This window comes from Oncorhynchus mykiss, chromosome 25 (genome assembly GCF_057628025.1).
Source record: "Oncorhynchus mykiss isolate SJ-2025 chromosome 25, ASM5762802v1, whole genome shotgun sequence".
NCBI classification, from domain to species: domain Eukaryota; kingdom Metazoa; phylum Chordata; class Actinopteri; order Salmoniformes; family Salmonidae; genus Oncorhynchus; species Oncorhynchus mykiss.
Window position 1 is genome coordinate 56,422,686 of NC_143046.1, and position 288,358 is coordinate 56,711,043.

At 43.3% G+C, this 288,358-nt stretch overlaps 5 protein-coding genes and 4 long non-coding RNA genes across 20 annotated transcripts in view; 4 read left to right on the forward strand and 5 right to left on the reverse strand.

Moving 5' to 3' along the window:
- Positions 1-31,193: 31,193 nt before the first annotated feature.
- Positions 31,194-33,487, reverse strand: LOC149972053 (uncharacterized). Its single transcript, XR_016491527.1, has 2 exons — positions 33,311-33,487; positions 31,194-32,708 (listed from the first exon to the last, which is right to left on the reverse strand). It is a non-coding gene; the product is annotated as an uncharacterized LOC149972053 (long non-coding RNA).
- Positions 33,488-46,106: 12,619 nt separating this feature from the next.
- Positions 46,107-57,373, reverse strand: LOC110504315 (uncharacterized). Of its 2 annotated transcripts, none has more exons than XR_002470581.3 (3): positions 56,389-57,373; positions 46,467-46,589; positions 46,107-46,335 (listed from the first exon to the last, which is right to left on the reverse strand). It is a non-coding gene; the product is annotated as an uncharacterized LOC110504315 (long non-coding RNA). The 2 variants fall into 2 exon arrangements; XR_016491889.1 differs by lacking the exon at positions 56,389-57,373 and adding an exon at positions 54,649-54,728.
- A 9,001-nt stretch (positions 57,374-66,374) lies between these two features.
- LOC110505328 (kinesin-like protein KIF13B) lies at positions 66,375-148,133 on the forward strand. 2 transcript variants are annotated; one of them, XM_021584502.3, is made up of 40 exons: positions 66,375-66,604; positions 67,135-67,483; positions 73,677-73,770; positions 101,045-101,057; positions 101,424-101,484; positions 101,989-102,081; positions 102,390-102,570; positions 104,892-104,979; positions 105,644-105,778; positions 113,862-113,974; positions 114,162-114,273; positions 114,497-114,709; positions 115,087-115,197; positions 115,422-115,556; positions 118,842-118,972; positions 121,460-121,546; positions 121,693-121,886; positions 122,096-122,384; positions 122,532-122,694; positions 122,826-122,972; positions 125,148-125,297; positions 125,689-125,814; positions 127,152-127,325; positions 127,689-127,846; positions 128,136-128,268; positions 130,124-130,273; positions 131,439-131,468; positions 131,566-131,665; positions 131,845-131,971; positions 133,825-133,880; positions 134,060-134,184; positions 134,356-134,631; positions 135,091-135,243; positions 135,545-135,622; positions 135,799-135,849; positions 136,016-136,145; positions 137,603-137,736; positions 142,222-142,284; positions 142,620-143,319; positions 143,520-148,133. In XM_021584502.3, exons 2-40 carry the CDS (start codon positions 67,414-67,416, stop codon positions 143,726-143,728), a joined length of 5,553 nt encoding a protein of 1,850 aa, XP_021440177.3. In that variant the 5' UTR covers positions 66,375-66,604; positions 67,135-67,413; the 3' UTR covers positions 143,729-148,133. The 2 variants fall into 2 exon arrangements, with proteins under 2 accessions (XP_021440177.3, XP_021440178.3); XM_021584503.3 differs by having other exon boundaries at positions 137,636-137,736.
- Positions 96,352-99,298, reverse strand: LOC149972054 (uncharacterized). Its single transcript, XR_016491891.1, has 3 exons — positions 99,226-99,298; positions 98,795-98,856; positions 96,352-96,462 (listed from the first exon to the last, which is right to left on the reverse strand). It is a non-coding gene; the product is annotated as an uncharacterized LOC149972054 (long non-coding RNA).
- A 134-nt stretch (positions 148,134-148,267) lies between the features above and the next one.
- Positions 148,268-182,801, reverse strand: LOC110505329 (homeobox-containing protein 1). Of its 9 annotated transcripts, none has more exons than XM_021584504.3 (10): positions 182,281-182,801; positions 162,117-162,704; positions 160,037-160,122; positions 159,700-159,810; positions 156,517-156,673; positions 156,253-156,335; positions 156,045-156,140; positions 155,835-155,932; positions 155,103-155,180; positions 148,268-154,628 (listed from the first exon to the last, which is right to left on the reverse strand). In XM_021584504.3, exons 2-10 carry the CDS (start codon positions 162,701-162,703, stop codon positions 154,272-154,274), a joined length of 1,653 nt encoding a protein of 550 aa, XP_021440179.2. In that variant the 5' UTR covers position 162,704; positions 182,281-182,801; the 3' UTR covers positions 148,268-154,271. The 9 variants fall into 9 exon arrangements, with proteins under 9 accessions (XP_021440179.2, XP_090076729.1, XP_090076730.1 ...); XM_090220603.1 differs by having other exon boundaries at positions 148,268-154,445; positions 182,281-182,600; XM_090220604.1 differs by having other exon boundaries at positions 148,268-154,445; positions 155,835-155,929; positions 182,281-182,585.
- On the forward strand, positions 178,974-191,321 carry LOC149972055 (uncharacterized). Its single transcript, XR_016491890.1, has 2 exons — positions 178,974-179,211; positions 190,807-191,321. It is a non-coding gene; the product is annotated as an uncharacterized LOC149972055 (long non-coding RNA).
- A 4,429-nt stretch (positions 191,322-195,750) lies between these two features.
- On the forward strand, positions 195,751-197,895 carry LOC110505330 (left-right determination factor 2). The gene is made up of 4 exons (XM_090220605.1): positions 195,751-196,148; positions 196,378-196,621; positions 196,746-196,985; positions 197,185-197,895. The coding sequence occupies exons 1-4, from the start codon at positions 195,881-195,883 to the stop codon at positions 197,504-197,506; spliced, it is 1,074 nt and encodes a 357-aa protein (XP_090076731.1). The 5' UTR covers positions 195,751-195,880; the 3' UTR covers positions 197,507-197,895.
- A 13,833-nt stretch (positions 197,896-211,728) lies between these two features.
- LOC110505331 (ADP-dependent glucokinase) lies at positions 211,729-226,618 on the reverse strand. Its single transcript, XM_021584509.3, has 6 exons — positions 225,830-226,618; positions 221,740-221,899; positions 216,253-216,443; positions 216,063-216,159; positions 215,758-215,894; positions 211,729-215,320 (listed from the first exon to the last, which is right to left on the reverse strand). The coding sequence occupies exons 1-6, from the start codon at positions 226,020-226,022 to the stop codon at positions 214,614-214,616; spliced, it is 1,485 nt and encodes a 494-aa protein (XP_021440184.3). The 5' UTR covers positions 226,023-226,618; the 3' UTR covers positions 211,729-214,613.
- Positions 226,619-232,153: 5,535 nt separating this feature from the next.
- LOC110505332 (kinesin-like protein KIF26B) overlaps positions 232,154-288,358 on the forward strand; it is a 168,834-nt gene continuing 112,629 nt past the window's right edge. For both annotated transcript variants that reach the window (XM_021584512.3, XM_036962480.2), the window contains exons 1-3: positions 232,154-232,744; positions 233,134-233,529; positions 288,191-288,358. The exon at positions 288,191-288,358 is cut by the window's right edge and continues 537 nt beyond it. In XM_021584512.3, the coding sequence (XP_021440187.3) occupies positions 232,685-232,744; positions 233,134-233,529; positions 288,191-288,358 (624 nt within the window). In that variant the 5' untranslated portion in view covers positions 232,154-232,684. The remainder of the gene's footprint in view (positions 232,745-233,133; positions 233,530-288,190) is intronic.

Below are 288,358 nucleotides of genomic sequence, written 5' to 3' on the forward strand. Positions count from 1 at the left end.
GCTAAGTCTCCCCATTGTAAGTAATACGTCATGCTAGGTTGAAAGGATTTAACATGGAGGTTAACCATTTAAAGTTGTAAAAGTACATTTTTTTAAGCTCCGGTTCTCTTTTTTTTAATTAAATGAAGACTCAGGAAACATATTATCTGGGACCTGTAACATATTTTGGGGGGCTCGTCCGGGATTGGCGACACCTGCTGGTTGGGACCTGATCCAGCGATCTATGACATCTGGCACTAAGCAGAAGCTGAGGCTGTGTTCCAGAACATCAGAGTGAGAGTTGAGGCTGTAATCAGACATCTGGGACTGTGTGAGGGATAAAAGAAGAGGTTGCCATGTCAGACAACAGGAGGAAGAGCCCTAGTGTGGGACATCAGGAAGTGCCTGCGCGTTCTATCGGGCTAAAGAACTCTTGAAGGGCGCCAACACCGTGGGTCAGATACTAGACAAAGAGCCATCAGAGCTTGAAGTGGGTAATGAGGAGGGTTTTGATTTTGTATATAGTAAGCCTTTGCTTGAGTCCAAGGATATGGGGATGGTTGAATTGTTAGGTTTGAAAGATTCCATTGATGCTCTTATCTAGGCCCGTAGTGTAACTGTTGCACCACCTGCGAGCACAGAGGTTAATGTCGAGTCACACAACACAGTCTCTCTATCCACTGATGCAGCTAATGTAACCACAGCTAATGTAGCCCATGACATACCACACACAGAGAACCAGAGGTTACTTTCAGTCTATGAGGAGCTAGGTAAGAAACTTCCCTAATGTAAACTTACTCCTACACTACAGCTTATTGAGACCCGACACGCAGAACCACACAGTAATCTACCACACAGTAGTAGTCAATCCGAATCTGTATCACACCAGACACATGACAAAGTGGTCTTCCGAAGAGGTCTCTCCTACCTCCACTGGAGGGAATTCAAAATACAGGGGGGTCAAATAGGTGACAATGCGTCCAACATAAGCTACAACGATATTCTCCAACAAGAAGGTGCCTAGGAGGACTTCAGTGATCCATAGATAGTCAGAAGGATAATAAAGCCAGGGAACTTAAAGGACATGCTCATAACTAAGGATGACATCACAGTGGCTGAGCTGAAAGGGTTTCTCCAGTCTCGTATGGGTGAAAGTAATAGCACATAACTATTCCAGGAGCTGATATGCACCAAACAAAACAAGCATGAGACGCCACAACCGTTCCTCTGCCGAGTTATAGGGTTAAAACAAAGAACCCTGTTCACGTCAAAACAAGCCAATGCTGACATAAAGGACAGCTCAGATACAGTCCAAGGTGTATTCCTACCAAGGACTAGGGAAAAGACATGGTGATGTTGCAGGGAGCTGAAACCTCTCCTCTCGGACAACCAACTAAGTGATCAAGCTATACTGAGCTATACTGAGTCCGCTGCTTGGATTCAATGTGATTAAAGAACTGGTTAAAGGGCAACAAGATCCGAGTCATGCCAACCCTTGTCAATCTGATCAGTGGGGCTATGGTTATTCAAGATGACAAAGGTAAGACCACAATAATAGTCCACAATAATGTCCTCTGTCTTGATCACGTTGAGGGAGAGGTTGTTGCCCTACACCACACGGTCAGGTCTCTGACCTCCTCCCTATAGGCTGTCTCATCTTTGTTGGTGATCAGGCCTACCACTGTTGTGTCATCAGCAAACTTAATGATGGTGTTGGAGTCATGCCTGGCCGTGCAGTCATGAGTGTTCAGGGAGTATAGGAGGGGACTGAGCACACAAACCCTTGAGGGGGCCCAGTGGTGAGGATCAGCGTGGTGGATGTGTTGTTACCTACCCTTACCACCTGGGGCGGCCCGTCAGGAAGTCCAGGATCCAGTTGCGGAGGGAGGTGTTTAGTCCCAGGGTCCTTAGCTTAGTGATGAGCTTTGAGGGCACTATGGTGTTGAACGCTGAGCTGTAGTCAATGAATAGCATTCTCACATAGGTGTTCCTTTTGTCCAGGTGGGAAAGGGCAGTGTGGAGTGCCATAGAGATTGCATCATCTGTGGATCTGTTGGGACGGTATGCAAATTGGAGTGGGTCCAGGGTTTCTGGGATCATGGTGTTGATGTGAGCCATTACCAGCCTTTCAAAGAATTTCATGGCTACAGACGTGAGTGCTACTGGCTGGTAGTCATTTAGGCAGGTTACCTTAGTGTTCTTGGGCACAGGGACTATGGTGGTCTGCTTGAAACATGTTGGTATTACAGACTCAGACAGGGAGAGGTTAAAAATATCAGTGAAGACACTTGCCAGTCTGTCAGCGCATGCTTGGAGTACACGTCCTGGTAATCCATCTGGCCCAGCGGCCTTGTGAATGTGGACCTGTTTAAATGTCGTACTCACATCGGCGCAGAGAGCGTGATCACACAGTCGTCCACAACAGCTGATGCTTTCATGCATGTCTCACTGTTACTTTCCTCGAAGCGAGCATAGAAGTTAATTAGTTCATCTGGTAGGCTTGTGTCACTGGGCAGCTCTAGGCTGTGCTTCCCTTTGTAGTCTGTGATAGTTTGCAAGCCCTGCCACATCCGACGGGCGTCTTAGTCGGTATGGTATGATTCGATCTTAGTCCTGTATTAATGCTTTGCCTGTTTGATGGTTCGTCGGAGGGCATAGCAGGATTTCTTATAAACTTCCGGGTTAGAGTCCCGCTCCTTGAAAGCGGCAGCTCTACCCTTTAGCGCAGTGCGAATGTTGCTTGTAATCCATGGCTTCTGGTTGGGGTATGTATGTACAGTCACTGTGGGGATGACGTTTTTGATGCACTTATTGATAAAACCAATGACTGATGTGGTGTACTCCTCAATGCCATCAGAAGAATCACGGAATATATTCCAGTCTGTGATAGCAAAACAGTCCTGTAGTTTAGCATCTGCTTCATCTGACCACTTTAGTGAGTCACTGGTGCTTCCTGCTTTACTTTTTGCTTGTAGGCAGGAATCAGGAGGATGTAGTTATGGTCAGATTTGCCAAATGGAGGGTGAGGGAAAGCTTTGTACGCGTCTCTGTGTGTAGAGTAAAGGAGGTCTAGAATTGTTTTCCCTCTGGCTGCACATTTAACATGCTGATAGAAATTAGGTAAAACTGATTTAAGTTTCCCTGCATTAATGTCCCCGGCCACTAGGAGCGCCGCCTCTGGATGATCGTTTTCCTCTTTGCTTATGGCGGAATACAGCACATTGAGTGCGGTTTTAGTGCCAGCCTCGATCTGTAGTGGTATGTAGACAACTACGAAAAATACAGATGAAAACTCTCTCGGTAGATAGTGTGGTCTACAGCTTATAATGAGATACTCTACCTCAGGCGAGCAAAAAATTGAGACTTCCTTAGATATCGTGCAATAGCTATTGTTTACAAATATGCACAGGCCCCCCTGTATGTTCTTAATGTCGTCGTTCAGCCACAACTCGGTGAAACATAAGATGTTACAGTTTTACTTTGAAACACTTACCTTGAGTCAGAGAAATCCAGTTCATGAGAGATTCAGTCAAGTACATATACCTATAAGAGAAGAACAGAGACAATTAAGACAACACGAAGACTAATACCTACCTTATCCAGTCTAGCCAGAGACATAGGGTGAATGGGAAGCAAGACCCTTGACCCCCTCCTGTAGATGACACTCACACTGATATTGATAGCAGACGATCTAACAGAGAGAAAAGGCCCAGACAAATGTTCACTTACTAGACATTAGGCCAGCCTTCACTACAGCCACACTCTACAGTCAACACAGTTGGAGCCTACAGTACACATTATGCAGAAGCATGGTGGACACCTTACCACATCCCACCAACATACCAAGTCACACCCTACACACCACACATATCTTACACACCACACACATACTCACCTTTCACATATCCTACTTATGTGTACTGAGTTAAGAAGGTTTTCCACCACTTATTTTCCACCATAATTTGCAAATACATTCATTAAAAATCCTACAATGTGATTTTCTGGATTTTTTCCCTCATTTTGTCTGTCATAGTTGAAGTGTACCTATGATGAAAATTACAGGGCTCTCATATTTTTAAGTGGGAGAACTTGCACAATTGGTGGCTGACTAAATACTTTTTTGCCCCACTGTACATTCCTGTTAGTGAGCATTTCTCATTTGACAAGATAATCCATCGACCTGATAGTTCTGAGGAGTATTTCTGTCTGTAATAAAGCCCTATTGTCTGGCTTTTGTTTTTCAATTAATTTATTTCAATTGACTGATTTCCTTCAATGAACCATAACTCAGTAAAATCTTAGAAATTGTTCCATGTTGCGTTTATGTTTTTGTTCAGTATATTATTTGTGAGCCATGACTTTTATTACTTTTATTAAATTATTGGAGTCCTCTAGGTTAATATGCACTGAAATGTATTGGTAACACTAGGTGGAGGCAGCAGAACTGTTGGTTGGTGGCCTTGACACTGGTGATCGTGACCTCATTCCTCATTCCTCATTCTATTGAGAACTTTTTTCTGAAACCAGACAAATTTCTCATCTCATATTTTCTCTTGTTTTACAAGTTTGTAATGTACAACTATACAAAATATACCTCAAAATAGTAAGATAACATGTTTCATGGGTTGTGTGATGTTTAAGACAGTTGTTTTTGTCGAAGCTAGAAAATGCTAAGTGACTCCATTATAAGTAATGACGTCATGCTAGGTGGAAACAATTTAACATGGAGGCGAACCTAACAAAATGGCATCACAGACTTTTAAGTTGTAAAAGTACATTTATAAGCTCTTGATGACTTTATTTTATTAAATGAAGGCTCAGGAAACATTTAATCTGTTTTCCTGGTCTCAACCCTGGGACCAGTAACATTAATTAATAGTATATTTATTTATATAGCGCTTTTCATTACAAGTAGAATTTCAAAGTCCCTCTGAAAACAAAATAAACAAAGAACTATTTAACAAAACAATTGTAGGGATCTAGCAGTTCTTGAGCGATGGTCTTCCACAGCTTTATATGATAGGCAGCTTGAAAAGGTTGTATCTTAAGAGGAGGCAGCATAGATGATACAGCCAGGCAGGGAGGTAGAGATATCTGACAGTTAGGACACAGAGCTCAGGGCACCTCGTCGTCTTCGATAGTCACAACTCTTCCTCCTCCGTAAGTATGCTGGATCGTCCACTATTGAAATGAAGCACCCACCTGGGTGATGCTTCGGCGACTGTAAAAGCACCACTAAGACCAACACACTCAGCAGTGGTCCAACAAATCACCTCACGCTTCAGTCCACTTCCCTCTAGAAACTGGGGCAGGGGGGCCAAAAAGCCGATGCTGTTGATCTGGTGTTGCTGCCTCATTCAAATCATATTAGCAAGCAAGGTAGCTAGCTAGCCAAATACAAACTGAATTGTCATAATCAGTCCTGCAATTCTGTGGGCCACCACAGGATATTTCAGTTCATCTAGTTATCAAGTTATGAAAAACAAAAAAAGTTGATAAAAAATGTTATAAAAACACTAAAAAATAAAATATTTACAGAGCTCTCTGCCTAGGCTACCTCATGGCGCCATGGCAATCTCTTTTAATCTCCTTTTGTTATCTCTAAACCATGGTCTGAATCAATGTTCCAATCCATTAATCTCTCAGCCTTATCTGGACAGCTAATGACGTGGCCTTGGTTCATCTAGCCAGAGAAGAAAAATCCAACCACAATGATTCACAACCTTTAAGTAGGTTAGAGTCAATCAAATCATCCCATTGGGATGTAGTTATTACAGTCCCAACATAGCCATTGATGGAGATTTCTATATGGCTCACAGTCCCAAGGCTTTAATTAAGACCATTCATCACCAATTCAAGTAGTTGTGTTTTCCTGTTTGTGTGTGTTTGTCACTTGCTGCACTGTGCATCGTTAGGAAATATTTTTGTTTAGAACAAACACACACGCACATACACTCCCCCCATTTCCCAGCACTTCCACCACCACCGTCACAAACTCATCATCTTGACCTTTTTTTACTTCACCCACAGACAAGGTAAATACAATTCTTATGTTGCACTCAAGACCTAATGACTGTACTACTCTAGCCACTTAGCTGTCCAATGTCCAGCCAGATTGAGCTGGTGTGTCCATTTGTCCTGTGACGAACTGGTGGCTGGCGCCACCCTGGAGTGCATCAGAATCACAGGTCCTCTCCTGTACAACAAAAAGCAGCTCATTTAGATGGTCTTAGTTCCTGTGGACTCCACTGATGCTCGGTCCAAATCATTGTCTTACGTCAGGAGGCATCACTCCTACCAGACACTAGTCCTTCGAGCAAATTAAATACTGCACAATTGAAACACTTGCCCCGCAATCCCTCCTTCTCCCAAAGCACATGTAAATATTTAACTATAAATTGTGGCTTCCTGTATTATATACTGAACAGAAATATAAATGACGCATGTAAAGTGTTGGTCCAAAATGTTATGAGCTGAAATAAAAGATCCCAGAAATGTTTGATATGCACAAAAAGCTTATTTCTCTTACAATTTGCGAAAAAAAAAATGTGTTTACATTCCTGTCAGTGAGCATTTGTCCATTGCCAAGATAATCCATCCATCTGACAGGTGTGGCATATCAAGAAGCTGATTTAACAGAATGTCTACCAGAGCTGTTGCCATGAAATTCAATGTTCATTTCTATACCTGAAGCCGACTCCAATTGTCCCAGTTCTTCCATTGGCCTACATACTCAGACATGTCACCCATTGAGCATGTTTGGGATGCTCTGGATCAACGCATACTACAGCGTGTTCAAGTTCCTGCCAATATTCAGCAACTTCACACAGCCATTGGAGAGTAGTGGGACAACATTCCACAGGCCACAATCAACAGCCTGATCAACTCAATGCGAAGGAGATTTCACGCTGCATGAGGTAAATAGTGGTCACACCAGATACTGACTGGTTTCCTGATCCATGCCCCTACCTTTAAAAAAAATGTATCTGTGACCAATAGATGCATATCTGTATTCCCAGTCGTGTGGCATCCATAAATTAGGGACTAATGAATGTATTTCAATGAACTGATTTCCTTATCTGAACTGTAACTCAGTAAAATCGTTGAAATAGTTGTATGTTGTGTTTATATTTTGTTCTGTATAGTTATGCTAAAACATTTATTCTATTCTACTGAGCCATTTACTTTGCTTGTATTCTAATCGTATATTATTTCTTGTTGTTGTTGCATTGTCGAGAAGAAACCTGCAAGTAAGCATTTCGTTGGACGGTGTATACCAGTACACACGACTAATAAAACTTCAAATTTGATCTGGACGTATGACAATGTTGTTCAAATACTATTTTCTATTGATATGATATTCTATTGCTTTTTAAAACCCTGGAAAACATTTCAATGGTGGACCTGGGTGTGTGAGGTCAGTGTAGTGATGTGGGATATTATAGAGGAGGACACTTGGAGTTGGAGTGGTTGGTGTGACAGCCTACTGTACACTTCAATAGTGGACACGTGTGGCGCTGTTACCTCGTCTTTGAATCTGCTGCAACACCCCTCACAGGTCAAAGACCTCCCGTTTCTGCAGTGGGTACACTTCTCTCACAACACGTGTCACTGAAGGAATTGACATCATGGGCTGCCTGCAAATTGACATGACCATAGAAATAGACTATAGAACGAGCCTCCCCATTCAAGTCCATGAGGATTCTATTTCTATTGACATGAAAACAAGTTCTAGTGTAAAAAACATGGAGAATTCTAGAGTCTGAGACTCTATTTAGGCTATTTGTTTTTTTCTAACTTTAAGATCTGTTAGTCTGCACCTTACATTGAGTTCATTACCTTAGGGTCCAATTAAACAGTCCAGGCCAACCAATCACTGCCTATTTCCTGACCCTTCTTCTGACCTCACTAACCACTAAACTTTAGCTCGGTGTTAGGTTACATAAAACTTCACAAGATACAAGCAGAGTATAATTTCCCTTCCGTCTACAAGGCAAACAACCCAATCAGCAAAAAGACTTCACTGAATGAAATTGTATTGGTCACATACACAGGGTTAGCAGATGTTATTGCGAGTGTTGTGAAATGCTTGTGCTTCTAGTTCTGACAGTGCAGCAATGTCTAACAAGCAATCTAACAATTCCTCAACAACAACCTAATACACACAAATCTAAGTAAAGGAATGGAATAAGAATATGTACATATAAATATATGGATGAGCAATGACCAAGGGGCATAAGCAAGATGCAATAGATGGTATAAAATACAGAATATACAGTTGAAGTCGGAAGTTTACATACACGCAGGTTGGAGTCATTAAAACTCGTTTTTCAACCACTCCACAAATTTCTTGTTAACAAACTATAGTTTTGGCAAGTCGGTTAGGACATCTACTTTGTACATGACACAAGTCATTTTAAAACAACAATTGTTTACAGACAGATTATTTCACTTATAATTCACTGCATCACAATTCCAGTGGGTCAGAAGTTTACATGAACTAAGTTGACTGTGCCTTTAAACAGCTTGGAACATTCCAGAAAATGATGCCATGGCTTTAGAAGCTTCTGATAGGCTAATTGACATCATTTGAGTCAATTGGAGGTGTACCTGTGGATGTATTTCAAGGCCTACCTTCAAACTCAGTGCTTCTTTGCTTTACATCATGGGAAAATCAAAAGAAATCAGCCAAGACCTCAGAAAAAAATTGTATACCTCCACAAGTCTGGTTCATCCTTGGGAGCAATTTCAAAACTCCTGAAGGTACCACGTTCATCCATACAAACAATAGTATGCAAGTATAAACACCATGGGACCACGCAGCCATCATACCTCTCAGGAAGGAGACGCGTTCTGTCTCCTAGAGATGAACGTACTTTGGTGCGAAAAGTGCAAATCAATCCCAGAACAACAACAAAGGACCTTGTGGAGATGCTGGAGAAAACAAGTACCCACAGTAAAACGAGTCCTTGCAAGCCAAAGAACATCATTCCAACCGTGAAGAACAGGAGTGGCAGCATCATGTTGTGGGGGTGCTTTGCTGCAGGAGGGACTGGTGCACTTCACAAAACAGATAGCATCATGAGGTAGGAAAAGGATGTGTATATGTTGAAGCAACATCTCAAGACATCAGTCAGGAAGTTAAGGCTTGGTTGCAAATGGGTCTTCCAAGTGGACAATGACCCCAAGCATACTTCCAAAGTTGTGGCAAAATGACTTAAGGACAACAAAGTCAAGGTATTTGAGTGGCCATCACAAGGCACTGACCTCATTCCTATAGAAAATTTGTGGGCAGAACTGAAAAGCGTGTGCGAGCAAGGAGTCCTACAAACTTGACTCAGTTACACCAGCTTTGTCAGGAGGAATGGGCCAAAATTCACCCAACTTATTGTGGGAAGCTTGTGGAAGGCTACCTGAAACGTTTTCTTTCTCACTAACAGGGAAGCAAACAGATTTGTGCACAAAATTTGAGAGTAATAAGCTTTTTGTGCTTATGGAACATTTCGGAGATCTTTTATGACAGCTCCTGAAACATGAAACCAACACTTACATGTTGCGTTTATATTTTAGTTCCGTGTACATATTTTTGGGATTGAAAATATGTATTTTTCAACATCTCGTGCTCACTGGGAAGGTACATGCAAGGTACACTGGTTCACAGGAGAGAATTAATAGCAAAGAGAAGTCAGTGTGTCATAAAAATGTGCTTTCTTATCACCAAGAAAAGGATCCAAACATACTATATGTGAGAGCACTGTAAAAGTACATGGCTAAATGGAACCTAATCTGAAAAGTCCATTTTCATTCATTTCAGAACTAAACGCCAGTGTATTTCTGGACTGTGTGTGAATCTCCTGTGTTGCTGATGATGCATCATGTTTAGCCACATCAAGCAAACAGAGCCTCTCTAAAATGGCTTCTAAATATGGGTGTGAAGGTATTGCCTCTGTTTACCCACAATTACATCCCTTTGCCCACAAATTCCTTTGTTACAGTCTTCAATTTACCCACAACGACTACAACGTTATGTGCTATAGGCTTACGGCACTAGGCTATACCAAGGTTCCCCAACTGGCAGCCCGAATTTGGCCTGCAGGTGTTTTTATTTGGCCCCCCAAGTTTACTAAGCAAACAATATACAGTACCAGTCAAAAGTTTGGACACAGCTACTCATTCAAGGGTTTTCCTTTATTTTTACTATTTTCTACACTGTAGAATAATAGTGAAGACATCAAAACTATGAAATAACACATATGGAATCATGTAGTAACCCTAAAAGTGTTAAACAAATCAAAATATATGTTATATTTGAGATTATTCAAAGTAGTCACCCTTTGCCTTGATGACAGCTTTGCACACTCTTGGCATTCTCTCAACCTGCTTCACCTGGAATGCTTTTCCAGCAGTCTTGAAGGAGTTCCCACATATGCTGAGCACTTGTTTACCGCTTTTTCTTCACTCTGCGGTCCAACTCATCCCAAACCATCTCAATTGGGTTGAGGTCAGGTGATTGTGGAGTTCAGGTCATCTGATGCAGCACTCCATAACTCTTCTTGGTCAAATAGGCCTTACACAGCCTGGTGGTGTGTTGGGTCATTGTCCTGTTGAAAAACAAAACGCAAACCAGATGGGATGGCGTATTGCTGCAGAATGCTGTGGTAACCATGCAGGTTAAGTGTGCCTTGAATTCTAAATAAATGACTGACAGTGTCACCAGCAAAGCACCCCCACACTATTACACCTCCTCCTCCTCCATGCTTCACGGTGGGATCCACACATGCGGAGATCATCCGTTCACCTACTCTGCGTCTCACAAAGACACGGCGGTTGGAACCAAAAATCTCAAATTTGGACTCATCAGACCAAAGGACAGATTTTACATGGGTCTAATGTCCATTGCTCGTGTTTCAAGCAAGTCTCATCTTCATATTGCTGTCCTTTAGTAGTGGTTTCTTTGCTGCAATTTGACCATTAAGGCCTATTTCACGCAGTCTCCTCTGAACAGTTGATGTGTCTGTTACTTGAACTCTGTGAAGCATTTATTTGGGCTGCAATTTCTGAGGCTGGGAACTCTAATGAACTTATCCTCTGCAGCAGAGGTAACTCTGATTCTTCCTTTCTTGTGGCAGTCCTCATGAGAGCCAGTTTCGTTATTGCACTTGATGATTTTTGAAAATACACTTGAAGAAACTTTCAAAGTTCTTGAAATGTTCCTGATTGACTGACCTTCATGTCTTAAAGTAATGATGGACTGTCGTTTCTCTTCACTTATTTGAGCTGTTCTTGCCATAATATGGACTTGGTCTTTTACCAAATAGGGCTATCTTCCTTATACCACCCCTACCTCATCACAAAACAACTGATTGGCTCACACACATGAAGGAAAGAAATACCACAAACTAACTTTTAACAAGATAGGGGTGGTATAAGGAAAAAGGAATACGAATATATAAATATATGGATGAGCAATGTCAGAGCGGCATAGGCTAAGATGCAATTGGAAAGTATAGAATACGGTATATACTGTACATATGAGATTAGTAATGCAAGATATGTAAATATTATTAAAGTGGCATTATTAAAGTGACTAGTGTTCCATTTATTTAAGTGGCCAATGATTTCAAGTATGTCTCTAGGCAGCAGCCTCTCTGTGCTAGTGATGGCTGTTTAACAGTCTGAAGGCCTTGAGATATAACTGTTTTTCACTCTCTCAGTACCAGCTTTAAAGCACCTGTACTGACCTCACCTTCTGGATGATAGCAGAGTGAACAGGCAGTGGCTCGGGTGGTTGTTGTCCTTGGTTATCTTGATGTCCTTAACCTGTGACATTGGGTGCTGTAGGTGTCAGAGGGCAGGTAGTTTGCCCCCGGTGATGCAGACCGCACCACCCTCTGGAGAGCCCTGTGGTTGTCTGAGTGAGAATGAATAACAAAGCAATGATAGCTGGCTAACCACCAATCTAGATATTGTTAGTTGACATGGCTAATTGAGTGACAGTTGGTGTCTGATAAAAAACTGATGGTGCACAAGCAAATTTGAAATTGCACCTGGTGCATTCTACTATACAGTGGGGCAAAAAAGTATTTAGTCAGCCACCAATTGTGCAAATTCTCCCACTTAAAAAGATGAGAGAGGCCTGTAATTTTCATCATAGATACACTTCAACTATGACAGACAAAATTAGAAAATAAATCCAGAAAATCACATTGTAGGATTTTTTATGAATTTATTTGCAAATTATGGTGGAAAATAAGTATTTGGTCACCTACAAACAAAGCCTACCATCAGCAAGGGCATTGAAGATGAAACTTGGCTGGGTCTTTCAGCATGACAATGATCCCAAACACACCGCCCGGGCAACGAAGGAGTGGCTTCGTAAGAAGCATTTCAAGGTCCTGGAGTGGCCCAGCCAGTCTCCAGATCTCAACCTGATAGAAAATCTTTGGAGGGAGTTGAAAGTCCGTGTTGCCCAGCAACAGCCCCAAAACATCACTGCTCTAGAGGAGATCTGCATGGAGGAATGGGCCAAAATACCAGCAACAGTGTGTGAAAACCTTGTGAAGACTTACAGAAAACATTTGACCTCTGTCATTGCCAACAAAGGGTATATAACAAAGTATTGAGATAAACTTTTGTTATTGACCAAATACTTATTTTCCACCATAATTTGCAAATAAATTCATTAAAAATCCTACAATGTGATTTTCTGGATTTATTTTCCTAATTTTGTCTGTCATAGTTGAAGTGTACCTATGATGAAAATTTCAGGCCTCTCTCTCATCTTTTTAAGTGGGAGAACTTGCACAATTGGAGGCTGACTAAATACTTTTTTGCCCCACTGTACTTATTCTCATTATTAAGTTGATACACCGACTGAGTTATTTTTTTGTTGTTTGTTCTGAGCCCCCTAAGCCACCGCTTATGCCGGCCCTGAGAGGAGGCCCAACATACACAGGCGTGGGCAAACACATAATTGCTTGCATACCCACGCTACGCACACACTCACAGGGTCGAGTATACACACATTTGCGTGTGTGTACACACACACACACCATGATAGGCAGATAGATGTATGAGGGCACTGGCCCTTTATGAGGACAGACACTTAGACAAGACAAATGTTTGAAGGGGGATGAATCAAAACAAGACATGTATAATTGAGTTATATTGCTGATATGGTGGATGACGAGAATGAGTCATAAGGCCATTGATTTGCAATTAGAGGACAAACAGAACCCATGAAACACACCAAAATTAGAACAAGGCACACTAATCAGGATACAGAAGAGGCTTTACCACTGTATGCACCAATCACGGTACAGAATTTCAGTTTCAACAAAATAAGCTTTGAGAGATTTCCCCATTACACTTTCAGTGTAATAAATATTTCTAGGGCAGTACAGTATCAATGTTCTTTTGAAATCTAGGCCAGATATCCTTGTGCTATCCTTGGTCCTCTGTAGCTCAGTTGGTAGAGCATGGCGTATAATAGGTTTGATTCCCGGGACAGGCCGTATGTTAAAAAATAAAAACATTTAAAAAAAGTAAATGCTAAATGGCATATAAATGGCATATATTATCATATTATGTTACCTACCTCTCCCTGGAGTGAGACTCTTGCTTGGGTGGTGAGAGATGCAAAGTGAAAATAGTCCATGGCCTAGTTCAAATACATTTCAAAACCAAGCTGACAATGTTGGATAGGTGAAAAGGGATACAACGGGCCAGGTCAATGATTACCTTGAAGGGGCAGAAGGAAGGGCCCATCTTGAAAGTGCTAGTATTTTCAACACCTTTCATAATGAACAGCTCCTAACCAACCAGTCCAGAAATATGGAGAGCTCTTAACCAAATCAAATCAAATGTTTTTATATAAAATTGTATTTGATATATAGCCCTTCTTACATCAGCTGATATCTCAAAGTGCTGTACAGAATCCCAGCCTAAAACCCCAAACAGCAAGCAATGCAGGTGTAGAGGCACGGTGGCTAGGAAAAACTCCCTAGAAAGGCCAAAACCTAGGAAGAAACCTAGAGAGGAACCAGGCTATGAGGGGCATCCTCTTCTGGCGTAGCAGAAATGGACCAACAAGCATTTGTTTTCACTCTTTGATCCTTGGTTGATAGCTTGTAACATTATTCCATATATTCCAAATCAGAGCGCATCATGACCTGCATGAATGTTAAACAGTAGGCATAGATAGATACAGTTGAAGTCGGAAGTTTACAAACACTTAGGTTGGAGTCATTAAAACTCGTTTTTCAACAACTCCACAAATTTCTTGTTAACAAACTATAGTTTTGGCAAGTCAGTTAGGACATCTACATTGTGCATAACACAATTAATTTTTCTAACAATTGTTTACAGACAGATTATTTCACTTATAATTCACTGTATCACAATTCTAGTGGGTCAGAAGTTTACTAAGTTGATTGTGCATTTAAACAGCTTGGAAAATTCCAAAAAATTATGGCATGGCTTTAGATAGGCTAATTGACATCATTTGCAGGTTTTATTTTATTTATTTTTTACCTTTATTTAACTAGGCAAGTCAGTTAAGAACAAATTCGTATTTTCAATGACGGCCTAGGTACAGTGGGTTGACTGCCCGTTCAGGGGCAGAACGACAGATTTGTACCTTGTCAGCTCAGGGTTTGAACTTGCAACCTTCCAGTTACCAGTCCAACGCTCTAACCACTAGGCTACCCACCATGCTGTACCTATGTATGTATTTCAAGGCCTACCTTCAAACTCAGTGCCTCTTTGCTTGACATCATGGGAAGATCAAAAGAAATAAGCCAAGTTCTCAAAAAATATTGTAGACCTCCACAAGTCTGGTTCATTCTTGGGAGCAATTTCCAAAACCCTGAAGGTACAATGTTCATCTGTACAAACAATAGTATGCAAGTATAAACACCATGGGACCACGCAGCCGTCATACCACTCAGGAAGGAGACGCTTTCTGTCTCCTAGAGATGAACGTACTTTGGTGTGAAAAGCGCAAATCAATCCCAGAACAACAGCAAAGGACCTTGTGAAGATACTGGAGGAAACAGGTACAAACATATCTATATCCAGAGTAAAACGAGTCCTATATCGACATAACCTGAAAGGCCGCTCAGCAAGGAAAAAAAACACTGCTCCAAAACCGTCATAAAAAAAGCCAGATTACGGTGTGCAACTGCACATGGGGACAAAGATCATACTTTTTGGAGAAATGTCCTCTGGTCTGATGAAACAAAAATATAACTGTTTGGCCATTATGATCATTGTTATGTTTGGAGGAAAAAGGGGGGAAGCTTGCATGCCGAAGAAGACCTTCCCAACCGTGAAGCACGGAGGTGGGAGCATCATGTTGTGGGGGTGCTTTGCTACAGGAGGGACTGGTGCACTTCATAAAATAGATGACATCATGAGGACGGAAAATTATGTGGATATATTGAAGCAATATCTCAAGACATCAGTCAGGAAGTTAAAGCTTGGTCGCAAATTGGTCTTCCAAATGGACAATGACCCCAAGCATACTTCCAAAGTTGTGGCAAAATGGCTTAAGGACAACAAAGTCAAGGTATTGGAGTGGCCATCACAAAGCCCTGACCTCAATCCTATAGAAAATCTGTGGGCAGAACTGAAAAAGCGTGTGCGAGCAAGGAGGCCTACAAACCTGACTCCGTTACACCAGCTCTGTCAGGCGGAATGGGCCAACATTCACCCAACTTATTGTGGAAAGCTTGTGGAAGGCTACCCGAGACGTTTGACCCAAGTTAAACAATTTAATGGCAATGCTACCAAATACTAATTGAGTGTATGTAAACTTCTGACCCACTGGGAATGTGATGAAATAAATAAAAGCTGAAGTAAATCCTTCTCTCTACTATTATTCTGACATTTCACATTTTTTAAATAAAGTGGTGATCCTTACTGACCTAAAACAGGGAATTTTTACTAGGATTAAATGTCAAGAATTGTGAAAAACTGAGTTGAAATGTATTTGGCTAAGGTGTATGTAAACTTCTGACTTCAACTGTATATGTTGTCTCTGTAATAGAGTTGAAAACACATATTTTAGATGGTATATTCATATAGTAACGTTAAACTCATATTTTAAATGTAAATTGTCCCATTTTGTGTTACCTTGCAATGTCACGTTCGTCATAAGGATTGGACCAAGGCGCAGCGTGATATGAATACATTTTATTTTTAATGAATCAACAACCAACCAACCAACCAACCAACCAACCAACCAGTAAAGCTATACAAACTAGTGCTGACAGGCAACTAAACATAGACAAGATCCCACAACTAACAATGGGGAAAATGGCTACCTAAATATGATCCCCAATCGATAAACAGCTGTCTCTGATTGGGAACCATATCAGGCCAACATAGACATACAAAAACCCTAGATGACAAAAACTCTAGACATACAACAACTAGAGTACCCACCCTAATCACACCCTGACCTAACCAAAATATATAGAAAAACAGAGGTCAGGGCGTGACATGCAACTCCTGTACATTTTCATATAAGTCAGTGTTGTTGGTTTAGCATCAAGGGAAATCAATAAGGGTCATTTGCAGAGCTAAAATGCTATGATACAGCCTGCTTACAAAAGAGAAAACTATGATAAGCTTTGGTACGGTCGTGTCTTTACTATCATTAATTGAAGACTGATAGTTTTTATCAAAGATTCTCTGTAATTAGTTACTATGTGATCAACTGATTAATCATGTAACTAATTAACTATGAAATCGGGGCACCAAGGAAAAATATTCAGATTACAAAGTTATCATTTCCTAAAATAACTTTTCAGATATTGTATCTGATCAATTAGTCTTTGAATTAATGAATTATTTACTTTACCTCACGTTAGTCTCATTCCAAACGTCGTAAATTGTTGGTTATCTGCACGAACCCAGTCTTCACTATGAGTCATCCATACATCAATTGTCTTAAAACATTTATTTATTACTTACTAAGTAATTCACAGAAATGCATAAACAAACAAACAAAGGTAAATGTAATGATAGGAAAATGTGCCCTAGTGGGCTGAACCGGTATGGCGGATTGTTAGACAAAGGGGAAATGGGGGGGTCGATTAAGAAGTCACTACAGAGTGATAATTATAACAATTAAAATGCTAATCCTTTACACATGAACACTCACGCACTCGGGAACAATTGCAATCAATATATATATTTACGCTCAGTGTGTCGTCTTGATCGCTGGTGAAAAGTCTTTCTTTTGTAGAATTGTCCTTCTCTCTCCCTCTCTCTCGGTTAGAGGGGACAGTTCAAAGTGACATGGGGATGGGGTTGCTATACTCAAAGAGGCCAACGTCATGACAGTACTCTATTACAACTTAATATACAGTATATTAAGTCTACCACTGATTATACAAAGGCATGAGTTACCTGGAAACGTATTGAAACTTGTTTTCATACCAAAAGGGACATTAATAAATTTAGTTAATTAAAGTTTCTAATTGTAGTTAGAACATTTTTGTTTACATGAAGAGAAAAATAATGTATATGCATACAATTAATTATTTTAGCATAATGCGTTGATATGTTTGCAAATGTCTGGGTGGGGACTCGATGATCCATTTGAAATGGAAGTCATGTTTTAAACTCAAAGCTCTCTCTCAGACACACGTACGCATGGACGCACATACAAACGCGCATTCACCTGTGCAACGAAGAACTGTTACTTTTGCCAGCACTCAAAGTGAGAGTGAACTATAACAAGATCATTGTAGTCCCTAGGTGGTTCACGCGAGCGTATGTGTGTATATGTGTGTGCTGAAATACTTTAAGAAAAGAGATGGGGAAACTCCATTTGATACGCATTAACGCCCATTGTGTACGTTGCCCGTTTGTCGTCAATGGGCCACGCGGTGCATTCTGGGTGATCTCCCACAAAGAGTGTACTCCTTCAAGGAGTCAATGGGAGTCAAAAACCCAACATTAGCATGAATTACATGAACAGCGAGATTACACATCTTTTCAGAGATAATGAACTTGTTCTCTGTCATATCGTTTAGCTTTAAAATTGTGACCTTACCTACTTCCAAGGAAAATAGGTATGTTTCTCGACTCATACCCCGACTTTTAGAAGGGATTGCGCGGCAATTGGATTAGCAACTGCGTGATGCAGCATGACAACGAGAACCCAATTGGTCGACAGTCTGCTGGGTGGTTCGTTATACGTTTCTCCATTCATTGTCCATTGAGTTTCCCATCTTCAGTTTTTTTTAAGTATTTCTGGTGTGTGTGTGTGTGTGTCCGTGCACCCGAAGCCAATCTTAGTAAGGTAAGGAAATCAAGGGAAATAAATTCTGTTCTATCGTAAGAATACCATTTGTCCCCACTCAGCTATTCTCTCTAGCCTCTGGTCACCCCTATTCACCCTGAGGCCATGCCCCAGTCGCCCTTTACTCTCCGGGGCAGACAAAGGGGTCTGTAGAGGTCTGGAGGTGGACCATATTTCATGGGTGAATAAAAACCAAAGGGTTCATTGCTCTTGTCTCAGGGACATACAGGGCTTGACTGCTTGTTCAATACTAAGGTTACGACAGGCGGTGCTTTGCTGCACAACACAGTGATGAGAATGACATGCCTTGCGAAAGTATTCGGCCCCCTTGAACTTTGCGACCTTTTGCCACATTTCAGGCTTCAAACATAAAGATATAAAACTGTATTTTTTTGTGAAGAATCAACAACAAGTGGGACACAATCATGAAGTGGAACGACATTTATTGGATATTTCAAACTTTTTTAACAAATCAAAAACTGAAAAATTGGGCGTGCAAAATTATTCAGCCCCTTTACTTTCACAAAAAAATACAGTTTTATATCTTTATGTTTGAAGCCTGAAATGTGGCAAAAGGTCGCAAAGTTCAAGGGGGCCGAATACTTTCGCAAGGCACTGTATATGGAGGGAGACGTCAATGATTTGTCTGGAATTACAATGTGTTGAAATATCTATTTTTATGATGGGGATTGCATGATGAATGGCAAGTTCAACCATATTGAACAGCTGGACTATAAAACAGACCATCTGGGTCTGATTCTCTGGAACCACTGGCTGGATGACAGCTGATTCCTTTATGAGTTGCAGACGACAGCTAGATAGTGTCCAGAAACATTCATGTTGTTTATGGATCAAGACATTTAAAAAAAAAAACTTTTTGTGTCTCAGTGCAAAATAGTTTGGGAAACATAACGGAAAATCACCTTTATAAGTAACCAAAACTTGCACAATTGAATGCTTTCAGTTGTACAACTGACTAGCTATACCCCTTTCCCAATTGACCCTATCACTTATATTGATTGTTAGAGGTGGCTAAAGTTACCAGAAGTGTGTAGTGACTGTTTAAAGATATATGAACCTGTCACGACTTCTACCGAAGTCGATGCCTCTCCTTGTTCGGGTGGTGCTCGGCGGTCGACGTCACCACCGTCTTCTAGCCATCATTGATCCATTTTTAATTTTCCATTTGTTTTGTCTCGTCTTCCTAAACACCTGGTTCCAATCCCATTCATTACCTGTTGTGTATTTAACCCTCTGTTTCCCTTCATGTCCTTGTCAGAGATTGTTTGTTGTTCATTTATCGTGTTGTTTGTGCGCGACGGGTAACCGTACCCGTTTTGATTATTGTCATGGTGTTGGAGCTATGTTTTTTAAGTTATTAAACTACTCCATCTCACCGAGTTTGATTCTCCTGCGCCGGACTTCCCTGCCACCTATACACACGTTTATGACAGAACCATGGATTACACTACAAAAAGTGAAATCTAAGCCAGCCTAAATATCTTATATTGATTAATAATTCACTTAAAATGATATTGTTTTACCAAGCTAAATTATTTAAATGTGATGGCAGATAATTTCCCTTATGTTAACATAAAAAAAGGCTTAATACAAGTAATTTATCTTATTTCAAGATATTTTTCAAGATATTTTACCTTAATCGTATTCTCAAAATAAGATCAAATGTTTGTTTTTTTACACAAAGTGAATTATTAATCCAATATAAGATATTTGGCTATCTTAGATTTCACTTTTTTCAGTGTACTCAAGGCATAGACTACTTTCAGGATGAGTAACCATCTCACATTAGGTTGTAAAATACTGAACTCCCCCTTTAATGCTGGATCCACACTATTACACGTTGTGTCCACCACCTACGGTACAAGGACTGTATTATTGTCAAGGACTGTATTAAATTTGTACATAAGTGGCTCATACCACATTGCATCATCAGCAAATACCACTAAACAGACCAAACTCACAGACTAAACTTACAAGGTCCATACTTACGAACTCTTGAGTTAACCCTCTCCTTAAACCTTCAAGAACAACAATAGCAGCTGTTATAATCTATTTTTCCCCATTGGAAAAGCTATCTAGTCCACTTCACGACGTCATGTTTTCCCTAACAAAGCTGACTGTTGTGTGCCTGATGACACATTCTGTAATGTTGACGGTCTCAGAAGAGACACAAAACGCTAAATTAGCAATTAGCTCTCTTTGTGAAGCTGGCAGCAACCACTATTTACACTCCAATTAGTTTTGACAAGGCCTGAGCACAGACATTTTGGTGCTCTACGAAATAACATTTCCTTACAGTCTCACAGTTGTAACTTCTCGTCTCGCAAAGGCCCATAGAAGGATGAAAAGGGGGATGTGTGTGTGTGTGTGTGCGTGCGTCGGTACGCGTGTTCGAACATGTGTCTGCATATGTATGTGTGTGTGTGTGTGTGTGTGTGTGTCAGTCATAATGTCTGCTTTAAAGGCATGCAGTGCAAATTAATCAACGTCGCTAATTAAAGTGTTGAGAGTCATTAACAATTACCTTGGGGGGAAATGACTGCTAGGTCGACAGTTACTTAGAGAGAATGACATGTCTAAAAATACACTTACGTTTCTGTGCGTTGACTTTTTCTTTGGATACAATGCGAACTAGAACAATTATGGTTGAGAAAAGGACTTCCGGTCAGGGAAGAAGTGATATTGATTTCACGTACAGTTTCCGTTGAAAGTGATCCTACAGATGGAGTTGTGAGAAAATCTCAAGCAGCGGCTTGCTTCTGAGAGAATATAGCTACAGTGATATTAACCACACGGGTGAGCATATAGTTTGCAAACTTTCAGTGAACAGATGACCATAGTGGCTATAATCGTCCATCACCTTAGGTTTAATTTGAACAACCAGGGGCGCAACTTTCACTGGGGACGGGGGACATGACCCCCCCACACATTCTAAAATAGCATAGTTGTCCCCCCCCCCCCCCCCCAGTTTTCTCATTGTACTGTGACACAAAACGCGGCGCAGGTGTGCGTTAGGACCATGCAGATGCCTCAGAGTGGTCGGGGAGGCTGTTTTCTGGTTTCAGCCGGCTAGATTTACAAGAGAAGTAATTTGATGATGTACCAAACAGCTCTACAGGCTTCACTGTTATGGTGCACATTCAGTACACAACACAATGCTCATCATGTCTTAGCAGGATCAGATGGTGACAGCCAGGGAAAATCAGTCTACGGAGCTCAGGTGAATGTTGCAGTATATTATAACAATTAGTGGATGGCTACAAAGTTCCATCTTGAGTTGATGGGTAGGATACAGTCTGGGATCTGGGAATGATGATCATTTCAATTATTAAACCATTGACTCTTCATGGATAATATACAGTGCCTTGCGAAAGTATTCGGCCCCCTTGAACTTTGCGACCTTTTGCCACATTTCAGGCTTCAAACGTAAAGATATAAAACTGTATTTTTTTGTGAAGAATCAACAACAAGTGGGACACAATCATGAAGTGGAACGACATTTATTGGATATTTCAAACTTTTTTAACAATTCAAAAACTGAAAAATTGGGCGTGCAAAATTATTCAGCCCCTTTACTTTCAGTGCAGCAAACTCTCCAGAAGTTCAGTGAGGATCTCTGAATGATCCAATGTTGACCTAAATGACTAATGATGATAAATACAATCCACCTGTGTGTAATCAAGTCTCCGTATAAATGCACTGCACTGTGATAGTCTCAGAGGTCCGTTAAAAGCGCAGAGAACATCATGAAGAACAAGGAACACACCAGGCAGGTCCGAGATACTGTTGTGAAGAAGTTTAAAGCCGGATTTGGATACAAAAATATTTCCCAAGCTTTAAACATCCCAAGGAGCACTGTAATATTGAAATGGAAGGAGTATCAGACCACTGCAAATCTACCAAGACCTGGCCGTCCCTCTAAACTTTCAGCTCATACAAGGAGAAGACTGATCAGAAATGCAGCCAAGAGGCCCATGATCACTCTGGATGAACTGCAGAGATCTACAGCTGAGGTGGGAGACTCTGTCCATAGGACAACAATCAGTCGTATATTGCACAAATCTGGCCTTTATGGAAGAGTGGCAAGAAGAAAGCCATTTCTTAAAGATATCCATAAAAAGTGTTGTTTAAAGTTTGCCACAAGCCACATGGGAGACACACCAAACATGTGGAAGAAGGTGCTCTGGTCAGATGAAACCAAAATTGAACTTTTTGGCAACAATGCAAAACGTTATGTTTAGCGTAAAAGCAACACACCTGCTTTTCTTCAGCAGGGACAGGGAAGATGGTTAAAATTGATGGGAAGATGGATGGAGCCAAATACAGGACCATTCTGGAAGAAAACCTGATGGAGTCTGCAAAAGGCCTGAGACTGGGACGGAGATTTGTCTTCCAACAAGACAATGATCCAAAACATAAAGTAAAATCTACAATGGAATGGTTCAAAAATAAACATATCCAGGTGTTAGAATGGCCAAGTCAAAGTCCAGACCTGAATCCAATCGAGAATCTGTGGAAAGAACTGAAAACTGCTGTTCACAAATGCTCTCCATCCAACCTCACTGAGCTCGAGCTGTTTTGCAAGGAGGAATGGGAAAACATTTCAGTCTCTCGATGTGCAAAACTGATAGAGACATACCCCAAGCGACTTACAGCTGTAATCGCAGCAAAAGGTGGCGCTACAAAGTATTAACTTAAGGGGGCTGAATAATTTTGCACGCCCAATTTTTCAGATTTTGATTTGTTAAAAAAGTTTGAAATATCCAATAAATGTCGTTCCGCTTCATGATTGTGTCCCACTTGTTGTTGATTCTTCACAAAAAAATACAGTTTTATATCTTTATGTTTGAAGCCTGAAATGTGGCAAAAGGTCGCAAAGTTCAAGGGGGCCGAATACTTTCGCAAGGCACTGTAATGTATAAATGTACACCAAGGTCATTCTTTGTCATGCCTCATCTGAGCGGGATCAGATGGTGACAAGGGTCTCATCAGGTTCAAGCAGCCAGGGAAGACCAGTCTGTGACAGCGCAGAGGTGAACTTTTTCCGATAGAAACACTGGACAACCAGAAGCTTCAAAGATTGAAACTATTTTAAGGCAGTCAGGCAAACCTCTAAAAGTTGATTTCCAAACTGTACCAATGGTTGAGAGGCTTTTCCCGATGACACAAAATATTTAAAACAAAAACGTGAGGAAGACCTGGGAGACACTATTGATGATGATGAATGGATACCGATATGTTAGAATACCCAGTCATGTTCATATCATCTCAGACATAAATTAGTGCAGTTTAATACCATCCATAGAACATACTATATGCCAGGGAAACTGAATATCTGCTGGAGATGTAAAACACAAAAAGGAACATATTTGCCTATGTTATGGTCTTGGGAAGGCTGGCTGAATTCTGTCAGAGATTATGTTATTTTACCTCAGTATGTCTACAGATTCTCCCTTCTCACTGTTTTGGTTTGCGTGGAAATGTTGATACTGGAGACTGTTATCAGAAGAAACTGTGTAACCTAGCATTTATAGCAGCTAAGAAATGTATTGCCTTTAATCCGAAGGTTGGTTATCCTCCCACAATGGATGGGAGAAATGTAAAGTTCTGTATCACTAGAATTGATTTATTACAAGATTAAGGGTGTACTGTGCAACTTTCACAAGGCCTGGATGCCTTATATGGAATACTGTAAGATAAAAGGAGTCTGTATTGAAAACATGCCCACATCAGGGGAGATACCTATTTAGATCATTCCTGGCCCTGGGGGTCTCCCGTCCTGTTGATTGTCACTTTGGCCTTGGCCTAACACACCTGATTCCAATATTGAATGTTTCACTAAGTTCCTAAAGCTAAGTGGGGTGTGTTGGGTTGGTGTGCTGCAGGGCCCTGGACCCCTAGGGGCAGGACAGGGTGACCCAGCTATATTGTGTGCAAGTAAAAAGAGCTCTACAGTACTATTAGGCCAATGATATGAATTATATGGAGGGTGTACTGTTTCTGTGTTAATGTGTGTTTTCATTCACTTTTGTCTTCCAAACCTTTCCCTTGCGACATAAAAAAAAGATGGGAAGGAAGGAGTTGAGTTATTGACTAGACCGGTGGGAGTTAGGCGTGGAAGCAGGCTGACTGGGTGGTCTGGTTGAAATTAGATATAGAGGATGTCTTAATAAAGAAACTAAAGGGAAGTCTTTGTACTTTATTTATAGGAGTTGTTCGTTTGTTAGGCTATTGGTTAAAGGTACAACACCATATTGATTATTGAAATATCATTGATCTAGTTCAGACATATCAATCACTTAAACATATTTAATCATCTCTTACCTAGCTTGACTGTGGGCATTTTTGCTTACTTTTTGCTGTTCTAAATAGAGACTTCTAGAAGGGCCATGTGTCATATTAGATTGTGTAGAAATGCAGGAAATGTGCTTTAGATGGCTGAAAAAATGGGAGGACCCGCAGACCCCCCCCCGCAAGTTTATTTTTTATTTTTTTCACCTTTATTTAACCAGGTAGGCAAGTTCAGAACAAGTTCTCATTTACAATTGCGACCTGGCCAAGATAAAGCAAAGCAGTTCGACACATACAACGACACAGTTACACATGGAGTAAAACAAACATACAGTCAATAATACAGTATAAACAAGTCTATATACGATGTGAACAAATGAGGTGAGATAAGGGAGGTAAAGGCAAAAAAAGGCCATGGTGGCAAAGTAAATACAATATAGCAAGTAAAACACTGGAATGGGAGATTTGCAATGGAAGAATGTGCAAAGTAGAAATAAAAATAATGGGGTGCAAAAGAGCAAAATAAATAAATGAATTAAATACAGTAGGGAAAGAAGTAGTTGTTTGGGCTAAATTATAGGTGGGCTATGTACAGGTGCAGTAATCTGTGAGCTAAGTTATGTCTCCCTACTTCTAAAACCAAAGTTGCGCCCCTGTGAACAACAAACAAACAAATTCAAGTAAAAGACACTAAATAAAACATGTTCATCTACAGTATACAGTATTTAAATCATGATGAAGAAGTCTGCCAATCTCTAAATGAAGCCCAAAGAATTATAGGAAACAGAGACCCTCTTGAGCACCTCATTTTTTGTGTGCAGAATGACAACAATCTGGCTAATTACTGGGGCCTCAATGAAAAAAATGGACTGGTGTCGGGACCGTGAGGACAAAAATAGACCGGTGTGTTAGAAATTCCCAGGCTAATTTCTGGTCCCTGTTTTGCTTCATGGTTTTAATCAACCTGAACCCAGACATTAGTTACTGATGCATTCGGCCTGTTTTCCTCTCTTCTCCTCCATACACAGGGGAATGGGATGGGATCGAGAAAACTGGGAGAAAACGGAGAAGAAACTCAGAGAAATCAGTGGGCTTGGTTAGTGTGTGAAGATAAGACCTGTTATCTTTGTCTCTGCAGGTGTTGAGAGTCGTGATCCAATCGAGGTGCTGCTGATGGAATTAATTGACTCCTGAACCCAGGGACTCAATAGTACACAATTCATTTAAAATCTAGAAACAAATTTAGAATCCTGACCAAACACTCACTGACGTCAAAAGGTGTTGTTCTGGGAATAAGTACATCAGTCTTAAGTTAACGGAAGTGGGTCATCTTAGGAAACAATGACGATGCTAGTTAGCTGGGGAAGAATTCCAAACTCACTTCCACAGACAACACTGTTCAGGTTTCTCAAAGAACAGAATAAGTGTTGCTCAATAATTCTCAACAGAATTCCTAAAACCGTTCTGCTTTCTTCATTAAAACCTTATGAAAAGCTAAATCTCTCGTAGACATACAACGTAAACATACATGGTACCGTAGATCTGTCATGATACAAAGATGCACTAGACAATGAGCAGCGTTAGTTTTGGTGGTTTTCCTCATAGCCGCAGGAAGTCGGGGTGCTGAAAAGTCGGAATAAAACTAAATCAATTATAAAAAATGTTCCCGCAAAAGTAGTGCGCTAATAGTAATGCTTTACTAGTCCTTTATTAGCAGACCGATATAGCAGTCTGTAGCGTGGGCAGTCTGTAGCGTGGGCAAAAAAAAGTGGTGGAGCTCTACATTCCAGTTCCGATCTCTTCTGTTAACATGTATGGACCCAGAACTGAATCAAGCATCTGAACAATTATGCAAGGCTTTAGTTCTGCGTTAACCGAGACTAAGCTAAACCAAACTTTCCAGAAATATGACTGTACCCACTTGGCATGAACTGGTTGAATCAATGTTGTCATTTCAAACAAAATCTAAATCAATGTGAAGACGTTGAATCAACATGGAAAACGGATTGGATGTGCAAAACATCATTGATGTAAAGGAATTTATTGAATTTCTGTATTTTTTTCTCCCGTCTCTTCCTGTAAATCCAATGAGATGGTTCATTTTTTCATTTCACCTTTATTTAACCGGGTAGACTAGTTGAGAACAAGACCTGGCCAAGATTAAGTAAAGCAGTATGACAAACAACACAGAGTTACACATGGAATAAACAAACATACAGTCAATAACACAATATAAAAAGCATATGTACAGTGTGTGCAAATGAGGTAAGATGATGGAGGTAAGGCAATACATAGGCCATAGTGGCGAAATAATTACAATTTAGCAATTAAACACTAGAGTGATAGATGTGCAAAAGATGAATGTGCAAGGAGAGATACTGGGGTGCAAAGGAGCAAAAACTAAAATAAAATAATTAACAGTATGAGGATGAGATTGGATGGGCTATTTACAGATGGGTTATGTACAGGTGCAGTGATCTGTGAGCTGCTCTGACACCTGGTGCTTAAAGTTAGTGAGGGAGATATGAGTCTCCTGCAATTCGCTCCAGTCATTGGCAGCAGAGAACTGGAAGGAAAGGCAGCCAAAGGAGGAATTGGCTTTGGGGGTGACCAGTGAAATATTCCTTCTGGAGCGCATGCTACAGGTGGATGCTGCTATGTGAGCTAAGATAAGGCGGGGCTTTACCTAGCAAAGACTTATAGATGACCTTATAGATGACCTGGAGAATATGAAGCGAGGGCCAGCCAACAAGAGCATACAGGTCGCAGTGGTGGGTAGTATATGGGGTTTGGTGACAAAACAGATGGCACTGTGATAGACTGCATCCAATTTGCTGAGTAGAGTGTTGGAGGCTATTTTGTAAATTACATCACCGAAGCCAAGGATCGGCAGGATAGACAGTTTTACGAGGGTATGTTTGGCAGTCTGAGTTAAGGATGCTTTGTTGCGAAATAGGAAGCCGATTCAAGATTTACTTTTGGATTGGAGATGCTTAATGTGAGTCTGGAAGGAGAGTTTACAGTCTAACCAGACACCTAGGTATTTGTAGTTGTCCACATATTAAGTCAGAACCGTCCAGAGTAGTGATGCTGGACGGCGGGCAGGTGCGGGCAGCGATTGGTTGAAGAGCATGCATTTAGTTTTGCATTTAAAAGCAGTTGGAGGCCACAGAAGGAGAGTTGTATGGCATAGAAGCTCGTCTGGAGGTTAGTTAACAAGGTGTCCAAAGAAGGGCCAGAAGTATACAGAATGGTGTCGTCTGCGTAGAGATGGATCAGAGAATCACCAGCAGCAAGAGCGACATCATTGATGTATACAGAGAAAAAAGTCTGCCCGAGAATTGAACCCTGTGGCACCCACAGAGACTGCCAGAGGTTCGGACAACAGGCCCTCCGATTTGACACACTGAACTCTGTCTGAGAAGTAATTGGTGATCCAGGTGAGGCAATCATTTGAGAAAGCAAGGCTGTTGAGTCTGCCAATAAGAATGTGGAGATTGACAGAGTCAAAAGCCTTGGCCAGGTCGATGAATACAGCTGCACAGTATTGTCTCTTATTGATGGCGGTTATGATATCGTTTAGGACCTTGAGCGTGGCTGATTTGCACCCATGACCAGCTCGGAAACCAGATTGCATAGCGGAGAAGGTACGGTGGGATTCAAAATAGTCTGTGATTTGTTTGTTAACTTGGCTTTTGAAGACCTTAGAAGGGCAGGGTAGGATAGATATAGGTCTGTAGCAGTTTGGGTCTAGAGTGTCTCCCCCATTGAAGAGGAAGATGACCTGGGCAGCTTTCCAATCTTTGGGGATCTCAGATGAATTGAAAGAGAGGTTGAACAGGCTAGTAATAGGGGATTCAACAATAGCAGCTGATCATTTTAGAAAGAGGGGGTCCAGATTGTCTAGCCCGGCTGATTTGTAGGGGTCCAGATTTTGCAGCTCTTTCAGAGCATCAGCTATCTGGATTTGGGTGAAGGAAAAATGGGGGAGGATTGGGAATGTTGCTGTGGGGGGTGCAGGGCTGTTGACCGGGGTAGGGGTAGCCAGGTGGAAAGCATGGCCAGCCGTAGAAAAATTCGTATTAAAATTCTCAATTATCATGAATTTATCGGTGGTGACAGGCAGCTGGGAGGAGGTGCTCTTATGCTCCATGGACTTTACAGTGTCTCAGAACTTTTTGGAGTTTGTGCGACAGGATGCAAATTGGTGTTTGAAAAAGCTAGCCTTTGCTTTCCTAACTGCCTGTGTATATTGGTTCCTAACTTCCCTGAAAAGTTGCATATCGAGGGGGCTATTCGATGCTAATGCAGTACGCCACAGGATGTTTTTGTGCTGATCCTGGTTCTACATTTTTTGAATGGAGCATGCTTATTTAAGATGTCGAGGAAAGCACTTTTAAAGAATGACCAGGCATCCTCTACTGACGGAATGGGGTCAATATCCTTCCAGGATACCCGGGCAGGTCAATTAGAAAGATTATAAAGAAAATATGTTTGTTGTTTTTTCTTTGAATTCACATTAGTTGACAACTCAATCAAATGTAAATCAAAACTAGATGTTAAAACTGACGTCTGGCACTAGCTGGTTTTAGAGATGCAATCAGAGCCAGTGATGCAGAAAGTGTTAATGTGGAGCCAGAGAGCCGCTTCTGACATGGTTTGACGCTTTGGGGAAAGAATGGCCATTCGCTCAGCACAATCCAACCAATAAAACTTCTCCCCTCTCTGATTCCACTGACAGTCATTACAGTGACAAATCACTCCGGTGACGCAGGAGAGAGATTCTCCCAGGATGGATCTCTGTCTTTATTTCTCTTACTCTCCCTCTTCCCTTCACTCTCCTTTTCTATGCTTTTGTCTCTCTTTCCTGTCCCCTCTCCACATAAACCCTGATGTTGTTATGGTGAATGGACATGCTAGATCAGCAACAGAAAAGTACCACATTAGAACATTGAACATACAGAGAACAATAAACAAGTAAATCTGATTCAGGGGACTCTGATTTCACCCGATAATTTACAAAGAATTTCCTGATATGGACTCAAGGAACATTATAGAATTACATGGATAATCTGGGATTCAACAAGAACCCAAATTACCTGATATTGGTCATCTGAGTACCCAGGACCCAATGTTTGCTTTGCACTGCTCTTCCCCACCCTATGTAATTTGTCCAACTATAAACTCTCATCTGTGCAGGTCTGATAATTCACCTCTAAGCTTCCTCTCCTCATTTAAGTCACTGTCAGGAATCCTCCTCTAATACAGGAAGAGAAGAACTCCTGATTCGGATCCTGTTATCACTGCCTTAATACTAACACCAATTTAGGTCTGGTTGGTGGGCGGCACAACGGCGGGTGATTGCAGTAGAGTGCAGCAGTGTGGTGAATTGCAAGGCTTGAGAGGTAGTGTGTTATAATGACGATTAAATCATTATCCACTTCCGGCCTTCTCTAGGCTACACATGGCTGCAGGGCAGAGTTACTGCAACTATGAGGAAAATAATTATAATTCAAGTAAGAAGGAAAGGGGTCTTTCTTGAATTACAGTGGAATTTGGGCATGGCTTATTTAAACGTATTTGGGTACATCTTCCCATTCTAAATCAACTAATATGGTAGCTTAATGACTTTAAATAATTGTTACCATTATGATAATATTGTGCTACCAGTAGGGGTAACACCAAATGATGGTAACACCAATGAGAAATGTTTGGTAAATTAAGATTGTCTGAAATGGAGGCCACAACTACTCAAATCTAAGGTCATCAGTCCTTAACCATTATTTGCTAAAGTTATAGAATGAATCGTTTTGCAAACATTGTTATATCACCTCATTTAAATTGAGTAACACCAAGTGACACTTTGGATTTAGACACACCAAATGATCAATGGAACCCTTAAATGTATGACATACTAAAATGGTGTGATTAGATGATTGTATTTAATATAATTACATGTAAATGAAATGTATTTATTATTGAGTTATAAGAGTTTGTCACCTGAAAGAATGCTCAAGGTCCTTATACACTGAGTGTACAAAACACTGAGTTGCACCCCTTTTTACCCTCTGAACAGCCTCAATTCATTGGGGTATGGACTCTACAAGGTGTCAAAAGCGTTCCACAGGGATGCTGGGCCATGTTGACTATGCTTCCCACAGTTATGTCAAGTTGGTTGGATGTCCTTTGGGTGGTGGACCATTCTTGATACACATGGGAAACTATTGAGCTTGAAAAACCCAGCAGCATTGCAGTTCTTGACACACTCAAACCGGTGCACCTAACACCATATGCCATTGAAAGGCACTTAAATCTTTTGTCTTGCCCATTCACCCTCTAAATTGACCCTCTCAATCCATGCCTCAATTGTCTTAAGCCTTAAAAATCCTTTAACCTGTCGCCTCACCTTTAATCTAGACTGATTGAAATGGATTTAAAAAGGTGACATCAATAAGGGATCATAGCTTTCATCTGAATTCACTATGTCATGGAAAGAGCAGATGTTCCTAATGCTTTGTGCACTGTGTATATCTTTGTAATGAGTGATTTTTGAGGCGGTAACACCAATGAATAAACTGAGGAACTCACATTACACTTATAAAACATATTTTAGAGCCTTTTTTGTTTCTTTTGATCTATACATTATATTAAATACTTTTGTTCACTTTCCAGAATTCAAAATAATAGATAGACATCTGTAAATCCACAAAACATGTCACTACAACTCTACACATCACCTCTGGGATAAGACAATCTGCTTACCCTAAGTACATTAAAACAATGCATAAACATACAGTTTTGCAGTATAAAGGATTTGCATTAGGTTTTATCATTAAACATTAAGGCATTTAAACCCAAAAACATGTATGATCTGTAATTATTTGTCATTTTAAAGTGTTTTTACATGGTTGCAAAGGCCACCGCAATTCAAGAACGACCCAAAGACATTTAGTTTAAGGATTAGCCCCTTTTTTCAATTTTCACCTAAAATGACATACCCAAATCTAACTGCCTGTAGCTCAGGCCCTGAAGCAAGGACATGCATATTCGTGGTGCCATTTGAAAGGAAACACTTTGAAGTTTATGGAAAGGTGAAAAGAATGTAGTAGAATATAACACAATAGATCTGGTAAAAGATAATACAAAGAAAAAACCAACCATTCTTTTGAATTTGTTTTGTACCATGTTTGAAATGCAAGAGAAAGGCCATCATGTATTATTCCAGCCCAGGTGAAATTTTGATTTTGGCCACTAGATGGCATCAGTGAATGTGCAAAGTTTTAGACTGATCCAATGAACCATTGCATTTCTGTTCAAAATGTTGTATCAAGACTGCCCAAATGTGCCTAATTTGTTTATTATGAACTTTTCATGTTCAAAATTGTGCACTCTCCTCAAACAATAGCATGGTATTATTTCACCGTAATAGCTATTGTAAATTGGACAGTGCAGTTAGATTAACAAGAATATAAGCTTTCTGCCAATATCAGATATGTCTATGTTCTGGGAAATATTCCTGTTACTTACAACCTCATGCTAATCGCATTAGCCTATGTTAGCTCAACCGTCCGGTGGAAGGGACACCGATCCCGAAGACGTGTTGAATCACAGTGAGACTTTGGTGTGTTGCTCCTTCGTTCTACATTGTTTCAGCAGGGTAAAACTTTGACAACAATCGCTAAAAGACAACATAAATCAATGCTAAGAGTTCTGGAGTGTATGTGTGTGTATGTGCCCTCGTTCCTGCATGCGTGTGGGTTAGAAGACGAAAGTTGTGTTGCGTTGGCCGCCCAGTGAGAGGTGTAGGTAGACTACTGTACAGTAGAAAAGGACAAGCCTCGTCTGTCAGGACCAAATGTCACAGATTCATTGAAAAAGGCACCCAAGTGTGTCATCTTCCCATCTTCCACCAGGCATCGCAGAAGCCCAAAAGGTAGGTGTCCCTGCCCCTTCCTCCCTCACCCAGACATTTCCCATCTATTTCTGTCTCAACCCACTTTCCATTAGGTTAATAGTTCCTTGCTGACGGCGGCCATATTTCTGGTCAGCTAAAGGCAACAAGGAGTGACGGCAGGAAGGTGATGAATGGGTACTGTAGGGGAATCTATAAGAAACAACATATCAGCATAATAACAGTCGATGCTCAGAGTCGATATTCACGTCATAAGAAGGAATTCCTTTCGACCACGCCCACAAATTGGGGAAAACAAACATGAATTTCCATTGACCCTCCCATTGTAAAAAAAGCCAACTTCATTGTTGATTTTTAGTTATACAGAAATAACATAACATGCCAAAAAGCTGCTGTGTTTTTCAATGTAAACGTAACCAGGTGAAAAATCCGGATTTATGGTTTGCAATGCTCCCTCATTGGAAAATAGAGCCTGCTAGAAGAGTCATGTGGCTTCAGGTTATTTGGTGTGGGAAATTGTTGGGACCCAGTGTCCAAGAAGGCTACACAAGCTATGCGTGTGGAAAACATTTAATCACTGGTAACACCCTGATCAAACACGGCTCAGCTCATGTGCATGTTGATTTTGTCTATCCCTACCAGATGAGTTCATGACACGCATATTAAAATACTAAAACCAACTATAATAGTTATGGGACAAGTCAAAACACACATGAAACATTCATGGACATTTAGCTAGCTTGCTGTTGCTAGCTAATTTGTCCTGGGAGATTAAAAGTGGGTTGTTATTTTACCTTTTTTTGCAGGATATTTGTAGAATTTTTACTCATTTTGAGTCACACAAAATCATGTGTTCTCTACTCCGACAATTAATCCACACATAAAAAGGGAAAACAAGTTTTTTTGTTTGTTAGTTCTTTGATTAATCTCATCTTCGTTCTTCCTCCTTCTTCTTCTGTGGATTTAATACTGCGGATGGCAGTACTTTATAGTGCAGTACTGCCACCAACTGGCTGTAGTGTGGACCTTGTTTATCTTTCAAATCATCCAAGTGGCTATATACTCTTAAAAACCTGGGATAAGTTGTGCTATGTTTTCAAAACTGTAATGTTTACATTAATTCTAATTATTTCCAGGGATACACAACGTCCTGAAATATATGTAGATATCTTTGTTAGAAATAATACTTTTTTCCCATGAAGGAGTGATGCTGAATTTCAAAAGGGGCTCAACTTACCCCACTCTCCCCTAGCTAGGCATGACCTCGAAAGGGTTTGGTGCAGAATTTCCCAAACTCGGTCCTGCGGACCCCAAGGGGTGGGGGGTTTCCCCTAGCATTACATAACTAATTCATCCAATCAAAGCTTGATGGTGAGTTCATTATTTGAATCAGCTTAGTAGTGCTAGGGCAAAAACCAATGTTCACCCCTTGGGGTCCCCTGGGCAGAGTTTGGGAAACGCTGGTTTAGAGACATGTGTCCTCATTTCATGGATTTATATAAACATGTACAGTGTCCTCGTTTCAAACTTGTTCCGGAGGGTTGGGTTGGAGTAAACCCCGTCGTGACTCCCTCTCTTATCTACGACTTGGAATGCCCACCGCTGAGGGCTTCCCTCATTTGAATATTTGACTCAGAAAGGGGATCCGTTTTCATTTTGATTTTAATAATTGTATTTGATTAATACTACCACCAACACGTAGCCTTAAACTATAGAAATATATCAAATGATCTTGTTTATCACTTTAAGAATATATCAAATTATCTTGTTTATCACTTTAAGAATCAGGACAAGGTTACAGTCATTATTTCCCTTGCAAAGCACAGGGGCATACCTTCTTCCTTAAAAATGATTCAAAATAGAAACAGCAATCTGCTCAAAGGGAAATCAGATGAATCATATAATCATATGATTGTTACCACTAGTGTTGCTATTGTTGCCAGTGATGTTTCAGTCAACACATAATACGCTCTACCTTTCAACGCACCTAGGATGGCTAGATGGACAAAAGAATGAGGAAGAGGGGCGGGATAGGGGCTCTCAATCTATTGTTCTCTCCCAACTCGCTGCTTTCTCTTTTCTTATAAAAGACAATACAGCACTGATCACAAAGCTATGTGAATCAGTCAAGTGGGAGACATTGTTGGACGATAACGTCTCAGTCGAACTCGATAACCGTCTCTTCCCAGTTCCCACTTGGGACTGAGCTCAACTTGGGGAGAATGGTGCCATTAGTCCCACATATGTACACAAATCCTAGGAGCCATAGCACTGTCGAGTCTGGCGTTCTAGCTCATGGCCTTGTAGTGTCCTTCAGAACTGGCCGATGGGTGAAAAGAATCAGATGCCTCCTCTCCCCTCCTCGCCTCCTCCTCGCTTAGCCTATGCCTTGTGGTTATCATAATCATCATCATTCTATAAGATAACCTATGGAGAGGATGACACATTGGTCATTGACCAGCTAATGTGTGTGTTCTCTATAAAGCCACCCTATGAATTCTGGGTAAGGGTTTACTATCCCGCTCATATTATCTGTCATCATTACCACCTGAGGGCCTCCTCTCTCACACACACACACACACCTCCCAGTTATAGAAATGTACATATCCCTTTTATTACCAACCATTTGTCATCAGTAGCATTTGTTACACTGTGCCTTTTACAGAGCAGTAAATCAGTGTGTATTTGACGCGGGCGCAGGCCGGGATTGAAATCTAATTGGCTATTGCTTTTGCCAAATGAACCAAGAGAAGCCCATGAGGAAAACAGGCAAATGTGGGCATCACGCTTCCGTGTGTTTGGGCCCTCGTGTCCGGTAGACCTTTTTGGGAAATGTCGTCATGGCGATAACAAGTCAGGCTCAGGTCTTGATCTGTCATCTTCTGTCTTTCAGAAGGTCTGTAATGACCAAAGTGACCGATAGATCAGCGAGAGAGTAAGAAAACAGACTGAAGCGCTGGGAGACCTTATGACATCACAGTTCCCTCAGGCTGATCAATGGATCATCAGATCAGCCATCGTTGGGTTCTGCCTAGCAAGACACTCTGGCCCTAAAGTCCAGCTAAAATAGGAGAGGAGCAGAGTAGGCGAGCAGAAGTATAGGACAAGAGGGAGAGAAGAGAGTAAGAGGTCGATAGGGAAAGCGAAGTGAGATGGAGAAAAGAGGAGAGCTGAAGAGAGAAGGAACGGAGGAAGAGAATACAGGGATGCACAAAAAGACAGACAAGACGGCAGGCGCAGAACACCCCAAACCAACACACCCCTCAGACAGAGGAAATGGGATGATAACACTAGTGCCGCAGAAAGAGTCCTCATAGTGATTACATGATTCCTATCACTTAATTAAACAACAAAGTACAGTATGTTAATGCAATGAACTATTACTTCCACTTAATTGGCTTACCGCATTAAAAGAGCAGAGTTAAGGAGCTTTGATCGAAAATACGTGTTGAGGAAACTCTGATTTAAGCAACAACAAAAAAACTTCAGGTGAGGTAGGAGTAATTTTTGTTTGCAAGCTTGATGTAGTCATTGGGGGCAAGCAAATAGAGTAGAGTATTTTAGGGTGTAAACCTTGCGGTTAGAGCGTAAACCAGTAACTGAAAGGTTCCCGAGCCGTCAAGGTGAAAAATCTATCTGTGCCCTTGAACCCTAATTTTCTCCCGGGGCGCCGTGTAAAATAACACATTTCACTGCACCAGGGGGGATTTGACCCCCTTTTCTCCCCAATTTTGTGGTATCCAATTGTTGTAGTAGCTACTATCTTGTCTCATCGCTACAATTCCCGTACGGGCTCGGGAGAGACGAAGGTTGAAAGTCATGCGTCCTCCGATAACCAACCAAGCCGCACTGCTTCTTAACACAGCGCACATCCAACCTGGAATGGTTAGCGTACACTGCGCCCAGCCCGCCACAGGAGTCACTGGTGCGCGATGAGACAAGCCCTCCCGGGCGACCCGGGCGACGCTAGGCCAATTGTGCGTCGCACCACGGACCTCCCGGTCGTGGCCGGTTACGACAGAGCCTGGGCGCGAACCAAGGGACTCTGATGGCACAGCTGGCGCTGCAGTACAGCACCCACTGCGCCACCCGGGAGGCCCATATTTCTGATTTCTTTAAACGAGGGGACTAGGTACATAAAGCTTCTATATCTAAATGGTAAAACCAATACGTATGAAAATACCCTCAAGTAAAGACTGACATTCTGTACATTCTGTAAAGGCTGACATGTCATATTGATCAGCTGATGTCAAAGCCAAAACGCTGGAGTATAGAGTCAAAATTAAAACGTAAAAAGCAATTGAAGGCCATAAATCATTTCTCTCTTAGAAAACGCCCTATGTCAGAACAATTTATTCTAGTGACAAAATTGACTACAAAGTGTAAATAGGATCATTTTGGTCATAAGGTGAATTCGTCATGATTTACTTGAGGGTTGGGTAAGAATTGATGACAAATTGCCCAGAGACAACACATCGTGGTCTGCCCCAGCTGCCATGCAGACAATTGTCTGTCCAGTCGGCATATAGGTGCAACGCAAACACATTTCCCTCAGCAAACAGGAGTGAAAATCAGCTTCCATAAAGTTGGCGCAAACTTCCAGTGCATTTCACAACATTGCCAGATGCCATGGCCAGGAATGGATTACATCTATTGGTGAGTATGTTAGCTAAGTAGATTTATACAACATTATTTGATAATGCTAGGGAGCCAGGCTATCTATAATACCACAGATGAAAGACTCCTGTTTGCCACATCTTCAACTTAAGCCTAGAAGACGGTGTGTGCACTCAGACCCGGAGAGAGGCAAAGGTAATTCCGCTGCCAAAGAATAGCAAAGCACCCTTTCATGTAGGGTTGGGCAGTATCCAGATTACCATATCGTCATACTGTCCTTCTCTCATCCCGGGATTTACGGTATTACTGGGGGTGTTTACAATATTAGCACAAGTAAAAGCGAATTTCCATGGAGGCTGCTAGCTAAATATGCTAACGAGCGCAAACAGAAATAAACTAATTGCAAAGACAGGCAATCCAGCTCATGAAGTTATATAGGGAAGAAGCTACCGCATGTCATTTTTGGTGAGTTTGGACATTTACAAGCGAATGTGAAAGAGAGACATTGTGCAAATTAGTTTTGACACATGCTTGTCTGAAGGAAGAACAGTACTGGCTCTGGAGCAGCATGTGTACACACTGTGTCTGTGTGGAGTCGCTAGGGCAATGGTCCTGCCTGCTCTGCTTGGAGAAAAGGGGGAGGAGCAGACGGGCCGAGAATGGAGAGTAGAAAAAACGCAAGGAAATCAAAAGATGGCAGTTGCAAGTGTAGAGAGAACTCATTCAAATGGCTTTGACTTTTCAAACATGGCAGAAAGCTAACACAATATGATGCCCAATCACCTTATTGATTCAACCACTTACAGTTGAAGTCGGAAGTTTACATACACCTTAGCCAAATACATTTAAACTCAGTTTTTTCACAATTCCTGACATTAAATTCGAGTAAAGATTCCCTGACTTAGGTCAGTTAGGATCACCACTTCATTTTATGTCAGAATAATAGTAGAGAGAATGATTTATTTCAGCTTTCATTTCATTCATCACATTCCTAGTGGGTCAGAAGTTAACATATACTCAATTAGTATTTGGTAGCATTGCCTTTAATTTTTTTTTTACTTGGGTCAAACATTTTGGGTAGCCTTCCACAAGCTTCCCACAATAAGTTGGGTGAATTTTGGCCCATTCCTCCTGACAGAGCTGATGTAACTGAGTCAGGTTTTTAGGCCTCCTTGCTCGCACACGCTTTTTCAGTTCTGCCCACACATTTTCTATAGGATTGAGGTCAGGGCTTTTTGATGGCCACTCCAATACCTTGACTTTGTTGTCCTTAAGCCATTTTGCCACAATTTTGGAAGTATGCTTGGGGTCATTGTTCATCTGGAAGACCCATTTGCGACCAAGCTTTAACTTCCTGACTGATGTCTTGAGATGTTGCTTCAATATATCCACATAATTTTCCTGCCTCATGAAGCCATCTATTTTGAGTGCACCAGGCCCTTCTGCCCTTCTGCAGCAAAGCAACATGGTGCTGCCTCCCCCGTGCTTCACGGTTGGGATGGTGTTCTTTGGCTTGCAAGCCTCCCTCTTTTTCCTCCAAACATATGATGGTCATTATGGCCAAACAGTTCTATTTTTTGTTTCATCAGTCCAGAGGACATTTCTCTAAAACGTACGATCTTTGTCCCCATGTGCAGTTGCAAACCGTAGGCTGGCTTTTTTATGGCGCTTTTGAGCAGTGGCTTCTTCCTTGCTGAGTGGCCTTTCAGGTTACGTCGATATAGGACACGTTTTACTGTGGATATAGATACTTTGTACCTGTTTCCTCCAGCATCTTCACAAGGTCCTTTGCTGTTGTTCTGGGATTGATTTGCACTTTTCACACCAAAGTACGTTCATCTCTAGGAGACAGAACGCGTCTCCTTCCTGAGCGGTATGGCGGCTGCGTGGTCCCATGGTGTTTATACTTGTGTACTATTGTTTGTACCCATGAACATGGTACCTTCAGGCATTTGGAAATTGCTCCCAATGATGAACCAGACTTGTGGAGGTCTTGGCTGATTTCTTTTTACTTTCCCATGATGTCAAGCAAAGAGGCAAAACGCAAAGAGTTTGAAGGTAGGCCTTGAAATACATCCACAGGTACACCTCCAATTGACTCAAATGATGTCAATTAGAATATCAGAAGCTTCTAAAGCCATGACATAATTTTCTGGAATTTTCCAAGCTGTTTAAAGGCACAGTCAACTTAGTGTACTTAAACTAATGATCCCACTGGAATTGTGATACAGTGAATTTATAAGTGAAATAATCTGTCTGTAAGCAATTGTTGAAAAAATGACTTGTGTCACGCACAAAGTAGATGTCCTAGCCGACTTGCCAAAACGATTTGTTAACAAGAAATGTATGGAGTGGTTGAAAAACTAGTTTTAATGACTCCAACCTAAGTGTATGTAAACTTCCGAATTCAACTTTATCTTGGCATGCATCATTCAGGACTAAATTGTGTGCATGGACATATAATGCACGTCCATCCTACTCAGTGATAAAAACATTTTTTTTTAATTTAGCGAAACATTCACAAGTGATCCTTTTCAGATAAAACTATAGGAAATATATTAACGTCACCAAATAAATTATTAAAACACACTGTTTTATAAATGAAGGTCTACAGTAGCCTCAACAGCATCTGTAGGGTAGCACCATGGTGTAGCTGGTAGACAGCTAGTTTCCGTCCTCCTCTGCGTACATTGAGGAGGCTCATGGTTCTCACCCCCTTCCATAAACTTACAGAGTAATTATGACGACTTCCGGAGGATGTCCTCCAACCTATCAGAACTCTTGCATTATGAACTGACATGCTTTCCATCCAATCATAAGATCAGAGAATTAATCTAGTACTGAAAGCATAAACTACAGCTAGCTAGCACTAGCTGACTCAAAGAGAGAGAAAGACAATAGTTGAACAGTTTTGAAACAAATTATTTCTTGAAAAATGTATTAGAAGCAGCAGAGAGAGATTTTGTTGTATTTTATTTTATTTCACTTACTTAGCTAGCTAATTTAGCTAATTTAGCCTACTCAACAACCTGACTCAAACAGAGAGTAATGGTATTTATCACAGCTAGCTGGCTAAGGCTATCCAACACTTCCAACTCAAGGTAAGCTTTCAGTTTTATTCATTTATTGCCACCGGGGCCCGCCGGTGTAACTGCTTGCTGTACACTGTACTGCATGATTGTACACATGGATTGGATTGTGGGTTTACTAACGCATTTGTTCTACACTGAACAAAAATATAAATGCAACATGTAATAATTTAAAGATGTTACTGTGTTACAGTTCATATGAGGAAATCAGTCAATAACCTCAAGGTTGACATCAGCAAACCACTCGCCAAAACAACGCAATCCACGTGATCTGCGGTTTTGAGGCCGGTTGGACATGCTGCCAAATTCTCTAAAACGACGTTGGAGGTGGCTTATGGTAGAGAAATTAACAGCTCTGGTGGACACCCCTGCAGTCAGCATGTCAATTGCACGCTCCCTCAAAACTTGAGACATCTGTGGCATTGTGTTGTGTGACAAAACACCACATTTTAGAGTGGTCTTTTGTTGTCCCCAGCACAAGGTGCACATATGTGTAATAATCAGGCTTCTTGACATGCCACACCTGTCAGGTGGATAGATTATCTTGGCAAAGGAGAAATGCTCACTAACAGGGATGTAAACAAATTTGTGCACATAATTTGAGCTAAATAAGCTTGTTGTGTGTATGGAACATTTCGGGGATATTTTATGAAACATAAAACTTGTTGGTCCATGAAACATGGGACCAACACTTTACATGTTGCGTTTATATGTTTGTTCACTGTAGAAGCTATGTTGACTCTGACGTTACTTTAGCTAATATGGTAACGACAATGTAGGCTGTGTGTATGTCACGTATACTCCCTCTCCGGCCTCTAGGTCATCTAGCTGATTATCCGGCACACCTGTCGCCATCATCTCACGCACCTGAAACTCACTCACCTGGACTCCATCACCTCCTTGATTACCTTCCCTATATCTGTCACTCCCCTTGGTTCTTTCCTCAGGTGTTATTGACTCGGTTTTCATGTTGGTGTGTTTTGTGTTTATTGTTGCATTTATTTATTACAACACTCACGCCCTGAACTTGCTTCCCAACTCTCAGTGCACTCGTTACAGTGTAGCGGTTATGGTTTGAAGGTTTGGCTTGGATAGGTGTTTTGCCTGGTCAAAGACAGCTGTTGTGTTGTGCACTGAAGTCCACAAGTGAACGGAAAATGTGAGAGGAGAGCACGTAGACGTGGTGATGCTGTTTGTATGGCTATTATGAATGTGAACGGTGTGTGCAGGTGATCAGGTGTATTCATTCAGTTGATTCTGTTGCAAAACGTTTCTTAAACAGAAGCAAATGGAACGAACGGGGATGGACCTACCTGAATTTGTCCAATAGAAACTCTCGTTTTAGTTTCGACTAATGAATACACCCTAGATCAGCTCGATGCAGGCAAGTGTGTGTGCAAGGCGGTATTGGATGTGTTACTATCTGTCACCTTGATTACTCCAATTTGTCTCTCAACCTGTGCACCTTTTATAGACTTTAATTTGTAGGCTAGGTTGTAGCAACCTCATGAGTATAGAGCAAATTCAAGTAGTAGCCTAAACCTATCGATGTTACATTGAACTGGGTGAATGGAATATGAATGACAGTCATCCAATTTCATCTAATAGAAATAAGGCCATGCTCATGAAAAAAATATATTGTCCTCGCTAAACTTCAACGGAAACACTTGTCAATACTTAGTATACAAAACAGTCGGGCCACAACCTACGTCTACAGGCAGTGATGAAAATATTTCCACACAAAATGTAGCTACTAAAGAAAAAAGAGAAGCACAGACAAACTTAATTCTAATATAAAGAGACACAGAACGACGCAGCAAGGAGTACTTCGAGATAATTATTAGGCTATTTGATGTGTACTTTATATAAAAAGTTTATAAATAGCAGCTTAATACTGTAGCTGTCACAACTTCTCCCGAAGTCGGTCCCTCTCCTTGTTGGGGTGGTGTTCGGCGGTCAACGTCACTGACCTTCTAGCCATCACTGATCCATTTTCCATTGGTTTTGTCTTGTCTTCCTTCACACCTGGTTCCAATCCCATCAATTACATGTTGTGTATTTAACCCTCCGTTCTCCCCCCATGTCCTTGTCGGTGATTGTTTGATTGTATGTATTGTGCAAGTTATGTTCTGGTGTGTGACGGGTTTTGTACCCACTTTAATTATTTTGTATATTTTGGTTTTCGGAGTTTTGTGAGCTCTTATTAAACAACTCCATTTATACCAAGTTTGTTCTCCTGCGCCTGACTTCCCTGCCACCAGCACGCACCCATTACAGTAGCTATATAGTCGTCTACACTGCATAATGAAACAATCCCGAGTAAGCTAGTGTTTTGAGGGTGGACTGACTGTATTATTTGGAATTAATAGACTGGTTTTTATGCACCACAACTTTCTATCCAAGCTGGAAGAGCGCGTGAGGACGGCTCATGTCATGCAGGTTCAGGTAGGCCATAAAGGACAGTTGATTAGTATGCTGTTGCATCCCAAATACATTTTACAATCTGCATGGTTTGAATTTCCAACATTAATTACTGAACAAGTAGTTACGTTATTGCCGCCAGCCAGCAGTCTAAATGTCAGCATTGTGACACCCTTTATATCTTTGTGAAATGCTAGACTTAAAATGAGAAAATGACAACCAAATAGGCCCAGCAATAAACCTGCATCCATAAGCTAAAGCAATTCGAAAGGCATCTATTTATAGGCAGCCGTATAGACGTGTCACAATGACAGCACCGTGGACAATGATCGGTAGTCTATACTTTGTGAGTGGCTGTCTGGCACATTCGATTTTCAATTTTTATTTTAGGGAGGGGAGTGGGGGGTGAACTCCGACCTTGTGGGGGGTCCAGAGAAACTGCGTTACGCTAGTGTTCAGGAGGGGAGAAGTCCTGAACTTCAAAACTAGCTTACCTTGCTGTACTCACTACTGCCTTTGTTTGTGGATATTGAATGACAAAGACACACCCAAGAAACACCCATATAAAACCACACTCCCAAGACAACTCTCGTTTGGCTTCAGTCATGGCCGCTATCATATCTTAATGACCAAGCATTAAAATGAGGCCAGATCAGGTTCACGTTCAGTCACTCTTTATGTTTAACTGTCCAAAAACATATGGTGAGGCCCTATAAACACGGCATCCATATTAGAAAGTCATCACACAAAACTCCCTGATGACTTCTTGATATGGAATGCCATAATCCTGGCTTTGGGCATCTTTCTCATTAGAGCTATTATTGCTACCAGGGGATAGGGCGAGGGTGTTGGAGCGAGACATGCTACACCTGTCGACACACAGAGACACCTGGCGACACAGATAACCACCCCCTCAGTTGGCCTAGCTAACCCCACTAATGGTAAACAGGTGGTGGGGGCAGAACGAGGGATGAGGAGGTGAGGAGTGGAGCGGAGGAGGAAGAATTGTGATAGAGGCCAGATTTGTTTTCCCAGTCATCTAAACAGATAGGGTTCAACTCTGCCACGCTGAGTTTGAGACAAATGTGCTTGATTTGATGAGAGCGTTAGGACCACATTTGAATGAGGGGTGAATTCAGTATGTGCCCAGTATCTGGTAGTTCGCACACAGAGAGAACAGGTCAGGGAAGAGAGGACAGGAGAGGGGTAAGGAGAGAAAAAAGAATAGTACAGAGGAGAGAAGGAGTGGTAGGAAGAGGAGACACTTTCAGCACCACACACACACACACACTCTCTTTCTGTCTCACTCAAACACACAGACACACACACAGTTCGTCCTTCCTTCCTGTCCTTATCGGAGCTACAGGAAGTGATTGCTCTCTTATCTCTGAGCGTTCCCTCGATAGCTGGGTGGCTGTCCGGCTCCTCACACACACACGCTCTTACAGGCACAGACAGGTTAGGAGGTACGGGGCCACACACAGTACATGTGTGGAACAGTTTACCTGAGTTAGGCGAGCAGACAGTGTTAAATTTGAAGTTAAATCTTTATTCTCCAAGCGTGAAGATTAACATGGGATGGCGGTGGGCAGGAGGGGGACGTGAGGCAGGAGATTTACAGTATGTCACAACAAAACTGGAGTGGGGCTGTGTTCAGAAGGAAGGAAACGTAGTAAACTTTTAAATGATCTACCACGGGTGTCCTGGACTTTGGATTTCAATATTATATTTGTAATGACATTACATAAGGTTTTTTCCCAGTTAAAGCTCCATTCTTTCTTTCTTTTTTGTCTCTCTTTCTCTCTGTTTCCTGATCCCCCCCCCCCCCCCATCTCTTGCTGTTCTCCCCTTCCTTCTCTCGCTACCTCCATCTCTCTCTTAGAGCATGTCTCCTGTCTAAGTTGCGACGTGTGAGCAGGATATGGGAGGATGGCGAATCGATGGGGCAGGCTGGCGACTCAATACGAAAGATCAATCGGATGTCGATGCTGTCTTATCACAATCTGTCTCATCCTGCCATCCCTCATCCCCGCACGCACACACACACCTTACAGTGAACATGTTGAGAGTCACTCCTCATCCCAATACCACAAGACTGGCACCACACACACATCGCCTAAAAATAAACTGCACCTCTTGCACTGTAGTGCGTGATTGGCTGATAACAAAATAGGAGAAGGAGAGGAGCAATGCATGTGTGTTATCTGTGTTCCCTATGGAATCAGTTACTGTTACTAGCCAGGCTACGACACAACTTTATTCTTCCATTATGCTCAAGTCTCACAGGACAACAACAACCAGGTGATGCCAAATTAGTTTGATCATTTTCACTCAATGCATGATTTGCTGTCTAATGAATGTCACTCAATGAGAGAATTCTCCAGTGACTGTTGTGTTATTACAGATTACAGTGTAGTATTGGATCGGGTATTCTTTTGTAGGGCACTACCACTGTTTTGAATGACACTATGACACTGAAGTGAGGGAGAGACGGTGAGAATCATGGAGAGGTTTGGAGACGGTGAATGGAAGAGAGGATGAGGGGAGGATAGAGGTCGACAGAGAGATAGAGAAAGAGGGCAAACCCACCACGGTAAGGAAACTAATCAATGCAGTGTTATACTCACAAACAAAGGGACAATCTTTGCTTTCATTGAGGAGATTTTTCACCACTTTCTTCCACATGATGAATATTAAAATACATCTCTCACATCAGATGAAAAAGATGATCAGCATGTGTCTATTTTTTCCATCTCCCCGGGCCTCTAAACCCACAGGGGACACCTCCGGGACAAATTTACCCACAATGCCATTCTGTGTGACCCGCGGGCAGCGGTGAGACAACAGATTTGATTCCCTTGCTTAAGTAATGACCCCCTACCCATAAACCCTCTCAATTCATCCTTCTTAATAGAACCCTGGGTAATGGGAGTCTATACGGTCATCGCTGGCTGCAGCCAAAGACCATAAAAGACTATCGTCTGCATCACACCGCTCTCAGTCTCGATCACCCAACATTTGGGATATTAGCTACTCTGAGGTAACTGAAAAAAATGGCTTCATTTTTTTTTCCATATTGAAATGAAATGGAGCTTGCAATCAGAAGTTGGGCCATGAATGGAATTGATATGGCGATTAGGATGGATGGAGGAAAGGGAGGAAAATAGGGGATGATGATGGAGAAAAGGGGAGAGGGAAGTTGCCATCTCAGCTTTAAAGGCCCAGTGCAGTCAAAGACCTGATTTTACTGTATATACTGTTTTATATACACCTGTTTATTGGGTACACCCATCTACACTCTAAAAAGAAAAGGTTCCTGCAGTATCCTTTAGGGGTTCTTCAAATTGAAACCCCTATAAGTACATTTTTGAACTACCGCCCCTCCCCTATTACTATTATTGTTAATAATATTATTGTTAATAATAGTAATAATATGCATACCAATAACAACAATAACACAATATTTTAGTTGTCAGTGTTGTGTTTATTATGATTTTAGCGGCAAGGCAGAATAAAAAAATCTAAATATGAGGTATACTCCCAGCAGAGCCCCTAGTATAATGGGTATATCCTCTGGCGTGTTGATGTTAATGTCTTGAGGTTCTCCGTATCCATAGCCAGAATGATTTTGCAGTGCATGGTGATCGAACAGGTTTCCTGTTATATTCATCAAGGTGTAGGGAAGGGGAAGTCTGTGAATCCCAATAATAGTAATTATTCAGATGATTAACAGACCATGCACACGACAGTATTCATACCTAGGTTTTTGTGGTAAATATGAATGAAAAGAAAACCATTATCAAAACAGTTTTTATACACATACCTTGTCCATAATGTGGCTTATGGGATATTCATTGAAGAGGTAAGAGAGGAAGATGGTAAATGTGATCTGCAAAACATACCAATAGCAATTGACATGCCATCGTATGCCTCCTCGTCTGCATACCTGCAGACACAGACACAAAAGTGAGCAGTTCAGTCATCTGCACCCAATACAGCTAGCCTTCAACATATTCTTACCTCTTTGTTGATTGATATTCATTGAACTGTGCCCATTTTCGGTTTTACAAAGAGTTGCACAAATATGAAAAGACAGATGATATCATCATAAAACAATATCAATTTAGATCATACAAGGGACAAACCTGACCTTAAATTGAGGAGATCTTAAACTTGTCCAGTTATGTGCCTGCACCTGCTGTCCTTTCAAATTAAAATCAAAATGTTTCAGTTGGGCAGTTAGGGTCCTGTAAGAACCCCCACCAACTAAGGAGGTTCCTCGATGAGCCCCACCTCCTATTGGGTTATTGGAATAACCTTTTGGGGGAAATTTCCAGTGCCAAGAGCCCTGAGATTATTCAAAGAACTTTCGAGGATCTCAGATGAACCCTTGTTGAACCGTGTGAGTGTAGTAGTGTAGTACCGGGTTGGACGCACTTTGCCTCCATAACAGACTGAATTCTTTGGGGCATGGATTCTACTAGGTATGGCATTCAAATGTTGCTCAATTGGTATCAAGGGACTGATTGGATGGCGCCATGGAATTATGCTGCTTACGGAAAATTCTGATAATCAGAATGACGCAACAGTAACCAGGATTCATCTAACCAGGCAATGTTTTTCCATCACCTGGTCCAGCTGGACCAGTGTGGTCATCTGCTGCAAAAGCCCATTCGTGACAAGGACCGGCGAGTTGTGCATTCTGAGATGCCTGTTCTGGTATGATCGTCGGTGCCACACACCACACTCAAAGTCGCTTAAGTGACTTGCTTTGCACTTTCTAAAGTTCATTCAAACAGTAAATGAATGCCTTGATTCCTGTCTGCCTGCTTTAAATAGCAAGCCACGGCCATGTGACTCACTGTCTGTAGGAGTGAACCATTTGCGTGAACATGGAGTACCTAACAAACTGGCATCTGAGTGTATATGTCCATACTATGAGGTTGGAATAATACTGTGAAATTGTGAAAGTGATGATAATGCCCTTTCAGTGTAAGAGCTGCTCGAAAAGACCACCTGAAATTTCTACCTGCTCTGGTGGGATGGAGTTTTGGTCTGCCTTGGTGGTAAATTAGTTAATAGACCAATAAGAAAGAGTTCCAAACCTCTCTGCCAATAACAGCAAGTTTTCAGTTTTCCCTTCCCAATTGCTTTTTGCAATTTAATTAATTTATTGTAATCACAGTAAGGTGCTTAATTGTTACCCAGAATTGATTTGAAATTGAGATAAAAATGGCTGCTTTGGACCTTTAAATATAGAATTAGGAACTGTGTCTCTTCCACAATATGACATCTGTGTGCTGCTTTTCAATATACAGTTGAAGTCGGAAGTTTACATACACTGAGGTTGAAGTCATTAAAACTTGTTTTTCAACCACTCCACAAATTTCTTGTTAACAAACTATAGTTTTAGTCGGTTAGGACATCTACTTTGTGCATGACACAAGTCATTTTTGCAACAATTGTTTTCAGACAGATTATTTAACTTATAATTCACTGCATCACAAGTCCAGTGGGTCAGACGTTTACATACACTAAGTTGACTGTGCCTTTAAACAGCTTGGAAAATTCCATAAAACTATGTCATGGCTTTAGAAGCATCTGATTTTCTAATTGACATCATTTGAGTCAATTGGAGGTGTACCTGTGGATGTATTTCAAGGCCTACCTTCAAACTCAGTGCCTCTTTGCTTGACATCATGGGAAAATCAAAATAAATCAGCCAAGACCTCAGAAAAAAATGGTACACCTCCACAAGTCTGGTTCATCCTTGGGAGCCATTTCCAAACACCTGAAGGGACCACGTTCATCTGTACAAACAATAGTACGCTAGTATAAACACCATGGGACCACGCAGCCGTCATACCGCTCAGGAAGAAGACGCGTTCTGTCTCCTAGAGATGAACGTATTTTGGTGCAAAAAGTGAAAACCAGAACAACAGCAAAGGACCTTGTGAAGATGCTGGAGGAAACAGGTACAAAAGTATCTATAGCCACAGTAAAACGAGTCCTATATCAACATAACTTGAAAGACCACTCAGCAAGGAAGAAGCCACTGCTCCAAAACCGCCATAAAAAAAAGCCAGACTACGGTTTGCAACTGCACATGGGGACAAAGATCGTACTTTTTGGAGAAATGTCCTCTGGACTGATGAAACAAAAATAGAACTGTTTGGCCATAATGACCATCGTTATGTTTGGAGGAAAAACGGGGAAGCTTGCATGCCAAATAACACCATCCCAACCGTGAAGCACAGGAGTGGCAGCATGTTGTAGGGGTGCTTTGCTGCAGAAGGGACTGGTGCACGTCAGAAAATAGATGGCATCTTGAGGCAGGAAAATTATGTGGATATCTTGAAGCAACATCTCAAGACATGAGTCAGGAAGTTAAAGCTTGGTCGCAAATGGATCTTCCAAATGGACAATGACCCCAAGCATACTTCCAAAGTTGTGGCAAAATGACTTAAGGACAACAAAGTCAAGGTATTGGAGTGGCCATCACAAAGCCCTAACCTCAATCCTATAGAAAATGTGTATGCAGAACTGAAAAAGCATGTGTGAGCAAGGAGGCCTACAAACCTGACTCAGTTACACCAGCACTGTCAGGAGGAATGGGCCAAAATTCACCCAACTTATTGTGGGAAGCTTGTGGAAGGCTACCCAAAACGTTTGACCCAAGTTAAACAATTTAAAGGCAATGCTACCAAATACTAATTGAATGTATGTAAACTTCTGACCCAATGGGAATGTGATGAAAGAAATAAAAGCTGAAATAAATCATTCTCTCTATTATTATTGACATTTCACATTCTTAAAATAAAGTGGTGATCCTAACTGACCTAAGACAGGGAATTCTTACTAGGATTAAATGTCAGGAATTGTGAAAAATTGAGTTTAAATGTATTTGGCCTAAGGTGTATGTAAACTGTAAGTAACCCTCAAATAATGTAAAGCAGTTTGAGACCCCTACAGAAATGCTAGACATCTACTCACTCTATCACAATGAACACACACTGTTTTTGATTCTTCCCTCCCCGTGAGAAGATGAGCATTCACCTCTGACTCTCCAGGCTTCTGCTTCCAAAACACTAATCCTCTTTTTGAACAATAGCATTTAGGGCCTGCATAACTCATTCTGACACACACAAACGTGCACGCACGCGCGCACACATTAGGGCGGCAGATAGCCTGGCGGGTAAGAGCGTTGGGCCAGTAATCGAAAGATTGCTGGATCGAATCTCCGAGCTGACAAGGTTATGCCCCTGAACAAGGCAGTTAACCCACTGTCCACCGGGCGCTACCGTCTGATTCAGAGGGGTTGGGTTAAATGCTGAAGACACATTTCAGTTGAATGCATTCAGTTGCACAACTGACTAGGTATCCCTCTTTCTGTAATTGCAGTGGAACAAAAAAGCACAGCATTGCACTGCCTGAATGAGAATTCTCTTTAAATGATGCTCTCTCCTCGCCGTTTCTGTTTTCGGGACCACAAATAGACTGCGGTTTCTATTTACTTCTCAAAGGTTAATCAAACCTTTGACCCAGTTACTTACCAATTACAAACCTGGTTTTCAAGGCCAACTCTACAGTGGGTATCATAATTATTCACCCTCTTTGTTTACTTTTTATTGTGTTACAAAGTGGGATTCAAATTGATTTAATTGTCTTTTTTTTTGTCAATCAACACAAAAGGCAGTGCAATGTCAAAGTAGAAGAAAAAAAATCTAACTTAAAAGAAAGATTCATTAAAAATTAAACACTAATGTACCTTGATTAGGTAACCCCTGAGTCAATACATGCTTGAAAATAAGGAGGCAGTTACTCAGTGATCTGTTAGATTTGATTTATATCCGTTATTTTACCAGGTAAGTTGACTGAGAACACGTTCTCATTTGCAGCAACGACCTGGGGAATAGTTACAGGGGAGAGGAGGGGGATGAATGAGCCAATTGTAAACTGGGGATTATTAGGTGGCCGTGATGGTTTGAGGGACAGATTGGGAATTTAGCCAGGACACCGGGGTTAACACCCCTACTCTTACGCTAAGTGCCATGGCTTTGGGTTTAGGCCAGAAAGTGTATTCCTTTGCTGTGTTTTCTTGCATTCTTACTTTAGTACCTTGTTGCATATAGCATGCATGTTTTGGAATGTTTGTATCTTTATTTTATATTCTTCCTTTCATTCTGTTTCACTAGGTCATTATTGAGGAGGAGTCACTACAATGTTGTTGATCCGTCCTGAGTTCCCTCCCATCACAGCCATTGAATTCCGTAGCTGTTTTAAAAATTACCAATGGCCTCATGGTGACATCCCTAAGCAGTTTCCTTCCTGTACTACAGCTCAGATCAGAAGGACGACTGTATATTTGATGCGTCTGGATGGTTTAATACATGAGCCACCGTCAAATGATTAACTTGACCATGCTGAAAGAGATATTCAATGTCTGCTTTGTTATCATTACCCGTATATCAATCACTGCCCTCCGTTACGAGGCTTTTGAAGCACTCCCTGCTCTTTGTGGTTGAATCAGCGCTTGAACTTCAATACTTGACTGAAGGACCTTACAGATATATATGCATGGGGGACAGAGGAAGGGTTAGTCATTCTAAAGTCAACCCCTATTATTTCACATTTCCATGTAACTTATTTATCAGGGCACAAGGCGAGACCCAGATGCAGACCCAGGACGCAGATGGTTGGAGTCTTAGATGTTTATTGATCCAAAAAGGGGTAGCCAAGAGAATGGTCGTGGGCAGGCAAAAGGTTAAAACCAGTTCAGAGTCCAGGAGGTACAGAGTGGCAGGCAGGCTCGAGGGCAAGGCAGGCAGAATGGTCAGGCAGGCGGGTACAGAGTCCAGAAACAAGCAAGGGTCAAACTGGGAGGACTAGCAAAAAAATAACAGACAAGGCAGGCGCATGGGAAACCACGCTGGTTGACTTGGACATACAAGACAAACTGGCACAGAGAGACAGGAAACACAGGGATAAATACACTGGGGAAAACAAGCAACACCTGGAGGGGGTGGAGACAATCATAAGGACAGGTGAAACAGATCATGGTGTGACATACTGATACCCACTGTATATGTGGTTCCCCATTGATCTGAAGGTGCATCAGTTAAGGCTGCACGGTTCTTAAGTGGGAGAAAGTGGTTCTGCATTCACTGCCCTTCACATGCTAAGGGGATAAATATATCCAAAGAAAACTAGTAGTGGCAACATTTGTGCCTGATTCACATATGTAGGGATGAGCCAAGCCAAGCTTTACTGGGCTGGCCTGGTTCCGCATCCCACCATAGTTGCTGGAACCATACACAGGGTTGAGGTGTAATGGATTACAAAAATCTAAGGGATTGCAAAAAACGGTAACAGTAATCCGTTACATTACCAGCTAAAATATTGTAATTAGATTACAGATGCTTTTGAAAAACTAGATGATTACTTCAAGGGGGACTTTTAAATTTAGAAAGGATGTTGGCGAAAAAAAAATCTTTGACACTCAAATCAGCATTGAAAAAAGACGTAAATTTGTTCCACCCGAGCGATTCTGAGCACAAATCAGAGACCACTATGATGACACACCAACGTGTTTGATGGATCGCGGGAAAAGAGCAGGAAGAGGCTTTTGTAGACTACAGTCCAAGTTATATCTTCCAATGGTGCGACTGCTGTCGGCATCCAAACGCTTGGAGGTAAGGATGACAGCAGTGGTTTAGTCTACGGCGATACGGATTTAAATGATTGTTGACATCTACATAGCGCATTGATGTGAATCACACTGCTGCTCTCTCATTTAACTATTTGCGCTTTATGAATTGTGGTTGCTGTGGATGGCCTGCTGTTCACAAATCTAAATGTGTATATGAACCAAATAATGTTTGAATTCAAGAAGTTTAAGCTGCCTATCAATCATTGTTTCTGAAACCAGTGGACAGCCAGTGAAAAATGCACTCTTGCAGCAGCTGCACGGTGCAGATCCCAGCCAAAATAATAAAACTGGGGCTTTTATTGCTCAATCTAAATAATGCTGATATTTTTTAAAATCCATAGACTTATGCTCAAACTCGCACACTTTTGATAGACTTAAAAGGGGCACACTTTTTGGACATATATATATATATCCATTGATTCTTGAAGAATATAACTTATAAATGCATCATGAGCTCTAAATATAAACTTATTTTTCTCCAATATTTGTAAACATAGGGCGGCACACAATTGGCCCAGCGTCGTCCGGGTTTGGCCGGTGTAGGCCGTTCTTGTATTTAAGAATTTGTTCTTAACCGACTTGCCTAGTTAAATAACGGTAAAAAAAATAAAAAATAAATAAACATTGTAAATGTAAACAAACACTGTATAGCCTCATAACATGGTGAGACCAATAATGTTGATATCATGGATTATTGCATCCATAGCTCTGTCTATTCATCTGAGAGTGGTATATTTCTCCAAGCCCATCCCTCAGTATTTCACCCCAAACATTTGTTTAATCTGTGGATTTGCCCTTTTAAACAGCTGCATATTATCAAGATATCAAAGTGTCACCAACAAAAAGGTAAACAATAGGCCTATAGCAAATGCAGCATATGGCAATAATTTTTCACATGTAAATATCACTTTTCAGAAGTGCTCAAAGCATGCCATTCCATGAGCCCGGAATTTATTTTTCAACTCGAATCAATGAGCCCAATCAGTCCTCCATGACAACAAAATAATCAACAACATAGTAGGGCTGGCTAAAAAGTCCTTAGCTTTGGGGTTATGCTCAGAAAACATTTTGGCTAATCTATACTTCCATATTTCTAAGTCCTTTTCTTGAAGATCAAGGGGTATAACATTTAGTGGAATGACTGGAATTCTGATAGACTTTGGCTTTTAATGTAAATATATAATTTAATCGTATTATTATATGTAGTAGAAAGTGATGGGTTAGAAGAAGTCTACATAACCAACCCATAAAGTAAAATTTAACATCCATATGGCCAGCTATGTAACCTTTAACATTGATTTATCCTGCAATAGATGTCATTCAATTGGTAACATACATTTTTGTCTTCTAATGCCTCTTAAGGGGAAAGTAATCTAAAAGTAACTGAATGTAAACAGATTATGTTACTGAGTTTGGGTAATCCAAAAGTTACATTACTGATTACAATTTTGGACAGGTAATAATTGTAACAGATTACATTTAGAAAGTAACCCTGACCGTACAGTGCTGAAAAATCAAACAACATTTTCACCTGTGTGTTACCCACTGGGAGATAGCTATTCCTTATCCCACAGCATGCTACATTTGGGTCTGATTTGTAGCTGAATTTTGAGTAATATTGAAATCTCAGTCTGGCACCCCTACTGTCCTTTGCTCTCTGGACTGTCAAAGGAAAGATAATGCTCATTCTTAAAATCAATCAACACCGCCCCTTTCTCTGTGCAGCTCACTCACACACACACAAAGACACACACGTCCGCTGCCATGCTTTCGTCTGATTAGTGGCCGGAACAATTACTCTAATCATGTCATCTTAACGAAGCAACTGATAAGTAGAGACTGTGCTGGCCTCCTAATCCAGGAGACCTTCGCCTACTCCCAATTTCAGCTGCTATCATCACACACACACACACACATAAGCGCACACACATGGACAACCACGCACAAACAAGATACAAAATTATAGTACATACAGACACTTAGGATGTCCTGAGACTGTCCACTCTAACTTGATAAGAAAAAACATCTACATAAGGGACTAATTCTGTCTAGTCATTTTAAGGGAGAAGACGAGAGGGTCATTCCACCGTAAAAAGCACAAGAAAGAGGAATAACACCCACCATTTCAAATTGTTCTGGAATTGTTTCTGTTGTTAGAAACAGACAAGATTAGCATTCCTGCAACATTATTTTGCTGAAATATAATTTGATCTCTGAGAAATTACGCTAATTGAGTGCATCCAAATTAGCCATTTTAATTCATAGGATTCATATAATAATCCATAAATATAAGTACCTGGCTTGCTGAAATGACCCGAGAGAGAGAGAGGTAAGCAGAGAGGGAGAGGTAGAGTCCCTGACACTGGAAAGGAGCCAGGGTTCAAAGCCCTTGCCCTTTGCCCAGGGAAACCCCTCGGCGCTTGGCTGCCCACATCACAGCCTCTCCTTCCCAGTTCCTGCCAGGGGGTCGCGGTTACCACCGGCTACGGCAGCCATAACATTTACATTAAATTAGCCAGCTTCAAAGACTGTCTGAGTCTCTACACACACCGTCTGTAAACACACACACACACACACACACACTAATGTGATGAGACATTTCACACGTCTAATCTCTAATCAATCCCTCAGGTGACAGTGGCATTTTTGCAAGAAAGGGAGTTGAACCCTTCAACCACTACAGCTACACAAAGCCACTGACTGTAGGTCTTTGTTAGTGGAGTTCCACAGACCAACTTTGTTTGGCAGAAATTCACTTTGGTTCAAAAGGCTTTTGTGAGTCATAAGCAGCGGAGGAGAGGATGGAGACACCTTATCGCAATAACACACACACACTGCATTAACTTACTGCACAGCTCTGTCTGCCCTTGTAATTTCCGTCTATTAGTGGGTCTGTAGAGCTCTAAGCCGCTCGCATTACACAATGAAAAGGTCCTTCAACATATTACTCAACCGACAATATGCTCTATGGTAGACCGAGGAACAAGGTAGCAGCAAGGGCATTTATGAGCGAGAGCACGAGAGAGAGAGCACGCAAGAGAGCGAGAGAGCACGAGCGAGAGAGCGCAAGAGCAAGAGAGCGAGAGAGAGACTTATGTGAAGAAAATAATCACTTATCTCAAATTTGTTGTTTGCAGACCTGAAGAGACACGCCTCCGCCATTGCCTCCACATGTTCAATTCCTTCAAATATGTCAACACGGAATGGGAAAGGGCAAGAGGGGTTTTCTAAAGATATAGGAGATCATGATCCAATAATTCAAATCTTTGTAAGATTATGGCAGTCCCCATATTGGTTATGGGAGTGTCTAGCACCTTCACACAAACATTTAATTTGAACTAATAAGAAGGATGACAGCAATAGTTTTCTCTGAAGATGAAAGCAATATGATAGTCCTATTAGAAAGAGGAGGAAGGGAAGCGCTACTAAGGTACACAATAGTACATTTTGGTAGATCGGTGCTCTTTGGTAAAAGGGGTAAATTGGTCATCAAATAGAAAGGAGGACCAAGGCACTCTTAATATAATTAATTTAAATGCCTTTATTAGTATGGCATGTTCAATAGAAACGTTTTTTTTTTTTTTTTACCTACGCGTTTTGGCAGCATGGCCTTCCTCAGGGAGATAATATAATAGTCCTGTTCTGATTCTGGTAGCATGGTGCCCTCTAGTGCAGACTTGTGTAGCACTACAACTTTTACTAACTAGTGGTAGTACCAATGCGTTTTGAGAAGGAAGACAGAAGATGAAATAAATACAATTGAGATTCACCCGCTAGTTGCAATCTGATTCTCAACCGTCGCCCTTACATGTGCACTTGTTAATTGGCAGAGTTTCCACTCCAATCTATTCCTATAACATTAGTGAAGGGGTGCATACTTCACTGTATGGTTATCACCAGCAGGTGTTGCCATATCACTGTAAAAGATTCCCTTCAACTGTATAATCATAAGCAGCAGTTCCCCCATGTCCAATTGTTTTGACACAATTTCATTAGTTTGGAAGCTCTTTATCACTGACCCATGCAGGTCAACTACCTGGTTGTACAAGGTCCCAGCAGTCCATAGTCTCTGATATCCCAGACCTTGGAGCATTGTAAACGGCACAACGTCTGGGGAGGATGTCGGATTCTCTCTGTCATTTCGAAAGGGACATACAAAAAACGTATCCCGGAGAGAGTCCTCTTCAGACAGACAGCTCTCCCAACAAATCACGAGTTTGGGTAGGCGAGGGCTTAAAATGCTAAGGAGAATTGTGCTCATGTTTAGCTAGGACAACAAGCGTATACCGCTGTGATGTTATCAGTGACGCGCTTCGCGTTTCCGACTCGTCCTCTCTGTCCCAGCGACGCCTCAATTTGTACAGACTTGTTAAGAATGAGCACTGATACATTGCCGGAAGCAATCTGTCTGTCTAGAGCACAGGAGGCTGCTGAGGGGAGAACAAAGCTAATGTAATGGCATCAAATACCTGGAAACCATGTGTTTGATACCATTCCACTAATTCTGCTCCAGTAATTACCATGAGCCCGTTCTCCACAATTAAGCAGCCACCTCCTGTGGTCTAGAGGGACTAAAGCCTTGTTCACACGGGCAGGACTAAAACCCTGTTTTGGGAATTCTGATGTGATCTTTATCCTGTCTGAACAGCCAAAAAGCACATGGAATCGGATATTTCAAGCAACATTTCAAACCATCTCCATAGGTGGTTTGAAATCTGATAAAAAGCTGAATCCTGACCATATCAAATCTGATTGATTTACCCCTTAGTGTTTTTTAGACTGTTATTTATCGTATCTTGTTTCTTGCTACTGTAGTTACTGACAGCTTGAAAAGAAAATTTGGCAGCTAACTAGCTGAGCGAATGTACTAACGTTAGCAAACTAAAAAACTAGCTAGCTAACTAGCTAGCCAAAAAGGACTCGTTTTGAAAGTTGGATCAAAGCAACTGGGAAACTTCCATTGTAGGCATTACTGTCACCTGAGTTTGCTGCACAACAATTTCGGAGTGAGAGGAAGCAACAAGCACCACTACCAAGCAGCTTCATTACCATGACAACTAGCATAGGCATGTCAGCAAATGAATGCTGTCTGAACACGAACAAATCTGATTTGGTCACTTGTAACTTTACCTGTGGACAGTCAGTATTCCAAAATGTATTTGAAAACGAAAACTGATTTGAGCATTAATGCCTGCAGTGTGAACAAGGCTTAAAGGGAAATGTCACTGCTGCTCTATTTCACTGTATATGTCCATTAATATGTTATTAACATATCATGTGTCATAAAAATCGAGAAATTCCCCACTACACACAAATACGAGCGTTTCTGCACCTCGCCGGTAGAAACAGCTCTCTACATTTCCTGGTTGTAAGCAAACCAAAATATTCACAATTCATAGTGGAGGTAGTACTGCACAGTGAATGTTGATCCAGTTGATGTGAATACTTCAGTCGTCACTAGTTACCATAGCCACAAAGTCATAACCCCTCCTATGTCTACAATTTATCTTCTTAAAGCTGCAATATGTAACATCTTGGGCGTCCTGACCAAATTCACATAGAAAATGTGATTTAGATCTGTCATTCTCATTGACAGAAAGTCTAAGAAGCGGTAGATATTATTCTTGGGTATGACGCTACAAGCAAGGCACACCAGTATTTGGGGAGTTTCTCCCATTCTTCTTTGCAGATCCTCTCAAGCTCTGTCAGGTTGGATGGGGAGCATTGCTGCACAGCTATTTTCAGGTCTCTCCAGAGATGTTCGATCGGGTTCAAGTCCGGGCCACTCAAGGACATTCAGAGACTTGTCCCGAAGCTACTCCTGCGTTGTCTTGGTTGTGTGCTTAGGATCGTTGTCCTGTTAGAAGGTTACCCTTCGCCCCAGTCTGAGGTCCCGAGTGCTCTGGAGCAGGTTTTCATCAAGGATCTCTCTGTACATTGCTCCGTTCATCTTTCCCTCGATCCTGACAGGTCTCCCAGTCCCTGATGCTAAAAAACATCCCCACAGTATGATGCTGCCATGCTTCACCATAGGAATGGTGCCAGGTTTCCTGCAGATATGACACGGCATTCAGGCCAAAGAGTTCAATCTGGTTTCATCAGACCAGAGAATCTTGTTTCTCATGGTCTGAGAGTCCTTTAGGTGCCGTTTGGCAAACTCCAAGTGTGCTGTTATGTACCTTTTACTGAGGAGTGCTTCCGTCTGTCCACTCTACCGTAAAGGCCTGATTGGTGGAGTGCTGCAGATATGGTTGTCCTTCTGGAAGGTTCTCCCGTCTCCACAGAGGAACTATTGAGCTCTTTCAGAGTGACCATCGGGTTCTTGGTCACCTCCCTGACCAAGGCCCTTCTCCCCTGATTGCTCAGTTTGGCTGGGCGGACAGCTCTAGGAAGAGTCTTAGTGGTTCTAAACTCCCTCCATTTATGAATGATGGAGGCCACAGTGTTCTTGGGGACCTTCAATGCTGTAGACATTTTTTGGTACCCTTCCCCAGATCTGTGCCTTGACACAGTCCTGTCTCGAAGCTCTACAGACAGTTTTTTTCAACCTCATGGCTTGGTTTTTGCTCTGACATGCACTGTCAACTGTGGGACTTTATATAGACAGGTGTGACTTTCCAAATCATGTCCAATCAACTGAATTTACCGCAGGTGGACTCCAACCAAGTTTTAGACACATCTCAAGGATGATCAATGGAAACAGAATGCACCCGAGCTCCATTTCGAGTCTCATAGCAAAGGGTCTGAATACTTATGTAAATAAATTATTTCGGTTGTTTTTTCAATAAATTAGCAAAAATGTCTGAACCTGTTTTTGCTTTGTCATTATGGGATATTGTGTGTAGATTGTGTACATTTTTATTTAATCCATTTTAGAATAAGGCTGTCACGTAAAACAAAATGTGGAAAAAGTGAAGGGGTCTGAATACTTTCAAATGCACTATATACATTTTTTCAACCATTTTCCTTCCAAAGAATTTTGAATTAGGAATAAGCTAAGGCTTTCATTTATGGTCAAACAGATGTAAAAAGTGTTTTAAAAACATAACCAGAAAAAAGTTAAGGTATAAGAAATACATCAAAATACAATAATGTTGAAGTAAAACGTGGTCACAAAAAGCTGAGGTAGATTTTACTGAAATTCTGTTCGGAGTCTCAGAGCAATTTTGTTAACGTGGAATTGGCCCCCATCTCAATGCCCCATCATTGGCTGAGTGTAACAAAACACATACCAGTCTACAGTACCCTTTTTTGTTCACAGATTAACATGGTTTCTTGTATTGGATGTTTTACATATCCTCATGATCAGTCTTTGTGTCTTTCCAGGAGACTTGCAGTGCAAACAAATCCTCTACAAGAGGTTGAAGCAGTGGGTGGTGAAGAAATTGTACGAGCCCAGAACCCATCACTTCAGGGAGAGGCTTGTCCAAACCCAATATCCCTGCCAACATCGTCAAAGCCTGCTAAACCAGCTGCCGTTACTGAACACAAGATGGGGTTCTCCAGCTGAAGAACATTCTGGAACTTACCTGAACTATTCAACCAACACAAAATCCACATTCAGTTAGAGTGATGTTGTATTATAATATAGAATGTCTAGTATGCTCACAACTACATTGTGGTATAAATTTTGCTAGCTCTTGTACATAATTGATATATATAATGGCGTTTGACCAAATGTTTTCCATAATATTTTTTTTGCCAGAGTACTGACAAGTGACTAAATGATTCCAGCTGCATCAGAAACCAATAAAGTGTTGACTTCAACGTCTGGATCAATTCATTGTTATATTCATGAAATGTATTTGGATAAACTACCTACAATCTTACTGAGTAAAAAAAAATAAAAAATGCTGCAGGTGAGTTGGTGTATCATTTAAACTTCCATTTGTTAGCAAGTAAACCTGTTTCAATAAAATAGTAAGTCTGTCAATATAGCAAATAAGTACGCATGACTTGTATTCAAGACAGTTTATTTGCTCTGGAGACCGAGCTGAGTTTACACAGCAGTATGAAGGAACAGTTATGGGAATGCATGACATAAAGTATACAGTTGAATAAAAATATACTACGCCTGTAATAAATAGTACAGTTCTACAAAGGGAACACTTGCATGGTGCATTTTAGGGGTGAATCGGTTTGTACTGAACGATGCATTTCCCCAACGGGTTCTTGTACAGACTTTGAGGTATGTTTGGTGGGTGTGGCGAGGTGTGGCTGGAAGCAATGAGTGATGTATTTAAAGGGGAATAGCCATGCTGACAGCAATCCTAAACCCTACCCCTCCCCTGGTCTTTCAGTACAGCACCGTTTCCGTTCAATTGAACATTCCAGAGCATAAAAACGCACTGAACGCAGCCCTGGTCTAGGGTGCCTGCGCTGCTTGCTGGTCTCACAATCTCAACTCCTCTTCAGTGTATTCCGGCTCAAATAAAAAAAAAAGTATATATGTTCCTATGTAAAATAACATTAAAAAATGTTTTGTTGTCCAGCACTTCTTGGAAAGAGTAATCATCAGAAGCAGCCATTGTAATTATTTAGTCATCTCTGATAGACAGTGCACTAACATACTGTAGCTCCCGTGAACCTGTAGAAACTAGTACTGCCTCCGTTTTGAAAATAATGCCTTCGAGGGTGGGAACACAATTGGACAATGAAGTAGGGCTCCCACCAGGCTGTAGTTTTTACAAAGCCAGAAAGAAAAAACATCTACCTAGATATCCTGTAATGTCCTGGCAGATAGCAACGGGTCCAATGTCTCTACAGTACTGAACAAGGACAATCATATCTTGTCGCTGCTAGCGTAACCGTGCAATCGGCGAAAAACAAAAGCTACAAAACATGACAACTCTATTCGTTTTTAGATCAGACAGCAGGCTCAATCAACCGATGATGTCATTGGTTGAACTCACCGGGCGTGACAATTAAAAAATACCACTATAGTGCATAATTATGCCTAAAACACCTTTCGCCACTCAGAATTATGTAAGGAGACTGGAAAAAGTGTCTAGCAGTGAACGGTCCCAGCTTTAAGCGGTCCCAGCTGCCAGATTTTTGGATAATCTCAATTGCTACTCTTTGAGTCCTCTCCTCACTTTCTTCTCAAACCCCATTGGAAGAGACAGACAGATGTCTCTACCATTGAGATTCTCCCCATGTGCTTTGCATTGAACCAGGAAGCACCAAAGGCCAGCAGCACAGGGTCCTTTAAAATATGATATTTTGGAACCTGACATAAATCTGTATTGATGAGTGATAGACGTGTCGTAAGGGGGATCCCTCTTTTATAGGTCAGTTGATTCAGTCCTAATTAGGGTGCCAGCTGGTTATATGAAATTATTAACTGTTGCGGACATGGAATGGTGTTTTATGATCGACACTGGGGAATGGTGACAGCATTGTTTGGTTGGCAGCCAGCTCACACTGACTGAAGTTGGGTTGATTGGTAGACTGACTGAGTGACTGACAGAAAGATTCTATACAAAGGCAATCTCTGTATACTGAAAACAGTCAATAATTGGATTTGATGCAAGTGATATTAATCTAATAAAACCAGTAAAGATAGAGTAGAGGAATGTGGTGGTCAAATACAACATTAGAGCAGTGGAGGCTCCTCAAGGGAGGAAGAGCATCCTCCACAGTGAATTTCATAAAAATAGTGAAACATTAAAAAGTTATAACTTTCAGATGAAACTATACTAGATATGTTCACGTCACCAAATAATTGATTAAAACACAATGTTTTGCAATTAAGGTCTACAGTAATCTCAACAGCACTCTGTAGGGTAGTACCATGGTGTAGCCGGAGGACAGCGGGTTTCCATCCTCCTCTGGGTACATTGACATCAATACAAAACCCAGGAGCATTGTGGTTCTCACCCCCTTCCATAGACTTACACATTAATTATGATACCTTCCAGAAGACGCCCTCCAACGTATCAGAGTTCTTGCAGCATGAAATAAAGTTGTCCACCCAATCAAAGGATCAGAGAAGGAATCTAGTACTGAAAAGATAAGCTATAGTCAGCTAGTACTGCAGTGCATAAAATATAGTGACTAGTTGACTCAAAGAAAGAGAAAGACAATTAATTTCTTTAAAAATGAAGAAGAGAGAGCGCGAGAGAGAGCTATATTTTGTTGTACCTTTTTCACTTTCACTTTCTTAGCTAGCGAATGCAGCTAGCTAGTTTAGCCGACTCAAACACTAGGCTCAAACAGAGAGGGATGCTATACTAGTTAGCTGGCTATGGCTATCCAACACTGTAACTCTTCCAAATCAAGGTAAGCTTTTGGTTTCATTCATTTATTGCCACGGGCCCGCCGGTGTAACTGCTAAACTGCTTGCTGACTGTACACTGTACTGCATTATTGTAGCAGATTTACTAACGTGTTAGTTCTAGTAGCTATGTTGACTATGAAGTTAACAGTTAACTGTGTGTAGCAGTTAGTGGTTATGATATGTAGGTTTGGCTTGGAAATATTGTTTTGACTGATCAGAGACAGCTTATGTGTTGTGCACTGAAGTCCACAAATGAAGGGAAAAAGGGAGAAGAGGAGAGCGCGTAGATGCAAGAAGGAATTATACAACGATCAGGGGTGTATTCATTCCACCGATTCTGTTGAATAACATTTCTTAAACGGAAGCAAACAGAATGAATAAACATACTTTCATTTGTCAAATAGAAACTCTCGTTTTAATTTTTGGACTATTGATTATACTCTAGATCAGCTAGATGCAGGCAAGAGTGTGCAAGACGGTATTGAATGTGTCAATGTCTGTCACTTTGATTACTCAAATTTCTCACAACCTGTGCACCTACATTGTAAACTTTCATTCATAGGCTAGGTTGTAGCAACCTCATGATGGGTACAGGGAAAATTTTAGTATCATGTAGTAGTCTAAACCTATTGATGTTACATTGAGCTGGGTGAAAGGATTATGAATGACAGTCATCTAATATGCTGTGATAGAAATAAGGACATGCTTATCTTACCTTATCTTAAACGGTACCAACCAACACTGCATTAGACCTACAGTTGAAGTCGGAAGTTTACATACACTTAGGTTGTAGTCATTAAAACTCGTTTTTCAACCACTCCACAAATTTCTTGTTAACAAACTATAGTTTTGGATAGTCGATTAGGACATCTACTTTGTGCATGTCACAAGTAATTTTTCCAACAATTGTTTATAGAGAGATTATTTCACTTATAATTCACTGTATCACAATTTCAGTGGGTCAGACGTTTACATACACCAAGTTGACTGTGCCTTTAAACAGCTTGGAAAATTCCAGAAAATTATGTCATGGCTTTAGAAGCTTCTGATAGGTTAATAGACATCATTTCAATCAATTGGAGGTGTACCTGTGGATGTATTTCAAGGCTTACCTTCAAACTCAGTGCATCTTTGCTTGACATAATGGGAAAATAGACACAAAAGTATCTATATCCACAGTAAAACAAGTGCTATATCGACATAACCTGAATGTCGCACTGCAAGGAAGAAGCCACTGCTCCAAAACCGTCATAAAAAAAACTGCCTACGGTTTGCAACTGCACATGGGGACAAAGATCGTACTTTTTGGAGAAATGTCCTCTGGTCTGATGAAACAAAAATAGAACTGTTTGGCCATAAGGACCATTGTTATGTTTGTTTAAAAAAGGGGGAGGCTTGCAAAGCCGAAGAACACCAACCCAACCGTGAAGCACGGGGTGGCAGCATCATGTTGTGGGGGTGCTTTGCTGCAGGAGGAACTGGTGCACTTCACAAAATAGATCAGCATCCTGAGGCAGGAAAATTATGTGGATATGTTAAAGCAATGTCTCAAGACATAAGTCAGAAAGTTAAAGCTTGGTCGCAAATGGGTCTTCCAAATGGAGAATGACCCCAAGCATACTTCCAAAGTTATTGGCAAAATGGCTTAAGGACAACAAAGTCAAGGTATTTGAGTGGCCATCACAAAGCCCTGACCTCAATTCTATAGAAATTTTGTGGGCAGAACTGAAAAAGCATGTGCGAGCAAGGAGGCCTACGTTTGACCCAAGTTAAACAATTTAAAGGCAATGCTACCAAATACTAATTGAGTGTATGTAAACTTCTGACCCACCGGGAATGTGATGAAAGAAATAAAAGCTGAAATAAATCATTCTCTCTACTATTATTTTGACATTTCACATTCTTAAAATAAAGTGGTGATCCTACTTGACCTAAGACAGGGAATTTTTACTAGGATTCAATTTCAGGAATTGTGAAAAACTGAGTTTAAATGTATTTGGCTAACGTGCATGTAGACTTCCGATTTCAACTGTATATACTATGTACAAACAATACAGGGGACCATGTAGGCCTTTGCCAGAAGATACCGACTCTACTGTTACGCTTCTTTACACTGAGCTGCACTGTGGTCAGAACGCAATCATGGTTACATTAAAACACTGTGGAGACAGCGTAAGATATGGATCGGAAAATGTACCTCAATGCAGGGATGGGATATGCCACTGTACTCCAAATTTGACAATTATCCACATTGCTCCATTGTGCTCCATGTGTTGTTTGGTATAGCATGGTATGCATTAGTTTGTGGATGTCAATCATCCATTTTGTATGATATGTTACGAATTACAATTCATATGATATGTTACGAATTTGCAAAAACGTATGCTGGCTAGCACTAATGTTAGCTAGGTGGCTAATGCTAATGTTAGCTAGGCTAGGAGTTAGGTTAAAGGGTTAAGGTTAGGGGAAGGGTTAGCTAAAAGGGTTAAGGTTAGGGAGAGGGTAAGAGTTAACTAACATGCTAAGCAATTGGAAAGTAGCTAAAAAAGTATAATGCAGGTGCTAATTAGTTGTCCATGATGAGATTCGAACATGCAACCTTTGGGTTGCTAGACATTCACGTTATATGGCTACCCATCCACACTCCCTTCGTTTTTAACTTAAATGGAAAAATCCACCCAAAACCACTAATTTCTATAATTTACAGTGTTAGATGACACTGATATGTGAGAACAATATTTTTTTGTGAACACATTTAACATTTTGTTGTTAGAGTAAGATTGGTAGCAAGATTTGGAAATCTGTTGCAGCTCAAGTCGACCACAATGCAATGCTCTCTCTATGGGCTGGCAGGTTAGCTAACTAGCTAGCATACGTAGCTACACACAATAATACCAAAGTCAGTATCAGCATGTGAAGTAGCTAGTTAATTGTAAAATCACCTAAACAAACTGCACTATCAATTAGGGGTCTACAAGTTCAACCTGCAGATCGATTCGACCTCAGAATGGAGTCTGACATTTGCAACGACACCATGCAATGCACCCTGGACAGAAGAGAAGACAACTTACCGCGTTATGACATAGGTCATAATCTGACATATATGATAGACATTTTCTTGATATAAAAGTAATATTCCTATTAACTTCCAGTGTAGTGAGAGCGGCTTTATCTCAGTGCTACATCATACTGAAAGCCAATATCTCAGATACACATGAAAACATGAATTGACCCAGGCTATAGATAGAACATCGCTCAGAGATGCATAAAACAATAAAACATTCAAAATAGGTGAATCTTTACTATTAGTAACCTTCTGTCTGATGTAACCATACCAAACATAACATACTGTAATCATACTAATTTGAGTTTCCCGGATTTACGTTTACTATGTTACGTCTAGCCTATGAGACCAGGCTAAATCTTCCTCACACTAGAATTTTTAGACTACGGAGTGTGAACAGCAGTGATGTTTTTCAAATCCATTGTGCCTGTGCGACGCTTGTACTGTAAACACAACGTTTTGATGTGTTTGACCTTACCATTATGGCGAAGGACTATTTCTGCCTTACTTTCTACAATGTGCTAGATTCCCAACGTTGCACTTTGAAATATAATGTATTTCACGTAAGATAAACAGTTACATTGTTTCAAATAATAGATAAATCATGACTTGACTGTTTTCGAACACAAAAAAAAACAAATTTCTCTGCAACAGTGGAACTTCGGTCAAGCGTAATATCATTCGCTCCCGACCTTCCCTGCCGGAAAGGGCGTGCAAGAGGTTATCCCAGTTTGAGAGCTCGAGAACAGAATTAACGGAACACTGTGCTGACGGGGAGTTGCTCGCCGAACAGGTGGAACATTTGGCCAAGATATACGAAATTGAAACCACACAGCACCATTCCGAAGATTGGATTTTAAAACACGGAGCAGCGTCGTTAGCCGGTAGATTGAGCCCCCGCACTTTCTTGTAAGTCGCGAAGTTGAGTCCCCTAGACTCAGCCCGTTAGCTAGCTAATTTTGTCAGCCAATGCAAGGCAAGGGGTTTGGTCGCAAAGCAAATAGGTTATTTGCTTATTTAAACTATCGTGGTTGGTTTACACTTTAAATTATGTGATGTATGCTTGTTGGGCGTGCCCTTTAATCAATGTTTGCTGTCATTTGTTTGAATACAGAAAATAGTCTTAGCTAGCTAATTATATTTAGCTAGGTTAGCTCAACTCCAAGGTGGCTTCGACTATTCCATTTATTTGACTCCATTGCCAATTCACGAACTATTAATTGATATTGTTGAGCTGAGTCTTAAATGCTAATAATAAGTGAATGCCAAATGCATGTCTGCATCATAAAAACAACCGTTATCTTAGCACACTAAGTTAACGTTTGTCCTCTCTAGTCTTGTTTTGCGAAGACAATCAAATGGGTCCAGTGTGATGCTAAACATATTTCTTGCTTGTTTTGCAGCATGTATTGATGCATTTTCTGGATTGTATTTTACAGCTCAAACCCCTCGGGACATACAGTAACTGGAGGATAGCTGTTTATTGAAGATTTGTTGAAGGAGAGAGAATTTTCCTCCCAGCAAGACATTGTGCAATGATGGAAAATGCCATGTTTTAGGACGAACACTTAAAGCTAGCTGGCTGACCAGGCAGCTAGCAGCACATATCAAGGATTCTGGATGATTCTTCCACAAGAGTCCATTGGGCATCATTATTATCATCCGGAGAGCGCCTCTAATTTATCACCGAGACAGACGCACTGTCTGTCCGTCTGACAATGGGCGACACCAGTCTGAACGACTCGAACGTGAAGGTCGCAGTCCGTGTTCGTCCTATGAACAGGAGAGGTAAGTAACATTAGCTGGGTTATCGCTAAATTGATGACACGAAGCTTGACACTCGGCTCAGTTGCTGTGAAACGGGTCTAATCGATAACCTCTTAGTGAATCAAAGCCCAGACCCTTGCCTGCCATGGGTCACTCCCTGGGGCAGGATCTGTAGTAAACGCATTATTATCTATGTTTTCATGAACATACATAGGGTTTTTTATTTCTTAACTATTTTCTACATTGTAGACATCAGCGCTATGAAATATCACATGGAATCATGTAGTAACCAAAAAAGGTTAAAAACAAATAAAAATATATATTATATTTGAGATTCTTCAAAGTAGCCACCCTTTGCCTTGGTGACAGCTTTGCACACTCTTGGCATTCTCTCAACCAGCTACCTGGAATGCTTTTCAATTAACAGGTGTGCCTTGTTAAAAGTAACATTTTCTTTCCTTAATGCATTTGAGCCAATCTGTTGTGTTGTGACAAGGTAGGGTTGGTGTACAGAAGATAGCCCTATTTGGTAAAAGACCAAGGCCATATTATGGCATGAACAGCTCAAATAAGCAAACAGAAACAACAGTCCATCATTACTTTAAGACATGAAGGTCAGTCAATACGGTAAATGTCAAGAACTTTGAACGTTTCTTCAAGTGCAGTCGCAAAAACCATCAAGCGCTATGATGAAACTGGCTCTCGTGAGGACCGCCACAGGGAAGGAAAACCCAGAGTTACCTCTGCTGCCGAGGATAAGTTCATTAGAATTCCCAGCCTCAGAAATTGTAACCCAAATAAATGCTTCACAGAGATCATTTATTTTTATTTCACCTTTATTTAACCAGGTAGGCTAGTTGAGAACAAGTTCTCATTTACAACTGTGACCTGGCCAAGATAAAGCAAAGCAGTTTGACACAAAACAACACAGTTACACATGGAATAAACAAACATACAGTAGAAAAAGTATATATACAGTGTGTGCAAATGAGGTAAGATCAGGGAAGTAAGGCAATAAATCGGCCATGGTGGCGAAGTATTTACAATATAGCAATTATACACTGGAGTGATAGATGTGCAGAGGATGAATGTGCAAGTAGAGATCCTGGGGTGCAAAGGAGCAAGATAAATAAATACAGTATGGGGATGAGGTAGTATGGGGATGAGGTAGTTGGATGGCTATTTACAGGTGGGCTATGTACAGGTGCAGGGATCTGTGAACTACTCTGACAGCTGGTGCTTAAAGCTAGTGAGGGAGATATGAGTCTCCAGCTTCAGTGATTTTTGCAGTTCGTTCCAGTCGTTGGCAGCAGAGAACTGAAAGGAAAGGCGGCCAAAGGAGGAATTGGCTTTGGGGGTGACCAGTGAGATATACCTGCTGGAGCGCGTGCTATGGGTGGGTGCTGCTATGGTGACCAGTGAGCTGAGATAAGGCGGGGCTTTACCTAGCAAAGTAACAGACGCATCTAAATATCAACTGTTCAGAGGATGTGTGAATCAGGCCTTCATGGTTGAATTACTGCACAGAAACCACTACTAAAAGACACCTATAAGAAGACTTGCTTGGGCCAAGAAACACGAGCAATGAACATTAGACCGGTGGAAATCTGTCCTTTGGTCCGATGAGTCCAAATTTGAGATGTTTGGTTCCAACCGCCGTGTCTTTGTGAGACGCAGAGAGTTCCCACCGTGAAGCATGGAGGAGGTGTGGGGGTGATTTGTTGACACTGTCAGTGATTTATTTAGAATTCAAAGCACCCTTAACCAGCATTGCTAACACAGCATTTTGCAGCAATACGCCATCCCATCTAGTTTGGGTTTAGTGGGACTATAATTAGTTTTTCAACAGGACAATGACCCAACACACCTCTAGGCTGAGTGATGGAGTGCTGCATTAGATGAGCTGGCCACAATCACCTGACCTCAATCCATTTGAGATGGTTTGGGATGAGTTGGATCGCAGAGTGAAGGAGAAGCAGCCTACAAGTGCTCAGCATGTGTGGGAACTGCTTCAAGACTATAGGAAAAGCATTCCAGGTGAAGCTGGTTGAGAGAATGCCAAGAGTGGGCTAAGCTGTCAAGGCAAAGGGTGGCTACTTTGAAGAATCTCAAGTCTAAAATATGGTTAGATTTGTTTACACCTTTTTTTTGGTTACTACATGATTCCATATGTGTTATTCATAGTTTGTCTTCACTATTATTCTACAATGTAGAAAATAGCAAAAATAAAGAAAAACCCTTGAATGAGTAGGTGTGTCCATACTTTTGACTGATACTGTATATTAGAGATGTCTAGAGATGACTTTTGCTTGATGATTTCAACAGCCAACAACATCCATTGGCATTTTGCTTGATCAGGCCAGACTATTGGGTGGGATAGCATGAATTTGAAAATATTCCTGACCTATAATACACAAACGAGCTGCCTATTCAAGAAGTTATGGATTTAGCGTTAAATGGTGTGATCGGCCTGAACAAGTGTAGTCTCCCTTTCATAACATAAGCCGCAGTAATGAGTGCAGTGACATGCCTCCCGTTTAATGAATTTTTGCGCACACTCAAATGATTCGGTCAATTATAATGCTGGCAATGAATCCCGCTTGGAGGGAAGAAAGGATATTTTAGCCGTGTGCCCCCAGTCGAATTTAGCCACGGGAGAACATGTCCGGAAGTACGAGAGTCTACCGAGGTGGAAAATACTGAGTCTAGCTACAATGTAGTGGGCCATGTCACGTGTTCCTTCTCACAGAGCGTAGAAATCGGTCACAAGACAGAATTTTACCAGCGCTCTTTCTCGTGTATCCTCCAATCATGCAATGAAACAAGCCCAGGGCAGGCAGTATCCACTTGACACTGTTATATCCTGCACTACACCTATCCTTGTCCATTTTGATTAGTAGCCTACTGTCTGCAAATTTAATTGGATTCCCACCAAAACAGACCCTAGACTGAATTTTCTCTTTTGAAGATACACTGTAATACAATTGTTAATAACCACAAATCAGAACCCGAGCGATTTAGTGTTTTTTTTTAAAGGTTGTTTTGGTTAGATTTAATTTTTTTATTTTTATTATATGTATTAAATTATATAGTTATCGATCATTTAAAACATTAAATATATTATGAAATAAGTAGTGAACATTCAATTGCCAAAACATTGAAAATATTCCATTGATGTCAATAGAAAAATGTAAAATTACTATGAGGAAAATATTTCAGTTGTGTATATTACTTACTTTATTATTTTTCATTCCTTAAAGTCATCATCGCATCTCTGCTCAGGCAGTAGTAGCCAGACAGCCATAACGTTGTTGTGCTCCCCATACTGTACTGTTTTCAGTCATCCTATTTAGCTAGGCTAACCTTTAGAGCTGCAGAGCTGTCTGACAATCATTTTACAAGTTCTTTAAAGTAGATAAGGCATACTTTCACAAACTGTCTCAATCATTCACTCTTGTTGTTGTGTACATTCCTTTCTCATGCGGTCTGTGTGTGTCTAACGTAGCAGTTGTAAAAGTGTATCCATCTATACGAGCCGGAAAGAACAGGCTCAAAGGATTGTCATTGTAGTCATTTACCACATATCTGCACTGAACTAGGTTCAATATTTGTTTAATGAAAACTACAAACTCCCTTCAGCCCAGCGTCCCACATAGTTCTTGACTTGATTCCTCTCAAGAATTATTTGATTTCCCTCTAGAGAAACGGCACATTGGATTCACAAAAAAAACGACATGGAATTCAAGTAATTCATCCTACGTCGTCAATGTAGTTTTCTTTTTAGGATATAAAACAACGTTTTGGTTAATCGCTCAGCACTAGTCAGACTCTGAGCTGTTCTGGCTGTGCTGGACAAAGGCAGGAAGGGAGTCAGTCTGAAAGGACTATTTGCTAGCGTTGCATAACTGACCATATTCTCATGGCCGTAGAGGAGTTACTGGTGGGAGGCCAGGTCTTCGAAGAACGACCCCATCGGCTCCAACCCAGTCACATCATATACACTGCCTTTCCATTTCCACATTGATGTCATGCCTATTGTACCACCAACTAAGCCCGGTGCTGTTTCACTTACCGCACGGAAGAAAGCTAATTAGCCAATGGAAAATGAGCTGGTACTGGAAAGAATCTGACGAAAGGCGAGAGAATAGTAGGATATTACCGTCACTTCTCCGTTGCATTTCACATAAGATGTATATCTTTTTTCCTCTGTTCATTTCCTTTGAGAAAAAGCAGATCAAATGCTATTACCGAATGTCACAGAATAGTCAACTGGTCAGAACATTAGCAGGTGTATGACCACACACTGATCTGTACTGCCAGACTGGTATGCGAGGCTGCTGGAGCTTACTCACACACACACAACAGGCGAACTGGTTGACCCATACCAGTGATAGTGATAACGGTGTAATGGCGCTCAAACCACACACACACACAGTGTGCCCAATAAAGACGCTCAGTGACTCGGTTCAGGGAAACACGGGGCGGTGACACTGGCAAGGCACTCAAGATCATGTCTTGTTATTTGTGATTTGACTGAAGCCTATGTCTTTGGATTCCTTCACAGTACCAGCACTGACTCTTAAACCCAATTTGACCCCAACAAGTATACACATTCTTTACCTCTTTGCTTCGGTGGTTACTGGTCACCAGTGCATGATGGGGGAAGGATGGATGGAGGGAGGAAGGGAAGAGGGAGGAAGCCCGTGCTTCCTCTGAGGGAGAAGGGTTGCAGCCAGCCGGAGTCACTCACCCGAAGGTCCCTCCCACCCCCTCTGTGCCCCAGCCTCCATAGGGTAGTGCTACCTCTCCATGCAACTCCCCTATGCAAAAAAAACCTCTATGCAGTTTGCATTGACATGGCCATGGATCATGTTGAAATTGAATGTGTGTGGTTGTTTACATAGCCAAGTAGTGAATGTTTTGTTTGGGTGTCTGTGTGAGTTTGTCTTGTCAACTGGCCTCTTTGTTTGTGTGTATTCCTGTTGATGCTAAAAATGTGAGGAATTGTGAATATTGGACCCCAAGGGTCAAGAGCAAACACAGGGTTTTGAAAATAATGAACTGGTTGTTTGGTTAATAATAATAACAACATCTATAAGAATGCAGTCAGTGAGGAATAATTTTCTAGGCACAGTACAGTAAGTACAGAGGAAATCTAGGCTAAATCATAATACTGTTGAAGTGTGTTTTGTTCCTTAGCACAATTTTGAAATGAGCAAACTGACAGTGTGGAAAGGGGATGAGCCCACATTTAGGCCAGCAGTACAGATGGAGAGCCCAATAATTAATGCTGCTATTATTAGGCTTCCATATGGCAGTGCTGGGCTGCGCTAGCTACAATGTGCTAACTAACAGGGCAGCCAAAAATAATGGCACACCCATTGTGCCCACAGAGCAGTTTTGGAATTCAAGAAATTATATTTAATGGGTTTTCTATGATGGAGAAAAAATAAGTTCTCACTTTCTAGTTTCGATAAAGTAACATTTACATGGTCATTCATCAGACATGTTTACAGTGAATGTGAATCACAATATGTGACTTAATGCAATATAGGCCTGCTACATTATCCATTAGTAGCCTTTGTGTGACCCTTGCAAGAATTGATCGAACAACCTTGTTTTTTTGCCATAGTCAGCAGTATGTCCAATCTAATAAGTAGTACTGAGCCATTTGGACCAGCTTTGCTTGGCCATTTCTCTCTTTCTTGCATTGGCCAAACCTGAGTTGTGTGAGTGATAGCTGTTGTCTCCGAGGCCAAGTTAAGTCATGGTTTGGAACCAGAGGGCCAGGGTCAAAGTGTGATTGAATCAGTGTCCCAAGTCACGTGATGAGGGCATTTGTGTGAGGAGGACTAATAGTTTTAGACCCTTTGTTCTACAGTTATCAATTGAGTTACAGCTCACCTCCAAGATGAAAGGCAACAAGCCTGGGCCGATGCCTACCCAGTAACCACCAATCACTTAACAAAAGCTTATTTTTCTTGGCAGAACCCTATGTTATACATTCCCAAATGTGCATCTCTTGGTCTTCACACTACTTAAATGCTTTCAAAGTTGACCATGTTGATGTAATGTGGCTGCATTAAACTCTGTCTTGGCCTGGTGCAGGTTAAACAGTGTACAGATATTCTCCTTTCTAGTCCCATGATTATGTACCCACCCTGCACCTGGAAGTTGTTCTGAACCTTTTCTATTTCATCTCTCCCTCTCACAGAAAAGGACCTGAACACAAAATGTATTGTGGATATGGAAGGCAACCAGACCATCCTTCACCCAGGTGGTGGAAACCTGGGCAAGGGAGACTCCAGGTTGGTGTGTGTGTTTCTGTGTGTGCCCATGGGAATCCGTTTCAGCTGTTGAAAGAGTTTGAGTCCAGTAAGGGGATTTGGAGAATGTCGCATGACTGTGTTTGCGTGTCGACAGTCTGTCACCTGCTGAGTGAACAATGATTTGGGGGGGGGGGGGGGGGTTGAACAGTCTGTGTTTGTTTGTGTGGAGAGAGTGTGTGTCTGTGTGTGTATGCCAGTAGACAGCCCAGGCTGCCTGCTGCTCCTCTCCTCATCCTTCCGTGTGTTGGAGCATAACTCTCCTCCGGCTGACTTCCTCTCTTTATCTCAACCCTTCCGTTGCCCCGACAATGCAGGGGGAGGTCACGGCGGGGTCAACGCCTTGAGATCATGGAACCCCATTACATTTGCAGAAGCTAGGGAATGAGGAAAAAGAAAAGAAAGAGAAAAAACATGTTTGCTTTAGCATCTGTCGGCAGTAAAGATCCTCGGCTGACTTTTATGGGGGTAAACAAGGGAAGCGCTATCATTTCTCTCTTTCTCTGCCTCTTTTCTTTATTTCCCTTTATTTTCTTTCGGATGACAATGGTGTGAGCGTTGGTGGGTGGACCAGGTTTTAAACGTGGAGGAGAAAGATGAAGCTGGCTGCTGCCCTCACACTGCAGACACTTTAATGGTGGAGCTGGGTTCGTGTTGTGGGACCTGCTGCTGGGATGAAGAGATGAATGGAGTAGAGGCCCTCCTCGCTCACTCCCATAGAGCCTCTACAGACTCCCAGGGCCCCAGATGCCTCCAATGGCACGAGTTCACATGACTGCCCAGTGTTTTACCTAGTTTATATTTGGTGGTGAGGGGGGGGGGGCTCGGAATCCAGACAACAGAATTGTTTTTTTTAAATACATTTTTCCCCCTACCCCCTTTTCTCCCTAATTTCGTCGTTTCCAATTGTCCAATCGCCTCAACTCCTGTACGGACTTGGGAGAGGTGAAGGTCGAGAGCCGTGCGTCCTCCGAAACACAACCCCAATCAAGCCGCACTGCTTCTTGACACAATGCCCACTTAACCCAGCCGCACCAATGTGTCCGAAGAAACACTGTACACCTGGCGACCATGTCAGCGTGCACTGCGCTCGGCCCGCCACAGGAGTCGCTAGTGTGCGATGGGACAAGGACATCCCTGCCGGCCAAACCCTCCCCTAACCCGGACGACGCTGGGCCAATTGTGCGCCGCCCCATGGGTCTCTCGGTCGCGGCTGGCTGCAACAGAGCCTGGACTTGAAGCCAGAATATATTATTTTGCCCAAGATGATCGAAAGACATGAACAAAGTGTGTCGTTGATTTGTATTTCCCTTTCTGAACTTTCAACTTTCTGAAGCAAAGGCACGGTAATTACCAGCGTTGGTCTACCACTTTGTGTAACCGTTAGCAATGATGGTAACGACAGCCGTCTGCTGGGAGATGGAAAGGCGTTCCCCAAAATCTTCTCAATTAAATGTTAACTACAAAATAGCCTATGCCTACCTGGCAGAATATTATTGTGATAATTTGCATCAATCCAGTGGCAATTGTTTAGCAAATTCTGCCATCATATGCGTGCTACAGAAACGCTGCTAACCAAACAAGTTGCTGGTGCCACTTAAATGAAAGCGTATCTACACCCAAAAATGAAAACTTATATTTTTCCCAGACCCAAAAAGTGGCCCCTTGATGTGGTTTAAGCATTGTTGTGTACTTAGAACATCAAATGTCATTGTTTTTCTGTTAAAGCTGATTATGGTGAGTTGTTGTGTATATGGAAGCAGCCTCTTCTGTCTTACAGAGACTGGACTCTGTTTATCATGCATGCTTGCGCTGGATTACAAATGCCAAGTCACTCACCCACCATTGCACCTTGTACCAAATGGTGGTTTGGACCTCACTTTATATGCGCAGAATACTACATTTGTATGTGTTCATCTACAAAGTCATTTTGGGTAAACTCCCTCTACATCTGTATTCTAGTCTCCTTCACCATCAGCAGTTACCATATTCGGTCTGCTAGGTGATTGCTACTTAAAGTCCCCAGGACATTTACAGTGTATTCAGACCCCTTGACTTATTGCATATTTTGTTAAGTTACAGCCTGATTTTAAAATTGATTGTTTTTTCCCCTCATCAATCTACACACAATACCCCATAATGACAAAGCAGAAGCAGGTTTAGAAATGTTTGCAATTTCACCTTCCCCAGATCTGTGCCTCGACACAATCCTGTTTCGGAGTTCTAAGGACAATTCCTTCGACCTCATGGCTTGGTTTTTGCTCTGACATGCACTGTCAGCTGTTGGACCTTTTATATAGACAGGCCTTTTCCAAATAATTTCCAATCAATTGAATTTACAATAGCTGGACTCCAAGCAAGTTGTAGAAACATCTAAAGGATGATCAATGTAAACAGGATGCACCTGAGCTCAATTTAGAGTCTCAGCAAGGGGTCTGAATACTTTTTTTCTTAACCTGTTTGCTTTGTCATGATGGGGGAATTGTGTAGATTATTGAATCAATTTTAGAATAAGGCTGTAACTTAAGAAAATGTGGAAAAAGTCATGGGGTCTGAATACTTTCTGAGTGCAATGTATAGTATTAGGCAAAACTGTTTTCTCATTTTGTGCACCAGAGGCATGGAATAGTCTACATCCCATGCTTTATCTACATATGTTAGTGCCACTGAATGAATTAAAAATGTTGATTGGAGACTGTAACAGAGGAGTGTAAATGTAAAAAAAAAATATATGCTGGATCGTGTTAAATTGTATTGTATATTTTTTAATTCTGTAATGTATTGATTGTTTCTGCTGCCCTGGCCAGGTCTCCCTTAAAATAGAGGCTCTGGTTCTCAATGGGCTTTTCCTGGTTAAATAAAATGTAACTTTTTGGGCGTCTTGACCAAATTCACAGAAATGTGAGTTACAGATCTGTTAGTCTAATTGAAAGGAAGTCTAAGAAGCGGTAGATCTATTCTATGTGCGGTGTTTCTATGCTTCCCATTCTTAAGTTTGGTTTTTGCATCTTTTACTTTCAATTTTGTACAACAGCTTCAAACAGCAGAAAATACATTTGACAGAGGTTTAGATGGTGCAATAATTATTTACCCTATTGCTTGTTTTGTCAAACTTAAATTAGGCAAACTTTTTGAGTTTTAGCAACCAGGAAATGTCGGAGCGATTTCTGCATATTGCAACTTGAAAATGTGTGATTTTATCGAATATGTGTGTGTATATGTGGGACGTTGAACTGCTAATGTTTTGTCTTTGCTCCCATGTCTTGTTAAAGTTTAATGGCCGATTTTGGTTTGTTCTCCCTATGTGTTCTTTCCTCTAGCGACAGTTAGAATCAGGGATAGCCCTCTGTCGTGTCGATGCATGTTGGACCTTCTGTGTTGGCTGATCTGCTGTATCATGATTCATGAGTGGAAAATGATAATGTCAGATAGGGCCTGTCTAATGAATGTTCAATAGGCCTACAGTACATTGACACTCCCTGAATGTCCCTGGCTGGAACTGACTGTGCTCCACCTCCATTGAGACAAACTGGCCACGCTCAGACTGTACAAGGACTGCCTATCTAGCACTACCTTCAACAACCTTCAATAGATGAAGACCACCATACATGCACACTGGCCACACACACACTAGTGCTGTGACGGTCATTGGATTTTGGATGACTGTAATTGGCCAGCCAAATGACTGAGGTCTCTGTAATAACCATTTTGAATAGCCCCCCCCCAGACCCCTTTTTCCACATCTTGTAATATTACAGCTTTATTCTAAAATGTGTTAATTCATTTTTTCCTCATCAATCTAAACACAATACCCTATAACCTGACAGAGCTTGGTTGTCCTTTGGGAAGGTTCTCCCATCTCTGCAGCACTCCACCAATCACCAAGAAGGAAGCCATTCGTCAGTGAAAAGCACATGACTCTTAGACCTTGAGAAACAAGATTCTCTGGTCTGATGAAACCAACTCTTTGGCCTGAATGCCAAGCGTCACGTCTGGAGGAAACCTGGCACCATCCCTACGGTGAAGCATGGTGGTGGTGGCAGCATCATGCTGTGGGGATGTTTTTCAGCGGCAGGGACTGGGAGACTAGTCAGGATTCAGGGAAAGATGAACGGAGCAAAGTACAGAGAGATCATTGGTAAAGACCTGCTCCAGAGCGCTCAGGACCTCTGACTGGAGCGAAGGTTCACCTTCCAGAAGGACAATGACCCTAAGCACACAGCCAAGACAATGCAGGGGTGGCTTCGGGACAAGTCTCTGAATGTCCTTGAGTGGCCCAGCCAGACCCCAGACTTGAACCCTGCGCAGCGACACTCCCCATCCAACCTGACAGCACTTGAGAGGATTTGCAGAGAGGAATGGGAGAAACTCCCCAAATAAGGGTGTGCCAAGCTTGTAGCGTCATACTCAAGGCTGTAATCGCTGCCAGAGGTGCTTCTACAAAGTACTGAGTAAAGGGTCTGAGTATTTATGTGAATGCAATTTCTGTGTTTTTATTTTGAGCAAATCTGCAAAAATGTATACATCTGCATGCACTTTTTTTGTCCATTTAAATAACATCAAATTAATCAGAAATACAGTGTAGACATTGTTAATGTTTTACATGACTATTGTAGCTGGAAAAGGCTGATTTAAAAAACATTTATTTTTTAATGGAATATCTACTAATCTAATCTAATTATCAGCAACCTGTGTTCCAATGGCATGTTGTTAGCTAATCCAAGTTTATCATTTTTAAAAGGCTAATTTATCATTAGAAAACCCTTTTGCCATTATGTTAGCACAGCTGAAAACTGTTGTCCTGATTTAAAGAAGCAATAAAACGGGCCTTTAGACTAGTTGAGTATCTGGAGCATCAGCATTTGCGGGTTCCATTACAGGCTCAAAATGGCCAGAAACAAAGCACTTTCTTCTGAAACTCGTCAGTCTATTCTTGTTCTGAGAAATAAAGGCTATTCCATGTGAGAAATTGCCAAGAAACTGAAGAGCTCATACAACGCTTTGTACTACTCCCTTCACAGAACAGTGCAAATTGGCCCTAACCAGAATAGAAAGAGGAGTGGGAGGCCCCAGTGCACAACTGAGCAAGAGGACAAGTCCATTAGAGTGTCTAGTTTGAGAAACAGACGCTTCACAAGTCCTCAACTGGCAGCTTCATTAAATAGTACCCGCAAAACAACAGTCTCAACGTCAACAGTGAAGAGGCGACTCCGGGATGCTGGCCTTCTAGGAAAGGTTGCAAAGAAAAAGCCATGTAGCAGACTGGCCAATAAAATGAAAAGATTAAGATGGGCAAAAGAACCTCCCACTCTTTCTATGCTGGTTAGAGACAGTGTGCGCTGTTCTGTGAAGGGAGTAGTACACAGCATTGTATGAGATTTTCAGTTTCTTGGCAATTTCTCGCATGGAATAGCCATAATTTCTCAGAACAAGAATATACATGAGTTTCAGAAGAAAGTTATTTGTTTCTAGCTATTTTGAGCCTGTAATCGAACCCACAAATGCAAATACGGTCGGCATTTGATTTGAGGTATTCTAGGTTGGGTGAAAAAAAAAGACTTGAGTTCCTGTATGTTATCACAATTACACAATGAGTGGTAAATTATGAAACATACACCCTCGCCCTTCTTCCCGGAGAGATGTTTATTCCTGTCGGCGCGATGAACTGAGAATCTAGATGGCTGGACTGACTCCGACAGTATATTCCGAGAGAGACATGTTTCCATGAAACAGAGTATGTTACAATCCCTGATGTCTCTCTGGAAAGAAACCCTTGCCCTGATCTCGTTAACTTTGTTATCCAGGGACTGAACACTATCGAATAATATACTCTGAAGCGGTGGGTGGTGTGCGCGCCTAGGACTAGAAGACCGCTCTGATTCCCTCTTTTCCGCCAGTGTTGTTTTGGGTTGGCCTCTGGAATCAGTTCCATTGCCCTGGGTGGTGCGAACAAAGGATGCGCTTCGGGAAAGTCTTATACCGCCGCTCTGATATCCAATAGTTCTTCCCGGCTGTATCTAATAACACACTGTTCTTGGCTAACAATGTAAGAAAAGTTTCCTAAGAACTAGAAGCGAGGCAGCCCTCTCTGTCGGCGCCATCTTAAATGTAATATTGTTTAGAAAAGAGATGCGTGTCAGCTAAGCAAACAGCAGCTAAATTCTTTATGATGGCAGCCATATTTGTTTGTTTGTTTGACTTGGCAAAAACTTCCTAATCCCAGAATGCCATTCACTATAAGATGCAAATAATCAAAGACAAACATGGCTGCGCCAATATGAACTTAGCCACTTTTCAGCATATTTCAAATCTTCAACGTACTTGTTAGTATATACAAGAACAGGAGGAACAAGACTTGACAAGTAATTTACTGTTTTTGACCAATCACAAAGCAAATAAAATGTTAACACCTTACAGATCATCACACCAAATACAAGCCTACTGCCTAACCTAACCTTAGCGCGAAAGCTAGACATGGATGGAACCGTTTGTGGAGGGGTTAATTTCATTTGTGGGAGGTTTTCAAGTCCATGGGGGGTAGAAATGGGGGAAGGTATCGTGGGGGGATATGAAATATTACTATGATGGGGGATTTATCAATAAATGTGGGGTGCAAACAGAAGTTTATACGCTAAATAAAAATCAATCCCCTGGAAAGGGGGATCTGAGCTGGCAAAAAATACTGGGAACTGGGATATCTCTGACTTTAGTTTGTTCAAGACAACTGGGAACTCGGGGGGGAAAAAACGAGCTCCGACTGGGAAAAGTCATTTTGAACAGTCATCCAACTTGGAATTCCAACTCGTGAACTCAAACCTCTTTCTAGAGCGCCGACTTTCCAACCTGAAGATCACTGACGTCATGATTTGACCTAGTATTTTTCAGTTGTTCACAGAGTTCACAGTTGTCTTGAAAGCACCATAAGTCAGTCGAGTGAACTATATCTTGTTATAACATCTTTTGTCTGACAACCAAAAAGCATTGTAAGACATCAACAAACATGGAGCTACACATAGCCGGCAAATAGCTTTGCATTAGCTCATCATAATCACTACAACCTTCAAAAAACTATTTTACATGCGAGTCTATTACAATGTATGCAAGAATCGGAATGCATTATGTCACCAGTACTTGAAAATGTGAATAAAACAATAAATATATTATGGTCCGGGCCTCCCGAATGGCGCTACGGTCTAAGGCACTGCATCACAGTGCTTGAGGTGTCACTACAGATCTGGGTTCGATCCCAGGCTGTGTCGCAGCAGGCTGCGCCCGGGAGACCCATGAGGTGATGCACAATTGGCCCAGTGTCGCCTGGATTAGGGGAGGGTTTAGCAAGCTGGGATGACCTTGTCCCATCGCCCTCTGGCGACTACTTGTGGCGGGCTGGGCGTATGCACGCTGACTTCAGTCAGCAGTTGTATGGGGTTCCCGCCGACACATTGGTGCGGCTGGCTTCTGGATTAAGCGAGCAATGTGTCAAGAAGCAGTGAGGCTTGGCAGGGTTGTGTTTCGGAGGACGCATTGCTCTTGATCTTCACCTCTCCCGAGTCCATACGGGAGTTGAAGCGATCAGACAAGACTAACTACCACTTGGATACCACGAAATTTGGGAGAAAACGGGGTAAAAAGTACAAACATAAATTGTCTGCAACAGTGAAATGGGCTACTTATGTGAAACAGCCTATAGATAATTAGCAGGCAGCGTGCCTTGGTTTGAAGGTGGCGTGGGTTAACTGTCCTGTTGCGTAACAATCACATTTTGGAACAGTGAGTGCATTCTGACATCACGTGCCTGAAAAAAAATCACACTGGGGCAGCCGTTGGAGATATTTGGAACTCACACGTGAAAATGGTTGAGAGTCCATATTATCGCATAAACTGTTTATGACGATTATTTTATTTTCATGATTGTCTTCATCCATAGCCGTCGGTTATACGATGCCAGCCCTAATACGTGCCAGCCCTAACACACAGCAGCGAGGCCAGAGGACCTCTGATGGGAGGGTGACTGTTGATCCAATATGGCCGACCAGCTGCACACCGTGTCATAAAGGACTCGGTGACAGTCAGGCTGCTGACGACGTGCTGGCACCACTGCTCTAGACTCATCTCTCCCTTTCTGTTCTGATAACAAGATTGGCTGGCTGTCTATTGTTGAACACCTGTCTGGGTGGATGGCTGGCTGGCTCACTCATATCCTGCCAGCATTGGAGTTTGCATTGTGTGTGTGCGTGTGTAGTTTGCATAGTGACGTAAGGTATTATTTGCGTAAGTGTCAGAGTTCAATGTTTACTCGTTCAGTCAGACCTTGGCTCAAACTCTTCAGATGTCATTCTTCTTATTATATTGACAAGATGTTTATTGCACATGGGACAAACGTAGCTCTGTATGGAAAAAAATCCAGAGGTATTTCTGGTATTTTATTAGGATCCCTATTAGCTGTTGCGAAAGTAGCAGCTACTCTCCCTGGGGTCCAAACAAAACATGAAACATGACATAATACTGAACATTCCAAATCAAAGTTTATTTGTCACGTGCTCCGAATACAACAGTACAGTGAAATGCTTACTTACAGGCTCTAACCAATAGTGCAAAAGGGTATTAGGTGAACAATAGGTAAGTAAAGAAATAAAAACAACAGTAAAAAGACAGGCTACAGTGCCTTGCGAAAGTATTCGGCCCCCTTGAACTTTGCGACCTTTTGCCACATTTCAGGCTTCAAACATAAAGATATAAAACTGTATTTTTTTGTGAAGAATCAACAACAAGTGGGACACAATCATGAAGTGGAACGACATTTTTTGGATATTTCAAACTTTTTTAACAAATCAAAAACTGAAAAATTGGGCGTGCAAAATTATTCAGCCCCCTTAAGTTAATACTTTGTAGCGCCACCTTTTGCTGCGATTACAGCTGTAAGTCGCTTGGGGTATGTCTCTATCAGTTTTGCACATCGAGAGACTGAAATGTTTTCCCATTCCTCCTTGCAAAACAGCTCGAGCTCAGTGAGGTTGGATGGAGAGCATTTGTGAACAGCAGTTTTCAGTTCTTTCCACAGATTCTCGATTGGATTCAGGTCTGGACTTTGACTTGGCCATTCTAACACCTGGATATGTTTATTTTTGAACCATTCATTGTAGATTTTGCTTTATGTTTTGGATCATTGTCTTGTTGGAAGACAAATCTCCATCCCAGTCTCAGGTCTTTTGCAGACTCCATCAGGTTTTCTTCCAGAATGGTCTTGTATTTGGCTCCATCCATCTTCCCATCAATTTTAACCATCTTCCCTGTCCCTGCTGAAGAAAAGCAGGCCCAAACCATGATGCTGCCACCAAAATGTTTGACAGTGGGGATGGTGTGTTCAGCTGTGTTGCTTTTACGCCAAACCTAACGTTTTGCATTGTTGCCAAAAAGTTCAATTTTGGTTTCATCTGACCAGAGCACCTTCTTCCACATGTTTGGTGTGTCTCCCAGGTGGCTTGTGGCAAACTTTAAACAACACTTTTTATGGATATCTTTAAGAAATGGCTTTCTTCTTGCCACTCTTCCATAAAGGCCAGATTTGTGCAATATACGACTGATTGTTGTCCTATGGACAGAGTCTCCCACCTCAGCTGTAGATCTCTGCAGTTCATCCAGAGTGATCATGGGCCTCTTGGCTGCATCTCTGATCAGTCTTCTCCTTGTATGAGCTGAAAGTTTAGAGGGACGGCCAGGTCTTGGTAGATTTGCAGTGGTCTGATACTCCTTCCATTTCAATATTATCGCTTGCACAGTGCTCCTTGGGATGTTTAAAGCTTGGGAAATCTTTTTGTATCCAAATCCGGCTTTAAACTTCTTCACAACAGTATCTCGGACCTGCCTGGTGTGTTCCTTGTTCTTCATGATGCTCTCTGCGCTTTTAACAGACCTCTGAGACTATCACAGTGCAGGTGCATTTATACAGAGACTTGATTACACACAGGTGGATTGTATTTATCATCATTAGTCATTTAGGTCAACATTGGATCATTCAGAGATCCTCACTGAACTTCTGGAGAGAGTTTGCTGCACTGAAAGTAAAGGGGCTGAATAATTTTGCACGCCCAATTTTTCAGTTTTTGATTTGTTAAAAAAGTTTGAAATATCCAATAAATGTCGTTCCACTTCTTGATTGTGTCCCACTTGTTGTTGATTCTTCACAAAAAAATACAGTTTTATATCTTTATGTTTGAAGCCTGAAATGTGGCAAAAGGTCGCAAAGTTCAAGGGGCCCGAATACTTTCGCAAGGCACTGTATATATATTTTTTTTTAATCGGCAAATCGGCTTCCAAAAATACCGATTTCCGATTGTTATGAAAACTTGTAATCGGCCCTAATTAATCGGCCGACCTCTATTCAGGAGTCTTATGGCTTAGGGGTAAAAACTATTGAGAAGCCTTTTTGTCCTAGACTTGGCACTCCGGTACCGCTTGCCATGCGGTAGTAGAGAGAACAGTCTATGATTTGGGTGGCTGGGGTCTTTGACAATTTTTAGGGCCTTCCTCTGACACCGCCTGGTGTAGAGGACCTGGATGGCAGGCAGCTTAGCCCCAGTGATGTTCTGGGCCATACGCACTACCCTCTGTAGTGCCTTGCGGTTAGAGGCCGAGCAATTGCCGTACCAGGCAGTGATGCAACCATGCTCTCGATGTTGCAGCTGTAAAACTTTTTGAGGATCTCAGGACCCATGCCAAATCTTTTTAGTTTCCTGATAGGGAATAGGCTTTGTTGTGCCCTCTTCACGACTGTCTTGGTGTGTTTGGACCATTCTAGTTTGTTCTTGATGTGGACACCAAGGAACTTGAAGCTCTCAACCTGCTCCACTACAGCCCCGTCGATGAGGGTGGGGGCGTGCTCGGTCCTCCTTTTCCTGTAGTCTACAATCATCTCGGTCTTGGTTACTTTGAGGGATAGATTCTTATTCTGGCACCACATGGCCAGGTGTCTGACCTCTTCCCTTTAGGCTGTCTCGTCGTTGTCAGTGATCAGGCCTACCACTGTTGTGTCGTCTGCGAACTTAATGATGGTGTTGGAGTCGTGCCTGGCCATGCAGTCGTGGGTGAACAGGGAGTACAGGAGCATGCACTCCTGGGGGGCTCCAGTGTTGAGGATCAGCGTGGCAGATGTGTTGCTACCTACCCTCACCACCTGGGGGCGGCCCATCAGGAAGTCCAGGATCCAGTTGCAGAGGGAGGTGTTTAGTCCCAGGATCCTTAGCTTATTGATGCGCTTTGAGGGTACTATGGTGTTGAACACTGAGATGTAGTCAATGAATAGCATTCTCACATAGGTGTTCCTTTTGTCGAGGTGGGGAAGGGCAGTGTGGAGTGCAATAGAGATTGAATCATCTGTGGATCTGTTTGGGTGGTATGCAAATTAATATACAAGGACAGAACTAATCAATTTTAAAAAAGGCTTACATATTTATACACACAAACAGTCAAGGTCAAATACGGGAGAGGCGTTGTGCCATGAGGTGTTGCTTTATCTGTTATCTGGCCTCATTGTGTTGGCCAACACAATGATGTCCCCGTATGGAAGCATTGTTCACATAAGTCCTCTTTTTAATTGTATGTCGTCGGATTAATCTAAAAGCACAATTTTAGGCACAATGTTTGGAAACTATTGTAAACACTAACTCACTTGGCCTCTCCTGAGTTGGTGAGCTTTAAAGTTGATGATCTCCTCAAAGGCCTAGTCCATTGACCCATGTCCCCTGACTGCTACTTGTTATTTACAGTAGTATTATGATCAGCCACCCAAGACAGGCGGGCCCCACTCTGTTGTTTGTCACGCATATTAATTCATTTAGAATGTGTCTGCTCTGCGGTAGGTGTGGGATTACTATTTAGGTCAATAGTACAGTACAGTCTCCTCAGCTCCCCTCCTGACTTCAGTCCCCATATAGCCCTCCTTAACCCTTCTCCCCGGACCTCCATCCTCATCCCTATCTGATGCTTCCTCACCCTGGCCCCTGCCCTATCCTTTCTTTACCCGTCCCAGTTAGAACACTGCGCCACTCGGGAGCCTATGGCACTGCATCTTAGTGCTAGAGGCGTCACTGCAGAACCTGGTTCGATTCCAGGCTGTATCATAACCGGCCGTGATTGGGAGTCCCGTAGGGCGGCGCACAATTGGCCCAGCGTCGTCCGGGTTAGTATTTGGCCGGGGTAGGACGTCATTGTAAATAAGAATTTGTTCTTAACTGACTTGCCTAGTTAAATAAAGGAGAATTAAAAAATACCCAATCCTCCTCCCCACTCCCTAGTGCTCCTCGCCCTCCCCAGCCTTGTCCCCCCTAACCCTTGCCTCTAGTAGGCTGTAGCACAGGCTAAACCTCGTCCCTCTCCATACTCACAGCACAGAAGGGGAGCGAGCAGCCAGCGATGCGCATCCAAGCGTAAACTCATTTTTTAAACGACGCTGATCGCAAAAGAGAGAACCAGAGAACGAAAGAGAGAAGAGAGCAGGCGTGCGCCGGGTCTCCTGACTGCCTCACATTCTCCTCTCATTGGCCGGCATGCTGCGTCACTTGACACGATGTGTGACTGGGGTGTGGGACAGGGACACTCGCAGCCCTCTGGGGTCTAACCCCCTCCCAAACTTAGCGCTGGTTCCCAGCCCCTGATTTGCTGTGACATGTGTCAGTGTGCCGGATCTCAACTCCTCAGCGAGCTGGTTATGGCTGTGGGGAGGGAGGGTTCTATTCTCTGGCCTGTACCATGCAGAGTGGTTCAACACTCGTTGAGCTCTTGGAAGAAATTGGGCAAGAAAGTCTCATAGTAGCAATGCATTGGGGAGGGTTGGTTAGATTGAGCTGTGCTGTGGTTTTTTACTGACTCACTTCCCTATACAGTGTTTCACTGAACTCTTGGAAGAAATTGGGCGAGTGGAAATGCTGGGCTTGGCTGTGGGTTTTCTCTCACTCATGTGCACACGTGGCGTGTGTGTATGTGTGTGTGTAAAATTAGGGTATACATGGTAACGGGACACGTATTCGAACCGTTCGGTACGGCAACCTCGGTTTGGCTCCGCACTGTGAACCCTAATTAATAAATAAATATGTTAGTGTTGTTGTTGATGAGTAATCGTGTTTTCATTTAAGAAAATACAAAGTGTTCTTGATTGTGCTCTCATAAAAGCCGTTATATGACTCTTGATCATATTGTAAATGGAATCAGGAATAGCAACACTTTGTATTTTCTTTAATAAACAAAAATGAACTACAGTAACTGTTAGCATTTAATTTTCCCGCTGTACAGAAACCGAACCGTGATTCCAAAACCACTATACGTACCGAACTGTGTGTTTTGGTGAACCAATACACCCTTAATACAAGGCATGGCTCCTGGTCTGGAAGACATGAGACGAGTGTGAAATGCAAAGCTGGAGATGAAAGGAAGGGAGAGACCTGATGGAAAACACAGGAAACATTTTTAAGAGACATGTTTGGAGCCTCCCCTACCTTCTTACACTCCAGTTAGGCCCAGTCCTATCTGGAGTGTAAATCACACAGTGATGTTGCTCTCTTTTCTGGGAGAATGCCATGAAAGTTCAAGTCACTGGGGAAATAGGCCTATGTCAGTCAGTTGTTCTATGTAGCCTAGTGTCAGTCAAATGACGTGTCCCAATACCTGCTGTCAGAGTGTTGGGTGTTTTTAATAAAGAGCTGAAGAAGTGCAGCTTAAGCATTCAATGGAAGAATGTTCATGGATTAAGGGAAACGGGTGTCTGTCTGTTTTACTGCTGTTGGCACACCTGTTAATTGAATAAGTGATATGCCACTCAACTCCCACTCAGTGTGTGTTTTTAGATTGTTGACAGACAATCGTTTGCTTCAATTATATTTGTTTTTCCCTTTAGTGTTTGTTTGTGTGTGTTAGGTCTGGTACACTTACTGTATAACCGTGTAACTGACAGTTATGTGTGAAGACTGTCATGAAAAAAATAACCGTCATAACCATAAAAATACATATTTATTATTATGACTTTTTTGGTGGAAATAAAAGCTGACTGAAGACGGAATGGCCGGGCATTCGTGCGGGGGAGTCTGTTTCTGCTGTAACGTGGACTCTACAACGTGATGAAACTTTTAAAAAAAAACGTTTTTTATTTTTTACTTCTGGCTGAAACAAGTAACGTGTTGTAGCAAACGAGTTGGGTTGTCTAGGCAACGCCCCCCTCCCCGCAGCAGCAGCAGCACATGCAGTCAGGAGCGGAGGAGAGGAAAATGTGTGTCTTTAAAAATTAAACAAACGGTTATTCAAATGGTTATTACTGTAACCACAGTCATTTGGCTGACCAATAACCTGCATTCAAAATTCCATGACTGTCAAAGCCCTAGGGGTGCGTGCGTGTGTGCGTGCGTGCCTCTAGCCTATGCCTTCAGGTTGTTTTTCCTGTAGTGCTCATCATATCTGGCTCCATCCTGCCTAGTCTGACAGGTGCCATGGGGGTATGGAGGGATGAGTGAAATAGAGGAGAAGAGATGGAGGTTGATGTTTTGAGCCTTCGGCGCTATGGGGGAGGAGAGAAGTGGCGGGATGAGGGGTAGATATGCAGGGGTCGCGTTAGAGTTGATTAATCTATTTTTTCAAAACAGACCTTCAAAAAATATCTGTTTTTTTTTAACCATTTCACACACGTTTTATATTGAAAGTCAAGTGTTTGTTTTGCTTCAACAGAGTGATCAGGGATTTGCAACTATAGTTATCCTTCACAGAAAATACATTGGTGCGACACATTCGGCAGAATATAGCTTCATTTTCATCAGATGACAACAGAAGTGCAACGGTATTTGGCTGGAAGCCACACAAGTAAATGAGCTTTTGCATGGCCATCAAATTAATGTCTATCATAGAAATAATGTAGCCAGCTAGATTTTGGAACATTGCTGCGGGGACTTTCTTCCATTCAGCCGTGAGGATTAGTGAAGTCGGGCAATAATTTTGGCCGATTTAGGATTGGCTCGCAGTCTGCATTCCAATTCATCCCAAAGGTGTTTGATGGGGTTGAGGTCAGGGCTCTGTGCAGGCCAGTCAAGTTCTTCCACACTAATCTCGAAAGTATGTGGACACCCCTTCATATTAGTGGATTCATCTATTTCAGCCACACCCGTTGCTGACCGGTGTATAAAATCGAGCACACAGCCATGCAATCTCCATAGACAAACATTGGCAGTAGAATGGCCTTACTGAAGAGCTCAGTGACTTTCAACGTGGCACCGTCATAGGATGCCACTTTTCCAACAAGTCAGTTCGTCAAATTTATGCCCAGCTAGAGCTGCCCCGGTAAACTGTAAGTGCTGTTATTGTGAAGTGGAAAAATTGTCTGTCCTCGGTTGCAACACTCACTACCGAGTTCCAAACTGCCTCTGAAATATTTTACCAGGGTTATCTTCTGTATACCAACTCTACCTTGTCACAACACAACTGATTGGCTCAAAGCATTAAGAAGGAAAGAAAATCCACAAATTAACTTTTAACAAGGCACACCTGTTAATTGAAATGCATTCCAGGTGACTATCTCATGAAGCTAGTTGAGAGAATGCCAAGAGTGTGCAAAGCTGTCATCAAGGCAAAGGGTGGCTACTTTGAAGAATCTCAAATAATATATATATTTTGATTTGTTTTTAAACATTTTTTGGTTACTAAATGATTCCATGTGTCATAGTGTTGATGTCATTACTATTATTCTACAATGTAGAAGATAGTAAAAATAAAGAAAATCTGTAGCTGTGTCCAAACTTTTGACTGGTACTGTATATAGTGTAGCTAGCTAGCTAGGCTAATTGAGCATGCACTTTCTTCCTGCCCTGCAATTACAAATATCATCACCTCCATTTAGATGATTAAAAAGCAGCCTACCTGTTGGCTCTTGGTCGTTGTACCATATACAGTACTTGTCATTTAACTTTAAATTCTATCATTTTAATATCAACCGTTGTTTAGATAATCTCCTAACTTGCTTTGGCACACATGGAGGCTCTATGACTGTAGTGGCGCTTTGGTGACTTGTGATTGGCCGACAACAACAAGCTACACGCACCACTCTGGGCTTTTTTTAAGTTTAGCAGTGGAGAACATACTATTAACGTTTTATCCACAACTCTCTCTCCATCATTGTTGTTATGACTGTGAAGCCAAAATGTTCCCAAACTGGAGATTTAAACAATGATTGAGTATCCTCCAATTCTGGTTTCATCGATCCCGTCATTCGCCGTATACAGAGTTCCCGGCTGCACTTCACAAAAGGATCATTTAAAATCCGCCAGTTAAGATGAGAATTTTTGACGGAATAGCCTACAATGTTTTTTCAGATCAGATTTACTCATGGGGCAATGGCATACAACGCAGTGTGGTGTAGCTTCCACTAGAACTATGCTAACCAGTTTGGCTTCAGTTGAGCAGAGCCTTTCAGATTTACTGTATTTAATCTCATAAACCTAATTAAGAAATGGCAACGCTGACTTTTTGACAGCCAGTAAAAAAACGTTGTGGTTTATGGTGCGCCTTTTAGATCAAATTGGGTAGTGAGAGATTCATGACACAATGTTGTGGTATGTTTTGTGGCTGTGGTGTGTGTAGCCTCTAGATTACTTTGGGGCTTTAGAAGTGATATACAACTCTAGGCCCAAGGCCAGTCTTCCGAAGATTCTTCCAATAGTCCTATTACTACAGCTGTACAATCTAAACTATCACGTACTGGAATAAATTCTAGAGGATTACATTCAACTCCCATGTCTTCCACCCTGTGGCTGTCTCGGTGGTATGTAGCCAGGCCTATATAAACCATGCTCTGTGTGTGTGTGCGCAATGTTGTGTGTTGGGGAATGCCAGCCCAGCAGCTGCTGTGAAAGCAAATCCCCATCCCAAATTGAGGATAAAAAAAACACTGACAGTTTTACAGTGACTCTGTGACAGGAGGAAATCTATTGGCCTGAATGACAGGAAACAAAGCACTGCACAGGAGAGTAAAGAGGATTCCCCCCTGCCTCCAGAAGTCGATGCCTGGCTTCATTTACAGCAGTCCAGTGCTTGGGTTAATTGGGCCATGAATTGAATTTAACAACCCGGCCAATAAACTCCCACACATTGATTTGAACTATAGCTCAAAACTGAGTCAAATCAAAAAAAATTACGTTGTAGTTTTAATTTTTTTCACATATCAAACAAACAAAAATTCCTAACCAAAACCGTCTGTCCATGCAAGTCATTTGTTTATTAGACAGAAATGCTGGTGTTAAATCCATCTATGATTATCATGAAGCATCACTGTGTGTCCCAATTGTCATATTACTTTTGCTTTGGTCTTCCAACAACATGTGGGAATAGCCACTAACTGCTACGTGAATAGGCTTCAGTAGCCTATAGCCCCATCTCCCCTAATCTGCATCAGATAGCCACATCTCCCCTAATCTGCATTAGATGCGTTCATAAATGTGTTGCTACTCACTGAATGTTTCAGAGATATCAAGTTATGATGCTGTGTGCATTTCATAAAATGCTTGCAGTCAAACAACCAATAATACTGTGCGACTCGGTTTCTTTTTGTTTGGTCTGGACTGCGTTCTCACCTGTAGCGTACCGCACTACTGTACAAATTGAATCTCCTCTTTTTGAGTGAACCACTGTATGTTGTTGTGTAGTGTGCTCCCAAGTGAGGAGTCAAAATGAACCGAATTAAGGGGTAAGAGTTTAGATAAAAAGTTTCTAAAAAAACACCCCGCTCCAAACCAATTCGGTGTGAAAGCCCACAAAGTGTGTGCATTGCCTTGATTCCTCGCTTCTCTCCTTGGCTCCCGTTGGAGAAGGTCAGTGGAGAACGATCTCAATGGGTTTTGAGAAGGAGGCGAGGATGCAAGGAATCATGGAAATGCAATTGAGATTCTCCCTGTGAATGGTAGGTCTTTTGTGACATGACAATCCTCTGTTTTAGTCTCCTGAGTTTGATTGTAAGACATTTCTATTCTAAGAATTTTCTAGAACAGGATCAAGGAAGTTGGCTTGAACCATTTGCTTACAGTACCAGTCAAAAGTATGGACACATACTAATTTTTATTTTTTACTATTTTCTACATTGTAGAATAATAGTGAAGACATCAAAACTATTAAATAACACATATGGAATCATGTAGTAACCAAAAACGTGTAAAACAAATCTAAATGTATTTTAGATTCTTCAAAGTAGCCACCCTTTCTTTGCCTTGATTACAGCTTTGCACACTCTTGGCATTCTCTCAACCAGCTTCATGAGCTAGTCACCTGAAATGCATTTCAATTAACAGGTGTGCCTTGTTAAAAGTTAATTTGGGGAATTTACTTTTTTAAAAGCTTTTGAGCCAATCAGTTGTGTTGTGTAAAAGACCAAGTCCATATTATGGCAAGAACAGCTCAAATAAGCGAAGAGAAACGACAATCCATCATTACTTTAACATGAAAAGAGGTTGACATGAAGGTCAGTCAGTATGGAACATTTCAAGAGCTATGATGAAACTGGCTCTCATGAGGACCGCCACAGGAAAGGAAGACCCAGAGTTACCTCTGCTGCAGAGGATACGTTCATTAGAGTTACCTGCCACAGAAATTGCAGCCCAAATAAATGCTTCACAGAGATCAAGTAACAGACACATCTCAACATCAACTGTTAAGAAGAGACTGTGTGAATCAGGCCTTCATGGTTGAATTGCTGCAAAGAAACCACTACAAAAGGACACCAATAAGAAGAACTTGCTTGGGCCAAGAAACACAAGCAATGTACATTAGACCGGTGGAAATCTGTACTTGTCTAAAATTATGGATTTTTGGTTCCAACTGCCGTGTCTTTGTGAGACGTAGAATAGGGGAACGGATGATCTCCGCATGTGTGGTTCAGACCGTGAAGCGTGGAGGGGGTGTGGGGTTGCTTTGCTGGTGACACTCAGTGATTTATTTTGAATTCAAGGTACAATTAACCAGCATGGCTACCACATGGCTACCACTGCTACGATAAGCCATCCCATCTGGTTTGCGCTTAGTGGGACTACTATTTGTTTTTCAACAGGACAATGACCCAACACACCTCCAGGCTGTGTGATGGCTTTTTGACCAAGAAGTAGAGTGATGGAGTGCTACATCAGATGACCTGGCCTCCACAATCACCCGACCTCAATCCAATTGAGATGGTTTGGGATGAATTGGACCACAGAGTGAAGGAAAAGCAGCCAACAAGTGCTCAGCATATGTGGAAACTCCTTCAAGACTGTTGGAAAAGCATTCCAGGTGAAGCTGGTTGAGAGAATGCCAAGAGTGTGCTAAGCTGTAATCAAGGCAAAGAAAGGGTGGCTACTTTGAAGAATCTAAAATATAAAAATATTAAAAATAAAGAAAAACCCTTGAATGAGTAGGTATGTCGAAACTTTTGACTGGTACTGTATGTCTAGCCTACCTGGTTGTCACAGCTCTGCCAATGGGAGTAAACAAACACACGCACACACACAGCAACTTGGATGGAACCATTAACAATGGTCCCAGCCCGTATCAGACAACCTTTTTTCCACCCCACATATCATCATCCATAAGGCCATAATGTTTTATGGGTGCAGGTGTTGTGCCTTGCTGGCATGCTGCTAAGCTGACTGAGCAGATGTCCTCTACCCTCAGTACCCAGACTCGGGCAGGCTGAGACAACATGTCAGTCTGCTGCTGCTGTAACAGCTTGCTGGAGCCAGGCCTGGCTGGGAGGTGGGAATACCAGGGGATGAGATGAGCAAGCTAGTGGGGCGAGGGTAGGTTGGTGGTGGAGTGGAGGGTGGTGGGGTGAGGGCTGGGAAGCAGCTGCCAAATACTTCCACTTTCCGACCATCCATCCATCCATCGCCCACGCCTTCCTCCCTCCCTCCGTGGCTATCAGAGTTAAGCCCAGGGTTGGAGCAAAAACCTACTCAAACATTGTTTGAGAGCCCTGATACGGTCTCTTTATAGAATTCACCTGAACCTAGTACTGTCTAGTGTTTCCCCTACCTAACCATCCATATAGGCGTGGTAGTCCACCTTACTGTATAATGTTTTTAGGCTCTGGTCATGTGTTGGTGTTGTGGGCATTGGGCTGGAGGGAGCAGTCACTGTGCTGGGACGAGGTCAAAGTAACTCTAGCTAGGCTACATTGTTTAGGAAGGGAGTGGGCAGGGCCAACGGGTGATGTGTCTGTGTTTGTTGAAGAAGTAGGACCCTATAAAATCTGCTTTGTGGAAAACGTGGACTGAATCATGGAATATAGACATAAAAACATTCAACAATATTAAAAAATGTATTAAACTTAATTGGAAATCAACCAAATGTAATGAACTTATTAGAAAATACCTTTGCCCAAGTTATTAATAAGACATTAACAAAATGCATCAGTGATTTGTATTTTCCTTCAACTTTCTGAAACGGTATAGGAATGCCCCTGTCTGTGATGGTCTGTGCCTATGTCTACACTTTGTGGAGCTGTTAGCGATAATGCTAATGATAACGGTCTGCTGGTAGATGGAAGGGCTTTCCCAAAAACCTTCTAAATAAAATGTTAACTACAAAGTAGAGGTCGACTGATTTAATCGGCATAGCCGATTTCAAGTTTTCATAACAATCGGTAATCTGCATTTTTGGACGCCGATTACATTGCAATCCACGAGGAGACTGCGTGCAGGCTGACCACCTGTTACGCAAGTGCAGCAAGGAGCAAAGGCAATTTGCTAGCTAGCATTAAACTTATCTTATAAAAAACAATCAATCTTAACATAATCACTAGTTAACTACACATGGTTGATGATATTACTAGTTTATCTAGCTTGTACTGCGTTGCATATAATCAATACGGTGCCTGTTAATTTATCATCGAATCATAGCCTACTTCGCCAAACGGGTGATGATTTAACAAGCGGATTTGCGGGGGGAAAAAGCACCGACGTTGCACCAATGTACCTAACCATTAACATCAATGCCTTTCTTAAAATCAATACACAAGTATATTTTTTTATACCTGCATATCTAGTTAATATTGCCTGCTAACATGAATTTATTTTAACTAGGGAAATTGTGTTACTTCTCTTGTATTCTGTGCAAGCAGAGTCAGGGTATATGCAGCAGTTTGGGCCACCTGGCTCGTTGCGAACTGCGTGAAGACCATTTCTTCCTAATAAAGACCGTAATTAATTTGCCAGAATTTTACATAATTACGACATAATATTGAAGGTTGTGCAATGTAACAGCAATATTTAGACTTAAGGATGCCACCCGTTAGATAAAATCCGGAACAGTTCCGTTTTGTTTTTCAAAATTATAGTTTCCCGATTTTACCATATTAATGACCTGAGGCTCATATTTCTGTGTGTAAATTATAACTAAGTCTATCATTTGATATTTGATAGAGCAGTCTGAGCGATGGTAGGCAGCAGCAGGCTCGTAAGCATTCATTCAAACAGCACTTTCGTGCGTTTGCCAACACCCTTTTGCTATGCTTTTGCTATGCTTCATTGTGCTGTTTATGACTTCAAGCCTATCAACTCTCGAGATTAGGCTGGCAATACTATAGTGCCTATAAGAACATCCAATAGTCAAAAGTATATGAAATACAAATGGTATAGAGAGAAATAGTCCTTTAATAACTACAACCTAAAACTTCTTAACTGGGAATATTGAAGACTCATGTTAAAAGGAACCACCAGCATTCATATGTTCTCATGTTCTGAGCAAGGAACTCAAACGTTAAGCTTTTTTACATGGCACATATTGCACTTTTACTTTCTTCTCCAACACTGTGTTTTTGTATTATTTAAACCAAATTGAACATGTTTAATTATTTATTTGAGACTAAATTGATTTTATTTATGTATTATATTAAGTTAAAATAAGTGTTAATTCAGTATTGTTGTAATTGTCATTATCACAAATAGATATCAAAAACAATCGGCCGATTAATCGGTAGCAGATTTTTTTTGGGTCCTCCAATAATCGGTATCAGTATTGGCGTTAAAATCATAATCGGTTGACATCTACTACAAAGTAGCCTATGCCTACCTGGGAGAATATTAGGATTATTTGCATCAATCCAGTGTCAATGTTTTTAGCTAAGTGCAATCACAGAAATCAAATCCAAATCTAATTTATTTATATAGCCCTTCTTACATCAGCTGATATCTCAAAGTGCTGTACAGAAACTCAGCCTAAAACCCCAAATGGCAAGCAATGCAGGTGTAGAAGCACGGTGGCTAGGAAAAACTTAGGAAGAAACCCTTGAAAGGAACCAGGCTATGAGGGGTGGCCAGTCCTCTTCTGGCTGTGCCGGGTGGAGATTATAACAGAACATGGCCAAATGTTCATAAATGACCAGCATGGTCAAATAATTATAATCACAGTAGTTGTCGAGGGTGCAACAGGTCAGCACCTCAGGAGTAAATGTCAGTTGGCTTTTCATAGCCGATCATTGAGAGTATCTGTACCGCTCCTTCTGTCTCTAGAGAGTTGAAAACAGCAGGTCTGGGACAGGTAGCACGTCCGGTGAACAGGTCAGGATTCCATAGCCGCAGGCAGAACAGTTGAAACTGGAGCAGCAGCACGGCCAGGTGGACTCGGGACAGCAAGGAGTCATCATGCCAGGTAGTCCTGAGGCATGGTCCTAGGGCTCAGGTCCTCCGAGAGAGAGAGAGAATGAAAGAAAGAAAGAGAGAGAATTAGAGAGAGCATACTTAAATTCACACAGGACACCGGATTAGACAGGAGAAATACTCCAGATATAAGAGACTGACCCTAGCCCCCCGACAAATAAACTACTGCAGCATAAATACAGGAGACTGAGACAGGAGGGGTCAGGAGACACTGTGGCCCCATCCGATGATACCCCCGGACAGGGCCAAACAGGCAGGATATAACCCCACCCACTTTGCCAAAGCACAGCCCCCACACCACTAGAGGGATATCTTCAATCACAGAGGGAGCTCTGAGCAGATTATTTGTTGCAATTGCAAACATAATAAAATGGTGGTCCGATTATGAGTGAGTCCCGGATTCCCGGAGTCCAGCTGCTCAGCTGCATTGTGAATTCACATGGAATTGTATGAATTTTTCTTATAGTTTGAACGGAAAATTCAACATTAACATAAATTGTCTATTTGTCACATCCCTAGTCAGCATAGCTTCCGATAGATGCACTGGTCTTGATCCTAAACTCTGATTGGCTATGCTGGTCCAATCCCTGAAGCCTGATTTGGCTATGCTGGCTCAGTCACTAAAGCATGATTGGCTATCCTGGTCCCATCCTGGAGGTCCATGTCCACCACCCAGCACGGTCTACTCCTGGGCCTGTGAGATGGAGGCCCAACCCGCTGACATGTTAACTAGTACCCCAGGGGTCTCTAATCCTCCCTGCAGTTTCTGGAGATGTGACGCTCACACACACACCTACACACACATGCACTCTCTGCCTGTGGCGCTGCTTGTTATACAGTTGAGCTGATCCCTTACGACAAGCCCAGCCCCAGGTCACTGGAACAGCCTGCGGCCATATTTATTCCTATCTCTCTCTCTGTCTTTGTGCCAGCCAGCTCTCCTCTGTTGTCACTAACATTGCTGCATATGCTCCAGTGGGTGTCTCGTGTGTGTGTGTGTGTGTGTGTGTGTGTGACTCCATGTCATGATGTGTGCTCTCGCACATGGCGATTTCTTTTCAGATATGAACTGTGTGTGTACTGTTGCTGTGTAATCTATTATTAAACTAATTTACTAATGGACAACCAGTGTGTGGGACTTTCAAAGGACACACAAAATGTCTGAAAAAGTGTGTGTGCAAATACTTGTGTCATGCATGCTCTCTGAGGGGAGCCCGTGTGTTTGTGTTAGAGAGTAACATCCCCAGCATTTTGTGAATGCGGTGTAGAAACTGAGTGTCTCCTTGTCTTTCTCCCACGGCCTGTGTGTTGGAGTGTAATGTTTATATAGGTCATTGTGTTCATTCAGTGCTGTGTAAAGCTTCTGCTCAGCCACAGGGTAGATAAGGGAGTCCTTAAATGCATATTTACCCTGCTGCTCGGCTCGACTCTCCCTCTCTTGTCATTATGTGAATCTCCGATTCTCTCTCTCCCCCTTTCCCTCTATCTCTCCCTCCTCCATCCTCTCCTCTGCCATTGAGTGATGCTCTCTCTGTTTGTGTTCAGGTCCACTGAACAAAGTCCAACTGATGACATGGATCAAGAGAGTGGCTTTGTGTCCTATAGACCCTCCCTCTCTCACTCTCTCTCAGTGTTGTTCGCACAGGGAGCCGGGAGCCAGGACCCCCCCCCCACCCATTATATACAGTGCCTTGCGAAAGTATTCGGCCCCCTTGAACTTCGCGACCTTTTGCCACATTTCAGGCTTCAAACATAAAGATATAAAACTGTATTTTTTTGTGAAGAATCAACAACAAGTGGGACACAATCATGAAGTGGAACGACATTTATTGGATATTTCAAACTTTTTTAACAAATCAAAAACTGAAAAATTGGGCGTGCAAAATTATTCAGCCCCTTTACTTTCAGTGCAGCAAACTCTCTCCAGAAGTTCAGTGAGGATCTCTGAATGATCCAATGTTGACCTAAATGACTAATGATGATAAATACAATCCACCTGTGTGTAATCAAGTCTCCGTATAAATGCACCTGCACTGTGATAGTCTCAGAGGTCCGTTAACCTTTCTGATCTCCCCATCCCGGATCCGGGATCGTGAATACAGACTCAAGCTCATTACCATAACGCAACGTTAACTATTCATGAAAATCGCAAATGAAATGAAATAAATATGCTAGCTCTCAAGCTTAGCCTTTTGTTAACAACACTGTCATCTCAGATTTTCAAAATATGCTTCTCAACCATTGCAAAACAAGCATTTGTGTAACAGTATTGATGGCTAACGTAGCATTTAGCATTAGCATTCAGCTGGCAACATTTACACAAAAAAACAGAAAAGCATTCAAATAAAATCATTTACCTTTGAAGAACTTCAGATGTTTTCAATGAGGAGACTCTCAGATAGCAAATGTTCAGTTTTTCCTGAAAGATTATTTGTTTAGGACAAATCGCTCCGTTTTCTGCGTCACGTTTAGCTATGAAAAACCCCTGTATCCAGGATTGTGTAAATCTATCAGCAAGCTCATTAGCATAACACAACGTTAACTATTCATGAAAATCGCAAATGAAATGAAATAAATATGCCATCTCTCAAGCTTAGCCTTTTGTAAACAACACTGTCATCTCAGATTTTCAAAATATGCTTCTCAACCATAGGAAAACAATCATTTGTGTAAAAGTAGCTAGCTAGCATTAGCATTTAGCGTTAGCATTTAGCGTTAGCATTAGCGTTAGCATCCAGCACGCAACATTTCAACAAAAACATAAAAGCCTTCAAATAAAATAATTTACCTTTGAAGAACTTCTGATGTTTTCAATGAGGATACTCTCAGTTAGATAGCAGATGCTCAGTTTTTCCAAAAAGATTCTTTGTGTATTAGAAATAGCTCCGTTTTATACATCACATTTGGCTACCAAAAAAAATCCGAAAATTCAGTCCTCAAAACGCGAACTTTTTTCCAAATTAACTCCATAATATCGACTGAAAACATGGCAAACGTTGTTTAGAATCAATCATCAAGGTGTTTTTCACATATCTCTTCATTGATACATCGTTCTTGGACACATGGTTTCTCCCCTATATCAAATGGAAAAGTACGAGCAGCTGGCAATTGCGCACCGAATTCCACGCAGGACACCAGGCGGACACTTGGAAAATGTAGTCTCTTATGGTCAATCTTCCAATGATATGCCTACAAATACGTCACAATGCTGCTAAGACCTTGGGCGAACGACAGAAAGTGTAGGCTCATTCCTTGCGCAATCACAGCCATATAAGGAGACAATGGAAAACAGAGCTTCAGAAATTCTGCTAATTCCTGGATGATGCATCATCTTGGTTTCGCCTGTAGAATGAGTTCTGGGGCACTTACAGACAAAATCTTTGCAGATTCTGAAACTTCAGAGTGTTTTCTTTTCAAAACTGTCATGAATATGCATAGTCGAGCATCTTTTCGTGACAAAATATCGCGCTTAAAACGGGAACGTTTTTTATCCAAAAATGAAAGCGCCCCTAGAGATCTAACAGGTTAAAAGCGCAGAGAGCATCATAAAGAACAAGGAACACACCAGGCAGGTCCGAGATACTGTTGTGAAGAAGTTTAAAGCCGGATTTGGATACAAAAAGATTTCCCAAGCTTTAAACATCCCAAGGAGCACTGTGCAAGCGATAATATTGAAATGGAAGGAGTATCAGACCACAGACCAAGCCTGAAATGTGCCAAAAGGTCGCAAAGTTCAAGGGGGCCGAATACTTTCGCAAGGCACTGTAGCCTATGGGGTTGGAAACAGTAATGAAACATTGTCATAAACAAGGGTTTATCAACTCCAGGCCTCGGCAGCCACAGGGTTGAACATTTTAGAGAGAGAGAGAGAGAGTGTGAAAGACTGAGAGAAGGGGAGAGGGAGCAGGAAGAGTGGAAGCTAGCGTGCATTCCTGTGAATAGGTTCATGTTAGCTTTATTACCCATGCATCCTGTCTCAGACAAATAGCAAAACAACGCTAAAATGAATACTAACTACTGTCTCCTCCATTATTTGTAGCTCATCATTGAGATAGACCAGCAGTCTTTCTTTTCTTGACTTATCTAGTGATGATCACATCAATGATAGTAGGATGTAATCTGAATACACATCATTATACTCAAACTATGCTTCTTAAGATCACAAGTGGGCCTCTTAAAATGAGCAGGGTTATTGACGGAGAATAATCTCAAAGCCCTCACCAAACTGTGTAACGCAGTGCCAGAATAATTCATTTTTAGACCTGTCTCAGAAAATCCTGTTACAGTGTGTGATTGTCTGTCTCGGGGTGCACTACAGTACATCAGGGCCAGTGTCCACAAAGTACCTCAGAGTAGGAGTGCTGATATAGGATCAGGTTTTCTGTTTGGATCATAATTAATAATATTATATGGACATGGAGGACCTGATCCTAGATCAGCACTCCTACTCAGACTCTTTGAGAATACGGGTCCAGTAATTCCTGGTATTTGTTTACATGCTGTCTGAGACATGATGCTTTAGTCTAAATGTCCCCCTTTTCTTTCTCTCTTTCTTTCTCTACCTCTACCCATGTGGCCATCCTGTGACCTCGTGTGAACTTCATCAGGAATCAGACCAAGGTAAGTCCAGGACTGTGACTGGCTGCTATTACTATTGATTGTGTTAATGTTTGGTTGGCAATGCTGTTAATGTCTCTGTGTGTCTCTGTCTCTTAATGTCTCTGTGTTTCTAGCTACGCTGTATTCATGCGTTTTATAAAGCAATCATTGTACTTTTATGTTGACATGTACACACACGGTTCATTTGTATGCCATGTTTATCATTGCCAGTGCTCAACAAGAAACACCCAACGGGCAAAACTGGTTGAAATGACACTGTAACAATGCCATTTTAACTGATCATTCCAATATGTTTTGCCCTCTAAATAACAGCTGTTTTAAATCAGTTCTAAACTGTTTTGTTTCATTCTATGTCTTGTCCCTCAGACCTTTGCCTACGACTACTGTTTCTGGTCCATGGACGAGTCGGAAAAGGACAAGTTTGCGGGTCAGTTTTCATTTTCCTCACGTTAGCCCCCCCTCCTCACTTCCCTTCCTTCCCTCTTCTTCCTCCACCTCGTGTATCTAGAGGTGTCCCTGTGAGCACAAGATGTTGAAAGGACATTGACAGTGTATTTTTGGTTGAAAAGACATTGAAACAGTCTTTTCAACGTCTTTTGCTCAATGGGATAGGTCTGTTCAGGTGGTTTTTAGGTATTTTTTCAAACATTTGTTTCTACGGTGACTAAGGAATTAGGATCCCACCTGAATTCTCTGTCGTTTACTCGCTTGGATGAATCTGTAGGTGATTGTTTCTCGCACTGTTCATGGCTACGGTCTGAAGGTCCTATTTTAAATTAACATGCATAGCTTGTAGCTTATTTTGTAATTGTCTGTGTGCTCCAGATCATTTTCTAAAGCACCCCTAAAGGGATCAATGAAGTATTTTTGTACTGTTTTATATTGTATAATAATTTGTGGTGTTGTAACGTTGCCTGGTGGTTGTCTCCAGGTCAGGACGTGGTGTTCCAGTGCCTTGGGGAGAGTCTTTTGCACAACGCTTTCCAGGGCTACAATGCCTGCATCTTCGCCTATGGACAGACGGGTATGTTATTACATTATGGGAGAATCTGAATTGCGTTTCCTTTATTAATTGCGGCCTCTCTCCTCGCCTCCTTCTCCAAACCCATTGGATGAGGTCAGAAGGTCACCATCTCATCCAATGGGTAAGGAGGAGACAAGGAATCCAGGAAATGCAATTGAGTTTTTCCCTATGACATATACTATTGGCTGTTCTGATTAGCATGTAACAGATCCTTAGGTGTTCATCTGTCACCTCCCTACTATGCTCTCCCATTGGCTGTCTCCTCACATCCGTGCTCACCCATTGGCTGTATGTGTGTGTCCCTCCAGGTTCGGGGAAGTCGTACACAATGATGGGTTCGGTGGACTCTCCAGGTCTGATCCCGCGGCTGTGCAGTTCTCTGTTTGACAGGACCCTGCTGGAGCAGAGGGAGGGGGAAGGCTTCACCATAGAGGTCTCCTACATGGAGATATACAACGAGAAGGTCCGCGACCTCCTTGACCCCAAAGGGTACGACCTTTAACCTCCACATGACCTCTTGTTTTAGTTAATTGTTTGAATATACTACAGTTTGTCTGTGGCCCCATTTTTAAATAATTTAAACACGCTTCCTCCCTTGATATAGTCACTAATAACTCAATTGTTCCATGACATACTGGTAGCTTTTGCCTATCCAGTATGTTTCCAAACATGCTTCGGAGCTGGGCCCCAATGGTTTTGCACACATTTGCACCTGTTTGTCTGCTCACAGTTTCTATGGCTCACGCTTGACCCCAAAGGTTATGACCCCTTCACCTCTGACCCCTGCTAAAACAATCAATAGAATAGCAGAGCTGCATGCCACAGGAGTGGGAGGTCCGACATCTGACGGCCATATGGAGTCAGTCTGCCACATTATACAGATGCTAGAACTTGGCCTAATGATATACCACTTGTATTGATCTGGCTATTGCTGATTCTATTTGGGGACCTGTTGCTTTTACACAGAATGTAGGAGAGTGTATACATCTCAAATAGAACACTATTTGAGATTAATTTATTTACAGTGCCTTGCGAAAGTATTCGGCCCCCTTGAACTTTGCGACCTTTTGCCACATTTCAGGCTTCAAACATAAAGATATAAAACTGTATTTTTTTGTGAAGAATCAGCAACAAGTGGGACACAATCATGAAGTGGAACGACATTTATTGGATATTTCAAACTTTTTTAACAAATCAAAAACTGAAAAATTGGCCGTGCAAAATTATTCAGCCCCCTTAAGTTAATACTTTGTTGCGCCACCTTTTGCTGCGATTACAGCTGTAAGTCGCTTGGGATATGTCTCTATCAGTTTTGCACATCGAGAGACTGACATTTTTACCCATTCCTCCTTGCAAAACAGCTCAAGCTCAGTGAGGTTGGATGGAGAGCATTTGTGAACAGCAGTTTTCAGTTCTTTCCACAGATTCTCGATTGGATTCAGGTCTGGACTTTGACTTGGCCATTCTAACACCTGGATATGTTTATTTTTGAACCATTCCATTGTAGATTTTGCTTTATGTTTTGGATCATTGTCTTGTTGGAAGACAAATCTCCGTCCCAGTCTCAGGTCTTTTGCAGACTCCATCAGGTTTTCTTCCAGAATGGTCCTGTATTTGGCTCCATCCATCTTCCCATCAATTTTAACCATCTTCCCTGTCCCTGCTGAAGAAAAGCAGGCCCAAACCATGATGCTGCCACCACCATGTTTGACAGTGGGGATGGTGTGTTCAGCTGTGTTGCTTTTACGCCAAACATAACGTTTTGCATTGTTGCCAAAAAGTTCAATTTTGGTTTCATCTGACCAGAGCACCTTCTTCCACATGTTTGATGTGTCTCCCAGGTGGCTTGTGGCAAACTTTAAACAACACTTTTTATGGATATCTTTAAGAAATGGCTTTCTTCTTGCCACTCTTCCATAAAGGCCAGATTTGTGCAATATACTACTGATTGTTGTCCTATGGACAGAGTCTCCCACCTCAGCTGTAGATCTCTGCAGTTCATCCAGAGTGATCATGGGCCTCTTGGCTGCATCTCTGATCAGTCTTCTCCTTGTATGAGCTGAACGTTTAGAGGGACGGCCAGGTCTTGGTAGATTTGCAGTGGTCTGATACTCCTTCCATTTCAATATTATCGCTTGCACAGTGCTCCTTGGGATGTTTAAAGCTTGGGAAATCTTTTTGTATCCAAATCCGGCTTTAAACTTCTTCACAACAGTATCTCGGGCCTGGTGTGTTCCTTGTTCTTCATGATGCTCTCTGCGCTTTTAACGGACCTCTGAGACTATCACAGTGCAGGTGCATTTATACGGAGACTTGATTACACACAGGTGGATTGTATTTATCATCATTAGTCATTTAGGTCAACATTGGATCATTCAGAGATCCTCACTGAACTTCTGGAGAGAGTTTGCTGCACTGAAAGTAAAGGGGCTGAATAATTTTGCACGCCCAATTTTTCAGTTTTTGATTTGTTAAAAAAGTTTGAAATATCCAATAAATGTCGTTCCACTTCATGATTGTGTCCCACTTGTTGTTGATTCTTCACAAAAAAATACAGTTTTATATCTTTATGTTTGAAGCCTGAAATGTGGCAAAAGGTTGCAAAGTTCAAGGGGGGCGAATACTTTCGCAAGGCACTGTACAAATAAATTAATACTTTTTTTATTAATTTACAAATGAAAAATGATAGAAATGTATAAATGCATTCATTTATTTATATTATTTTTAGACAAGAGCATGGAAGCATGATGACTGTGGATTTATTCCATAGTAAACCACATTCATATCTGTCATTCCCCCCTCCCCCCCAGGAGCAGACAGGCTCTGAGAGTGAGGGAACACAAGGTGTTGGGGCCGTATGTGGACGGCCTGTCTCGTCTGGCTGTGGCCAGCTACAAGGTACACCACAATACCACTGCTGTACCACTACCACCACTAGTAGACTGACTACTGATATGACCATGCTACTGATGATACAAGCTTTATTCAATATTCATAAGCGACAGAATTGATACGATGATATGGTATCTCCATGAGATATTTATGGTCTGGGTTGGAGAGAGGGGCGTGTCAGCTGAGAGGTTTGCTAGCTGTTCTCACATCATCACATACCATGCTGGGGGTGTTCATGCTCCCAGGGGATTTTATTAGGTCAGGATGTCTGATGAAGACCTAATGGTCGAAACGTAATGATAAAATCACTTGGGAGCATGAACAACAGTGTGTGGAGTTCACTGAAAACTCGAGCACCTGCAAAAAAAAGTAGCTGGATGCACGGCTGTTCTTCAGCTTTTGTAAATGTGTCATGCTGCCCTGCCCAAGAGGAATGGTTTCTCTGTAAACCATATAGAAGTATTTATTTGTTTACTGATGAATTATTTATAGCATCTCCCTTCCTCTCTCTGTTCTCCATTCTTCCTTTCTCTCCTGCCTACTTCCGTCCCCCGTTTGTCTTCTCACTCACTCTCTCTCTCTCCTTACATCTCTCACTGTCCTTCCATCCTCTCCGATACCCCCCTCCTCTTCTTCCTCTCTCCATCCACCCCTCTCCGATCTCTCCTAGGACATCGAGTCTCTAATGTCAGAGGGGAATAAGTCTCGTACGGTGGCCGCCACCAACATGAACGAGGAGAGCAGCAGATCTCACGCAGTCTTCAACATCATCCTCACACACACACTCAAAGACCTGCAGTCTGGGGTAAGCCATGCTGACACACAGGAACAGACACACACACACACACACAAACATGGAAACACACATGGACACAGAGACACAAACCCTCCATCTGGTTAAGGGGGGGTTCCCATACCTTGGTTTTGGAGGTTAACCCGCCAGATAATTTTTTATGTAGAAAGACTGGGAAGTCAAGTTCTTATGACTTTTTAAAAGGACATTCTACTCCAAAATTGATGAAAATAAAATTACGCTGACACCATCTAAAATATAATTTCCACCTCCAGAAATGAGTCCAATAACATATTGGTTATTGGTTACAGTGCATTTGGAAAGTATTCAGACCCCTTGACTTTTTCCACATTTTGTTACGTTACAGCCTTATTCTAATGTTGATTAAATTAAACATTTTCCTCAATCTACACACTACCCCATAATGACAAATATACATTTTACACATATAAAAATGTATATATGTATATGTATATATATATATATATATATATATATATAAAAAAAAACTGATACCTTATTTACATAAGTATTCAGACCCTTTGCTATGAGACTCGAAATTGAGGGCAGGTGAGTCCTGTTTCCATTGACAATCCTTGAGATGTTTCTTCAACTTGATTGGAGTCCACCTGTGGAAAATTCAATTGAATGGACATGATTTGGGAAGGCACACAGCTGTCTATATGAGGTCCCACAGTTGACAGTGCATGTCAGAGCAAAAACCAAGCCATGAGGTCAAAGGAATTGTCCATAGAGCTCAGAGACAGGATTGTGTCAAGGCACAGATCTAGGGAAGGGTACCAGAAAATGTCTGCACCATTGAAGGTCCCAGAGCACACTGTGGCCTCCATCACTCTTAAATGGAAGACGTTTGGAAACACCAAGACTCTTCCTAGCGCTGGCCCACCGGCCAAACTGAGAAATCGGCGGAGAAGGGCCTTGGTCAGGGAGGTGACCAAGAACCAGAGGGTCACTCTGACAGAGCTCCAGAGTTAATCTGTGGAGATGGTTGTCCTTCTGGAAGGTTCTCATATCTTTGCAGCACTCCACCAATCAGGCCTTTTATTAGAGAGTGGCCAGACGAAAGCTACTCCTCAGTAAAAGGCACATTAAACCCGCTTGGAGTTTGCCAAAAGGCACCTAAAGGACTCTGACCATGAGAAACAAGATTCTTTGAACTGATGAAACCAAGATTGAACTCTTTGGCCTGAATGCCAAGCATCACGTCTGGAGGAAACCGGGCACTGCTCATCACCTGGCCAATACCATTCCTACTGTGAAGCATGGTGGTGGCAGCATCATGCTGTGGGGATCTTTTTCAGTGGCAGGGACTGTGAGACTAGTCAGGATCGAGGGAAAGATGAACCGAGCAATGTACAGAGAGATCCTTGATGAAAACCTGCTCCAGAGCACTCAGGACCTCAGACTGGGGGTGAAGGTTCACCTTCTAACAGGACAATGACCCTAAGCACACAACCAAGACAACGCAGATGTAGCTTCGGGACAAGTCTCTGAATGTCCTTAAGTGGCCCAGCTAGAGCCCGGACTTGACCCCAATCAAACATCTCTGGAGAGACCTGAAAATAGCTGTGCAGCGACGCTCCCCATCCAACCTGACAGAGTTTGAGAGGATCTAGAGACGAATGTGGGAAACTAGTTAAGGTCTTGTTGAGCAGCTAATTAGTAGAATCAGGTGTTAAATTAGGGTTGGCCTGAACCCACAGGATGGTAGATCTCCAGGAAGAGGGTTGGGCAGCACTGGTCTATATCATGTGTCAACCTCATTCCACGGAAAGTCAAGTGTCTGCGGGTTTTTTCTCCTCCCTCACTAATTAGTAAAGAACTCCCCTCACCTGGTTGTCGTAATTGAACGGAACAACCAAAAACCTGCAGAGACTAGGCCCTCCATGGAATGGGTTTGACACCCCTGGTCCATATTATCGGGTATGCTATTAGCATTATCACCTGTAGCCCAACTGATGCAGCATAGTATCTATAAATAGGCTGAAGCATGGGGTTGCCTATTTGCATTTACCCTAATGTGCTAATCATTAACTAGATCCCAAATGTGATCTTTTAACTAGTTATGCATATTGATGCATTTTATGTCCCCAAGAAATGACAAACACAGTGAGTATAATGTAGGCCTACCTGTTAAGGTAGTTTTGGGTAATCCGCCACCAGGTGTACTTCTCACCGAAACCACTTCATGTCACACATTTCCCCACAACTCTTTCCCTGGTTACCACTACTCTTGCTCAACTAAAAATGTAATCTGGCTAATCACAATTTCTTAAGACACTCCAAAAAAAAAAGCTTGAGGGTGGTGTTTTATCCCAAGTTACCCCACAATTGACCCGTGTACCATCCAGCCCCACTCTTCCCTATGCGATAAGTTGCTTAACCATGCTGCTGCTTAAAACTCTGGGTTTTAAAATGGTGCAGTTCACACATATTTAGGAGTTGAGAAATAAATCAATAAAGCTGGGACCCCCCCCCTTTTAACAAAAAACATTACAACCGCTGTTTCCCCTGCGTTATGAATGGTTGTGCATTGACCACTTGTCAAAATGCATGTTCCCTCCCTATGGCACTCGCAGCTTGAATGTGCCTTGTGAGGAACATTTCTCCCGCATCGAACGCACAACAACAAGTCGACTAGGTAAATGTATAAACTATTCTACTATGGGGTTGTTTGATTTTTCTATTAGTTACTCGTTTTGTTTGCAGAGGGAAAGTAAGTGTGGACTGTTTTAGCATTTTCAAATGTTCCAGATTTTTTTTGCCGTGGCGCAGCGCCACGCTGCAGCAGAAACACTGCGACTGCTGTAATGCTTTTGTTATCTAAAATTCTCTCATCCTCTCACTCTACTTCAGTGTTACTCACATTTTTTTGTAAGGGGGGAACTTTAGGTTGAGACAACCATTGAGGGCCGCACGTCTTTCATTTGTACTTTTTCTTCCAATATTATCAATTGAGAGCAATAGAGCACATGCAACTGATGATACAGCACATCACAGATATATACATACACACACATCAAATAGGCTGCATCACATGCATAAGACCCATATTAAGGGTTACCACAGTAGTTGGATGAGCGAAAATGTCTTCTGCTCCTTGAGGCAATCCATGTGTGCATTGGTCAGTCTCTCTTTTTTTTGTTTCACAATGTTCATTGTTGAAAATGTTGCTTCACAGGAATAAGTGCTGACAAAAAATTTCACCTTTTGCACACATTGCTTCAGAAGTGGACACTCTGTGTCTGACACAAGGCTCCAGAAATGGGTAACACCTGATCTTAGTTCACCTTACAATGAATGTGTCATTTGCCTGCAGCTCCACTATCTCACTCTCTATTCCAGCACGGTCAGGACAGAGGGTTGTGATGACTGGGGTCAGAGATGACACTATCTCACTCTCTATTCCAGCACGGTCAGGACAGAGGGCTGTGATGACTGGGCTCAGAGATGACACTATCTCACTCTCTATTCCAGCATGGTCAGGACAGAGGGCTGTGATGACTGGGGTCAGAGATGACCCTATCTCACTCTCTATTCCAGCATGGTCAGGACAGATGGTTGTGATGACTGGGGTCAGAGATGACACTATCTCACTCTCTATTCCAGCATGGTCAGGACAGAGGGCTGTGATGACTGGGGTCAGAGATGACCCTATCTCACTCTCTATTCCAGCATGGTCAGGACAGAGGGCTGTGATGACTGGGGTCAGAGATGACACTGGCACATGAAAGGGGTTCTCAATGAAGTTGAAAAAACTCCTTGCACTCCATGATATCCTCAAACACACAAATGCCTCATAGCTAAAATGTTGCAGTATGTCTGGGTTGGATGTTGTGACTGCGCTGAGTTTTGGGAAATGAACAAACTGTCAGGTATGAACAGTTATATCAGGTATGAAATGCTTTGACCACACGCAGCATTTTGCCCAGAGTTGTATCTTCCCTTGGAACTGGAGATAAACTGTGTTGAGGTGGCAGGTGATGTCTGTTAAAACAGCCTTAATATCCACTGTGGATCATCCAGCTCTGGCTCCACTCTCCCCCTGCTTGCAACAAATTCACAGATTTGAGGGAGGAGAGAGAAATCTTTCCAAAGCTGCCACGAGACAGCCATCTCACCTCATTGTGAAATATCAAGTCGCTGTATTCTGTCTGGTATTCCTCCAGCAACTTGCGGAATTGCAAATTCAGTGCCCTAATAATAATGTTCACCAAGCGCACGACCTGCTGCATCACATTCTGTAAGTCAGTCTTTGAGTTTAGCCACAAGTGCTTCCTGATGAATGATACAACGAAACGTTACAAATTCGGGAATATACTCTCTCATCAGGCCTAGGAGTCCCTTTTCCTTCCATCGCATGTTTGGGCTGCTGTCAGTGCACACAGATGCCAGATTTGACCGGTCAATATTATTATCTGCAAAAAAATGTAACGAGGTCTTTCAGAATATCCTCTCCTCGTGTTTGCCCCTGAAGGGGTATTAAACATAATAAATTCCTCTCTGAACGACTCGTTTTGAGGGAAGCGGACACAAACACATGATTGGGCAATGTCATTTGAATCCAGTGCAATACTAAAACACGGCGCCACGGATATGTCAGTAATCAGTTGCTTACTGATGTCGATGCGTCTTGTTATGGTCTAGTCTGAGAGTTGCAGTCCCGTAATTTGCTTTAAAATAGCTTCCTTGTTTGTGAAATCAGCATACACTACTTCGGCGGAGGTCAAAAACAGTCTTATCTCCGCGTCTGTGAAGGCCTTCTTGTTTCTCGCGAGCATCCAAGCCATCTCAAATGTTGCCTCTGTCGTTTTCTCTGCAACAGTGATAGATAGACCTGTCCGCTATTTGCTGTCCTTTGAGTTGCACACTTTTGTTGTTTCTGAGGTTGCTTTGTGGCAGATATGTTTCGTCAAAGTGGGCATGGTGTAACTGGAAATGTCGCTCTAAATTTGCTCGTTTCAAACAAGACAAAGTGAGCTAGTCCCATTATGCAGTATAAACAAGTCTGTCCATTTCTCTTGGAACTTTGTGTTCTTCTTGAATCGACCGTAGCCAACTTCTCTTAGCCACCAAAGCTACGTTAGCTAGCTGCAGTTCCCCGCCGCCATGTTCCTGATTTTTCTGGTTCTCCGGCGGTTGTTCGTTCATAGCTGTCATGTTGTTCTCCAGCCCTTTCCTCTCATCTTCATTGGCAATAGATTTATTTTGATTTATTTTACAATAAATTGATCCATGTCGACCACACTGCAAAATGAGCTAGTAGCAAACTAATATGTGTCGGTCGCTGTAGCTGAGCAGTTTGCGTTCTATTTCGGGCCTTTCTGTTCAACAGTTGTGCTGTACTGCCATGTATCTGCAGTCCAGGGAACTATATGTGTGTATATATATATATATATATATATATATATATATATATATATATATATTCAATGAAGTGATTCAGGCCTACATTGAATTGAAATTGTATCATTATTATGAATGGAAAATCACCGCGATAAGGGCTCGCTGACTGCGCAATGAGTACCACTGCTCTACTTCTTAAGCACTTTCTATCTGGGGCACTGTGTGTGTAGGCTACGTTTAAACAGGCAGCCCAATTCTGATCTTTTTTTCACGGATTGGTCTTTTAACCAATCAGATCAGCTATGGAAGAAATATCTGATGTGATTGGTCAAAAGACCAATTAGTGGAAAAAAATATTCGAATTGGGCTGCCTGTGTAAATGCAGCCTAAGAGTGTCCCAGAGAGACTCTCCTGTCAGCGAGCCTCAGTTTCCACTGTTCAGGAACTAGCTAGTGATGTTAGCCTCCAAGAAAACCTTTTAAATAAGTAATGAGCTGCTCTCTCTCTGTCTGGATGTCAGCTAATCTGCTGCTGTGTCAGCCTGATCCTTTGTTATCCCAACAACACCTGGTCGCACATCCAACTGTGTGTGTGTGTGTGTGTGCCTGACTTTATTTACATGCATGTGTGTGATATAATCACCCAAGCCTGGTCTTCTGGGACAATGTATGAAGCACACAGATTTGAATAATGCAGGAGTGGAACAGTTGATTCTAGTCCAGGTCAAATAAGGCTGTGTTCAAGTCAATGAGTGTTGCCCATTGTTGCAGACTGACCATTTGATACCTTGTTGGTTGTGTTCCTGAATGCAGCCCCAGGTGCACATGCTGGAATGGAAACAAAGCTAAATATAGACTGAGCCGGATCATTGAAACTGACACACAAATGAAGTCTGTCCACGCGTCCACACACACACACACACACACACACACACACACACACACACACACACACACACACACAGTTGTGTAGTGCTATCCTTGTGGGGACCAAAGAATTGATTCCAGTCCAAAATCTATTTTCCTTAACCCTTAACCTCAGTCTAACCTTAAGCCTAACCTTAACCCCTAAACCCTAAAACTATACCTAACTCCTAAACCTAACCCCTAAGCCTAAAATAGATTTTTTCCTTGTGGGGACCGGCAAAATGTCTCCACTTTTCCTTGTTTTACTGTCCTTGTGAGGAATTCTGGTAACCACAAGGATAGTTAAAGAAAAACACACACACACACAGTGAGAGAAAGAGAGATCGAGAATCATTGGTTCTCCTTTTTCAGCTGTTGATGATATGCTTTATCCTCCCTTTACTGATAATTTGCATATCTCCATGGAAATTCAGTTCAATGCAAATTCACAAGGGCCTGTTGACAGTGCATGTAATCTAAGCCTGTGTGTCTGAGATGAGAGAGGGAAGTTTAGTATAGCATCTTTATAAAAGGGGGATAACGCAATAACTAAATCATAGGAAAGAGCTAAATATTTCCTGTGGAATCCAGTTGGTGAAAACAGTTTGAGGTACCAGCCAAATACTTGGAATCCTTTTTAACCTAGGTTCACCCCAGTTCATGCAGTCTTTTTCCTTCTTTCTGTTCTCTCTCTTTTCTCTCTCTGGGGACAAGAGCGGTCTTTGTTTTCACAACACACTGTAGTCTCTGCCTGCGCTATTCCCACTCAGCACAACTCCGTACATAATTCAACCCCACTGCCCTTTGGCTCTCTCTACCCTCCCCGCTCTCTCTCATTTCTCGCTCAACTCATTCACTCACCCCATCTCACATACTTTCATTCTCCCTCACTCACTCTTTTTTTATTTTATTTTTTATTTTACCTTTATTTAACTAGGCAAGTCAGTTAAGAACAAATTCTTATTTTCAATGACGGCCTAGGAACAGTGGGTTAACTGCCTGTTCAGGGGCAGAACGACAGATTTGGACCTTGTCAGATTCGAACTTGCAACCTTTCGGTTGGTTACTAGTCCAACGCTCTAACCACTAGGCTACCCTGCCGCCCCTTTCTCTTACATTCTTTCTGTCCTGCATTCCTGCATTCTCTCTGTTCTTCCTCTGTCTTAAATTATCTCTCCTATCCAGAACGCTTTCCTCCATATCCTCTCTTCCCCTCCCTCCCACCCTACCTTTCTCATCTGTCAATTATCTCTCCGCCTCCCAGTCAAGCTTCAGTCCTCAATGCACACATACCTTATGTAAGATAAAGACCCCATTATGCACCCACCCACACACATACATCACCCCCCCCCCCCTTTATGTTAGTGCAAGATCAACTGAGTGCAAGGTTGTATACTGCATGTAAATTATAGGATGGAAAATGTTTTGTCAACTTCACTGAAATCTGTCAATAAGTTGACATCCCAAATAAGCACAGTGTGCAGGACCGGAGTCCTTCTAGCATGTATTCGAACACGAATCAAGTTATTTTAATTGAAAGAAAATCTGCTAAAATGACTTCTATCCGTTCTCACTCACTACCTTTCATTTTTCTCCCTCCCTCCCCCCTTCCTCTCTCTCACCCTTAAACCTACCACCTCCCACCCCCTTTAACCTCCCACCTCCCTCCCTCTTTGTCTCCCCCCTCTTCTATTCTATTTCTCTCCCTCCCCTTACCTGTTCCTCTCACCATAACCTTCCTTCTTCTCTCTCTCCCCCTGTTAACCTCCCCCTCACACCCGCCTCCCCCTTGTTCTCTCCCTCCCTCCCTATCCTTTCTGTAGACGAGTGGTGAGAAGGTGAGTAAGCTGAGTCTGGTGGACCTGGCTGGCAGTGAGAGAGCTGCTAAGACTGGTGCTACTGGTGAGAGGATGAAGGAGGGCAGCAACATCAACAAGTACGTCACTGAAAACACACACAGACACAGACACAGCTCCAAGTGTTCTAGTTTTAGCTTCAAGTTCCCAAATGAACAAAATTATACACACTTTACACCCAGAAAACATTCCATCGCTTATGATCGCGGCCCGGTGTGTGTTACAATATTTTTCCTGACGGAGGGTGTGTTCTCTGTGTGTCTGCAGGTCTCTGACCACTCTAGGCCTGGTCATATCTGCTCTGGCAGAACAGGGGTGTGGGAAGAACAAGACCAAGTTTGTCCCCTACAGAGACTCTGTACTAACGTGGCTGCTTAAGGTAAGACGCACACACACACACGCATCTTCTCTTTTTCCCTGCTCTTAATATAACTTCTCTCATCCTACTTTCCCCCTCTCGCTCCCATATCTTTGTTGTTTCCTTTAATTAGTTGAACACTTCTGCCCCAGAATCATATTAAGATTTGGTCCCAGCAACCTTTTGTCTTTCTTTCATTCTCCCTCTCTTACTAACACTCCTTTCTCTTCCTCCCCGTCACCAGGACAGCCTGGGCGGCAACAGCCGCACGGCCATGGTGGCCACGGTGAGCCCGGCGGCCGACAACTACGACGAGACACTGTCCACGCTGCGCTACGCCGACCGGGCCAAGAGCATCGTCAACCACGCCGTCGTCAACGAAGACCCCAACGCACGCATCATCAGGGAGCTCCGCGAGGAGGTGGAGAAACTACGGGACCAGCTGACACAGGCAGAGGTGAGGGGTGGAGGGGAGAGAGAAGGGAAAAAGGGAGTGAGAGGAGGAAATAGGGATAAAGAGAGGATATAGGGGGGGAAGGGAGGAGAGGCGGGGAGAGCAGAGAAGAAGGGGGAAGAGGGAGATCAACTGAGACAGTAAGGAGGGAGGGGAGGAGAGGGCCCACACCAGCGGGCAAAACTGGTTGCGTTCTGTTTGGAAATTGCATCCGGAAAATGAAGGCTTCATCAGGTGTAACAGAGAGCATTTGGTTATATGAAGACTTTTTTTCAACCGAAACATCCGTTTACAAATTACATCAACTACCACATCTTGTCTGCTGGGAGACAGGGAGAGGGAACACAATTAAGAGTGTGTTTTTCTTGTCTCCTGGCCAGTCTATGAAGGCCCCAGAGCTGAAGGAAAGGCTGGAGGAGTCTGAGAAACTCATCCAAGAGATGACTGTCACCTGGGAGGAGAAACTACGCAAGACGGAGGAGATCGCACAGGTACACACACACTTTTACTTTCTGTCCTGGGTCATGCTCATTAGGCACAAAAAAGAAAACGGTCTGAAACTGAGTGAAACAGGGACTTTCTAAAATTGTACAATTAGACACGCCTCTTTTTTTGTTTTTATGTTGCACAACATTTTGAAATGTTTTGCTTCTGTGTGCCCTTATTAAAACAACCAGCATGGATGCATTGTTTCCCTCTGTTGTGTGTCCTGTAGGAGCGTCAGAAACAGTTGGAATCTCTGGGCATCTCTCTCCAGTCGTCTGGCATCAGAGTGGGAGAAGACAAGTGTTTTCTAGTCAACCTCAACGCTGACCCCGCTCTCAATGAGCTGCTGGTCTACTACCTGAAGGTACACACACACACACACACACACACACACACACACACACACTCACTCTCACTCTCACACTCACACTCACTCACTCACTCACTCAGTCACTCGTGGAGCAAGGGTCACCCGCCTTTGCTAATAATCCATCCACATGGCCATATGTGATAAAGTGAAAATCTGAGACCCGCACTTGGGCTCCCAAGTGGCGCAGCGGTGTAAGGCACTGTATCTCAGTGCTAGAGGCGTCACTACAGACCCTGGTTTGATTCCAGGCTGTATCACAACCGGCCGTGATTGGGAGTCCCATAGGGCGGCGCACAATTGGCCCAGCGTCGTCCAGGGTTGGCCGGGGTAGGCTGTCATTGTAAATAAGAATTTGTTTTTATCTGACTTGCCTAGTTATATAAAGGTTAAATAAAATAACACTCTAATATAGAAAATGCGCTGTAGGCTGCAGTCAGACAGCGGAAAGATTTTTTGACAGGGTGCAGGATTTTTTGTTGTTGCCTGATTTAGATATATTTCTGCTTATTTCCAACATTTTGGTAGGCTATTTGTTAGTCATCTTGTCTATAATTAGATACACACAGCTTCTCTTCTGTCATTATGTTGCCCTAGAAGACTAAATAAACCCTTGCTCACCAGATTGTCATAAATGATAGACTGAACACTTCACTCTAGTTGACAAGTTTTCTTTGTCATCTCTGCTTCTTTCGTGGAGCAATGACGTTTAGGGACCGGGGAGAAAATGCAATAAAAAACGGAAAAGATTTTCTGTACAAAATTTCCAAATGAAAGCTGAGAAAAAAACGACCCATCAGCTTGGATGTATATTTTATGTGGTTGAAATACACTGCTCAAAAAATAAAGGGAACACTTAAACAACACAATGTAACTCCAAGTCAATCACACTTCTGTGAAATCAAACTGTCCACTTAGGAAGCAACCCTGATTGACAATAAATGTCACATGCTGTTGTGCAAATGGAATAGACAACAGGTGGAAATTATAGGCAATTAGCAAGACACCCCCAATAAAGGAGTGGTTCTGCAGGTGGTGACCACAGACCACTTCTCAGTTCCTATGCTTCCTGGCTGATGTTTTGGTCACTTTTGAATGCTGGCGGTGCTTTCACTCTAGTGGTAGCATGAGACGGAGTCTACAACCCACACAAGTGGCTCAGGTAGTGCAGCTCATCCAGGATGGCACATCAATGCGAGCTGTGGCAAGAAGGTTTGCTGTGTCTGTCAGCGTAGTGTCCAGAGCATGGAGGCGCTACCAGGAGACAGGCAAGTACATCAGGAGACGTGGAGGAGGCCGTAGGAGGGCAACAACCCAGCAGCAGGACCGCTACCTCCACCTTTGTGCAAGGAGGAGCACTGCCAGAGCCCTGCAAAATGACCTCCAGCAGGCCACAAATGTGCATGTGTCTGCTCAAACGGTCAGAAACAGACTCCATGAGGGTGGTATGAGGGCCCGACGTCCACAGGTGAGAGTTGTGCTTACAGCCCAACACCGTGCAGGACGTTTGGCATTTGCCAGAGAACACCAAGATTGGCAAATTCGCCACTGGCGCCCTGTGCTCTTCACAGATGAAAGCAGGTTGAGCAGATGTGAGCACATGTGACAGAGTCTGGAGACGCGGGGAAAACGTTCTGCTGCCTGCAACATCCTCCAGCATGACCGGTTTGGCGGTGGGTCAGTCATGGTGTGGGGTGGCATTTCTTTGGGGGGCCGCACAGCCCTCCATGTGCTCGCCAGAGGTAGCCTGACTGCCATTAGGTACCGAGATGAGATCTTCAGACCCCTTGTGAGACCATATGCTGAAGCGGTTGGCCCTGGGTTCCTCCTAATGCAAGACAATGCTAGACCTCATGTGGCTGGAATGTGTCAGCAGTTCCTGCAAGAGGAAGGCATTGATGCTATGGACTGGCCCGCCCGTTCCCCAGACCTGAATCCAATTGAGCACATCTGGGACATCATGTCTCGCTCCATCCACCAACGCCACGTTGTACCACAGACTGTCCAGGAGTTGGCGGATGCTTTAGTCCAGGTCTGGGAGGAGATCGCTCAGGAGACCATCCGCCACCTCATCAGGAGCATGCCCAGGCGTTGTAGGGAGATCATACAGGCACGTGGAGGCCACACACACTTCTGAACCTCATTTTGACTTGTTTTAAGGACATTACATCAAAGTTGGATCAGCCTGTAGTGTGGTTTTACACTTTAATTTTGAGTGACTCCAAATCCAGACCTCCATGGGTTGATAAATTTGATTTCCATTGATAATTTTTGTGTGATTTTGTTGTCAGCACATTCAGCTATGTTAAGAAAAAAGTATTTAATAAGAATATTTCATTCATTCAGATCTAGGATGTGTTATTTTAGTGTTCCCTTTATTTTTTTCAGCAGTGTACTATCAGCTTTTATGATGCTAATGAAGAAACCACCTCTACAGACAGTATATAACTGCGCATTCTCTCAAGATGATGAAAGAAATAAATCACATTTCTCCACTCCTGTTTTAAAGTAGAAATGTAACCTAAATGTTGTCATTTTACTGCAAGGACTTCTCAATTCAGGAGTGAATATTATATTAGGCTATGTGACAGGTTATAGACCTACAGTCAGTGTCCAGATTTCAGTTTTTATTTAACACTCACTACTGTAAGTCTCTCTGGATAAGAGCATCTGCTAAATGACTCAAATGTCAAATGTAGGCTACAGTTCCCTTGACCTGCCATAGGTCTATTTGTCCCCATCTTGTGACTGTCACATTTGTATAGCGCTTCAGTCACCACACATCACATAGACGGCACTGCTATCATCTTCTTTTACCACTTCACCAAAACTTTCCCAAACATTACTTTTCTGGCCTTTCCTTCTCTTTACTTTCAACTCTCCATTTCGCGACCCTCTCGGACATTGTCGTTTGTGCCTCCGTGGATCGACTAACTTTTTCTGCTCGCTCCCGAAAGCTTTTGGCAGTTGGCGTGTAGGCTGACTGGAACACGTACAGTTAGGTTCTAAAGCTTAGGCTTACGCACTGATGCCAGGTAGCCTAAAATAATGAACGAAAAACCTCAACGTAGCCTATAGATATACATTTTTATTCAGCCCGCCACCGACCCGCCGTTGATCCACACAATATTTCATGACCCTAACCCCTCCGCGGGGACTTCAGGTTATGAGTCAACCCGCGGATCAATAAATCTCACACACACACACACACACACACACACACACACACACACACACACACACACACCCACCATTGTAACATGGTATTGTTGTGTACTGTAGGAGCACACTAAGGTTGGTTCAGCAGACTCCCAGGACATCCAGCTGTGTGGGATGGGTATTCAGGCTGAACACTGCATCATTAACATCACAACTGACCAATGGGTGGTCCTCACTCCCCACAGAAACTCACGGTACGTATAGAACACTCCTCTTCATCTCAACCATCATCCTCCTCGTCAGTATAATCCACAACGGGGCAAGCCTGGATGAGGTGACGCCTTTCCAGAACCAAAATCTGGTTTTAAAAATGACCTTGGTACCAATTTTGCCCGCTAGCACCAGCTCACACCGCAGAACATGTCACAGTACACCAGCAGTCATTATCATCATCATCATCTCAACGCACATCCATCATTATTGCGACACATCTTTAGCCAGAGATGTGGACTTGATTCACCTGTCTTGGACTCGAGTCTGACTTGAGTCACAAATTTGATGACTTGAGACTCGACTTTGAGACTCGACTTGAGACTCGATTTTGACTTGCGGCCTCAAGACTTGGGACACGACTTTGACTTGAGACTGAAATGATCTGGCCAGGTTTTGTAATGTTTTGTCGCTCATTTTGTGGCACTGAGTCTCAGTGGATTCGGCTACTCTCCACGCAGCCAGAGACCATATCGCACTTGCAAAAAAAAAAAAATGATTGGCTAGTGAAACGCACAGGCCTACGGCATTGCACACAATTTTGTTTAAAAAACATCTGTTTCAGAACCAATAAATTGCGTGTCTTGACTGTTGACCAATGACCAGTCATCAGCATTGGCACGCAAACGTGGGCTCACATATTCAGATTAGTCACCCAGAAAGAGCTTGTTAATTTTCTCCGGTATTGCCTGGCAAAAACAGAGTAGCCTGCCTACATACAGTGGCAAGAAAAAGTATGTGAACCCTTTGGAATTATCAGGATTTCTGCATAAATTGGTCATAAAATTCGATCCAATCTTCATTTAAGTCACCACAATAGACAACCACAGTCTGCTTAAACTAATAACACACAAACAATTCTACGTTTTCATGTCTTTATACTTTACAAAAAGTTTGAGAATCACGAAGCTAGTGAACAGAGCTCTGATTTGCTGTGAGAGGTTCGGGTGCAGCGTAAAAGTCAACTTGTAGGGAGAGAGGATTGCCATAAATATGCAGCTCCAAAAATTGTTTGGTGATCAGTAATATTAACTGTTTACTTTGCAAGCTCAACAGCAATGGGTCATCAATCAACAATTACTAGGATAGGCCTACTGTGCCTTTGGTATCCCAGAATTGCTTAAAATTGATAATTTACTTATGAAGCTTGCATTTAGAATTATGTTTTTAAAATGTATTATTACATAATCAAAATGTGTTTTAGACCAAATAATGAATACGGCTGTCTGGTAGCCTCAATAAATAGAACCTTATAGTCCCAAGGTCACCAAATCTTTGTCTATCTGCACAAGGCATAGTTCTGAGATTTTGAGCATGAAAGTTGTCACATCCCAGATCTCAGAACTGTTTTGTTGTGAATTCTTCGTCCATAACCCGTTAAGGTCCTCACTTACCTAAAGTATCAACATCCTGAGACATTTCTAAATCCATTTTTGTAGGGGGTTGCAATCCCAGATATAACCTTGACATCTCATAGCCATACGGTTCCGTCTGGCACTTCTGAATAAGGCTATGTTCAGTTTTTAAGAAAACTAGCTATTTTACCAGGATAGTCAGAACACATCATCAAATACATTAAGACATGTATTATGGCCATTAGACAAAATATTGTCATCGTTGAACAACGATGTGACAACATCATTTACTTTAAGATTTCTGACAGTGTTGTTTTTTTTGCTCGCGTGCCATTATTGCTGGCTGGACTAGCTAGACCATACTAAGAGGGAGATGTCAAAGACATGTTCGGATTGGTCCATCTGTATTTATTCAGTCTTGTGATTGGATTGCAGATATAACCTTATAGTTCAAATGGGTTTATGCAGATAGAACTTTCTAGTTGTTCATTCTTTTTTTTAAACAAAACTTTAAAAAACACTTCATATGTCTGTGAAGAACCATCTAAAGATCTATTATATGTGACTAAGTCATTTTTTACAAAAATGTCAGATGGAACCTTAATAGTCCTAAGGTCTCGATTTGTAGATTTAAAAATGTATATTTTTTACTTGACTTGAAAAAACTTGACTCAACTTGACTCGCTCTTAGAAATGCACGACTTGGACTTGACTCGAGACTCGACCCGTTCTACTTGTGACTCGAATAATAGTGACTTGGTGATTCGAATAATAATGACCTCTCTCTAGCCTCTAGTCACCCACTCTATGACTGCGCACACACCTCTAGCCTCAAGTCTGATCTCCTGCTGTCAGATGATGGTGATGTCATGTTGCTGCAAGGCCCCTTAAGAATTGAATGAACTAACTGGATCATTCATTCATTTTTATTAGATCTTTTTTTGCCAGGATAGTCCACTCAGTAACATTTGGCAATGTTTTCCAGGGAGTCCTTGGTTCCATAGAATCAATAAAAATAACAGTAAAGATGTTCTTACGCATTTATTATGTCGCTTTTTCTTAAGTCATTGTTACATGTTTTTATTATGTGGAACTTAAGTTGTTGTTACATTACAGAACGTGTGTGAACGGCTCTCCTTGCACCAGCCTGCAGCGGCTCCACCACGGAGACCGCATCCTGTGGGGCAACAACCACTTCTTCAGGTCTGTCTGTCTGTGTCCCGACAGTTCTGGCTACTGTGAATCACAATGTCCCGCTCAACTACTGGTCCTCGTTTTGGAAAGAGTAGTACTGAAACCATTCCCTTTCTCTTTCCTCCCATCCCTCTCTTCCCCTCTATCCCCCACAGGATCAACTTGCCTAAGCGGCGGTCGCGGGGTGGCGGTGAGGAAGAGGAGGGTGAGGGGGGCCCAATGAAGAACAGTGGCAGTAGTGAACAGCTGGAGGGGGACGGAGACACCAACAGTGAGGGGTCCTCCGAGGTCTCTTTCTCCTACGAGTTCGCCCAGACAGAGGTCATGATGAAGGCCCTGGGCAACAATGGTGAGTACACACACACACACACACACAGGTCCTTGTAAAACAACAATGAGAATGGAGGGAAAGGAGTAATATAAACGCCCTCAGAAACAAATGTGTTGATAATCATCGATTGACTACGCAACTACTGTCCGTCGCATCGCAATCACGATTGTTTGCTCATCCAAAAAACCCTTTCCTGATTGACCCTCGCCCCTGTCCGTCACCTTCAGACCCCATGCAGGCGGTGCTCCAGTCCCTAGAGAGGCAGCACGAGGAGGAGAAGCGCTCAGCGCTGGAGAGACAGAGGCTGATGTATGAACAGGAGCTGCAACAGCTGAGGAGACGGCTCCACCCGGACAGACAGTCTGTAGGACAGGCTGGCACGGCCCCCAGCCAATCACAGGGCCAGGCCGACAGGCCGGGACAGCCCCACTACCGCAGTCTGGAGAGACTCAGCATGGGAGGCATGTCCAACTCACCTAGTGCACAGAGCAGGCTGAGGCAGTGGAGTGAGGAGAGGTGAGTGGTGGGGGAGGGAGGGTGGAAATGTCTGTAAATGAGTGTTATTGTCAGTGATATTGACCGTTGTGGTGGTGATGTTAGTCTGTAGAGGCAGTGTTGACGTGTGTGTGTGTGATTTGAAAATGATGATGCTCTCCCCATCAGAGAGGCAGTGTTGACCCGGAGCCTACGTAAGCTGAGGGAGCAGATAGTGAGAGCTAACCTGCTGGTGCAGGAGGCTGGCTTCATAGCAGAGGAGCTGGACAAACGCACCGAGTACAGAGTCACCTTGCAGATACCTGCTGCTAACCTCAATGCCAACCGCAAGGTACACACACATGAGCATTAACACACACACCTGGTGCTATGTGCATCTTCTCTCTCTCTCACACTCATTCTCACACTCACATAAACACACATCTAACCCCCCACCCCCTCGCCGTTTCTCCGTCTTCACAGCGTGATGCAGTGCTGAGTGAGCCTGCGGTGCAGGTGAGGCGTAAGGGGAAAGGGAAACAGATCTGGGCTCTGGAGAAGATGGAGAACAGAATGGTGGACATGAGAGAACTCTACCAGGAGTGGAAGGACTACGACGACGACAACCCTGTGAGTTCAAACGACTTGTGTGTGTGTGTGTGTGTGTGTGTGTGTGGTCATGAGTTTGTTCGTGTTCTTAGGAAACTATGCAGTGTTTTTCTTTTTTCTGTATTATTTCTTACATTGTTACCCCAGGAAATCTTAAGTCTTATTACATACAGCCGGGAGGAACTATTGGATATAAGAGCAACGTCAACTTACCAACATTATGACCAGGAATACAACTTTACCGAAGAGGATACTCTGTTTGGCCCACCACCCAGGACAATAGATCGGATCCCAGCAGGCGACCCAAAACAACGACGCCACAGAAGGGACAGACGGCACGGTCTTCTGGTCAGGCTCTGTAGACGGGCACATCGCCCACCGCTCCCGAGTATACTACTCGCCGATGTCCAGTCTCTTGACAACAAGGTAGACGAAATCCGAGCAAGGGTTGCCTTCCAGAGAGACATCAGAGATTGTAATATTCTCTGTTTCATGGAAACGTGGCTCACACGGGATACGTTAGAGTCGGTACAGCCACCTGGTTTCTTCACGCATCATGCATCGCGCATCTTTCTGGTAAGAAGAAGGGCGGGGGTGTATGCCTTATGATTAACCAGTCGCGGTGTGATCATAACAACATACAGGACCATACATGACCACAATTCAATTTTTTTGCTCCCAGCCTATAGACAGAAACTAAAACAGGAAACACCCATGCTCAGGTCTGCTTCAAGATTGCTTCGATCACGTGGACTGGGATATGTTCCGGATAGCGTCAAACAACAACATTGATGTTTACGCTGATTCGGTGAGCAAGTTTATTAGCAAGTGCATCGGTGGTGATGTAACTACGGAGACGATTAAAATCTTCCCCAACCAGAAACCGTGGATTGATGGCAGCATTTGCGCAAAACTGACAGCGCGAACCACTGCTTTTAATTAGGGAAAGGCGACCGGAAACATGACGAATACAAACAGTGTAGCTATTCCCTCCGCAAGGCAATCAAACAAGCGCTAGTATAGAGACAAAGTAGAGTCGCAATTCAAAGGCTCAGACACGAGACGCATGTGGCAGGGTCTACAGTCAATCACGGACTACAAAAAGAAAACCAGCCCCGTCACGGACCCCGATGTGTTCTTGCTCCCAAACAAACTAAACAACTTCTTTGCTCGCTTTGAGGACAATACAGTGCCACTGACATGGCCCACTACCAAAACCTGCGGGCTCTCCTTCACTGCAGCCAACGTGAGCAAAACATTTAAATGTCTTAACCCTCGTAAGGCTGCCGGTCCAGACAGCATCCCCAGCCACGTCCTCAGAGCGTGCACAGACCAGCTGGCTGGTGTGTTTTTGGACATATTCAATCAATCCCTTTCCCAGTCTGCTGTTCCCACATGCTTCAAGAGGGCCACCATTATCCCTGTTCCCAAGAAAGCTAAGGTAACTTAGCTAAACGACTATCGCCTGTAGCACTCACTTCCGTCATCATGAAGTGCTTCTATCTCAAGGCCATCAGACTGTTAAACAGCCATCACTAACATTGAGTGGCTGCTGCCAACATACTGACTCAAATCTCTAGCTACTTTAATAATACAATTTTTAAATAAATGTATCACTAGTCACTTTAATCAATGCCACTTTATATAATGTTTACATACCCTACATTACTCATCTCATATGTATATACTGTACTCTATACCATCTACTGCATTTTGCCTATGCCGTTCGGCCATCGCTCATACATACATTTATATGTACATATTCTTATTAATTCCTTTACACTTGTGTGTAAAAGGTAGTTGTTGTGAAATTGTTAGATTACTTGTTAGATATTACTGCATGGTTGGAACGAGAAGCACAAGAATTTCGCTACACTCGCATTAACATCTGCTAACCATGTGTATGGGACAAATAAGATTTGATTTGTGTGTGTGTACGTGGTAAACCTTCAAGCCAGGCCAGTGTCAGTGTTGATGGAGTGTGTGATGGGGAGAGAACTTGGACTACAACGAAGACAAACCCTGAGAGACAAATCAGTGTTTTCGACAGCGTGATATCCAAATGGAGTGCATTTAGTAGTAATTGTTACTAGGCCATTCAGATATACACAAATGCTATGGAAAGTGGAAGGGCTCTATTTGGGAATGGACACATCGCTCATTTCTCTCCCCTCTCTCTCGCTCTGTCATCTGCAGGTGATGCGTTCCTACTTTAAGCGTGCCGACCCGTTCTTTGACGAGCAGGAGAATCACAGTCTGATAGGCGTGGCCAACGTCTTCCTGTCCTGTCTGTTCTATGACGTCAAGCTGCAGTACGCAGTACCCATCATCAACCAGAAGGGGGAGGTAAAGAGAGGCTTCAAGCACTACATAACACCAGGGTCGTGTTCATTAGGCACAGTGTAACGAGATGTTTTTGCAACGGAATTCGAAAATGAGCATTTCTCATTGGACAAGTCAAGGTAGTTCCTCCTTGTTCCAGTCCGTTTATTCCGTTAGTCGCCGAATGAATACGACCCTGTTTCTCAACCAGTGATGTCCAACTCTTGTGTTCCAGCCCAGCAGTGACACACCTGATAAAACAGATAGTTGTCTAGCTTGATGACTGCCCTGAGTCGATTGTTTGAAGGAACAAGGCGTCTTGGTGTTGTGCTAAAACGAAAGCCTCATTTTGTGGAACAGTGACGATGCAGCACAGAAAACTCCCCTTGTTATGAAATGATTGGTTTTCTTGTAGGTGGTTGGGAGATTACACGTTGAGGTGGTGAGAGTGGCGGGGGGGGTTGAGGACAGCATGGCTGGGGGAGAGGACAACGAGGCCAGCCCTGATGGAGAGGTGCAAGAGAGGAAACTGGTCTGCATGGTGAGTCTATTTCGGATAGGGAGACACTCGTACACACACACAGAAAAGTCCCTTTTTTAGATTGGTCTTCTGGCTCTCAAAAAAAGAGAAGGCAATATCAGACCTACCAACATGCATGCATTGTCCGTACCAGCTACGCAATTCCCTGTCCATGTAAGCAGGTACAAGATCCGAGTTAAAAGTATGCAGAAATGAATAGGGCCTGATTTTTTATTTTTTTATTTGTTATGTTTTTACATTTTAATAAAACATTTAAAAATCCACTGAGTAAATCTTAACATCCCAATTCTCGAGCTGCAACACACAGACATGTAAGGGGTTTTGTCAACAGACATGGAGATTAATACATCATTATTCGACGTAGCTGCCCCCTGTTTGTTGTGATGCTGAGTTTGCCGACTGTCAGCTGTACGTAAACACATGGCCAAAATCCCTTTTCGACTCCGTGTGTTGTGGGAAGGTGAACACTGATTGTTTCAAGCTAACGTTAGCGAACATAAGATGGACATTCAGTGGGCTCTAAAGTGCCAGCAGTTCACTCGCATTTGCTAGTGAAAGAAATGAAATGCAAATACAAATACGAAAAATGACCGGTCGCATTTCTGCGAGTGTGATATACATTTAATTCTGCATCCCATGATCCCATATTTTCCACGTAACATTACGAGGATCACGCAACCTGATTATGATCGACGTCACAAAAAGCTCCCTCAGTACAGACATGCTAAGTGCCCTCGTTACCAAGTAGGTTTCAACGATTGCCAGAGGAACTACCCTGATGCTCTGCTAGCTTCCAGGCAAATCTGTCTAGGAAATGAAATGAACATTTGAAGGTCTCCCAAAGATTTGTTCTCACCCACTGTTTCCTATCATAGCCTTTCCCTTTTTATTATGGGTAACATGTTTATTTGATACTGATGCTCTGCTTCAAACATTTTTCTTATCATAGAGTTTTTTTTTTTTTTTTAAATGATGGTGGATAAGACGTTTGTACATTTTGTACCTAAATAAATAACTTTTGAGTTTTTTTTATTTTATTAAACAAATAATGAAGGCCCTTTGTGTGTTCTTTCTCATTAGATCTTGTTAGGGACTTTTACCATATGTGTAAATGGAATGCTGTCAAGAAAAAAGTACTCCAACCTTTTAAAGACTAGATTTGGTACAATTCTAGAATTGCGATCAGACTCACAAACAGCCTGCGCACGAGTTGAATCTTCAATTTGCCGCGCGCATCTGGTACTCTAAAAGGCTGGACAGGGTTGGCAGGTCTGCAATATAATTTGCTTGTTCTCGCTTGAATCCTATTTAATAACCCCCCCCCCCCCCACCACCAGATCAAGATCCTGCAGGCGACAGGTCTCCCCCAGTACCTGTCCAATTATGTGTTCTGCCAGTACTCGTTCTGGGACCAGGCAGAACCCGTCATTGTGGCCCCAGAGGTGGACCCCTCCGCCTCGTCCCCCAGCAGCAAGGAACCGCACTGCATGGTGGTTTTCGACAGCTGCAAGGTATGACATTAAATGAAAAGTACTTGTATTGCCAAAGTAACAATGTTGAACAGTCCAACAGGACATAAAAGACATTTACATTTCAATCATGTTGCAGATAGCTTATGTAGCTCAGGATGAAACAGGTAGCCTGGTTAATCTAGTGAACGCAGCATTCAGTCTGGTTTAACCCCAACCCTTCCTATCTCCTTACAGCATGTGTATTGTTCCGCTGTAGTGTGTTAATGTAATGCTAACGCATCTATGTTCTTTCAGTGATGTTCTATGCTATTATTTCTGCCCTTTCAAATGCTGTTTTTCTTTCTCTCTATATCTCTCTCTATATATATATCTCTCATTTATATATATCTATCTATATATTAGGAGCTAGGTGTGGCAGTAACAGAAGAGTTTATAGAGTATCTGACAGAGGGGGCATTGGCCATCGAGGTGTACGGACACAGACAAGCAGACTCCGGCAGGAACCCTGCCCTCTGGGACCTCAGCATTATACAGGCCAAGACACGCACACTACGGGACAGGTACACACACACTACGGGACAGATACACACACACCCAAGGTATGGTGCACTGTATGGGTCAGCTATACACACACACAGGACAGGCACATAGTACAGACACACTACACACACACATGGTGGCTGCAAGACAGGTACGTAGGCTACTGGACAAGTACACACACACACACACACATACATACAGAGTGATGTAGCACAAAGTGACACCAACACATATACCAGAGGTTCCATTTCTACAAAAAAGCAACCTTGTAAATGACATATTATGTCCTGTGTCTGTCTCCACCTGCAGGTGGAGTGAGGTAACCCGTCGTCTGGAGATGTGGATCCAGGTGTTGGAGATCAACGAGAACGGAGACTTCATGCCTGTAGAGGTCATACCTGCCAGAGACGTACGCACCGGAGGCATTTTCCAACTACGACAGGTAGGTGTTACCTGTGTGTGTGTGATTTTTTTTCTTCATTTTCTCCTGCCAATGTAATGGTGTAATTTAGTTTATATCTATTCAGAACCCTATCTAAAACAATGTGTTTTTTTTCCTGTCAACGCAATTTTAAGTAAATATCTTTATTTTTTGTTTAATCAGCAATTCCAAGTTGTTCTTACCTCCGAAAATAGCATTTCATACAGGGCCTTCAGAAAGTATTCATACCCCTTGACATCTTCCAAATGTTGTTGTGTTATTGACTGAATTTTAAATTGATTAAATTGAAAAAATGTTGTCACTAGCCTACCCCATAATGTCAGTGGAATTAAGTTGTACATTATTTAATTTTTTACAATGTCTTGAGTCAGTAAGTATTCAAGCCCTTTGTTATAGCAAGCTTAAAAAAGTTCAGGAGTAAAGATTTTCTTATCAAGTCAAATAATCAATTGCAAAAAGCACTATTGCACTCTTAGTGTTCAACATGATTTTTGAATGACTACCTCATCTCTGTACCCCACACATACAATTATCTGTAAGGTCCCTCGGTTGAGCAGTGAATTTCAAACAGATTCAAAGACCAGAGAGGTTTTCCCAATGCTTCGCAAAGAAGAGCACCTATTGGCAGATGGGTAAAGATTTTAAAAAGCAGACATGAAATATCCCTTTGAAAATGGTGAAGTTATTAATTACACTTTGGGATGGTGTATCTATACACCCAGTCACTACAAAGATACAGGCGTCCTTCCTAACTCAGTTGCTAGTTACATTATAGTTACTCCACAATAGTAACCTAACTGACAGAGTGAAAAGAAAGAAGTCTGTACAGAATAAAAATATTCCAAATCATGCATCCTGTTTGCAACAAGGCACTAAAGTAAAACTGCAAAAAATGTTGCAAAGCAATTCACTTTTTGTCCTGAATAGAAAGTGTTATATTGGGGGCAAATCCAATACCACACATTACTGAGTACCACTCTCCATATTTTCAAGCATTGTGGTGGTTGCATCATGTTATGGGTATACTTATAATCGTTAAGAGCTGGGGAGTTTTTTTCGGGATTTTAAAGAAACGGAATGGAGCTAAGCACAGTCAAAATCCTAGAGGAAAACCTGGTTCAGTCTGCTTTCCACCAGACACTGAAAGATGAATTCACCTTTCAGCAGGACAATAACCTAAAACACAACGCCAAATCTACACTGGAGTTGCTTACCAAGAAGACGGTGAATGTTCCTGAGTCGCCGAGTTAGTTCTAACTTAAATCTACTTGAAAATATATGACAAGACCTGAAAATAGTTGTCTGGTAATGATCAACAACCAATTTGACAGAGCTTGAAGAATTTTGAAAATAATTATGGGGAAATGTTGCACAATCAAGGTGGGGAAAGCTCTTAGAGACTTACCCAGAAATACTCTTCTATTGACTCAGCGGTGTGAAAACGTCATGTAAATTAGATATTTCTGTATTTTATTTTCAATAAATTTGCTAACCTTTTTGAAAACATGTTGGGGTATTGTGTGTCGATGGGTAATAAAAAAAATATTTAATCCATTTTGAATTCAGGCTGTAACAACAATGTGCAATAAGGCACTGTACATCTACCATTGAAATGGACAAGCAACGTTCTCCCCACTGTTCTATATTCTGTTGATGCCATGTGTGTCACTCGGGGCTAGTCCAAAGGCATGTCATGGAAAGGGGCTTACCAAACAAAATGGCCAAAAGGACTAATTTGAGGTAGAAAGGAGCTCACTTTAATCCATTGTAGAGGATGCGAACAGGTGATTGACGTTAGAACTTCATATCTAATCTCTTCTTCCCTCTTATCCCTCTCCTTCACCCCCACCTACAGGGCCAGTCAAGGCGTCTGCAGGTGGAGGTGAGGTCCGTGCAGGATAGCGGCACCATGCCCCTGATAGCTGAGGTGCTGCTGGCCGTGTCAGTGGGCTGTGTGGAGATCAGACAGACTTGCCAGGCCAAGGCCAGCAACGAACCCGTACAGGTAACACACGAACACACATACATACAGTACCTGTCAAAAGTTTGGACACAATTACTCATTCCAGGGTTTTTCATTCTTTTTTACTATTTTCTACATTGTAGAATAATAGTAAAGACAAAGAGAAACGACAGACCATCATTACTTTAAGACAGAACTTTGAAAGCTTTTTCAAGTGCAGTCGCAAAAACAATCAAGATCTATGATGAAACTGACTTTCATGAGGACCGCCACAGGAAAGGAAGACCCAGAGTTACCTCTGCTGCAGAGGATAAGTTCATTAGAGTTACCAGCCTCAGAAATCGCAGCCAATATAAATGCTTCACAGAGTTCAAGTAACAGACACATTGCAACATCAACTGTTCAGAGGAGACTGTGTGAATCAGGCCTTCATGGTCAAATTGCTGCAAAGAAACCACTACTAAAGGACACCAATAATAAGAAGAGACTTTCTTGGGCCAAGAAACACAATCAATGGACATTAGACCGGTGGAAATCTGTCCTTTGGTCTGATGAGTCCAAATTTGCGATTTTTGGTTCCAACCGCCACAGCATTCTGCAGCGATGCGCCATCCCATCTGGTTTGCGCTTAGTGGGTCTATCATTTGTTTTTCAACAGGAAAATGTCCCAACGCACCTCCAGGCTGTGTAAGGGCTATTTGACCAAGAAGGAGAGTGATGGAGTGCTGCATCAGATGACCTGAACTCCACAATCACCTGACCTCAACCCAATTGAGATGGTTTGAGATGAGTTGGACCGCAGAATAGAAGAAAAAGCTGTAAACAAGTGCTCAGCATATGTGGGAACTACTTCAAGATTGTTGGAAAAGCATTCCAGGTGAAGCTGGTTGAGAGAAGAGTGTGCAAAGCTGTCATCAAGGCAAAGGGTGGCTACTTTGAAGAATCTAAAATATATTTAGATTTTTTTAACACTTTTTTGGTTACTACATGATTCCATATTTGTTATTTCATAGTTTCGATGTCTTCACTATTAATTCTACAATGTAGAAAATAGTAAAAAATAAATAAAACCCTTGAATGAGTAGATGTCCAAACTTTTGAGTGGTACTGTATACACATACATTACTATACTGGAAGAAAGAATGGCTGCCATTTACGAAAGTGTTTTGAACTAATACTATTGTGTATTTTGTTGTTTGTCCCACAGGTGGAAGGTGATGAGATGGACAGCTATCAGGTAAATAACATTAGATTATCTCTACTGAGAGACAGATCGCGGGACAACCGGCTTCTGGTGCTATATCTGATTGGTTGGTGTGTGTTCTGTCCAATAGGAGCGTGATCTGGAGCGTCTGCGTCACCAGTGGCTAACGGCTCTCACCAAGAGACAGGAGTATCTGGACCAACACCTTCAGACCTTGGTCAGCAAGCCAGGTAACACACACACACAACAGTCAATGTGTAGTGGAGGAAGTACTGTATACGTTTGGGCGGCAGGTCAAAGGGCACAGGAAATGAGGTAGAGGAAGTGGTGGCAGAAAACACATTCCTCTGATTGCCTACACATCTGTGTGGCATTGAGGAAGAAAGACATTGTTGTGCTCCCTCTACAGAAAAGACAGAGGAGGATATGGAGAGGGAGGCCCAGCTTTTGGAATGGCGTCTTACTCTGACCGAGGAGAGGAACGCGGTAATGGTGCCTTCAGCCGGCAGCGGCATCCCCGGAGCTCCCGCAGAGTGGTGAGAGAGACAGGGAATGTGCGTGTGTGTGTGTGAGTGTGTCAGTGTGTGTGAGTGTGTGTGTGAGTGTGCGAGTGTGTGAGTGTGTGAGTGTGCATGTGTGTGAGTGTGCGTGTGTGTGAGTGAGTGTGCGTTTGCAAGAGAGATGGATATACAGTGCCTTGCGAAAGTATTCGGCCCCCTTGAACTTTGCGACCTTTTGCCACATTTCAGGCTTCAAACATAAAGATATAAAACTGTGTATTTTTTTGTGAAGAATCAACAACAAGTGGGACACAATCATGAAGTGGAACGACATTTATTGGATATTTCAAACTTTTTTAACAAATCAAAAACTGAAAAATTGGGCGTGCAAAATTATTCAGCCCCCTTAAGTTAATACTTTGTAGCGCCACCTTTTGCTGCGATTACAGCTGTAAGTCGCTTGGGGTATGTCTCTATCAGTTTTGCACATCGAGAGACTGACATTTTTTCCCATTCCTCCTTGCAAAACAGCTCGAGCTCAGTGAGGTTGGATGGAGAGCATTTGTGAACAGCAGTTTTCAGTTCTTTCCATAGATTCTCGATTGGATTCAGGTCTGGACTTTGACTTGGCCATTCTAACACCTGGATATGTTTATTTTTGAACCATTCCATTGTAGATTTTGCTTTATGTTTTGGATCATTGTCTTGTTGGAAGACAAATCTCCGTCCCAGTCTCAGGTCTTTTGCAGACTCCATCAGGTTTTCTTCCAGAATGGTCCTGTATTTGGCTCCATCCATCTTCCCATCAATTTTAACCATCTTCCCTGTCCCTGCTGAAGAAAAGCAGGCCCAAACCATGATGCTGCCACCACCATGTTTGACAGTGGGGATGGTGTGTTCAGCTGTGTTGCTTTTACGCCAAACATAACGTTTTGCATTGTTGCCAAAAAGTTCAATTTTGGTTTCATCTGACCAGAGCACCTTCTTCCACATGTTTGGTGTGTCTCCCAGGTGGCTTGTGGCAAACTTTAAACGACACTTTTTATGGATATCTTTAAGAAATGGCTTTCTTCTTGCCACTCTTCCATAAAGGCCAGATTTGTGCAATATACGACTGATTGTTGTCCTATGGACAGAGTCTCCCACCTCAGCTGTAGATCTCTGCAGTTCATCCAGAGTGATCATGGGCCTCTTGGCTGCATCTCTGAACAGTCTTCTCCTTGTATGAGCTGAAAGTTTAGAGGGACGGCCAGGTCTTGGTAGATTTGCAGTGGTCTGATACTCCTTCCATTTCAATATTATCGCTTGCACAGTGCTCCTTGGGATGTTTAAAGCTTGGGAAATCTTTTTGTATCCAAATCCGGCTTTAAACTTCTTCACAACAGTATCTCGGACCTGCCTGGTGTGTTCCTTGTTCTTCATGCTTTTAACGGACCTCTGAGACTATCACAGTGCAGGTGCATTTATACGGAGACTTGATTACACACAGGTGGATTGTATTTATCCTCATTAGTCATTTAGGTCAACATTGGATCATTCAGAGATCCTCACTGAACTTCTGGAGAGAGTTTGCTGCACTGAAAGTAAAGGGGCTGAATAATTTTGCACGTCCAATTTTTCAGTTTTTGATTTGTTAAAAAAGTTTGAAATATCCAATAAATGTCGTTCCACTTCATGATTGTGTCCCACTTGTTGTTGATTCTTCACAAAAAAATACAGTTTTATATCTTTATGTTTGAAGCCTGAAATGTGGCAAAAGGTCGCAAAGTTCAAGGGGGCCGAATACTTTCGCAAGGCACTGTAGATGTAGATGGTTCAAACAGTTTTCCTATGGGAAATGTCCATATTATTCAACAAGTGTCTTTGGTCATGTTTCTTTGTTCCTCCAGGGTCCCCCTACCTGGAATGGAGACCCACACCCCTGTGCTTTTCCTGGACCTTAGTGGTAAGTTCTTTCTCTACTCTTCTTTTCTTCGTTCTCTCTCTTCTGACTGTTCTAGAGTAACATTACGTCAATCATTGAAAACATCACGTTCATTCAGCTAGCACCGCATGTCTTTCTCTTACCCTCTCTTTTCTCATTCTCTCTCTCTCCCTCTTGCTCTCCCCCCCCGCTCTCTCCAGCGGATGATTTCAGTTCCCAGGAGGCATTGGAGGTCCCGGAGGCAGGCGGTTGGGACGCCACTCTGAGCGGAGAGGATGAGGACGACTTCTTCGACCTGCAGATCGTCAAACACTATGATGGAGAGGTAGGCACCAGGTCCTATTCATTAGGGCACACCGTATCTTTTTTTTTGCAATGGAAAACCAAAAGCGTTTTTCATTGGGAAAATCCAAGTAATCACTCTCTGTTTGTCGTCTCTCTTCCATATGATCCCTAATGAACACAACCCTGCTCCTCCCCATCCCCTCTCCACTAGGTAAAAGCTGAGGCGTCATGGGACTCCACAGTGCACGAGTGTCCCCAGCTGAGCCGCGGCGGAGCGTGGCCAGAGCAGAGGGTGTATCTGACGGTACGTTGCGTGGTGCAGCTCAGCCACCCGGCCGACATGCAGCTGGTGCTGAGGAAACGGATCTGTGTCAACCTGAACCCGGGCAGACAGGGCTTCGCCCAGAACCTCCTGAAGAGGATGTCCACACGCTCCACCATCCCCGGCTGCGGGGTCACCTTCGAGGTGGTCTCCAACATTCCCGGGGTGAGCCATACACAGGAAATGTTGTGATTTCTAGTCAGTTACCATGGCTCTTTTTTTGTACAAACTTACTACAATCACTAGCTCTCAGCTGTTTAAAAATCTGTCCTTTCCTCGCATTCTCCTTCAGTGCACGGAGCCAACCTAATGATGCCCTTGGCTTCCACCATATTGTTTTCCTTTGTCAAGTAATGTATTTTAATACAGTACAATAATAATCTATACCATTTCGCTTTTGTCTGAAGCGTCTTAGTCATGTGTGCGTACATCTTACGAAGGGGTGGTCCCGGGAATGGAACCCACACTCCTGGTGTTGCAAGCACCATGCTCTACCAACTGAGCTGACCAGTGCCGATGAAGGGGAGGAGATTAGGAGGGGACCGATATTTTAGCAATTGAGATCCTGCGTCTTTTTGGCAGCTCTACTAACTCTCCCAGGTCTTTCTCTCCCGTCTCTCTCAGGACGCACAGGGTTCAGAGGACAGGGAGATGTTGGCTCGTCTAGCTGCCAGCGCCGAGAACCCCAAGTCGGCCGACAACGAGGCGGCCATCGAGAAATACCTCCGCAGTGTCCTGGCTGTGGAGAACATCCTCACTCTGGACCGACTACGACAGGTACACACTTACACACTGAGGATGGACTGTGTTCAATGTCTGGGTTGAGTTTGACATTTTTTTCAGTGTTTATAAGTTTAACCTGCTAAATAGTTGCAAACATTTCAAGTACTTGTATTCAATTACTATTAAACCAATAGAAACCTTGAATGGAGTACTCGAGCCCATCCCCACTACACACTAGGACCATCTACATAACACTTAACATTTCTGTTGGTCCATCGCAGGACAATTCAGTACGGTTGCTGCTATTGCATGTTCCTGGTTTTGACTGTGTTTAATCGTGTGTGTGTGTGTATAGGAGGTGGCGGTGAAGGAGCACCTGGCAGGCAAAGGGAAAGGCAACAGACGCAGTCTCAGCTCCCCCAGTGTACACAGGGTAAATGGCACATTCTCTCTACAAAAGTCATGTCTGTTGGGGTACTGGGTCCTTGGTATATTTATTTATTTAATAGGTTTAGGCAGCAGAGGTCTGCCTAATTACATTTTCTTTTTCCTTCCTTCCTTCCTTCCTTCCTTCCTTCCTTCCTTCCTCCCTCTCTTTCTCTTGTTCAGCTCTCTGGCAGCAGACAGGACCTGTCCTCTACCTGCAATCTGGAAAACAAGGTGATTATTCAACCCTGTTGAAGCTATACAACTGTTAGTGTTCAAACTGAACAAATACAGAGCCCAAATTACATGGATCAATCCCCACATCTTTTAATTCTCTCTCCCCCTTCCGCCCGTTCCCTCGCTCTTTCTCTGCTGTTCTTTTCTCTCTTCTCTCCTCCAGAGTCGCTGGGAGAGCCAGCAGGACATCTTCATCACCTCGCCCCAGTTCAGCCGGACTCTGCCTCGCCCCTCGCCCTCCTCCTCCCCACCCACCATGCCCCCACAGAACCAGAGCCAGGACTCAGACCAAGGTAAGGCCCTGACTCCTCCCTCTACACCACTGCTCTACCCTCCCCTCTCGCCCCTCTCCTCTCTGTCTTTCTCCCCCTGAGACTGCTCTGTTAACTGGCTGACTCTACCTCAGTCTTGACATTCACTCTCTCTGTTCTCCTATCATCCTTCTCTTTTCTGTGCAGTAGACCTCTGGTGTGATTCCATCTCTGTCCTGTGTTTTAATTCGTGCGTGTGTTCGTGCCATGGTTTCTTTGAATCGGTAATCTGCAAACGTGGAGCGGATATTCTCCGCTGCTGGCCGGATCTCCAGGCGACCATCGCATGAGCCTGAAACCACAGACTGGCCAAACTCGTGTTTCTAAAAATGAATTCAAAGGCGCAAAGTCATTTTTTGTTCATTTGTATTTAATTCTAAGTAAGTCACAGCCTATATGTGCAATTTACAGACTATAATGATTTAATACAACTAAATGTTGTTTAAATGCTGAGAGCTTTATGTCCCTACCAGCCTGTTTTGTCGCACTCGCAAATGCTTCACAATGTATATCTTGGAAGGCTTGAAATAATATAGCCTAAATAATTCATTAGGCTCCCTGTCTGGCTCCTGACCTATTTAGAGTGCTTATATTCTGTTTAATATGACATGTAGCTTATTTGAAATGATGTACACTTCTTACATTCACCTCTTCATGTTTATTCCAATCATTTTCATTCAAATCCATATGGTTTGGTTTCAATACTTCAAAACCAAATGGAAGGTCCAGGTAGTCACAAAAATAGATGGGTGTCGGTTAAATTGTGATTTTAATGGATAGAGCCAATTTGGAGCTGCAGTTTTTTTCCCCTGTGATCGCTGAGTTTTTTTTGCCGGGGCGCTCCATGAGCGATGAGAAGGATTTCCAACTGCTCAACTCCGCTCACGTGCTCTGCTCCCAAGTGGGTGGGACTACGCCCTCCCAGGGCCACCCATGGCTGTGCCCCTGCCCAGTCATGTGAAATCCATAGATTAGGGCCTAATGAATTTACTTAAATGGACTGATTTCCCTAATATGAACTGTAATTCAGAAAACTCTTTTGAAATTGTTGCATGTTGCTTTATATATATTTTCAGTATAGTTACCTACCTGCCCTAATGGCTGTGGCCAATGAGAATTAATCATTCAGATTAATTTGCAATCTTCATGATTATAATATGTTAGTACGTGGTAAAATCATCTTTATTTTATTATGTTCCATTATTTAAATGTATTTTTTGTCATCTCTCTGACCTGGTCCAGCCATGTTTTATTTTTTTTGTAATTTCCCGGGCTTGCTTTTCAACTTCCTGTCTTAATCTCTCGCACCTCCCCCACCTTCCAAACCTTCTCTTGCCCTTGCTCTTTTCCTCCTGCTCCTCTCTTTCTTCTCCTCCCCTATCTTTTCTTCCTGCCCCTCACCCTCTCTTTTCCTCCTCCCTCACCGGTTCTCCCCTCAGGTCGTTCAGGGCTTGCTGCCTCTTATCTTTCAGTCAAAGCCCTGGTGCCGCAGATGCCCAAGCTACTCAAGTCCCTGTTCCCTGCCCGCGAGGACAAGAAGGAGCCCCTGCGCCCCTCGCCCCACTCTCTACAGGTAGGGCTCACACACACCCCACTGACCTTAGGTAACCAAGTGACATTTGAACTATCACCAATGGTCACCCCCCTCAGCTGATTCAAATCATCAAAGCATGATGAGTTAGTTATTTGGTATAACGTGCACCCAGGTGGCGTGGGGGGCTATGACCGAGTTGGGAAACCCTTTTGTAACCCCACTGAAGCCTTTCCCATTTTCTGGGATTCCCCCAAATAAACCAACCCATGTTTCTAGCCACAACACCAATCAGTAACTGTGAGCCCAGAGAAAATGTATGGTTGCTGTGGGTCTATACTCCACTGTAGTTCAGTCTCCTCATCCTCTGACTCCCAAATGAGTGCTTAAATCCATGCCTTCTTTTCAATGTAGCCTATTTTTCCTTTTTTTTTCTCTCCCCATAATATGACATGATGATTTGCTCAAGTCATCCATCAGCCATTTTACCAGGTGCTGCTATCACAATAAGGCCTATCATTATCTGCATTTGAGTGGAATGGAGTAAAGTGGAGATGGTTTTTAGAGCATTCGGAGGAAATTGTGTCTAAAATAGTGAATGTTACGTTCAGCTTCCAGCAGAGCTGACAAAACACACTCTTGTGTTACAGGTTATAAGACGAGCTACTCTCAGAGAGACACTGCTCGATACACTGCAGCTCTGAAATGATTCCCACCTGACACTTGTGATTTAGAGTTGTTTTACACAGTGGGAGACGGGCACACCTGGGGTGGTGAAGCTGGGGGTAGAGTGATCTGGAGCTGTCTATTGGGATTATGGTCATTATTACACTGTGATACAATGGCTTCTAACAGCCTACCAATCAGCTCTAAACAAACTCTTGAAAAAAAAGCTGTTTGACCAGATACAATGCTATGTCTCTGTGAACAAATTAACAACAGGCTTTCAGTATGCTTATAGAGAAGAGCACTAAACATGCACTGCACTGACACAAATGGCTGAAAAAAGACTTCAGTGCAGCCTTTCATATTATTGACCATAATCTGTTATTGGAAACATGTCTGTGTTATGGCTTTATATCCTTGGTTGAGAGCTATTTATCCAATAGAACACAGTGGGGTTTTTTTTCAATGGAAGCTTCTGTAAAGTGTGGTATTCCGCAAGGCTGCTTTCTTGGCCCTTTACTGTTCTCTATTTTTACTAATGACCCACCGCTAGCATTAAACAAGGTGTTGCAGTCAGTTTTGGAATGGGTGGGTAGTAATAAACTAGTCCTGAACATATCTGAAACTAAAAGCATTGTATTTGGTACAAATCATTCCCTAAGTTCTAGAGCTGAATCTTGTAATAAGTGACGTGGCTGTTGAAGAGAATACACTTCTTGGTTTCACCTTAGACTGTACATTTGTAAATTGTCATGGTCAAGGCATATTGATTAAATTGTTGTAAAGATGGGGAGAGGACTGTCTGTGATTAAAAGATTTTCAGCATTTTTAACACCTCAGTTGACCAAACAAGTCCTGCCAGCTCAAGTGTTATCTAATCTTGACTTCTACCCAGTGATTTGGTCAAGTGCTGCAAAGAATGACATTGAAAAGCTACAGCTGGCCCAGAACAGAGCAGCACATCTTGCCTTTCAATGTCAGTCTCTCTTGGCTCAAAGTAGAGGAGAGATTGACTGCATCAATTCTTGTGTGAAAAATTGTGTTGAAGATACCAAATTGTCTGTATATAGCTCTGACAGACATACTTAACCCACCAGACATAAAATCTCAGAGCCAGAAGTTGTGAAAGTGGTCCCCGAAAATTGCGTACTACATCACATATGTGCAGATGTGTGCACCCTGTCATTGCTCTCTCTCTCTGGCTCTGCTGTGTATTTCTTGCTACCTGTCACTCAATTGGCGAGAGATTGATTATCATTGGCTGGAACATGAAATGGCCCACTTGGGGGGGAATGTAGGGAAAATGGCGCAGCACAGCTTCCAGAAAACAGTCTTTCAAACTAGGGATTTCGTAGGTAATTGAGATAAAACAGTAATTCTACTCAGATTATGGATGTATGAAGTACACATTGACACATCCAGCCCTAAGCTGGACATTTGAAACATACTAGTTGTCAAAGTACCGGAGCATGTCTTTAAGGCGTATGTACACTTTATGTACAAAAGTATGTGGACACCCCTTCAAATTAGTGGATTCTGCTATTTCAGCCACACCCGTTGCTGACAGGTGTATAATATTGAGCAAACAGCCATGCAAACTCCATAGACAAACATTGGAATGGCCTTAATGAAGAGCTCAGTGACTTTCAACATGGCATCCTATGAAAGGATGCCACCTTTCCAACAAGTCAGTTTGTCAAATGTCTGCCCTGCTAGAGCTGCCCCGGTCAACTGTAAGTGTTGTTATTGTGAAGTGGAAATGTCTAGGAGCAACATCGGCTCAGCCGTGAAGTGGTAGGCCACACAAGCTCACAGAACGCGGGACCGCCAAGTGCTGCATTTCAATGTAAGGTATAAGGAAAGAGTATAGAAGTCTATGGCTTTGTCCCAATAATCTTTCCTGCCATGATTTGAAATGACCAGTATTACCATTTAGTCCATACCTTGACCGATCCATTGCTTTTAGACCTGTTATATTTGGCGCATGTGACAAATAACATTTTATTTGATTTTCTGAATTGCGTAGTGCATAAAAAATTGTCTGTCCTCGGTTGCAACACTCACTACCGAGTTCCAAACTGCCTCTGGAAGCAACGTCAGCACAATAACTATTCGTCGGGAGCTTCATGAAATGGGTTTCCATGGCCAAGCAGCCGCACACAAGCCTAAGATCCCCATGCCCAATGCCAAGTGTCAGCTTGAGTGGTGTAAAGCTCACCACCATTGGACTCTGGAGCAGTGGAAACGCATTCTCTGGAGTGATGAATCATGCTTCACCATCTGGCAATCCAACGGATGAATCTGGGTTTGGCGGATGCCAGGAGAACGAATGCATAATGCCAACTGTAAAGTTTGGTGGATGAGGAATAATGGTCTGGGGCTGTTTTTCATGGTCGGGCTAGGTCCGTTAGTTCCAGTGAAGGGAAATCTTAACGCTACAGCATACAATGACATTCTAGACGATTCTGTGCCAGGCCTAATTACCCAACATCAGTGCCCGACCTCACTAATGCTCTCTTGGCTGAATGGAAGCTAGTCCCCCGCAGCAATATTCCAACATCTAGTGGAAAGCCTTCCCAGAAGAATGGAGGCTGTTATGGCAGCAAAAGGGGACCCAACTCCATATGAATGCCCATGATTTTGTAATGAGATTTTTGAAGAGCAGGCCACATACTTTTGATAGTGTAATGTGCAGTAATGTAACTCTGCTTGTCTATGTATTTAAATATATGTAAATTCGAAAGTATTTTTGTTTGTAATGTCTTTTTCGTGGTGTCGGACCCCAGGAAGGCAAGCTGTCGCTAATGGCGATCCCAATAAAAATCTAAATGTTAGCTTCAATGGAGGTAAAATGTGAAAGGTTTAACACAGAAGGCGAACTACTACTCCCTACATCTCTCCAAGAATTTGGTTCTTTCCCCATCTTCTCGAGCTGTCTAGTGTTATAATGGCGCCTCGTAAGCATTGCTCTAAGGCAGGGCTGTCAAACTCATTCCATTGGGGGCCCTAGTGTCTGCTGGTTTTTGGCTTGTCCTTTCAATTAAAACCTAGACAACCAGGTGAGGGGGGAAGCAAAAGCCCTCAGAGACTCGGCCCTTCCGTCGAATGAGTTTCACACACGTGCTCTAAGGTAGTGCAGGGTTTCCTAAACTCGGTCCTGGCCCGCCGGTGCACATTTAGTTTTGTGTCCAGCTGATTCAAATAACCAACTCATCATCAAGCTTTGATTATTTCAATTAGGTGTGTAGTGCTGGGGCAAAGGGGGGCCAGGACCAGGACCAAGTTTGGGAAACCCTGAGGTAGAGGAACATAAAAACAATTGGACAGAAAATAATTGTACATCTCTTTCCAATAATTATTTTTTATTTTTTAGCTGGAACAATTGTCTAAGTGGATGAACAACATGAGCGGTTTACATAGCGAAGTGATTTCTTACATCACCTGTCTGTAAAGTAGTTGATGGGTTGCTTATTTAATACCATGTCTATAGCCTATACAGTAAAGTCTAACGTTGCTGAACACTATGTTGGTCTAGCCCAGCCAAGCTTGCTGTTTAATTTCCATATAGACAAGATGTATTGCCAATGCAGTAAGATGTAGCAATGCTGTGGTTCCACTTCTGTTAACGCTGCATTTGTTAGTCACGCTTTAAAGACCGATAACACCACAATGGATTAAAAAAATATTCTGTATGGATTAAAACCATTTTTGTGAAGAGCCGAATATAATCGGCTGAGCTTTTTGGATTTTATATTAAACTCTTAGTCGAGTATAATGTGAAAGAATACTTATGTATTTCATTGAAGTGTTTCTTCTTTCCCATTGAACAGAGTTGTGTTTCTCTCTCTCTCTTCCTGGCAGCACATGCCTCGTATCATCATGCAGACGACAGGGCCTGAAGACAGCAGGATCCGGATAGAACCGGTAAGTTCCAGTCTATTTGTAGTTAGTTTAGACATCAGTCTAGTTTGAGTTGGTTAGAGATTTACAACCATTCTTCAGGCTGAGACAGTATATTGACCATATAAATAGAGTGAGTGAATTATATTTCTGTGGTATTGACTGTAATATGAAGCTATGGTTGGTAGTAAGCTAGTGGATCTGAGAATCTCATTACGAGGATGATGGTGGTGGTCGAGGTGGTAACGATAGGCAGGCAGTATGATGTCATGGTTTGCTCCGGTCAGTCTTGAGTTGGGTTGAATAATTCTTAAATCCCTGTCTGAGGTGTGATTGCCATTGCCGTCAATTCCCCGTAGGTTGCTATGGTAGCGAGGACAGCCCTGATCCCGGCCCTGACCAATGACAGGTGGTCGGAGTCTCCTGAAGCCACTCCTGTTCCGTCCTCCCAGCATGACCCGCATGACTACCCCCTCAGCCCCATCAGCGAGGCCTCCAGTGGCTACTTCTCCACTAGCGTTTCCTCTGCAACCCTGTCCGAGGTTTCTGCCGGCGGCGACCACCCCACCACCCCCCTCCATCCATCCTCCTCCCTCACCCTCCTAGAGGCAGGGGTGAGGCTGAAGGGGAGTAGTGCTCCTGAAACTACATTACCCAGAACCCATCTGCAGCAGCGAGCTGACCGGAACGGTGTTACTGCTGCATCTCCTCAGTACGAAAACAAAATGGCCACCACCGGTCCCGGCTCCAACGTCAACAGCGTGGTGACAGGCAACAAGCCCTTCTCAGTGCAGAGGGTGTGCACGTCGGACCTGAAGTCGTTGCAGGAGCGTGTCCTTGGGGAGGAGGAGGGAGGAAGAGGAGGACAAGGGAGTCTGGAGAGGTTGGAGATCATCCTGGACAATGAGGACCGCGGTCGCGACTTCGTTTTGCCTGACTGGCTGAGAGAAGGGGCGTGCGTGTCGGTGGGAGCCAATAAGGGCGGGACGGTGCGCTACGTGGGCAACACGAAGTTCGCAGAGGGCGTATGGGTCGGGGTGGAGCTCGACTCGCCCTCAGGTGTGTGTTTACTGTTCACAAAGGAATCGCATGACTTAACATAATGACATCATAAGCAATGGAATTTAAGGAAGTAACCTGAAAACGTAGAGGGCCCTGTCCTTGTCCGTATGCATACACATCAAAGTAGGCAGTGTTTAGGAAATTCAAAGTACTAAACCTTATTCCCTCCTCTTTCTCCTTCCTTCCCCTCTCTCCAGGTAAGAACGACGGCTCCGTAGGCGGGCACCACTACTTCCGCTGTAACCCTGGTTACGGCGTCCTGGTGCGTCCCGACCGAGTGTTCAGACGGGACCGTTCCACCAAATGGAACCTGGAGAATCGCCGCAGTGGCGAGTGCTACCAACCCGTTTTACGGGGAGAGTCCACTAACAGGAGAGGGGAGAACCGCAAGTCCTGGAGCAGTTGAACTGGAGAGAAACAGGCCTGGGTGGGAGAGACTTTTAATCCTCACACCACTTTGTCTCCTGGCTCGGATCAACTAGAAAACCCACACATTCTTTTTATCCTGTTTCTAAGCCTCTGTCTCCCTCAGACTCCTATCAATTTCTCCCTAACTATGCAATACTACCACATCTAATGTAACAACGGTCCCTGTCCCCTACCCACCATCCACCCACAGCTTGGCAACACTACATCAGTACTGTGCCCTCTCCTGGCCAAGAGATGCTAGGCTGGGTTTCTGTGTCAGCACTTTGTGACATCTGCTGATATAAAAAGGGCTTTATGAATACATTTGATGAATACAGGCTGATCCTGTGTTGGCTTGACTGGCCATGCATCTGTCTCACTACAGGGAAACACCCATAGGGATCTGTCTGGATTCATTTCAATAGGGAAGACTTTTACTCAACCTGCTCCTGGTGCGCTGTCTCCCTATCTGGACGCAGCACTGTTGGCGCCCCCTGTGGCATGGATTGGGCACAGCACCTGAATGGTTCCACAGCACCTGAAGTGTGACTATACAGAGTGCTGCTGTCTGTATGAAGTGAATCACGGGGCGACCAATGGAGAATGTTTCTTCTCGGGCCAAGGTTCAGGATCCATAGTGATGACATAACTTTTTCTGATGTCATCAAACTGGTCACCTCAAGAATCCTTCTGAACGAATGAGGCTCTATTCCACCAGACTTGGACTGGAACCCCCGACCCCTCTTTTTCAATGGAACTGTCCATTTTACACACACCCCTCTTTTTCAATGGAACTGTCCCCGTTTACTAATTTACTAAAAAGTTACTATATCCGTTTCCCACATGTGGAGTCATTTATCTGAAATGATTGATTCTTCCAGAATGTGCCTTCATGATGAGTTTATTTTTCGTTGTAATATATTTGTTAGTGGGTTTTATTAGATTTTCACCCTCTGTTGAACTTTGATGAGAATGCCTTGTGTAAGGTGATCTCAGGGACTGCAGAGTGGACATGAACGTGTATGTGGGTGCGCCTGTGTGTGTGTTTTAGAAGTTTGGCCCTTAAAGGCCGAATTTACCCATGGCAATGTTGTACAGTGGACAAAAAAACTGTGTGTGTGTGTGCATGTTTTCGGCTAATCTGAAAGGTGAAGCATCGTTGTTATGATGACGTGGTTTTAAATTGTAAGTGGAGAAGTAGGTTGAAAGATGGTTCCATTATGAGAAGAAGCCCAGTGTGCAAAATTGGTCAAAAATACATATTTTGCTCATAGGGAGGAGATTTTGCACAGTAGAGGTTTATCCCTAGTTTGGTGGTGACTCTAGTGATCTGTGTTAGAAGAAATGGGTGCCTATGGTTTTAGAACTGTTTGAGGAAGTAGCAGTGGCATATATGTATGGTGTGTGTGCTGGACTGTACTGCTGGTGTTGTGTAACGTTGTATCAATGTTTAACGTCATGTAACGTGTGGAGCGGAAGTTGGATGGAAGCTGGTCTTTGATTTGTGTTTGGGGGAACATCTCTTCTACGCATGCGCTCACCTGTTATTTTTAGATACAGATCTGTAAATGGGGTCTGAAATGTACGTACTGACTCAATGACTTTGGGAGATGAAGGGAATCAAGAATGTGGAAGCATATTATTTTTTTTAAAATATAGTTTCAAAGCTTTAGGAGCAAATTTGTTTGAATGCAAATTCCAGGTTGAGAGTTGAAGGATGTGTAATGAGGGACACTATGGAGTTTTAATTTATGTTTAATTGATCCCTCGTAAATAATTTTCATTAGACAGCAGTTTCATTAAAAGAAACTGTGCGCTCTCACCTAGTGAGCTGAGTCACAAGCTCTGACAGGACTCAATGTGTGTTAAAGGGAAACTTCACCCAAATTCCAACATTACACATTGGTTTCCTCACCCTGTAAGCAGTCTATGGACAAGGCATGACAACAACCCATGCTTTAATCCCATATTAGCATTCTTTGCACATATCCAAATCATCAGTATCTACAATTGCTTGTGAAACTCAATAAAGTCTCTTATAAAATGTTATGTACATGATGCGCAACAAACGCTCTTATCGATCCCATGACTTGAATGGAATTTGTGCCACAAATGCTAACATGTGGAAACGGTGCCAGGGAAACTAAACCAAAGCATGGATTGCTGTCATACCTTGTTTCCTCACCCTGTAACCAGTCTATGAACAATGTCATTTTGTTATGACTATACCTTTTAACACTAGTCCATTCAGCAAGCATAAATGATCTATCTGTAAGATATACCCCGTCGCCCCAACGCTATGCCATTTAAGAAAGGTCTAAATTTGCTATGACATATATATATTGTAATGGTTGACATATGCCTTTATCATGTGAAAAAGACTAAGCCTTTTAAATTATACTGAAAAACATTGATTGCACAAGTAATTCTATGAGGAATGATGCTGCTATAGCAACTGTAATATAACTGTAAAGTGATCTGATCATTGGTATTATAAGTCCTTATCGGGAGTTAATCTTGATTATAGTCTTGATTTTTAGCCTTAAACACCACTTGAGATGGGACCGAGTAAGGAGGAGTTGTCAATGGGCCGATGACTGGCCAGTTGGGAGATATAGTCTAGTAGATGGAATGAGCAAGTGTTTTATTTGTCATGGTTGCCTTAAGTACTTTACCCGATTCGCTCAGACCCATTACGTTGCTGTTAGCAGAGCTAGGGTGTTTTTTTTAAGTTGTTTGTCATGGTTGAGTTGGTGTCGAGCTTTTAACCGAGTGATCATCATTGTGCTAATATAAGGAATGGAATTGAGTTTGAGGGTATGTGCGTGTCGTACAGTAGATGTGTGTTATATGAAGATTGTGAGAGCAGGTAGGTTGTGTTTAGACAGGCAGCCCAATTCTAATCTTTTTTTCCCACTAATTGGTATTTTGACCAATCAGATCAGCTCTGAAAATGAAAAAGATCAGAATTTGGCTGCCTGTGTAAACGCAGCCATAGTGTATTGGATGGATTTGGCCTCAGTTTTGTCGTGTCCACACTTCTTTGCACAGAGACCGAAAAGTGGTTAAGATCACTTTAGGCTTATCTAGTTCTTTATTTCCGTGCCTCGCTCTTTCTTTCTCTCATACTCTCTCATCAGGAAGTCAGAGACACACAAGTAGCTCTGATTCAAACCCATTTCATTATTCAGTAGCTTTTACCGGTTTGTATTTCCAACTGTTAGTTCTTTAACGAGATGTGGAGTTTCCTAGTTCAGACTAGCACGTGTCATAAGTACTTCATTTCATCATCATGGACGCGCTCAGAACCACGTTTTCTATTGAGTTTGACTGTTAGACTGTCTATACTTGATTAAGGATATATCCATAGTTACCGTATCATTCCACAGAAGGCATGCTCTGTGTTTTAAAGAATAAGCAAGGCCCGGGGGGGGGATTTCAAGAGTATATTTGTTTATCTTCCTTTCCAATATATACATATCCTATATCTCTCTATCTATGGCAACACAGGCTCAGAGCAATATGACACCTGCCTTTACGTGGCCTTCAGTCAGTCTTCACGTCAATCTGTCTGTCCCTCTCTGGGTTTAATAACTAAAAACCTCCATCTTCGGCTTTCTCCAGACTACCAAGTCTGGCAAGGCGAGAATCCATAACTAGAAACCTGTGTAATATTAGACTGTTCCTTCACACTACATTTGGCTTGTCCATAGCCAGCAGTGGACCACAAACTACCACTGTACAAAGTCGGGCGCTGGCCAATGTGCCAATGGAAGCTCATGTCAGTAGAGGATTCTAATGGGGAACTTGTCTGTTTTCCCTAACACAGACATCAACTAGAGTAGCGCCTCTTTACCCCCAACTCTCACCGGCAACATTCCATTTCTGTGCTGAGCTCCCATCGCTCAGGTGTTCAACACTAAAGCGGTAAGGGACAGAAATGGAATTGGGCCGGATCTTCAGACTGTTTGTGCAACTCTTCTTCTACAACGGTTGCTTCTGAAATGGCACCCTATAGTATTATATTCCTGTAGTGCATAGAGAATAGGGTGCCATTTTAGACATACTGACTGACCTGAGACCAGCTCTGGTCTGTGCCTCGTCCTGGAGTCTTGAGTTATCAATAATAGTCCTCACTGATTTGCGTATCTGATTCTGTTCTGCCAGTTGTCATGAAGTGTATTATTTCACTATATCTGTGGGAGCGAATGGGTGTATGTATGTATGTGTATATATAAAGACTTAAAAATCTGGGCACAAGTTTGGATTTTGATTAATTTAATTCTCTGCTGAAATCCAAAGAATAATCATTTATTATAATGCATTTATAATTTTCTTTTTTATTGTCTGGACAATTATCTCCCTGTAAAGGAAAGAATAAAAAAAAAATGAATTGATTTACAGATTTGTATCATCTGCAGGTTTTTTTTACGAGACTAATCTTCCATCATTAAGTGCAGAATGCTAATTTGAGCTTCTGATGCCAATTGATACACATTGAGAGCTAGACTTTAGTTGATCACAAAACACAGACCCATTGTTCATCTTTCTTTATTCTTTAGTAGGTACAATACTAAAATAAACAAGTTAACAAAATGTTTTTCAAACAAATGCAACAAAAGGCATATAGATTTCTACATATTAATTACAGAACAGTCTACTGTCCAAAAAAGGCACTAAATTCTGAAATAGAAGATAACAGGACTCGTTTAACTATTTCATTCTGATACAACAGTGATTTCAATAATTTATATTCATTTCATCTTCTAGAATATTTGTTATTTCATGTATTCACATTATGTATGAATGAGGACTGGCAATAGCTGTTCCCTCACAGTTTTAAAGGCAAAACCCCTCCCACAGAGGTTAATGGTCATTATTGAGTAGCAGTCCTTTAGCAAAGATGTTTTCACCTGGTTTTGTATACAGTACCAATTTAATTTGTAGATTTGACAGATTCATCAAATTCTGGGTGATGCCAAAGAACCAAATCTTGTGCTAGCTCGCTACTTGATATGGCGTTAACAATTGTTAAACAGTCTCGAGAGACTAGTAAAGAGCTCAGAAACCTGAAGGATAAGTTTTGCCTTTGATGATAGAGTACAATAGGGCAATGAAAAACACGGTAGTTTGGGGCCGACTCAGACCCGAGTTATGCGTGCATAAATGTAACTTTATTCCCCCTATTCTACACTTTCCAATATTTAATGGATTGAACAATTGAATATGGCAACTTTCAGGATGAATATTTACGACTATTTTTGATTCACCAACCTATCATGCTTAAAGGCTCTCCAAACCTGTTATTATTTATAAATACTTTCCTAACCCTAAATAATACACAAGATCAGAGTATTTTTAAATCTACCGATTGGTGCTGAAAATGAGATTAATATGCATGTATTTACATGGCCTTTCATCGATCCATATATTCTAGTGCAGGGATGGTCAACTCCAGTCCTCGGGGGCCAGAGTGGTGTCACTTTTTGCCCATGCCTAACAAACAACACGCTGAATAAACTAATTGCATTCTAAACTGAAGATCTTGATTATTGGAGTCAGGTGTGTTAAGTGTCACACCAATCATGCCCCCCAAGGACTGGAGTTGCCCATCCCTGTTCTAGTGAGTCTGTCAAATTTAAAGTTATGGCTTTAGATAAATGTACTGAAAACCCTATTGACTGAAAACTCCAAGAGAAAATCAGCTGGCCAGAAAGTGGGAGGGTTTTCAGCAGTTGAGTTAAATGTATTCAGTGTGCACAAGGGAACCACGCCTGAAAAGCCCTTTATGCACCTGCATAAAAGGTAAGTCTAAATACCAACTACTGAGAAGTGCTTAGGAAAGGCGTACATTTATGAAGTCTGAATCGGGCCCACTGCATATCAAAATGGAAAAACAAACATGATTTCAAAAAGAAAAAAAACTAAGCATTTAATGATTAATCTCATACTATACATTTCTGCTTGCCAGAGTTTTACACATGGAAAGATTTAAGTAACAAATCGAAAATAAAATGTTTTTTTTCCTGCCTCAGTCTTTAGAATAGTCTTATCTTGTAAGATACATATTTGATACAGAACAAAGCACTAGGTGTTAGTGGAACCTAGGAAGCAGCAGAAACAGGACAGCTTGGCTGTCATTTAATATATATTGGCCTACTAAAAGGGACAGTTCACCCAAACATCAATTGTGAGTCATCTCTGCAACTTGGTCAGCTAACAGTATGTCACGAGACACTAACGTTTGCCAAACATCTCAATACCTCAGAAGCAGGGGTTGGAACCAATTATTTATTAGTTTAATTCTGAACAGAACCATATTTTCTGTTGCGTTCCTCTGTTCCCACAGAGGTTTGAACGGGAAAAAACTTTACTTTTTAATGTCGTTCTTTCTGTTCTTTTTTTAAACTTCTGAAATCGTGGGGGGGGGGGGGGTGGCTTGAAGCGCTGGGCATCTTATGACATGCATTATCTGAATTAGGCCCACATAATTATACATGTGGAGGAGTGGCATCTATGGAGGAACTTTTATTTTCAAAGAGTTGGCTTAATGTTGGACCAGAGCTAGCTAACAAGCTTGTGTGTGAAGAGCGGCACCAGAATTAAAATAAAAACACATCTTACCTTTTGGTAGTTAATAAATCCAATGTGAAACGTGATAACCAGCAATGAACAGGTTAATCCATTCTTCTCGAATTACAAATCGCTCTCCCTCCTTCTGAATCACACTTGTAACCTCAGTTGGCTACAGTAAACAATACTTCGGATGGGGACACGCACACTGGCAAAGATTTTCAGCTGGCAGGGAGGCAGACACCGGAATAAGTTTCTTAATGACAGAGTGAGTGCTTTACATAGGCGGTTTGTTGCGCGACAGAAAAAATGAATGGAACGTAAAATAGCATTATTAGCCGGATCCCATGGTTTTAAAATAACAGTATAGATCGCTTTCGTTCGGGTTCTGTTTGTTGTTTCTGTTCCCTGAACTGGTTCCAAGCCCTGCTCAGAAGTGGTCTAACAATAAACTGGGACCATATCCCACCATGACTGTTGTGTGGAACTGGCAAGGAGAACGTTTTTCAGTAGTTTGGGATTGAGGTCTACTGATTTCATCATAACAGGAACCTACACAACAAAATCACGTTTGAATCTGGTCAACTTGAATTTGAACTACCCCTTTTAAAGGTAAAAAAAAAGGTTATTCATTAGCTTATAAGGAAAGGTAGACCTAACACTTGACCCCTTAACTTTTGAACCAGATCAGTCTATCTTCCTCCTATTGCTTGCCTGGTCTGTCAATCACTCAGAACGACCAATAAGCTACGAGGGCAGGAAACTCAACCCCATAGTAGCTACTCCCATAAAGTGACTTATTTTTAAAAGAGAAAATACAATTTAAAAGAAAGTATCTTGGATAACAGCTTGTGTTGAAGACATCATGGCATATAAAGGATAGAAAAAGAAGTGTTTGCATTACTCCCAATACTAAGAATAATAGGGACCACAGGCAGCCGCTGGCACCTTAATTGGAGAGGATGGGCTAATAATAATGGCTGGAACGGAATGGTTTCAAACACATGGTCCATGAGTTTGATACCTTTCAATTTACTCCATTCCAGACATTATTATGATCCTTCCTCCCCTCAGCAGCCTCCTGTGATAGGGACATTGCCAATCAAGGGTGCATTGGAAATCTTAAAATACACTACTCAAAAAAATAAAGGGAACACTAAAATAACACATCCCAGATCTGAATGAATGAAATATTCTTATTAAATACTTTTTTCTTTACATAGTTGAATGTGCTGACAACAAAATCACACAAAAATTATCAATGGAAATCAAATTTATCAACCCATGGAGGTCTGGATTTGGAGTCACACTCAAAATTAAAGTGAAAAACCACACTACAGGCTGATCCAACTTTGATGTATTGTCCTTAAAACAAGTCAAAATGAGGCTCAGTAGTGTGTGTGGCCTCCACGTGCCTGTATGACCTCCCTACAACGCCTGGGCATGTTCCTGATGAGGTGGCGGATGGTCTCCTGAGGGATCTCCTCCCAGACCTGGACTAAAGCATCCGCCAACTCCTGGACAGTCTGTGGTGCAATGTGGTGTTGGTGGATGGAGCGAGACATGATGTCCCAGATGTGCTCAATTGGATTCAGGTCTGGGGAACGGGCGGGCCAGTCCATAGCATCAATGCCTTCCTCTTGCATGAACTGCAGAGACACTCCAGCCACATGAGGTCTAGCATTGTCTTGCATTAGGAGAAACCCAGGGACAACCACACCAGCATATGGTCTCACAAGGGGTCTGAGGATCTCATCTCGGTACCTAATTGCAGTCAGGCTACCTCTGGCGAGCACATGGAGGGCTGTGCGGCCCCCCAAAGAAATGCCACCCCACACCATGACTGACCCACCGCCAAACCGGTCATGCTGGAGGATGTTGCAGGCAGCAGAACGTTCTCCACGGCATCTCCAGACTCTGTCACGTCTATCACATGTGCTCAGTGTGAACCTGCTTTCATCTGTGAAGAGCACAGGGCGCCAGTGGCGAATTTGCCAATCTTGGTATTCTCTGGCAAATGCCAAACGTCCTGCACGGTGTTGGGCTGTAAGCACAACCCCCACCTGTGGACATCGGGCCCTCATACCACCCTCATGGAGTCTGTTTCTGACCGTTTGAGCAGACACATGCACATTTGTGGCCTGCTGGAGGTCATTTTGCAGGGCTCTGGCAGTGCTCCTCCTTGCACAAAGGCGGAGGTAGCGGTCCTGCTGCTGGGTTGTTGCCCTCCTACGGCCTCCTCCACGTCTCCTGATGTACTGGCCTGTCTCCTGGTAGCGCCTCCATGCTCTGGACACTACGCTGACAGACACAGCAAACCTTCTTGCCACAGCTCGCATTGATGTGTCATCCTGGATGAGCTGCATTACCTGAGCCACTTGTGTGGGTTGTAGACTCCGTCTCATGCTACCACTAGAGTGAAAGCACCGCCAGCATTCAAAAGTGACCAAAACATCAGCCAGGAAGCATAGGAACTGAGAAGTGGTCTGTGGTCACCACCTTTAGAACCACTCCTTTATTGGGGGTGTCTTGCTAATTGCCTATAATTTCCACCTGTTGTCTATTCCATTTGCACAACAGCATGTGACATTTATTGTCAATCAGTGTTGCTTCCTAAATGGACAGTTTGATTTCACAGAAGTGTGATTGACTTGGAGTTACATTGTGTTGTTTAAGTGTTCCCTTCATTTTTTGAGCAGTGTAGTAACGCATTTTCTCTCAACTGGGGAACATGATTATGACACCTTAATTTAAGGGAACAGACTAAGCTACGGTTAAAAGCTAAAAACAAATGGTTTGGGTACAGCTTCAATATGCTTATAGTTACCCCCATAACAACCACGTATGGCCCCTTTCACTAGCTTGCACGAGTCCTCTCTCTCTCAAGCAATAACATAATGAATGTCTGATTTTCACTTGCTTTAAAACCTATCCAGCTTAGGTAGTGCTACAACAAGGCGATATATTTATACATTTTAGGGATTACAGAGGCCTGTTGAGAACCCTCACCTCTCTCTCCCTTATACTGCCGAAGAGGGAGACAAATGAAAAGGGGCAGACAGATGAGAGGGAAAAGGGAGGGGCGAACAGACAGTGTAAGAGGCAAAGCCAAAGGGAAGACTATACATAGAAAGAGAATATGTCTGGGTGAGGTGGAGAAGAAAGACGGAGTAAGCGAGGAGTCAAGGAATCAAATAGCATACTGCGCACGTTGGGGGAAGAAGGTGCCAAAATCAGGATGCCAAGGCAGGAGCCCTCTATGCTCAGAGGGAGGTGTCCAGGGTTCCATAATAACCTATTCTGATTCTTTAGAGTCACACAGACAAGAGCATAATATACCTCACACACTGTACATACACTGTATGACTGTTTCATAGACAACTTTAGGGCCAGGCCTCCCAACACAATACCTCTAGAACAGTCTAAAGGGGTTAGGAAATGGGGAGGTAGAGGTAAGGGGAGGCCTGTTACCTTAGCTTGGACAGCCTCTAAGCCTATGCATTACTTTTGGTCATCATTTACAGTATAATGTTCCAACAAGCTCTACTTGCTCCCAACAAATATTTTTCCTACTCTACTATAGCCTCATCCTCGCGTGCACGCACGCTCGTGCGCACACACAATCATATGCTACGTTCATAACCAAGTGGGAATGTGGTATTTACCATATACGACTGACTGGTAGCTGCTAATGGGAAACCCGTCCATCATTCCTGAACTCTGACGTCACCTAAGGAAATTACTTCGATAACAGCATTTTTGGCAGTTAAATGCAACAACAAAACATTGCTTTTTATAGTTATTAATGTTTTTTGAACACCTATTTGTTTACAAGCATTATAGCTGTACGTTTCTCAACGAGTTCAAAGCGCGTGAATGCATCCAACACGTTTTTGCGACTTCACAACTGGTAATTACCACCTTCCCATTTGATTCTGAACACAGAATTACATGTTTCTCTCTCATCCCTAGTCGTCCAGCACCTCTGTTTTGATGTCACTTCCTGTCCCGCCCAGGGCCAATCCTCCCCCCGCCTGCGTTGCCAGGGCGAGGATGCTGTGATTGACGGCCGCCATCTCCACGGCAAGGGCGATGGGATCCTGGTGCTCCAGGGCATTGCTGTGATTGGTGGAGTCATCATCCTGGGGGGAGGGGGGAGACCAGGACACACCTGTCAGTCTGGAACCTTCCATCCCCGCCCCCTGAGCGAGACCCCACCCAGAGAGCAAGGAGCGGCCAATCAGAGAGCTAGCCCTTTGGGCAGCCAAGCCCCCCCTGCCCGAGCCGGGCCAAGCCGCCAGCCAGCTGGGCAGCAGGGTGGGCACCTGCAACCGCAAGAGGGGGAGGAGTCAAGGGTCGTGTTTACACATCATACTAATTTAAAGCTGTGGTCTTCAACCCTGAGACAACTGCAGGGCGCATTTACTAAGCAATACCACAGGCTGCATTAAAATCGGTTCACGGACCATATTTGGCCCACCCTTGAGTTCGAGACCCCGGACCTACACACTGACCTGAAAGAAATGGATAGGTAAAAGCAAAGTCTACGATGTTGCTTTCCACTATCCTGTGTTTTCAGATGGAGAATCCGCTTCAGAGTGAGATGCACCCTTGTTCGGTTATGGACGTCAACTGGTTAGCATGGACAATTACATGAACATTATAAGGCGTTCTTTCCCCCTACTTCTTGGTTAACTACCCATCTCACAGATTTGGTATAGAGAAAAAAATTCTGTACCAAATATGGAGTACAGTATGGATATGCAATGCAATACAACGTCTCATAGCAGTATACATACCTGTGTGGGAGAGGACAGGTCTAGTCGACTGAAGGGTCTGGTAACAGCTCTCTTTTCAAACAGAGGGGCTTCACAGCCCTGCAGGAAAACAAGAGGCAATATGTTAAACCACCCGTATGAAGGCAGAATGGTCTTGACTACGGGATCCAAACTGGATGAGACTAGGGCCTAGATTGACTCAGATCAAGTGTGAACTGGCGATAGCCGACACCCGCATAGCTGATGTTTTGGTTTCGATTTCGAAGGTGTAACTGCTTTGGAGCTGTCTAATTGGTGCGCAGCTACTCTTGATCATTGTCACGAAGCCACACCCGTCCCACTCGCCTTAGAAGTTCAGAACGAGAAGGTCTATCCTATATAGAGAAATAATGATGCTCAAATTGAAAATGATTCAACAAAAATGAGGATTTCTATCAGCCTAATCTAGGTGTAGATTACATCTCATATTCTAATGTTCGAACTGGGATTTTTCTTAATGCGTGCAGTCAATGACAATGTCTGCTTTAAGTATAGTGCCAAGAGTCGCTAGTGGATTTGACCAGTCTAACGCATTTCCACCTCTAACACCGCAAAAACGACCGCTGTGGATATCGGCTAAACCATTTTACATTCTCAGGGATGATCTCTCTCATGTGTATGATAGAGCACCCCTATAAAAAGGTAGAATGTCTTGGCTGTCAGATACACGATTTGCAGAGAACTGGACCATTCCATCTTGTTAGGGGTGGTTACCTGGTCAGGGAAGTCATTCCCCTCAATGTCATCGCCGTTGGAGTGTCCTCCAGGACTCTGGACGTCGATCCCATGACTCTCCAGGATTGCTGCTTCTTCTTCGAAAAAATAAAAACTTCTCCATAACATATCTGAGCCGTACGCACACACACTCTCATACACACTCACTCGACCCCCCCCCCCCCACCCCCGAGGGGTCGTAAACGTTACCTATGTTGGCGCGTCTCTTGATCTCCTTACGGCGGTTGGCAAACCAGTTGTAGACCTTCAGAGACGTGACTTTCTCCAGATCAGACAGCTTCTTCCCTGCACACACAGACGCACGCACCATATTCAAGTGTCCTTACTCCATAATTAATATTCAACATAAGTATGTACCTCTTTCGTTTTTCCATGTTTTCCTCCTGCTGGTTCTCACCTGGTTTCTGGATGACAGCGTTGCAGGCGTTAGCGATCTCCTCTCGTTTAGCTTCATCAGGGTACTGGTTGTCATTGAAGTAACTGGGAAATAACAAATAACCACAACATCATTTATTAGGCAACATTCACATTCCTCCAAATCTAACGGCAAATCTGCTGCTTTCCCCAATCTCTCAGCCTTTATCTAGATTATAACAACTCACCAAATCTCCCTCCCTCCCTCCTCAACTCTCTCTCCATCACTCCCCTTTCTCCTCCTCACCTCTCCATCACAGCCAGACATTCTTTCCTCCAGGTGAACCGACTGCCTCGGCGCAGACGGAAGCTCCCGGGGGTGGAGCTTACAGGGGGCGGAGTCTGCCGCCACTCAACCACATCCTCCAGAGACGTGGGGGCGGGCCGCATCGTCAGAGTGGCACCTGTAGACACAACCGTGATGTCACCATGGAGACAACCCTCACGTAACCAAGATTGTATCAAGTGAACATCAGACATCTACTATTTGGAGTGCGCTCTCCTTTAGTAGTTGATGGAGTGCATTTTATGAAAAGGATTCAGCACCTTATTTCTTAGAAGAATTAAGTGTTATATTGCGACTGTGTGGTGTGCATGTATGGAAATTAGGACTCATCTATACAAAGAGCGGTAGTGTTTTCAGCATAGATCAATAGCACTATCCTAATGAACAATGATGGCTGTAAGCCTTATATACGGCCTGTAGCTGTAACACACATACAGCATTCTGATGATAAAATGTAGAGATGTAGGGAGAGGTGGATTGGGACTGTGTCCATATGAAGATGTTGAAACTCAGGAACACCTTGAAACAGTCAATGGATGTTTTAAAAGATTAACATCCTAGATGCTACTTGTGCTTCCTGGGTCTTTTTCTGACTCAATTTTATTTGACTCACACCTATACATGCTTTTGATTGGAACTAAAATAAATGTTGAAATCTGCTGTCTAGATCAGGGATGGGCAACTTTGATGGGGCCACAAAAAAAAACTATAAAAATTGCAGTTTTACAGCAAATTTCCTGCAATTCTACACATTTTGCCATATGGTGGAGGCACATTTTTGTGGTTTTTAATATGATAAACAGATGATCACTGGGCCCCATCCCGGTCGGTAATTCGACAATGCTTAAGTTTACCTGAGCGCTAGACTAATTTGCCAATCTAAAAACATTTAGCTGACATGGGCTAATTGAGTAACTGCTGATGCACAACCAAATTTTGAAATTGCACCTTGTGTGTTCTATTATTCTAACTCTCAACAGTAAGTTGAGACCCCGACTGAGACCCTAAAATAAAGAACACTTTACCGGCAGTACTGCAGAGCTGGAGGCCCGGATGGGAGTAGCCCTGCCGTATCCAGCTAATACAGCAGTCGTCTATAGGTGCTGTGACATACACAGTCCACCAGGGCTCATCACTACACCCTCCCCTCCACACAGACAGAGAGGTGAGGCCGGTGTGATTTCACAAGTTTGCTTTTTATTAAAAAAAAACAGTTTTGTCACCATGGTTATACAGTCACACACCAGTACTCTTTAAGGCCTAGCTATAGTCATCGTCATAACATATTAAATGAGGTTTATACCGTGCTTAAAGCACTTTACATTTCTACTCAATTGTCTTAGCGACATCGTAGCGATAGAACTACAAGTACTACTACTACTCATTATACACCAGCCAATAATGAGTATTTGAATATTTGCGGCTGTGATAGCTTATTGGCTGCTGTGCCCAGAGGGTAGGGAGGGACACAGAAAATGGGAAGTGACACATCTGGACACAGGAAGGAGTCATAGACAGACAATGGGGTTGTAGGGGCAGAAACAGGTTGCAGGGGGGGGGGTTGAAATGGGACGTAACAGCTCAGAGAATTGGACGGGACAAATACTGTGAATGGAACATTTTGGGGGGGGGTGGGGGAGGCTTCAATACTGCATGGGGTGTGTCTGCAGAGTAGCTACAGTGCCTTGAAAAAGCATTCATACCCTTTTGGATTTCTTCACATGTTTGTGTTAAAGTGGGATTAAGCTGGATTTCAGTTATTTTGTCAACAACCACAAAATACTCGAATGTCAATGACATGTTAGAGATGGATCAAACTGAAATAACTCATATAGTCGTTGTATAAGTATTCAGCACCCGGAGTCAATACATGTTAGAAACCGCTTTCACAGCGATTATTGTTTTGGGTCTTTTGGGTAATTCTCAAAGAGCTTTACACACCTGGATTTGGCTATTTTTTCCATTTTTTGTTTTCAGAATTCTTCGAGCTCTGTCAAGACGTTGGGGATCATGGCTAGAAAGCATTCTTCAAGTATTTCCGCAGATTTAGGTCAAAACTGTAACTTGGCCACTCAGGAACACTCCCGGTCATCTTTGTAAGCAACTCCAGTGTAGATTTGACTTTGTTATTGGTTATTGTCCTGCTGAAAATGTGAATTCCTCTCAGAGACTGAAGCAGGTTTTCCTCGAGGAGTTTGCCTGTACTTAAGCTCCATCACGGTTTTATTTTATTTTTTTTTACCCTGAAAAACTTCAGTATTTGCCGATGTGAAACACACCCACACCATGATGCCGCCACCAACCACCATGCTTGAAAATAAGGAGGGAGTTGCTCAGTGATGTGGTGTTGGATTTGCCCCAAACATAAGGTTGTGTGCATTTAGGCCAAATAGTGTTTTCCATTTCCATGTTTTTCTTTTGCAGTATTACTTTAGTACTTTAGTGCCTTGTTGCATGCTTTGAAATATTTGTGTTCTGTATACTTGTATTCCTCTGTCATTTAAGTCATTCATTTAGGCTTGTCCAAACAAAGGGCCTGAATACTTATGCAACGACCATATTGTAGTTCTCATTTTTATTATTGTTGACAAAAAAAAACTAACAATTAAATCAAATGTTAATCCCACTTTGTAACACAATAAAATGCAAAGAAATCCAAGGGGTCTGAATACCTTTTCAAAGCACTGTATGCCCATTGAAACTGAGGGGGCACAAGACGGCATGTGGGTAGTGTAGTCACATGGAGTGACTACAAATAAACACACTCAGATTTGGCATGAGCGCCCCCTAGAAAAGTGGATTGCATTGGGCCAAAACAACAGTTCAGGGATACATAAGGGTGGATTTGGAAGGGCCATCACTATTATCTAGCCCGAGAATATCAACAAATAGTTCATAGATGCACCCATCAGCTCTCATCATATAACCCCTCTAGTTTGGACAGGGTCTTCGAGAGAGTCCTCTAATAGTGGATGGAACGAGTGGAACAACTGAAGAGGGACTGGACAGATGGGAGGAGGCTGAGGGTGGGGGGGTCGGGGGGGCACAGAAGGGGGTCTGCCTGGGGGTGGAGGAGGTGGAGGTGGGGGGCATGGTGGGACCGGGTGGGGGTCTGGGCATGGGGGTGGTGGTGGTGGGCATTACCGGGGGTGGTCTTCTCCAACTGGTACCAGCGGTAGAAGGCCCTCTTCTTCTGTTCGCTGAGGTCCGAGCCCTGCTGGAGCAGCCAGTGGGAGATACGACTCTGACTGATACCTGGAGACAGGGGGAGCAAGGGAGAGAAAATGGAGGGAGGAAGTAAGAGCGACAGAGAGGATGGCCCAGAGAGAGGGATTCATTAACTTGCCACTGCATATATACAGTGGATGAAGTACTTGCGGTTTCTCATTACATCCACACAAACTCTAGTGACCACAGTCCCACTCCCACAGTCAAGTGCCATGTGTAATGTGCTGTGTTAGCCACAAGGGGGCATACTGACCTGTGACCTGAGCCACCACGGCCTGAGAGATACGCCTGTTCCCCAGGAACACCTTGATCTCCTCCTTGATTATGGCACTGTCCCTTCTGGAGGGAGAGAGAGGGGGAGAGGTGGTGAGTGTGAGGGAGGGAGGAGCGAGAGAGAGAGAGGTGGTGAGTGTGAGGGAGGGAGGAGCGAGAGAGTGTGAGGGAGGAAAGAGAGAAAACAAAGAGCATTGTTCCCTTTTGCTAGGAAGATCGAACGAGAGGACGGTTCAAGGAAAAGAGAGAGGACGAGGGAAGAAGTGAGAGATGTCTGTGGAACGAGCGAGAGAAACGGAGAGGAAGAGTGGAAGAAGATAAGCCATGGATAGAGGGAGATATGATCAGCAAGTACAATGGCGTTGGAGAGGAAGCAAAGATCAAAAGGGAAATATTTATTTTATTTTTTATTTAACTAGGCAAGTCAGTTAAGAACAAATTCTTATTTACAATGACGGCCTACCCCGGCCAAACCCGGACGACGCTGGGCCAATTGTGCGCCGCCCTATGGGACTCCCGATCACAGCCGGATGTGATACAGCCTGGATTTGAACCAGTGACGCCTCTTGCACTGAGATGCAGTGCCTTAGACCGCTGCGCCACTCGGGAGCCCAATATGAGGGGTTGAGGAAAAGCAAGGAGAATATGGGTGATGGCAGAGAAAATGTGTCTGTGTGTCTGTGTGTGACCAAGTGCCGCTGCATGTGTGATTGTCAGACGGAAAGAGTGAATGTGACAAAAGCAGAGAGAGAGAGAGAGAGAGAGAGAGAGAGAGAGAGAGAGAGAGAGAGAGGGAGAGAGAGAGGGAGAGAGAGTGAGAGCGAGACGGAGGGAGATAGCAAAACAGAGAAGGAGAGAGAGCAGTTCTGATTGATGTGATGGAGCGCCTGCTGAACACTGGAGACACACAGTCTTTCTGTCGATACACTGCCTTCTCATTTACATTTATATTGATTCCCCTTCATGGAGAACGTGAGGGAGAATCAGGCAGCACTGAGCTGCCAGAAATCCACTGCTACTTTTCTCTCCCTCCATTTCATTTTCATCTAATCAATACTGCCTTTATCACTGGGCACACACTACAAAAGAGCAGCTGCAGGGTTGACAGGACACGTGTGTGTGTGTGTATATAATATTATATATATATATATATATATATATATATATATATATATATATATATATATATATATATATATATATATATATATATATATATATTAGAGCCCATATTTTATGTAGCAAACCAGATAATAACGTTACCTGCATATATTCCATTATTCAATTCATAGTTGATATCTTTCCAACCACTTCAAGCCAAACTGTCCATTTAATAACCTATTGTGTGTTCATGTGTTTTTGGACAAGCATTGGTTAACTGATAACTGACTGGCCTCCCACCAATTTGGCCTGCTAACCGCCTGTGTGCAGGCCTGCTAATTTGGCCTGCTAACCGCCTGCTGACCGCCTGTGTGCAGGCGGTCAAAGGTGCAGGAGAGGCACCTGGTTTTCAGTGTAAGCGAGGAGGATGTGAGGAGTGTTTGCATCTTTGACACCTCTCCCTTGGTCTTTAGCCATTTTAACTCTGCCTGTTTCAAGTCTGTATTTATTAAAGTTATTTTTAAGTAAATCCCACTCTAGTCTAATTTCTTAATGTGAAAAGCATCACCCTGCTTCGTCACGGTGTGTCTGCTTATGGTGTCTGTGTTTATAGACAGATGTCACTTGACTCAGGCCTGGGGGGTCTAGCTCAGAACAAACCCATTCAAAAACCGACATGTTCAGGTAGTACAAAAGGTCATTCGTTTGGTTCCCATTTTGTGCCTATTGACTACCATGTAAACCTATTCAGATAACGCTGTGTTCATGTGCTATACGACACTCGGGACCTCCAAGTTCACATGAACACAAGTTATTTGCGTAGAGCTTCCTATTGGTTGATTCTGGTACTTTCAAGTGGGAAACTCGAGTTCAATGAGTTTCCAAGTCGGAAATGTCAGAGTTTCCTATTTCCGACTAGCATGTGAACGAGGCATAAGACTCAGTTTACTCCTCCTCACCTCATGAGTTGCTCCACTTTGTCGTCCACGTCTAGTTCCTCCTCGCTGGCCTCAAACCCGTAGCCTCTCCCCGTCACGCCACCACTAACCGCACTAACACTGATAGGAAACCGTGGTGGAGACAGCTTTCCGTTCGTCATGGCAACAATCTCTCCGCCGCCACCAACCCCACCACACCCGTTCTGAGCCACCACTGCCAAAGCAACAGGGGCAGATACAACCGCCGGAGGGGGCGGCGACATATCATAGTTGTTGCTAGGTGACGGCGACAGACCACTCCCGCCACTCCCATTCGCCTGGTAACCAGTCTGTGTGGCGGCCGTGGACGTCGACGAGGACGCCACAACATTATTGGACGAGGAAGACGACGTCATATTAGCATTGCTATTGGACGTCGGTCCCTGACCGACAGGCTGGGGCTGCGTCTGGGGGCGGCGTCCAAACTTGTGTCCGTGCTGGCGGTCCAGTCTGTCCAGGGTATCCAGGGCGTGGAGGATCTCTGGCTTGGTCATCCCCGTCCTCCTCAGCCGTTGGAGCAAGTCAATCTGCTCGATGGTGAAGCGAGGCTCATCGGTGAACTGAGACATCCTGGACAGAGAGAAGAGAGAGAGGAGTTGACATGGAGCGAGAGAGAGGGGAAGGGTTAGATGGGATGGATGAAGAGAGGGAGAGAGAGAGAGAGATGGCGTGAGAGACGAGAGTTTAGGAGGAATGGATGGAGGGAGAAGGGTTTAAACAGAGGGAGAGCGAGAGTTCAGATCAGACGGACGGATGAAGAGAGGAGGGAGAAGGAGACGAGTTTAGATGAGACATATAGGGACGGATGGAGAGATGGGGAGCTGTGGCTGTCCAAAGAACAACCTCGAGCCCCTTAGACACTGGCACAGATCAAATAGAATTGCATAACACTGCTTATGTCTATGACCTAACCCATTATTATGAGGGAGACCATGGCAGCTCTTACAAAAGATTACGCTGAGACACGTATGCACTCAGAATCACACAAAAAACATCACCCAGCTTACAGAGAAGTACACACAAATGGAAATTCCCGAAGAACCGCACTGTGCCGCACACACCTTATCTCCTCATCAGCGGCATGCTTAGAGAAGACTGGCTCAGCAGCTGCAGCCCAGATATGAAATGGATTATTCTATCAACCTCTTAGAGGGCTTTTAGAGCGAGAGCGAGAGAGAGAGAGAGCGAGAGGTAGAGGGAGAGACAGGGAGAATGAGGAAAAGGACATGAGAGGTAGGAGAGAAAGAGAGAGAAGAGAGGGATATATGTGGAAAGGGATGGGACATATGGATAGACTTAGATAGATAGTGCGAAAGGGGGGAGGGTGAGAGAGATGGAAATAGAGAGAGCAGACCTCATGTGTGTGCGAGAGAGAAAGAGCTGACAGAGAACACATGCATGAGAGAGAGAGTTGAAAGATTGAGAGGAGAAAGGGAGGGAGGAGGGGTTAACAGAGAGTGCGACTTGGGAAAAACGCCAAGAAAATGTTCCATCCTAAGCAGCCAACCTCCATATTTTCCCTTTGAAGAGGGCGGGGATGAGTCATAGGACAGTGTATAGGATATCACACAGACAGACTTATCAGCCTTCAGACAAACTTACATACAGTACTGTACATACACACACAGCCAGGACACACACATACACAAAGAGCAGTACAGTACAACAACAAAAAAAAAAAACAGGCAGACAGGGTCAAAGAGGGCACACACACACAGTCTCTAGACCTAGTGACTGAAGGCTGGTGGAGAAGGAGGTACCATAGTCAGAATGCATATTGCACAAAGCACACTAGTGATATCATCAACTGAAAACAAGAGGGCATATAGCCTATATGTTATTATTACGCAGAGCCTTAAAACAATGCAACAACGCCTAGCCTACTTGACATAGACAGTACCGTATCAAAAGCCATTACCGTATCAAAAGCCAGTCTCTGCACAGAGCAGACTAAAAAATAAAATAAAAATACACAAAAAAAAAGCCCTACAGGCCCTGGTCAAAAGTAGTGTACTTTATAGCAAATAGGGTGCCATTTGGGATGCTTACTTTGAGACATTGGCTAAATCAGAGGAATCAGAGTCAGAGGAAGGAGACATTAACAGCTCGTGATCTTCATTTCACACTACATTCTCCTCTACATTGTCCTGATGTGGTCACATGAAGGCTGCTGGACACATTCCACAATATGATTCCAAATCTGCCGTCCTTAAAAAAAAAGAAGCTCTCTGGAATATATGAGGCATACCTCCCCACTCTCTGCTTCTCTTATCTCCCTCTCAAACTCTACAGTGCATTCGGAGAGTAGTCAGACCCCTTCCCCTTTTCCACATTTTGTTATATTACAGGCTTATTCTAAAAATATGGTTGTTTTTGTCCCCCCTCAATCTACATTTTACCCACTAAGTTGACTGAGAACACATTCTCAGCAACAACCTGGGGAATAGTTACAGGGTGAGGAGATGAATGAGCCAATTGTAAACTGGGGATGATTAGGTGGCCATGATGATATGACGCCCAATTTGGGAATTTAGCCAGGACACCGGGGTTAACACCCCTACTCTTATGATGAGTGCCATGGGATCTTTAGTGACCACAGAGAGTCAGGACACCTGTTTAACGTCCCATTCGAAAGACAGCACCCTACACAGGGCAATGTCCCCAATCACTGCCCTGGGGCATTGGGATCACTTTTTAGATGAGGGTGCCTCCTACTGACCTTCCAACACCACTTCCAGCAGCCTCTGGTCTCCCATCCAGGGACCATCCCTGATTAGCTTCAGAAGCAAGCCAGCAGTGGAATGCAGTGTGGTATGCTGCAACACCCCATAATGACAAAGCAAAACCCGAATTAGACTTTTTATTATGTGACATTTCCATAAGTATTCAGACCCTTCACTCAGTACTTTGTTGAAGCACCTTGGCAGTGATACAGCCTAGAGTCTTCTTTGGTATGATGCTACAAGCTTGGCACACCTGTATTTGGGGAGTTTCTACATTCTTCTCTGCAGATCCTCTCAAGCTCTGTCAGGTTGGAATGGGAGCGTCGCTGCACAGATATTTTCAGGTCTCTCCAGAGATGTTCAATCGGGTTGAAGTCCGGGCTCTGGCTGGGCCACTCAAGGACATTCAGAGACCTGTCCTGAAGCCACTCCTGCATTGTCTTGGTTGTGTGCTTAGGGTCGTTGTCCTGTTGTGAACCTTCTCCCCCAGTCTGAGGTCATGAGTGCTTTGGAGCAGGTTTTAATTAAGGATCTCTGTACTTTGCTCCATTCATCTTTCCCTCTATCCTGACTAGTCTCCCAGTCCCCACCCCTGAAAAACATCCCCACAGCATGATGCTGCCACCATCATGCTTCACCGTAGGGGTGGTGCCAGGTTTCCTCCAGACGTGACACTTGGCATTCAGGCCAAAGAGTTCAATCTTGGATTCATCAGACAAGAGAATGTTTCTCAAAGTCTGAGAGTCCAAGCGGACTGTCGTGTTCCTTTTTACTGAGGAGTGGTTTCCTTCTGGCCACTACCATAAAGGCCTGATTGGTGGAGTGCTGCAGTGATGATTGTACTTCTGGAAGGTTCTCCCATCTCCACAGAGGAACTCTTGAGCTCTGTCCCTCGGTGACCCTCGGGTTCTTGGTCACCTCCCTGACCAAGGCCCTTCTCCCCCGATTGCTCAGTTTGTCCGGGCAGCCACCTCTAGGAAGAGTCTTGGTGGTTCCAAACTTCTTCCATTTAAGAATGATGGAGGCCACTGTGTTCTTGGGGGATCTTCAATGCTGCAGACATTTTTTAGTACCCTTCCCCAGATCTGTGCCTCGACACAATCCTGTCGGGAAGCTCTACGGACAATTCCTTCAACCTTTGCTCTGACATGTACTGTCAACTGTGGGACCTTATATAGACAGGTGTGTACCTTTCCAAATCATGTCCAATCAATTGAATTTCCCACAGGTGGACTCCAATCAAGCTGTAGAAACATCAAGGATGATCAATGGAAACAGGATGCACTGGAGTTCAATCTCAAGTCTCATAGCAAAGGGTCTGAATACTTATGAAAATAAGGTATATCTGTTTTAAATGTTATAATACAGTTGCAAATATTTCTAAAAACCTGTTTTTCGCTTTGTCATTATGAGTGTGTGTAGATTATTATTTATTTTATTTATTTTTTAATGTAATCCATTTTAGAATAAGGCTGTAACGTAACAAAATGTGGAAAAAGGGAAGGGGTCTGAATACTTTCCAAATGAACTGTAGGCTTAGGCTAGGTCCCAACACTAACGTCTAGGGAAAATAGTACATTTTTGCTCTAGCCAAGTGCAAACATGACTGATTTGACTAATAATCAACTAGGTTAATCAAGGGCTTGACTAGTTGAATCAGGTGTGCCAGCTAGGTGAGGGCAGGAACAATAAGGTGCCTGGGACCTTGACTTAGAGCAGGGCTGCCCATCCTTCTTCCTGGAGATCTACTGAAACCATGTCTTATAGTCAGTCTGTAATATAAACCCTGGGGGGGTCAAAGTGCGGCTCATTTGGTTAAGTAAAACAAGTTTCTCCACAAATCCTCCTCCTCCTTGACCTTCCTGTCTTCCTCTGGTGCAGAGGCTCTGAGCCTGGCCCTTGCCCTGGGGAGGACAGAGGTTTAATACTGCTGACTAAACTAGCACTGGTCAATGCTCTTTATACAGTAGATCACTGCTCAGCAGAAAGGCTGCAGGGGGAAAGGGATGGATGGATAGAGAGAGAGTGCAAGAGAAACCTATGCACACACGACTATGCCCCGAGAGCCTCATGGCTTTTAAAAGTTTGAGTGTCCAGGCGTGTCAGATTTGACTCGGCAGGAAAAACAAACTCTCAAAACATACACCGAGTGCGTTTGGGTCTGAGTGACTTGTTAAACAAGTGGCCGCAACTACTAGCATATTACAATTGTGAAACGACTGTTTAATATATATTTGTGCTGTAGACTGCAACGCCAGGGAAATGATCGTCCTTAGGAGCAAAATAACACATTTTTCCATGCCTAATCAACCATTCCAAGCTTGTAACCTGTGTAGTTGAATCCTTAGGGCCCCTAGAAAAAGGTTAGGAGCCAGGAAGCAATATATTTACCCAGGTGCAGAAGGAAGCAGCCAGTGAGCAGCTTCACAGCAAACTTTCCCTGACTCCCTTTGCCTAGAGATCTTTTGGATTACTAGGTATCTGATGAAAAGGTGGATATACTGGTAAATGTGGGTGTCTGTGCTTCTGGTTTTGTATTGGGAACACTGACTGGTAAACTAGTCTCGCAACACAGAGCCTACACGGGGAAATCTAATGGGTAACCTGTATAATGATCTACAAATTAGGACTAGAGGAAACATTTGCATGCAAGCAATTCCATGGTAACGGAATAACCCTTTGACTCAGATGTTTCACTTTAAAATGTGTGCCAAAATAAAAATTAATAAAAAAAACCATTGATTTCAAAGTTTAACAAACCATACAACTCTATGCAATGGTGTCTGGAGAAGTGGGTGAACTCTATGGCCCGGCCAGGGAAGGCACCCTGTCTGAAAAATTCTATGAGAAAGTGACAAATTCCAAATGACCTAAAATGATAAATCCCATATTGGTCTTTCACAGTCAGGAAACCCAAGCTGTACTGTGCTAGTAGTCTAATAGTAGGACTACTATTGAAACAAATAAATGAGGCTGTCAACCGAGTCAGAAATATTCAGGTTTTCACTCTCAAAGTCAAGCTTGAATAGACAAACAACAAAATTGGGTGTTCCAATTCCATAATGCTTAAACTAGAGGTCGACCGATTAATCGGAATGGCCGATTATTTTGGGGCGCAGATTTGCCAATTTAAAAATATATATATATTTTATATACACCTTTATTTAACTAGGCAAGTCAGTTAAGAACACATTCTTATTTTCAATGACGCCCTAGGAACGGTGGGTTAACTGCGTTGTTCAGGGGCAGAAAGACAGATTTTCACCTTGTCAGCTCGGGGGATCCAATCTTGCAACCTTACAGTTAACTAGTCCAACGCAATGGCTAACTAGTTAGCGCGCACTAATAGCGTTTCAAACGTCACTCGCTCTGAGCCTTGCAGTGGTTGTTCCCCTTGCTCTGCATGGGTAACGCTGCTTCGATGGTGGCTGTTGTCGTTGTGTTGCTGGTTCGAGCCCAGGGAGGAGCGAGGAGAGGGACAGAAGCTATACTGTTACACTGGCAATACTAAAGTGCCTATAAGAACATCCAATAGTCAAAGGTTAATGAAATACAAAATGGTATAGAGGGAAATAGTCCTATAATAACTACAACCTAAAACTTCTTAACTGGGAATATTGAAGACTCATGTTAAAAAGGAACCACCAGCTTTCATATGTTCTCATGTTCTGAGCAAGGAACTGAAACGTTAGCTTTCTTACATAGCACATATTGCACTTTTACTTTTTTCTCCAACACTTTGTTTTTGCATTATTTAAACAGGTTTCATTATTTATTTGAGGCTAAATTGATTTTATTGATGTATTATATTAAGTTAAAATAAGTGTTCATTCAGTATTGTTGTAATTGTCATTATTACAAATAAATAAATAAAAATCGGCCAATTAATCGGTATCAGCTTTTTTTGGTCCTCCAATAAATCGATATCGGCATTGAAAAATCATAATCGGTCGACCTCTAGCTTAAACCATATCAGGAGACCACTTTTGGGGTTTGGGGAAAACCCAAGAATATAGTGCATGAGATGGAGTTTCCCCAGGCATTGGCTACTTTGTAGCTAGTTAACATTAAATAGAGGTTTTTGGGAAAGCCTTTCCATCTACCAGAAGAGTCAGAACTGTTTCTTTTGTTCTCTAATTGTTTGAAACCTGGATGTTTTACTTCATATTCTGAGACATATATTGCCTGGATCACAGTAGTCTATCGCCAAAATCCCCCCCATAGAAACATGGGGGCAATTATTTTAGAAAGACTTCCTCATATGCGTTCTCCTGTTCTATTGTTTTTCTTGTAACTTTTCATTGTTTAGCAGCCAAAGGCCTGATCCTAATCATAGCAACCCATGATACAACAACTATCATTAGATCGCCCCGCTTTCTACATTTTGAACAGATATTTACATTTCTGTCCACGAAACTGCTCGCATGTGCTGTGCACATTTTAGAATGAGTTTTCCTGCCAATTGCATTTTTGGAGCATTCGCGCATAGGCCTACTGCTGTGTGCATATTGCTGAATAAGTAATAGCTCGACATTTTAAGCTAAACATTCTGATCTGTTCCGTCAACATTGTTAATTGATACGGCTTAAGGAAGTGTGTATACAGGGTATACCCGCCACTACACGACTGACTCTATGCACAAGGACAACGTTGAACAATTTACACAGATTTCACGAAAAAAACACATTTGCTGGTAGACCTGTGCAGACGCAAAGTTAAGTAACAGAATTACAGTAAAATCTCCAAGGTTTAAATATATTTTTTTAATAGATGACAACTTTATAAAAAAACGATGCGCACTCTTCAATGGGGCAGAAGTCTGAGTTGTTGTGATTCTGGATGGCCAGAAAGCAACAGTGTCAAGAAACTGCCTTTTGGGGAATCTTAAGTGATTTGTTTCAGCTAGTTTCATCTTGTTCTTGATACCATGTCTTGTTTTGACTGATTTCATGTCAATACTTATATGGCTCAGATTGGCTAGCTAACCAACAAATGTAATGACATATTTGAGACAAGTGCTAATTGTGCAAATGTATTTGTTTCCAATAAACATTGGAGACTAAATATAATTGACATGTTGTCAACAATCTAAGCCAACCCTGTCTGTTTTGACACAAACTCAGCAAAAAAAGAAACTGCCCTTTTTCAGGGCCATGTCTTTCAAAGACATTTGGATTTTTACGAATTAACTTCATAGATCTTCATTGTAAAGGGTTTAAACACTTTCCCATGTTTGTTCAATGAATCATAAACAATTAATGAACATGCACCTGTGGAACGGTCGTTAAGACACTAACAGCTTACAGACGGTAGGCAATTAAGGTCACAGTTATGAAAACTTAGGACACTAAAGAGGCATTTCTACTGACTCTGAAAAACACCAAAAGAAAGATGCCCAGGGTCCCTGCTCATCTGCGTGAATGTGCCTTAGGCATGTTGCAAGGAGTCATGAGGACTGCAGATGTGGCCAGGGCAATAAATTGCAATGTGAGACGCCTAAGACAGCGCTACAGGGAGACAAGACGGACAGCTGATCGTCCTCGCAGTTGCAGACCACTTGTAACAACACCTGCACAGGATCGGTACATCCGAACATCACACCTGCGAGACAGGTACAGGATGGCAGCAACAACTGCCTGAGTTACACCAGGAACGCACAATCCCTCCATCAGTGCTCATACTGTCCGCAATAGGCTGAGGGAAGCTGGACTGAGGGCTTGTAGGCCTGATGTAAGGCAGGTCCACACCAGACATCACCAGCAACAATGTCGCCAATGTTCACAAACCCACCGTCACTGGACCAGACAGGACTGGCAAAAAAAAGTGCTCTGCACTGACGAGTCGTGGTTTTGTCTCACCAGGGGTGATGGTCGGATTCGCATTTGTCCTCGAAGGAATGGCCGTTACATCGAGGCCTGTACTCTGGAGCGGGATTGATTTGGAGGTGGAGGATCCATCATGGTCAGGGGCGTCACAGCATCATCTGACTGAGCTTGTTGTCATTGCAGGCAATCTCAGTGCTGTGTGGTACAGGGAAGACATCCTCCTCCCTCGTGGTACCCTTCCTGCAGGCTCATCGTGACATGACCCTCCAGCATGATAATGCCACCAGCCATACTGCTCGTTCTGTACGTGATTTCCTGCAAGAGAAGAATGTCAGTGTTCTGGCATGGCCAGCAAAGAGCCCGGATCTCAATCCCATTGAGCACGTCTGGGACCTGTTGGATCAGAGGGTGAGGGCTAGGGCCATTGCAGCCAGAAATGTCTGTGAACTTGCAGGTGCCTTGGTGGAAGACTGGGGTAGCATCTCACAGCAAGCACTGGCAAATCTGGTGCAGTCCATGAGGAGGAGATGCACTGCCGTACTTAATACAGCTGGTGGCCACACCAGATACTGACTGTTACTTTTGACCACCCCTTTGTTCAGGGACACATCATTCCATTTCTGTTAGTCACATTTCTGTGGAACTTGTTCCGTTTATGTCTCAGTTGTTGATTCTTATGTTCATACAAATATTTACAGATGTTAAGTTTGCTGAAAATAAACGTAGTTGACAGTGAGAGGACATTTATTTTTTTGCTGAGTTTAGTTGCTGCACAAGTCGGTTTTGTTGCTAAACAACCAACTATGCGACCACGTTTTCCAAAAACTCTGTTAATGCTGCAATGTGTAACTTTTGGGCGACCTGACCAAATGCACCTAGCAATGCGACTTATAGAACTGTCATTCTCATTGAAAGCAAGTCTTAGAAGCGGTAGATCTGTACTATGTGCGCTATTTCTATGCTTACGTTCTTAAGTTTCGTTTTTGTGACTTTTACTTTTTGTACACCAGCTTCAAAAACAGCTGAAAATACAATGGTTATTGAAAATATATTTCACAGTGGATTAGATGGTACAGTGATTCTCTACACTGCTTTGTCATCAGACTGAAATTAGGAGTAATATTAGAAATCAAGCAACCAGGAAATGTCGGAGCGATTTCTGCATATTGCACCTTTAAATATCTCCTCAGAATTAGGTTTCAAATATGTCTGCAGAAAGAATGGGGTGTCAGCTATGACATGACACATTGAGTTTGATATATATCTTGGTTATTGAACTACAGTAGGTGAATTGGATTTACATCCAGTAATGTAATTACATCATGGGTCCCTGATCTGTACTATACAGAAATTGATATTTATGGATATTAATCTAAATTATCTTCATGTGATGTATCCTGAATAGGTACATAAAAGAAAGTAGAAATATGCATTATCCTTCTTTTGGATATTTGGGTATTATTTTACACACTGGCTATTATTCTAATGAGCTCCGCCCCCAAGTTTGGTCCAGTTGGTCCGGACCAAACCAATCATAGATGTCTCTTTCACAAGTTACGACATCACAGTAAATGAAAAAGAGGGTACGTAGTAGGTGTGCGAGAGGAAGGAGAATCAGCACAAGTCTGGTTGTCCTTTCAGTTTTCAGTCTTGCTTTGACTACAAGATGAAAGAAAATAGTTATGAGCTGAACATAACAGTATGCTAGTGGAAAGAAAGACAGTAGCAGGTGACTCAACGGTGGTTTGTTAACACTATGATTTTCAATTGTAGCCAGTTCAATTGCGGAAATTCCGTTACCGATTTGGTAACTGAATTACGACTTTTAATCACTTTATAATACATAAACGTTTATCAGTAAATACACTAGCTTATTTGGTAGGTCTACCTATACTTGTTACTTCTGTGAACTTTCATTATCCTCCCTCAGAGAGAAATTTGAAAATATCTTAAACATATGGGTTTTTGGAAACGAAAGGCACATTTTTAGGATGGAAAATGGTTGAAAAATGTACAGTTGAAGTTTGCATACACCTCAGCCAAATACATTTAAACTCAATTTTTCACAATTCCTGACACTTAATCAGAGTAAAAATTCCTTGTTTTAGGTCAGTTAGAATCACCACTTTATTTTAAGAAATGTGAAATGTCAGAATAATAGTAGAGAGGATCATTTTGTTCAGCTTTTATTTATTTCATCACATTCCCAGTGGGTCAGAAGTTTACATACATTCAATTAGTATTTGGTAGCATTGCCTTTAAATTGTTTAACTTGGGTCAAACGTTTTGGGTAGCCTTCCACAATAAGTTGGGTGAATTTTGGCCCATTCCTCATGACAGAGCTAGGGTAAATGAGTCAGGTTTGTAGGCCTCCTTGCTCACACACCCTTTTACAGTTCTGCCCACACAATTTTCTATAGGATTGAGGTCAGGGCTTTGTGATGGCCACTCCAATACCTTGACTCTGTTGTCCTTAAGTCATTTTGCCACAACTTTGGAAGTATGCTTGGGGTCATTCTCCATTTGGAAGACCCATTTGCGACCAAGCTTTAACTTCCTGATATCTTGAGATGTTGCTTCAATATATCCACATCATTTTTCTGCCTCATGATGCCATCTTATTTGTGAAGTGCACCAGTCACACCTGCAGCAAAGCACCCCCACAACATGATGCTGCCACCCCCGTGCTTCACGGTTGGGATGGTGTTCTTCGGCTTGCAAGCATCCCCCTTTTTCCTCCAAACATAACAATGGTCATTATGGCCAAACAGTTCTATTTTTTTTTTTCATCAGACCAGAGGACATTTCTCCAAAAAGTTTGATCTTCGTCCCCATGTGCAGTTGCACACCGTAGTCTGGCTTTTTTTATGGCGGTTTTGGAGCAGTGTCTTCTTCCTTGCTGAGCGGCCTTTCAGGTTGTCGATCTAGGACTCGTTTTTACTGTGGATACAGATACTTTTGTACCCGTTTCCTCCAGCATCTTCACAGGGTCCTTTGCTGTTGTTCTGTGATTGATTTGTACTTTTCGCACCAAAGTACGTTAATCTCTAGGAGACAGAAAGCATCTCCTTCCTGAGCGGTGTGACGGCTGCGTGGTCCCATGGTGTTTATACTTGCGTACTATTGTTTGTACGGATGAACGTTGTACCTTCAGGTGTTTGGAAATTGCTCCCAAGGATGAACCAGACTTGCGGAGGTATACCATTTTTTTCTTGGCTGATTTCTTTTGATTTTCCCATGATGTCAAGCAAAGAGGCACTGAGTTTGAAGGTAGGCCTTGAAATACATCCACAGGTACACCTCCAATTGACTCAAATGATGTCAATTAGAATATCAGAAGCTTCTAAAGCCATGACATAATTTTCTGTAATTTTCCGAGCTGTTTAAATGCACAGTCAACTTAGTGCATGTAAACTTCTGACCCAGCTGAATTGTGATACAGTGAATTAAGTGAAATAATCTGTCTGTAAACAATTGTTGGAAAAATTACTTGTGTCATGTTCTAACCGACTTGCCAAAACTATAGTTTGTTAACAAGAAATATGTGGAGTGGTTGAAAAATGAGTTTTAATGACTCCAACCTAAGTGCATGTAAACTTCCGACTTCAACTGTATATATGCTTTAATGAAAAAAATGTTTTTAAAGACTCAGCTTTATTTGATATGGTCCTATGAAGTTTACATGTTGGAGCTCATGGGTCCTTTAGATGGAAACGCCCATGCTTAACTAGGGAGGCTCGACAATCGCTAGTCAGGTTTCCATCCAAATGGCGACAGCTTTTCATGCAAATATTAAAAATTGAATAAAAACATTATGGGCATTTTCACATGAGATGATGCCTTCAAACTGACCAATACATTTTGCGGTTAAAATTCCCATGTATTGAACAAAAAAATACAAGTTAAATTGGTTTCCATCGCATTTTCAACTCTACTGATTGTTTTGTCACAAAACCTGTTGCGTTATGTTGCAAAATGTGCCCACTCTGGTCTTGGCACATGCGCTCTAGCCAACAGCTCGCAGGAAGTGCGGGTAGGCTACCTTCATGAGATTATAAAGACTGAGCTAGATTATTTGTATTTGTCAAATGCAGTGGAGGCTGGTGGGAGGAGCTATAGGAGGATGGGCTCATTGTCATGGCATAAATGGAACGGTATCTAACATATTTGAACCATGTTTGACTCCTTTCCATCAATTCCAGTCCAGTCATTACAATGAGCCCCTCCTATAACTCCTCCCACCAGCCTCCACTGGTCAAATGGCAGCCAAGCATCATGATCATGTCACCAGAATAAAACTCTTGATATTTATTGAAAAGGTGCATCAGGTTCATCACCGGGCACTTTCACCACCCTGTGAAGGCTGCTGAGGGGAGGACGGCTCATAATAATGGCTGGAACGGAGCAAATGGAATGGCATCAAACACATGGTAACCATGCGTTTGATCCCATTCCTCTCCTGCTATTTTCACGAACCCGTTAAAAGTGCCACAACCTCCTGTGAGTTCATCATAACTTATTTCATCTGTATCCTAAAACTGCAAGCTTTCCCTGAGTCATAGCAGGAGACCACACAACATATTGCATGACTCTGAAGTTTACTTCTATATGATGGGTATTATACCAATATCTTTCTAGATTTATTCTTGCCTCCTATAAAGACCCTATGAGTTGTGAACCGTACATGATACAGACAACATCTTGGTGTCATTACACTCCTTATAGTTTGCTTTAATATATGGAGTGTCTAGATGAAATAAAAATATTTCACATTCATTTGTTCAACATAGCAAAATATGAATCGCAAAACTACCCGTTTAGATTTTGTTCATTTTTAGACATATTGTTTAAAGCAATATACTCTACAAGTACATCACATTTACAGAGTGGGTTCTCTGCTACATGATAAATGAATGATTGATTGTGTAGCAGTAATAATCAATTGTATGAGCACCACCACCAGAGTGAATGGGAAAATGGATTCAAAGTGAACTCCTTCTGCTGGTGATTTGCTGAATGTGTAATCTTAATTAAAAGGAGGGCTTGGATTGGTTCATGACATGTAATGTAAATTTCAATGTATAAAATCATATTTTCAAACGTACCAGGGAGCCCACTCTGGATGTGATGTACTTGTAGAGTATATTGTTTTAAATAAAATGTCTAAAAATGATTATTTTTTAAGTGTCATTTTGGGTGATTCTGTCTTTAAGGGCGTGTTCGTAAATTCACTCCGTCGTGCCAGAGTGTGCTCAGAGTGCATTTGTGAGTGTCGTTAGATTGTCCGTTAGTAAATTCAGAGCGTTTTGCTCTCGGAGCGTTCAGAGCGCACACTGGACGCTCTGGCCGAGGAGTAAGGTTGATGCGATCGTTCTGACCTCCCAACAGCAGTCAAGCACGCAACCGAACTTGATTGCTACTTCCAGACACAAATGAGAGAACACCTCACTCTGAACATTTTACATGCCCTAAGCACAACTGTTTAGTCTGTATTCAAATTATCTGGTGCATTGGTGAATGCAACTGTGCTGCTGGCAACCATTTCAATATGTTTTTTTTTCTGCCGACGTTTACTGGACGGCAGTATTATTCAAATGGGTGTTGCGCGTTCGTAAATTCCTCAGTTATTTTGTGCTCTGGCACACAGACGAGTGTGCTCTTAAATCGGAGTGTATATAGCCAGAGTGAATTTACGAACACAGTCCAAGTCTCCAGTGGGTGATGAAGTCCCTTCCATCTATGTAATGTATTACGTTAAGGACAGGTGCAGTCAGGTGGAAGGAGGGGTGGAGTGCATGACACTCCATCCTGGAGTCTGCCTCAACCCATGGGTCCAATAAGTTCAATAAGTACAGACAGATGTGAGATGTAGGAGGATGGCACTCTTCCCATACCACTCCAGGAGGCTGCTTTGCATTGGTCAGTAGCCTACAAAAGGAATATGAGAAGAGTGCAATTGCTGAACTTAAGTAGATATTCTAAACAAAGTGTTTTGATATCTTTCAAGTGTAACAGTAACAATAATAACAAAATATTTAATAAAAAAGTACTTGTATAATTTTAATGCTGAGTGCAAGGTCTCTCCCAATTCATACATCAGTATCACCCCGTCTTTGAGTCAGAGGATTCCAAAAGCATCTCTTCTGCCCATCTGTAAAAAACAAAAAAAAATTAAAATGAGGAAGAGTTGATGAGTGGCACACATATTAAAAAGGGTGAGATTACTAAACACTTGTGATGTACCGTCTTATTAGTAATCCCCTTTTGCCCCTTCGGAGGTGTTTGCCAACACCTGATGGGCATGGCAGCGTAGAACAGCTCCAGGCACCTCTTGTCACAAATACTGGTCATGAAGCAGCCCGACTTCGGCTTCTTCATGGCATTCGGAAAGTATTCAGACTTCACTTTCTCCACATTGTTACGTTAGCCGTATTCTAAAATGGATTAAATAAAAAAATGTTCGTCATCAATCTACAGACAATACCCCATAACGACAGAGCTAACAATTTTTTAGAAAGCTTTGCAAATTGATAAAATATTTGATTTTAAATTAAATAAAAAGTATTCAGACCCTTTGCTATTAGACTATGCATCCTGTTTCCATTGATCAACCTTGATGTTTCTACAACTTGATTGGAGTACACCTGTAGTAAATTCAATTGATTGGACATGATTTGGAAAGGCCCACACCTGTCTATACAAGGTCCCACAGTTGAAAGTGGATGTCAGAGCACTTGGTGGAACCACCGAGACTCTTCCTAGAGCTGGCCGCCCAGCCAAACTGAGCAATCGGGGGGAGAAGGGCCTTGGTCAGGGAGATGACCAAGAACCTGTGGGTCACTCTGACAGAGCTCAAAAGTTCCTCTGTGGAGATGGGGGACCTTCCAAAAGGACAGCCATCTCTGCAGCACTCCACCAATCAGACCTTTATGGTAGAGTGGCCAGACGGAAGCCACTCCTCAGTAAAAGGCCCGCTTGGAGTTTTCCAAAAGACACCTAAAGGACTCAGACCATGAGAAACAAGATTCTCTAGTCTGATGAAACCAAGATTGAACTCTTTGGCCTGAATGCCAAGTGTCACGTCTGGAGAAAACCAGGCACCACTCATCACCTGGCCAATACCATCCCTACGGTGAAGCATCATGGTGGCAGCATCATGCTGTGGGGATGTTTTTCAGGGGCGGGGACTGGGAGACTAGTCAGGATTGAGGTAAAGATGAATGGAGCTAAGTACAGAGATCCTTAATTAAAACCTGCTCCAAAGCACTCATGACCTCAGACTGGGGGAGAAAGTTCACCTTCCAACAGGACAACGACCCTAAACACACAGCCAAGACAAAACAGGAGTGGCTTTGGGACAAGTTTCTGAATGTGGCCCGGTCAGAGCCCTAACTTGAACCCTATCGAATATCTCTAGAGACCTGAAAATAGCTGTGCAGCGACGCTCCCCATCCAACCTGGCAGAGCTTGAGAGGATCTCAAATGGGAGAAACTCCCCAAATACAGGTGTGCAAGCTTGTTGCGTCATACCCAAGAAGACTCAAGGCTGTAATCGCTGCCAAAGCTACTTCAACAAAGTACAGGGTCTGAATACTTATGTCAATGTGATATCCGTTTTTTTTATATACATTTGCAAAAATGTCTAAACCCGTTTTTTGTGTGTAGATTGATGAGGGGGAAAAAATATTTAATCAATTTTAGAATAAGGCTGTGATGTAACAAAATGTGGAAAGAGTGAAGGAGTCTGAATACTTTCCAAATGCACTGTATATCCAACCCAGCTCCTATATCACTGGGGGAGAGAGGGAAAGACATTCACCATACAGTCATGGAAGCCAACAGTAAATACACAATTCAACATAGCCAATCAGAGATCCTGATACACAGCTAAATCACAAGGGACACGTGCCAGCATGGAATTACTCACTCCGCCCAGGAGTAGTCCATTGGCACAGTGTGGAAGGGGACACCTCCTTACAACATACATATACACACACAGCAATGATTACATTAACAATGGTGGTTAGGTGAATTCCAGGACAGATGGTGTTTTGACCATTGACCAAATCAAATGTGACCAACCTGATTCAAGTGTCCTCCATTACTCTGAAGTGGGACTGGTGTCTAACAGTTCCTGATATGGTAGGAGGGTTCCTAGATGCTGCTGAACAACAAATCCACCAGGTTTTGTATGTAGGCTGTGAATGAAATAAAATATAACTCAAACATAGCGAGAAAAATAACTAGTTTGGAATTCATTGATATGCTAATAGAGGGACTAACTACAGAATAGATTCAGCCCGGTGACGCTGAACGCCGTTACTATGCAACCAGCTGTGTACGTTGCTGAATGCTTCCTGATAACGTTTTGCTATTCACTGCCAGAGCCATAGTTATATTTGTAGTAGATTAGTACCATAATTTATTTTTGCCTTAGAAAATAAACGACAAACTTATTATCACAGTCATGTTTTGGGTTAGCAGACGAAGCCCCCAAATGCTAGCTAGCTACCTCATTTGCAAATCCAGGTAAGTTATATCTTTGTCCGAGTTTAAATGAGTTGGCTATCTAGCTAACATTAGTTAGTGCTGAAACATTATTGACAGTAAGCTGGCTACATGTTATTATTAGCTAGAAAGCTAGTATCCAAGTGCCTGCCCTGTATCGACTTAAATTTGAGCAAATAATAAAATGTCAATGGGCTACAATTAGCTGTTGTTAGCTAGCTAAGGTCAGCTATGCACATCGTCCTCTGAGATGCTACATCACATTACACGTAAGCTTGATGTATTTAGCTAGCTACAGTATCATTCTCCTTTCATCTGTGGCATCATAGATCGCCTGGCACGCTAGCATTATCAAATAATGTTGTATAACCAAAAATAACTGCTAGCTAGTACCAGCTATATACTTAGCTAAAGTACTCACCAACACCAGTGGTTTGACGGTTGACAGGCAGCGGAAGATACACTGTCGCAAGTAATCCATTCCTGGCCATCTGGCCATATTGTTGAAATGCATTGGAAGTTTGCAACAACTTTATGGAAGCCCATTCTCACTCCTATTTGCGAGAAAAATGTGCTTACGTTGCACCCATATGCAGACTTGACAACGAATGTCCACATGGCATCTGGGAACATAGCACAACATAGCACAAGGTGTTGTCTCTGGGCAATTGGCAGTTGTGTAAAGTCCTTAAGTAAAACTACTTAGTTTGTTTGGGGTATCTGTACTTTACTATTTATATGTTGACAACTTTTACTTCCCAACATTCCTAAAGAAAATTATGTACTTTTTACTCCATACATTTTCCCTGGCACCCAAGAGTACTCGTTACATTTGGAATGCATAGCAGGACAGAAAATTTGTCCTATTCACACACTTATCAAGAGAACATTCCTGGTCATCCATATTGTGTCTGATCTGGCAGACTCACTAAACACATGCTTCGTTTGTAAATTATGTCTGAGTGTTGGTGTGCCCCTGGCTATCTGGGAAAAAAAAGAAAATGGTACCTCCTGGTTTGCTTAATATAAGGAATTTGAAATGATTTATACTTTAACTTTTGATACTTAAGTATACCCAACACTCCAGTAAGTTGTAAAGAACTCACAAAACTACATTTCTGACGATACTGACCAAAATTATCCTATTTACACTGTGTAGTCAATTTTGGCACCAGAATGAATGATTCCGACTCATATTGATGCCACATGGGACATTTAAAACCAGACATATTGCTTCTAAGAGACCGTTTAAATGTTGAATAAATTAATGTGTAAATGTTTCATAATCTAGATGTTCTCCATACGTTAGAAGACACTAAGTATAATGACACCAAGATGTTGTCCAACCATGATTGTGTTCTGACCCCAGTGTAGCTCAATGTAAACAAGGGTAACGTGTAGGCTTACGCTGACATTTTGATAACCATGTAAATCTCTCTTGGACAAGATGACTTATCAATATAGTCGGCTCTACTTACGTTCAGATTTTAAAATGCTAATAAGCATCAAAGTAGACATGCAAAACTACAAATCCCTGCAAGCTCCAGCACATCACTAGCTGACACCTTTGCTAACAGGTATTGTGTCCATTTAAAAACTTTCACAGGACAGATCACAGAATTGGGAATTTAAAGAAGTGTAGCCAATTTATTTCTTACTACATTTAGCTAACATTAGATAGCTAATTCAGAGATTCTTACCTTTGCCTCGATTCAGCAGTCTCGTCCAGGTCATCATGGCATTTGTAGTCCTTTATGATAGTCATATTAGCAGCTAATTTGCTATGCATTATTGGGGGGGGGGGGTAAATACAGGCAAATATATTTCTAAAAAGTAACTTTGTCCTAGAGAGCTTTACACAGTTATCAAAACATCACGCCAGGGTAAGCCACGAAACACAGCTCTTATTTTAAATGTTTCTAAAATCCCCTATGAGGAAAAATGAATGGCGGGAAAACAATTGGAACCATTTCCCTGTTTGACCGCTAAGTTTATGGGTATTATGACCCATACTGTGGTACTCTATAGCCGCATTCAAAACAACTGGAAACTCAGAAAAATGCGAGGTCAAATCAGTGATCTTCAGGTCCTAGCTCTAGAAAGAGGCCCGAGTTCCCGAGTTGGAATTCCAAGTTGGATGACTTAATATACATTTTTCCCAGTCGGAGCTTTAAAAAAAAAAAAATTGTATAAAGTGTTCCCAGTTGTTTTAAAAGCAATTACATCGGAAGTGTGAGATTTCCAAGTTGTTTTGAATGCGGCATATTTCGGAGTTGTTTTGAACCCGGCATAATTTTGTGACGTGATGACTCAAATTACATCACCCCCGTAACATTCACATTGGAATCAAAACAGTGCAACGCCAATGCATCATACGGCGCCGCGGGCGTACCATTTAAAATAAAATAATCTAATAATCCAAACCCAGTCCAGACAACTATGCAAAAACTATCCGCCTGTGTGTATAACCTGTAGCTAACAGCAAGCAAACGCCTCAGGGTTCAGACTGTTTGCAAAGTGTGTGGTGACAGGAGAGGTGGTGTTCAATCACGGTCCAGCTCTAGATTTTAGGCGAACGTTACTTAGCTCATCCTTTGCAAGTAACTCTGCATGATCTAATAATTTGAGTATGGCATTGGCTGTGTTGTTACTTTATGATAATGATCTAGTTACAGTATAGGCAGGAAATAGATACATGGCAGGGTAAAGGCACCCACAAATGTATTGTCGCTATCTAGTGATCTAAACAGTTGAGTGTGGTAGCAATGGTTGTTCAATGACAATAGCTACAGTACTGGGTATCTAGCTAGCTAGTTAGCGTGACAAATATATAAGCTATCGTTATAGTTATGACATGACATCTGGCTTGTTATCTACCAATCTTCACAACCTGTATAGACCAAGCAGACTTTTCCAACGACTTCATAAAACACTGATCTGGCATTAGCTATAAATCCTTTAAGTGACCAGCTATAGCTCAGCTAGCTAATAAAGTTAGCTTGCTGACTAGCATTGGGACCAGTGCCAAGGAGTGCGGGCGAGTCTGCAGAAATGCAAGCTATGCTAACTACTTAGCATTACAAGTCTTACCTTGATCTTTGTATCTAGGTCCCCCGTCCTCCACAGCATTTAATAAACGGGTTTTCAGTTGGTCCTCGTGACAAGTCCTCTTCTATATCCCCGACACGGAACATGCACCAGCCGGTTTTCACAATGCCATCCGTTCTCCTCTAGCTTGCTAATTTGATTTCATTTCGTGGCGAGACTGATTCGCCTTTGTCTGACTGACAGTGGCCATATTGACATTAATAGCGAGCGCACTGAGGTTCTCTGGGATTCGTAGTTTTGGAAATTCCTATTGCAGGAACGTCTCAGAAACATACGATCTTGAATGCATCCTTGATAAACTCTTTCTCTGGATTTGACCGCCGCCTGGCGGAATTGTTGTCTAATAATCCAATCAATTTTTTTTCAGTAATGGAGATGTTGTTTTCCAAAGTTTTAAAAGTTATCCACTTCAGTTTTTTTGACAGACCCAAATTAGACCACAATCACCTGCTTTTGGACATTAATAATGTTTTCTCATCTAAGGTGTGTGTGTGGATGTGTTTAGCTATACTTGTGGGGTCCAGAAGTCCCCACAAGGTCAAATGCTATTTCTAGGGGGTTTAGGGTTACGGTTACGTGCTTCTACACCTGCATTGCTTGCTGTTTGGGGTTTTAGGCTGGGTTTTTGTACATCACTTTGAGATATCAGCTGATGTACGAAGGGCTATATAAATACATTTGATTTGATTTGGTTAGAATTAGTGTTCGGGTTAGGAGCTAGGGTTAGTTTTAGGGTTAACGTTAGGTTTTTGGGTTAAGGTTAGGGAGAATGGGATTTTGAATGTGACTGAATTGTGTGCCCCCACTTGGTTAGTTATACAAGACTGTGTGTGTGTGGTTCTGGTCCTGGTCTGAAAGAGAGAGACCCCATGGTAGCAGCCACGGTAGCTGAGTGGAGCCTGTTTAATGTATGGTTTGGCCGTGGTTATGTCAAACTGGGTAAGGGAGAGTGCAGGCAGTTACATGCACAATGGAGGGTAAGCCACCACTCATCTTTTCAACCCTGACAGTGAACAGTAAGCTCTATTTTAGGGCAATTCCACCACTTTTAAAACGCATTATCTCCAGCACAATACCAGGGCCTACATACGTGGAAAAGGCACATTTCTGTATTTTGTAGAAAAATGTTAAAGGTTATTGTTTATTTTATATATATATATATATATATATATATATATATATATATATATACACATACACACACACACACACTAACGTTCAAAAGTTTGGGGTCACCTTGAAATGTCCTTGTTTTCTATAAAAACATACAAAAATGAGTTGCAAAATTAATAGGAAATATAGTGAAGACATTGACAAAGTTATAATGATTTTCAATTGAAGTAATAATTGTCTTTCAAACTTTGCTTTCATCAAAGAATCCTCCATTTGCAGCTATTACAGCCATGCAGACCTTTGGCATTCTAGTTGTCAATTTGTTGAGGTAATCTGAATAGATTTCATGCTTCCTGAAGCACCTCCCACAAGTTGGATTGGCTTGATGGGCACTTCTTCTTCGGTCAAGCTGCTCCCACAACAGCTCAAAAGTGTTGAGCTCCGGTGACTGTGCTGGCCACTCCATTATAGACAGAATACCAGCTAATTGCTTCTTCCCTAATTAGTTCTTGCATTTTTTATATATTTTTTTATTTTCAATCTTTATTTAACCAGGTAGGCCAGTTGATAACAAGTTCTCATTTACAACTGTGACCTGGCCAAGATAAAGCAAAGCAGTGCGACACAAACAACAACACAGAGTTACACATGGAATAAACAAACATACAGTCAATAACACAATAGAAAAAGTCTATATACAGTGTGTGCAAATGGCGTGAGGTGGTAAGGCAATAAATAGGCCATAGTAGCGAAGTAATTACAATTTAGCAAATTAACACTGGATTGATAGATGTGCAGATGATGATGTACAAGTAGAAATACTGGTGTGCAAAAGAGCAAAAAAGTAAATAAAAACAATATGGGGATGAGGTAGGTAGATTGGATGGGCTATTTACAGATGTGCTGTGTACAGCTGCAGCGATCGGTAAGCTGCTCTGATAGCTGATGCTTAAAGTTAGTGAGGGAGATATAAGTCTCCAACTTCAGCGATTTTTGCAATTCTTTCCAGTCATTGGCAGCAGAGAACTGGGAGGAAAGGCAGCAAAAATAGGTGTTGGCGTTGGGGATGACCAGTGAGATATGCTGGAGCGCCAGCAGGTATATGACCAATGAGCTGAGATAAGGTGGAGCTTTACCTAGCAAAGACTTATAGATGACCTGGAGCCAGTGGGTCTGGCAACAAATATGTAGCAAGGGCCAGCTGACGAGAGCATACAGGTCGCAGTGGTGGGTGGTATATGGGGCTTTGGTGACAAAACGGATGGCACTGTGATAGACTGCATCCAGTTTGTAGAGTGTTGGAGGCTATTTTGTAAATGACATCGCCGAAGTCAATGATCGGTAGGATAGTCAGTTTTACGAGGGTATGTTTGGCAGCGTGAGTGAAGGAGGCTTTGTTGCGAAATATGAAGCTGATTCTAGTTTTAATTTTGGATTGGAGATGTTTAATATGAGTCTGGAAGGAGAGTTTACAGTCTAGCCAGACACCTAGGTATTTGTAGTTGTCCACATATTCTAAGTTAGAACCGTCCAGAGTAGTGATGCTAGTCGGGCGGGCGGGTGCTGTTGAAAAGCATGCATTTAGTTTTACTAGTGTTTAAGAGCAGTTGGAGGCCATGGAAGGAGTGTTGTGTGGCATTGAAGCTTGTTTGGAGTTTTGTTAACACAGTGTCCAAAGAAGGGCCAGATGTATACAGAATGGTGTCATCTGCGTAGAGGTGGATCAGGGAATCATCAGCAGCAAGAGCGACAATGTTGATATATACAGAGAAAAGAGTTGGCCCGAGAATTGAACCCTGTGGTACCCCCATAGAGACTGCCAGAGGTCTGGACAACAGGCCCTCCGATTTGACACACTGAACTCTGTCTGAGATGTAGTTGGTGAACCAGGCGAGGCAGTCATTTGAGAAACCAAGGCTGGTGAGTCTGCCGATAAGAATACGGTGATTGACAGAGTCGAAAGCCTTGGCCAGACAGTACTGTCTTTTATCGATGGCGGTTATGATACCGTTTAGTGCCTTGAGTGTGGCTGTGGTGCACCCGTGACCAGCTTGGAAACCGGATTGCACAGCAGAGAAGGTACGGTGGGATTCGAAATGGTCAGTTATCTGTTTGGCTTTCGAAGACTTTAGAAAGGCAAGGCAGGATGGATATAGGTCTGTAACAGTTTGCGTCTAGAGTGCCACCCCCTTTGAAGAGGGGGATGACTGCGGCAGCTTTCCAATCTTTAGGGATCTCGGACGATATGAAAGGGAGGTTGAGCAGACTGGTAATAGAGGTTGCATCAATGGCGGCGGATAATTTTAGAAAGAGAAGGTCCAGATTGTCTAGCCCAGCTGATTTGTACAGGTCCAGGTTTTGCAACTCTTTCAGAACACCTGCTATCTGGATTTGGGTGAAGGAGAAGCTGGGGAGGCTTGGGCAAGTAGCTGCGGGGGGTGCAGAGCTGTTGGCCGGGGTTGGGGTAGCAAGGAGGAAAGCTTGGCCAGCCGTAGAGAAATGCTTATTGAAATTCTCGATTATCATGGATTTATCGGTGGTGACAGTTTCCTATCCTCAGTGCAGTGGACAGCTGGGAGGAGGTGCTCATATTCTCCATGGACTTTACAGTGTCCCAAAACTTTTTGGAGTTGGAGCTACAGGACGCACATTTCTGTTCGAAAAAGATAGCCTTTGCTTTCCTAACTGACTGCGTGTATTGGTTCCTGACTTTCCTGAAAAGTTGCATTTCGCTGGGACTATTCAATGCTTGTGCAGTCTGCCACAGGATGTTTTTGTGCTGGTCGAGGGCAGTCAGGTCTGGCATGAACCAAGGGCTATATCTGTTCTTAGTTCTACATTTCTTAAAAGGAGCATGCTTATTTAAGATGGTGAGGAAATGACTTTTAAAGAATGACCAGGCATCCTCTACTGATAGGATGAGGTCAATATCCTTCCAGGATACCCTGGCCAGGTCGATTAGAAAGGCCTGCTCGCAGAAGTGTTTTAGGGAGCGTTTGACAGTGATGAGGGGTGGTCGTTTGACCACGTACCCATAGCGGATGCAGGCAATGAGGCAGTGATCGCTAAGATCCTGAAAACAGCAGAGGTGTATTTGGAGGGCAAGTTTGTCAGGATAATATCTATGAGGGTGCCCATGTTTACGGATTTGGGGTTGTACCTGGTGGGTTCCTTGATAATTTGTGTGAGATTGAGGGCATCTAGCTTAGATTGTAGGACTGCCGGGGTGTTAAGTATATCCCAGTTTAGCTCACCTAACAGAACAAACTCTGAAGATAGATAAGGGGCAATCAATTCACATATGGTGTCCAGGGCACCGCTGGGAGCTGAGGGGGGTCTATAACAGGCGGCAACAGTCAGAGACTTATTTCTGGAGAGGTACATTTTTAAAATTAGAAGCTGAACTTTGCAGGCTATCTCTGCAGTAGATTGCAACTCCTCCCCCATTGGCAGTTATATCTTGATGGAAAATGTTGTAGTTGGGGATGGAAATCTCAGGATTCAGACATGGCTTCAATGATCAGGAGTAATGGTCCAGGGCTTACGGCAGGATTCCGGTGTTGTAGTGGAGAAAAACAGTCCGATATGCTCAGGTTTGTAAACGCCCTGTGCAGACTGGCAAGTATTATCCAGGCTAAAAGCGGCTGGTGTCTGTGCTAAAGGTAAAGGCCGCTAGCAGTGGCTAACTTTGACTAAATAGCTAGTAGCTAATTAGCAGGTTAGCTTCTGAAGGCTAGTTTCTGATGGAGGTTCTGGCTATAAGGTCTAAAAATATCAGATCCGTATCACATTGGGTGAGGCGGGTTGCCGGAAGGTATATTTAATTTAAAAATGAAAAAATAGATTGAAATATATACAAAAAATACTAAATGTACACGGGAGAACGACAAACAACGTCTGCACTGCTACGCCATCTTGGAACATTCTTAGTTTGGAGCTGTGCTTTGGGTCATTGTCCTGTTGTTGGAGAAATGGGCTCCAATTAAACGCTGTCCACAGGGTATGGCATGGTGTTGCCAAATGGAGTGATAGCCTTCCTTCTTCAAGATTCCTTTTACCCTGTACAAATCTCCCACTTTAGCAGCACCAAAGCACCCCCAGACCATCACATTGTCTCCACCATGTTTGACAGATGGTGTCAAGCACTCCTCCAGCATCTTTTCATTTTTTCTGCGTCTCACGATTGTTCTTCTTTGTGATCGGAACTCCTCAAACTTAGATTAGTCTGTCCATAACACTTTTTTCCAATCTTCCTCAGTCCAGTGTCTGTGTTCTTTTTCCCATCTTAGTCTTTTCTTTTTATTGGCTAGTCTGAGATATGGCTTTTTCTTTGCAACTCTGCCTAGAAGGCCAGCATCCCGGAGTCGCCTCTTCACTGTTGACGTTTAGTCTGGTGTTTTGCGGATTGAGAACTTGTGAGGTATCTGTTTCTCAGACTAGACTCTCTAATGTACTTGTCCTCTTGCTCAGTTGTGCACAGGGGCCTCCCACTCCTCTTCCTATTCTGGTTAGAGCCAGTTTGCGCAGTTCTGTGAAGGGAGTAGTACACAGCGTTATACGAGATCTTCAGTTTCTTGGCAATTTCTCGCATGGAATAGCCTTCATTTCTCAGAACAAGAATAGACTGACGAGTTTCAGAAGAAAGTGCTTTGTTTCTGGTCATATTGAGCCTGTATCGAACCCACAAATGCTGATGCTCCAGATACTCAACTAGTCGAAAGAAGGCCAGTTTTATTGCTTCTTTAATCAGAACACCAGTTTTCAGCTGTGCTAACATAATTGCAAAAGGGTTTTCAAATGATCAATTAGCCTTTTAAAATGCTAAACTTTGATTAGCTAACACAACATGCCATTGGAACACATGAGTGACGGTTGCTGATAATGGGCCTCTGTGTGCCTATGTAGATATTCCATAAAAAATCTGCAATTTTCAGCAACAATAGTCATTTACAACATTAACAATGTCCAACACTGTATTTCTGATCAATATGATATTGCTTTAATGGACAAAAATTGTTGCTGTTCTTTCAAAAACAATCACATTTCTAAGTGACCCCAAACTTTTGAACAATATTTTTATATATATATATATATATATATATATACTGCTTAAAAAAATAAAGGGAACACTTTATTCCCTTTATTTCCTACTTTCAAACTGTCATGCAATAAAATGCGAATTAATTACTTAAAAATCATACAATGTGATTTTCTGGATTTTTGTCTGTCTCTCACAGTTGAAGTGTACCTATGATAAAAAATTACAGACCTCTACATGCTTTCTAAGTAGGAAAACCTGCAAAATCGGCAGTATATCAAGTACTTGTTCTCCCCACTGTATATACAGTGCCTTGCGAAAGTATTCGGCCCCCTTGAACTTTGCGACCTTTTGCCACATTTCAGGCTTCAAACATAAAGATATAAAACTGTATTTTTTTGTGAAGAATCAACAACAAGTGGGACACAATCATGAAGTGGAACAACATTTATTGGATATTTCAAACTTTTTTAACAAATCAAAAACTGAAAAATTGGGCGTGCAAAATTATTCAGCCCCTTTAAGTTAATACTTTGTAGCGCCACCTTTTGCTGCGATTACAGCTGTAAGTCGCTTGGGGTATGTCTCTATCAGTTTTGCACATCGAGAGACTGACATTTTTTCCCCATTCCTCCTTGCAAAACAGCTCGAGCTCAGTGAGGTTGGATGGAGAGCATTTGTGAACAGCAGTTTTCAGTTCTTTCCACAGATTCTCGATTGGATTCAGGTCTGGACTTTGACTTGGCCATTCTAACACCTGGATATGTTTATTTTTGAACCATTCCATTGTAGATTTTGCTTTATGTTTTGGATCATTGTCTTGTTGGAAGACAAATCTCCGTCCCAGTCTCAGGTCTTTTGCAGACTCCATCGGGTTTTCTTCCAGAATGGTCCTGTATTTGGCTCCATCCATCTTCCCATCCATTTTAACCATCTTCCCTGTCCCTGCTGAAGAAAAGCAGGCCCAAACCATGATGCTGCCACCACCATGTTTGACAGTGGGGATGGTGTGTTCAGCTGTGTTGCTTTTACGCCAAACATAACGTTTTGCATTGTTGCCAAAAAGTTCAATTTTGGTTTCATCTGACCAGAGCACCTTCTTCCACATGTTTGGTGTGTCTCCCAGGTGGCTTGTGGCAAACTTTAAACGACACTTTTTATGGATATCTTTAAGAAATGGCTTTCTTCTTGCCACTCTTCCATAAAGGCCAGATTTGTGCAATATATGACTGATTGTTGTCCTATGGACAGAGTCTCCCACCTCAGCTGTAGATCTCTGCAGTTCATCCAGAGTGATCATGGGCCTCTTGGCTGCATCTCTGATCAGTCTTCTCCTTGTATGAGCTGAAAGTTTAGAGGGACGGCCAGGTCTTGGTAGATTTGCAGTGGTCTGATACTCCTTCCATTTCAATATTATCGCTTGCACAGTGCTCCTTGGGATGTTTAAAGCTTGGGAAATCTTTTTGTATCCAAATCCGGCTTTAAACTTCTTCACAACAGTATCTCGGACCTGCCTGGTGTGTTCCTTGTTCTTCATGATGCTCTCTGCGCTTTTAACGGACCTCTGAGACTATCACAGTGCAGGTGCATTTATACGGAGACTTGATTACACACAGGTGGATTGTATTTATCATCATTAGTCATTTAGGTCAACATTGGATCATTCAGAGATCCTCACTGAACTTCTGGAGAGAGTTTGCTGCACTGAAAGTAAAGGGGCTGAATAATTTTGCACGCCCAATTTTTCAGTTTTTGATTTGTTAAAAAAGTTTGAAATATCCAATAAATGTTGTTCCACTTCATGATTGTGTCCCACTTGTTGTTGATTCTTCACAAAAAAATACAGTTTTATATCTTTATGTTTGAAGCCTGAAATGTGGCAAAAGGTCGCAAAGTTCAAGGGGGCCGAATACTTTCGCAAGGCACTGTACATACACATACATACATACATACATATACACACCTTGTAAGCATTTGTATCTGTCATGTGTGAATGTTGCTGTTTTTATGTTTACTATACACAGTATATCAGAAATTGTGTAATAGAATTATTGTTAACATAAAATTATAAATATAGTTTATACATTTTCTGTATATTGTAAATAGCCTCTAAAATATATGTAAACAGACCATAAATGTCAAAAAATGTGTTTTCTTGGAAAGCAGTAAGTGCTATGATCCTGTCTCAGCCTCCAGTAATTATGCTGCAATAGTGTCGGGCGGCTAGGGTCAGTCTGTTATATCTGGAGTATTTCTCCTCTCTTATCCAGTGTCCTGGGTGAATTTAAGTATGCTCCTTCTAATTCTCTCTTGCTTTCTCTTTCTTTCTATTTCTCTCTCTCTCTCTCTTCTCTCAGAGGACCTGAGCCCTAGGACCATGCCTCAGGACTACCTGGCATGATGACTCCTTGCCGTCTCCAGTCCACCTGGTTGTGCTGCAGTTTCAACCTTTCTGCTTGTGGCTATGGAACCCTGACCTGTTCACTGGATGTGCTACCTTGTCCCAGACCTACTGTTATTCTCTCTCTCTCTACCGCACCTGCTGTCTCTAACTCTGAATGATCGGCTATGAAAAGCCAACTGACATTTACTCCTGAGGTGCTGACCTGTTGCACCCTCTACAACCACTGTTAACCACTGTTATAATCTCCACATGGCACAGCCAGAAGAGGAATGGCCACCCCTCAGAGCCTGATTCCTGTCTAGGTTTCTTCCTAGGTTCCTGCCTTTCTAGGGAGTTTTTCCTAGCCACCGTGCTTCTACATCTGCATTGCTTGCTGTTTGGGGTTCTAGGCTGAGTTTCTGTATAGCACTTTATGACATCAGCTGATGTAAAAAGGGCTTTATAAATAAATCGGATTGATTGATACAATATCAGTACTTTTTACATTTACAACTTTTCTAAGTCATATCATCAACTGATTTCAGCCAGTGTATGGTTGTGGATTGACTGCATTGTTTCAATGGAAGGTTGGCGTATTGTCAGTTAATTTGAACAATTTATGGAATTTTTCCTCAGACTGTCTGGCTAGCATACAGTGGAGATACATTCTTGAAATTCATTATTTTATTTATATCTTATCACAGCTTTGGCAAACCATGGTTTAGCAACTCCCTGACCAAAATTACTGACCTTTATCCCATCATAAGGGTCCCATCATAAGAAGGTTAATGACCATTCTAGTATTCTAGTTCCTAATTAAATCAAAATCAAATCAAATTTTATTGGTCATATACACATTGTTAGCAAATGTTATTGCGAGTGTAGTGAAATGCTTGTGCTTTTAGTACCGACAGTGCAGCAATATCTAACAAGTAATCTAACAATTCCACAACTACCTAATACACACAAATCTAAGCAAAGGGATGGAATAAGAATATGTTCATATAAATATATGGATGAGCAATGACCGAGCGGCATAGGCAAGATGCAATAAATGATATAAAATACAGTATATAAATATGGGATGAGTAATACATGATATGTAAACATCATTATTAAAGTGGCATTAATAAAGGGACTAGTGATCCATTTGTTAGAGTGGCCAATGATTTCAAGTCTGTATGTAGGCAGCAGCCTCTGTGTTAGTGATGTCTGTTTAACAGTCTGATGGCCTTAAGATAGAAGCTATTTTTCACTCTCTCGGCCCCAGCTTTGATGCACCTGTACTGACCTCACCTTCTGGATGGTAGCGGGATAAACGAAAGTGGCTCGGGTGGTTGTCCTTCCTGTGACATCAGGTGCTGTAGGTGTCCTGGAGGGCAGGTAGTTTGATGGGTTGTGCAGACCGCACCACTCTCTGGAGAGCCCTGCAGTTGTGGGCAGTGCAGTTGCCATACCAGGCGTTGATACAGCCCAACAGGATGCTCTCAATTGTGCATCTGTAAAAGTTTGTGAGGGTTTTAGGTGACAAGCTAAATTTCTTCAGCCTCCTGAGGTTGAAGAGGCGCTGCTGCGCCTTCTTCACCACACTGTCTATGTATGTGGACCATTTCAGTTTGTCAGTGATGTGTACGCCGAGGAACTTAAAACTTTCCACCTTCTCCACTGCTGTCCCATCAATGTGGATAAGGGGGTGCTCCCTCTGCTGTTTCCTGAATTTCACGACCATCTCCTTTGTTTTGTTGACGTTGAGTGAGAGGTTGTTTTCCTGGCCTTACCAAGGCAACTATTGTCTATTTAGTAAATGTGCTAGCTATTTCAGTGGATATTGAACACATTTCTATCTGCAAATGAATAATGTTTTTACTAGATCTAAGGAATTGTAATAAATTCACACAAGGTTTTTTGTGGAAATCAACGGATGTCAAAGGATGTCAAAGTAGGCCATAAATGTTTGAGTAATTTACATTTGGTTTGAGGTCTCTCTGACAATCAATTAGAAAGGGTATTGCGATAACAATAAAATGACATATTTCACAAGATTTAAGTCATTTTTATAATTTTTTGGGGTGGAAATCCAAGGTTGTAAAAATAGGCCAGACATTTGTAGAATAATTTACACTTGGTTCAAGGTGTCACTGACAAGCCTATGGAAAAGTTAATGCGATAAGAATAATTATGTATTTTACTAGATTTAAGGCTTTTTATCTAAAAGGTTTCATTTAGTTTCCTTAATAGGATATTGATTTATGCGTCATATCTTTTTCTTAATCCACTTAGAACTCATTATAAACACAAAACATATTTTGATCAGCTAAGGCTACAACACCTTTATCACAACACATGTAGGCCTGCTAAAACTTTGACTACAGAAAATGATCACCATTACAAGAATAACAGCACATTAATAGCTGCAGTAAATGAAAGGCATGGCTGTGTCTTCGTTTCTGTTGTCCTATTTTGTAATGCTAATCTATAGTCCTTCATTAAAACCTGTTGATTGGGGAAGACTTGCTAATTTCTGATTAAGTGGATCAAGATGTCTGTTAACTTTCACCCGAAGAGCTTCTGTCAACAGTCAGGGTAGGAGGGGCGACTCGTTCCTCTCACAACCCGTCTCCAACCCCTTATCGATGTTGTGTATTGTCAATGCCAACTGTTCTCGCAAAATCAAAGCTTGCCGGTCCGTAGAATGTGTGAACATGGGATCAGCATCACCCAGGGGCGTCATATACCCAAAAAATCTGAGGGGACACAAACTATGTGTGGATGGCTGGGGGTTGGTCTAACGGGAGGAACATTTCCCTCTGTACGTAAATGTGAGAATGTTGCATTTTTCAAACACCTGAAACAGCATTTTCCTGCTATCTAAAGCCAAAATATTTATGCTTTGTAAAAAATCTTTGGATTTTTCTGCATTTCTAACCATACATCTTAAGCTGTCTGTAGAAGAAGAAACAAAATATGCTGCTCTGCATCTCTGCTAAAATCTGGGTTAAAGATTAAAAGGAATTCAGTACATTTAGTTATTGCTTGCTTTTCTCAAATAGTTAGACAAGCTAGCTACTAACTAGATTGATAGCCTGAAATGGCTTCTTGGTAGCTAGTTATGAGGTTGTTGAGAGTAGGAACCTAATCTGGGCAAGCTAAAGCCAACGTCATAAAATTGCTAAGTGACTAGTAGTATTAGAGGATTTATTTTTATTTTTTAAATTGACAAATCTGAGGGGGAACGTGCCCCTGTGCCCCCTATGGGCATGACACCCCCGGCGTCACCCCTTACAAATGGCACTATCTAATGAAGTAAACAAAAATGACGCAAGGTTTTACATTTAGGTTAGGCATACCCAGAGCAATAATACAGGCATTTTGTATTGGAGCAATGGGCGCCAAATGTGTCTCTAACTTTATAGGGCTACTTTTATATGTCCTATGTGAGCGTTACAATTAAATAGGCAACCAATTCATATTTCAAGTTTTGCACAAATGTCATTTTTGCTGCTCTATTCCCAACTCCAATGTGGTGAATTAAAAAAATGGTTGGCTTGACAATGACAGCAATGGAATTGGCAAGAGCACAAACAGATCTGAGACCAGGCTACTACTCCCCCTCATCAGGAAACAACTGAAATCTAAGACATGAATTTGTCTGAATCTTTCATCTCTTTTGTTGAATGTTGGTTTAGTGTTGTCCGTCTACTACATCTATTAAAATGAGGACCCAGCAGGCCTGCCCTGCCAAAAAGAGACCGCTAATAACATGATGATTAACACACACAGCACAGGGAGCACATCTGTTTAGCTGTCTGACTACTGTTGATCTAGCATCACGTTTTGTGTGTGTGTATGTGTCTGTCCTCTGCCTGTCAGCTGTCGATCTGTCAATCAGCCATTCCTGTGTGTTGTCTGTGTGAATGCTGTCTGCGGGCGGGCACACTGTCTGTCATCCCAAGACCACCTGCCACACTCCAGTCCCAATACACACTCCAGACTGGGACTCTATGGAGGAACCAGTTGCCTCAGCCACTATAGTGTTTGTGTGTGTATATGACAGAAAAAGACGCAGCCAGCTCCTGCATTAGAGACACATAATCAGGTCCATGTGAAGAGCCCTTTACAATCCACATCCCAGAGCAGAGCACACACTGGATTACTCATCTGTCCCCTATGGGAGCTCGGCTCCCAATACACACCAGTCTGTTTGACCTGACACACACACATACACAGGGGGACCACCATAGACTCAGGCAGAGAAGGATAGACATACCTCCACACACTAATGATGTTATACACATACTTGACAAACTTAATTACACTAATATGATAATCTGTCCATGGGGTGCCATTCTAAAGCTACACAGGGGTTGAGGGGCCAGTTGTTAATGAGTGAGAGGAAAATATCTGTCTGTCAGTGATGTCCATCTATGTATGCCTTTTGATCAAGCAAGACTAGTGCTCCAATTAGAACAATATTAGATCATGAAAACTAGATCATTATCCCAGACCGAGTTGATAAATAATGCAAAAAGTTTAGGCTCAAAACTGTTTCGATTTTTAATTAAACAATTCAAGAATTGACATAGCCTACCTGAAGCCTATCAACGATGTTTGGACTGAATGACACGGAGGGTGAAACCGCTTAGATGTCCATTAGAGAGAGATTATCACGTCATTAATTGCCGGTAAAAAAGCACTCCTCTATCTACTAATCTATTGGTGTCCAATCCACCCTTGTTTCAGATGAAAATGGGGTCATTAAAAACGAAATGTGTATTTTTCTTTCATGTGCGAGTCCCATCTTTACTGGTCGATGTGGTGATGATGGGTGTGATCGATGAGTGGGTGGAGGTGGGGGTTGGGATCAGGCAGAGGCTATTAGTCCTAAAATAGGGCGTTACTTTGAAGCTCCCCCGCGCTTCCACTGTCTTTGATGTTGGTCCCCACCCCTTTGTACACGTCCGTCGGGATGTCACAGCGGGGTTACTATATATAAAGGTGGTCAGTCCTTGTCCATCTGCAACAGGGTTTAACTCACAACTCTTTCAGAAATGGCATATTTCCCAATTTGGCTGCTGTGCGCCAGTGCGATACTGTCTCTAACGCACAGCTTCAACCAGGAGAACCTGAAAGAGGCTATGCTTCAGAGGCTTGGACTGAAGGAACTCCCAAGGATCCATAAAAGGGACTTGGAAAACCTGGTCGTTCCTAGCCACATCAGAAACAAGTACCTGACCCTGCTGAAGCTGCACCACGAGAGGAGACGCCGCTCTCTGCCCAGCCTAGCAGGAATCCTCAGGGGGTATTCCGGGAACGCAGGTAAACACCCATGGCAACTATGACAGTTTCTAAGACTGAGAATATGACAGTTTTAATGACTGACTGATTTTTTGTTTTATTTTCCATCATTATATTTGATTTACTATTAGTTATACTATTGTTAACACCAATGCGTAATTCTCAGTTTGGTTCTGTTTGGATTCCAAATTACGCACTGCTGTCCAATTGTCCACATGCGGACGGTGTCCTGTTATATTCTACATAACAGATATATCGGGGGAGATTCTTTACTCTGACGCCACCAGAGAGCGGTTGGTTTTCGACATGGAGGCCAGGGTCCCAGCCAACAGCGAGGTGACCATGGCGGAGCTCAGACTCTACCAGAACGCCCCTCATAAACTGCACCTGGCCGGGAGAAAGAGTCAAAAGCAGGGCAACAACGCACGGGTCAGCGTCTACTGGGTGGAGGTTCTAGAGAACGGCGCCAACCGCTCATCACTGGTAGACTCAAGGTCAGCACCGTTACCGCACATCATTCAACAGCCTACTTTTAATTAGCCTAATACTAATTAATTGGCATGCTAGTTAATTAAAGTGCTATTGTGATTAATTTGTACGGTTGTCCTCTTTCAATAGGTTGGTGCCAATCTACGAGACCGGGTGGAAAGGTTTTGATGTGACGCAGGCCGTACACTACTGGTCGAAGGGACGTCGAGAGGTGCCGCTGCGCCTGGAGCTGCGGGTCGAGGGGGAGAGACCGGGAAGCTACGCAGCCGAGATGGCCAAGAGTATGCGCTTTACCGCGCAGGACCCCTCTGACCAGAGCACGGGAAAGCCTGAGCTTCTTTTTTACACCTTGAACCTGGAGGAATATGGGTAAGTGACATTTAATAGCTAGGCTAATAGCAATGTTTAGAACCTTGGTTGGACAGTGGACACATTTTAAGCATATAGGCTACACACATATGGACCTGGCTGCTATGTCACAGTATGGCATTTGCTTATACATTATTTGAGAATCCTCTATAGGTGTGTCAAACGTGTAATAATAACCTGACCGTTTATCTTCGTCCAGTTCCCGTGGTGACTGCCAGTCCAGCAAGCCGAACGGCATATGCTGCAGAGAAGACCACTTCATCAACTTCCGCGAGCTAACTTGGACTCAATACTGGGTCATCGAACCTGCGGGCTACCAGTCCTTCCGATGCGCAGGAGGATGCAAGCAGCCAAAGCGTCATTATGGCTACGGAGAACGGCGGTGCGCGGCGACGGAGAACGCGCCGCTACCTATAATGTACCTGGTGAAACAAGGAGACTACACTGAGATTGAAGTGGCCGAGTTTCCCAACATGATAGTGGAGAAGTGCAGATGTACAATGGACAATGTATCTGTTTGAGAATGAGGAAGGAGCGCAATCCAGAGAGACAGAGATGCTAGTGCGACTCGTGACGCACAGTACTTTTTTTCTTCAAACTTAAATTACTATAGGCTAAAAAGGAGATCTCTTGTTGGTGTGAATATTTGAGACAACGGTTATATTAGCCGATCACTTGTTTGTTGAGCACTTTAAATGTAAATATGTAGCCTAATTTATGTTTCCCATGAATGCATTTATACTCTTCATATGACAAGATTAAAAATATGAATTAATTGCACATTTTCAAAGTATATTAACGAACGTATTTTTATTCCACAAATCCTTAACAGTGTCACTTCATTGTTGTCTAAGGGTTTGTCTTTTGAGGGAAAGCGAGGGAGTGTGAATAAACGAAAACACAGTCAAACTGAGATCATTTACAGATGTGGTTGTGAGACCAATTTCCTATATCATTAGAGCCTCACCACTAGCCCAGTCCTTTTTTATGGTAACACATCCTCATCACGGGGCTGCCGATCAGTGTTTGATTTGTGGATTTTTTTCCGTCTCAGAATCTACAGCACTGCACCCATTGACGACCAGTGTGGCCAAGCTAAAAGTCACCAATTGCGCACGAATGGCGCGCCTTTGGAGATTCACTATGACACGCGGACGGGAACAACAGGGTTGATTCTTATGCAAATGCACGGAATGAGTTTTGAACTATGTCAAATTAGTTTTTATTTAAAAATGGCATGACTGATTTGAAAGACATCCAGTCCACTCTACCATTTATGACCAAGACCACGAGACAAAACCAATGTCAGATCGCTGTCCTCATCTCGTCCCCCATTAGAGCCCCAGTCAGTGTAAAGTGTGAGGTATTTTACTCTAATCTTAATCTAATCTATTCTCCGTGGTGTTCCGCGTTTGCCTGGCTACCCAAGCTCCTTGCTACGGACACACGCTACACCAAACCCAAGGACATTAGTTTCTTCTCAGCAATGAAGATAGCGGGGAAAAAAATCTGTTTCAGTCGTCACGCAAATTCAGCATAACTGGGTGAAATCATACAGCCGGCTCAGTAAGGTTGGTGTTGTCTTGTTTTGCACACACTGTACAAAATAATAAAATGTAGTACTACAGGATATTTCTTAACGTAGCTCTTTATTAGCTAGCTATAACTGGCATGTTCACGTATCGCCAACCAGGATCCAACCGACCATTGACCTAACCGTTTGGGTGGTCTTAACCAATCATAGCGGTAAAATGCATCCAATTACAATTCAGTATGTTTACACATATGAATATGACATCCCCCCTCTTTTAAAACAAAAATGTTTACATATTCTAAGCGTTTCTTTTGAATACATGCTCTGTAGTTTGAACTCAAGGTAAGTAACTATTTATATTGCATACTACACCAACTGAATCAACATAGACTCAAACAATGATCCAACATACTGTTACTTTTCAAACAAGGGATTCTCAGCAACTCAGCTTTCACTGTAGAAATAACATCTTAACATTTCAAACAGATACAATACCAAAGCTTCTCAAGTAAACTTTCAATAACAAGTTTACAGTCAAACTCTTTTAGGGCATCGATCCGCCTACACCCTTTGACATTTCACAGGTCTAGGACAGCTCTGGGCTTGACCTCTCTTCCTGACCTTGTGCGATATGATGCTGAGCATGCTTCTGTGTCAGTCAACAGTTCTTGTGGTGTTGCAGGTAAGTATGGTATATGTTGTGCTGTGTGTGTGTGTGTGTTTAGTCCATCACGTTCTCTTTCAGGGGAACAGTTCATCTTGTGTTGAACTGTTGTGTTGTTCTTTTGTGTTCAGTAGGTGACGATGATTGCAGCGGTACACCGCTCCTTCTGCAGTGCAGACGTGATAACAACGTTCAGTGTCAGCTGACTGGATGACGACTGCTGGCTTCCAGAGGCCATGCTCCTGGATTCTAACTGACTCTCCGTCGATCAGTGGTGGCAGTGGTCTAGCTGACCTGTCGTAGTATCGCTTTTGTTGGTGTCGTCTCTGTGCACGTTTTTAATGCATTTCCTTGTAGCTGGCGACCTCAGGTTGCAGCTGCTGGTTGGTGCTGGGAAGGATGGAGCGAAGTCTGTGGCTCATCAACAGCTGGGCTGGTGATTTGAAGTTGTCAACTGGAGTGTTGTGGTATTCAAGGAGACTGAGGTAGGGGTCTCTCGTCTGCTTTTGCTTTGTCCATGAGTGATTTAGCAATCTGCACAGATTTTTCAGCAAGGCCATTCCTTTGAGGGCGTGTGGTGATGTGTGAACTCCCATGCTTTTGTGAAGGATTCAAACTCATTTGATTTGTAACAGGGCCCATTGTCAGATTTTAAAGTCTCTACAATGCCATGCCTGGCAAAGGCTGCTTTCAGCTTGTGTATCACAGCTGCAGATGTGGTGCTGTGAAGCTTGTAGAGTTAGAAGTATCTGCTGTAGTAGTCCACTGTTACGATGTAGTCCTCGTTGTTCCAGGTTAACAGATCGGTTGCCAGGACATGCCAGGGTCGGTCTGGGATACAGTGAGGTAACATTGGCTCTTTGGTGTTTGAGGGGCGTTGTTCAAGACATATGGCACATTTACCAACAATGTCCTCTATTTGTTTGCACATTCCGGGCCAAAACAAAATGTCCCGTGCTCTCTGTTTGCAGTTTACCATGCCCATGTGTCCAGCATGGATCTTTGTCAAACTCTCTTCTCTGAGACTGGTAGAAATAATCATTTTCTCTCATTTGAAAATTATTCAGTTGATCTGTGAAAGTTCATCACGATGGTTCCAGAATTCTGAGACGCTCTGAGGGCATTTTCTCCTCTCCTCAGGCCATCCATCCTGTATGACTTTCCTCAGCTGTGTGAGTTGTGAGTCCTTTTCTGTTTCTGCTAGGATCTCCTTCAGTTTTGTGTCACTAACTGGTAAGTTGCTGTACACAGTGTGCACTTGCATGTCCATGCCTTCACTGAGGCTGCTGTCCTTATAGGTAAGAAACTTCCTGGAGAGTGTGTCTGCGACAGGGATGTCTTTGCCTGGACGGTGAGTGATTGCGAAGTCGTATTTTTGTAGTTGAAGGATCATTCTCTGTAGCTTTGGCGGGTCTGCGGCTAGTGGTTTCCTCATAATTGACTCAAGGGGCTTGTGGTCGGATTCCACAATGACTTGTCGTCCATATATGTACTGATGGAAACATTTACATCTGAACAGAATGGCGTAGAGCTCCTTTTCGATTTGAGCGTAGTTGATTTCACAGTCTGTGAGTGATTTGGAAGCGTAGCCGATGGGCTTTCCTTCTTGCAGTAGCACTGCACCTAGTCCATACTTCGATGCATCCACTTGAAGTCTGAGCTCTTTGTTGTGGTCGTAGTAGGCAAGGATTGGTCCTGGTTCTCTTGTGATCAAGTCTTTCACATTCTGGAAAGCAATGTCGTGTTGCTTGTCCCAGAGAAACTCACTGGACTGCTTTAGCAGTTGACGCAGGGGTGCATTAGCATTGGAGAGGCTGGGTGCGAACTTGGCTAAGTAATTGACCATGCCAAGCACTGTTTCCACCTCTGCACGGTTCTTTGGTGGCTCCATTTCTTTTATTGCTGAGATCTATTGTGGATGTGGCTTGATTCCAGTCTCTATGAGACAATGTCCGAAGTAGCTGACCTCTGTAGCGCCGACTGTGCTCTTCTCGGGGTTGAGCTGGACTCCTCTCTCTCGCGGGACCTTTGCAGCATCGCGCTGAGGTTACGCTCGTGCTCATCTTTGGTTCGACCATAGACAAGGATGTCGTCCACAATGGCCACAACTCCGTCTAGGCCTTTGTACACTTCGTCGATCTTTCACTGAAACTCGTCTTTGGCTGAGATAATCCCAGGTTGGCAACAAAACGCACAGCAACACATAAACAAGTCTGCAAGTTGTGACCGGAAAAAAAACCATGCTTTAAGACCTAGCACTACAGGTGCTCTAGTGTCAACAACATAAAAGTCCAACATCATGTCACTTTCCTTGTATTTGCATTTGAAATTGCGTGTGCCTTTTATGTATGCTTGGGGTCATTGTCCATTTGGAAGACCAATTTGCGACCAAGCGTTAACTTCCTGACTGATGTGGGGCGGCAGGGTAGCCTAGTGGTTAAAGCGTTGGACTAGTAACTGGAAGGTTGCAAGTTCAAACCCCCGAGCTGACAAGGGACAAATCTGTCATTCTGCCCCTGAACAGGCAGTTAACCTCTTGAAGCTAGGGGGCACTATTTTTATGTTTGGAAAATAACGTTCCCAAAGTAAACAGCCTATTTCTCAGGACCAGATGCTAGAATATGCATATAATTAACAGATTAGGATGGAAAACACTCAAGTTTCAAAAACTGTCAAAATATTGTCTGTGAGTATAACAGAACTGATATTGCAGGCGAAACCCTGAGAAAAATCAAACCAGGAAGTGGCTTCTATTTTGAAAACTCCATGTTCCATAGCCTCCCATTGCTCCATTTAAAGGGATATCAACCAGATTGCTTTTCCTATCGCTTCCTCAAGGAGTCAGTCTTCAGATATAGTTTCAGGCTTTTATTTTGAAGAATGAGCGTGAACGACCATATTGCGTAAGTGGATAGGTGGGGGATCTCAGAGTGAGTTGTGCGCAAAAGAGAAAGGCAGCCATTGTTACTCCCGGTCCTAGTGAAAAGCCAACTGTCCCAGTTTATATATTATCGAATAGATATTTGAAAAACACCCTGAGGATTGATTATAAAAAACGTTTGCCATGTTTCTGTCGACATTATGGACATAATTTTGAATTTTTGTCTGCGTTGTCGTGACCGCTCTTTCCGGTGGATTCCTGGGCATAACGCACCAAACTAACGGAGGTATTGGGATATAAGAAATATCTTTATGGAACAAAAGGAACATTTGTCTAACTGGGAGTCTCGTGAGTGAAAACATCCGAAGATAATCAAAGTTAAACGATTAATTTGATTGCTTTTCTGATTTTTGTGACCAAGTTACCTGATGCTAAGTGTACTTATTGTTTTGTTGAGCGATCGATAAACTTACACTAACGCTTGTATTGCTTTCGCTGTAAACGACAGGTGGATTAACAAAAGGCTAAGCTGTGTTTTGCAATATTGCACTTGTGATTTCATGAATATTAATATTTTCTAGTGATATTATTTGACTGTGGCGCTATGCTATTCAGCGTTGCTGATGACAATTATCCCGGATCCGGGTATGGGTGGTTCAGAGAGGTTAACCCACTGTTCCTAGGCCGTCATTGAAAATAAGAATTTGTTCTTAACTGACTTGCCTAGTTAAATAAAGGTTTGGAAAAAAAAATATCTTGAGATGTTTCTTCAATATATCCACATAAATGGCATCGTGAGGAGGAAAACTATGTTGTGAAGTGCACCAGTCCCTCCTGCAGCAAAGCACCCCCATAACATGATGCTGCCACCCCCGTGCTTCACGGTTGGGATGGTGTTCTTCGGCTTGCAAGCCTCCTGCTTTTTCCTCCAAACATAATGATGGTCATTATGGCCAAACAGTTACATTTTTGTTCCATCAGACCAGAGGACATTTCTCCAAAAAGTACAATCTTTGTCCCCATGTGCAGTTGCAAACCGTAGTCTGGCTTCATGGTGGTTTTGGAGCAGTAGTTTTTCCTTGCTGAGCGGCCTTTCAGGTTATGTCGAGATAGGACTCGTTTTCTTGTGAATATACAGTGCCTTGCGAAAGTATTCGGCCCCCTTGAACTTTGCGACCTTTTGCCACATTTCAGGCTTCAAACATAAAGATATAAAACTGTATTTTTTTGTGAAGAATCAACAACAAGTGGGACACAATCATGAAGTGGAACGACATTTATTGGATATTTCAAACTTTTTTAACACATCAAAAACTGAAAAATTGAAGTTTAAAGCCGGATTTGGATACAAAAAGATTTCCCAAGCTTTAAACATCCCAAGGAGCACTGTGCAAGCAATAATATTGAAAAGGAAGGAGTATCAGACCACTGCAAATCTACCAAGACCTGGCCGTCCCTCTAAACTTTCAGCTCATACAAGGAGAAGACTGTTCAGAGATGCAGCCAAGAGGCCCATGATCACTCTGGATGAACTGCAGAGATCTACAGCTGAGGTGGGAGACTCTGTCCATAGGACAACAATCAGTCGTATATTGCACAAATCTGGCCTTTATGGAAGAGTGGCAAGAAGAAAGAAATTTCTTAAAGATATCCATAAAAAGTGTAGTATAAAGTTTGCCACAAGCCACCTGGGAGACACACCAAACATGTGGAAGAATGAAACCAAAATTGAACTTTTTGGCAACAATGCAAAATGTTATGTTTGGCGTAAAAGCAACACAGCTCATCACCCTGAACACACCATCCCCACTGTCAAACATGGTGGTGGCAGCATCATGGTTTGGGCCTGCTTTTCTTCAGCAGGGACAGGGAAGATGGTTAAAATTGATGGGAAGATGGATGGAGCCAAATACAGGACCATTCTGGAAGAAAACCTGATGGAGTCTGCAAAAGACCTGAGACTGGGACAGAGATTTGTCTTCCAACAAGACAATGATCCAAAACATAAAGCAAAATCTACAATGGAATGGTTCAAAAATAAACATATCCAGGTGTTAGAATGGCCAAGTCAAAGTCCAGACCTGAATCCAATCGAGAATCTGTGGAAAGAACTGAAAACTGCTGTTCACAAATGCTCTCCATCCAACTTCACTGAGCTCGAGCTGTTTTGCAAGGAGGAATGGGAAAAAATTTCAGTCTCTCGATGTGCAAAACTGATAGAGACATACCCCAAGCGACTTACAGCTGTAATCGCAGCAAAAGGTGGCGCAAAGTATTAAGTATTAACTTAAGGGGGCTGAATAATTTTGCACGCCCAATTTTTCAGTTTTTGATTTGTTAAAGTTTGAAATATCCAATAAATGTCATTCCACTTCATGATTGTGTGCCACTTGTTGTTGATTCTTCACAAAAAAATACAGTTTTATATCTTTATGTTTGAAGCCTGAAATGTGGCAAAAGGTCGCAAAGTTCAAGGGGGCCGAATACTTTCGCAAGGCACTGTAGATACTTTTGTACCTGTTTCCTTTGCTGTTGTTCTGTGATTGATTTGCACGTTTCACACCAAAGTACATTCATCTCTAGGAGACAGAACGTGTCTCCTTCCTGAGCGGTATGACGGCTGCGTGGTCCCATGGTGTTTATACTTGCATATTAGCTCAGCTCCCCTCAGCACCCTGGACACCATATGTCAATTGATTGCCCCCATCTATCTTCAGAGTTCGTTCTGTTAGGTGACCTAAACTGGGATATGCTTAACACCCCGGCAGTCCTACAATCTAAGATAGATTTCCTCAATCTCACAATCTCAATCTCAAGGAACCCACCAGGTACAACCCAAATCTGTAAACATTGGCACCCTCATAGATATTATCCTGACCAAATTGCCCTCCAAATACACCTTTGTTGTTTTCAATCAGGAACTCAGCGATCACTGCCTCATTGCCATCATCCGCTATGGATGGTTTCTAACGACCACCCCTCATCACTGTCAACCGCTCCCTAAAACACTTCTGCGAGCAGGCCTTTCTAATCGACCTGGCCCAGAAGGATATACTGGTAACCTGGAAGGATATTGACCTCATCCCGTCAGTCGAGGATGCCTGGTCGTTCTTTAAAAGTAATTTCCTCACCCTCTTAAATAAGCATGCCCCTTTCAAAATTTTTTAGCAAAACCTGGACCCGTACAAATCAGCTGGGCTACACAATCTGGACCCTCTTTCTAAAATTATCAGCCGCCATTGTTGCAAACCCTATTACCAGTCTGCTCAACCTCTCTTTCGTATCGTCCGAGATCCCAAAAGATTGTAAAGCTGCCGCGGTCATCCCCCTCTTCAAAGGGGGTGACACTCTAGAACCAAACTGTTACAGACCTATATGCATCCTGCCCTGCCTTTCTAAAGTATTTGAAAGTCAAGTTAATAAACAGATGACTGACCATTTCAAAATCCCATCGTACCTTCTCCCCTGTGCAATCCTGTTTCCGAGCTGGTCACGGGTGCACCTCAGCCACACTCAAGGTGCTAAATGATATCATATCCACCATCGATAAAAGGTTGTACCATGCAGCCGTCTTCATTGACCTGGCCAAGGCTTTCGACTCTGTCAATCACCGTATTCTTATCAGCAGACTCAACAGCCTTGGTTTCTCAAATGACTGCCTCGCCTGGTTCACCAACTACTTCTCAGACAGAGTTCAGTGTGTCAAATCAGATGGCCTGTTGTCCGGACCTCTGGCAGGGTTTAATTCTCAGTCCGACTCTTTTCTTTGTATATATAATCAACAATGTTGATATATGCAGGTGATTCCCTGATCAACCTCTACGCAGACGACATCATTCTGTATACATCTGGCCCTTCTTTGGACACAAACTTCCAAATGAGCTTCAATGCCATTCAACACTCCTTTCGTGGCTTCCAACTGCTCTTACATGCAGGTAAAACTAAATGCATACTCTTCAACCGATTGCTGCCCGCACCCTCCCGCCCGACTAGCATCACTACTCTGGACGGTTCTGACTTAGAATATGTGGACAACTACAAACACCTAGGTGTCCGGTTAGACTGTAAACTCTCCTTCCAGACTCACATTAAGCATCTCCAATCCAAAATGAAATCTAGAAATCGGCTTCCTATTTCGCAACACTAATGCTGCCAAACATACCCTCGTAAAACTGACTATCCTACCGATCCTTGACTTCGGCGATGTCATTTACAAAATAGCCTCTAACACTATACTCAGCAAACTGGATGCAGTCCATCACAGTGCCATCCGTTTTGTCACCAAAGCCCAAAATACCACCCACCACTTGCTAACCACACTACTTACCAAGAAAGTACTCATCTGTATTATTCGTAGCCGTCTATTTACCACCACAAAGCGAAGCTGGAACTAAGATTGCTCTCAACCAACTCTATAAACACAACCAAGGCCATAATCAAAGAAGAAAATGCTCACCCAGAAGCGGCACTCCTAGTGGCCGGAGACTTTAATGCAGGCAAACTTAAATCAGTTTTACCAAATTCTTACCCGCATGTCACGAGCAAACAGGAGAATAAAAACATCTTAGACCACCTTTACTCCACACACAGATGCATACGAAGCTCTACCCCGCCCTCCATTTGGCAAATCTGACCATAATTCTATCCTCCTGATTCCTGCTTACAAGCAAAAACTAAAGCAGGAAGTACCAGTGACTCGCTCAATATGGAAGTGGTCAGATGACGCGGACGCTACACTATAGGACAGTTGTGATAGCACAGACTGGAATATGTTCCCGGGATTCATCCAATGGCATTGACGAATACACCACCTGTCAGTCAGTCATCGGCTTCATCAATAAGTGCATCAATGATGTCATCCCCACATATCCCAACCAGAAGCCATGGATTACAGGCAACATCTGCATCGAGCTAAAGGCTAGAGCTGCCGCTTTCAAGGACGCTTATAAGAACCATCAAACAAGCAAAGCGTCAATACAGGATTAAGATTGAATCCTAATACACCAACTCTGACGCTTGTCGGATGTGGCAGGGCTTGTAAACTATTACAGACCACAAAGGAGGGAAAACCCGACAAAGGGAAACCCAGATGTGAGCTGCCCAGTGACGCGAGCCTACCAGACGAGCTAAATGCCTTATACTCGCTTCAAGACAAGCAACAATGAAGCATGCACGAGAGCACCAGCTGTTCTAGATGACTGTGATAACGCTCTCGGTAGCCGATGTGAACAAAACCTTAAAACAGGTCAACATTCACAAAGCCCCTGGGCCAGACGGATTACCAGGACGTGTACTCAAAGCATGCGTGGACCAACTGTCTAATGTCTTCACTGACATTTTCAACCTCTCCCTGACCGAGTCTGTAATACCTACATGTTTCAAGCAGACCACCGTACTCCCTGTGCCCAAGGAATCGAAGGTAACCTGCCTAAATGATTACTGCCCCGTGGCACTCACATCGGTAGCCATGAAGTGCTTTGAAACGCTGGTCATGGCTCACATCAACATCATCCTCCCGGACACCCTAGACCCACTGCAATTCATACACCCCCCAACAGATCCACAGATGACGCAAATCGCAATCGCACTCCACACTGCCCTTTCTCACCTGGACAAAAGGAACACCTATGTGAGAATGCTGTTCATTGACTACAGCCCAGCGTTCAACACCATAGTGCCCACGAAGCTCATCACTAAGCTAAGGACTCAGGGACTAAACACCTCCCTCTGCAACTGGATCCTGGAATTCCTGATGGGCCGCCCCCAGGTGGTAAGAGTAGGCAACAACACATCTGCCACGCTGATCCTTAACACTGGGGCCCCTCAGGGGTGTGTACTTAGTGCGTACTTACTGCGTGGCCAAGCACACCTCCAACACCATCACTAAGTTTGCTGACGACACAACAGTGGTAGGCCTGATCACCAACAACGATGAGACGGCCTATAGGGAGGAGGTCAGAGAACTGGCAGTGTGGTGCCAGGACAATCTCTCCCTCAGACAAATGAGTTGATCATGGACTACAGGAAAAGGCTGGCCGAACAGGCCCCCATTAACATGAACGGGGCTGTAGTGGAGAGGGTCGAGAGTTAAGTTCCTTGGTGTCCACATCACCAACAAACTATCATGGTCCAAACATACCAAGACAGTCGTGAAGAGGGCACCTTTCCCCCCTCAGGAAAATATTTGGCATGGGTCCCGAGATCCTCAAAAAGTTCTACAACTGCACCATCGAGAGCATATTGACCGGTTGCATCACAGCCTGGTAATGCAACTGCTTGGCATCTGACCGTAAGGCGCTACAGAGGGTAGTGCGAACAGCCCAGTACATCACTGGGGGCAAGCTTCCTGAAATCCTATATAATAGGCGCTGTCAGATGAAAGCCCAGAAAATTGTCAGAGACTCCAGTCACCCAAGTTATAGACCGTTTTCTCTGCTACCGCACGGCAAGCAGTACCGGAGTCTAGGACCAAAAGGGTCCTCAACAGCTTCTACCCCCAAGCCAATAGACTGCTGAACAATTCATAAAAATTGCCACCGGACAATTTACACTGACGCCTGCTCTTTGGCTGTTCTTGCCAGAAATGGCCTACCCACTGAAGATCTGGTCAGTCTATACTACACTGGTCAGGCCCTGTCTGGAATACGGTGTAGTGCTGTTAGTTAGATGAAGTACAAAGCAGCAGGCTCAACTAGACCGGGTGCAGAGGACCTTGAGGATCATCTCCAGAGGTGGAGCAGTCCAACCACAGCTCCCCTCACTGCAGAGCAGGCTGCATGCAGTGCATCTGGTGAAGGACATGCACACTCTTGACCATCTACTGAATGACCTGCTCCCTCCAAAAAGACGTAACTGCACCACCAGGCTCCTGAAAAACAGCCACGAACTGTCCTGTATAACTGCGCGTACAAACCACCTGTAAAATGCCCCTCTACCCACTGATAGATTGTATAATACCTCCAGCATTTAATATTTACACTTCCATCATGAAAAATGTCCTGTAATGTTTTAAATTGTTCAATATTCTATTTGTCACATATTGTGTGTTAAGTATTTTAAATGGGTGTTTTGCAATTATTAGTCATGTAAAATTCTGCATTTCTTCAGTTATCTGTGAGCATGAATAAATAAACTCAAACTTCCACTTTCTGGGCACGCAACATTTATTTTTCTATGAGCTCTCAACTATCTCCACTGCTCTTCAACATGAACCTCTGCGACCCCTTTTATCTGAATTCTCCACACGTGCACATTATCTTCCGCGTTTGACATTCCTCCCTGCTTCTTTAAATTAAGACATGGAAATTACGCCATATGAACTGCTTTGCTCAAGGGCAGATTTTTCCAATTTGCCAGCTCAGGGATTCAAACCAGCAACCTTCCGGTTACTGGCCTAACGCTCTTAACCGCTAGGCTACCTGCCGCCCTTGATTAGATAAGTGTTCACCACCGAGTCAATACATGTTAGAAACACCTTTGGCAGCGATTACAGCGGAGGCTTCTTGGGTAAGTCTCCTAAGTGCTTTGCATACCTGTATTGTGCAACATTTGCCCATTCTTCAAGCTCTGTCAAGGTGTTGGATCATGGCTAAACAGCAATTTAAGTCTTGCCATAGATTTTCAAGCAGACTCAACTTTAACTTGGTCACTCAGTAGCACTCACTGTCTTCTTGGTAAGTACAGATTTGGCTTTGTTGTAGGTTATTGTCCTGCTGAAAAGCAAATTCCAGACACCAGAATGTGTCAGGTGTAAAGCAGAGTAGAGCAGGTTTTCTAGGATTTGCCCGTGCTTAGCTCTTTCCCGTTTCTTTTCAGCCTGAAAAAAAAAAACTCTCCAGTGTTAACCCATGTCAAGCATACCCATACCATGATGCAGCACCACATTTGAAAACAAGGAAGTAGTTACTAAGTGGACAAAATCCTTCCCTTCCTACCTGGAGGGGAGCCCTCCCCTCATTGGTCACCACACACCTCCATCAAAGCTCGTTAAGCACAATCACATCCACCTGAAAGAGGCGGGGCTACCCCTTTAAATGCCCCACGTACAAAAATTCAAATGAAATACCTTGGCAACCACACTCATACAATACTCAGTCAATAACGCATCTCTAGTGGGCCATGCTGGTTTGGTTGAAAGAGGACTAAATGACTGCAGATGGGGCATTTACATGGATAGCCCTGCCTCTTTCAGGTGGATGCTTTTCAACCGTTCGCTGCCTGCACCCGCACGCCCGACTAGCATCACCACCCTGGATGGTTCCGACCTAGAATATGTGGACATCTATAAGTACCCAGGTGTCTGGCTAGACTGTAAACTCTCCTTCCAGACTCATATCAAACATCTCCAATCTAAAATCAAATCTAGAGTCGGCTTTCTGTCCCGCAACAAAGCCTCCTTCACTCATGCCGCCAAACTTACCCTAGTAAAACGGACTATCCTACCGATCCTCGACTTCGGCGATGTCATCTACAAAATAGCTTCCAAAACTCTACTCAGCAAACTGGATGCAGTTTATCACAGTGCCATCCGTTTTGTTACTAAAGCACCTTATACCACCCACCACTGCGACCTGTATGCTCTAGTCGGCTGGCCCTCGCTACATATTCGTCGCCAGACCCACTGGCTCCAGGTCATCTACAAGTCCATGCTAGGTAAAGCTCCGCCTTATCTCAGTTCACTGGTCACGATGGCAACACCCACCCGTAGCACGCGCTCCAGCAGGTGTACCTCACTGATCATCCCTAAAGCCAACACCTCATTTGGCCGCCTTTCCTCCCAGTTCTCTGCTGCCTGTGACTGGAACGAATTGCAAAGACTTATCTCCCTCACCAACTTTAAACATCTGCTATCTGAGCAGCTAACCGATCGCTGCAGCTGTGCATAGTCCATCGGTAAATAGCCCACCCAATTTACCTACCTCATCCCCATACTGTTTTTATTTATTTACTTTTCTGCTCTTTTGCACACCAGTATCTCTACCTACACATGAACATTTGATCATTTATCACTCCAGTGTTAATCTGCTAAATTGTAATTATCCGCCTACCTCCTCATGCCTTTTGCACACAATGTATACTCTTTTCTGTGTTATTGACTTGTTTATTGTTTACTCCATGTGTAACTTTGTGTTGTTGTCTGTTCACACTGCTATGCTTGATCTTGGCCAGGTCGCAGTTGTAAATTACAACTTGTTCTCAACTAGCCTACCTGGTTAAATAAAGGTGAAATAAAATACAAATAAAAATGGAGGTGTGTGGCGACCAATGAGAGGAGGGCTCCCCTCCAGGTAGGAAGGGAGTCATTTATTTGTTTACTCTCAGTGATGCCTTGTGAATCTATAAAATACCATTCAATAATGTCCCAGTATCTTTGAGCACACTAATTAAAAGGGTCTGCACTAGGGATATTCAGCTCTTACCCTACGAGGTCCGGAGCCTGCTGGTGTTCTGTTATAGCCGATAATTAATTGCACACACCTGGTGTCCCAGGTCTAAATCAGTCCCTGATTAAAGGGCAACAATGAAAAAGTGGAGCTGGCTGCGAGGTCCAGAGTGAAGTTTGAGGGGTCTACACTTTGATGGCTCAGACTATGTCCGAGATTCAGACATGGCTTGAATGAGAAATGACTTTATGTAAATAAGAGACAGGATAGACACCAGAAGATGGAATGTGTGTTTCTTTATTTCTCCCAAGTCAATCAGAATAAACCAACCCACGTGGCTATGAGCCAGCCTTCCTCCATGTACTGTGATACACCCAACCAAGTCCTCCAATCCATCTGGAAGTACACTACATGGCCAAAAGTATATGGACACCTGCTCGTCCAACATCTCATTCCAAATTCATGGGCATTAATATGGAGTTGGTCCCGCCTTTGCCGCTATAACAGCCTCCACTCTTCTGGGAAGGCTTTCTACCTGATGTTGGAACATTGCGCCAGAGAACATGTTTTCCACTGCGCCAGAGTCCAATGGATGCAAGCTTTACATTACTCCAAACCCATTTCATGAAGCTCACAAACAGTTATTATGCTGACGTTGATTCCAAAGGCAGTTTGGAACAAAGGACAGACAATTTTTATACGCTTCAGCACTAGGCGGTCCCGTTCGATGAGCTTTTGTGGCCTACCACTTTGCGGCTGAGCCGTTGTTGCTCCAAGACATTTCCACTTCACAATAACAGCCCTTAACAGTTGACCGGAGCAGCTCTTGCAGGAAGTTGACAAACTGACTTGTTAGACAGGTGGCAACCTATGACGGTGCCACGTTGAAAGTCACAGATCTTCAATAAGGCCAATGTTTGTCTATGGAGATTGCTTGGCTGCGTGCTAGATTTTATACACCTGTCAGCAACGGATGTGGCTAAAAATGGCCAAATCCACTAATTTGAAGGGGTGTCCACATACATATAGTTTAAGGTCTCCCAGAGCCTACAGGTCTCCTGAACAGCCCAGCTAGTTCCTGAGACAACAATGTCAGATGGCCAGAGCAACACACACACAAGTATGTTCCGCAAGCATGCACACTCACTCATAACATGCGTGTCTGGGGCAAGCAGGCGCAGACAGGCAGGAACGCACACACACACACAAGCTTGCAGATCAGTCACTCAGAGGGGTGGACACTTGAAGTGGCATGGTGTTAGGTCTCAAAATAAATGCAGCCTTTAGAGGGCAGCAGAGAAACCCTGTCAAGCAATGCAGGCGTCATCTACATCTCATTGGTACAGTGGCTTCCTCTCATCTGCGCTCATATGAAGATTTGACATATGTGCAGGTCGGTGCTAATTAAATACAGGAAACAGGGAGAGAAAACCACAGACTGTTGGGATGCACCCAGTCTCCCTTCACAGCAGATGAGATCACGGGCCGTTCTCCATAGAAAAGTACATTTAAAATGACAAACGTGTGTCTGATATTATTTCGCAGGCACTTTTAGCCAAAGCGCCTTACAGTTAACACATTCAGTGTGCGTGGCCCATGCAGGAGTCATTCAAACAACCGGAGGGCCTAATGTGTTTCTGTGTGTGACGCAATGATATGATACAGAGTGAGGAGATCATGGGAAGAATACATGCTCATGTAAAGGGTCAAATAGTTTCACATTACAGACATAAGAGAAGCACTCCCTGTTGTCAATCATGAAATCAGCGCGAAGACAACATTACAGCGGATTGTATGTACAGGCCAGATTGAGTTTAGCATCAAGCAACAATATGTATATACATTAAAAACCCATTTATTTAAACTAATTATAGACTGTGTTTACACAGGAAGCCCAATTCTGATATTTTGCCCAATGAGCTGATCGAATTGGTCAAACGATCAATTAGTGAACAAATATACAAATTGAAGCGTGTAAAAATTGTATGAACGCAGACCTAGACATACGAGTTAAGTCTCATATGCCTCCAGCATTAAATCTGGTTTACATGAAACCCCCCCCCCCCCCCCCCCCCCCAAAAAAAAAACATCACAGATATCAAACTAAAGCTTTCCCTTGTGGAAAAAAATTATCAAAACATTAGGACACAGGGACAGAACGTCTGAAATAGTGGGACTGATGGAATGTTGGGTTTTTGTGTTGATATCCTGGGAGAGAATGGGATGAATAACTATGATAACAGCTCCAAGGCAGATACGGATCTATGTAAAAGACTACAGGGAAAATAGTGGATATGTGATGCGTGTCTGGACCGTTGCACGACCGACCGACACACACATGGTTGAGGAAAACCCCACAGCAGGGGTGTATTAACGAGGAACTAAACAGAACAGGGAGGGACCTATTTGAATGTGTCCAATAAACTTTTTATTTTTGTTTCTGGTTGAGGAAATACTATATATCCCAGGGGGGTTTATGGGTAGTATTATTAGATGTGTTCCATTTTCTGACGGAATGAGAGAACGAGCTGCCTGTCTTGACATGGTCTGTTTGACAGGAAGTATAGAAGTCTGGAGTGTGTGAGTCTCACCCGGGTCATACTGCTCAGAGAGGACAGGAGAGAAATGAGCTCAGGAGGAGAGCGGGGAGAGGAGATAAAAGGAGAGAGAGAGAGAAGAGGAGCAGGCCCTGCCACAGACACACTGGACCCTGTGTTAGCATTGCACCGGCAACACAACATGAAACAATCAAAACCAAAAATCAACACACCTAAAACCAGAATGCCTAAAGTCTTCACATGTTATGGGAAGGGTTGTCTGTCTTTCTGTCCGTTTGGTTTACTGACTTAAAACACACGTGGAATTTATTCAAGAAGTCTGTGGAGCTCCAGAGAGCTAGCCAGCTATCATAGCTCTCTGTGTTACCCTTTGGCGCGTTAGCCTAGCGGTGAATCCTAGGGGGCCAATCCTAGTGGAGAGCTACGAGGTGTGCTGGCTTTTGCTCTGGACCTACCTATCAGATACTCATGAGGATCTTGTATAGTTGAATTCAGTGTGTTAGAATAGGGCTGGAGCAAAAGAGTGCACCACCCCCCCCGGAGCAGAGTTGGCAGCCCCTGTTAAGCTAACACTTAGTCAGAGTTAGCCGTTCGTCGCTATCAATGGCTCAGATCTGCAGCACCAGTCCTGCGGCAGAGATGTTGTCCCCTCCCCCGGCCGTCTGGTAAACCTCGGTGCACACCAGGACAGGCGCCACACAGATCTCGTAGTCCTCCTCGTCCCAGCAGCTGACGGGCCTGGTCTCCTCTAGAGGGATCCGCTGGCTGCCCTCCTTACTACTCACCGAGAACGACTCGTCCATGATGAGGCGCGCCTTGCTGGGGTCGATGTCCGGCGAGCCACACACGTGGCGGTTGGCGGTGAGCGAGGCCTTGGCCACAGCAGACATGGTGTTCTTCCACTGGGAGCCGCGCGTCACGATCATGGCCTGGAACGGCAGGGTGTGTACGTGGAGCCGGGTCAGCGGCTGGCCTTTGGCACTAGTGGCGTAAGCGCCCATGTCGCTATCCTCATTAGCGTCGCGGTAGCGCTGGTTGACCAGGCGGTAGAGCGCCCTCATCTGGTCGAGGACAGTAGCAACGCGAGGGTTAGGGTCAGAGAGCACGGTGATGTTGGAGCCCCTCAGAAGGCTGAGCAAGTTGGGCAGCTCCTGCTCGTTCATCCCCAGAGAGTCAGCGTGGGGCAGGACCAGACGCAGCAGGTCCCCCATTAGACCCTCATCCACGAAGCTGGCCATCTCAAAATGGACGCCTGTACGAGGGGAGGAGGAGGAGAGGAGACTGCCCAGCCGAGAGAGCAGTGCTTCCCGCTCACCTGGAGAGAGAGAGAGAGATGCTGTTAGAGGGGGAGAGAACTTATTCAAAGTAGTAAAACCAGTCTGACAGCACAAAGGCATGTTCCTGGCCAAAGAAAACACAGCATTGGATACATCCCCACACCCTCCCTATACACACACATGTGCTTCCTATGCCGGCTGAGTTCTAGAGGCCTGTGTGACTGAGGCAGCAGAGCTATTGAATAGAGGCAGGCAGGGTTAATCCACTTGAATACCAACAGTCTGCACGTCAATGGGAACCAACCCTGCCTTCCCCTCCGCTCTCTTATCCTTCCCTCCGCTACTCTCTCCCTCACAGCAACACAGACCACTATAATACCAACAGTCTGTCACTCAATGGGAACCAGCTCTGCTCTGAAAACACCTGCCAATTGGGGAACAAGCTGACGAACAGGGTGGCAGAGTATCCTCTCACCCTGTTGGAAGGGGAAGCTGTCCATCATCTGGAGCCCGCCCACCACCAGCAGGTCAGGGTGGAAGTCCTGTAGCTTCACCTCAAAGTCCTGAAGCGACGCCAGGTACGGGTTATGGTCATCACTGTGGACTATGTACCTGGACACACACAGGTTAGTGACACAGGGCAAGGGTTATAATGGACTACATCATAGGTTCACAGGTACACGCGCGCGCACACACACACAAAGTGAAGGTCCTGATATGCAACCACACCATGAATAATCTAACTCTGTTCATCTCACACCCTCTAGTATTAACACACACCTGTTGGCTCTGCGGGCGGTGTACTGGCCCCAGGTGGCTCCTGATGGGTACTCCAGGATCAGATGGATATCAGGCTCCTCCACCACATTACCTGCAACTGGAGAGACAGAGGGGGAGGGAGGTGGGTGGGGGATGGCATCAAGGAGGGAGGTGTTACGCATGTACTGTGTGTGTGTGTGTGTGTGTGTACCTGTGATGTGCTGGGACAGTATGTCAGCGAAGTCGGGGCTGAAGCTCCCCCCTAGCAACACGTCGCAGCCCTCGGTTGCCATGCGACCAGCCATCACCGGAGCGTTGCCACCTATGGCCCAGCGGTTGTCGGGCAACTCACGGGATGCCTCGACCAGCTGACTGAACAAGGTGTCATTTATCACAAACCGCCTGAGAGGAGAGGGGGGGGGTTGAAGGGGTACCAGAAAAAGGAGGGAGGGTTAGAATGTAGAAACTCCACAGCTTTTAAAGAGTTACACAACCAAGCCCAGGAAAACGTTTAAGAAGTGTGTGTGTTAGTGCTGAGAGATTAGTGCTTTTTAAGGTCATAAATATATGGTGTAGGGAAGGTTCCATAAGGAAAGGTCCTGAGTGGAGCCTTTCCTCTGCGAGAACCAGGTAAATATGGTGTAGGGTAGGTTCTAGAGGTCGACCGATTATGATTTTTCAATACAGATTATTGGAGGACCAAAAAAAGCTGATCCCGATTAAAAATCGGGAGATTTTTTTATTCATTTATTTGTAATAATGACAATTACAACATGAACTTTACTGAATGAACACTTAACTTAATATAATACATCAATAAAATCAATTTAGCCTCAAATAAATAATGAACCATGTTCAATTTGTTTTAAATAATGCAAAAACAAAGAGTTGAAGAAAGTAAAAGTGCAATATGTGCTATGTAAGAAAGCTAACGTTTCAGTTCCTTGCTCAGAACATGAGAACATATGAAAGCTGGTGGTTCCTTTTAACATGAGTCTTCAATATTCCCAGTTAAGAAGTTTTAGGTTGTAGTTATTATAGGACTATTTCTCTCTATACCATTTGTATTTCATTAACCTTCGACTATTGGATGTTCTTATAGGCACTTTAGTATTACCAGTGTAACAGTATAGCTTCCGTCCCTCTCCTCGCCCCTACCTGGGCTCAAACCAGGAACACATCGACAACAGCTGCTGCCTACCACCGCTCAGTCAGACTGCTCTATCAAATATCAAATCCTAGACTTAATTATAACATAACAACACACAGAAATACGAGCCTTATATCATTAATATGGTCAAATCCGGAAACTCATTTAGAAAACAAAACGTTTATTCTTTCAGTGAAATACGGAACCATTCCGTATTGTATCTAATGGGTGGCATCCATAAGTCTAAATATTCCTGTTACTTTGCACAACCTTCAATGTTATGTCAGAATTACGTCAAATTCTGGCAAATTAGTTCGCAATGAGCCAGGCGGCCCAAACTGTTGCATATACCCTGACTCTGCGTGCACGGAACGCAAGAGAAGTGACAATTTTCCTAGTTTATTATTGCCTGTGAACCTGGATTAAAAAATATACTTCTGTGTATGGATTTTAAGAAAGGCATTGATGTTTATGGTTAGGTACACATTGGTGCAACGACAGTGCTTTTTTCACGAATGCGATTGTTAAATCATCACCCGTTTGGTGAAGTAGGCTATGATTCAATGATAAATTAACAGGAACCGCATCGATTATATGCAACGCAGGACAAGCTAGATATCATCAACCATGTGTAGTTAACTAGCAATTATGTTAAGATTGATTGTTGTTTATAAGATACGTTTAATGCTAGCTAGCACCTTGCCTTGGCTCCTTGCTGCACTCGCATAACAGGTAGTCAGCCTGCCACGCAGTCTCCTCGTGGAGTGCAATGTATTCGGCCATGATTGTGTCCAAAAATGCTGATCACCGATTGTTATGAAAACTTGAAATCGGCCCTAATTAAAAATCGGCCATTCCGGTTAAAATCGGTCGACCCTCTAGTAGGCTCCATAAGGATAGGTCCCGAGTGGAGGTTCCTCTGCGAGATCCATGAGTGACATTACAGTGTAGGGTAGGTTCTGCATAGGATAGGTCCCTAGTAGGGGTATTCCCCTGTGAGATCTGTAAAAGGGATGAAAGTCCCAGCTGCAGTGACAGTGAGGCAGTAGAGTGTATGTGGATAATGATAAGGTTGCCTATAAATTCTGAAGTAAAGCCACATGCATGGTTAAAAGAAAAGCAATAAGATATTCAAACACTGTTTGCGTTACGTTGCTCAGCAGTAGCACCAAGGAGAAAGGTTGGTTTATGCCCTATGGGGAGAGGGAACCATAACATTATGTGGAAATAGGATGACAAGTGTGAATAATGTTGGTAATGTGTGTTATCAACAACAGTGATGTTTGAGGCGTAACACTGGAACAAGACATTAGGTCATCCGTATTCTCCAGTAATACATTTGCAGACGCTACAGCATTGGTTCTAATACAAGGTATTAAGTGCCGTGACCAATTAATAGGCAGAAATACCATTACCATTCTCTGGGGGAGTGGGTAGCGCTACCTTGGAAAATAGTTAATAGAAAGTGTATATTAGAGACGGGAGTGAAGAAATATTAACACCCTGGACATAGTCGGGAGAGGTTTCGGAAGAATAATTATTGAAATGGCGACAGACGGCCCCCGATTCACCCTGTAAAGCGGAGCTAGAGGATTTTAATAAAGCCATGGAGGCGCTGAAAGAAGCGCACGAGCATTCTACCAATTCGGCTCAAATATGGGAAACATTTTGCAAACTGGATAAAATTGGGCAACATTTCCCTACTGACGGAAAATTCTAATCAAATAAAGAACTCACAATGACGACATTGAGAAATTGCAAGCTCAATATCCAAGTTTTAATGTTGCCGTTTTATCAACAGAGTATGGAAATTATAGAAATGAAATGAGTAGATTCCTCAGCTGCAAAAAGACGGTACGTGAGTGCAGAATTTGCACTTCGGCTTTGATGGCAGGTTTGAAACCGGTGATCAAAACGGCAATTGCGGGGGTAGTGGATGAAATAGAGCAGGATGCTTTGAGTGGAATAATACTCCTCTCACTTTGCAGACGTGCGAGGGGTTAATACGGCCACAGTGAAAGTCACTAACAGTGGTTTCAATGGCCAAGGTAAGACAAAGAAAAGTGGAGAAAAAAACAAAAGCGTAGGGTGATCGATGTGGGACTAAAACAGGGAGCTATCGGGCATTGGAAGAAAGAGGTCCTGGAACCTGCTGTATTTGGAGGAAATGCTGCTATACAAGTGTTTGCAACAAATCCTCGAGAGCAGCAAGACAGGAACATTTTACATAGCAGTGAATGGCCTCCGTTCGATCAACAGTGGTTCAGAGATAACTTTTTAATAGATGGCAGGGATTAAATATTGCGGATTCCTTATGATGAGAAATTGGCTAAATTTGCCACAGGGAAAAGTATTTTGGGTTGAAGAATCTAGGCGACATGCCAGGGGATGGATTCTAAAGACATAACAAATTATAATTATCTGGCCAAACACTCCTCGCAAACTCACAAAACCTTGGGAGGTTTTTAATCTCATGAGACATTATGTAATTTTATTAGGAAATAGATTGACATTTTATGTCGTCTTATTCTGAAATAGATTTCTAGAATGGACGAAAGGGTGGAGGGGTCACGAGGAATTAGCACAGGGGTTTGTTTACCAAACCTAAAATGAACTTTACATTTTTTTTTAGTTCATGAACATGGTGGTGCAGTGGTTATGTAGAATCATGGGGAAGAGAGACCTGTGAATCGTTAAGACTCGGTGGCGAGAATGTCACCATGTGCTAAATAAACGATGGGGTGTATTAAAACAAACATTTAAGGATTGGCGTAAGGACAGTGGTTCCCAGATAGCGCCTGTTCCTGTGTTCTTGACCTACGGTTTACCAGCACGCTCACACAACTTACCAGTTATGAATATGCGTTAGTGGTGTTGATACTGGGAGATTTATTTTGTGGGGTCTTTTCAATTTGGTATGCAGAATTATGGAAATGTTAGATTTAAAAAAAAAAGTGTTTTGGAAGGACAGGGAAAGAAAAGGGAGATTAAATATTTGAAAGTCACCTGACTTTCTGGTGAGGCCAGATCAATCTCACTAGAAATGATCGAAACAGGTGGGATTTAATTATAAAAATGAATGAGAAACACCAGTCTCCATTCTATTTTACCATTACTTTATGGGATATCATTATTTCCTTATGGAGTTTAAGAGTTGTAATTCTAAGTTGATTGGTTATTCAAGTTAGTTTATTTTTGATTTAGCAATGTGAATCATGTGTTCAAAGGGGGGAAACTACCAGTTCCCTGGGACCCTGGTCTTTGGGTAAATACACAAATGTATTTTGTTCAGTCTGCATAGAGAAGGAAAAATATATGTTAATGAGAGTTGACAGTTACTCCAAATGGATTGTGATGTGTAATTGCTGATCTCATTTTTGTCTTTGTTTTGATACAAATTTCACCAGATTGGGTCTGCTGGATTGTTGGGATTCCCCCATGGGCTATGGTGCTAACTCCCTGATCTGGTAACTCTTCCGAGAGGTCGCCAGAAAAATAAGGGAGTATGAACTAATTTTGAAAATGGTTTCAACAGTAACAGTATGTTGTTATGCTTTGATATTTGTCATAGAGATAATGTTAAGAAAATTTGGAATGTAACAATTTGTCATAGTCAATGCTTTTCTGGATTTCCTGAATCAGAATTACTTGAACTAAACTGTTGTTCTGATCTGTTCTCTCTTGAGGTTATCATGGAAGGTGACGTCAGATTGTGTCTTAATGCATGGTAGGAGTGAGGTATCACTTAATGCATGGTAGGTTTTGAGGTTCACACAAACCCTGTGTGAATGCATGTGGAGTGAGATCCCATTCAAACTTCTTTCATGCTCTTGGTGTACTGGTGGGAGAAATGGACGAGAGAATGGTGGTAGCTCAGGTGAGAGACTTGTGTACTTATTTGGATATTGAAAAATCGGGACATTACCAAGGGCCATCAAATGTGACAGGCAAGAGTTACATGTGCTGTTGGGAAGATGAACTGTAACGCTATATGAAGAAGACACGCTAGAATGATAAGTGCCGGGAGAAAGGTGGGGGGGGGGCGTCAACCATGCCCGTTATTGTTTAATTGGGGTATCAGATTTACGGAGGAAGATCTAACAAAATGTATCACAGTTTGAGTTCAGTTTCAAATAAAAATGTTTTAATTAAATGCATTATGAAATATGACCTTAATTATTTTATTACATTTTAATTGAAATTCCAAAGCCAAATATTGAGAACATGCAATTGTCTTCAACACCATAAACCATCAATAAGAGCACACGATGGTAGAGACTAATTACTGTGTGCTTATCACTTTATTTACTAAAATATTTATTTTGTGTATATTGACCTGGTCTGTAAGGAACACATATCTGTGTTTGTGTGTGTGTGTGTGTGTGTGTGTGTAACCGAATGCCTTTGTAAAGGATTGCAGACTTTGTCCTTTAGTTGTTCATTAACACTGTGCACTAGAAATGTCACAAGACACACACACACACACACACACACACACACACACACACACACACACACACACACACACAAGGGGACTTGGCCACTTACTCTGAGGCGGCTCCCGGGGCAAAGAAGTAAGCGAAGCTCTGTGCCAGCTGATCAGCGGTCTCTATGTAGTCATGGTGGAGAGGCTGGCCTGTGGGCGGCAGGCCGATCTTATTCAGCAACGTCACCCCATCCACGATGACGTCAACACAACCCCCTAAACCTGGAGGAAGAGAGAGAAACGGTGAGAACAGTATTTAACTCTACACAATCACAAAGCAACCCCCGAATCTCAGAGACAGAGACACAGAGAGAACATCATTTGATGCCCCCAGCACAGCCACCAATCCCCCCCTCCCAATTACTTCCACTGCCCCGCCTGCCTGCCCCAACATTCATACAGAGTGAGAGAGGTAACACTCCCAGTACTCTGACAGATGTACTAAGTGGCAGAGGGGAGTGAGATACAGTTGAAGTCAGAAGTGTACATACACCTTAGCCAAACACATTTCAACTCAGTTTTTCACAATTCCTGACATTTAATCAGATTACAAATTCCCTGTCTTAGGTCAGTTAGGATCACCAATTTATTTTAAGAATGTGAAATATCAGAATAATAGTAGAGAGAATGATTTATTTAATATTTTAAATTATTTCATCACATTCCCAGTGGGTCAGAAGTTCACATGCACTCAATTAGTATTTGGTAGCATTGCCTTTAAATGTTTTAACTTGGGTCAAACATTTTGGGTAGCCTTCCACAAGCTTCCCACAATAAGTTGGGTGAATTTTGGCCCATTCCTCCTGACAGTGCTGGTGTAACTGAGTCAGGTTTGTAGGCCTCCTTGCTCGCACACGCTTTTCAATTGTGCCCACAACTTTCTATAGGATTGAGGTCAAGGCTTTGTGATGGCCACTCCAGTACCTCGACTTTGTTGTCTTTAAGCCATTTTGCCACAATTGTTGCTTCAATATAGCCACATCATTTTCCTCCTCGTGATACCATCTATTAAGTGCACCTGTCTTTCCTGCAGCAAAGCACCCCCACTACATGATGCTGCCACCCCCGTGCTTCACGGTTGGGATGGTGTTCTTCGGCTTGCAAGTCTCCCTGTTTTTCCTGCAAACATGACGATGGTCATTATGGCCAAACAGTTCTATTTTTACATCATCAGACCAGAGGACATTGCTCCAAAAGTACAATCTTTGTCTCCATGCGCAAATACAAACCATAGTCTGTCTTTTTTATGGCGGTTTTGAAGCAGTGGCTTCTTCCTTGCTGAGCGGCCTTTCAGGTTATGTCGATATAGGACTTGTTTTACTGTGGCTATAGATACTTTTGCACCTGTTTCCTCCAGCATCTTCACAAGGTCCTTTGCTGTTTTTCTGGGATTGATTTGCATTTTTTGCACCTAAAGTATGTTAATCTCAAGGAGACAGAACGAGTCACCTTCCTGAGCGGTATGACGGCTGCGTGGTCCCATGGTGTTTATACTTGCGTACTATTGTTTGTACGGATGAACGTTGTACCTTCAGGCGTTTGGAAATTGCCCCCAAGGATGAACCAGACTTGTGGAGGTCTACAAAAATTTGAGGTCTTGGCTGATTTCTTTTGATTGTCCCATGATGTCAAGCAAAGAGGCACTGAGTTTGAAGGTAAGCTTTGAAATACATCCACAGGTACACCGCCAATTGACTCAAATTATGTCAATGTGCCTATCAGAAGCCATGACAATTTCTGGAATTTTCCAAGCTGTTTAAAGGCACAGTCAACTTAGTGCATGTAAACTTCTGACTGACTGGAGTTGTGATACAGTGAATTATAAGTGAAATAATCTGTCTGTAAACAATTGTTGGAAAAATGACTTGTGTCATGCACAAAGTAGATGTCCTAACCGACTATCCAAAACTATAGTTTGTTAACAAGAAATGTGTGGAGTGGTTTAAAAATGAGTTTTAATGACTCCAATCTAGGTGTATGTAAACTTCCGACTTCAACTGTACTACAGTACTCTGTGCTTCGTAAATATGCTACCATAAATCAAGGTGCATGCAAAGTCCATTCAGAAATGTGTCAACACACAATAACAGCAAAGTCACTAACTTTACCTCGGTGCCAAACTGAACCATGTACCTAACGACTCTCTAAAAGGTTTGGTAAACAATACTTTTCTGTGGGTACATTCTGGCTTGTAAGGAAAATGTACACAATTTTGCTGGCATTCGTTTCAGGGTGTATTACAGCCTAAATAATCAGACCAAGTAATTTGCATTGATTTATTGGCTCATTAGCTAGCTAATAAGATACATCAGCTAGCTAGCTAATAAGATACATCAACCACAATTGTAAATATGTTTAAATGGTTTTATAAAAAGCTGCTGGTGCTTGCTTGGCCAGATGGTTTTCATGCAATCCAAAACCCCATAAAAAGGCTAAAACCACCTTCGTCATTCCTAGTGTGCGGTGCCTTTTCTGTCCCCAGGAAATATCACTTATTTAGTGTAAGATTCCAAAAGGCTTTCAATAAGGGCAGGTGTCCTTTACCTTAACACAAAATTATCGAACTTGAAATGGAATTTTATGCATTTTGAATTGGGATGTGACAAATGTACAAATAAAAAAGGAGGCGCAGTCCTGACAACCTAACCAGACAGCGTTTACCTTACTGCTGTCCCCACCCACTCAGCAACAATGGTATTAATGCCGTTTTAGGTTCTCTTGTCTCTTTCCTCCATGGTCTCAGTTGTCAGTACATGGGACTTCATGTCCCACTTCTCATCAATGTGATGGCTCGTTACAGTGAGGTATGACAGTGTGTTTCATAGACGTCCAACAATCTGTTAATGCCACGTATGGTGTTTTGAGAGCTTGCGCTTTGTGCTTGCAGTGCAATTATTGTACAATTTCTCCATCAGGGCCTTTACGGTTTTTCATCAAAGCATCTTTTAGACTGGTTCTAGATATGCTATTAGGGTATTGATGCTGACATTCTCTACTATTGGCTGCATATCAACTGCAATCATTTCTGTAATCATTTGATCATTGTCGCACTGGTGCCATCAAAGGGTTGGGTCTCCCTTTGAGCATTGCACCTGTACTGCAGCACAATTCCACCTCGCAATGGTTGCATTTAATCACCTTCTCATTTAACTTCTCAAAAGTATTGCCATAGAGGACTTCGCTGCTGTCGCTTCCCTAACTCACTATCTGCCATTTTTTCCAACTGTTAATGAGCATGACGTGCGGAGCACTTTATATCCCCGACAAATAAAATAAAGGTTTTCGGTTAGGGATTTTTTTTTCTAAACATTAACCATCCCAAACTCGTTTAAACATCAAAGCTATAAAAATGTTTTTAAAAAAAACATTTTTTCAGTAGATGTTGGCGTTTTCGCCATGTCCCCGTCATTCATCAACTTCCACCAGAAATAGAAGCCATAAAAATAGTTCAAATTCATCATATAATAACCATAGTTCAAGTCTCTCATCAATAACTTTTTTTCATGATTACTGTATTTATAATTATTTTATTTAAGATGTGCTTGTCACTAATATCACTTTCCACCCTGTTAGTTTGTTGTAATTCTCCTTTAAGAAAACAACCCCTTCCTACAATAACACCACATTCAGTGTCGTCATTTATTTTGTGCAAAAACGGTGCAAAGTTCAATAAATATAAAACACGCAGTTGTATATTTTTCACGTTGTTAGTCTGTATTTCCCACTCATACATTTCCTCCCTGTTAGGTTAAATTAGAGAAAATTAACAAAAATGTCTAAATATATTTGATAGAGAAGTTAAAATACTGTTCAAGTGTTCACCATTATGCTAATTCAATCAGCTCACTCACAGAGCTATTGCTAATTTACACCTGTAAGGTTCCTCCATCCACCCTGTTAGGATTATGAACCTAACCGTTTGGAAAATGTACCAACAAATGTTAAGTGGCCGAGTTTGACTAATATAGTTTTCTGAAAGTCTAACGTCCTTTCTCTGGTAGAATACAACAACAAAAATACAAAGATATACTATCCAAAAGGCACTGGTTTGTAGGAATGACCCTCCTCTCTGCGCATCAAAGTAAGGACTAAGGTTAGCTGACGTTAGCTAGGTAACTGATGCTAGGCTAGCTTGTCATTTAGGATTCTCACCTATCGCCACCCTGGGTCTGGCGTTGTTCATCCCCACTTTGCTTTCAGCCCGCAGTAGGGAGGACAGCACCGTGTCAAGCCTGTTATCTAGTCCTGACTCCCCTGGAGATCGGAACCAGTACGCCAGCAGAACCATTGCGAGGGACGCTGCAGTCCCATACTTCATGAATGAAAACCCGCTTCCTTGCTCCATGGCCAGTGGCTGTGGACTGGCCAGCGGTCCTCCAGGCAACAGCTACGACGAGTCTAGCAAACAAACTGGATTGACAAAACAAGTGTCCCTGAAGAGGCGGTTGTGTTGTTGGTTTCAAGCGTGAATACAGGGTCAGCCCCAGGAAGCTGCGGAGGGGGAGTGACAAGAAAGCGGAAGTAGCTGGCTAAGGCCACGTTTTGGTCGGTGCAATCTGAGATCCTTGGGACGGCCCTACCCTAAACCCTAACCAAAGATTAACTAAACCTCTCATTGTTCTATCTATGCCCTAACCGTAACTATTTAAATGGACGTCCAAATGACCCCTGATAGTGACGATCCACTGATTATCCATTATACTGGGTTTCCACTAGTTATCAGGGCCAAAGGCAAAATTGTCCATAAAAATATAAATGCTTTTTTGTCTTAATTTAAGGTTAGCAGCGTTGTTAAGATTAGAGTTTAAAATCACATTTTAAAGAAACATTTAAGAAATAGGCGGGTTTATGACTTTTTGGCTGTGGTAAATAATGACGACCATTATATTGACCCGATGCTCTAGTGCCCTCAAACTCGGCTTGTTTTCATTGGTCATCTCTAATCAGGGACTGATTTAGACCTGGCACACTAGGTGATGCAATTCATTATCAAGTAGAACAGAAAACCAGCAGCCTCCGCACCTCGCAGAGTTGAATAACCCTGCTCTAGTGGCTTCCCAGCCGACACAGTTCAGAAGAGTTCGTGCATATCTTGATCTCTGGCGCCCTCGTGAAGCATCAACCCGTAAGCGTAAAGCATCAGACAAGCTCAATGCACATAGTTGGTTTTATTAAAACACACGAGGTGTGTCTATATATGGAAAAATACACACTAAAAAACATTTTGAGCACTCGATTGGTCGAAAGAACAGACTACTTTCGGTCGACCAATATTTTCTTTAGTCGGTGACAGAATCCCGCAAGCCCTCACCGTAACCCTCCCTATCACTAACTAGCTAAACTGCCAACAACCATTAGGCTACGTACAGAAGTGCTTTGCAGTGGCAATTTGGTGATAGCAGTCGCCTAGAATTTTCACTGTGCCAAGCCGCCACCTTTTCTACACAAGTCCCTAGTGGCAGCAATATAGCCCTACCGTAATGACGCGAAAACACCAGTCAGCTTTTATTCAATAGCTCTTTTCACATAACTGCTGTTGATTCAGTGGCTTTTATCTGTCACTGTGGCCAAAGTCTGTCAAAATATAGCTAAGATTTTTTCACAATTTGTTACTCAATCAAAATGTCTGTCTTTGCCCAGAGCAATCAATAGAAATATACTTATTTTTATAAATGAGACATCAGAACACATTCACTGGCAGTGTGCATGGCCAGAGTCTTCTATTTGACCATTTATTTCCCTATTTCAATTGGTGCTTTTGCTGTAAAATACTGCATCTAACTTCTGGAATAATATCAACTAGTTTAGAGTGGTCCTCCCATATAAATATAATATAGACTAGATTCTATTTCCATGGGTCCTCCCATTAGGACCAATGAAAGAACCTTCTGCTAATCAAAAGCTAGTTCTTATATTGCTCTAACGAACCCTTAAAGATAATTTGACATACATTTTAAAGGTGTCACCTGTTTCAGCTATCCAGATTTGATTTGCACCTTCTGACAGTAACAATATTTATGCTAGAGATGCGCCTCTGGTATACACGTACACTTCTTGACCAAAAGTATGTGGACACCTGCTCGTAGAACATCTCATTCCAAAATGATGGGCATTAACATGGAGTTGGTCCACCTTTGCTGCCATAACAGCCTCCACTCTTCTGGGAAGCATTAGTGAGGTCAGGCACTGATTATGGGCGATTAGGTCTGGCTCGCAGTCAGCATTACAATTAATCCCAAAGGCGATGGTGGGGTTGAGGTCAGGGCTCTGTGCAGGCTAGTCAAGTTTTTCCACACCGATCTCAACAAACCATTTCTGTATGGATCTCGCTTTGTGCACAGGGGGCTTTGTCATGCTGAAACAGGAAAGGGCCTTCTCTAAACTGTTGCCACAAAGTTGGAAGCACAGAATTGTCAAGAATGTCATTGTATGCTGTAGCGTTAAAAGATTTCCCTTCACTGGAACTAAGAGGCCTAGCCAGAACCATGAAAAACAGCCCGAGACCATTATTCCTCCTCCACCAAACTTTACAGTTGACACTATGCAGCTCCCAGCCAACAGTTCTTGTGCTGACGTTGCTTCCAGAGGCAGTTTGGAACTCGTAGTGAGTGTTGCAACCGAGGACAGATGATTTTTACATGCTACGCGCTTCAACACTCGGCAGTCCTGTTCTGTTTCCACTTCACAATAACAGCACTTACAGTTGACCGGGGCAGCTCTAGCGAGCTCTTCAGTAAGGCCATTATACTGTCAATGTTTGTCTATGGAGATTGCATGGCTGTGTGCTCAATTTGATACACCTGTCAGCAAAGGGTGTGACTGAAATAGCCGAATTCACTCATTTGAAGGGGTGTCCACATACCTTTGTATATATAGTGTAGCTATGGTAGGCTAAGTGACAACATTGGCCTTAATTGGTTATTTTACAGTGATCAATTCCAGAGGGATTTTTTTCTCATTAAATTCACCTTGGTTATTCCTGACCTAAGTTATCACAGATATGGCCAGGCCTACTAACAGGTTTACACATAGCTGCGGGAATTAGGGGTGCTGAGGGTGCTGCAACACCCCCTGAAAAATTTAATAATTAAGAAATGCAAATATATAAATTATTCCTGAATTACCCGAGAAAAATGCTGCCTCTGTTCTTACACATAGCAAAACTGACCTTAGATCAGTTCACTCCAAATATAGACAGAGTATGTGTGTCCAGAAGGAGGTGGGATTCACTATAAAGATAAGAAACAAGGTTGTAGCTCGCTGATGAAACAGGCATAATCACTCCCACCTTTTACTACCCGGTCTTAGTATGGGATAACACTTCTGTTAACTGTCTGCCTGTCACTGGCGTGGCACTTTGTGACACCTTATACAAACATGATGTGATTGATATATTTCACTTACTTGCAGGGATGTTCTGTATGAGATTGTGTTAAAGGTGTGTGTATGCGTGTGTGGTCCAGACTGTTTCTATAAGCACCCGAGGAGTAACAGACTATCTGAGAGACACTCCAACAACACTTAACTACTTCCTGTGTCCACTGAGCCTCAGGCTGGAGAGAGAAGAAAAAGTACAGGGGGGATGACAAAACGGAGAGAGAAAGGGGGAGGAGAAACAGAGCAGGGCCAAAGTAAACAATAATGAAAAACAGATTGAGACACAGGACACAGAGGAGTCATTGAGATGGAAGGGAGATGCGGACAACAGATGGGTGGGGCTTGAGAGAAAAACAGAAAGGGGAGAGAGAGAGAGAGAGGGAGAGAGACAGAGAGAGGGGAGTTCATAATGGTTTGATCGTAAACATTGTGTTGTGTTGTGTTGTGCCATCTGTTGAGTTGTGTCATGTTTACAGGGTGTGTCCTTCTAACTAACTCAAGCCTAACACACCCTGCCCACTTATCACCACTCTGACAGTCAGCACCACCTAACAGGCTCTGGGAGCTAACACAAGTCTTCAGCTCTCAGACAGGCTTACCCATCACACTCTGTTTCATGTGCCCCATACATAGTCACCCAGATCTGGAGAATAAAACTGCATTGAAAAGGATGTCCATTGTGTTGTGACTGTGTGTTTGTGACATCCTGTGTACATCCTAACCACTGTCATGGAATGCAATACATCTGAGAGGTTCAAATAAAACCATATGACTGTAATAGTCCTCCTCAGCCTGTTTCCATATGCTGCTTCCTGAAAGAAGGTATTCATCCTACACGACACTACCAACCATGCTAGATGTATTCTACACTATAGGCTGCAGTTTGGAAAATAAACTCCAGCACACCGGTGTGTGTGTGTGTGTGTGTGTGTGTGTGTGTGTGTGTGTGTGTGTGTGTGTGTGTGTGTGTGTGTGTGTGTGTGTGTGTGTGTGTGTGTGTGTGTGTGTGTGTGTGCGTGCGTGTGTGTGTGCAGGTATGCAGGTTCTGGCCCATCCCTGAGGACCTGCTGCTCCAGGCCTTTGAGGATGTATATGTAGACTGTATTGGTTATCTTGGGTAAATTCCCTTTATTGCAGACTGTATAGGTTCTGAATGTAGACTGTATTGATTATATTGGGTTAATTCCCTCTATTGCAGACTGTATGGGTTCTGAATGTAGACTGTATTGGTTATCTTGGGTTAATTCCCTCTATTGCAGACTGTATAGGTTCTGAATGTAGATTGTATACATTCTTATCTTGTGGTTATATGTTGTCGACTGTCTAAGTTCTGTAAGTAGACTGTTTTGCTTCTGTATGTAGCCTGTTTTGTTTCTGTATGTAAACTGTAGGCTCTTATGTTAGATTCCTTCTTTTATAGACTGTTTAGGACCATACCTTGGGTTCATTTTGCATCAGATCAGTTGAACAAGGGACATTTGGAACCGGAGGAGATAACGAGTCACAAAGTACTTGACACAGGCAGGTAATGTGGAAGCAACATAGAAAACCACAGAATCATTGGCCCGAAATCACAAATCTGTTGCATCTTGTCACTTTGTATTAACATTAATGTGTTCTTTGATTACAGCAAGGTGATATTACAGTACTCATGCCCTCCAGTGGTCAAAGATTTTGACAGCTACTGACAGATAACAATCTACTGTACAAACATGATATGATGATATCTCCCAGATCAGCAATATAGTCTCTGGTTGACTACAGTATTAATTCTGAGCATATTTCAAGAAAAGATCACTTCCAGTTTACTGGTTCCCTTCGACCAAGCAGATGCACTTATTAGTATCTAACAGATGCTCAGCTGGAGTGACATTCAGCAAAGAGTGTGTCCCCAGAATCAACATTGAGAAACCCTGCTAAGGGGTGGCGGTAGCCTGAAAGTTATAAAGGCAACTGCCATCACTATCTCAGGAGCCACCTACTGCCGTTGTGACTTTGAGCAAGGCCCACTTTAAACTGCAGGGGCTGGCTGTTCTGTGGTGGACACCGTGCTGCTCCCAGCGTGTTGTGTGCGTGTATGGTGTGTTTGGTAATGTGTTAGCGAAAGTTGTGATTGTGTCTGTATAATGGATGAATAAAGATCTATTGTTCCAATGAGTTCCTCTGTGCAGGAGAGCTCTTCACCCAGCAGGAGATGGAGGAGATTATGTCAGCTGTTCTGGAACCTGCCAAGAACGCCATCGTCTACAAAGACTTTGTTAGCATGATGACCGTGGATGACCCCCCCCCCCCCCCCCCCCCCCCCCACACACACACACATACACACTCTTGCATGCACGCACACTCACACACTCACACCTTCTGAGAATAATGACAAATGTAACCATCATCTTGCCTAATTGTTGTATTGTTCTAGATTCAAAATCTGATACAGAATATATTGAGGTATTGTAAATATTTGCAGTGACATAAAACATTGTTTTATCTTCATCTGTTGTGCTAGGCCATGCAGTGACACCAGATGGCGCTGTGCATCCACAAACAACATCAAAACCCCACGCTGTGTCAATCCCATAAATCACAGCAGCAATATGCTTTCATTAACATGACACCACCAGCACCCCCTATGTGCATTATCCTCAGAATGCGAAACACAAATTAATTGAACGAGACTATGCATGAATAGGACAATAAACTCAAGCTTTTTGGGGGGGTTTGAGTTGAGTGATTGTGTTTTGTGTAAAACCTCTCCAGTGAATGATTTAATACTACCTTATTGCTTAGAAATATACCTCGTTTCTGTGGTAGTGGTGGTGAAGATGATGATAATTCTGAATTATATTCTTGATTAGGCCTAAACCTCTTTGATCCAACTATACATAGCACACCCCTGATCCAGGTACCTTTTTAATGCACACCACTCTCTTGCAACCATAGTCTATCATAGGCTACGCATCTGTTACTACCTTACTCCCTAGTCAGAATTTACCCCCTCCAAAAGTTGACATAGGAAATTAGCTGCCACCTGTCAGTCAACCAAGCATTGATACGGTATTGGTCGGCCAGTGAGGAGGGGGCAGAGAGGACCCTCCCCCAGCCAGATGTGAGCGCCACTCTCTCCAGTCTGCACCTCTGCCTTCAGATGAGCACGGAGCCTCCTGCAGTTTGCAGGCGTACAGACAGCCAGAGGAATACCACGGCTGTGCCTCTGCTCTGCCTTGGACTGTGGTGTGGGCTATAGCGCTGCAGACGCGGCGTCCCCACTGTCTCAACGTTGAGCCTGTGCGGCAGCGGCAGAATTCACTCTGCCACCGCCTTGCCTGCTGCACTTCGCCGCTCCCAGAGAGAGAAACCCGTCTGTCCCCCACTTTCAAGTCGCTAAAGGAGACCGTGGATTGGAACTAATTATTGCGCCTATTGGATCAATTTGAGTGGACTTACTGTTAGGTCGTTGTTTTTCATGGTTGAATACAGTAGGCTATATGGATACCCAATCTGCGTGATATTGGTTCATGATTGAGAAGCGCGGAGGGGCGTGGAATTAATTTAAATCTATTTGGTCTTCTTGGATGTAAAACAACCGAGATTTATTTCTCCCCAATCCTCCCTTCCCATCTCCTCACCTTCAACATGACTTCTCTGTCTGGGACCAAAGAGAGGTCTGTGACAAGCAGGAGCAGAAAATACGGGGTAAGTATTTCTAATGAATAGTAGTATAAATGGATTGGATGATTATATCAGTGATAATTGTGGCAACAACAACAGTGAGTCGTGCACTACTGATGAGCGCTCATGCATTCCAACAGAGCAGTAACTGTATGCTTGCTACAGGTTTGAGTGTAGGCACTTAATTACTGCGGCGAAGAGAGTAGGCTATAGTTAGGGAACGCAAATATCATACTCACCTTTAGTTTTTTAAATGCTTTTTTGCAATTTGTGTTCAAACTTTAGACTTACGTGGATTTTTTCGGCTGTGGTGCAGTTTATTAACATTGCAAAGACCACGTATAGTGACTAGTGCGTTATTGTGCGTCTCCCCAATTTAAATGGTAGGCTTGCCTTTATGTTGCTCCCAACAGATTACCGACACCTCCCCGACAAAATCAACCTCCTTCTCCCCGGAGACATGGTACAGAAAGGCCTATGAGGAGTCCCGGACCGGCAGCCGACCAGCTCCAGAGGGAGCCGGATCTATGCCCAGCTCCACAGGCACCCCCTCCCCAGGATCTGGCACCTCGTCCCCGGGATCCTTCTCCGGTTCCCCCGGGACCATATCTCCAGGGATCGGGACCGGTTCCCCTGGGTCTCTAGGTGGCTCGCCAGGTTTCGGTACAGGTTCGCCTGGCTCTGGCAGCGGGAGCTCCCCTGGTTCTGAGAGGGAGAGGGGGATATGGTGTGAGCACTGCAATGCCCGGCTGGCGGAGCTGAAGAGACAGGCGCTGAAGCTACTGATTCCCGGCCCCTACTCCAGCAAGGTAAGCCCGGCTATATGCAATGCTGCTCGGCTATAGCATCCTCTGAATCTGGCGAACTCTACAAAGACCATCAGACGTACCATATTGGGAATATTGACATCTCCATACATGGAATGACTGTTTTCTGTTTCCATGTAAAAAGACGCATGATATGAGTAGTGAGTTGGAGTTGGATAGTGAGTTGGATAATGGTAAATCTGACTACTACCCTGTTTGTGTTGTGTTGTGCTTGGGCTGTAGAGCCAGAGAGCCTATTGGAAAAGCTCCGTTCAAAGGCTTTGTGCGGGGTGCTCGTTCTATAACTGGTATTATGCCAAAACAAATATGATAATACAATTTGATTTCTTGTCCATCAGCTTTATCCAAAATGTAAATAAATGAGTTCAATTTGCTTCATTACGCATTTTTTTGGCGATTAATATAATGGATGCTTTCCATTAGGCCGATAGTTTTTTTCGTGTCCATAGTTGGGTTATTTACTGTGGTATTTGGCTACCTATGTATTTGTATTTCCCACTGTCATAAATGAATGCTACAAATGAATTTTGTCAGAGGCACAGACTCGTTTCACTGTGCAGGTGTGTGTGTATGTATGTATATTTGTGTGTGTGTGTGTGTGTGTGTGTGTGTGCACGCGTGCCTGTGCTCGCGTGTGATTGTTTGCGCGCCCGCGTGTGTGTGCGTAAAGAGGGTTCTCTCGCTATAGAGCACAATAGGCCTATATGCCCGATTGAGTTTTTTTTTTTCAACATGTTGCGGATTTTAGGCGGCCTTGCCAAGTTATCTGCATTGCCAAGAGTCTAGGTCCTACAGAGTGACGAATGCAGCCCGCGGGGACGGTGTTAATTGGTTACAAATAGCAGCGTTCTGCGTGGCACAGCGCGCGTACAGTCAACCCAGAGCGAACAGAGGAACCGCGTCATGATCCTGGCTGCTGTAAAAAGACCACGGGTCGTTAAGACCGCAGGGGGAGGGGTGGTACTGGTGGGATCCCAATTAAAACCGATTAAAATGAGTTCGGTTTGGACTCCCAATGTGCGTAATTGGCCCATTCATCCACGGGTCTATTCTGAGGGGATGTAGAGTGCTTATGAACTTCTAACCTTATGCTTAAACTCAATCTTTCTCTGAACCATCTCCCCATTCTAGCCCAGCCTAACCATGGTGCATAAAAGTTGGATTTTCTTTCAGCCTGGTACTGTATTTGAGAACAAGTGTGTTTGAAGGTCTAGGGTTCTCTCCATAGTCTGCCATTCCGGTGTGGTTGTATCTACAGCACACCCTACTGTTTGTTGGCAATAGAGAAGGTTGCTCTGAGACATGGTTGCTGACCGTGGTCACTGCTGACAGTGCACAGGTGATGAGTGAGTGGTAGGCCTATAAGTGAGGGACCAGAGCAGTCCTCAGTAGGGACACGGGGTGCTGTATAGCAACAGACAGCTGGGCCGCGTTCAGTAGGCAAAAGTTGTGGAACTTTGCCGATAGAAATGCCATCAATAGAGCTGACACGATCCCTTATTCCAGGGCTGCCCAACCCTCTTCCTGGAGATCTACTGTCCTATAGGTTTTCAGTCCAACCCTCTTCCTGGAGATCTACTGTCCTGTAGGTTTTCAGCCCAACCCTCTTCCTGGAGATCTACTGTCCTGTAGGTTTTCAGCCCAACCCTCTTCCTGGAGATCTACTGTCCTGTAGGTTTTCAGTCCAACCCTCTTCCTGGAGATCTACTGTCCTGTAGGTTTTCAGTCCAACCCTCTTCCTGGAGATCTACTGTCCTGTAGGTTTTCAGTCCAACCCTCTTCATGGCGATCTACTGTCCTGTAGGTTTTCAGCCCAACCCTCTTCCTGGAGATCTACTGTCCTGTAGGTTTTCAGCCCAATCCTAATTTAGCAGTTCTCCAGGAAGAGGGTTGGGCAGCCCTGCCTTTTTCTAAATGTCAGAGAGGGGTGTTTGTTCTACATGGTGTATTTCTATCTGAAATCAATGTTGCACAACGTTGAGGAGCTCACCTATCAGACCGAACAACCAGGGGTGAAGTTTCAGACACAGGGTCAACTTGCAGTGGAAACTGAACAGATTTCTATTGAAATCATAGTGGGAACTGGGAGAAACAAAAAAAATTTGGGGACCACCTCGTGACCTTGGGACTATAAGGATCTATCTGCACAAGGCATAGTTCTGAGATATTGAGCATGAACGTTTTCACATCTCTGATCTCAGAACTGTTTTGTAGTAAATTCTTCTTTCTTTATGACAACTGTAGCTATTTGAATACATAAATTATAGAATGACACTATTTTACCAAGATAGTCAGAGCACATCCTCAAATACATGAAGAAATGTATTATGCTCACCAGACTAATTATTAACTGCCATCACTGAACAACGATGTGACAACATTTAAGGTTTCTGACAGTGTTGTTTAGTTTTGCTTGCGTGCCAGTATTGCTGTCCAGACTAGCCTAGACCATACTTTAAGGGAGATTGCAAAGATGTGTTCTGATTGGTCCCTCTGTATTTGTTCAGGCTTGTGATTGGACCTTAGATAAGGGTTTATGAAGGGTTTATGCAAGAATTTCACTTCACCTGCATTAACATCTGCAAATCTGTGTACGCGACCAATGAACTTAGACTTGGTTTGATTTAGTAAAAAAAAAAAAACATTTTTTTTTTAACATCACAAACATATGAAGAACCATCTAAAGATTAATTATATGCGGTTAACTCGTTTTTGACAAAAATGGCAGATAGTCCCAAGGTCTCTACCTGCAAAATCCCTATCTAACATCAGGATCTTGACTTGAACAATGAACTGTCTTGTCGATTAAGTCAATATAAATGATACACGATGTTCGTATGGACACCTTCTGGAAGCTGCAGGTTTAGTGAAGGGGTCATATGGAGCGCGGTATTGTTAAGGGTGGGAGAATCTCACTGTTTAGTCGTGTGTGTGTGCGTGTGCGTGTGTGTGAGAGAGAGAGAGGGTTCAGATAAAGTTAACCTTTTTCCCAGCCTCCATTACATAGTGGTAATTGACTGGAGAGTGTGGGTATGTTAGTATTATAGTGGATTACAGGTTGAACGTTTGACACTCTCCTAGTGAATTGCACTCAGCAGGTAAATGCACAGGCTTCCACATAGAATTGTAATTCAAAGAACGGACATAACAGACTTTTCCATTCAGAGCCATGTTGGAGGGCAGCCATATGTGGCGGGCCATTTGGAACGGCCGACACTTATCGTCATCATCATCATCATCGGAGTCATCATCCTCATCATCGGAGTCATCATCATCATCATCAGCGTCATCAGCATCAGTATCATTATTATTGGAGTGCAGTCATATTGATGATTGGTGTAAAGGGACGTTGACTGACTTTAGTTGCTGTTTGAGCTCTCTGGCTGGGCAACTTTCTTATCAGGAGAGAGACACAAATGGAATGGTTTGATATGATGAGTTTGTATTCTCATCGTTGGGAAAGAAAAAAAAGAGTACTGTTATTATGGAAGGGGCCCTGCAATAGACTCGGGTCCTCATGTCCAGAGCTGTTCTGGCTCGTACAAAGCTATTAGTGATGGGACGAGAGAGAGTTTGAGGGGTTGTTGTTTGGGCAAATCTCTGTTGTTCTGACAGGAACATGGCTGGTAGCTAGTAGGTCTCTCAGAGGAGACAAGGGACACAGGTTCTGTCCCAAATACCACCCGATTCCCTACATAGTGCACTACTTCTGACCCGAGCCAATTGGAACCTGGTCAGAAGCAGTGCACTATGTAGGGAATAGGGTGGAATTTGGGACGCGGCCACGGTGCATCCATCACCTCTCCTGCCTCCTCCCCCCCCCCCCTCCCCCCCCCCCTGACAGAACCAACAGACATGAGTATTGCTATGCTAATCATGACCTTCACAGAGCCACTGTAGAGAGACCTGGTTCTCAGTCTCTGCTGAGCGTCCGCACACAACACACGGGGAACAGAAACACACACAACACCACACAGTTGAAGAGTGCAGCAACGGAGTCCATGTTCGGAAAATGTCACTCGCTGCAACCTGCCACTGCCATGTGTGTCTGCAAGGCTCAGGGTTGGAGGGCAATGGAGAGAAGGAACAAAGGAGAAAAAAGTGAAAGAGAGGGAATAAGTGTAGCCTAATTTACCTAATTTGCATGACTAGGTACAGCAGAGCAGGAGGGGGCTTTTGCCTCCCCCATTCTCCCTTCCCATTCCTCCTTTCCTCCCCCTCATCTGTCTATTTCTAATGAAGAGATCTGAAATCACACAGTGTGTGTGTTTGCGTGTCTTTTCCTTTCTCTTTGAAGTGGATGTGTTTGTTAGCTGTGCTGTGGTTAAGGTATATGACTGACCAACCAACTACAGGAGGAAAGAGGAGGAGGGCTCTCAAAGAAGAACAGGGATAGACAATGTATGGGAGGAAGGAGAGAAATGTACGAATAGAGGGAGTGAAGAGAGCAAGATATGGCCTCTAGAGGGGTTGTGTTAGTAATAATGGCAGAGGAGAGGGAGGAGGAGAGGGAGTGAGGGAGAGATGGAGGGAGGAGACGGGTCAGGGAAAAAGAGGTAGATGTCAGTGACACCGCATGGGAGGATTTTTATAGACATATTTGTAGCTGGAGGCTCAGAGGCACATCTGGTACCAAAGCTGAAGTCATTCAAGTCCTGGTTCCTGTGTGTGTGTGTGTGTGTGTGTGTCCCAAACCCAAATCGTAGCTGGTGAGCGGTCTGTTCTTGGTTAGTCAGGTTCAGCTCAGTAAAGTGGATCAGAGTGTGTGACGTGCGTGTGTGATGTGTGTGTGTTTGTGTGAGCCATGAGGAATATGTGCTAGAATGTACAAGTAGGAGTGTCGCTGGCTCAGATCTCAGTTTGGAGAGGTTTAATTTCTCTTACGGACTCCCCTGTAACATACAGTACCACTACATTAGAGCAGTGTTGGTAAATTACCACCTAGCCTTGTACACACACACACACGCACACACGCATGCACGAACGTACACACACACACACATCATCGCTCTCGTAACCGTGGCACCCTCCGTTGCTACGGCAGCGACATATGACAGATGTGAGCTGCATACATATCTCAGTCAACGCTAATGTGCTCTTCACGCCTGTGTGTGTGTGTGCGCGTGCGTGCGTGTGTGTGTGTGTGAGCGTGAGCGTTAATGTCCTCTTCATGCCTCTCAGGTGGGAAAGGCATTACCATATAAAGAGGTCCCTTCGTCAATACAGCGAGAAGGGATGGATGGATGAGAAAGGAAGAGGGAGGGAGGGATGCTGATGGCGGCTGAATGGAAGAGCTTCTCATACAGACTTCTTAGTGGCTCCTTCTGTATCCGTCTCTTTCCCTTTACTCTCTTTTCCACTATCACTTGCTCCCTCTCTCTTTGAAGTGTCACCCTCCACACTTCTCAACTTCTCTTTCATTTCGTCTCTCTCTCACTTCTCCCCCTCTCCCCTCTTTTCATTTTCTCTACTTTTCTCTCTCCTTTTTCTTTCTCTGTCTCTCTCAAATCAATTTCAAGTCAATTCAATTTCAAGTCAATTCAATTTCAAGTCAATTCAATTTCAAGTCAATTCAATTTCAAGTCAATTCAATTTCAAGTCAATTCAATTTCAAGTCAATTCAATTTCAAGTCAATTCAATTTCAAATCAAAGGGCTTTATTGGCATGGGAAACATATGTTTACATTGCCAAAGCCAGTGAAATAGATAAACAAAAGTGAAATAAACAATCAAACACGAACAGTAAACATTACAATCAAAATAACATTTTAAATGTTATATTATGGCAATGTACAGTGTTGTAACAATGTGCAACCGGTTCAAATACAAAACAGAAAATAAATAAATATGGGTTGTATTTACAATGGTGTGTGTTCTTCACTGGTTGTCCTTTTCTTGTGGCAACAGGTCACACATCTTGCTGCTGTGATGGCACACTGTGGTATTTCGCTAATATATATATATATATATATATATATATATATATATATATATGGGAGTTTGTTAAAATTGGATTTGTTTTCAAATTCTTTGTGGGTCTGTGTAATCCGAGGGAAATATGTGTCTCTAACATTGTAACGTGTACGTTGAGAGTCGGGAAGCAAGTACAAGGAGTGAATCATTTAATAAATAAACAAACATAGACGAACCACGAGCAGCGTACAGACTTGAAACAACGGAACAGAAACAATAACGCCTGGGGAAGGAACCAAAGGGAGTGATATAGGGAAGGTAATCAGGAAGGTGATGAAGTCCAGGTGAGTCTGATGAGGCGCTGGTGACAGGTGTGTGTAATAATGAGCAACCTGGTGACCTAGAGCCCCAGAGAGGGAGTATACTTGACAAATATGGTCATACATTTGGCAGAAGGATAGGAAGTGCAGCTCAGTTTCCACCTCATTTTGTGGGCGGTGTGCCAGGTCTGTCTATGGTAGCCTCGAACAATAGCAAGGCTATGCTCACGAAGTCTGTACATAGTCAAAGCTTTCCTTAATTTTGGGTCAGTCACAATGGTCAGGTATTCTGTGTACTCTCTGTTTTGGTCCAAATAGCATTCAAGTTTGCTCAGTTTTTTGGTGAATTCTTTCCAATGTTTCAAGTAATTATGTTTTAGTTTTCCCATGATTTGCTTGGGTCTAATTGTGTTGCCGTCCTGGGGCTCTGTGGGGTCTGTTTGTGAACAGAGCCCCAGGACCAGCTTTCTTAGGGAACACTTCTAGTTATGGAATGTTTATTATGGAAGGTTTGGTTGTAGAACTGAACATCTCTTTTCTGGATTTTGATAATTAGATGGGAATCGTCCAAATTCTGCTCTGCAAGCAGTATCTGGTGTTTTAGGTTGTACACGGATGTTTTTGCAGAATTCTGCATGCAGAGTCTCAATTTGGTGTTTGTCCCATTTTGTGAATTCTTGGTTGGTGAGCGGACCCCAGACCGCACAACCATAAAGGGCAATGGATTCTATAACTGATTCAAATATTTTTAGCCAGATCCTAGTTGGGATGTCAAATATGATGTTCCTTTTGATGGCGTAGAAGGTCCATTCTTGCCTTGTCTCTCAGATCGTTCACAGCTTTGTGGAAGTTACCTGTGTTTAGGCTGAGGAAGGTATAGTTTTTTGTGTGCTCTTGGGCAACTGTGTCTAGATGGAGTTTGTATTTGTGGTCCTGGCAGCTGGGCCTTTTTTGGAACACCATTATTTCTGTCTTACTGTGCAGAAGATTGCATCAAGTACTCTGTGTTGACTTTTGCGGTTATGCAAATGCATAAAGAATTAATTAACTCCAATACTCTGTAAGTAAGACAAGTTAGCTTATGAGGCTGTGGAACAGCCGAGGACAGGGCAGGGATGGAAAATAGCCTGATATTGAATACACACACACACACACACACACACACACACACACACACACACACACACACACACACACACACACACACACACACACACACACTGTGCCGGGAAGTGTCTCTTTCCTCCCTAATTGTGTTATTACAGTATGAAGAGAAAACCCACACATATAATCACACTTATAATCACCCAGCAAACATGACTAATTACACACACCATGCCTCTGTCATCAGGGGCTTTAAATGAACTGGAAACTGTGTGTGTGTGTGTGTGTGTGTTCGTGCATATGTGCGTGTCAATGTGTCATTCTCCTGGCCTTTCATGATAATGATGCTGCTTTGTACTTAGGTCCTTGCCCCTTTTCCTCCTTTCCCGACTATCCTTCCTTTCTCTCCTCCTTCCTCCTTCTTCCTTCCCTCCATCTAAGTGTTATTGAACGTGTGTAATCCTGGTTTGGTTCACAAACTTTCTGACCTACTTTTAAGGCCAATTCAAACTCCTCTCTGTTAATGTTTCATGACATGAATTAAGGGGCGACGAGAGGGTGTATTGGGGATGATTTAATGAGAGAGAGAGAGAGAGAGAGAGAGAGAGAGAGAGAGAGAGAGAGAGAGAGAGAGAGAGAGAGAGAGAGAGAGAGAGAGAGAGAGAGAGAGAGAGAGAGAGAGAGAGAGAGAGAGAGAGAGAGAGAGAGAGAGAGAGAGAGAGAGAGAGAGAGAGAGAGAGAGAGAGAGAGAGAGAGAGAGAGAGAGAGAGAGAGAGAGAGAGGTTCGTCCGGCACCATAAAGGGTCAGCTTGTCTACCTTATTGGTTGTGTGTTTGGAAGCATGTATCCTGCCGTGTCATTTGGAACATTGGGCCATTGCTACCATGGCAACACCGAGTGCCAGCTCCATTTCCCTCCTCAAACAAAATGACAAATATATTAATGTATTCGGAAATAAATAAAAACAAGTGGAGAAAATGCATTTTCTTCCTCTGTCCCAGCTACTGGGTTTTGCTGAAGAAACACACACACACACACACACACACCCCAAACACTGCAGAAATGCAGACTTATTTCAAGACAGTGCATGTCTGAATAATCAATTACAGCAGCTGATGAGCCGTGTACGCGTGTGGTTGTGGGTGTGTGTGGGTGTGTGTCTGTGTGTATGATTGTGGTAGTGAGTATGTGTCTGTGTGTGTCTGTGTGTGAGGTTGTGGGTGTGTGTCTGTGTGTGTGCCTCTCTCCATTGATTTGGGTCTGTGAGTGTACTCGTGTGTAAAGGAGAATGTGTGTGTTTCTGTAAAGCAAGTGTTTTTTCTATTTCTTTTCTTGAGGCCAAATACAGTCTGCTTCGATCAGTTTATACACACACACACACACACACACACACACACACACACACACACACACACACACACACACAAGCGTGCACACTGGGCAGTGTGATTGTGTCCCAGCAGGTGAGTGTAAGCTGCTCCTACTTTGTTGGTTTAAACCAGCATGGTTGCACAGGGCTGGATGCAAGATCCCTACAAGCTTTTACCCCTCCCTCCCTCCCTCTGCCCTTACTTCCCTGCCCCACTCTAGAGGGTCTGTATATATATGTGTGTGTGTGTGTGTGGTTGGTATGACATTATCTTAGATTATCATGCTGCTGTTGGGCTGTCACCCTTATTTCTGCACAGAGTGTGTGTGTGTGCGTGCAAAAGTATGTTGACACCCCTTCAAATTAGTGGATGTGGCTATTTCAGCCACACCCGTTGCTGGCAGGTGTATACAATTGAGCACACCGCCATGCAATCTCCATAGACAAACATTGGCAGTAGAATGGCCTTACTGAAGAGCTCAGTGACTTTCAATGTGGCACCATCATAGGATGCCACCTTTCCAAGAAGTCAGTTTGTAAAATGTCTGCCCTGCTAGAGCTGCCCCGGACAACTGTAAGGGCTGTTATTGTGAAGTGAAAACGTCTAGGAGCAACAATGGCTCAGCCACGAAGTGGTAGGCCACACAATCTCACAGAACACATCTGCCGAGTGCTGAAGTGCGTAGCACGTAAAAATTGTTTGTCCTCGGTTGCAACACTCACTACCGAGTTCCAAACTGCCTCTGGAAGCAACGTCAGCACAATAACTGTTTGTCGGGAGCTTCATGAAATGGGTTTCCATGGCCGAGCAGCCGCACACAAGCCTAAGATCACCATGCACAATGCTAAGCGTCTGCTGGAGTAGTGTAAAGCTCTCGCCATTGGACTCGAGAGCACTGGAAATGCGTTCTCTAGAGTGATGAATCAAGCGTCACCATCTGGGAGTCCGACGGACGAATCTGGGTTTGGCGAATGTCAGGAGAACGCTACCTGCTTGAATGCATAGTGCCAACTGTAAAGTTTGGTGGAGGATAAATAATGGTCTGGGGCGGTTTTTAATGGTTCTGGCTAGGCCTCTTAGTTCCAGTGAAGGGAAATCTAAACTCTACAGCATACAATGACATTACGATTCTGTGCTTCCAACTTTGTCAACAGTTTGGGGAAATCTCTTTCCTGTTTCAGCATGACAATGCCCCTATGCACAAAGCGAGGTCTACACAGAAATGGTTTGTTGAGATCGGTGTGAAAGAACTTGACTGGCCTGCGCAGAGCCCTGACCTCAACCCCATCGAACACCTTTGGGATGAATTGGAACACTGACTGTGTGCCAGGCCTAATCGCCCAACATCAGTGCCTGACCTCACTAATGCTCTTGTGGCTGAATGGAAGCAAGCCCCCGTAGCAATGTTCCAACATCTAGTGGAAAGCCTTCCCAGAAGAGTGCAGGCTGTTAGAACAGAAAAAGGGGACCATTTCCATATTAATGCCCATGATTTTGGAATGAGATATTCGACGAGCGAGTGTCCACATACTTTTGATCATGTAGTGTATGTGGTGTGATTGACGGGTCTCTGTGGAGGTGTAACAGCCGGACCAGTCAGAGATGGTCTGGTTTTAGCTTGGTTGTTACGAGCCTTATTGGCTCACTCTACTCAATATATATATATATACATGTTACAGCTTCTCTCTCCAAATAGCATATGACGTTACGCGTGCATTTACACACACACACACACACACACACACACACACACACACACACACACACACACACACACACACACACACACACACTCTCTTTTCATAGGGTGCTAGACGGACCCATGAAAACAGCACTAGTGTTGTTGTTCCCAGGCAGACGACAGAAGATGTGTGGATGACTAAGCTGTTATTTCCAGTAGTGCTAAATGCTCCTCCTCTCATCTCCCCCAGCTCTCACTGACGCTGGCTGACGGTTATTTCTGAGTCGGAGGTGTTGAACGTGTCGGAGACTGGAGGAGTGTTTGTGTATGTGTGACAGAGATATATAAAGGGAGGGAGAAAGGGGAGGAGGCGAGCGAGAGAGACAGAGAGAGAGACAGAGAGAGAGAAAGACAGAGACAGGGACAGACAGAGAGAGAGAGAACTTAAACAGTTATCGCTGTTCAGTTATGAAGGTTTGACTTGAGAGGCGAAGCTGGATCTATAGGGAACCTGATTAACTATGTTCCCCTGTGTCCAGCTCAGTATTATAGCTCAAGGATGGTTGATGTCAGTACAGGGAACACACACACACCCATGTTATTACAGAAGTAATTACGGATTGTGGGATCTCACCTTACTGCTGTTTATACCGTATAGAACTACAATAGGCTACACCAATATACCTGTAAGTCAGGTAGGAGCCAGCTGAAAGTTTAAATTATGTGTCAGTATAGATGTGCCTCTTTGTGGGCTCGAAAGGGGTTGAGATAATGACAAATCATAAAAACATTGAAATGCAGTGTATGTGTTCAGTTCTAAGGAAAGTATCAGTAGCTTTTCTCTCTCTCTCTCTCTCTCTCTCTCTCTCTCTCTCTCTCTCTCTCTCTCTCTCTCTGGTGAGTTAGTGCAGGAGGCTGCTCAGCTTAAGGGGGAGGAAGGAAGAAGAGAGAACGGCTACAGCTATAGGGGCTGAAGAAGAGAAGGATAGATACAGCAGCCAGCTAAGTTCACATCAGGCTGCATGATGTGCTGTAGAAGCAGCTGCCCACTGGGCAAAAACTGGGTGAATCAACGTTGTTTCCACCTCATTTCAACCCCCCCAAAAATCTATGTGATGACTTTGAATCAATGTTGAAATGTTTTCAAGAAGTTGTCAGCGTAAGGGAATTTTGTATAATTTTTTAAAACCTAAATCCAATGACATGGCGATTTGTTTTGTTGATTTCACGTTGAATGCACGTTCGTTGACAACTCAACCAAATGCAAATCAAAACTAGTCTGTGCCCACAGTGGGTAGTTTCAAACTGGGGTATAATCTGAAAATGCTACTCCCATGAAGTGCTTTATTGCTGCACCAGAATAAAAAATGTTTTGTATACAGTATCTTTCGCCGGGTCGTCATTTTGGGCCCTAAGCAGGTGAACAGACTTGAGCTGTGAATAGGGTTGCAGATAAAAATACAAATAAATCCCAGTTTTTCCACAAATCCAGTTTGGAGGATTCCGGATTTCCTACTGATTTCCTCATCATTCCGGGAATCTTCCGACCAGGTTTTTACTTAGAATGCTTGCTACAATAGCTAGGTTCAGATAGGGACACACGTCTATGTTCTGTTCCACTGATGATGATGATGCTTAGGGTGATCAGCCTCAATTGGTTTTGGGATAGTCCTGGGAGAGGTTAATAAGAAACTACTTGCACCTGGTTATAAGAGGGCTGGACAGCTATGAACTATCCCAGAGTTTCACTTCAAGTTTCAGTCATTTTGTGGAATACCTTTAAGTATGCATCACGGTGTATGTGTGTGTGTGTTTGTCCTGTTATTGACCAGCAGTACGGGGGGAGGGGGGGGGGGGGGGTAATAGAGGATACAGCTTTAAAGGTTAGACCCAGAGGCCCTTACTTACACACACTCTAGCTCTCAGAGAGCATGTTTTATGAGCTCTGTAAGTGCATTCCTGAGTTAAATGCGCAGGGGTTAAGTGTGTGTGTGTGTGTGTGTTGGAGGTGGGGGATAACCACATGAGTGGGGGGGGGGCAACCACAAAAAAGTAAGAATGGATATGAGAATTGGGGGTGGGGGGAAATAGGTAGATATTACATTTAGTTGACATTAGCACTGTGATGATAGCTCGTCTTTTACACAGAAAAAAGAGAGGCAGAGAGAGAGAGAAACAGAGACTGCTTCAGCAACTGGGACAGACTTAGAGACAGATCAGGAAGAGCTTTTGAATTACTTTTAGAGAATATATCTTTATAGATAATCATCAGCATGGCTGCTTTGTGTCTGCTCTCTATCTAATGTAATGCTAATTTCTGCTTCCTTTACCCGCTGGACTGATAAGATGCTGCATATTACGGCTAATGGATTGGAGGTAGAAACACACAAACACACAGTGACTGACTGACTGACTGACTGACTGACTGACTGACTGACTGACTTGCTGGCTGGCTGACTGACTGGCTGGCTGACTGGCTGGCTTACCGGAAGACTGGAAGACTTGACGGGTTCACTTCTCTGTACCCTTCAACCTCCCCTCTGTTTCTGCAGATATGGTCAGTTTTCTATAGGGAAAGATGCGTGTGTGTGTGTGTGTGTGTGTTCATGAAGACAGCTACAAGCACCCACCCAGTTTGAAATCCGACAGTTATATAACTGACCATTACAGTTGCTGTGCTATTCCTAACTCTCCTCTCCTCCCTCTCTCCTCTTCCTACCTTCATCCTCCTCCCTCTGTAAGACAAATATAATTTGCTGTCCATTCGCTCTCCTCCTCAACAAACAACATCCCTCTCTAGCTCTGCTTTGATGTTCTGTTCCCTCTGTTTCCAATCTCTCTGTGAGCTAGGGTGGTAGAGGGATGAGGGGTGGAGGGGGGAGGAGAGGAGAGAGGAGAGATTGCCTGTCTGTTCTGACCCACAACCTTTCTCTAATGGGAAACTGGCCCTTGTTAAACTTTTCCAATTACTGAGAGATGCCGAGAGCGGGGCTGTTGTTTACTACGCTCTGGACAGAGACAGGTGATAGAGGGAATAATTGGGAGATAAGTAGGGTTCTCTCTGTCAATCCCTTTTCACTTGGCTCCCTCTCTCTCGCTGACCCTGTTTACGTTTGGATTGGCTCTAATTGGATTGTTTGTGTGTGTGTGAGTGAGTGAGTGAGTGAGTCTCTGTGTGTGTGTGTGTGTGTGTGTGTGTGTGTGTGTGTGTGTGTGTGTGTGTGTGTGTGTGTGTGTGTGTGTGTGTGTGTGTGTGTGTGTGTGTGTGTGCGTGTGTTTGTGTAGCTACAGGGTTCTGGTCCTCTGGCCAATCTTGGGATTGAGGGAGGCTGGTAGAGAGGGATGAGAGAAATAGGAAAGTAGGCATAGAGAGACAGTATTTGGGCCTGTGAGTGTGTGAGTGTTTTTTCTATTTATTTGCTTGAGACTAAATACAGTCTGCTTAGAAGTAGATCAGTTCACACAAACACATTGCTAGACAGCCATATTTAAGTCTTGCCATAGATTTCAAGCCGATTTAAGTCAAAAATTTAACTCTGCCACTCAGGAGCATTCAATGTCATCTTAGTAAGAAAATCCAGTGTATATTTGGCCTTGTGTTTTAGGTTATTCAATCATGGTGGTGGCCTTGTGTTTTAGGTTACTGCTTGTGCTTAGTTCTATTCCATTTATATGTTCCTAAAAACCTCCCTAGTCCTTGCCGATGACAAGCATACCCATAACATGATGCAGCCACCACCATGATTGAAAATATGAAGAGTTGTAGTCAGTGATGTGTTGTGTTGGATTTGCCCCAAATATAACGCTTTGTATTCAGGGCATAAAGTTTTTTTGCCAACTTTTTGGCAGTTTTACTTTAGTGTCTTGTTGCAAACAGGATGCATGTTTCGGAAAATGTTGATTCTGTACAGGCTTCCTCCTTCTTTTCACTCGGTCAATTAGGTTAGTATTTTGGAGTAACTACAATATTTGATCCATCCTGTTGTCTCCTATCACAGCCATTAAACTCTTCAACTGTTTTAAAGTCACCATTGGCCTCATGGTGAAATCCCTGAGCGGTTTCCTTCCTCTCCGGCAACTGGTTTTAAAAGGACGCCTGTATCTTTGTGGTGACTGGATGTATTTATACACCATCCAAAATGTAATGAATAACTTCAAAATGCTCAAAGCGATATTCATTGTCTGCTTTTTTAATATAGGTGCCATTCTTTGCGAGGCATTGCAAAACCTCTGTAACAATCTTAGGCGTAGTGGGTGCAGAGTCAGGTGCAGGAGGCAGAAAGTTTTGAATAGCGCTTTATTCAGCACTGGGTAAAATAGTCTATACAACCAAACTGAGCGTCATAAAACAAATGCCCAAAACAGGAACCTAACCAAGATCGCACAACCACACATACAAAGTGGGAATTAACAAGCCCGCACGAAGAGCAGGCCGACTTAAATAGCCAAACTAAAAGTCTAAACAAGAAACAGGTGAAACAAATCAGACCAAACCAACAGAAAAGGGAAAAAGGGATCGGTGGCAGTTAGTAGGCCGGTGACGACGACCGCCGAGCACCACCCGAACAGAGTGGTTCATGCAACTTATTATGTGACTCGTTAAGCAAACTTTCACTCCTGAACTTATATGGGATTGACATAACAAAGGGGCTGAATACTTATTGACTCAAGACATTTCAGCTTTTCATTTTTAATTCATTTGTAAACATTTCTAAAAAAAAATAATTCCACTTTGACATTATGGAGTACTGTGTGTTGGCCAGTGACACAACATTGCAATGTAATCTATTTTAAATTCAGGCTGTAACACAACAAAATGTGGAAAAAGTCAAGGGGTATGAATATTTTCTGAAGGCACTGTATACATGTACAACTAGACACTACGCATGACTACTCACAGCTCTCCTGTGATGTTCACAGTAGATTAACAACAAAGAAAAAACATTGCAAGCATTCTGTTGCCATGGCAACATGCTACATTAATTGCCATAGCAACTCACGATGATTCATTACCTGCTGTTTTCCATAGATGCAGGGTTGCTTGGGAAATGGTGTCTCAGGCAGTCAGTGCGTCTGTTTGCGTGCATACGTGCATGCGTGTGTGTGTGTGTGTGTGTCTGCCGGCCAGTAAGAGAGACATTATGCTATCTCTGACAGTGCAGCTTGTCCGGTGGAGTGTGTGTGGTTGGGGTGGGCAGGGAAGGGAGCAATGAGGAGACTCACCTCTGCAGCTTACCGCCACACTCAGACATATTTCTCTCTCAGACATATACCTTCCTCCCTTTATCTCCCTCTGCCTCTCTCCTCCTTGCTCTTGCAATTCTCCACTCAGCCTCCCCCCTCCATCTCTCTAGATGGCGCCGTATTGGATGGCCACCGTTTTGCAAGCGCCAACTTTGCTATTTTGTGATTATTTTGTTGTTCATTTTTACTTTATTTTCAAGAAATGTATCCGCTATTAATTTCTCACAACTCACAAGAACAGCAGTCACTTACCCCAATTCCGGCTTAAACTTCGACTCTGCCCTGTGCTCTCTCTGTAAATTCCGACCCAATTTCCGTGCTCCCCAAGAGGAAACACCGCCGTTGAAAAGGCAATAGGGGGGTAATGCTGGTGAGATTAAGGCGAAGGGAAAACCAGCCACTTCTTCCCTCCATTCTACTGGCCAATGTGCAGTCACTCGATAATAAGATGGACAACCTCCGACAACGGGACTCTCAAAACTGCAATATTCTTTGCTTTAAAAAAAAAATGGCTCTTTGACAAGATACCCCCCATGGCTATCCAACTCAATGGATTCGCCATTCACAGGGCGGACAGGACTGTGGAGTCGGGGAAATTGAGGGGGGAGGGGTTTGTTCCTACATCAACACCAACTGGTGTGCTAACTCTAGCGCGGTGTAAGTGTCGACCCACTGTTCACCCATCTTGGAATATGGTCAAATGCCGACTCTTCTACCTCCGAGGGAGTTTTCAGCTGTTATCTTGGCTGTTGTCTACATTCTACCTCAGGACAAGAAAAATAACAAGCTGGCACTTAATGAACTGTACAAGGCTATAAAATAAGCAAGAAAACCTACATTCAGAGGCTGCTTTTCTGGTTGCCGGTGATTTTAACTCTGCGTCACTAAGACACGTGATGCTTAACTTCCATCAACACGTCTTCAACGCAATTAGGGCCGATAAAGTCCTAAACCACTGTTATTCTACCCACAAGCAAGCATACAAGGCCCTCCCTCGTCTGCCATTCGGCAAATCAGATCATGATTCCATACTCCTGCTTCCTGTTTACAAGCACAAACTCAAACAGGAAGTACCCATGACTCGCTCCATTGAGAAATGGTCACCAGAATCCAGAGGTGTGGACTCGAGTCACATGAATTGGAACTATCACAAATATGGTGACTTGCAACTCAACATTGACTTTAACGCCAATGACTCGTGACTTAACTTGGACTTGAGCCTTTGACTCGAACTGACTTGATACCCTCTCCAAGCCCAAATAATAAAAACTATGCTGTTAAAAAAAGTGTTCAGTGCATCAACTCTTCATTTAATGGATTACAGTTTGAATCGGACAGCAGCCAATCAAATTGTGCCAGCTGAGAAAAAGTTGTGCGTGGCAGTGCATTCAGATGGAGCCCTTGGAAAGATGATACTTTAAAAAAATCCAAAAACGGATTGCAACTTGCAAAACATGCAGTAAGAAAGTTACAGATGGAGGTGCAACAACTTCAAACTTTGTTCGACATTTGAAGCTGAACAAAGAACAGTAAGTCATGGCTAATATAGCCAACAGCTGTATATTTATTTTTATTTTTTTATTTTTTTATTTTTTTTACCTTTATTTAACCAGGCAAGTCAGTTAAGAACAAATTCTTATTTTCAATGACGGCCTAGGAACAGTGGGTTAACTGCCTGTTCAGGGGCAGAACGACAGATTTGTACCTTGTCAGCTCGGGGATTTGAACTTGCAACCTTCCGGTTACAATGCTCTAACCACTAGGCTACCCTGCCGCCCCGATACATATACAGTGCCTTGCGAAAGTATTCGGCCCCCTTGAACTTTGCGACCTTTTGCCACATTTCAGGCTTCAAACATAAAGATATAAAACTGTATTTTTTTGTGAAGAATCAACAACAAGTGGGACACAATCATGAAGTGGAATGACATTTCTTGGATATTTCAAACTTTTTTAACAAATCAAAAACTGAAAAATTGGGCGTGCAAAATTATTCAGCCCCCTTAAGTTAATACTTTGTAGCGCCACCTTTTGCTGCGATTACAGCTGTAAGTCGCTTGGGGAATGTCTCTATCAGTTTTGCACATTGAGAGACTGAAATTTTTTCCCATTCCTCCTTGCAAAACAGCTCGAGCTCAGTGAGGTTGGATGGAGAGCATTTGTGAACAGCAGTTTTCAGTTCTTTCCACAGATTCTCGATTGGATTCAGATCTGGACTTTGACTTGGCCATTCTAACACCTGGATATGTTTATTTTTGAACCATTCCATTGTAGATTTTGCTTTATGTTTTGGATCATTGTCTTGTTGGAAGACAAATCTCCGTCCCAGTCTCAGGTCTTTTGCAGACTCCATCAGGTTTTCTTCCAGAATGGTCCTGTATTTGGCTCCATCCATCTTCCCATCAAATTTACCATCTTCCCTGTCCCTGCTGAAGAAAAGCACGCCCAAACCATGATGCTGCCACCACCATGTTTGACAGTGGGGATGGTGTGTTCAGCTGGGTTGCTTTTACGCCAAACATAACGTTTTGCATTGTTGCCAAAAAGTTCAATTTTGTTTTCATCTGACCAGAGCACCTTCTTCCACATGTTTGGTGTGTCTCCCAGGTGGCTTGTGGCAAACTTTAAACGACACTTTTTATGGATATCTTTAAGAAATGGCTTTCTTCTTGCCACTCTTCCATAAAGGCCAGATTTGTGCAATATACGACTGACTGATTGTTGTCCTATGGACAGAGTCACCCAACTCAGCTGTAGATCTCTGCAGTTCATCCAGAGTGATCATGGGCCTCTTGGCTGCATCTCTGATCAGTCTTCTCTTTGTATGAGCTGAAAGTTTAGAGGGACGGCCAGGTCTTGGTAGATTTGCAGAATAATTTTGCACGCCCAATTTTTCAGTTTTTGATTTGTTAAAAAAGTTTGAAATATCCAATAAATGTTGTTCCACTTCATGATTGTGTCCCACTTGTTGTTGATTCTTCACAAAAAAATACAGTTTTATATCTTTATGTTTGAAGCCTGAAATGTGGCAAAAGGTCGCAAAGTTCAAGGGGGCCGAATACTTTCGCAAGGCACTGTAACTTTGCTAGTGTAGCATGTAGGCTAACGTAACGTTAAATCAATGAGCCTACTCACTGTCAGTCAGTGCGGGAACGTGATCATTGCACCCAAGATTGAGCTACAACTGGCCAGGCAGTTGGAAGCCTAAATCCTGCCTTATGTTACTGCTGATCCTGAAACCATTGACATACAGTGCCTTGCGAAAGTATTCGGCCCCCTTGAACTTTGCGACCTTTTGCCACATTTCAGGCTTCAAACATAAAGATATAAAACTGTATTTTTTTGTGAAGAATCAACCACAAGTGGGACACAATCATGAAGTGGAACGACATTTATTGGATATTTCAAACTTTTTTAACAAATCAAAAACTGAAAAATCGGGCGTGCAAAATTATTCTCATGTCTTTCTCATGGCTACCCATTTATTTCCATGGACATATAAAGTTTATTTGGAAAGTAATATGTATATATTTTTTTTAAAGCATGCATGATTTGCGGAAATGTAATATACTAACTATTACTTTTGTTAAAAATATGAAATGGTATTACATTTGGTGAAGAGCACATTATGACTTGTTTAGGAATCGAAACTGAAAGTTTAGGACTTGAGACTTGACTTGAGACTTGACTCGGACTTGCCTGTCTTGACTTGGGACTTGAGTGCTAAAACTTGGGACTTACTTGTGACTTGTAAAACAATGACTTGGTCCCAACTCTGCCAGAATCAGAGATTATGCTACAGGACTGCTTTGCTAGCGCTGATTGGAATATGTTTAGATACTCCACCGATAACACTGAGATAACCACCTCCATCACCAGCTTCATTAGAAAATGTATCGGTGATGTTATACCTGTTATGGTGAGTGAATGAGGACCCAAAAGCGAACTAACTTAAACAGAGCTTCTTTAATAACCAAACATAGGTAGGCTCAGATAGACCGGCAGATTCCGACAGGACAGGACAAGGTTACAGCAAACATGACGATAGTCTGGCTCAGGCATGAAACACAACAAACAAGAATCCGACAATGACAGGAACAGAAACAGAGAGAGATATAGGGACCTAATCAGAGGGAAAAAGGGAACAGGTGGGAAACGGGGTGAATGGGTAGTCAGAGGAGACAAGGAACAGCTGGGGGAAAGCGGGGGAGAAAAGGTAACCTAACAACGACCAGCAGAGGGAGACAGGGTGAAGGGAAAGGACAGAGACAAGACACAACATGACAGTACATGACAGTACCCCCCCACTCACCGAGCGCCTCCTGGCGCACTCGAGGAGGAAACCTGGCGGCAACGGAGGAAATCCTCGATCAGCGCACGGTCCAGCACGTCCCGAGAGGGAACCCAACTCCTCTCCTCAGGACCGTACCCCTCCCAATCTACGAGGTACTGGTGACCACGGCCCCGAGGACGCATGTCCAAAATTCTACGGACCCTGTAGATGGGTGCGCCCTCGACAAGGATGGGGGGGGGGGGGGAGACGAGCGGGGGCGCGAAGGACGGGCTTGATGCAGGAGACATGGAAGACCGGGTGGACGAGACGAAGGTATCGCGGAAGAAGAAGTCGAACTGCGACAGGATTAATGACCCGAGAAATACGGAACGGACCAATGAACCGCGGGGTCAACTTGCGAGAAGCCGTCTTAAGGGGAAGGTTCTGAGTGGAGAGCCAAACTCTCTGACCGCGACAATATCTAGGACTCTTAGTTCTACGCTTATTAGCAGCCCTCACAGTCTGCGTCCTATAACGGCAAAGTGCAGACCTGACCCTCTTCCAGGTGCGCTCGCAACGTTGGACAAAAGCCTGAGCGGAGGGGACGCTGGACTCGGCGAACTGAGATGAGAACAGCGGAGGCTGGTACCCGAGGCTACTCTGAAAAGGAGATAGCCCGGTCGCAGACGAAGGAAGCGAGTTGTGGGCGTATTCTGCCCAGGGGAGCTGTTCTGACCAAGACGCAGGGTTACGAAAAGAAAGACTGCGTAAGATGCGACCAATAGTCTGATTGGCCCGTTCTGCTTGACCGTTAGACTGGGGGTGAAAGCCGGAAGAGAGACTGACGGAAGCCCCAATCAAACGGCAAAACTCCCTCCAAAATTGAGACGTGAATTGCGGACCTCTGTCCGAAACGACGTCTGACGGAAGGCCATGAATTCTGAAAACATTCTCGATGATGATTTGTGCCGTCTCTTTAGCAGAAGGAAGCTTAGCAAGGGGAATGAAATGAGCCGCCTTAGAGAACCTATCGACAACCGTAAGAATAACAGTCTTCCCCGCTGACGAAGGCAGTCCGGTGACAAAATCTAAGGCGATGTGAGACCACGGTCGAGAGGGAATAGGAAGCGGCCTGAGACGGCCGGCAGGAGGAGAGTTACCGGACTTAGTCTGCGCGCAGACCGAACAAGCAGCCACGAAACGACGCGTGTCATGCTCCCGGGTGGGCCACCAAAAACGCTGGCGAATGGAAGCAAGCGTACCCCGAACGCCAGGGTGGCCGGCTAACTTGGCAGAGTGAGCCCACTGAAGAACGGCCAGACGAGTAGGAACGGGAACGAAAAGAAGGTTCCTAGGACAAGCGCGCGGCGACGGAGTGTGAGTGAGCGCTTGTTTTACCTGCCTCTCAATTCCCCAGACAGTCAACCCGACAACACGCCCCTCAGGGAGAATCCCCTCGGGGTCAGTGGAGGCTACTGAAGAACTGAAGAGACGAGACAAAGCATCAGGCTTGGTGTTCTTAGAGCCCGGACGATAAGAAATCACGAACTCGAAACGAGCGAAAAACAGCGCCCAACGCGCCTGACGCGCATTAAGTCGTTTGGTAGAACGGATGTACTCAAGGTTCCTATGGTCAGTCCAAACGACAAAAGGAACGGTCGCCCCCTCCAACCACTGTCGCCATTCGCCTAGGGCTAACCGGATGGCGAGCAGTTCGCGGTTACCCACATCATAGTTACGTTCCGACGGCGACAGGCGATGAGAAAAATACGCGCATGGGTGGACCTTGTCGTCAGAGAGGGAGCGCTGAGAAAGGATGGCTCCCACGCCCACCTCTGACGCGTCAACCTCGACAACGAACTGTCTAGAGACGTCAGGTGTAACAAGGATAGGAGCGGATGTAAAACGATTCTTGAGGAGATCAAAAGCTCCCTGGGCGGAAACGGACCACTTAAAGCACGTCTTGACAGAAGTAAGGGCTGTGAGAGGAGCTGCCACCTGACCGAAATTACGGATGAAACGACGATAGAAGTTCGCGAAGCCGAGAAAGCGCTGCAGCTCGACGCGTGACTTAGGGACGGGCCAATCAATGACAGCTTGGACCTTAGCGGGATCCATCTTAATGCCTTCAGCGGAAATAACAGAACCGAGAAATGTGACGGAGGAGGCATGAAAAGTGCACTTCTCAGCCTTCACAAAAAGACAATTCTCTAAAAGGCGCTGGAGGACACGTCGAACGTGCTGAACATGAATCTGGAGTGACGGTGAAAAAATCAGGATATCGTCAAGGTAAACGAAAACAAAGATGTTCAGCATGTCTCTCAGGACATCATTGACTAATGCCTGAAAGACAGCTGGAGCGTTAGCGAGGCCGAAAGGAAGAACCCGGTATTCAAAGTGCCCTAACGGAGTGTTAAACGCCGTCTTCCACTCGTCCCCCTCCCTGATGCGCACGAGATGGTAAGCGTTACGAAGGTCCAACTTAGTGAAAAACCTGGCTCCCTGCAGGATCTCGAAGGCTGAAGACATAAGAGGAAGCGGATAACGATTCTTCACTGTTATGTCATTCAGCCCTCGATAATCTATGCAGGGGCGCAGAGACCCGTCCTTCTTCTTGACAAAAAAAAACCCCGCTCCGGCGGGAGAGGAGGAGGGGACTATGGTACCGGCGTCAAGAGCTACAGACAAATAATCTTCGAGAGCCTTACGTTCGGGAGCCGACAGAGAGTATAGTCTACCCCGGGGGGGGGGTGGTTCCCGGAAGGAGATCAATACTACAATCATACGACCGGTGTGGAGGAAGAGAGGTGGCCCTGGACCGACTGAACACCGTGCGCAGATCGTTATATTCCTCCGGCACCCCTGTCAAATCACCAGGCTCCTCCTGTGAAGAAGAGACAGAGGAAACAGGAGGGATAGCAGACATTAAACATTTCACATGACAAGAGACGTTCCAGGAGAGGATAGAATTACTAGACCAATTAATGGAAGGATTATGACAAACTAGCCAGGGATGGCCCAAAACAACAGGTGTAAAAGGTGAACGAAAAATTAAAAAAGAAATGGTTTCACTATGATTACCAGAAACAGTGAGGGTTAAAGGTAGCGTCTCACGCTGAATCCTGGGGAGAGGACTACCATCCAGGGCGAACAAGGCCGTGGGCTCCTTTAACTGTCTGAGAGGAATGTCATGTTCCCGAGCCCAGGTCTCGTCCATAAAACAGCCCTCCGCCCCAGAGTCTATTAAGGCACTGCAGGAAGCTGACGAACCGGTCCAGCGTAGATGGACCGACAAGGTAGTGCAGGATCTTGAAGGAGAGACAGGAGTAGTAGCGCTCACCAGTAGCCCTCCGCTTACTGACGAGCTCTGGCCTTTTACTGGACATGAAGTGACAAAATGACCAGCGGAACCGCAATAGAGACAGAGGCGGTTGGTGATTCTCCGTTCCCTCTCCTTAGTCGAGATGCGGATACCTCCCAGCTGCATGGGCTCAGCACCCGAGCCGGCAGAGGAAGATGGTAGTGATGCGGAGAGGGAGGCGACGGAGAGCGCGAGCTCCTTTCCACGAGCTCGGTGACGAAGATCAACCCGTCGCTCAATGCGAATAGCGAGTTCAATCAAGGAATCCACGCTGGAAGGAACCTCCCGGGAGAGAATCTCATCCTTTACCTCTGCGCGGAAACCCTCCAGAAGACGAGCGAGCAAGGCCGGCTCGTTCCAGCCACTGGAGACAGCAAGAGTGCGAAACTCAATAGAGTAGTCTGTTATGGATCGATTGCCTTGACATAGGGAAGACAGGGCCCTGGAAGCCTCCTCCCCAAAAACAGATCGATCAAAAACCCGTATCATCTCCTCCTTAAAGTCCTGATACTGGTTAGTACACTCAGCCCTTGCCTCCCAGATTGCCGTGCCCCACTCACGAGCCCGTCCAATAAGGAGAGATATGACGTAGGCGACACGAGCAGTGCTCCTGGAGTAAGTGTTGGGCTGGAGAGAAAACACAATATCACACTGGGTGAGGAACGAGCGGCATTCAGTGGGCTCCCCAGAGTAACACGGCGGGTTATTGATTCTGGGCTCCGGAGATTCGAAAGCCCTGGAAGTGGCCGGTGGATCGAGGCGGAGATGGTGAACCTGTTCTGTGAGGTTGGAGACTTGGGTGGCCAGGGTCTCAACGGCATGTCGAGCAGCAGACACTTCCTGCTCGTGTCTGCCTAGCATCGCTCCCTGGATCCCGACGGCTGAGTGGAGAGGATCCGAAGTCGCTGGGTCCATTCTTGGTCGGATTCTTCTGTTATGGTGAGTGAATGAGGACCCAAAAGCGAACTAACTTAAACAGAGCTTCTTTAATAACCAAACATAGGTAGGCTCAGATAGACCGGCAGATTCCGACAGGACAGGACAAGGTTACAGCAAACATGACGATAGTCTGGCTCAGGCATGAAACACAACAAACAAGAATCCGACAAGGACAGGAACAGAAACAGAGAGAGATATAGGGACCTAATCAGAGGGAAAAAGGGAACAGGTGGGAAACGGGGTGAATGGGTAGTCAGAGGAGACAAGGAACAGCTGGGGGAAAGCGGGGGAGAAAAGGTAACCTAACAACGACCAGCAGAGGGAGACAGGGTGAAGGGAAAGGACAGAGACAAGACACAACATGACAGTACATGACAATACCCACAGTGAGGGTTCACTGCTTCCCCAATCAAAGCCCTGGATTAACACAGAGGTCGGCTATTAAAATAAAGGGCAGGGCTACCGTACACAGATCAATCACAGACAACCCTGAGGCTACGGCCGAAGACAGGAAGAAGTACAAGATGTCCCTCCGCAGAGTCATTAAACGACCAAAAGGACAATGTAGGAATAAGTTGGAATCACACTACACAGACTCCGAATCCCATGACATGTGACAGGGGCTACAGTCCATTACGGATTAAAAAGGAAGACCCAACCGTGATCTGGCCAACGATGCCTCTCAACCAGATAAACTCAATGCACGCTTAGACAACAACAACATTGTGCCGGGTGTGAGGGCCGTCACCAACTCCGAGGATTGGGTGATCTCGCTCTTCGAGGCCGATGTGAGAAAGCTCTTTAATCAGGTCAACACCCGCAAGGCCACGGGGCGCGACGGTATTCCAGGGTGTGTTCTCAGACCATGAGCAGAACAGCTGGCAGGCTTATTCACGGTCATTTTCAACCTCTCCTTGTCCCAGTCTGTAATCCCCACATGTGTTAAGATGACCATCATCATTCCTGTCCTCAAGAACTCTGAGGCTTTATGCCACAATGACTACTGCCCTGATGCAATCACTTCTGTAATCATGAAGTGCTTAGAGAGTTGAAAACAGCAGGTCTGGGACAGGTAGCACGTCCGGTGAACAGGTCAGGATTCCATAGCCGCAGGCAGAACAGTTGAAACTGGAGCAGCAGCACGGCCAGGTGGACTGGGGACAGCAAAGAGTCATCATGCCAGGTAGTCCTGAGGCATGGTCCTAGGGCTCAGGTCCTCTGAGAGAGAGAAAGAAAGAGATAATTAGAGAGAGCATACTTAAATTCACACAGGACACCGGATAAGCACGCCCCCATCCACATCGACGGGGCTGCAGTGGAGCAGGTGGAGAGCTTCAAGTTCCTCTGTGTCTAAATAGCTAAAGACTTAAAAAAGCCTAAACACACGCGCACAGCCCTGTGAAGGCGCGACAGCACCTCTTTCCCCTCAGAAGGTTGAAAAAGTTTGGCATGGGCCCTCAAATACTCAAAAGGTTCTACAGCTGTACCATTGAGAGCATCTTGACTGGCTGCATCACTGCCTGTTATGGCAATAGCACCGCCCTCGATTGCTTGGGGCTACAGAGGATGGTGCGGACAGCCCAGTACATCACTGAGACCGAGCTCCCTGCCATCCAGGACATCTATATCAGGCGGTGTGGTAGGAAGGCCAGGGAAATCATTAAAAGACTCCAATCACCCAAGCCATAGACTATTATCTCTGCTTCCGCAAGAGGAACCAGTGCATCAAGTCTGGCACCAACAGGCTCTTAAACAGCTTCTATCCCCAAGCAATAAGACTGATAAATAGATAACAAAATAGCTACATGGACTATCTGAGTTACCTTGTATCTTTATTGACTTTTATTTGTGCATTGTCTCTATTCACACTCACAGGGCCCAACACACTCTCACACACACACACACACACACACACACACACACACACACACACACACACACACACACACACACACACACACACACACACACACACACCATCATCTGCTCACTCACACATAATGTGCACATAACCAGTCTGTAAAATAATCAGAAATAGATTCCACAAAGAGAAGCCTGCTTTTGCACGTTTCATTGATTTCCAGGAAGCTTTTGATTTTGTAAATAGGGATCTTTTAGCCTATAGTTTGTTAAAGACAGGGGTTGATGGGACATTTTTATCACGCAATCTAGTCTCTTTACACACAATTGCTTGTGTGTGTGTTAATGAATCTTGTACAGATTGGTTTCCCACACCCTCGGGTGTAAAACAAGGAGACGCCTTGTCACCGACTTTGTTTGCTATGTTTATAAACGATTTGGCAAAATAAATGAAACAGTTCAATATTGGAGTGAGATATGATGATGAAATGCTAAGTATCTTTTTATATGCTGATGATATTATTTTGACGGCAGAAACTGAACAAGACCTGCAGAACGTGTTATTATGTACAGTCAATTGGCGTAAAAGATGGAGACTCATGATCAACCAGACAAAAACACAGGTAATGCATTCGGGGTGATGCATATGCCAACTGCCAGAATAGCTTGTGAAGTTTTTCAACGGGATCTACCCATAGGGGGAGCCTGGGAAACTGAAATGTCTGACCTTTTTCAACAATCCGATTGTGAACATCTGTACGAAAACCAAAATAAGGGAGACAGATATGATTTAAAAAAAAAATGTTTAAACCTTTGATGCAATATGAAAAAAAATGGGTGGAGGAGATGAATCATAAACCCAAATTGAGAACCTTTCCTTTGATTAAGGGTGGATTTCTGTGTGAGGGATACAGTACCAGTCAAAAGTTTGGACACACCTACTTATTCAATAGTTTTTCTTTTCTACATTGTAGAATAATAGTGAAAAAGTCAAAACTATGAAATAACACATATGGAATCATATGTTAACCAAAAAAGTGTTATTTTAGATTCTTAAAAGTAGCCACCCTTCGCCTTGATGAGAGCTTTGCACACTCTTGGCATTCTCTCAACCAGCTTCACCTGGAATGCTTTTCCAACCATCTTGAAGGAGTTCCCCACACTTGTTGGCTGCTTCACTCTGCGGTCCAACTCATCCCAAACCATCTCAATTGGGTTGAGGTCGGGTGATTGTGGAGGCCAGGTCATCTGATGCAGCACTCCATCACTCTCCTTCTTGGTCAAATAGCCCTTACACAGCCTGGAGGTGTGTTGGATCATTGTCCTGTTGAAAAATAAATGATTGTCCCACTAAGTGCAAACCAGATGGGATGGCGTATCGCTGCAAAATGCTGTGGTAGCCATGCTGGTTAAGTGTGTCTTGAATACTAAATAAATCACTGAGTGTCACCAGCAAAGCACCATCACACCTCCTCCTCCATGCTTCACAGTGGGAACCACACATGCGGTGATCATCCGTTCACCTACTCTGTGTCTCACAAAGACACGGCTGTTGTAACCAAAAATCGCACATTTGGACTCATCAGACCAAAGGACAGATTCCAACCAGTCTAATGTCCATTGCTCATGTTTCTTGGCCCAAGCATGTCTCTTCTTATTGGTGTCCTTTAGTAGTGGTTTCTTTCAAATCGAACTTTATTTGTCACATGTGCCGAATACAATAAGTGTAGACCTTACCGTGAAATGCTTACTTACAAGCCCTTAACCAACAATACAGTTCAAGAAAGAGTTATAATTTTTTAAATAAAATGACAAATTCTAAAATAACAATAATGAGACTATATACAGGGGTTCCCGGTACCGAGTCAATGTGCGGGGGTGCAGGTTAGTTGAGGTCATTTGTAGATGTAGGTAGGGGTGAAGTGACTATGTATAGATAATAAACAGCGAGTAGCAGCAGTGTACAAAACAAATGGAGGGGGTGTCAATGTAAATAGTCCAGTGGCCATTTTGATTAATTGTTCAGCAGTTTTATGGCTTGGGGGTAGAAGCTGTTAAGCAGCTTTTTAGTCCTAGACCTGGCGCTCCGGTACCGCTTGCTGCGTGGGGACTGGAGTCTCTGACAATATGTGGGGCCTTCCTCTGAGACCACCTGGCATAGAGGTCCTGGATGGCAGGAAGCTTGGCTCCGGTGATGTACTGGGCCGTACACACTACCCTCGGTAGCGCCTTACGGGCAGATGCCGAGTAGTTGAACGCAGCAATTCGAGCACGAAGGACCGATTCATGCAGTCCCCTCTGAACAGTTGATGTTGAGATGTATCTGTTACTTAAACTCTGTGAAGCATTTATGTGGGCTGCAATCTGAGGTGAAGTTAACTCTAATGAACTTATCCTCTGCAGCAGAGGGAACTCTGTGTCTTCCTTTCCTGTGGCGATCCTCACGAGAGCCAGTTTCATCATAGCACTTGATGGTTTTTGCAACTGCACTTGAAAAACATTTAAAGTTATTGAAATGTTCTACATTGACTGACCTTCATGTCTTAAAGTAATGATGGACTGTCGTTTCTCTTTGCTTATTTGAGCTGTTCTTGCCATAATATGGACATGGTCTTTTACGAAATACATCTTCTTTATACCACCCCTACCTTGTCACAACACAACTGATTGGCTCAAACGCATTAAGAAGGGAAGAAATAAAGGCACAGCTGTTAACTTAAATGCATTCCAGGTGACTACCTCATGAAGCTGGTTGAGAGAATGCCAAGAGTGTGCAAAGCTGTCATCAAGGCGAAGGGTGGCAACTTTGAAGAATTTAAATTCTAAAATATATTTTGATTTGTTTAACACTTTTTTGCTTACTACATGATTCCATATGTGTTAATTCATAGTTTTGATGTCTTCATTATTATTCTACAATATAGAAAATAGTACAAATAAAGAAAAACCCTGGAATCAGTAGGCGTGCCCAAACTTTTGACTCCTACTGTATATTATGTATAACCTACCTAAAAGCAATAGATCGCTATATGCAAAGCTAAGATCATGGATATTGCCTCTGCGTATTGAAACAGGTAAGATCAGGGATATTGCCTCTGCATATTGAAACAGGTAAGATCAGGGATATTGCCTCTGTGTATTGAAACAGGTCAGATCAGGGATATTGCCTCTGCGTATTGAAACAGGTCAGATCAGGGATATTGCCTCTGCGTATTGAAACAGGAAAGATCAGGGATATTGCCTCTGCATATTGAAACAGGTAAGATCAGGGATATTGCCTCTGCTTATTGAAACAGGTCAGATCAGGGATATTGCCTCTGTGTATTGAAACAGGTCAGATCAGGGATTTTGTCTCCACGTATTGAAACAGGTCAGATCAGGGATATTGCCTCTGTGTATTGAAACCGGTCAGATCAGGGATATTGCCTCTGTGTATTGAAACAGGTAAGATCAGGGATATTGCCTCTGCGTATTGAAACAGGTAAGATCAGGGATATTGCCTCTGCGTATTGAAACAGGTAAGATCAGGGATATTGCCTCTGTGTATTGAAACAGGTCAGATCAGGGATATTGCCTCTGCGTATTGAAACAAGAAAGATCAGGGATATTGCCTCTGCGTATTGAAACAAGAAAGATCAGGGATATTGCCTCTGCGTATTGAAACAGGTCAGATCAGGGATATTGCCTCTGCGTATTGAAACAGGTCAGATCAGGGATATTGCCTCTGTGTATTGAAACAGGTAAGATCAGGGATATTGCCTCTGCGTATTGAAACAAGAAAGATCAGGGATATTGCCTCTGCGTATTGAAACAGGTCAGATCAGGGATATTGCCTCTGCGTATTGAAACAGGTCAGATCAGGGATATTGCCTCTGCATATTGAAACAGGTAAGATCAGGGATATTGCCTCTGCGTATTGAAACAGGTCAGATCAGGGATATTGCCTCTGCGTATTGAAACAGGTCAGATCAGGGATATTGCCTCTGTGTATTGAAACAGGTCAGATTAGGGATATTGCCTCTGTGTATTGAAACCGGTCGGAATCGTGGTGAAATGGAAGAGGAAACACTATGTAACTATTGTGACCTCGAAGAAATAAGCGAATGACACTCATTCTATCCTCTATTGTCTTTTCTACCACAATATACGCTTGCTCTTATTCCAGAAAGCACACCAGATATACCCTGGCATTATGTGGCTGAGTGATGAGGAGACAGACCACCAGATATACCCTGGCATTATGTGGCTGAGTGATGAAGAGACAGACTACCAGATATACACTGGCATTATGTGGCTGAGTGATGAGGAGACAGACCACCAGATATACCCTGGCATTATGTGGCTGAGTGATGAGGAGACAGACCACCAGATATACCCTGGCATTATGTGGCTGAGTGATGAGGAGACAGACCACCAGATATACCCTGGCATTATGTGGCTGAGTGATGAGGAGACAGACCACCAGATATACCCTGGCATTATGTGGCTGAGTGATGAGGAGACAGACCACCAGATATACCCTGGCATTATGTGGCTGAGTGATGAGGAGACAGACCACCAGATATACCCTGGCATTATGTGGCTGAGTGATGAGGAGACAGACCACCAGATATACCCTGGCATTATGTGGCTGAGTGATGAGGAGACAGACCACCAGATATACCCTGGCATTATGTGACTGAGTGATGAGGAGACAGACCACCAGATATACCCTGGCATTATGTGACTGAGTGATGAGGAGACAGACCACCAGATATACCCTGGCATTATGTGGCTGAGTGATGAGGAGACAGACCACCAGATATACCCTGGCATTATGTGGCTGAGTGATGAGGAGACAGACCACCAGATATACCCTGGCATTATGTGACTGAGTGATGAGGAGACAGACCACCAGATATACCCTGACATTATGTGGCTGAGTGATGAAGAGACAGACTACCAGATATACCCTGACATTATGTGGCTGAGTGATGAGGAGACAGACCACCAGATATACCCTGGCATTATGTGACTGAGTGATGAGGAGACAGACCACCAGATATACCCTGGCATTATGTGACTGAGTGATGAGGAGACAGACCACCAGATATACCCTGGCATTATGTGACTGAGTGATGAGGAGACAGACCACCAGATATACCCTGGCATTATGTGGCTGAGTGATGAGGAGACAGACCACCAGATATACCCTGGCATTATGTGACTGAGTGATGAGGAGACAGACCACCAGATATACCCTGACATTATGTGACTGCGTGATGAGGAGACAGACCACCAGATATACCCTGGCATTATGTGACTGAGTGATGAGGAGACAGACCACCAGATATACCCTGACATTATGTGGCTGAGTGATGAGGATACATTGTAATTATTTTTTGTCCATTGTGTATTTCCGTATGCAGAATATTTAGATAAAGCCTGGAATAAAATAAGAAGGGCTACCTATAATGAAATTATACAAATATTTAGCTTCTATGAGTTTAAGGGCACGTGTGTGTCTAGATTGTGTATAGGCTTTTCTCCCACATGAATATTCTCTTTGTGCCAGACTAGGTTCAAATACCTTCTGTTTAATTATTCTGTATTTATTTATCCGTGTATGTTATGCATGTATGTTTGTATATATGTATGAATGTATGTGTATATTTACAGTGTCTATGTATGTATGTATGTCTGTATACAGTATGTACATGTATGTATATTTTTTTTACTGCTCTAGGGATATAATTATTGTTTGGATAACCTTATTTACTATTATGTATTGATTTATACCTTAAATGTTTTCACTCTTTATGTGATGTGCACTGCAGAGAACACCTGAAGAAGAATTATCACAGTGAATTATTGTAATGTTTGTTCATGTGTCAATGGGATGGGTTGCCTACTGGCGATTGGACACAGAAATCAAATGTAATTCCTTCATTCATTTATACGGACTCTACACACACACACACCGCTCACATACAAGCTGCTGCTACTCTGTTTATCTTACATCCTGTTGCCTCGTCACCTTACTACATATCTACCTCCATCACTCCAGTAACCCTGTCACCTTATACATATCTACCTCCATCACTCCAGTATCCCTGTCACCTTATACATATCTACCTCCATCACTCAAGTGTCCCTGTCACCTTCCCCCTATACATATCTACCTCCATCACTCCAGTATCCTAGTCACCTTACCCCTATACATACAGTGCCTTGCGAAAGTATTCGGCCCCCTTGAACTTTGCGACCTTTTGCCACATTTCAGGCTTCAAACATAAAGATATAAAACTGTATTTTTTTGTGAAGAATCAACAACAAGTGGGACACAATCATGAAGTGGAACGACATTTATTGGATATTTCGAACTTTTTTAACAAATCAAAAACTGAAAAATTGGGCGTGCAAAATTATTCAGCCCCTTTACTTTCAGTGCAGCAAACTCTCTCCAAAAGTTCAGTGAGGATCTCTGAATGATCCAATGTTGACCTAAATGACTAATGATGATAAATACAATCCACCTGTGTGTAATCAAGTCTCCCTATGAATGCACCTGCACTGTGATAGTCTCAGAGGTCCGTTAAAAGCGCAGAGAGCATCATGAAGAACAAGGAACACACCAGGCAGGTCCGAGATACTGTTGTGAAGAAGTTTAAAGCCGGATTTGGATACAAAAAGATTTCCCAAGCTTTAAACATCCCAAGGAGCACTGTGCAAGCGATAATATTGAAATGGAAGGAGTATCAGACCACTGCAAATCTACCAAGACCTGGCCGTCCCTCTAAACTTTCAGCTCATACAAGAAGAAGACTGATCAGAGATGCAGCCAAGAGGCCCATGATCACTCTGAATGAACTGCAGAGATCTACAGCTGAGGTGGGAGACTCTGTCCATAGGACAACAATCAGTCGTATATTGCACAAATCTGGCCTTTATGGAAGAGTGGCAAGAAGAAAGCCATTTCTTAAAGATATCCATCAAAAGTGTTGTTTAAAGTTTGCCACAAGCCACCTGGGAGACACACCAAACATGTGGAAGAAGGTGCTCTGGTCAGATGAAACCAAAATTGAACTTTTTGGCAACAATGCAAAACGTTATGTTTGGCGTAAAAGCAACACAGCTGAACACACCATCCCCACTGTCAAACATGGTGGTGGCAGCATCATGGTTTGGGCCTGCTTTTCTTCAGGAGGGACAGGGAAGATGGTTAAAATTGATGGGAAGATGGATGGAGCCAAATACAGGACCATTCTGGAAGAAAACCTGATGGAGTCTGCAAAAGACCTGAGACTGGGACGGAGATTTGTCTTCCAACAAGACAATGATCCAAAACATTAAGCAAAATCTACAATGGAATGGTTCAAAAATAAACATATCCAGGTGTTAGAATGGCCAAGTCAAAGTCCAGACCTGAATCCAATCGAGAATCTGTGGAAAGAACTGAAAACTGCTGTTCACAAATGCTCTCCATCCAACCTCACTGAGCTCGAGCTGTTTTGCAAGGAGGAATGGGAAAAAATTTCAGTCTCTCGATGTGCTAAACTGATAGAGACATACCCCAAGCGACTTACAGCTGTAATCGCAGCAAAAGGTGGCGCTACAAAGTATTAACTTAAGGGGGCTGAATAATTTTGCACGCCCAATTTTTCAGTTTTTGATTTGTTAAAAAAGTTTGAAATATCCAATAAATGTCGTTCCACTTCATGATTGTGTCCCACTTGTTGTTGATTCTTCACAAAAAAATACAGTTTTATATCTTTATGTTTGAAGCCTGAAATGTGGCAAAAGGTCGCAAAGTTCAAGGGGGCCGAATACTTTCGCAAGGCACTGTATCTACCTCCATCACTCCAGTGTCCCTGTCACCTTCCTCCTATACACATCTACCTCCATCACTCCAGTATCCCTGCTCATTGTAAATATGGTATTGAAACTCTGTACTTATTGTGTTCTTATTTCTCGTGTGTTTTTTTCTTCTTCTGGTATTGTATTGTTGGGTCTCACTATTTTGTGCGCGTGACATAAGAACTTGAAAAGCTGAAACTCTATGCCAGTATGAACAGAGTTGTAACAGCATGCTCCATAAACCTCCTGCTCTCATAACTGGCCTCACTTTCTTACACAACCACTGAATGGGATGGATGTGTGTGTGTGTGTGTGTGTGTGTGTGTGTGTGTGTGTGTGTGTGTGTGTACTTTCTTAACATGCAATGGGATGTAGTAAAAGCCCCACTGCATACGCTAACCAGGTGGTATTTTGGCCTTAAATAACACACACACACACACACACACACACACACACACACACACACACACACACACACACACACACACACACACACACACACACACAGTAGGCGAGGTTAGCTGAAGAGTTAGTGAGACACAGAGACCCAGTGTTCACTGTAAGAGAATTAGCTACGTAAACACTCACTCCTGAACATCTACATATTTCCACTGAGTAGTGCATGTGTTTCTGTGTGTTTCTGTGTGTTTCTGTGTGTTTCTGTGTGTTTCTTTGTGTTTCTGTGTGTTTCTGTGTGTTTCTGTGTGTTTCTGTGTGTGTTTCTGTGTGTGTTTGTTTGTGTTTCTGTGTGTGTTTCTGTGTGTGTTTCTTTGTGTGTTTGTGTTTCTTTGTGTTTCTGTGTGTGTTTCTGTGTGTGTTTCTGTGTGTGTTTGTTTGTGTTTCTGTGTGTGTTTGTGTTTCTGTGTGTGTTTGTTTGTGTGTTTCTGTGTGTGTTTGTTTGTGTGTTTCTGTGTGTGTTTGTTTGTGTTTCTGTGTGTGTTTGTTTCTGTGTTTCTGTGTGTTTGTTTATGTTTCTGTGTGTGTTTGTTTGTGTTTCTGTGTGTGTTTGTTTGTGTTTCTGTTTGTGTTTGTTTGTGTTTCTGTGTGTTTCTGTGTGTGTTTGTTTATTTTTCTGTGTGTTTCTGTGTGTGTTTCTGTGTGTTTCTGTTTGTGTTTCTGTGTGTGTTTCTGTGTGTGTTTGTTTGTGTTTCTGTGTGTGTTTGTTTGTGTTTCTGTGTGTGTTTGTTTGTCTTTCTGTGTGTTTCTGTTTAGTGAAAATATTGTACCAATTTAACTGTGTGGTTATATTCCCTCTTCATTTAAAATGCATAGTGCACAGATTGGAGAAGCAGCAAGTCTTAAACCTTTAATGGTTGAGCATTTAACCTTTTGGTCTGTTTTGCCCTGTTTGGAAACTAGGTATCTAGTATCTAGAAATGCAAGTGATATAAAACACCAATTATTCATTGGTATGCTGTAATATGTAAACAATCATCACTCAGAAGTACCTTGTCCCTGTGTTATAATCGTGCGTGTGTGTGTGTGTGTGTGTGTGTGGATCTGAAGTCAATGTCCTATAGACAGGAATGCTAGGGGCCAGCTCACGCTGACTGAGCGCGGAGTGTGTGAGATTGAGAGATGGTGTCTGCTGTGGCAGCATCCATCTCACTGAGTAGACATCACCGTGGAGGTATAACAGACACACACTACTGTTCATCACAGCACTGGTCTCTGCCTAGCTGTACGTGCGTGCGTGTGTGTGTGTGTGTGAGATCTATGGCGGGGTAAATGATAGCAGTGTTTTTGATGTTGTTTATAACCTCTGTTTTGTTGACCTTCCCCCACTGTTCTCTCAACTGTAACACACCAGACTGCATCATTACACACACACACACACACACACACACACACACACACACACACACACACACACACACACACACACACACACACACACACACACACACACACACAGTCCATCATCATTCTCCTTCATGCGCCAGAGGACGTGGAACTGTTAGCAACATAAAGTCACAGCATTCTCTCCATTACATCTCTATTCTTTCTCCTCTCTTTCCTCCTCTTCTTTTTTTACAATGCCTCGATATCACCCCCTGCTATTATTACCCCCTTCTCTCACCCCCTGATCTCCCTCCCCATATCTACATCTCTCCCCCCTTTAATGGTCTCCCACTCCCCCCATTTGTGGAGTAGCCCCCCCCCCACCATGGGGCCCCATCCATCTAACCCATACCACACACACACTGTAAGTTGAGAGCCATCCATCAGTTACAGAGGGGGTTCCAGCTGTATGAATAACGTTAGTGTAACCCTGATGTCATAGTGTTTGTGAGGACATGGGAATGAATTAGGCCAGCAATGAGATTTACAGTTAGCACATTTCCCTCACAGAAATAAAACACATCAAGTGAGAAAAATTAACAATTTACAGATGACACGTTATCCAAGGCCAGTTTCAAAAACTGCATTATTTATTCTGTTTACTGGTTACTGCTCCTTGCTCCTATATCTGTTTGTGTGTGGACCGGAAGTCCCCACAAGAATAGTAAACGACCAAAACTTGACCAATTTGGGACATTTTGTTAGTCCCCACAAGTAGGCTGGACACATGACATTTTTAACAATGCTTTTTTCTGATAAAAGCTAGTTCATTGCTTCCGCCGTGTTTCCCAGTTTCATAATATGACCATATTTCCCAGCTGCTGGCCATCGTTTTGAAGTAATCATGAAAAACAGGCCTTATTTTAGGTCATTTTTAGGTCATTCTTCAACCTGCCAGCTCATATTAGTTCTATTGAGCACGGCGGCACCAACTCGCCTTCCGAACGTTCTATTCCCAGCTTTTTGCTTTACGTCACAATGCCTGCTTCGCTATTGTTGGCAATGACACCTGCTCACATTGTTTATAGTTAAAGTGTGAACAAAAAAAAACATGACTCATGGAACTCTGAGGTTGTCCTATTGATTCCGATAGGGGAAATATAGGCGTCTGTCTATTTTGCCAAATATCTCACAATGTGTACATTTGGATTTTTTCAAGTCGGACTCCATTTTAATCATAAGAATCTCCTCTTTCTAATTATGTAAGTCTGGGCAGCGAGCTCGGTTGTCATCAAATGCTAGCCCCAAAATACTATTTGCCCTTGGAACACTGAGCTCCCCCCATTGTTTTCCTGTGGAGAGGCACACCGGTCTAGTTCGACAAATATCTCACAATGTGGATATTTAGATTTTTTTTCAAGTCGGTCGCCATTTTAATCAGGAGAATCTCCTCTTTGTAATTGTGTAAGTCTGGGCAGCGAGCTCGCTTGTCATCGTTCACTAGATCAGAAATAGTCCGTAGTTTTCATTGTTCCCCTACTTTCTCATTACGAGGACATAAGCACAGTTGACACCATCGAGATGCGGATGTTTACTTTCTACACAAGTTGTTTTTTTCCCAGCTTCGTCCGACGAACAGATTGGAGTGGTCAAATTAAAAGGGATACATTTCTTTGTGCCGTTTAGGCAAAATGGAATTCTAAGCATCACTCTAGTCAAAACAGGCTTTCGATTCGAAAAGCGAACATTCGATTCCATTCATTCGCTACGGGCTCCCGCAGAAACACAAACAAACACACACAGAAACACAAACACACAGACACAGAAACACACACACAGAAACACACAAACAAACACACACAGAAACACACAAACAAACACACACAGAAACACACAAACAAACACACACAGAAACACAAACAAACACACACAGAAACACAAACAAACACACACAGAAACACAAACAAACACACACAGAAACACAAACAAACACACACAGAAACACACACAGAAACACACAGAAACACACACAGAAACACAAACAAACACGCACAGAAACACAAACAAACACACAGAAACACAAACAGAAACACACAGAAACACAAAGAAACACACACAGAAACACAAAGAAACACACACAGAAACACAAAGAAACACAAAGAAACACACACAGAAACACAAACAAACACACACAGAAACGCACACAGAAACACACAGAAACACACACAGAAACACAAACAAACACACACAGAAACACAAACAAACACACACAGAAACACAAACAAACACACACAGAAACACAAACAAACACACAGAAACACACAAACAAACACACAGAAACACAAACAAAAACACACAGAAACACAAACAAACACTCACAGAAACACAAACAAACACACAGAAACACAAACAAACACAAACAGAAACACAAACAAACACAAACAGAAACACAAACAAACACACACAGAAACACAAACAAACACACACAGAAACACAAACAAACACACACAGAAACACAAACAAACACACACAGAAACACAAACAAACACACACAGAAACACAAACAAACACACAGAAACACACAAACAAACACACAGAAACACAAACAAAAACACACAGAAACACAAACAAACACTCACAGAAACACAAACAAACACACAGAAACACAAACAAACACAAACAGAAACACAAACAAACACAAACAGAAACACAAACAAACACACACAGAAACACAAACAAACACACACAGAAACACAAACAAACACACACAGAAACACAAACAAACACACACAGAAACACAAACAAACACACACAGAAACACAAACAAACACGCACAGAAGCACAAACAAACACACAGAAGCACAAACAGAAACACACAGAAACACAAACAAACACACACAGAAACACAAACAAACACACACAGAAACACAAACAAACACAAACAAACACACACAGAAACACAAACAACACACACAGAAACACAAACAAACACACACAGAAACACAAACAAACACACACAGAAACACAAACAAACACACAGAAACACAAACAAACACACACAGAAACACAAACAAACACACACAGAAACACAAACAAACACACACAGAAACACACACAGAAACACAAACACACACAGAAACACACACAGAAACACAAACACACACAGAAACACAAACAAACACAGAAACACAAACAAACACACACAGAAACACACACAGAAACACATGCACTACTCAGTGGAAATAAGTAGATGTACAGGAGTGAGTGTTTACGTAGCTAATTCTCTTACAGTGAACACTGGGTCTCTGTGTCTCACTAACTCTTCAGCTAACCTCGCCTACTGTGTGTGTGTGTGTGTGTGTGTGTGCGCTTGTGTGCGCGTGTGCTCAGAGCAGGTGCTATAGACCGGATCCTTCTCTTCTGCACCAATAAACTGATCTCAGACCTGCTGAGAATGCACCTGTGTGTGTGTGTGTGTGTGTGTGTGTGCTTTTTTTAACATGCAATGGCATGTAGGTGTTAGGGTTAGAATTAGGTTTAGGGTTAGGTTTAGGAGCTTGGGTTAGTTTTAGGGTTAAGGTTTAGGGTTAGGGGTTAGGGAAAAATAGAATAGAATAGAATTATGTGTCCCCACAAGGTTAGTTGTACAAGACTGTATGTGTGTTTGTGTGTGTGAGTTTGTCTTTGGAAGATGCCTTTGTGTTCATGTGAAAGCGAAAGAGACAGACAGTAAGGTAAGGGTAGAGTAAAAACTAAATGAGAGTGAGGGAGAAAGGGGAAAATGGAGGAGAGAGATGAAAAAGGGGGAGAGAGAGAGAGGAAGGAAAAGCATGAGAGAGAGGGGGTTTTTCAGCCTCACCTTCCGTGTGCAGCCATCTGGAACTTATTACACGCCGATAAACCCTCGGCATTCTGGGTAAGACTTGCTCCATTTCCTGTCTCACCCCCCTCTCCCATCCTCTCCTCCTTCCCCTTCCCTCCTTCCTCTCTCATTGCTTTTCTCCGAGCTCTAATTTCCTATTTCCAGTCTGAGGGGGGAGGAGGGGCGAGAGAGGAGAGGGGGAGGTAGGAGAGAGAGAGAGGGAGGTAGGAGAGAGAGGCAGAGAGAGAGAGAGAGGCAGAGAGAGAGAGAGAGAGAGAGAGAGAGAGAGAGAGAGAGAATGGAAGGAGGGGGCAGGAGAGAGGGAGGGGTCATAGCAATGTCGGCCAAGGGTGCTTTTATGGCAGATCTCCAAAAGATAGAGACAGAGAGGCTGAGTTTAGCACATAGGAGAGATTAGTGTGTGTGCGTGTGTGCTGTCTGTCTGTGTTCTGTGGTCATCACTGTCTTGGCTTCAAGACCATTCTCTGACTCTCCAGCTAGAGCAGGCCATTTACCTGACACACACACACAGAGACAAATAAAAAGCGTGAGCTTGTCCTGTTTCATCCAACAAGCTCTCACAGTTTCACATCACAATTAGACTTTCGGGCTTGTTGCTCAAACTAATTTCAGTTGTTTCAAATGTCAGATTTCAAAGTGATTAAGTTGGTGCTCCGAAACCATTCAGAGAACGTCATCTTTTAACCCTTTCCAAAACCTTAACACTTAACCTAAATTCTGACATTTGGAGCAACTCGTAATCCCATGACTCTGAATCAGAAGATTGGGTGTTTTGATTGGAGAAACGCTGATGAACGTCTAATTCTGCATTCAGACTGTGAGAGCTTGTTGGGTCAAAAGTAGTGTGCTACGTAGGGAATGGAGTCCCCTTTCAGTCACAGGCTGTGTGTAGCTACAGTAAGTCTGTATGACTGTAGCAGAGGGGACGAGGAGAGACTGTTCTGTCTGCTGCGACTGGCCTATTTATAAACAAATGTTTCTCTCCATAGAGTCTGTGTGTCGGCTAGTCAGTGTCCTGAGGCATGTTGGACATACAGCAGTGATAACACACACAACCCCCCCCCCCCCCCCCCCCCACCCACACACACACACACAGACTGTTGCAAAGCGTTGTCACTGGCATGCCTGGTTGTTCAGTCAGACACACAGATATGAGTGGACTCTGCATCAGACAGCGAGATGAACTGAGACAAAAACTTCAGATGGAATTATCTCATACATTTATCACCTCTGTCTAATACACTCATCATTAACGGGCTATGGCTGAGGACCGAGAAAGGAAGAGATGATTGGGGAAAGAGTGTGGAGAGAATGAGGGTGTCCAAGTCCTCAAAGGTGTTGTTATTAGAGTGTCTGTTGTCTGTAGCTTGTGAGGTGTGGAAACACTTTGTTGCTTTTATGAATTTTGTCTTGCTGCTTTCTGTTCTATGTTGCTCTGTCTGTATGCTACGTCTTGCTTGTCCTATGTTGCTCTGTCTGTATGCTACGTCTTGCTTGTCCTATGTTGCTCTGTCTGTATGCTACGTCTTGCTTGTCCTATGTTGCTCTGTCTGTATGCTACGTCTTGCTTGTCCTATGTTGCTCTGTCTGTATGCTACGTCTTGCTTGTCCTATGTTGCTCTGTCTGTATGCTATGTCTTGCTTGTCCTATGTTGCTCTGTCTGTATGCTATGTCTTGCTTGTCCTATGTTGCTCTGTCTGTATGCTACGTCTTGCTTGTCCTATGTTGCTCTGTCTGTATGCTATGTCTTGCTTGTCCTATGTTGCTCTGTCTGTATGCTATGTCTTGCTTGTCCTATGTTGCTCTGTCTGTATGCTACGTCTTGCTTGTCCTATGTTGCTCTGTCTGTATGCTACGTCTTGCTTGTCCTATGTTGCTCTGTCTGTATGCTACGTCTTGCTTGTCCTATGTTGCTCTGTCTGTATGCTACGTCTTGCTTGTCCTATGTTGCTCTGTCTGTATGCTACGTCTTGCTTGTCCTATGTTGCTCTGTCTGTATGCTACGTCTTGCTTGTCCTATGTTGCTCTGTCTGTATGCTATGTCTTGCTTGTCCTATGTTGCTATTGTATTATTGTTATATTGTATATTGTAATTGTTTTTAATAACCTGCCAGGGACTGCGGTTGAAAATTAGCCGACTGGCTAAAACAAACCGGCACTTTTACTGAAACGTTGATTAATGTGCACTGTCCCTTGTAAAAATAAAATAAACTCAAAGTCAAACTCAAAGTGGCTGTGGGAGTGGGCTATAAGCCGAGGTAATACGGAGTGAAAGGCTGTGCTGTGATTTAGTATACACTTCTTGTGTGGGTCTATCTACAGTATCTGCTTTCACACACACGTACAAGCACACACGCACACACACACGCACACACACACACCCACATTCATCATTCCGATCTGAAAAAAATCCTGCTCTAGCTTCGCTGTTTTCTTTTTGTTCGGGCGTTTTGGCAGCCTCCCCAACCTCAGCTAATTTAGAACAACGAGGTCCTCATCTCAGACACTGGGCACCATGTTGCCTTTATTGTTCTCTTGGCTGATTTTCTGGTGTGTGTGCTGGTTTGTGTGTGTGTGTCTGTGTAACTGGTTTACAGGCTGAACGGGGTATATTACCTGTTGGCAAGATGTCCTCCTCCACCCTCTCGCCCTTTCCCCCTGTCCTACTCTCGCTTTTCTGTCTCCTTCTCTCTCTCTCTCTCTCTCTCTCTCTCTCTCTCGCTCTCTCTCTCTCTCTCTCTCTCTCTCTCTCTCTCGCCCTCTCCCCTGTCCTACTCTCGCTTTTCTGTCTCCTTCTCTCTCTCTCTCTCTCTCTCTCTCTCTCTCTCTCTCTCTCTCTGTCTCTCTCTCTCTCTCTCTCTCTCTCTCTCTCTCGCTCTCTCGCCCTCTCCCCCTGTCCTACTCTCGCTTTTCTGTCTTCTACTCTCGCTCTCGCTCTCTCTCTCTCTCTCTCTCTCTCTCTCTCTCTCTCTCTCTCTCTCTCCCTTTCTGTCCCCTCTCTTTCCTCTCCTCCCCTCTCGTTCTCTTGGACATAAAACTCTCTAACAAGGGTTGTTAGTCAGCAGGAGCGTATTCGTTTTGCTTGGTTTTCTTTTCCTTTGCAGTGTAGAGAGGTAATGCTGGAGAGAGAGAGAGAACATCGAAAGGGTGGACAGAGAGGGAAAGAGAACACTGACAGAGTTGAAAGAACAAGCCGAAGCAAACGTAGTTCATTTAGCTTGGCGGGGGGAGGGTGTGTTTGTGTACTGGGTCATGTCAGCCACAAATGAACATGTGTCTTTTGTTTGAATGTTTGTCTGTCTGTCATTCTGTCCATGTGGGAAGGCATTGTTGTATATGTAGGACCAGGGTACCCACCTAAACCTCATTCCTTCCCTCACACACACAATCCCTCAACTGACAGTCGATGTGTGTGTCCTCTCGCTGTTGTGGGTCTGATTTGTTGACGTAGGCTAATGCTCGGTTTCAGGATCGCGGGGTGGTCTTTCAGAACATGATGGTGTGTGTGTGTTCTGTGTTGGTATGAAGGGCTGCTTTGTGGGCCTGTCTGTGGTCTAATTGCAAATTCATGGACAAACACAAACACACACACAAACTCTCACTCACTCACTCACTCACTCACATCAGCCAAGTAACACCAAATCGAAGGCGATATTCGACCTCCGTCCAGGTTCCCAGGGCATCGGCAATCGGCTTCAATACCGACCACTAGGGGCAACGGTGAGCCCTGTTACCATCAAGTAGGCTCGCGGCTTGCTAGGGCGTTGTGGACGGGGATGACGGATGGATGTAAGCCGCGCGCTCCGGTTCCAAGGATCGCGGGTTCAATCCCAGTATGCCGCTCGCACTGGTTCCAAGTCTCTTGGGTTAAATCCCTGTGCTAGGACACATATTTATGTTTTAAGCCTATCCTTATCCCTTACCTTAACCGTTCAGAATTAATGCCTAAAAGGAACTGTAAAAAAATCTAAGTTTATCCCCGTTAAAAATCAATATTTATCCTCCTTTGTACAGTGAGGGAAAAAAGTATTTCATCCCCTGCTGATTTTGTACGTTTGCCCACTGACAAAGAAATGATCAGTCTATAATTTTAATGGTAGGTTTATTTGAACAGTGAGAGACAAAATAACAACAACAAAAATCCAGAAAAACGCATGTCAAAAATGTTATAAATTGACTTACATTTTAATGAGGGAAATAAGTATTTGACCCATCTGCAAAACATGACTTAGTACTTGGTGGCAAAACCCTTGTTGGCAATCACAGAGGTCAGACGTTTCTTGTAGTTGGCCACCAGGTTTGCACACATGTCAGGAGGGATTTTGTCCCACTCCTCTTTGCAGATCTTCTCCAAGTCATTCAGGTTTCGAGGCTGACGTTTGGCAACTCAAACCTTCAGCTCCCTCCACAGATTTTCTATGGGATTAAGGTCTGGAGACTGGCTAGGCCACTCCAGGACCTTAATGTGCTTCTTCTTGAGCCACTCCTTTGTTGCCTTGGCCAAGTGTTTTGGGTCATTGTCATGCTGGAATACCCATCCACGACCCATTTTCAAAGCCCTGGCTGAGGGAAGGAGGTTCTCACCCAAGATTTGACGGCACATGGCCCCGTCCATCGTCCCTTTGATGCGGTGAAGTTGTCCTGTCCCCTTAGCAGAAAAACACCCCCAAAACATAATGTTTCCACCTCCATGTTTGACGGTGGGGATGGTGTTTATAGGCAGCATTCCTCCTCCTCCAAACACGGCGAGTTGAGTTGATGCCAAAGAGCTCCATTTTGGTCTCATCTGACCACAACACTTTCACCCAGTTGTCCTCTGAATCATTCAGATGTTCATTGGCAAACTTCAGACGGGCATGTATGTGCTTTCTTGAGCAGGGGGACCTTGCAGGCGCTGCAGGATTTCAGTCCTTCACGGCGTAATGTGTTACCAATTGTTTTCTTGGTGACGATGGTCTCAGCTGCCTTGGGATTATTGACAAGATCCTCCCGTGTAGTTCTGGGCTGATTCCTCACCTTTCTCATGATCATTGCAACTCCACGAGGTGAGATCTTGGATGGAGCCCCAGGCTGAGGGAGATTGACAGTTCTTTTGTGTTTCTTCCATTTGTGAATAATCGCACCAACTGTTGTCACCTTCTCACCAAGCTGCTTGGCGATGGTCTTGTAGCCCATTCCAGCCTTGTGTAGGTCTACAATCTTGTCCCTGACATCCTTGGAGAGCTCTTTGGTCTTGGCCATGGTGGAGAGTTTGGAATCTGATTGATTGATTGCTTCTGTGGACAGGTTTCTTTTATACAGGTAACAAACTGAGATTAGGAGCACTCCCTTTAAGAGTGTGCTCCTAATCTCAGCTCGTTACCTGTATAAAAGGCACCTGGGAGCCAGAAATCTTTCTGATTGAGAGGGGGTCAAATACTTATTTCCCTCATTAAAATGCAAATCAATTTATAAACATTTTGACATGCGTTTTTCTGGATTTTTGTTGTTGTTATTTTGTCTCTCACTGTTCAAATAAACCTACCATTAAAATTATAGATGGATCATTTCTTTGTCAGTGGGCAAACGTACAAAATCAGCAGGGGATCAAATACTTTTTCCCCTCACTGTACACGTGTCAGATTCTGAAGTAAATGTCATACTTTCGTGAGATCTTGTTGCACATACACACACACACCCTCACAAACACACAGGTCAGTCTCAGCAGCACAGATGGTAACAGAGGTGTGATTGAGAGAGGTTCGGGAGCCTTCTGGTATACATTCTGTTTAAACAGCGTAACAGTCAGTCCATTGAGAAGATATTAACCAATTTATCCATTGCCAGTTAAACTTAATGTCTGAACATGCTTCATACAAGACGCAGGATATGGCATAGTCGGAATAGCCTGGAATACTGTATCCTCAACACAAATACTTCTGGTGACATTTAAAAAAAAATAAACGGTACAGTATGTAAACATTAATAAACGCCACCAGGCAATGTGCCTGCAGGAATGTGAAATGTAACGTGAACGAACGCTGCAATACCACGCATTCCAGTTGGTGGCCCATTTAGCATGCTCCTGGGGCCCTGTTCTGTTTGGTTTACTGTCTGCATTATGATGTCATTAGACTTAAAAATAGTTTTGTCGCATTCAGTATGCAGAAACATCAGATCTTTGTACCTGTACACGTTTGTGAATCATACGTTTCAGTTCCACCCCACCGGAGAATATGCGGTATAGAAAGTTCTGGAGACTTGTCAGTAGCTCCTTTGTAACTTCTGACCCTTCACCCCTAGCTCCAGGGGTTTGGTGTAATGGGACCTATGTGTGTGTGTCTGTGTGTTTGGTGTGCACTGGGACGTCCTCTGTATGGGTATGGTAATTGACTCAGCCAAGCTTCTGTGAAAGGGTTTTAATAACACACACACACACACACACACGCACACACACACACACACACACACACACACACACACACACACACACACACACACACACACACACACACACACACACACACACACACACACACACACACACACACACTATTTCTATGCTAATAAAGGTGGGATTGAAAGATGGGGGAGAGTACAAGGGAGACGCAGAGGGGATTAATGTTGTTTATTTACTTTGATATATATATTGAGAGCTGTGTGTGTGTGTGTGTGTGTGTGGGTGTGTGTGTGTGGGTGGGGGTGTGGGTGTGTGTGTGCGCGAGTTTGTTTGCTTTGATACCTAGAGTGGAGCTGGGGAGGTAAGAGATTTGTAGCGTCTGAATGCTTCCAATTGCAGGATGAAAACCCAGCTAGACTACAGCTCATTATACTGAGGAGAGAGGTAGTGAGGGATAGCGGGAGGGATGGAAGGAGCAAGGGAATAGGGGAGGAGGGGAGTGGATCGGTGTGGACAAGGAACGGAGGGAACCATGTCCCCCTCCACACACACAAACATACATTCACACACTCCAGAGCACAATATCTGCTCTGTCAGTTATCATGGTTGGTTTTAGTGATGTTGTGAACAGAAGTTGAACAAAAGAGCCCTGATTGATGGGGTCATCACTAGTTACCACAGCTGCAAAGTCAGAAGGCCCACCCACTCGACCAATCAGATGAGGGAATGTGATGAGCATATTCTGGTTTGCGGGAAGCGCCTCATTTTCAAAATAGTGTATCTCGAGTTCAAGTTTGAGGACCAAATATCTAGATACGTTCGGTAACAAGAACTGGCAATGTCACAAAAATGCATAACATTGAGAAAGGAGAAAAGGTTTGGACAAAATGGTAAGTTGTTTTTCATTTTTTAGATAACTAGTAGCTAACTTTTGCTACTCTTATCTAAAATGATCTAGCTATCTAGGATAAGGGATTCCATTCCAAGCACAGGAGAGTTATTCTATTTGGTAGAGAAACATTGTTAGTGTCCCTACAAGCCTTTCATTCTAATAGTGCTATATCATATTGTTGACCTTCAACAGATGCTCAGGCTTTGGCAGGAAAACAAGTCAGTGTGGAGAGGAAAAGTCTCCCATTCAATGTTGTTCCCTTTCAAGTTGTGGGCAAAAAGACTGACAAACAAAAGCCACAGAGAAATATGCTGCTGAAATTAACAAGAATTTAAAGAACTAATCACTGTCACTTACACCATACACTTTCATGACATTCGTTTAATTGCAATAGTGTTGAACTAACAATGGAATGTTCCTTAATAACTTTTAAGAATTTAAACTTGTGTCCCAACTGGTGTTGCTTATATTTGTTCTGTTTTCACTGCATGTGTATATCAAACAGTATTTATATCATGTGATACTGTGTAGGAAACTGCATGAATAATACAATGGTAATAAAATACAGAATCTGAAAAAATGTCAAATGTAAAACAAAGAGGAGGTGGATGGGACAATACAATAAACACAAATAAAGAGTATGTAAGTGAATGGTGAGGCTGGCGCGTTTCCCCTGTATAGAGTGGGGTGAGGGTGGTGAGTTTCCCCTGTATAGAGTGGGCTGAGGGTGGTGAGTTTCCCCTGTATAGAGTGGGGTGAGGGTGGTGAGTTTCCCCTGTATAGAGTGGGTTGAGGGTGGTGAGTTTCCCCTGTATAGAGTGGGGTGAGGGTGGTGAGTTTCCCCTGTATAGAGTGGGCTGAGGGTGGTGAGTTTCCCCTGTATAGAGTGGGGTGAGGGTGGTGAGTTTCCCCTGTATAGAGTGGGTTGAGGGTGGTGAGTTTCCCCTGTATAGAGTGGAGTTAGGGTGGTGAGTTTCCCCTGTATAGAGTGGGCTGAGGGTGGTGAGTTTCCCCTGTATAGAGTGGGTTGAGGGTGGTGAGTTTCCCCTGTATAGAGTGGGCTGAGGGTGGTGAGTTTCCCCTGTATAGAGTGGGGTGAGGGTGGTGAGTTTCCCCTGTATAGAGTGGGTTGAGGGTGGTGAGTTTCCCTTGTATGGAGTGGGTTGAGGGTGGTGAGTTTCCCCTGTATAGAGTGGGGTGAGGGTGGTGAGTTTCCCCTGTATAGAGTGGGCTGAGGGTGGTGAATTTCCCCTGTATAGAGTGGGGTGAGGGTGGTGAGTTTCCCCTGTATAGAGTGGGTTGAGGGTGGTGAGTTTCCCCTGTATAGAGTGGAGTTAGGGTGGTGAGTTTCCCCTGTATAGAGTGGGCTGAGGGTGGTGAGTTTCCCCTGTATAGAGTAGGGTGAGGGTGGTGAGTTTCCCCTGTATAGAGTGGGCTGAGGGTGGTGAGTTTCCCCTGTATAGAGTGGGGTGAGGGTGGTGAGTTTCCCCTGTATAGAGTGGGTTGAGGGTGGTGAGTTTCCCTTGTATGGAGTGGGTTGAGGGTGGTGAGTTTCCCCTGTATAGAGTGGGGTGAGGGTGGTGAGTTTCCCCTGTATAGAGTGGGCTGAGGGTGGTGAGTTTCCCCTGTATAGAGTGTGGTGAGGGTGGTGAGTTTCCCCTGTATAGAGTGGGCTGAGGGTGGTGAGTTTCCCCTGTATAGAGTGGGGTGAGGGTGGTGAGTTTCCCCTGTATAGAGTGGACTGAGGGTGGTGAGTTTCCCCTGTATAGAGTGGGGTGAGGGTGGTGAGTTTCCCCTGTATAGAGTGGGTTGAGGGTGGTGAGTTTCCCCTGTATAGAGTGGGTTGAGGGTGGTGAGTTTCCCCTGTATGGAGTGGGTTGAGGGTGGTAGGTTTCCCCTGTATAGAGTGGGTTGAGGGTGGTGAGTTTCCCCTGTGTAGAGTGGGTTGAGGGTGGTGAGTTTCCCCTGTGTAGAGTGGGTTGAGGGTGGTGAGTTTCCCCTGTATAGAGTGGGTTGAGGGTGGTGAGTTTCCCCTGTATGGAGTGGGTTGAGGGTGGTGAGTTTCCCCTGTATAGAGTGTATTGAGGGTGGTGAGTTTCCCCTGTATAGATTGGGTTGAGGGTGGTGAGTTTCCCCTGTATAGAGTGGGTTGAGGGTGGTGAGTTTCCCTTGTATGGAGTGGGTTGAGGGTGGTGAGTTTCCCCTGTATAGAGTAGGTTGAGGGTGGTGAGTTTCCCCTTGTATAGAGTGGGTTGAGGGTGGTGAGTTTCCCCTGTATGGAGTGGGTTGAGGGTGGTGAGTTTCCCCTGTATAGAGTGGGTTGAGGGTGGTGAGTTTCCCCTGTATGGAGTGGGTTGAGGGTGGTGAGTTTTCCCTGTATAGAGTGGGTTGAGGGTGGTGAGTTTCCCTTGTATGGAGTGGGTTGAGGGTGGTGAGTTTCCCCTGTATAGAGTGGGTTGAGGGTGGTGAGTTTCCCCTGTATAGAGTGGGTTGAGGGTGGTGAGTTTCCCCTGTATGGAGTGGGTTGAGGGTGGTGAGTTTCCCCTGTATAGAGTGGGTTGAGGGTGGTGAGTTTCCCCTGTATAGAGTGGGTTGAGGGTGGTGAGTTTCCCTTGTATGGAGTGGGTTGAGGGTGGTGAGTTTCCCCTGTATAGAGTGGGTTGAGGGTGGTGAGTTTCCCCTGTATAGAGTGGGTTGAGGGTGGTGAGTTTCCCCTGTATAGAGTGGGGTTAGGGTAATGAGTTTCCCCTGTATAGAGTGGGTTGAGGGTGGTGAGTTTCCCCTGTATAGAGTGGGTTGAGGGTGGTGAGTTTCCCCTGTATAGAGTGGGTTGAGGGTGGTGAGTTTCCCCTGTATAGAGTGGGTTGAGGGTGGTGAGTTTCCCCTGTATAGAGTGGGTTGAGGGTGGTGAGTTTCCCCTGTATAGAGTGGGTTGAGGGTGGTGAGTTACCCCTGTATAGAGTGGGTTGAGGGTGGTGAGTTTCCCCTGTATAGAGTGGGGTGAGGGTGGTGAGTTTCCCCTGTATAGAGTGGGGTGAGGGTGGTGAGTATCCCCTGTATAGAGTGGGCTGAGGGTGGTGAGTTTCCCCTGTATAGAGTGGAGTTAGGGTGGTGAGTTTCCCCTGTATAGAGTGGGTTGAGGGTGGTGAGTTTCCCTGTATAGAGTGGGGTGAGGGTGGTGAGTTTCCCCTGTATAGAGTGGGCTGCGGGTGGTGAGTTTCCCCTGTATAGAGTGGGGTGAGGGTGGTGAGTTTCCCCTGTATAGAGTGGGTTGAGGGTGGTGAGTTTCCCCTGTATAGAGTGGAGTTAGGGTGGTGAGTTTCCCCTGTATAGAGTGGGCTGAGGGTGGTGAGTTTCCCCTGTATAGAGTAGGGTGAGGGTGGTGAGTTTCCCCTGTATAGAGTGGGGTGAGGGTGGTGAGTTTCCCCTGTATAGAGTGGGTTGAGGGTGGTGAGTTTCCCCTGTATAGAGTGGGTTGAGGGTGGTGAGTTTCCCTTGTATGGAGTGAGTTGAGGGTGGTGAGTTTCCCCTGTGTAGAGTGGGTTGAGGGTGGTGAGTTTCCCCTGTATGGAGTGGGTTGAGGGTGGTGAGTTTCCCCTGTATAGAGTGGGTTGAGGGTGGTGAGTTTCCCCTGTATAGAGTGGGTTGAGGGTGGTGAGTTTCCCCTGTATAGAGTGGGTTGAGGGTGGTGAGTTTCCCTTGTATGGAGTGGGTTGAGGGTGGTGAGTTTCCCCTGTATAGAGTGGGTTGAGGGTGGTGAGTTTCCCCTGTATAGAGTGGGCTGAGGGTGGTGAGTTTCCCCTGTATAGAGTGGGTTGAGGGTGGTGAGTTTCCCCTGTATGGAGTGGGTTGAGGGTGGTGAGTTTCCCCTGTATAGAGTGGGTTGAGGGTGGTGAGTTTCCCCTGTATGGAGTGGGTTGAGGGTGGTGAGTTTCCCCTGTATAGAGTGGGTTGAGGGTGGTGAGTTTCCCCTGTATAGAGTGGGTTGAGGGTGGTGAGTTTCCCCTGTATAGAGTGGGTTGAGGGTGGTGAGTTTCCCCTGTATGGAGTGGGTTGAGGGTGGTGAGTTTCCCCTGTATAGAGTGGGTTGAGGGTGGTGAGTTTCCCCTGTATAGAGTGGGTTGAAGGTGGTGAGTTTCCCTTCTATGGAGTGGGTTGAGGGTGGTGAGTTTCCCCTGTATAGAGTGGGTTGAGGGTGGTGAGTTTCCCCTGTATAGAGTGGGTTGAGGGTGGTGAGTTTCCCCTGTATAGAGTGGGGTTAGGGTAATGAGTTTCCCCTGTATAGAGTGGGTTGAGGGTGGTGAGGTTCCCCTGTATAGAGTGGGTTGAGGGTGGTGAGTTTCCCCTGTATAGAGTGGGTTGAGGGTGGTGAGTTTCCCGTGTATAGAGTGGGTTGAGGGTGGTGAGTTTCCCGTGTATAGAGTGGGGTTAGGGTGGTGAGTTTCCCCTGTATAGAGTGGGGTGAGGGTGGCGAGTTTCCCCTGTATAGAGTGGGTTGAGGGTGGTGAGTTTCCCCTGTATAGAGTGGGGTTAGGGTGGTGAGTTTCCCCTGTATAGAGTGGGTTGAGGGTGGTGAGTTTCCCCTGTATAGAGTGGGGGGAGGGTGGTGAGTTTCCCCTGTATAGAGTGGAGTTAGGGTGGTGAGTTTCCCCTGTATAGAGTGGGGTGAGTGTGGTGAGTTTCCCCTGTATAGAGTGGGGTGAGGGTGGTGATTTTTCCCTGTATAGAGTGGGGTTAGGGTGGTGAGTTTCCCCTGTATAGAGTGGGGTGAGGGTGGCGAGTTTCCCCTGTATAGAGTGGGTTGAGGGTGGTGAGTTTCCCCTGTATAGAGTGGGGTTAGGGTGGTGAGTTTCCCCTGTATAGAGTGGGGTGAGTGTGGTGAGTTTCCCCTGTATAGAGTGGGGTGAGGGTGGTGATTTTTCCCTGTATAGAGTTGGGTTAGGGTGGTGAGTTTCCCCTGTATAGAGTGGGGTGAGGGTGGCGAGTTTCCCCTGTATAGAGTGGGTTGAGGGTGGTGAGTTTCCCCTGTATAGAGTGGGGTTAGGGTGGTGAGTTTCCCCTGTATAGAGTGGGGTGAGGGTGGTGAGTTTCCCCTGTATAGAGTGGGGTGAGGGTGGCGAGTTTCCCCTGTATAGAGTGGGTTGAGGGTGGTGAGTTTCCCCTGTATAGAGTGGGGTTAGGGTGGTGAGTTTCCCCTGTATAGAGTGGGGTGAGTGTGGTGAGTTTCCCCTGTATAGAGTGGGGTTAGGGTGGTGAGTTTCCCCTGTATAGAGTGGGGTGAGGGTGGTGAGTTTCCCCTGTATAGAGTGGGGTGAGGGTGGTGAGTTTCCCCTTACACTGTAAAGAGCTTTGGGTGTCTAGAAAAGTGCATTTTAAGTCCAATCAAGTATTATTATTATGATGAAATGTTTTGCCATAGCTTGAAGACTATGCCTTTGTAGGCGGACTGCAAGGCTATATTAAGTTACATAAATAACTGATTATAATAAGTGCCTCGGTGCCAAAATAAAGTAACAGGGTTGACGTTTTCATGTTAAATCAGCCCAAAAATGCCAATTTGTGAACATTTCTGTGAAACTGTACGTATTACTTGTGGATTGTAATAAATAAAAAAAATCAAGAAGTCAATTTGTTTGTCTACATGTGATTGAAAAAAACAATGCAGATATGGGAATAACCCTGTTATAGCTATGAGTCAAAGGCAGACATCATGATACGTTTGAATGAAACATCCAGTTAACACTTTGCATTTTTACTGTTGGTTTTACTGTATCTAACAAATAACCAAATCATTGATGGATTAATAGATAAAAGAATTGCGTGTCTCATCTAACCCTGCAAGCCGGTCATCAAACTCCCTGAACTAATTGGTCGAACAGCCTTCTGACTTTGTGGCTGTGGTGACTAGTGATGACCTGACTGACATTCTGGTTGACAATAAATCACATTCATTTATTGAGACAGCATTTCATAAACACTGCCCATTGACTCAAAAGCTGTCCTGTTAAGTAGATGTATGGTCCGTAAGAGCTAGTTTTGGTATATAGGAAATGTTTATAATGTCAGAGGGTAGGGTAGTCTCTCTGGCTGAGACGTGTGTGTGTGTGTGTGTGTGTGTGTGTCTTCATTGGATTATTGTTTAATGAGGAACGTACTACAGCTTCCATACATCCTACAGTGGGTCTGAGATGTTTCAGACTATTACAGTAGTACAGTAGTAGTATAGTGCCTATATAATAGTAGTAGTAGTAATTACTAGTTGTAGTATACATGTAAAAGTAGTAGAGATAACAGCTGTAACAATCCTGGAATAATAGTGTAAAGAAGGACGTCATTATTGGGTCACATCAGATGGGTTTTAAGGAGGGTTTAGAGGTGAGGGAGCTCTATGGAAGGAGGTCTCCAGGTGTGTTCTACTCTCCGTCCCTCCCTGGCAACCCTTAGCTGAGCAGGACCAGAGGAGCTGGGTTGTTTATGTGTGTGTCACAGAGGGTAATTGGTCACAGCTCATTCCAGCTCCCATTACATTGAGCTGTGTTAAGGAGGAAACTGTGTGAGTGTGTGTTAGTGTGGCCCTGTTTAGTGGTGTTGATTTGGTCTATAAATAAAAAGATCAGACAGAGAGCCCTGTGTGTGTGTGTGTGTGTGTGTGTGTGTGTGTGTTTTTGTCCAAAGCGACTTAGTCATGCATGTGTGGCTCCAATAGGAATCGAACCCACAAATCCCGCCGTTGCACACACACACACACACACACACACACACACACACACATTCCCTAATGATAGACATATTGGAGTCATAGTGGACGGTGTGCTAGAGAATTTCGCTGGCCTCAGGCTGCAGGCTTTATATATGTTGGAGAGTGTCCGAGTGAGGACGAATGCCTTTTCACCCTCAGTCATCATTCTGTTTGATGTTATGAATAGGGAGAGAGAGAGGTGGAGAGAAAGAGAGACGGGGAGAGAGAGGAGGAGAGAGAGGGGGAGGGATAAGGACTGAGAGAGAGAGAGGGGGAGAGAAAGGGAGAGCGGGGGGAGAAAGAGAGATGGAGAGAGGGAGAGTCAGGCAGAGAGAGAGAGAGTGAGAGAAAGAGAAGTAGAGAGGAAGAGAGAGGGAGGGAGAGAGAGGGAGTGTTCTCAGCTCATTTATATCAGGCATATCATTAATTGCTGAGGGAATAGAATAGAATGGGTGGGTGTATGTGTGTGTGGGTGCGTGCGTGCGTGCATGTATGATGTGTGTGTTTTTGTTTGTTCATTTTGTTAATTTATTGCTGTGGTCAGGTCTGTGTGTGTCTGCAGGCTGTACGTTTGGTTAGGAGTCTACTGTTGAGGCCTGCCAGCCACTGAAAACCTCCCTCCTTCCCTCCCTCTCTTTCTATCTGTCTCTCCCCCCTCTATCTCTCCTTTTTCCCATTCTCTCCATTTCTTTCTCTCTGTCTCTAGTTTCTATCTTTCTCTGATCAACTTGGTTAATGAGTTTTGCCTTTGTCTTTCTTCTTCTGCGTAACCAAACAAGCAAACAAAGTCAGGCAGGAGAAAGACGTTTCTGTTTGTTCAGTTGGCTGTTTTATTCCTCTGAACAGAGAGCTTCAAAGTGCTCAAATATGTGTGTGTGTGTGTCTGTGTATGTGCATATAAGCTTCTGCATTGTTTGCTTTACTTACACTAGCATCAGAATCAACCACAGCGTCTTTCAGCTCTACAGTCCTGTGCAGTGTCTAGATGTAGTGATAGGAATCCATATGAATTACTGAAATGACTGAAATCATTTAACTAACCAGCTCTTTCTTTCTCTCTCTGCAGGATCCGTCCTTCTCCCTGCTCCTCCACGACAAGCTTCAGGTGCCCAACAGCTCGGGGCGGGCCTGGAATGAGCGTGACAGTCGCTGTGATGTGTGTTCCACCCACCTGACCCAGCTGAAACAGGAAGCAGTCCACATGGTGCTGACCATGGACCAATGGGACCTGTCC

Coding starts and splice junctions, on each gene's coding strand:
- LOC110505330 (XM_090220605.1), top strand. CDS start 195,881: ATGGCATATTTCCCAATTTGGCTGCTGTGCGCCAGTGCGATACTGTCT. Junction 196,149..196,377: donor GGGGTATTCCGGGAACGCAG/GTAAACACCCAT, acceptor TCTACATAACAG/ATATATCGGGGGAGATTCTT. Junction 196,622..196,745: donor TCATCACTGGTAGACTCAAG/GTCAGCACCGTT, acceptor CTCTTTCAATAG/GTTGGTGCCAATCTACGAGA.
- LOC110505328 (XM_021584502.3), top strand. CDS start 67,414: ATGGGCGACACCAGTCTGAACGACTCGAACGTGAAGGTCGCAGTCCGT. Junction 134,632..135,090: donor TGGTCTCCAACATTCCCGGG/GTGAGCCATACA, acceptor CGTCTCTCTCAG/GACGCACAGGGTTCAGAGGA. Junction 136,146..137,602: donor GAGCCAGGACTCAGACCAAG/GTAAGGCCCTGA, acceptor TTCTCCCCTCAG/GTCGTTCAGGGCTTGCTGCC.
- LOC110505329 (XM_090220598.1), bottom strand. CDS start 180,979: ATGCATAGCAAATTAGCTGCTAATATGACTATCATAAAGGACTACAAA. Junction 159,811..160,036: donor CGTGGTGGCTCAGGTCACAG/GTCAGTATGCCC, acceptor CCCTGTCTCCAG/GTATCAGTCAGAGTCGTATC. Junction 155,933..156,044: donor CAAGAGACGCGCCAACATAG/GTAACGTTTACG, acceptor ATTTTTTCGAAG/AAGAAGCAGCAATCCTGGAG.
- LOC110505331 (XM_021584509.3), bottom strand. CDS start 226,022: ATGGAGCAAGGAAGCGGGTTTTCATTCATGAAGTATGGGACTGCAGCG. Junction 216,160..216,252: donor ACTGTCCCAGCACATCACAG/GTACACACACAC, acceptor CTGTCTCTCCAG/TTGCAGGTAATGTGGTGGAG. Junction 215,321..215,757: donor CAGCTTCCCCTTCCAACAGG/GTGAGAGGATAC, acceptor CTCTCTCTCCAG/GTGAGCGGGAAGCACTGCTC.